Below are 288358 nucleotides of genomic sequence, written 5' to 3' on the forward strand. Positions count from 1 at the left end.
AAGGGTATCCAAAATGGTTGTCCCTCTAAAATGGCTTCCCTTATTTATACTAGCAGCCCATAACCCCACCATACCATGTGACCCTCTTACGTCTTAGCCCAGCCCAGCCATGCCAGCACCGAAATTTAACCCCTTATTCTCCCTTCCATTCACCAACCACCTCCGTATCTACTTCCCTCTCTACCCTGTCATGCCGGCTTCCCTTTTATGGCCTATGGCCTAGTACGGCCTCACTTGACAAAGGGGTATTCGAGATTCCTCGTAGCTCCTATACTTATACCCGCAATCCCTATTGTCTAGTACGGCCTCACTAATCAAACATTAAAAAGAAATTGGACAGTAGCCAAACCCCTGGCTTCCAGTTGATATTCAACACGTCCAAAGGCGGGGACAGTGAAGCTGGCCTTAATTGGGCGCAGGGCTTGTGTGGTGTAACGTCACATGAGCCCTGGGAACGCGAGTTCCGACTGCGCTGGGAATGGCACTGGCAAGGAAGGTGAGTATGACTGATTTTATTTTAATGAGGCCAAACATGAGGAATGACAAGTGGTTACCTGGTAGTTGAAAACACCTTTAAGAAGGTACATTTTTCAGTTAAAACATTTACATTCTGAACACGAAAAAGGCTTCTACCCTGTGTGACTGCTTAGGTGACTAAGAAGAGATGATTTCATTACAAAACATTTCCCACATTCCGAACACGAAAAAGGCTTCTCCCCGGTGTGCGTTCTCTGGTGCCTAAGCAAATCTGATTTCTGTTTAAAACATTTCCCACATTCTGAACATGAAAAAGGCTTCTCCTCTGTGTGAGTTTTCTGGTGCCTAAGCAAATCTGATTTATGGTTAAAACATTTCCCACATTCTGAACATGAAAAAGGCTTCTCCCCGGTGTGAGTTCTCTGGTGTACAACCAAACTTCTTTTCTGGTTAAAACATTTTCCACATTCTGAACACGAAAAAGGCTTCTCCCCTGTGTGAATTCTCTGGTGCCTAAGCAAATCTGATTTATTGCTAAAACATTTCCCACATTCTGAACATGAAAAAGGCTTCTCCTCGGTGTGCGTTCTCTGGTGGCTATCAAGATGCGTTTTACAGTTAAAACATTTCCCACATTCTGAACATGAAAAAGGCTTCTCCCCTGTGTGAATTCTCTGGTGCCTAAGCAAATCTGATTTATGATTAAAACCTTTCCCACATTCTGAACATGAAAAAGGCTTCTCCTCTGTGTGAATTCTCTGGTGCTTAAGCAAATTTGTTTTTTGATTAAAACATTTCCCACATTCTGAACATGAAAAAGGCTTCTCCCCGGTGTGAATTCTCTGATGCCTAAGCAAATCTGATTTATGGTTAAAACATTTCCCACATTCTGAACATGAAAAAGGCTTCTCCTCTTTGTGGATTCTCTGGTGCTTAAGCAAATTTGTTTTCTGATTAAAACATTTTCCACATTCTGAACATGAAAAAGGCTTCTCCCCTGTGTGAATTCTCTGGTGCCTAAGCAAATATGATTTATGGTTAAAACATTTCCCACATTCTGAACATGAAAAAGGCTTCTCCTCTGTGTGAATTCTCTGGTGCCTAAGCAAATCTGATTTATGGTTAAAACATTTCCCACATTCTGAACATGAAAAAGGCTTCTCCTCTGTGTGAGTTCTCTGGTGCATAAGCAAATTTGTTTTCTGATTAAAACATTTCCCACATTCGGAACATGAAAAAGGCTTCTCCCCTGTGTGAATTCTCTGGTGCCTAAGCAAATATGATTTATGGTAAAAACATTTCCCACATTCTGAACATGAAAAAGGCTTCTCCTCTGTGTGGGTTCTCTGGTGGCTATCAAGATGTGTTTTCCAGTTAAAACATTTCCCACATTCTGAACATGAAAAAGTCTTCTCCCCAGTGTGAGTTCTCTGGTGCATAACCAAATTTCTCTTTTGGTTAAAACATTTCCCACATTCTGAACATGAAAAAGGCTTCTCCTCTGTGTGAATTCTCTGGTGTATAACAAAATCTGATTTCTGTTTAAAACATTTCCCACATTCTGAACATGAAAAAGGCTTCTCCCCGGCGTGAGTTCTCTGGTGTATAACCAAATTTCTTTTCTGGCTGAAACATTTCCCACATTCTGAACATGAAAAAGGCTTCTCCCCGGTGTGAGTTCTCTGATGTATAACCAAATTTATTTTCTGGTTAAAACATTTCCCACATTCTGAACATGAAAAAGGCTTCTCCTCTGTGTGGGTTTTCTGGTGTCTAGCAAGATGCATTTTCTGGTTAAAACATTTACCACATTCTGAACATGAAAAAGGCTTTTCTCCTGTATGAATTCTCTGGTGTTTAACCAAATATGATTTCTGGTTAAAAAATTTCCCACATTCTGAACAGGAAAATCTATTCTCTGCTGTGTGAATATTAAGAAAAGGCTTTTCAAGGGGAAAACTGTTTCCATATTCTGAACGTGAAAATAGCTTCTTTGCTTTAGGACCAGTAAGTTTTTTAATGCTTATTTTGCGACTTTGATTTTCCTCAGTAATTGGTAATGAATCAGAAGACAGGACCTGTTTAAAGGAATCAGATGATTGATCTTTGCTGTGAAGGGATGATGATATATCTGAAGTAATGGCATTCACTTCAATTGTATCCTGTGGGATCTCAAAATCTTCTGATTTAAAAACTGAAGATGTCAGCTGTCCCTCTGATCTCCTGGTACAGTCATCTGCTAAGAATAAAACCTATTATTTTTGGATAAAATATTCTTGAATTTTTCATTTTTTAATATTTCTACTTTTTGCAAAAATTGAAAGTTATGTAAAATACTGAATCATTCACTGAGACAATGACAGTTCATAGTCTAATAGAAAACATCATAGGATGAACCAGTAGAGCATGGTGTTCATTTCTTTGTTCATTCTGCCTCCCAATTTACAGTGTGTGTGTCTCCTGGAGCACAATCTGGGCACTATGTGCTGGGTAATAAAAAGATATAATTTGCAATTATCACTCCAAAATCCACTGTGTGCTAATTTCCAGAAAGTGCCTGTGGAATCAACATATTCACTACACCTATAGACTAATTCAATGAGGGTTATAATTTCCCAAATTTTGCAACTTCATGGATATTTCTGCTGCTCTGATTTTCTGCCCTTTTGTCATATTAGGGCTTCTGCAAATGGTGTGTCCCATCTCCTCTGGGATCTGCTCCTGCGACATCTGCTTCTGTCACCAGGCGCAGCCTTATTCATTTTCCAGGCGTCGCTGGTAATGGAAGAGACGTCGGAATCAGAAGCTCTGGGTGGCGCAGGCTCTGTCCAGCCACTACAATTAGGGTGCCTGGGACCAGTAATACCATCTAGTCTAGCAGAATGGATGAGTGAGCTGTCCAGCTGGAGTAATCTGCTCCCGCCAACTGGAAAGCACCACACTCTACTGAAGTTCAAAGCATATAGCCGGAAGCTGCCACATACAGCCATGTTCTTCTCTGGTTCAGTCCTCTGTGCTCAGCTCCAAATTTGTGTATTTGTTTCCTGTTGTGACCCCTGCCCGTTTATGGATCATTCTTGCATCTTCTGATTTTGTATTTTCTTACAGGCCCATCATAATATTTTTTTCAAGTGATTTTCTAACTAGTCAGCACATTCTACGTATGATGTCATTTGGCTTTGTAGTTTACAGATTTGGGAAGGTAACGATCAGCCACTTTCATAATTTCACGAAGTAATTTTAACATTTTCAGATGGAGGAGAATATTGTGGTCTAAACGCAAAATGGCGATCACACAATTGTCATAGGGCCGGACTACACCTCCGATAAAGCAGCCACTGCCAGTGACTGAGAAGAATCTGTGACTAATCTGCATTTAGTGGTTATGTGATAAAACACTCCGGGATCGGCTTTGCTGGGGTCAAAGGTCACGTGCGTTCAGCATGAAACTCAGGCGCCGAGCTGGGGTTCGGGTATAACTGACACTGGGTCAGGTTTATTAAAGGTGAAAGCAATGCATAAAGAAATAAAACATAAAACAGATCCTTGCCTGTCTGGCACTAACTAAACAAGGTACAACCTAACTACCAACTGGCGGGCTTCTCCCATCCAGTCAAACCACAGTTGCAGTGGGCACTGCTTTCACTCACGTGTGTCTCTCACACAGACAGGCTCTCTGTGTTCCCAGGCTCAGACACTCACACAACCACCTGGCATCCTTTTATATCCACCTCCCATTATTCATTAGCAAGCAGGTGCGATACTGACCAGACTAGGCCACATAGGAAAGGAATCTGGGCGAGATATACCTGCCCTCATCCACTATTCCCACATGATTCTCACATATCCCCCCCCTCTGCTCAGACCACTCCGGTCGAGCAATGACACCCGCCAAACAGTGCACTCGGGAGAGGGCATCTGCATTTCCCATCTGTACCCCTGGGCGGTGCTCCACCGTAAAAGTGTAGGCCTGCAGGGCAAGGAACCACCGGGTCACCCGGCTATTCCGTTCCTTGTTCAAGTGCATCCACTTGAGAGGGGCATGGTCAGTGATCAGCCTGAACTTTCGGCCCACCAGATAATATTTGAGGGACTCTAGAGCCCACTTAATGGCGAGGCACTCTTTTTCTACGACTGCATACCTTTGCTCGTGTTTATTCAGCTTCCTGCTGAGATAGAGGACTGGGTGTTCAACTCCGTCCCTCACTTGTGAGAGTACGGCCCCGATACCGGTATCAGAGGCATCCGTTTGTACCACATACTCGCTGCGGAAGTCCGGAGTCACCAGTACGGGCTGAGAGCAGTGCCCGTTTTAGGCTATGGAAGGCTTCTTCAGCCGCTAAACTCCATTTAATCATGACGGAGTCTTTCCCTTTTGTAAGATCCGTCGGGGGGTAGCGATGGCTGCAAAATTGGGTATGAACCGGCGATAATAGCCGGCGATCCCCAGGAAGGCTTGCACCTGCTTCTTGTTGACAGGTTGTGGCCAGTCCTGAACCGCCTGAATCTTATCAACCTGGGGTTTAACAACACCCCTCCCAATTACATACCCCAAATACCAGGCTTCTTCTAGCCCGATGTGACATTTCTTGGGGTTCGCGGTTAGACCTGCCTCCCACAGGTCGTCAATCACAGCTTGTACTTTCTGGAGATGAGTCTCCCAGTCCAAGCTGTAAATGACAATGTCATCCAAATAGGCCGAAGCGTACTGCCTATGTGGCCTCAGGACTCGATCCATCAGTCTCTGGAAGGTCGCCGGTGCTCCGTGCAGTCCAAACGGCATATACACATACTGAAATAGACCTTCCTTGGTAGCAAATGCCGTCTTTTCTCTGGCCGCCTCTGCCAGAGGGATCTGCCAATACCCCTTTGTTAGGTCTAGGGTCGTAATATACCGGGCTTTTTCTAACCGATCTATTAACTCGTCGACCCGGGGCATAGGATAGGCATCAAAATTTGAGACCGCATTCAGCTTCCTGAAGTCATTGCAGAACCGGATGGTGCCGTCCGGTTTAGGAATTAGCACAATCGGGCTGGACCACGCACTGTGCGATTCCTCAATGACACCTAACTCTAACATTGCCTTCACTTCTCGGGAAACGGCTTCACGGCGCGCTTCCGGGTTTCGGTAGGGCTTTACGTGAACTGTGACACCAGGTTCCGTTACGATGTCATGTTTCATTAGCATAGTCTGCCCGGGTTTTTCTGAGAAAACCTTTTGGTTGTGAAGTAGAAACTGCCTGACCTCAGTCTTTTGCCGCTCCGAGAGAGTCTCTGCAACGGTATGCGAGCAGACGGGACGGGCCAGCTCCGCTGACAAGGCAGACCGATCTTTCCAGGGTTTTATCAGATTTACATGATAAATCTGTTCAGGTTTCCGTTTACCTGCCTGGTATACTTTGTAGTTTACTTCACCAACTCTTTCCTTAATCTCAAAGGGGCCCTGCCACTTTGCCAGGAACTTACTGTCCACCGTGGGGACCAGGATCAACACCCTATCTCCGGGTGCAAACGTACGGATCTTGGCGCCCCTATCAGATTCTTTTTTGGGCTCCTTGAGCCTGCATCATGTGTTCTTTGACGATAGGCATAACAGCCACAACACGGTCCTTCATTTGTGTGACGTGATCTATCACCGTTTTAAACGGAGTGACCTGACCCTCCCAGGTTTCTTTTGCAACGTCTAACAGTCCGCGAGGACGTCGGGCGTACAATAACTCGAAAGGCGAGAATCCCGTGGAAGACTGGGGTACTTCCCTGATGGCAAAAAGCAAATACGGAAGTAAATAGTCCCAGTTCTTCCCATCCTTGCCTATCACCTTTCTCAGCATCTGCTTCAGAGTTTTATTGAACCGTTCGACCAACCCGTCTGTTTGAGGGTGATACACGGATGTGCGTAACGGTTCGATTTGTAACAATCTGCAGAGCTCCAACATTACCCTGGACATAAAGGGGGTCCCCTGGTCGGTGAGTATCTGTTTTGGTATACCGACCCGACTAAACACATGCACCAGTTCCTTGGCAATCATCTTGGTGGCCGTGTTACGCAAAGGGATGGCCTCCGGGTAACGAGTGGCATAATCCAAGATGACCAGGATATGTTGGTGTCCACGTGCAGACCGTGTAAGGGGCCCAACTAAATCCATCCCAATCCTCTCAAACGGGACTTCAATAATAGGTAGGGGTACCAAAGGGCTACAGAACCGGGGCTTAGGTGCAGAGGCTTGGCAGTCAGGACAAGACTCACAATATACACGAATATCGTGATGCATGCCTGGCCAAACAAAACAGTGTAATATCCTTTCGGTGGTTTTCTGGACTCCCAGGTGACCTCCCATCACATGTCCGTGGGCCAGGTCCAGCACCTGCCGCCGGTAGGGTTTTGGCACGACTAATAGTTGCACCGTATCTTCCTCCTTTTTCTCTATCTGATAGAGTAAATCATTCTCCAGAACCATGTAAGGATATGCCAGCCTAGAGCCAGGTTCTACGGGACGGGTACCCCATTTATCACTTTTACATTTGTCCTAGCCTGAGAAAGGGTAGGATCTTTTATTTGCTCGCTTTGGAAGTCATCTTTCTGAACTTCTAAATCTGGCAAACGGGGAGGTGGATGGCTGTCGGCCTCCTCCTCTTCCCCGGTCTCCTCCGTATCACCCGCCATGACTGAAAACGGGAACTGCAGGTCATTTCCCGCAGACTCTTCCCCCGAGTCTTCCGGGGAGACCTCTTCCAGGGGTTCGGGACCCACACGCGCCCTGGGAGAAGAATCTTGTACACTATTACCCGAGGGCATCAACTGATTCTCCCACAATTGCCAGAAGTGGGGAAAATCCCGGCCCAGGATAACATCATGCAATAACGCCGGGACGAGTCCCACTTTATGTTGCACAGACCCATAGGAAGTAGTAATGCATATGACCGTGGTGAGGTACGAACAGGTGTCTCCATGCACACACGTTACAGAAAATTTGTCTGATGGTCCAGTCGGGGCTGACACCAGACTGGCCTTCACCAGAGTCACCACACTTCCCGAGTCTAACAATGCCACCACATTTTTGCCATCAACAGTTAAATCACACAAGTGTTTTTCCACATCCTTTTGACCGTCATTCACACTCACTACCCGGGCAACCATAGACATGCGGTTTTTAGAGTCTGTGAGGTCGCACTGCATGGGTTCAGAAGTGAGCGGACAGTTCGCAGCAACATGTCCCATCTCTTGGCAGCGGAAACAACTAACGGGCCCCTTGCTTAGACCATAGTTCGTTACTCTCGGCCTCGCAGTGCGGGCAGTCCCGTTTTCCTCCCCCACTGTCTTTGGGATTTTTCTATCTCCCCTACTCCCTGGAACAGTCTTACCGGTTCCACGTGGAGATGATGAAGAACGAGGTGGGGTAGCGTCGTCTCGGAGTCCTTCCGCCACGGAGTAACGTTCAACCAGATCCACCAGTTGATCTGCCGTCGTAGGATTTCCATGGCTTACCCACTTCCTCAGGGCTGGCGGTAGAGCTCTCAGGTACTTGTCCACGACGACTCTCTGGCGCTGTCAACACCTCGGGTTGTAGCCACTTCTTCGTCACGTGGATCAGGTCGAACATCTGTGACCGCGGTGGTTTATCCAGCTGATAAGTCCATTGATGCACTCTCTGTGCACGGACAGCGGTCGTCACTCCCAACCGGGCCAAGATCTCGGCTTTCAGTTTGTCAAAGTCCTGGGCGGCTTCAGGCTCTAAGTCATAATATGCCTTTTGGGCCTCACCGGAAAGAAACGGGGCAATCAGGCCGGCCCATCGTGCCTTCGGCCATTTTTCTCGTACCGCCGTCCGTTCAAACGTGGTCAGGTATGCCTCAACGTCATCTTCGGTCGTCATTTTCTGCCAGTACCGACTCACGTGAATCACTCTCGACTCGGCTTCCAGGTTAAGCTCAGGTAAGCTTGCCAAGCGCTGCGCCACCTGCTGGAGAAGCGAACGATCGGTAACTGTCATGTCCACCAACTCCTTCAGCTGGGCCATCATCACCCGATTAGCTTCTTGCTGGATGGCGGTGGACTGTACCAGCGCTTTTACCACGTCCTCCATGCTCATGCTTGCAACGTGATGCCCGCGTTCTCCACCACAATGTGATAAAGCACTCCGGGATCGGCTTTGCTGGGGTCAAAGGTCACGTGCGTTCAGCATGAAACTCAGGCGCAGAGCTGGGGTTCGGGTATAACTGACACTGGGTCAGGTTTATTAAAGGTGAAAGCAATGCATAAAGAAATAAAACATAAAACAAATCCTTGCCTGTCCGGCACTAACTAAACAAGGTACAACCTAACTACCAACTGGCGGGCTTCTCCCGTCCAGCCAAACCACAGTTGCAGTGGGCACTGCTTCCACTCACGTGTGTCTCTCACACAGACAGGCTCTCTGTGTTCCCAGGCTGAGACACTCACACAACCACCTGGCATCCTTTTATATCCACCTCCCATTATTCATTAGTAACCAGGTGAGATACTGACCAGACTAGGCCACATAGGAAAGGAATCTGGGCGCGATATACCTGCCCTCATCCACTATTCCCACATGATTCTCACAGTTACTACTCACCTGGGCGGTTATCTGTAGGAATCTCCTCTTTACACCGCTCATCACCCCTCACATATGTCTCTGTAGTATTAATATGGGTCAGATCTTCACCCTGAAATAAATATTGTAAAAGTCACAGACAGATGGAGAAGTCACATCTATGATCAGCTCTAATCCTGCCATCTCCACCGTTCTCATTACACAAGTATAAACCATGTAATACTGGTGGATACAAAAAGACTGAGCACAAGACCTTCACAGCCGTCTACACATCATAGGGGAGATCTCATGACAGCTTCCCTCCATCTACCTGATGATCCTGAGGAACATTTTGATCTTCTTGTTTACAGTCTTGTGGAAGAAGAGGACAGGGACATCTCTCTGGTGTTGTCCTCTTACTGGATAGATCTGGAGGAAACACATACAGGGACTGAATTCATTCTTTACATACAGATAATTATAGGCCATGTGTATTTAGTCCTATTACCTGGTGATGTGAGGGGCTGGGGAACCTCCATCATGACGTCCTTGTACAGATCTTTGTGTCCTTCTAAATACTCCCACTGCTCCATGGAGAAATAGACAGCGAAATCCTGACACCTTATAGTAACCTGATACATACAATGATAACATTACCCCCTAATCACTTCATAGTGTTACTGCATAATGTCCCAGCATTCCCAGCAGTGTCACCTCTCCAGTCAGCAGTTTAATCATCTTGTAGGTGAGGTCTATGATCTTCTGGTCATTGATGTCCTCATGTATCAGGGGGTGAGGTGGAGGCCTTGTGATTGGGCTCAGGGGTCTTCCCCATCCCTCAGACACAGGATCCTGACAGCGCTCACTAGAGATCTTCTTCACTACTGTGTAATCCTGGTTATGGAGAGACACATTAATAAATCTTACTAAAGACATTTCCAGAGTCCTCACCTCTCCAGTTCTGTCCATCTGTTACTCCCATAGATAAGAATGATGTAATGTGACGTCATCAGAATCTCTCACCTCTCCAGTAAGCCGGAAGAGGATCTCTAGGGTGAGGTGTAATATCCTCTCCGCCATCTTGTCTCTGTCCATATCCGTCCTTGATGGGTAAATCAGGAAAATTCTCTTATACAGAAGATCTTCACTGAGAGGATCCGATATTGTAGAGACCTGAATGAGAAGATGAGCCGATGTAACATCATAAAAATCCTGTGTAATAATACAATTACTGGAGATAATAAGGGAAACATATGAGGAGATTTATTATTTTACAGTATTTAGTTTCCTTCTTTACATCTACTAATAAAACCTATATATTTAGGCCACAGACAACAAGCAGTTTCTCCCTCGGAGTTGGCAGCTGAATACGTTTCTCATAGACTCATCTTCCATAACGCTAATTCTCGTCTCATTTCCCGACACTGGAATCGGCATTAGCAATACTGCAGGAGATATTCATTACACGGGACAGGAGAAATAACTACTTCATGGTGAGGACGACATCTTCATCTTCTACTACGGCTCTAGAAACATATTTGGCCAGAGTCCGTCACTGACTCCATCCCCACCGGCCGTCTATATGAAGGTTTCCCGTCTTCCCCGCACTGTAATCTTCTATCACGTTAGATCTCAGGTCTGAGTCACACACAGAAGTTTGAGGCTTTTATGAAAGATTTTTTTGTAAGAACAAGACAGGAGATATCTGAGGCCAATGTCTCCATGTACAGAGATTGTTTCCTATGGATATGATGTGTTTAGCATTTTCTTGTAGGCTTCCATATGGAAAACACCAAGAACAACAAAAATTGGGGATGGAGGATTTCTAGGAACATTATACTGTGTGTGCGAACCAAGAAAGGCACCGTACTATTAGACTAACACGTTTCCTTAAAAAAACCCCTAAATATAACATTTCTGTACCAACCCCACAATCTGTGACTCTTCGGGGTAAATCGCTCTCTCACCATTGGATTAGAGCTGATACTATGGAGCTAAAGAGACTAAACAGACTTTCTGTCCCCTCCATAAAGGGGCACTTTCCCGTGTTTGTCAGAACTGTCCGAGGATTATTAGAGGGGATAGTTTCCCCCTAATTAGAAGGGACACCTGTGGATATTGGGGTCTTTACCTGCTCCAGTCCTGGTGTGGAGCCTCCACCCGCACTCCACATATATGGCTGCTCTGTGCGCACAGGACCTGTGATGAGGTCACAGGAGGGGAGGAGTCAGGGGTCACATGATCAGGGGCCTCAGTGTGTGCAGGACTCTGCTGTGCTGGTTGTCATGGTGCTGGATGAGGGGAAGTTTATGTGTGAGGTCAGGAGGGGTTTACAGTGTGGATGTAGCCGAGCCGCGTGTGTACAAGGTGTACGGAGCGGAGTTGTGTGTGTGTGTACGAGGTGTACGGAGCACAGCCGTGTGTGTACGAGTTGTACGGATAGGAGCCGTGTGTGTACGAGGTGTACGGAGCGGAGCCACGTGTGTACAGGTTGTAGGAGTGCACGCCTCTGTGTTCGGACCCCTGTGTGTGCAGCCCAGTGTGTGTACAGACCCCTGTGCGTGGACCCCTTTGTGTATGCTGTATACCCCCAGCTTCGGTCTCAGACCCCTCTGTGTACACTGTATACCCCCAGCTTCAGTCATAGACCCCGCGGCTCTATCCCCTGTAGAACTGACCCCAGACACACACGGTAAAACTGAGGCCATCGGTGTTAGGCGTCAGATTCCGGCAGCTGCACAGCAGGAATCCAGAGCCATACATCCAGCAGTCTCCCATTCCTTTCCAACCGCTCAGGGACCTGCACAGCAATCTCAGCGATCCAGGTGCCCTGCTCAGACCAGCTCTCTGGGTCTGGATGTTGCTGCCTCCTCTGGACCAGCAATGGTAGTGCAACCTGCTTTGCAGGAAACCACTCCAGAGGCTAAGTCCTTTTGCCGCGCTACTGGGCATGCCCACGAGACGATCTCCCAGTGGAGCGCACCCCGTGTGACATTTAACCCGAGCGCAGTATACCGCCATATAGCGAGTCCGCCATTACTTAGCAGCGGTTGTTACACCTACTGCACGGTGGACCCCGGGCGGCGAATGCACTTCCTATTATTTATATTTAGTGCGTTCCGCCGTCCCTAACATTATACTAGCGCCAGGGTCTGGCTAGTAATGGCGGACCTGCAGCAGCTGCAGCGGTACATTCGGCAGCTGGAGAGCAGGTTGGCGGCTATCGAGAGCTCCACCTCAGCTGCAAATGCTACGGTAGCCACTGCTCAGGCAGTCGCAGAGGCTGTCTCACGCGTGCCCACACTCACACCTATGCCGACAATATCTCGCCTCCCGCTCCCCGACAAGTTTTCGTGTGACAGCGCCACCTGTAGTGGATTCGTGAGTCAGTGCTCTATCCGGCTTGAGTTACTGGCTGCACGGTTCCCTACAGAGCGGGCTAAGGTGGGGTTTATTGTTTCTCTTTTATCTGGCAGGGCATTAGAGTGGGCTACGCCATTGTGGGAGCGTGATGATCCCGTGGTTCAGGGGGCTGCTCAGTTCCTCGCAGCTCTGAAGCAGGTATTTTTGGGACCACTGATCACGCACAACACCTCTCTCCAATTATTGGCCATAACACAGGGGTCTCTCTCGGTCAGCCATTATGCCGTCCGATTCCGGACATTGGCTTCCGAACTAGAGTGGCCCAATAAAGCACTCATCCCTGTATTTTGGAGAGTGTTAGCTGAGCACGTCAAAGATGCTCTAGCAACGAGAGAGGTCCCCACAAGTCTGGAGGAAGTGATTGCCATCCATTGATCTCCGGTTTACGGAGCGCGGGCTGGAACGTGCGCAATCCAGACGAAGGGTTAACTTGGCTCCCACCTTCACCGAGCCGCTAAGATCTTCCGCTCAGGAGCTTACATCCTCCGAACCTTTGGAGGTGTCTCTCGCCGGCTCCAAGCCACGTCCGGTGCGAAGCTCAGCACGTTGTTACCCGTGTCGGCAGTTTGGTCACTCGGCTAGCATGTGTCCTCTGCGGTCAGAAAAACGATCACGTCCAGTGGTCGTAGGTGGTGGTCAGACAAATATGAAACCCTTTCCTCCCAAACCGGTATTACGAGGGACATTAGATAATGGGGCCTCCACCTGGGAGGTAGAGGTTACCGTGGATTCCGGGGCTGAGGGGATCTTTATGTCCTTGACCTTCGCCCGGAAACACGCTATTCCACTGGTGTTACTGCCTCAACCTCTGACCATCAGGGTGGTTAATGGTGCACCTTTACCATCTCAGGTGACCCACCAGACAGCCCCACTCAGGCTCTCAATCTCACCCTCTCATCGTGAGATTCTGTCCTTGTTCATTTTGCCAGATGGCATCGACCAGGTGCTTCTCGGAGTTCCCTGGCTCCGTTGTCACTCCCCTCATATTGATTGGGCTTCGGGGAATATACTGGGTTGGAGCAAGGACTGTGAGGGAAGGTGCCTGAAGGGCAGTGTTCAGGTAGCTTCCACTGAAGTGCCCGCAGATCTCCGCGCTTCCTAAACCATACCAGTACGCGGACGTCTTCTCTAAAAAATTTGCGGAGACGCTCCTGCCGCACCGTCCTTACGATTGTCCAATAGATCTTCTGCCAGGCACGGAACCTTCTAGAGGCTGTGTGTATCCGCTGTCACTCCCTGAGACAGAGGCTATGTCTCAATATATCCGGGAGAACCTGGCTAGAAGTTTTATCAGAAAGTCGGTGTCGCCGGCTGGTGCAGGGTTCATCTTCGTGCAGAAGAGGAGCGGAGAGTTACGTCCCTGCATTGACTACAGAGGTCTCAACGCCATTACAGTTAAAAACAAATACCCTCTCCCGTTGTTCTCTGTGCTATTTGACAGGTTGCGAGGGGCCCGGTCTTTACGAAATTAGATCTACGGGGGGCGTACAACCTGATCCGCATTCGCGAAGGAGACGAGTGGAAGACAGCCTTTAATACCAGGGATGGCCACTATGAATATCTGGTCATGCCCTTCGGCCTTTGTAATGCGCCTGCTGTCTTCCAGGATTTCGTCAATGACGTCTTCCGCGATATGCTCTCCACCTCGGTGGTGGTCTATCTGGATGACATCCTCATCTCGCCAGATTTGACCTCCCACCGGAGAGATGTCTGCAGGGTCTTCGACCGTCTGCGGGCGAACTCTCTTTTCACCAAGCTAGAGAAGTGTCAGTTTGAGCAGGAGTCCTTGCCGTTCCTGGGCTACATCATCTCGGTCCAGGGGTTGGCTATGGATCCGGCCAAACTGCAAGCGGTAATGGACTAGCAGGAACCACACTCACTCAAAGCGGTGCAGCGCTTTCTAGGGTTCGTCAACTATTACCGCCAGTTCATACCTCACTTTTCCACACTGGTAGCTCCTTTGGTTGTTCTCACAAAGAAAGGAGCTAATCCTAATGCTTGGTCTGAACAGGTCTCCAAGGCCTTCTCGTCTCTAAAATCCCATTTTGCTGGCGCTCCCATCTTACGCCGTCCCGATGTGGATAAACCGTTTATCCTGGAGGTGGATGCCTCTTCCATCGGTGCAGGAGCAGTCCTTTTCCAGAAGGATGCTCAAGGTCGGAAGCATCCCTGCTTCTTCTTCTCACCAGCGGGAGAAGAATTACTCCATCGGGGACAGGGAGCTGCTGCAATGAAGTTGGCCTTTTCCGAGTGGAGACATCTCCTGGAGGGAGCCCGGTTTCCCTTCCAGGTGTATATGGACCATAAAAATCTGATCTATTTACAAACGGCCCAGCGCTTGAACTCTCGTCAGGCTAGGTGGTCGCTCTTCTTCTCCCGCTTCCGCTTCACCTTGCACTACCTCTCTGGAGAGAAGAACGTCCGTGCGGATGCTCTTTCATGCTCGGTGGTCTCAGCGGAGGAAGGGGAGGCTGAGCCACGGTTAATTCTCCCTCCGGAGAGCTTTACGACCGTAGCTCCAGTTGCTCTCGAGTCAGTGCCACCGGGCAAGACCTTTGTGCCTCCTCAGCTACGGCCGGAGGTTCTCGCCTGGGCGCACGCGTCCAGGGTGGGTGGTCACTTTGGCAATAAGTGGACCACAGAACTCCTGGCAAGGTCTTATTGGTGGCCGCACATGGCTCGAGACACTAAGCAATACATACAAGCATGCGTCTCGTGTGCACGGAACAGGTCCTCTAGACAGAGGCCGCCTGGGTTATTGTACCCTTTGCCGGTGGCAGATAGACCTTGGGAGATGGTTGGCATGGATTTTGTGGTTGGTCTGCCAAGTCTGGTGGCAGTACGGTCATCTGGGTGGTCACCGACCATTTTTCTAAAATGGTGCATCTGGTGCCACTCGCACGGTTGCCTTCCGCTCGTGGTCTTGCCACACTGTTCATAAAACATTTATTCCGTCTGCATGGCATGCCGGACAAAATTGTCGGTGATCGAGGTCCTCAGTTCGCGTCCCGATTTTGGAGGGAGCTCTGCAGCCTACTCAGCATTGAGCTAAACCTGTCCTCCGCTTACCATCCCGAGACGAACGGCTTGGTTGAGAGAGCCAACCAAACCTTGGTCATGTACCTGCGGCATTTCGTCTCTGCCAGGCAGGATGACTGGGATCCTTGCTACCATGGGCTGAATTTGCCCTGAATAATGCAGTGGCTGATTCCACTGGTCAGGCGCCGTTCCTTCTAAATTACGGCCAGCATCTGCGCGTCCCTGTCCCGATGCCAGTGTCCTCCGCTGACTGCAGGGTGGCAGACTGGGCAGTGGAGGCTCGCGACATTTGGGATCGCACTCAGGATGCTATTCGTGCCTCTAAAGAAAGAATGAGGGCATCCGCAGACACACATCGGCGACCAGCTCCAACCTTTTCCCCCGGAGGCTTGGTGTGGCTCTCTGCTCAAAACATCAAGCTGCGGGCCGAGTCCTCCAAGTTCGCGCCGCGATACATTGCACCTTTTAAGGTTCTCGAGCGAATCAGCTCGGTGGCCTACCGCCTGGCTCTTCCTCCACATTTAGCCATTTCTGACGTTTTTCATGTGTCCCTTCTCAAACCTGTTCACATGGCCCGGTTCTCTGAGTCATCTGCCTGGTCATCAGACTTGTCTTCAGACAAGTTTGAGGTTAACGCCATTGTGGGACGCAGAATTGTGCATGGCAAAAAGTTTTATTTGGTGGACTGGAAGGGTCATGGTCCAGAGGCCCAGACATGGGAGCCTGTGGAGTACATCCACGCTTCGCTCCTGATCGCAGCCTTTGAGCGTAGCGAGGCTCAGGGGGGGCCCTAGGAGGGGGAGTAATGTTAGGCATTGGATTCCTGCAGCTGCACAGCAGGAATCCAGAGCCATACATCCAGCGGTCTTCCATTCCTTTCCGACAGCTCAGGGACCTGCACAGCAATCTTGGCGATCCAGGAACCCTGCTCAGACCAGCTCTCTGGGTCTGGATGTTACTGCCACCTCTGGACCAGCAATGGTAGCGCAACCTGCTTTGCAGGAAACCACTCCAGAGGCTATGTCCTCTCGCTGCGCTACTGGGCATGCCCACGAGATGATCTCCCAGTGGAGATCGGGGGTCACGTGCTCAGGTCCTTGTCCTGATCTGATTGGCCCATCTCAGAGGTCTGGAAGGTCCTGGAAGCGCATGGCTATAAAAGGCCCGCATGACCGCTCGCCCATGCGCTAGTATAGACTATACTTGCTATGTGTGAATGGTGACGGATGTATGATTCTGGTGACTGACTCATTTGAAAACCCTTCCCTCTGATACTACGTATGTGGATAGGGAACTAGAGAGATAGTCAGCGCCAGTCACTGGCAAGCTATAGGCCACTGTGCACACCGCACCTCTACACTAGCGTCCGATGGTGTCACGCCTGACAGCACTATCGTATAGCAGCAGTAGTTACCGCCGCACTGCAGTTAGCAGCACTTACCGGCGTCCGCGGTAGCGATGCCGCACGCACGGTAGGTCAAGACGGATACCGACCTCTGTCTTGGGCCGTGTCCTGTGACCATATACCGTGTGTGCACACCAGCTGAGACCTGTGAAGCTAACAGACTCAGCGTTTATGCTTTAGAGCCACTGTGAGGTTAGCAGAGTCCGCTATGCGCACCCCAGGTGACGTTTAACCCGAGCGCAGTATACCGCCATATAGCGAGTCCGTCATTACTCAGCAGCGGTTGTTACACCTACTGCACGGTGGACCCCGGACGGCGAAAGCACTTCCTATTATTTATATTTAGTGCGTTCCACCGTCCCTAACAGTGGGTCTATTGTCACTCGCACATATACTGATAACATAAGATGGAGACAGACGAACCCTCCTACAAAACATGAGAACAAAGTCATTACTACAGGACTGAATGAGAAAGGGATTTATTCTACAAGAAACGCTGGGGCCACAAATGAGAGAATCCGGGCCCCGTGGCTGGATACTCCGGGCCCCCAGTGTGTTAGGACCAGACGGGGTCTTTGTCCCTGGAGCTTCTCTACTCGGTATAAGGAGACTCTGATCTCGGTCATATAAAGAGGGTTGGAGTAAAATAGAAACTGCCTGAATATGAGACCTTGTCTGATTTCTGTGTCCTGTGTAAGAACTCTGGGGATCGCGCTATTCTCCTGTATAATGGGGCTGGGGCCCGAATATTCCTGTACAGGGGTTTCTGGAGAGATAATCCCACCCCAGAATTCTGGAATGCGGGAAGGGAAAAGGGATTGGGGACATTTTACTCTAATTTCCCTTCATAAAAACTGTAATAAAAAATAACTGATTAATAAAAGTGTTTTGTTTCCCCCATTTTGCCTGTAGGAGAGGTAAAGAGCCGCGGCTGAAGCTGCTTTATCTCCAGAAGGCGACAGAAGAGCTCATACCCATATGTGTGAAAAGAAGTTACAATATCAGAACCGAAAAAACGGACGAGTGCGTTTTTATGTGAGTACAATCCGATTTTTCACACCAGCATCCAATTTACATCAGATTGCAATGCAATTTTAACATGAGCTTTTACATAGAGCAATTCTCTCTGTCATTTACACATCGATTTATTTATGCACCTAAATTAAATGGGAATGACTGGTGATATCAACTTCCTGTTTGTGGCACATTAGTATATGGGAGGGGGAAAATTTTGAAGAAGGGTGGTGACCATTGCGGTCATTTCGAAGTCGGCCATTTTGGATCCAACTGTATTTTATACAACAGGAATAGGGTCACGTGACACATCAAACTTATTGAGAATTTCACAAGAAATCAATGGTGTGCTTGATTTTAACGTAACTATTTTTTCATGAGTTATTGTAGTGCTAATATGTCAAATGACCATCGGGAACCCATATTGGTAGCCTGTCTTTAAGGACTCCTTTAAGACAACCTGTCTTTGGAGATCCTTTAAAGACTTCTGTAAGAAATATTTGACAGTAACAGTCTAGTCTTTGTTAGGCTGGTTTTACACTTGCCGTGTTTTTGTGGGCCATTTTCCGGCCCCATTGCATTTCTATGGGGCTGCAAAATCGGCCCTCAAAAATTCAAGGGTGCGCCGTGTACAATATGGCCGTGAGGACCGTATTTGCGGCCATGAAAAACGATCGAGCTTACTCAATATTTTTCATGGCTTGTTTTTGCGGTATACTGTATTTGCGGATTGCCGTTTTTTTCCCGAGAAGGTAAGAACAGGCCACAAAGAACCCAGCATGTGTAATTGTAGCCTTACACAGTATTGGAGGAAAAAGAACAAGGAGATTTGTTAAACTTTTTTGCTGCCCTTTATTGCCGAAGACCGCCTTTTTGCGGCGATTCGGCCCACAAAAATGGGCCACAATAACGGGCCGCAAAAACAGCGGCAAGTGTAAAAGTAGCCTTAGCTCTATAACTCTTGACATCTGGTGATTAATGTTAGTCTGTGTTAGTCTGTTATCAGTGTTCAGAGAGAACATGTTTATAGTACCATTACGGCAGTCTGCTATCAGTGTACCTGTGTGATTAATGTTAGCAAGAAACAAGTCTTATTAGTATTAAGTGTGTAAGTCTTTGTATTAAGGTAGACTATTCGGTGCCAGGAAGCTTTTGGGCATGTTTTATGCCATGATGTATTTGTCTGGGGTAGATTGACAATTTTGGCCACTCAGAGGAAAGATACTATACTGGACAAATAGAATTTGTTAGAGCTTGTGAACACTGGGTTACACAACAATTTTTTCAAGAGTAAAGCCCCGTCACACACAGCGATCTCACTAGCGAGATCGCTGCTGAGTCACAAGTTTTGTGACGCAACTGCGATCTCACCAGAGAGATCGCTGTGTGTGACACTTATCAGCGACCGCCCCCCCTGCCTGGTATCGCTGATCGTGCTCGAATGGCCAGGACATTTTTTTGATCGCTGGTCTCCCGCTGGCCAGCATGCATCGCTGCGTGTGGCAAGCGGGAGACCAGCGATCAGCGAGCCGGAGCTGGTAACCAAGGTAAACATCGGGTTTCTAAGCGCCGCGCGGCGCTTACGTTAGATACCAGCGCGCTGATGCAGGGAGCTGGCAACCAAGGTAAACATCGGGTTTCTAAGCACCACTAAGTGACGTGCATCGCTTGTTACCCGCATTTCGCTGTCCTGATCCCTGCCGAGATCTGCCTGTTTGGCAGCTCACCAGCGATCATGTAGCGACACACCAGCGATCCTGACAAGTTCTTATCATTGTCGGGATCGCTGGTGAGTCGCTATGTGTGACGGGGCCCTTAGATATAAACCAGTGAGGATTTCAGCTAAGACAGAAGCCTGTAACCTATAGATCGGAAGGGGACGCCCATGTGGATCTATAGTGTAGATATCCCAGGAATTCTCTGTCTTCGCCATTTGGCTTCTCATGGTTGACGTTATGGATAGATGATCCTCTTTACTGGTGAAGTTTTTCTTGTGTAGTGTAGTGTATAATGTAAGTACTTAAACTTTGTAATGTATATTATGCAAAAGTGTATGCAATATCACACTATTTCCTATTTATTGTAATCATTGAATTATTGTAATAAAATTAATCGCCTTCATGACCCAGCCTATTTTGACCTTAATGACCTGGCCACTTTTTGCATTTCTGACCAGTGTCCCTTTATGAGGTAATAACTCAGGAACGCTTCAACGCATCCTTGCGATTCTGAGATTATTTTTTCGTGACATATTGGGCTTCATGTTAGTGGCAAATTTGGGTCAATAATTTTTGCGTTTATTTGTAAAAAGATGGAAATTTGGCGAAAATGTTGAAAATTTCGCAATTTTCAAATTTTGAATTTTTATTCTGTTAAACCAAAGGGTTAGGTGACCCAAAATAGTTAATAAATAACATTGCCACATGTCTACTTTACACCAGCACAATTTTGGAAACAAAATTTTTTTTTGTTAGGACGTTATAAGGGTTAAAAGTTGACCAGTGATTTCTCATTTTTACAACAAAATTTACAAATACTTTTTTTTTAGGGACCACCTCACATTTGAAGTCACTTTGAGGGGTCTATATGGCAGAAAATACCCAAAAATGACATGATTACTAAAACTGCAACCCTCAAGCTACTCAAAACTACATTCAAGAAGATTATTAACCCTTCAGGTGCTTCACAGGGACTAAAGCAACATGGAAGGAAAAAATGGACATTTTAAATTTTCCAACAAAAATTTTCTTTTAGCATCAATTTTTTCATTTTCACATGGGTAAAAGGATAAAATGGATCCTAAAATTTGTTGGGCAATTTCTCCTGAGTACACCAATACCTCATATGTGGTCATAAACCACTGTTTGGGCGCACGGCAGAGCTCAGAATGGAAGGAGCACCATTTGACTTTTTGAATGGAAAATATGCTGGAATATTTAGCGGTTGCCATGTCGCGTTTGGAGAGTCCCTGTGTGCCTAAACATTAGAGCTCCCCCACAAGTGACCCCATTTTGGAAACTAGACCCTCCAAGGAACTTATCTAGATGCATAGTGAGCACTTTGAACCCCCCAAGTGCTTCACAGAAGATTATAACACAAAGCATAAAGTCATTTTTTTCCTCAAAAATTATATTTTAGCAAGCTAATTTTTATTTTCCTAAGGGAGACAGGATAAATTGGACCACAAAAGTTGCTGTCCAGTTTGTCCGGAGTAAGCTGGTACCCCATATGTGGGGGGGAACCACTGTTTGGGTGCACAGCAGAGCTCAGAAGGGAAGGAGCGCCATTTGACTTTTTGAACAGAAAATTAGCTCCAATCGTTAGCGGACACCATGTCGTGTTTGGAGAGCCCCTGTGTGCCTAAGCTTTGGAGCTCGACCACAAATGACCCCATTTTGAAAAATAGAACCCCTAAGGAATTTATGTAGATGCATAGTGAGCACTTTGAACCTCCAAGTGCTTCACAGAAGTTTACAACGCAGAGTCGTGAAAATAAAAATATTTTTTTTTCCTCAAAAAATGATTTTTTAGCCCACAATTTTTTATTTTCACAAGGGTAATAGGATAAACTGGACCCCAGAAGTTGTTGTCCAGTTTGTCCTGAGTACGCTGGTACCCCATATGTGGGGGAACCACTGTTTGGGGACACGTCGGGGCTTGGAAGGGAAGTAGTGATGTTTTGAAATGCCAACTTGATGGAATGGTCTGTGGGTGTCATGTTACGTTTGCAGAGCCCCTGATGTGTCTAAACAGTGGAAACCTCCCACAAGTGACCCCATTTTGGAAACTAGACCACCCAAGGAACTAATCTAGATGTGTAGTGAGCACTTTGAACCCCCAAGTTCTTCACAGCAGTATATAACGCAGAGCCGTGAAAATAAAAAATATTTTTTTTCCTCAAAAAATGATTATTTAGCCCACAATATTTTATTTAACAAGGGTAACAGGATAAATTCGACCCCAAAAGTTGTTGTCCAGTTTGTCTTGAGTGCGATGGTACCCCATATTTGGGGGTAAACCACTGTTTGGGCACACGTCGGGGCTCGGAAGGGAAGTAGTGACGTTTTCAAATGCCGACTTGATGGAATGGTCTGTGGGTGTCATGTTACGTTTGCAGAGCCCCTGATGTGTCTAAACAGTGGAAACCTCCAACAAGTAACCCCATATTGGAAACTAGACCGCCCAAGGAACATATCTAGATGTGTGGTGAGCACTTTGAACCCCCAAGTGCTTCACAGAATTTTATAATGCCCAGGCGTGAAAATAAAAAATAATTTTTTCTCCACAAAAATAATTTTTTTAGCCCATTTTTTATTTTCCCAAGGGTAACAGGAGAATTTAGACCACCAAAGTTGTTGAGCAATTTTTCCTAAATACTCTGATACCTCATATGTGGGGGTAAACCACTGTTTGGGCGCACGTCGAAGCTTGGAATGGAGGGAGCACTGTTTGACTTTTTGAACGCAAAATTGGCTGGAATAAATGGTGGCTCCATGTTGCATTTGGAGACCCGCTGTTGTGCCTAAACAGTGGAATTCTAGCTCCAATCCTAACCCCAATACACCCCTAACCCTAACCACAAATCTTTCCCTAATCCCAACCCACCCCTAAACCTATTCCTAACCCTAATTCCAACCCTAGCCCTAATCCCAAACCTAATTCCACCCTAACCTTAATTCCAACCCTAACGCTAATTCCAACCCTAACCCTAATACCAACCCTAACCCTAATACCTACCCTAACCCTATTTCTAACCCTAACCCTAATTCCAACCCTAACCCTAATTCTAACCCTAGCCCTAACCCTAGTCCTAACCCTAGCCCTAACCCTAGCCCTAATTGAAGAATAAAAATATTTTCTTTATTTTACTACATGTGCCTGCCTATGGGGGTGATAAGGGGGCGGTGATTTACTTTTTTTAATTTTAATCACTGTGAGAGTTTATCACAGTGATCAAAATAAAAAAAATTGAATCTGCAGCCGGGAAATGCCGTCGGGCGCACTGTGCATGCGCCTGCCATTTTCCAAGATGGCAGCGCCCATGCAGGAGGGACAGCGGGACACCAGGAGGCAGAGAGGGACATAGGAGGTACCGGGGAGGGTGAGGGGGGACAGGAGGGAGGGGGATCAGATTGTGACGGCAGCGGCCCATCACTGCCGTCAGTCCGTGGCGGGGCCGATCGCCCCCGCCAGCCATGTGGGGGGGTCATGTTAGTGTCTCCAGCCATGTCCGATGCTAGTGCAGCATCGGCCATGGCTGAATTGTAATATTTCATCAATTTTCATTGATGAAATATTACTATTGCTCTGATTGGCTGTTTCACTTTTAACAGCCAATCAGAGCGATCCTAACCACGTGGGTGCAAAGCCACCCCCCGGGCTTAACTGAATGTTGTCCTGTATCTGCGGATCGGGTGACATTTCAGTGACCCCGGTCACCCGACCCGCAGGAACGCTATTTATAGCATGACGCCTACGTAGGCATCATGGGTCGTTTGGGCACGACTTTTCATGATGCCTACATAGGCGTCATGGGATGTGAAGGGGTTAAAGCCGTATCCAATCCTTTTGAATACTTGGCAAAACAGTTATTTACAAGTTTCTCTTTGTTTACAGCCATTGACATGTCGCAGAGGCTAACACGTGAGGAGAGGATTGAAATTGTGTTGATGTCTGGTGAACGCAGTATCCAGATCATTGCAGATTTCAATGCAAGATACCTTGCGCAAGAAAACAGTCACCATTCCCATTTTATTTAGGTGTATCCATATAAATGGCCCACTCAAAAAAGTTTGCCTCATCACTGAACATAATGTTCTGTGTAAACTGAGGGTCCTGTTCCATTTTTTGTTTTGCCCATTCTGCAAATTCAGCACGCCGATCTGGGTCACCAACCATTCCCATTTTATTTAGGTGTATCCATATAAATGGCCCACCCTGTATATATATATATATATATATATATATATATATACAGATTAAAAACATAGATAAAAAGCCAGAAATTCATCTGCCGTGTACAGTAAAATCACAGCAGGAGCCGACAGGATAGAATAGATGGATTACAAACAGTATACACGCATAGAATAGATAGACATGCAGATGTCAGAGACACATACAATTAGTACAGTGTGTGTGCAGCTTACTGTACATGTGTTTACTTATTAAAGGATTATTTTTCTGAAAAAAAAATGGTGTGATCGGAATTTTCTTAATTAGCAGAAGGAAAGCCAATGGCTGTGTGCTGATGTTTATAGCCTGGGAAGGGGGTAATATCCATGGAGCTTTCCAGGCTATTAATATCAGCTCACAGCTGTATACTTAGCCTTTACTGGCTATTAAAATGTAGGACCTCCGCCCAATAAATGATGTAGGGTCCCCCTATAACTAATAACCAGCAATGGCTAGGCAGGAGCCTTGTATATTGCCCCCCAGGCTAAAATATCAGCTCTCAGCCGACCAAGAAAGGGCGTATCTATAAGATGTGCCAATTCTGGCACTTAGCCTCCCTCTTCCCACTTGCCCTGATGCAGTGGCAAGTGAGGTAATACTTCAGCGGGTTGATGTCACCTTTGTATTGTCAGTTGACATCAAGCTCAGAGGTTAGTAATGGAGAGACATCTACAAGACACCGCTATTATTATTATTATGCATTTATATAGCGCCATTTATTCCATGGCGCTTTATATGTGAAAAGGGGGAAAATATAGACAAGTACAATAAACATGTGTAAGGCAAGGGACCCACAAGTACAGAAGGAGAGAGGACCCTGCCCGTGAGGGCTCACAGTCTGCAGGGATGGGTGAGGATACACTAGGAGCGGGTAGAGCGGGTCGTGCGGTGGTTCAGTAGACTGAGGATCATGGCAGGCTGTAGGCTTGTCAGAACAAGTGGGTCTTCAGATTCTTCTTGAAGGTTTCCGTTGTTGGTGAGAGTCTGATGTGTTGCGGCAGAAAGTTCCAGAGTATGGGGGAAGCACAGGAGAAGTCTTGTATGCGGTTGTGGGAAGAAGAGATAAGGGGGGAGTAGAGAAGGAGATCTTGAGAGGATCATGATATACATGCTGTTCCAGTAGCTTTGAGGCATAAGGGAGAAGAGATATCGGGCGATAGTTACAAACAGAGGATGAGTCGAGGGAGGGCTTTTTGAGGATGGGTGTGATTGAGGCATGTTTGAAGGATGAGGGAAAGACACCATTTGTAAGTGAAGGGTTGAAGAGATGTGTTAGAGTTGGGATGAAGCCTGTGGCCAAGTTAGGGATGAGGTGAGAAGGGTGCGGGTCAAGCGCACAAGTGGTGAGGTGCGATCTTGACAGGAGGGTGGAGAGCTGATCTTCTGTAATGGTGGAGAAGCTGGTTTTGGAAGAACAGGGCTGAGAGGCTAAGAGGGGCATTGGGGGCTGCGGGCCAAAGCTTTCTCTGATCGTATCGATCTTCTGCTTGAAGAAGGAGGCAAAGTCTTCAGCAGAAATGAGAGGAGAGGGAGGAGGTGCTGTGGGACGGAGTAGAGAATTGAAAATGTTGAAGAGCTGTTTAGGGTTGTGAGACAGAGAGGATATGAGAGATGTGAAGGAAGTTTGTTTTGCAGCAGAGAGCGTGGACTTGAAGCTGGCAAGGGACTGCTTGTCAAAAGCATCACTGCAGCAAAACATAAAATAGGTGAAATAGTTACAAAGATTGTCCATTTGTCCACATAAAAGTTTGCTCCCCATCTTTCCTGGGATCTTGAATGGTAGATTGCATTTGTCTGTGTCAAAAGCATGACTGAAAGAAACGTGGTTAACTCACCACCTGTCCATCAGATGCCTGTGTGAAGAGGGCGTGAAAAGTGAGCCCCCCTTCCTGTGGATCATGTGTTATAGACGTCCCACATTGCACGTGTTCTCTATATGGTGTTACATCTGCCCTGAGTTAAATATACAGGAATAACACATGTAATGTCAGCAAACCTTCCACTGAGACTAAGAATAAATCAATACCCAATAATTAATAGTTAACAATTCCCCCTTCTGACTGTGACAGACATTAATTTGAGACCTCAAAGTAGAGAAATTCATCATAATAAGATTGTCTTCTTCTTTGGCAAAATAATTTAATGTAATAATAATATCAGATTATTGTTATACGTCCTCAATAACACAGTGCTGTGGATTCATGTTATGGTCACTGTGACCAATATTCATATAATATGTATAATTATACTTCCCTAAATCGAAATCGAAGCAACTCTAATCCAATCATCATCATCTGACGTCATCTGCTCTTCATCTTGATGTCTTCTGGGTTTTTGTAAAAGTCTTTATATGATAATTCCTTTGAAATAAATGATAGCATGGAGATTGTAATGATCACGTGTGACTGGACACAGCGCCTCCAGCAGGGCCAATTTATGACACACGTGATCCTGGATACAGCGCCTCCAGCAGGGCGAATTTAAACAATAATGGGACGTGCAGCCGAATATACCGCCTCCAGCTGGCGAATTTAAGAAATACACGTAAAACTGGATACCCCGCCTCCAGCTGGCTAATTTAAATAATAAGGGTAAACACAGGGAACAAATACAGTGGTGGGCCCTGCGATAGGGAATGGGGGACGTGGAGACCTCCTAAGCTCCCCTGAGCCAGTGTCCCTGCGCTCCTCACATTCCCTATACAGGCTCCTCGCCTGTCGCCGCACGCGTGCCTTAATACCCTAGCAAGCCCTAAACCTAAACCCTAACTAGGGAATAGGTCGGTGCGGAGACTAATCTCACCACTGCACTAGAACACACATAAGGAAAGTCACAAACAGGGGAAAAAGAAAACTTAGCTCTCTCTGTGCTAAAGCTCCAGCACAGAGTCCAGCGACCGACTGCAGCCTTCCTCCTGAATAGCTGCCAAGAACTCCCTTCTGTGACTCCTTCCACACCAGGACTCAGATTGAGCTGAGCACTCTCTTCAGCTCCTTCCACCACCAAGGTTGGTTGCAAATGAACAACTAACACCAACAGTGATTGAAAACCCCTGGCTGTCCTTTATAGAGCCTAACACCTGTCATGTAATTAACGTGCACATTAACCTAAAGTGCAATATCAAAACCACCACCGGGGACAGTCAAGACATCTTGGAACTTTCCAAAGTAAAAAAAGTTCACCCAGTGATTTAAAACTGTCAGATCACTTCAGATCATGACAGTACCCCCTCCTTAATGAGGGGCCTCTGGACCCTCAAGACCACCCCTCATTAGGGAAACACCTACAGCGGGGATGCCCAGACCCTGAGTTCACCCCACCATTACCTGACACTTCAGGTTTATGACAAACGCACCGCTGGTATTGGCAATACATGTTCATTTTGGAGGCACCACTCATCTCCACAGCGCCGACCTGGGGAACGAGATTATGTATGTGTATGTATGCTAAGAGCTGATCAGACTCCACAACACATTTCCACAAGATGTTTTTTGGTGGCACACATACACGCTAGTTCACACACAGGTCCGGACCTGAACGTTTATTGCACACATACATTTGTCATTTTTTGGTGAACTCACTCTGAACTAGACAGCAGAGGCGTCCCCCTGTGTCACCACACTCACACCCCCGCTATTCACCAAGGGACACCACCCTCCAACCCTTTCACCATGAGGACTGCGCCTCCTAGGGTTGGTTAATGGCGAGGGTAGAGATTTGTCCCTACTCCCCCGCAGCACACCTGCTGCACACACCAGGAGGAGAAGGGGACGGGAAATGGAGGAAATATACACTCGCTGGTCACCTCCACACGACCAGGAGGGCGGCTTCTTCGATGGTATGAAGATTTGGCGTAAAAACCCTGCGGACTCTCACACCAGTCAGTTCACCACAGGGGCGTACCCCTTCACCTCGGGGAATACCAGGCAGCTCTGTGGGGCACCATTCCTCCCACCTGCCTGGGTGCGCCCGCCTGCATGAACCAGTCCTGCTCCCCAGCAGCGACTCTAGGGGGTTTTAGTACCATAGCCGCAGGAATATGGAGGAAAATATATATACTCGCTGGTCGCCTCCACACGACCAGGAGGGGCGGCATCGAAGATTTGGCATGAGCCCCGCGGACTATTCACCAATCCACTCACTACAGGGACGTACCCCTTCACCTCGGGGAATACCAGTCAGCTCCGTGGGGCACCATTCCTCCCACCTGCCTGGGTGCGTCCCCTGTAAGAGCAAGTCCCGCTCCCCAGCAGCGACTACACACCTAGTCTGCTCACCACAGGGATGTACCCCTTCACCTCGGGGAATACCAGGCAGCTCCGTGGGGCACCATTCCTCCCACCTGCCTGGGTACCTCCCCGTGCGAGAGCAAGTCCCGCTCCCCAGCAGCGACTCTAGGGGCTTTTGCCAGACCGCAGCCGCCATTTTTGATTTCCTGGTTACCTGAGCAGAGGCCCCAGACCGTGATAACTGCTGCTGCAGCGGCTCTAAACACCTTGCCGCTCCCCACTCACATCAGTGAGGCCCGGCAGCAATTACTCAGCGGTCTCCACATGGCCAAGGCTCACCAGGAAAAAAAAACTGTATGGCCTGTGATATTGTGAGTTTTTGTTCACTCTGTTTTTGGAGAGCCTGGAGGAAGGATGGAGCTGGTGAGGAGTCCTGCGCAGCTTAGCCAGGGGGGACGTGTTGCAGCTATGGTGTCTGGACGAAGGGCTGGCATGGCGTGGTGGGGTCGCAGTGATGGAGTCAGCGGGAAGTGTCTGCATGGTCTGGTGGAGTGGCTACTATGGAGAGTGGCACTCACCATGTGGGACTTGGCCGCTGAGCTGGACTCAAGCATGCTTGACTTCGTGGCAGAAGCTGAACACTTCCTTGGGACTCTGGTACTAAGCAGCTGCAACTGGTGTTGGACTCCGCTCCAAGGCTGCACTAAGGTGAAGTATCCTGTTATGGTGATGGATCCAGGTGGAGGAGAAGATGCACTCAGGTGGAGGGCTCTGTTGCTAGGAGCGCACGCAACATAGCAAAGCTAAGTGGTGTTTCCCCTGTATTGTCTCTTTCCTCATGTGTGTTATTAGTGCAGTGGTGGGATTAGTTTCCGCACCGACCTATTCCCTAGTGAGGGTTTAGGGTCAGGGCAAGCTAGGGCGTTGAGGTACGCGTGCGGCGCCCGGTGCGAAACCGGCATAGGGAACGTTAGGAGTGCAGGGACACTGGCTCAGGGGAGCTCAGGAGGTCTCCAATTCCCTTTTCCCTATTGCAGGGCCCACCATTTTTAAAGTTTCCCAGGTTCCCCCTTTATCATTTGATTATTGTATGTATAACGTGTAATACCTAAATTCGCCAGGTGGAGGCGGCGTATCCACCTGCACGTATTATTATTTAAATTCACCCCACTGAAGGCGCTGTAGCCAGGGTCACGTGTGTTATGGGTTCGCCTTGCGGTAACACCTGCGCCCAGACACACAGTGACCATGACATTGATATTGTAGAGACCGTGTGTCACATGTCAATCAAAGTCCATGAATTCAAATGTTGATAAGAAAACAAAGTCCATAGATGAAATTTTGCTGTAATATCTGTGCAGTGTCACCTGGACTTACATGGGATCAACTTGGATAATTCTAGAAGCATCCATGTAATCCGTACTGGTCTTGGAACTGATGTGACGTCTTTGGTTAGCACAGCAAGGGTTACTTTGTCTCTTCCCTGCTTTACATAGGACTAAGGACTGGATATGGTGCTAATACACAGGACACGTCAGGGTTGTAGATTTGAAGTAATTAGAAAAACACGGCACTTCTGGAATTCTGGTGGTGCACAAGTCGGATAAGCAAATCCATCAGCTGTGATGTAGAAATACTTGGCACTCATATAGGTGTGTTCAAGAACTTATTTATTGGATGAAGAAATTCCAGAAAAACGAGATGTTTCAGTCAATACCTGACCTTCATCAGTCATCTAGATAGAGGAGATCTGTGTGGAAGCGTGCTGTGTGAGAGTCTGCAGTGTCCACTGCTAAGACAGGAAGCATTCATTAAGAGCTTGAAGGTCAGGTATTCTCATTTTTCTGGAATTTCTTCATCCAATAAAGAAGTTCTTGAATACACCTATATGAGTGCCAAGTATTTCTACATCACATCAGGGTTGTAGCTTCCTGCCAATTAGCTTATTGTTCACCAGCTTTCATCGAAGTTTTGCAGGTGATAGGAAACCACTGGAACTTAATAAAAACGTGATAACACAGTTCATCATAGGATCATCGTCCTCTGCAGTCGTGGTCATCAGTTTAGATACTGGAATCATGGTTGTCACTGGTGGATACTGCAGTCGTGGTTGTCAGCGGTGGAATGAAAAATAATTGACACTGTCCATTATTACTCAGAAATCATATATCATTGTTACCTTCTCGGACTTCTGGATAGCGGCTTTTCATTCTTGCAAATTTTGAGAATCTCTTGAATTTAGAAATATGAAAAGTCTTTATTAACATACCTCCAGTATTTTGCTTGAAGTTTTCATTCCCTATTCTATACCAAATCTGGTAATTTCCCTAATATCACAGCATACCATAGCAACAAATAACATCCATATACTGTATATACTCGTGTATAAGCCAAGATTTTTCAGCCCATTTTTGGGGGCTGAAAGTCCCCCTCTCGGCTTATATGCGAGTCATATACGCCAGGGGATCAGCGGGGGAGGGGTAGCGGGGGTGTTAGATCATACTTACCCCCCCGGCACGTCTCTGCAGCCACCCCGCTTCTCCCATGGTCTCCCTTCCTTCCTCTTCAGCTGTCATGTGGTGCCGCTCATTAAAGTCATGAATATGCACATATACATGACAAGAATGAGCACTACCATGTGACCGCTGAAGGAAAGGAGACCGTGTCAGGAGGGGGTAAGTTTATGCAGTATTCACCTGTCCCCTTTCCATCGCTGCTCGCCACTGTCTGCCTCGTCCTGTCAGTGACGTTCAGGCAGCACTGCAGAGGGTGCGGTGATGTAGTTAGTGCGTGCCGTGCCCTTTGCTGCCTGAACAGTCACTGATAGTGGAGGCGGCAGACAGCGGCGAGCAGCATTGCACCAGGGACAGGTGAATATCTCATGTGCCGGGGCCCTGAGTGAGCGGTGACACCGGCATCTGTCCCCCATAGCATGCCGATGTCCCCGACTGATCAGGACCTGACACCAGGCGCCCAGTGACGGAGAGGTGAGTATGTCATTTTTTTTATTTGCAGCAGCAGCGGCAACATATGGGGCATAATCTATGCAGCATCTTATGGGGGCATAATGTACGGAGCATCTTATGGGGCAGCATAATCTATGGAACATCTTATGGGGGCATAACCTATGGAACATTTTATGGGGCGTCATCTATGGGGCAGCATATGGGGGCATAATCTATGAAACATCTTATGGGAGCATAATGTATGGAGCATCTTATGGGGCAGCATATGGGGGCATAATCTATGGAACATCTTATGGGGGCATAATCTATGGAGCATTTTATGCGGCATATTCTATGGAGCATCTTATGGAGCATAATCTATGGAACAATTTAAGGGGCAGCATATGGGGGCATAACCTTTATGGAGCAGCATATGGGGCATATTATTCTATGGGGCACCTTATGGGGCAATCAACCTTTATGATGCAGCATATGGGGCATATTATTCTATGGAGCATCTTATGGGGCCATTATTAACCTTTTTGCAGCATTATATAGGGTGTATTTTGTATGGAGCATCTTATGGGGCCATCATGAACTGTATGAAGCATTATATGGGACTCCTGATTCTATATGGATATTCAAAAACATTTAACCTACTGATATCTCAATTAACTTTATTTTTATTGGTATCTATTTTTATTTTTGAAATTTACCAGTAGCTGCTGCATTTTCCACCCTAGGCTTACTGACTCGCGTATAAGTTTTCCCAGTTTTTTTGTGGCAAAATTAGGGGGGGGGGGGTCGGCTTATACATGAGTATATACGGTAATCAGAATATTAATATGGAATTCATGTTTGATATAATAAACAATAAGTGATAATACATTGTTAACCATATTCTTTATGTGATAGAACATTTTTATGTCATAGGTGTAATTTGCTTTTCAACCCATGGGTGTCAGTGTGTTTATATAACAAGTTTTTCCATCTTTATTACTTAAACTTTATTAATAGAATATATTTATTAGACCAATAATATGTAAGAATGTATAGCCATAAACCAAAATAAGACTATATGACTGAACAAATGAATTGTTGTATTTAACTCAGAATTGAAACATGTTTCCCTTATAATGGAACCATATCATCAGTATATATTTAAAGGGAACCTGTCACCTCATTTTGCTGCTATAAGATGCAGCCACTGCCTTTTAGGGCTTATCTACAGCAATTTATAATGCACTTTTGGAAGTCCATTGAGCTGCAGGGTGGATTGCTGGGAAAGGGAAAAAAAAATCTCTTAAAATCTTCTGCCTCAGCGGGTGTGAACTAGTTGAGTGTGACTGAAGCGTAAGTGCGAACGGTGGTAAGTGTGTGACTTGTGATTTAGTGACTTTGGATTTTGGGAGTTTCCAAGGGAGGTATTACTGACTTGCTGTTATATGTTATTAATACTTTTTATTTATTTTTACTTATCTTTTCTGTCTAGTGCAATCCCCATTAGGATGTGCTCCAATATTGACAATGCCATCCAGTGTACATCTTGCCACATGTATGAAATCCTTGATCAGCCGGTCGAAGGTGCATACTACTGTGCGAGATGTGAGCACGTTGTGCATTTGGAAGCCCAGGTACTGGATCTAAATGTGCAGGTAGCATAACTGATACCCATAGACAATATGGAAAGGAGGCTGCTGCTCACTAAACAGACACTCAATGGGATAGATGTGGGGGAGGATGGTAGTAAGGAACTGCTGGACAGTAAGGTAGCTAGCTGGGTGACAGTTAGAAGGCGGGGTAGAGGGAAGAGTGCCAGGGAGGCTAGTCCTGATCTGGCAAAACCCAATAAGTTTGCTAAGTTGGCAGCTGAGGGGAGTGTCAGTACAGGGGTAGTACTGCTGCAGCAAGGCATGTCCTCTGAGAGCCGGAGGAGTGTCTGTTCCAGTAAGGGGGGAAATAGGAGAGCATGGCAGGCCAGACAGGTGCCGGTAGTGGGGGACTCAATTATTAGGGGAACAGATAAGGCAATCTGTCACAAAGATAGGGATCCTCGAACAGTGTGCTGCCTACCTGGCGCTTGAGTCCGACACATCACTGATCAGGTTGACAGATTACTGGGAGGGGCTGGTGAGGACCTAATGGTTATGGTGCAGATTGGCACAAATGACAACGTTAGAGGTAGGTGGAAGGTCCTTCAAGATAATTTCTGGGAATTAGCCTGCAAGCTTAAAGCAAGGACCTCCAAGGTGGCATTCTCTAAAATACTGCCTGTAACACATGCCTCACCAGAGAGGCAACGGGAGATTAGGGAGGTTAATAAGTGGCTCAAGAATTGGTGTCCTGGAGAACATGGCCGACTTCCCAGTTGGCTACAGGTTCTATGCTAGGGATGGGCTGCATCTCAATGGGGAGGGTTCAGCTGTACTGGGGGAGAAAATGGCTAGAAAGTTGGAGGAGTGTTTAACCCTACCATGCGTGAAGTCACAAATCTACATTTTTACATTTACATTTATTTTTGTGTGCGTATATATATATATATATATATATATACACTCACTGGCCACTTTATTAGGTACACCTGTCCAACTGTGTGTTAAGACTTAATTTCTAATCAGCCAATCACATGGCGGCAACTCAGTGCATTTAGGCATGTAGACATGGTCAAGACAATCTCCTGCAGTTCAAACCGAGCATCAGTATGGGGAAGAAAGGTGATTTGAGTGCCTTTGAACGTGGCATGATTGTTGGTGCCAGAAGGGCTGGTCTGAGTATTTCAGAAACTGCTGATCTACTGGGATTTTCACGCACAACCATCTCTAGGGTTTACAGAGAATGGTCCGAAAAAGAAAAAAAATCCAGTGAGCGGCAGTTCTGTGGCCGGAAATGCCTTGTTGATGCCAGAGGTCTGAGGAGAATGGGCAGACTGGTTCGAGCTGATAGAAAGGCAACAGTGACTCAAATTGCCACCCGTTACAACCAAGGTAGGCAGAAGAGCATCTCTGAACGCACAGTGCGTCGAACTTTGAGGCAGATGGGCTACAGCAGCAGAAGACCACACCGGGTACCACTCCTCTCAGCTAAGAACAGGAAACTGAGGCTACAATTTGCACAAGCTCATCGAAATTGGACAGTAGAAGATTGGAAAAACGTTGCCTGGTCTGATGAGTCTCGATTTCTGCTGCGACATTCGGATGGTAGGGTCAGAATTTGGCGTAAACAACATGAAAGCATGGATCCATCCTGCCTTGTATCAACGGTTCAGGCTGGTGGTGGTGGTGTCATGGTGTGGGGAATTTTTTCTTGGCACTCTTTGGGCCCCTTGGTACCAATTGAGCATCGTTGCAACGCCACAGCCTACCTGAGTATTGTTGCTGACCATGTCCATCCCTTTATGACCACAATGTACCCAACATCTGATGGCTACTTTCAGCAGGATAATGCGCCATGTCATAAAGCTCGAATCATCTCAGATTGGTTTCTTGAACATGACAATGAGTTCACTGTACTCAAATGGCCTCCTCAGTCACCAGATCTCAATCCAATAGAGCATCTTTGGGATGTGGTGGAACGGGAGATTCGCATCAGGGATGTGCAGCCGACAAATCTGCGCCAACTGTGTGATGCCATCATGTCAATATGGTCCAAAATCTCTGAGGAATGCTTCCAGCACCTTGTTGAATCTCTGCCACGAAGAATTGAGGCAGTTCTGAAGGCAAAAGGGGGTCCAACCCGTTACTAGCATGGTGTACCTAATAAAGTGGCCAGTGAGTGTATATATATATATAGTACGATATATGGTATTGACATTTTTTTAGGTTTTATTGGTGCATTTTTAAATTAAGGGGGACTTTTAGGCCACCGTGCAAATCATATGGAGAAACTCACATAAATAACAAGTTTATTTCAAAATTGCAAAATAAGATATGAATAATGCACAACATTTTAATTATAATTTTGTGCAGAAAACACCAAAAAACATTTCTTTTCCAAATTTCAAACAACGATATGAAAAACATACAAAGGTATATAAATCTAGAGTAAACTTGCTGAAGCTACATTTATTTTCTAACTTTTTATTTTCAATTTTATTGGTCTTCCAAACAATTTTCACATGTTATCTTTTCTGAAAAATATTCTTTACAGACATTTTCCCCACAAGTGGTACAATAGCGCTCAGTTTTCCTCGTTAAGGTTCTTGGACAAATGAAACAACGCTTTCGTTTTCTTTCTCCTTGCCCTGGAATATCCTGAAACTGTACGCCTCACCGTTTCATTGCTTCTTTAGTTTGCTTTAGCAAGCCTTTCACGTCGCTTCGCTCCATCATGTGAGGCATTACAAGTTCATGGCAAAGGTCTTTCAAGAATAGGAGTCTCCTGTCCTTCCTCCTTTCATGGAATTCTGGATGAGTTTCTGTATAAATAATGAATGAATTCAGGGCTGCTGCATCAAGGATATTTGAAAAAATTACTACAGGCCAACCTCTTGTTTGCCTCTTGCATGAATAGTCTCCCACCATTTCATCCATTTTGTCTACACCTCCTTTAGTTTTATTGTAATGCAGGATGATTTCTGGTTTCAATTTCCTGTCATTGCTGTCAATACTGCAATCATGATGCATGGTACTGAGTAATATAATGGATTTCTCCTTCTTCGCTTTGTAAGATACCAGTGTCTCTTTGTTGTTGAAACCAAAGACACTCTCATAAAGTGCTTGCTGTGGATTGTGTGTCATTGCTTGAGGAATTTCTCGTCGGTTTGGCTTCATATTACCATAGTACCAACAAGTCTAACAGCTTTTTCAAGCAGTAAATTGCCCAGTGCAACACTGGTAAAATAATTGTCCATGGTAATTTTTCTACCTGAATTGTATATTGGTACAAGTGATTGCACAATCTCAGACCCTAGAGCTTTCTGGACTGGTGCTTCAACCTCTTTGCCACAGTGGATAAGCCCATTTATGCCATAATAATTTGCAGAATCACACATCCAGAATACTTTTATTCCATACTTGGCTGGTTTACTGGGCATGTATTGTATGAACTTGCAATGTCCTCTGAAGGGTACAATCTTTGTCTGTTTGGAACCTCGCTGCACGAGTTCGTTTATCATCACATCGAATGTTTCTTCTAATTTCCTCATACCTGTCCACTGCTAATGTCACTTTATAGTGTGGATCAGAAAGTGGGTCCAGCATAATTCTCTGATTGGAACATTATATGATTTTTGACTCCCTGCCAGCAGTAAAAGTCCAATATATGTATAAAGTTCTTCTTTTGAGATATTTTTCCAGGACTTATTTTTTGCAGAAGCGATACGTCTTCCTTCTAGGTTTGAACCTAAAAGGACCTCTTCTGCAATATTGTCAGAAAAAATAATGCAGAATATGTCTTTAGGGGAAAAGTACCTGGGACTTCCCACAGCTCCTTGAGCATGTCTCATTATGTATTGGAGTATGTCTGACTAATGAAGGATTAGTATCCCAAAAAATATTCGTTCTGGTTGTTCTACTTATCACTTCTTCAGGATCCACTTCTTCATCATCAGAAGAATCACTGAATGAAGATGTTTGATTAGCTGGTGGCAGGTACTCTTCATCGGACAAGGATAGTTCACTTTCATCATCACTTTGAAACATAATTGCTTCAATATCTTGGTCAGTCAGACGCTTGAAGGAAGATTGTGCCATTGCTGACTAGATGTTAGCAAACTAAAAGAGAAAACAATGAAGACAATCAGGGTTGTCCACTATTTGCTTGTGTGTGACACACTGTAAGGGCGAATTGCCCCCTTCCTCCTCTCATCCTCAGCAGCTCTTACCTTTTATACTTTATTTTAGGTGGTGTACAATTCTCTGGATTTTTGTGGCTCACAAGCTCTACCCTTTGCAAGCTTCTTATAAAAACAAAGACTGAAAATGAGTCAGACTTCCTCCCAACATCATATCATCACAGGTCCATCAGCAGTTAGCTCATGATTTATACTGTCCTCAGTACTCTCTACACAGCTCAGTACTGTGTTCAGAAGAACCTGAGAGGATTCCTTGGCCTTATCACTCCATCCCAAAATCATATGACATCCTCACATGGCATGATCCACCCCCCGTTCCCTCCACCAGCAACCCTGACTACAAATAAAGTAACCTGAGACACAAACACTGCTGAGTACATGACAAAAATAGCAGGTGTTATGAATGGGTCACCAAGGAGGATAGCAGGCCCAGGCTAAGCCACAGAAAACCAGAGAGGTTGGTAACTAAGCGGATTGCAGACCCCTGATCCTTTCCATACAACTAGCAGTAGCCGTGGAGCGTACCTACGATGATCCTAGATGCCTCGGCACAGCCGGAGAGCTAACTAAGCCTAAAGCAAGAAAGGGGAAATCTGAACTGCCCCGGAGCAGACCCCAAAGGAATAGATAGCCCCCAAACATATATTGTTGGTGAGACAAGATGAAAACACAAAACGCAGGCAGAAAAATAGACTGAGCAAACGATGGGGCCCACACTGACTAGACAGGACAGGAAAGGAAAGACACTGTCTGCAATCACGCAAAAAACCCTGCAAAAAGTCCAACATGACTGATGCACAAAAAACACTGAAGTCGCACGACTTCCCCCCCCCTACATCAGCACTCTGGTATATTCTGAAAGCAAAGCAAAAAGAGACCAATATAACAGGGGACAAGACAAACTGGCACAAGCAGTAACATATGGGCGGTGATTTAGCACAGCCCCAGCCAGAGCTAGCTGACCCGTACAAAGCAGAGAGACAAAACCAGATCAAATGCAAACAGAAAAGCAAATGAACCACTTAGCTGAACCATGCAGGGAAAGCGCAGGACACATCAGACCTCATAAGGCACAGGAAGAAAATCACCAGCAGGGATAGAGGGAGTCAGCTGTCTTAAATCCCAATCAGAAACCCCAGATCTCCAATCGTCTTCCTCATTATCAGGTGGCAAGCCTCGGTCAATCAGATCAGCTCCACTACCTCCAGTAACCACCAGAGGGAGCCCAGAAAGAGAACTCGCAACCCCTCTGTCAATCTGACCAGCTCCACTACCTTCAGTAATCACCAGAGGGAAGCCAGAGAGAGAATTCACAACAAGCAGGTGCATAAAAGGCCCTTGTTTGTACAGATGTGGTTTTCCCCAAAAAAGCATTGTGACACCAAACTGCCTATCAAAAAAATTATAAGAACTGCATATTACCAACAAAGACATACTTGAGGAATACCTAAAGTTTCAAAATTCTAACTAAAGTAATTTTTCAGATAATAGCAAAAAAGCACCGGGGCATAAAAGGCCCCCCGATACGCATTGTAGGGTTAAATTAGAGATTTGGGGGAGGGTATTCATTTTATAGGATGGGAGGATAGTGTAGATAGTGAACTGGGCATAAATAAATTGGGGGTGGCGTGGGGATAGAACAGTTAAGATTTTAGAGAAGAATAGAGGTAATGAGAGATACATAAAATGCATATATATTAATGCCAGAAGCCTCAACAACAAAATGGAGGAATTGGAGTTAATGTTGTTGGAGCATAATTATGACATGGTGGGGATATCTGAGACATGGCTGGATGAGAGCCATGACTGGGCGGATAATTTACAGGGCTATAGTCTGTTCCGAAATGAACGTACAAATACGCGAGGGGGAGGCGTGTGTTTATATGTAAAATCATCCTTAAAACCCATCCTTCGTGATAATATATATGAATCTAATGAAAATGTAGAGTCCCTGTGGGTAGAGATAAGGGGAGGGGGGAAAATAATAAATTACTGATAGAGGTTTATTATAAGTCTCCAAAAATAATGGAAGTAACGGAGAATATCCTCGTAAAGCAAATAGATGAAGCAGCGACTCAAGGAGAAGTCATTATTATGGGAGACTTCAACTACCCTGAAATACATTGGGGAACCGAAACCTGCAGTTCCAGCAAAGGTAATAGGTTTCTGACAACGATGAGAGACAATTACCTTTCACAACTGGTTCAGGACCCAACAAGAGGGGGGGCACTGCTAGACCTAATATTAACCAACAGGCCAGACCGCATATCAAATGTAAGGGTTGGGGTCACTTGGGTAATAGTGATCACAAAATAATAAGTTTTCATGTATCCTTTAATAAGATGTGTAGTACAGGGGTTACAAGGACACTAAACTTCAGGAAAGCAAATTTCCAACGGATGAGAGATGATCTTGGTGCAATTAACTGGGACGATATCCTGAGACATAAAAATACACAAAGAAAATGGGAGACATTTATTAGCATCCTGAATAGGACCTGTGCACAGTATATACTGTATGGGAATAAACATGCGAGAAATAGGAGGAAACCACTATGGCTAAATAGAGCTGTAAGGGGCGCAATAAGTGACAAAAATAAAGCATTTAGCGAATTAACCCCTTAAGGACCGAGCCACTTTGTAGGTTAATAACCAGGCCTTAATTTTGAAATCGGAAGACTGTCACTTTATGTGCTTATAACTCTGAAATGCTTCAACGGATCCCGCTGATTGTGAGATTACAAAGAAATATAGAAATATATGGTGAGTAGATAATATTTCATTATGCATCTTAATATTCCCATAATGAAATGTATTGTATCATCTAATATATAAAGCTCAAGTGTGTGTATGTATGTATGTATGTGTGTGTGTGTGTGTGTGTATGTCCAGGATAGGCATCCGCACCGTCGCAGCTACAGCCACAAAATTTGGCACAGTCACACGTCTGAACCCCGAGAGTGTCCTAGGCTATGTTGTGAGGTGAAATTTTAACCCCGTGCATTCCAATTCACCAATTTTGCCCCTATCTACATAATGGGGAAAAAGTGTGTGTGTGTGTGTGTGTATCAAGCCCCACCGCTCATTATGATGTCATAATTGTTGACTATGGGATGGAGGATGTGTGATGGGTATATGGGCACTGGACTATGGGATGGAGGATATGTATGATGGGTATATGGGCACGGGACTATGGGATGGAGGATATGTATGATGGGTATATGGGCACAGGACTATGGGATGGAGGATATGTATGATGGGTATATGGGCACTGGACTATGAGATGGAGGATGTGTGATGGGTATATGGGCACGGGACTATGGGATGGAGGATATGTATGATGGGTATATGGGCACAGGACTATGGGATGAAGTATCTGTGATGGGTATATGGGCACGACTATGGGATGGCGAATATGTATGATGGGTATATGGGCATGGGACTATGGGATGGATGATATGTATGACGAGTATATGGGCAAGGGACTATGAGATGGAGGATATGTATGATGGGTATATGGGCACGGAAGTGTGGGATGGAGGATATGTGTAATGGGTATATGGGCACGGGACTGAGATGGAGGATATGTATGATGGGTATATGGGCACGGGACTATGAGATGGAGGATGTATGATGGGTATATGAGCACGGGACTATGAGATGGAGGATATGTATGATGGGTATATGGGCACGGGACTATGAGATGGAGGATATGTATGATGGGTATATGGGCACGGGAGTATGGGATGGAGGATATGTGTAATGGGTATATGGGCACGGGACTGAGATGGAGGATATGTATGACTAGATTATGGCCCGATGCTATCGCATCGGGAGGATGCGATAGCATCACACCTCTTGCCATGTTAACCCTCAACACACACTCCTCAACACACACTCCTCTCACCTTTCACCATCTCCACTCACTCTTTCACTCCACATACGACCCCTTCTCTCACTCCGTCTCTCATACTCACGCCGTCATCGCCGCTGCTCCACGATCCCCGACATCTTCCGCCGGCGCCATCCTGGATCCAGAAGTTGTCCACGCCGGCGACATGTTCTTGCGGCGACGCCATCTTGAATATCGTGAAATCCCGCGATAGTCAAGATAGCGTCGCCGGAAGAACATGTCGCCGGCGTGGACGACGTCGGGATCCAAAATGGCGTCGGCGAAATCTCGAGAGTTTTCGCCGACGCCATTTTGGATCCCGAAGTCGTCCTCGCCGGCGACATGTTCTTGCGGCGACGCCATCTTGACTATCGCGGGATTTCGCCGATCCAAAATGGCGTCGCCGCAAGAACATGTCGCCGGCGTGGACGACATCGGGATCCAAAATGGCGTCAGCGTAATCTCGCGAGATTTCGCCGACGCCATCTTTTTGGATCCCGAGTCGTCCACGCCAGCGACATGTTCTTGCGGCGACGCCATCTTGAATCTCGCGGGATTTCACGAAATCCAAGATAGCGTCGCCGCAAGAACATGTCGGCGGCCTGGAGAACGTCTGGATCCAGGATCGCGGCGGCGGAGGAAGATGTCGGGGCAGCGACGATGACGGTGTGAGTATGAGAAACGGAGTGAGAGAAAGGAACGTATGTGGAGTGAAAGAGTGAGTGGACGTGAGTGGAGGTGAAAGGTGAGAGGAGTGTGTGTTGAGGCGGTGTGGTGAGGGTTAACGTGCGTGTGTGTGTGGTGACGTCACCGGTTACAACTGGACGGAAGTTGTTACAACCGGAAGCTGGTTAGGGCATTTATTATTATAGATGATGAGGAAGAAGCCGTCTGTTGTTGGCGGTGACGGCGTGTAGAGGCTTCTTCAGCCAATGTAATAGATTTAGAGTTAGGGGATTCGTGTGTGAGACGACGGCGTTTATAAGCCTTAATCTTGTCAAGTCGATGCTGTTTTTCCTCAGGAGTCTCATTAGCACGGCGTTGTTTTTGTCGTAGTGCTAAAGCTGCTTTCCTTTCACTGGCATTGGCATACTGTGCATCGGTATTGAATGGTGGTATTGATAGGGCAGAAACAGATTGCTGATTAGTTATGTCAGTGAACAGCATATGGGATGAAGTGTAGCAGTAAATTGTTCCACATGCTGATGTGGAAGCATCCTGTTGTGAGTCTAATAATAATGATGAGGAAGAGGCCGTCTGTTGTCGGCGGTGACGGCGTGCAGAGGCTTCTTCAGCCAATCTTATGGATTTAGAGTTAGGGGATTCGTGTGTGAGGCGACGGCGTTTATAAGCCTTAATCTTCTCAAGGCGATGGTGTTTTTCCTCAGGAGTCTCATTAGCACGGCGTTTTTGTCGTAGTGCTAAAGCTGCTTTCCTTTCACTGGCATTGGCATACTTTTTGTTATGACTCATGTTGGCACAGGTAAAGGAGTCTATTTGGCAGTTATCTGGCAGTGAAGAAGGCGTCCTGGAGTATTGTAGAGTAAACAGATACTAATTAACCCTGTAATTGCCCAGCAGTAGTTATGAAGTGGTAGTGGCAAATTGGCCCTGTAGTTAGACACCGGCAGAGGAGCAAGGCAGCAGTAGTTATGGCGGTAGAGGCAAATTGGCCCTGTAATTAGACACCGGCAGAGGAGCAAGGCAGCAGTAGTTATGGCGGTAGAGGCAAATTGGCCCTGTAATTAGACACCGGCAGAGGAGCAAGGCAGCAGTAGTTATGGCGGTAGAGGCAAATTGGCCCTGTAATTAGACACAGGCAGTGAACAGTCAGAGGAGCAAGGCAGCAGTACTTATGGCGGTAGAGGCAAATTGGCCCTGTAATTAGACACCGGCAGAGGAGCAAGGCAGCAGTAGTTATGGCGGTATTGGCAAATTGGCCCTGTAATTAGACACCAGCAGAGGAGCAATGCAGCAGTAGTTATGGCGGTAGAGGCAAATTGATCCTGTAATTAGACACCGGCAGAGGAGCAAGGCAGCAGTAGTTATGGCGGTAGAGGCAAATTGGCCCTGTAAATTAGATACCGGCAGAGGAGCAAGGCAGCAGTAGTTATGGCGGTAGAGGCAAATTGGCCCTGTAATTAGACACCGGCAGAGGAGCAAGGCAGCAGTAGTTATGGCGGTAGAGGCAAATTAGCCCTGTAATTAGACACCGGCAGAGGAGCAAGGCAGCAGTAGTTATGGCGGTAGAGGCAAATTAGCCCTGTAATTAGACACCGGCAGAGGAGCAAGGCAGCAGTAGTTATGGCGGTAGAGGCAAATTAGCCCTGTAATTAGACACCGGCAGAGGAGCAAGGCAGCAGTAGTTATGGCGGTAGAGGCAAATTAGCCCTGTAATTAGACACCGGCAGAGGAGCAAGGCAGCAGTAGTTATGGCGGTAGAGGCAAATTAGCCCTGTAATTAGACACCGGCAGAGGAGCAAGGCAGCAGTAGTTATGGCGGTAGAGGCAAATTGGCCTTGTAATTAGACACCGGCAGTAAACAGGCAGATGACCAAAGCAGCAGTAGTTATGGCGATAGAAGCAAATTGGCCCTGTAATTAGACACTGGCAGAGGACAAAGGCAGCAGTAGTTATGGCAGTATAGGCAAATTAGCCCTGTAATTAGACACCGGCAGAGGACAAAGGCAGTAGTTATGGCGGTATAGGCAAATTGGCCCTGTAATTAGACACTGGCAGAGGACAAAGGCAGCAGTAGTTATGGCGGTATAGGCAAATTGGTCCTATAATTAGACACCGGCAGAGGAGCAAGGCAGCAGTAGTTATGGTGGTACAGGCAAATTGGTCCAGTAATTAGACACCGGCAGTAAACAGGCATAGGACCAAGGCAGCAGTAGTTATGGTGGTACAGGCAATGCCAAGCGTCCGCCCAGCAAGTCGGCGTGAGGTAAATGACGCAATTTCACGAATGCAAGATGGCGTCGGCAGACGTCGTTAACACCTCTTGCCATGTTAACCCTCAACACACCACACCGCCTCAACACACACTCCTCTCACCTTTCACCTCCACTCATGTCCACTCACTCTTTCACTCCACATACGTTCCTTTCTCTCACTCCATTTCTCATACTCACACCGTCATCGTCGCTGCCCCGACATCTTCCCCGCGATCCAGGATCCAGACGTTCTCCAGGCCGCCGACATGTTCTTGCGGGACGCCATCTTGGATTTCGTGAAATCCCGCGATATTCAAGATAGCGTCGCCGCAACAACATGTCGCTGGCGTGGACGACATCGGGATCTAAAAAGATGGCGTCGGCGAAATCTCGCGAGCTTACGCCGACGCCATTTTGGATCCCGATGTCGCCCACGCCAGCGACATATTCTTGCGGGACGCCATCTTGGATGTCATGAAGTCCCGCGATATTCAAGATGGCGTCGCCGCAACAACATGTCGCTGGCATGGGCGACATCGGGATCCAAAATGGCGTCGGCGTAATCTCGCGAGATTTCGCCGACGCCATCTTTTTGGATCCCGATGTCGTCCACGCCAGCGACATATTGTTGCGGCGACGCCATCTTGAATCTCGCGGGATTTCACGACATCCAAGATGGCGTCCCGCAAGAACATGTCGGCGGCCTGGAAAACGTCTGGATCCTGGATCGCGGCGGCGGAGGAAGATGTCGGGGCAGCGACGATGACGGTGTGAGTATGAGAAACGGAGTGAGAGAAAGGAACGTATGTGGAGTGAAAGAGTGAGTGGACATGAGTGGAGGTGAAAGGTGAGAGGAGTGTGTGTTGAGGCGGTGTGGTGTGTTGAGGGTTAATATGTGCGTGTGTGTGTGTGTGGTGACGTCACCGGTTACAACTGGACGGAAGTTGTTACAACCGGAAGATGGTTAGGGCATTTATTATTATAGATGGGTATATGGGCACGGGACTATGGGATGGAGGATATGTATGACTAGTATATGGGTACGGGACTATGGGATGGAGGATATGTATGACGAGTATATGGGTAGGGGACTATGAGATGGAGGATATGTATGACGAGTATATGGGTAGGGGACTATGAGATGGAGGATATGTATGATGGGTATATGGGCACTGGACTATGGGATAGAGGATATGTATGACGAGTATATGGTTAGGGGACTATGAGATGGAGGATATGTATGATGGGTATATGGGCACTGGACTATGGGATAGAGGATATGTATGACGAGTATATGGGCACGGGCCTATGGGATGGTGGATATGTATGATGGGTATATGGGCACGGGACTATGAGATGGAGGATGTGTGATGGGTGTATGGGCACGGGACTATGGGATGGAGGATATGTATGATGGGTATATGGGCAAGGGACTATGAGATGAAGTATGTGTGATGGGTATATGGGCACGACTATGGGATGGCGAATATGTATGATGGGTATATGGGCATGGAACTATGGGATGGAAGATATGTATGATGGGTATATGGGCACGGGACTATGGGATGGAGGATAATTATAATTTGTTATAACTAACCACAGTTAGTTACTATGCCCGGGCAGCGCCGGGCTCTTCAGCTAGTTTCACATAAAAAACATGTTTTTGGGCTTTCTTTAGCATACCATTACTCATGAGGCCTCTCTCACACATCACACATACCATGTTATTCTGGCATTATATTCTCTCTCAGCAGCTACTCATCCTCATCTGTCACCAATCACTCGGACCATGACAAATAGAAGTTAGCATCACATATAACACATACGAAGAATATAATATATAAAGCTCAAAGTGTGTATACAGTATGTATGTATGTATGTATGTATGTATGTCCAGCATAGGCATCTGCACCGTCGCAGCTACAGCCACAAAATTTGGCACAGTCACACGTCTGGACCCCGAGAGAGTCCTAAGCTATGTTGTGAGGCAAAATTTTAACCCCGCGCGTTCCAATTCACCAAACAATTTTGCCCCTATCTACATACTGGGGAAAAAGTGTGTGCGTATCAAGCCCCGCCCCTCATTATGATGTCATAATGTTTGCCATGGCGACGCTGATTTATCATAGGTTGCAAGCCACGCCGATCATTATGATGTCATAATCGTTGACTATGGGATGGAGGATGTGTGATGGGTATATGGGCACTGGACTATTGGATGGAGGATATGTATGACGGGTATATGGGCACAGGACTATGGGATGGCAAATATGTATATGGGCACGAGACTATGGGATGGAGGATGTGTGATGGTATATGGGCACTGGACTATGGGATGGAGGATGTGTGATGGGTATATGGGCATGGGACTATGGGATGAAGGATATGTATGATGGGTATATGGGCATGGGACTATGAGATGAAGGATGTGTGAGGGGTATATGGGCACTCGAGTATGGGATGGAGGATATGTATGATGGGTATATGGGCACGGGACTATGGGATCGTGGATATGTATGATGGGTATATGGGCACGGGCCTATGGGGTGGTGGATATGTATGATGGGTATATGGGCACGGGACTATGGGACGGAGAATAATTATAATTTGCTATAACTAACCACAGTTAGTTACTATGCCCGGGCAGCGCCGGGCTCTTCAGCTAGAGTATATATATATATATATATATTAACCCAAATTATTGTATCTTAATTATCAATGTGCACTGTAAACTATTATATTTAATATCTTAATATTTCTTTGAATATTTCTCAAATACACAACACTTTATAAACCAGTTTTCAGATAGAAGGACACCTAAGATAAATATTGTATCCGAGCCCTGGAACTTAAGAGGCAAGAAGAATTTCTTTGACTTGCAAAACTTGAAATCTAAAAAAAAAAAATTCACTGAGGCTACAAGCTTTGACCCCAAAGGGTGGTTTGCATGTTAATGGCCAGACCAATTTTTACAATTCTGACCACTGTCCCTTTATGAGGTCATAACTCTGGAACGCTTCCATGGATCCTGGTGATTCTGTCACTGTTTTCTCGTGACATATTGTACTTCATGCTAGTGGTAACATTTATTGCGTTTATTCGTGAATAAAATGGAAATTTTGCAAACATTTTAAAAATTTTGCCATTTTCTAACTTTGAATTTTCATGTCCTTATATGGCACACAAAATACTTAACCCATTAATGACCAAGCCATTTTGTAAGTTAATGACCAGGCTTTAATTTTGAAATCGGACCACTGTCATTTTATGTGCTTATAACTCTGGAAGGCTTCAACACATCCCGCTGATTCTGACACTGTTTTTTCATGACATATTGTGCTTCATGATAGTGGTAAAATTTCTTCGATATGACTTGCGTTTATTTATTAAAAAAACGGAAATATGGTGAACATTTTTTAAATTTTGCAGTTTTCAAACTTAATTTTTATGCCCTTAAATCAGAGAGATATGTCACAAAAAATAGTTAATAAATAACATTTCCCACATGTCTACTTTCAGCACAAATTTGGAACCAAGGAACCAAAATTTTTTTTTTGATAGGAAGTTATAAGGGTTAAAATTTCACCAGCGATTTCTCATTTTTAGAACAAAATTTACAAAACCACTTTTTTAGGGACCACATGACATTTGAAGTCACTTTGAGGGGTCTACATGGCAGAAAATACCCAAAAGTGACACCATTCTAAAAACTGCAGCCCTCAAGGTGTTCAAAACCACATTCAAGAAGTTTATTAACCCTTTAGGTACTCCACAAGAATTGAAGCAATGTGGAAGGAAAAAATGAACATTTAACTTTTTCTCCCCAAAGTTTTTCTTTGGACATAATTTTTTTTATTTTGTCAAGAGTTTCAGGAGAAAATGAACCACAGTATTTGTTGTGCAATTTCTCCTGAGTACACTGATACCCCATGTGTGGAGGAAGACCAATCTTTAGGCACACGGCATTGCTCAGAAGGGAAGGAGCATCATTTGTGATTTTGAATGTCAAATTTCCTGGAATCGAGAGCGGACGCCATGTGGCGTTTGGAGAGGCCCTGATGTACCTAAACAGTGGAAACTCCCCATAAGTGACCCCAAATTGGAAACTAGACCCCCCAATGAACTTATCTAAATGTGTGGTGAGACCTCTGAACCCCCCAAGGGCTTCACAGAAGGTTATAAGGGAGAGCCATAAAATTAAAAAATCATATTTTTTTTCCACAAAAATTATCTTTTCATCCCCAATTTTTATTTTCCCAAGGGTAACAGGGCCCCAAAAGTTATTGTGCAATTTGTCCTGAGTACGCTGATACCCCACATGTGGGGATAAACCACTATTTGGGTGGATGGGAGAGCTCAGAAGGGAAGCAGCGCCATTTGACTATTTTGGCTGGAATTGAGATCGGACACCATGTTGCGTTTGGAGAGCCCGTGATGTGCCTAAACAGTGGAACCCCCCACAAGTGACCCCATTTCGGAAACTAGACCTCCCAAGGAACTTATCTAGATGTGTAGTGAGCACTTTGAACCCCAAGTGCTTCACAGAAGTTTATAATGTAGAGCCGTGAAAATAAAATAATAATTTTTTTCCACAAAAATGATCTTTTCAGCCCCAATTTTTATTTTCCCAAGGTTAAAAGGACCCCAAAAGTTGTTGTGCAATTTGTCCTGAGTACTCAGATACCCCTTATGTGGGGGTAAACCACTGTGTGGGTGCATGGCAGAGCTCAGAAGAAAAGGAGCGCCGTTTGACTTTTTCAATGCAAAATTGGCTGGAATTGAGATCAGACGTCATGTCATGTTTGGAGAGATCCTGATGTGCCTAAACAGTGAAAAACCCCCACAAGTGACCTCAGTTTGGAAACTAGACCCCCCCAAGGAACTTATCTAGATGGAGGTTCAAAGTGCTCACTACACAAGTGCTTCACAGAAGTTTATAACGTAGAGCCGTGAAAATAAAAAAAATCATATTTTTTCCACAAAAATGATCTTTTTGCCCCCAAATTTTTATTTTCACAAGGGTAACAGGAGATATTAGACCCCAAGAGTTGTTGGGCAATTTGTCGTGAGTACGCTGATACCCCATACGTGAGGGTAAAACACTGTGATCGCCTTACTGCGATCCTTGGGAGGCAGAATGCACAAATCCACAAAAGGTGAAGAATTGGTTTTATTTTTTAGGCCGTTCATTGTGCGGTATTAATGATGTGGCGACTTTATTCCTCGGGTTGGTGCGATTACAGCGATACCAGATTTATACCTTTTTTCGTGTTTAGCTTCTGTCACACACTAAAAGACACCTTTTTTGAAAGAATTTTTTGTAAGAAATGTTTGCATCGCCGTATTTTAAGAGCTATGATTTTTCTATATTTCGGCCAACAGAGTCATGTATGGGCTTGTTTTTTTGCAGGACGAGCTGACGTTTTTATTGGTACCATTTTCAGGCAAATAAGGTGTTTTGATTGCTTTCTATTCCGATTTTTGTAATTATTTTTGCATCACTTTATTCTGGGAGCTATAACTTTTTAACTTTTCTGCTGATGGAGCTGTATGGTGGCTCATTTTTTGCGGGACAAGATGACGTTTTCAGCGGTACCATGGTTACATAGTAACATAGTAACATAGTTAGTAAGGCCGAAAAAAGACAATAGTCCATCCAGTTCAGCCTATAAAATTCTGTCAGAATAAATCCCCAGATCTACGTCCTTCTAAAGAACCTAACAATAACTGTAAGATACAATATTGTTACGCTCCAGGAAGACATCCAGGCCTCTCTTGAACCCCTCGACTGAGTTCGCCATCACCACCTCCTCAGGCAGGGAATTCCAGATTCTCACTGCCCTAACAGTAAAGAATCCTCTTCTATGTTGGTGGAAAAACCTTTTCTCCTCCAGACGCAGAGAATGCCCCCTTGTGACCATCACCTTCCTTGGTATAAACAGATCCTCGGAGAGATATTTGTATTGTCCCCTTATATACTTATACATGGTTATTAATTTTGTTGCTCTCCTTTGTACCCGCTCAAGTTCCATTATATCCTTCCTGAGCACCGGTGCCCAAAACTGTACACAGTACTCCATGTGCGGTCTAACCAGAGATTTGTACAGAGGCAGTATAATGCTCTCATCATGTTTATCCAGACCTCTTTTAATGCACCCCATGATCCTGTTTGCCTTGGCAGCCGCTGCCTGGCACTGGCACTGGCTGCTCCAGGTAAGTTTATCATTAACTAGGATCCCCAAGTCCTTCTCCATGTCAGATTTACACAGTGGTGTAATGGTGATTTTGAATCCTTCTTCCCATGTGTATAACCTTACATGGTTATTTATATCCGTCTTTTTGATTGCGTGTTATTGCACTTTTTCCAAGTGGTATGAAGATTCCGCTTGGAAAAAGTATAATGCGCTACTTTTTTGTGTTTTCTTTACGGCATTCACTGAAGGGGTTAACTAGGGTGACGCTTTATGGATGGGATCTTTATGGACGCGGTGATACCAAACATGTGTATTTTTTGTTTAATTTTATTTTTTTTACATAAACGTGTATTTGTAGGGGAATTTTTAAGGCTTTTTTTATTATTTTTTTTTTACATATTTTTTAAAAACAGTTTTGTTGTTTTTTACCTTGTCCCTTATGGAACTTTCACTTTCAGTATAATACATTACAATGCTCCAGCATTGTAATGCATTATACCTATGCTGAAAGCTGCTGACACCATGGTCTCAGTAACTTTCTGTAGGTGGATGACCCGGAGGTTGTCATGACACCTCCGGGTCATCATGGCACAGGTCGGGCCCTGCAATTACACCATGGGGACGCCGACCTGAGGCAGAGGGAGCCCCCTATCCTCTGCCTCCCCCCTGAGAGCTGCGATTGCAGCAGTGGGGGGGTTAACAGCCAGGGGCAGCGGGGGCGCCACTCCTAGCTGTCAGTGCAGAAGCTCAGCCACTGCAGCGCTGAGCTCCTGCACTGAGATCAGGCAGGAGAAGCTGAAATTTCAGCCTCTCCTGCTTGATCGCTGTTGTGCTTGGTCGGTCAGATTGACTGACCAATCACAGCGCTTGGGGTGCAGGGACCAACTGTAAGGGTCCTTGCACCCCGTGCATTGCCAGACTGCTGTCATAGACAGCTGTCGGCACTGAGCGTCCAAAGGCCGTGCACAGTCCATCCTGGTGCGGTAAGTTACCACCTGCCATGACGGACTGTGCACGTCCATGGACATTAAGGAGTTAATAAGTAACCTTTCCCACATGTCCTTTTTTTTGTTAGTTGTAAGGGTTAAAAGTTAAACAGCGATTTCTCATTTTTACAACAACTTTTTTTTTTTTTTAGGGACCACATCACATTTGAAGTCACTTTGAGGGGTCTATATGATAGAATGGTGTCGCTTTTGGGTATTTTCTAAAAACTGCACCCCTCAAGGTGCTCAAAACCACATTCAAGAAGTTTATTAACCCTTCTGGTGCTTCAAAGATCCCTTAAGTCCTCAAAACTGTTAACAGAAAGTCTTCTGATTCTTTGGTGGAACGTGGTCCTCTAGGTGCTTACAACATCAGCATAGCTGTCAGTTGATCCACTTTGAGAATAGACAAGGAGAAAAAATACAAACACACAAAATACTAATATAAAGTGTAATAATCACATTAATATAAATAAAGATATAAATATATAAAAAAGTGTGATTGAACCAATCTCCCAAGAAAAGGATGGCAGACCATCCGGTGTGTATGAAAAGATTTACTCAAGGGTGGATAAAAAAGTGCCACAAGATAAGAGTAGAATGTGCAGCATGAATGATGATACAATGATGATACAATGATAAAGTAATAAAAATAATAATAATAACAAATGGCAAAATTTTTGTGAAAAAAATGCCTTTATTAAAATATATTGGCACAACAATTAAGTGCATTAAAATTATATATATATATATATATATATATATATATATAATATCATAAAAAAGAAAAAATAATAATAATAAAATATAAAACCACATATGCGGTATACTTATGTATATTGGAAAACCCGTTCCATAACAAGAAAGGCTTAATTAATAATACATGGGGCGCGTCATTATATTATCCACATTGCGGTCATTGGCTTACAGGTATTTTTTTGGTTTAATAGCACACGCCTTAGGGCGTTTTTTACTTATTTGCACAGCTGCACTTTTGGCACATCTATTAATGTATATTTATTTTTTTGTGTCACTATAATTATGCACTTTTTTACCTGTATTATTAATTAAGCCTTTCTTGTTATGGAACGGGTTTTCCAATATACATAAGTATACCGCATATGTGGTTTTATATTTTATTATTTTTTCTTTTTTATGATTATATAATTTTAATGCACTTAATTGTTGTGCCAATATATTTTAATAAAGGCATTTTTTTCACAAAAATTTTGCCATTTGTTATTATTATTATTTTTATTACTTTATCATTGTATCATCATTCATGCTGCACATTCTACTCTTATCTTGTGGCACTTTTTTATCCACCCTTGAGTAAATCTTTTCAGTTGATCCACTTTGTAGGTTTCGGAACGTTCTCTGATACACTTCTGGGGTTGGGTTGTATTTCCTGATCAGGGCCTCTTTTATTGCCTCATAGATTACATCTAGCTCTGGTGGGAGAGCAGCAGAAACTTCCAGGACTTTGCCTCTCAACCCTGGAGTTAGATACTGCGCCCACTGCTCACTGGGTAGATGGTGTTGCCTGCAGGTTTTTTTCAAACCCCTAAAAGGAAAGCATCTAAGTCCGTATCCTTCTCCATCACAGGGAAGTTTTCCAAACGGAGTCTCCTTAGATTTATGTCCTGTGAGGGGTCAGCTGTGGACTGTTACCCCTTTCGATTTGAGCCATCTGAATCTTGAAAACGCTCTCCTCCCAGCGTTCTGCAGCCTCTCTCTCAGCCTGTCGGTACTGCAGAATAAGCTGCAGGCGCAAATTTGGATCACTTGTTCCCAGCTGTTGTAAGTCCATAGGCTCCGCAGAACTGGCATTACTGGCACCTCCATCAGGTATCTCTCGTGCAAGAGCTGGCATTGCTGGGTCTCTCCGAGGTGGACTCTCTCTTTGGCCAGGTGCTTCAGTATTTTGCTCTATGTCCTTTCTCGACCAAGGCGCGCACCAGCAGTTCCTTGGATTTGTTGGTGGTCTCTATTCCTCTCTGCTTACAGAGGTCAATCAGCGCCACTTTGCTCTGCTTTTTGTACTGGGCTTCCATATCGATGAACTGCCTTTGCCAAATAAAAGATAGAAAAGAAAAACAGGGAAAGGAAACTGTTTTCAAGTATGTCTAAATAAGCACTGAGTTGAACCTTGCAGAACTGGTGCATTCCTCGCAAGGATACCAATTCTTTAGTAGAGGGAATAATTGCTTAAACCATGCACTAATGCTCTAATATAAATAAATTCCATCCCACCGCTGCCACCAATTTGTCACGTACCCGCTTCTCAGCACGTGACTTAGTGTTGCGCCTGCAAGGGATAATCTATCTCCTCTCACTCAGTCCAGCATTCAACCTCTGTCCTATGCTGCAATGGGAGCATAAATAATATCCCGACACAGACCACACACCCAGCTTCATACACGCTGCCACCACTCACCGAATACACGAGTGATGAGTCCTGGAAACACTACTACTATTGTCTGCCAATCACTAGGATCACAAACTCTAAGGCTATGGATTCTTTAGCACATACATGGTTCAAACCTATTAAACTTTTAAACTTTAATAGAAAAGGTACAGTGCTTACAATAAAAAAATATGGAAATAAAAAGTGACATACAAATATGCAAAACAAAAGTGAGAAACTTACAGAAATGTCTAAACTTTGCAGTCTGGTATTCTGCTCCCTTCAGGGGGCAACATATGGAATGGCTCACACCAGCTTGGCTGTCTCTCAGTCTGTGAACATTTTTCTTTGTGTAAAGGCCTAATTTATAGATTTAATATGGAGATCAAGTTTCTAGACCAGCCCCTCATGTTAATATTCTAATTGCTGGTTTGTGACTGGATCATGTCTACTCTACCAATGAATACATTATTTTTATTCTACACACTCTTTGTATGACATTTCTTTCTCATAGCAAATTAAATTGTCAGGTTGCCATTTGGCATCACACTGCAGAGGCACCAGGTGTGAAATGTTTCCACTTTGTGTGTTCTCAGGAAAGCCCCCTGGGGTTGAAACCAGGAAAACTGTCTATTTCTCAGGATAACATAGGTCATGTCCTTTGTGAAGAGCTGCAGCCTAGAACAGATGCTAAGTTATTGCAGGTCATACATCCATACAAATACATATTTCACTACACTGATATTCTGTCATGGTGGAGAAGCTGGTTTTGGAAGAACAGGGCTTAACAGTTAAGAGGAGGGGCATTGGGGGCTTGGGCCAAAGCTTTCTCTGATGTTAACGATCTTCTGCATAAAGAAAGCGTCAAAGTCTTTTCTACAGAAATGAGAGAAGGAGGAGGTGCTTGGGGATGGAGTAGAGATATGAAAGTGTTGAAAAGCTGTTTAGGTTTGTGAGACAGAGGATATGAGATGAGAAGCAAGTTTATTTTGTGGCAGTGAGCGTGGACTTGAACCTGACGAGGGACTGCTTGTATGCAATAAAGTGTTTGGCAGAACGGGATCTCTTCCATCTCCGCTCAGCAACCCTGGATGCCCATCTGAGTTCTTTTGTCAGGCTGGTAAGTCAGGGTTGCCTGTTGATTGTACGAGTTTTGCTGTGTGTGGGGTGGCCAAATTGAGTGCTGTTGTTATTGTGGTGTTAGATAAAGTGGCAGCAGAATATGTGTCATGTAAGGAAGCTATGTCTGTAAGAGGGAGAAGGGACTCAGATAGTGAGTGTAAATTGAGATTTTTGAGATTTCTGCGAGGGTGAGGGAGTTTGTTGAGTGGGGGTTGTGCACTAGGAGAGGAGAGGGAAGAGAATGTCAGTAGGTTGTGGTCAGACAGTAGGAAGGGTCCGTTAGTGAGATTAGTAAGGGAACAGAGGTGGGTGAAGATAAGGTCCAGCGTGTGGCCATCTTTGTGAGTGGCCGTGGAGGACCATTAAGTGAGGCCGAAGGAGGCAGTCAGCGATAAAAGTTTAGAGGCAGATTGTCATGAAAGAAGCAGCTGCAGAAGGCGGTCAGGGAACAGCAACACTGAGGTACAACCTGGCAGCATCGCCGGCCCTCTCCCTCCTCACCCCTGCTGAATGGTCACATCTTCCCCCGCTGAATACACACGGGGCTCGGGCACCACTGCACTGACAGGGAGCCTGTACTGCTCGGCTCTGACACCTTGCACTCCCCTCCTGCCTCGCCACACACGTTGACATCTGCTAGCAGGCGGCACACATCACCTGCCTTCTGCAGAGGAGCACGGTGAATCTCTCCAGTGCCCCTCGCTCTCCTGACTGCCATCTGCCTGCCACTGGGGTCTGAGGCTGCCTGAGCAGGGTCCGGGGTTGTGCTGGTGGTGTACTGGACTTTTTCCCGCCTTGGCCTGCGCCATATTACTTAGAGAACAACAACGCTGGGAGCTGAAGCAGTGGGCTAAGCACTGACCGGGATTGTGGGATAACATCGCATACAGGGCTGTTGCTGAAGAGAGGGGAAGACAAGAAGAAAAGAAGGGAGGGAGAGGAAATATAAAATAAAAATATAAATTGCTGAATATATTAAAGATCAAGGATTAAGACTGACAAAAGTTACAAAAGCAGAGGGGACTAAGGAGAATAACGTCCTTGACATCCCCTGACCCTTGACATTCCCTCTGGCTGTCTGAGAGGTTTTCTTTACCCACAGTTTAGATTCCAAAAAACACCAGAAATAGAAATAAGCACTTTCTTTATGGTCAGCCATTACTGGGGCAACGGTGACACCAAGTGGTCATTCTGAAGAACTGCACCCAAGAGTACCTCAAAATAAAGGAAGCCTGAAAGCCCATTCTATGGGGATCTGGACTGTGAAAACTGAAAATTTGCCTACAACTACGTAGCCAGTTATCGAGAAATTTCCGGAGGTCAGCGCTAAGCAACTATTGCTTCTTTTTTATAACGGCGCCTGCTTACACCTACACATGTTAGGATAAATAACGGACAAAGCCCCCTTCCATCAGGGCTTGCCTTCCGTATTGCGGTTGACCCCGGCCCAATTTGGGACATACCTTCGAACTAGCCCTAACAAGACTATGTAAGCTTCTTTAGCCAAATCTTGGCCGTGGTATCCCCCCCCTCTCTCAGTATATACTTCATGGCTGCATATTCTGCTCCACCATCCATCGATAAATTCGTGAATCAGGGTAGCTCCAAGTCGGTCAAGACCAGAGCTCAGGTTGCCAAATCTCCTCCTAAAACATCTGACTAACACCACCATGTCTGAGGAATCCCTGCAAGCAATTGCTGCTTCTATTACAATGAAGCTCATACCGGTGATTGACGCCAGACTTCAATCTTTTTAATCATCACTGGAATCAATCACATCACAGCTAACTGAACACACCAATAACATTTCAGTGGCAGAACAGCGGATTTCTGACTTGGAGGACACAGTACAACCCTCTGGAAACATTTGATGACCTGGAAAACCAGAGTCGTCGTAACAATCTACGGATCATCTGCGTTCCTGAATCTGTAAAGGACCTACACCACCTTACTTCCTCATGGCTTCCACGAGCACTCAATGTGCCTGACATGCCTGGCTCTATGGTGATGGAGCGAGCGCACAGGATTAGACCTGAGCACTCTGATCCGAAGGCTCGTCCACACCCGGTATCCTTCAGTTGCTCCAGGCGTACCGAACCTCCTCCTCATTGAAATATGAGAGTCATTCCCTCCTTATGTTTCAAGATTTCTCCTCCTTGGTGGTGACCAAGCGCCATGCTTTTTCTTCAGTATGTAAACTATTACATGACAAAGGCAATCGTTTTGCTCTTCTCTACCCTGCAAGCCTTCGGGTGGTGCTTCAAGGAAAACCGGTATTTTTCGATGACCCAGATAAAGCATTACTGGAAGTTGAGCGCTCTTCCCAGGCTTACATAGTAACATAGATAGTAAGGCCGAAAAAAAAGACAATAGTCCATCCAGTTCAGCCTATAAAATTCTGTCAGAATTTTTCTCCTTAGTTTTTTAGAGCTTCAATGGTGTCATCCTGCTTTAGTAGTGTAAATGCTTTCTTTTTACTGTTCATTGCCCCTCTTACTTCTTTGTTAGCCACATTGGGTTTTTCCTATTTCTTGTCCTTTTATTCCCACAAGGTATAAACCGCTTACAGTGCCTATTTAGGATGTTCTTAAACATTTCCCATTTATTTTCTGTATTCTTATTTCTGAGGACATTGTCCCAGTCATCCAGATTAAGGGCATCTCTAAGCTGGTCAAACTTTGCCTTCCTAAAGTTCAGCATTTTTGTGACACCCTGACCAGTCCCCCTAGCGAAAGACAAGTGAAACTGTACAATATTGTGGTCGCTATTTCCTAGATGCCCAACAACCTGCAGATTTGTTATTCTATCAGGTCTGTTAGATAGTATTAGGTCAAAAAGTGCTGCTCCTCTGGTTGGATTCTGCACCAATTGTGAAAGATAAAGATAATTATTCTTGGCTATTAGAGACCTGTTGCCTTTATGGGTTTCGCAGATCTCGGTTTCCCAGTTAATATCGGGTAGTTAAAGTCCCCCATAACAAGGACCTCATTATGAGTTGCAGCTTCATCTATCTGCCTTAGTAAACTTTCCATGATTTCTGTTATATTTGGGGGTTTGTAACAGACCCCAAAGAGAATCTTGTTACTATTTTTCCCTCCATGTATTTCGACCCATATGGACTCAACATCCTCATTCCCTTCGCTAATATCCTCCCTTAAAGTGGACTTTAGATAAGACTCTACATAAAGACAAACCCCTCCTCCTCTCCGATTTTTACCATCCTTTCTAAACAGTCTGTAACCCTGTAAGTTAACTGCCCAGTCATAGCTTTCATCTAACCATGTCTCGGTTATTCCCACTATGTCATAGTTACCTGTAGATATTTCTGCTTCTAGTTCTTCCATCTTGTTTGTCAGGCTTCTGGCGTTTGCGAGCTTGCAGTTTAGAGAATTTTGCTTTGTTCCAATCTCCTCCCTGTTGATTGTTTTAGAAATTTTCTTACCTCCCTTCTGAGTATGTTGTCTTGGATCTTCTTTACCACACCTCATATCATTCATCAGTATAATATCTGGTTTCATGTTCGTGTCTAACGTTTTTCTTCCCATCCCCTCTTCTTCTAGTTTAACGCTCTCCTGATGAGTGTAGCGAGTCTTCTGGCAAATGTGTTTCCCAGGTTTGTTGAGGTGTAGTCCGTCTCTGGCGAGGAGTCCATCGTACAGGTAATTCACACCGTGGTCCAGGAATCTGAATCCTTGTTGTCTGCACCATCGTCTTAGCCAGTTGTTCGCATCAAGGATCCTGTTCCATCTCCTGGTGCCATGCCAGTCTACTGGAAGAAGAAAAAACTACCTGTGCATCCAGTTCCTTTACTTTCTTCCCCAACTTCCCTAAAATCCTTGCAGATTGTCGGTAGGTCCTTCCTTGCCGTGTCATTAGTGCCAACATGTATCATAAGAAATGGGTGGACGTCCTTGAAGCTGATGAGCTTTGGTATCCTATCAGTCACATCCTTGATATTCGCACCTGGGAGGCAGTATACTTTTCTTGTGGTTATGTCCGGTCTGCAGATGGCTGCTTCTGTGTCTCTCAGTAGTGAGTCTCCCACCACTACCACTCTTCTTCGCTTCTTGGCTGTACCTTTTGTTGTCACTTCTGGGTGTTGCAGTGTGCCCTTTTCTTCTTTGCTTGCTGGCAGTGCCTCATCCTTAGGTGTGCCATCTTCATCCTCCACAAGGCCTTGGTATCAGATTCTTGTGGTTTGTGATGTCTTGGTCTTCTTGCTTCTTTTGGTCACATGCTTCAAACTCGTCTGCTTTTGGAGCTTCTCTGACACTTTCTTCACCTTCTGTGACCAGTAGAGATGCTTTAAAGTTGTAATTCTTTCTTCCAGACCCCGCATCTTTTCTTCTAAAAGGGTTTTTTTGCTTTCTGCAAGATCCACACCAAACTACACATTAACAATCTTCTCCCCCTTATTTCATACGTTTTTGGTGCAGATGTGAAGCCTTGTTTTTAACCCTAGAATGCATGACCATAAAAATCTACACTTTCACATACCTGGGGTCTTTTAGGCCCGTGTGCAAATAACATGGAATAACTCAAACAAAAATAGTTTTCAAAGTTTATTTGAAAATTGCAAAGTAAGGATGCATTCCCACTAGCGCTGGTGTCTGCCAGGAGGAGATCTGTAATTGATCTGACCTCCTGGTGACCCCAGCTAAGGCTGGCGGAATCCCAGCATTCCAGCAGCCTTAACTGGAGTTACCAAGAGATCAGATCCATTACAGATCACCTCCTAGCAGACCCCAGCGCCAGTGGGAACACAGCCTAAAGGTACTGTCACACTTAGCGATGTACCAGCGATCCCGACCAGCGATACGACGCGGTCAGGATCGCTGGTACATCGCTAAGTGGTCGCTAGTGAGCTGCCACATAGGCAGATCTCACTAGCGACATCGCTGGGGACGGGGATCGCTACTTACCTGTCACACCAGGCGATCCTGCGTCCTCCCGCCCGGCTCCACGCGTCGCTCGTCCTCACAGCAGGAAGCGCCACAGGAAGCAGACGACGAGAAACAGTCCTGAACGTTCTCGCGCGATCAGCGATAACCAGCGGGGGAGCCGGTCGTAGGTAAGTATCAGACACAGAGATATCGCTAGCAATATCGCTATAACGTCACTAGTTATAGCGATATCTCTTAGTGTGACATACCCTTAAGATGTGAATAATTCCAAACATTACTATGTGCAAAAAAAAGCAAAAGAGTAACTGAACGGGCTTAAAACGCCCAATATACGGATTCGATATAACTCTTTATAATAATGCTTTTTTGTCTAAAAGTTTTTTATATAAAAGTTGCAGTAAACATGCTGCAGGAATATCTCTTTTCAAAGGTTCCTTTTCTACTTTACTAATGACCGCAACAACTGACAGGACGAGTTCCCTTGTCATCAAAACGAAGGCTTCTCTGAATATCCTCAAATCTATTTACTGACATTGTACCTTTGTAATGTGGATCTGAAAAAGGGTTCATAAAGAGTTCTCTGATAGGAACATTGTATGATTTTGTACTCCCTGCCAGAAGAGTAAGGCCAATATAAGCATACAGTTCCTCTTTTGTTATATTTTTCCATGTTTTTTTTTCTTCCTGAAGCGATACGTTTTCCTTCTTAGTACACAAAACTACCTCATCTACAATATCATCTGAAAAAAATTTACAGAACATATCTCTTTTGGACAAGAATTGTGGAATTCCTACAGTTCCTTGAGCAACAATATGTGATGGGGTTCGTCCAAGAACCTCAGCAGTACTGTTCCAAAAAACATTAGTTTTGGATGTTCTATTTGTACGTTCTGCTGGATCCATTACTTCTTCATCATCTGAAGAATCACTGGACGATGAAGTAGAGACATTAGCTGGTGGCATGTACTCTTCATCAGACAAAGAAAGTTCACTGTCTTCATCACTATCAAAAACGATTGCTTCGATTTCTTGGTCAGTCAAACCCCTGGATGTAGACTGTGCCATTGTAACCTTAGAAGTCAGTAAACTAAAATTGAAAAAAAAAAAAAAAAATTACAATCAGGGTTGTACACTCTTTGTTAGTGTGTGTGCGCTAAGGGTAAAGTGCAGACCCCTCCTCTCACCTTCAGCAGGTCACCACTTTCTTTTAGGTGCAGTAGAAGCTTTTGGATTTTTGGAACTCAGAAAGTTTCTTTTTCAAGAAACAAGAAAGCTGACTCCTTCCTCCAAAGTCTCTTCAGCAAGTAGCACACAACGAACAGTGTTCAGGACCTATGATGATGTCAGAGACGTTGTGAGGAAGCCTCCTTCCCAAGATCTCATGACCATGTAGTCAGGCAGAATTCACACTCTTCATAGCAACAGCAGAGTCATAAAGACTGAGTCAAAGTCTTCCCCAGCAACAGTGAAGACAAAAAGACTTAGGATCACATGTAAACCTAGTACGGGCCTATTCACAAAAAAAGAGTTGTTATACCAAAATGCCTGTAACATAAAAATAAATGAACAACTGGAAATGACAAACAACTATATACCTGAGGAATACCTAGAGTTTCAAAATTCTAACTAAAGTAATCTTGCAGAAAATAGAAAACAATTAACAGGGCGGGCCTGTGAGGCCCCAGGTATGCGTTCTAGGGTTAATGTGTATTTTAAAGTACAGAAAAGCTTTGATTCTGCACTTAATAGTATCTGCAGTTTTATACCTGTGTTTTATTAGGCTCCGCATAGAAGACGAGAGACAAAAAAGCCCCAAAACTGCACAGATCAGCCACATCATTGAGCGCACATTTTACATAAATGGGGTTAAAAAAAAAAAAAGGAGGGAGACCAATTATAAATACACAGTAATATAGACACAGATGAGAACCAAATTAAAGCAAAAAAGCAATATTCAACCCCTTCCTGATATGTGCTGTACATACACTGCTTTGTGGGAGCTGCGTTCCTGCAAAGAGAAGGATATGTATGGCACAGCGATGGCGAGGGCTTACACTGAGCGCAGGGTCAGACTGGGCCACCAGAGAATCGGAGGATTCTCCGGTGGACCCAAGCACTGACACCAGCTGGCATACATGGCCACCGCTGCCTAGGGCCACCGCTGCACCAGGGGTCCCCAGCCAGCGGTGTGTCGCTAATAGTGGCACACCATGCAGCTGCTATGAGGGCCCCCGATGCCAGTGGAGCAGCAGCGGGTGACAGGAAGCCAAGCCTGTTACCGCTGATAAAGAGAAATGAATATACACGCTTCCCCACTTCCCCATAGGTGTGGAGAGGAGTGATTACTTCACTTTAACCCCTTTCTGACCTTGGACGGAATAGTACGTTGAAGGTCAGATCCTCGCGCTTTGATGAGGGCTCAGGCGGTGAGCCAGCATCAAAGCTGTGACAAGCAGCTGTTTTGAACAGCTGACATGTGCCTGCAAAACATGCAGTGTGGAGTGCAGCACACAAGCATCCCATAAGCAAAGCATCACAGAAGCTAAGCATCAGGAAAACGGCAGTTATACATGGCATGAAATTAACATTCATCTTCTCTCTTCACACAGGTAATCAACTGAGCCACCCTGCATGTATTTACTCCATTCCCTGCTAGAAAGCAGCCTGAATGGTACAACTTCCCACCTCTGCTGCCTCTCCTTTCTGCTGCAATATATTCAAATGGTACTAGAGTTGAGCGATACCGTCCGATACTTCAAAGTATCGTATCGGATGGTATCGGCCGATCTTTAAAAAAAGTATCGGTATCGCCGATTCCGATACCGGAAGTCCCATTCAAGTCTATGGGACTTCCGGTATCGGAATAAGAAAAACCCTTTCCTGCCCTTGTACAGCCTCTCTGGGGTCTGTACGGGCCTTTCGGGGGGCTGTGCCGGCCTGCCAGGGGGTCTGTGCAGGCTCCGGTGGTCTGTGCCGGCCTGCCGGTGGTCTGTGCAGGCTCCGGGGGGCTGTGCCGGCCTGCCGGGGGGCTGTGCCGGCCTGCCGGGGGGCTGTGCAGGCTCCGGGGGGCTGTGCCGGCCTGCCGGGGGGCTGTGCCGGCCTGCCGGTGGTCTGTGCAGGCTCCGGGGGTTTGTGCAGGCATCGTCCGATGGGACTACAAGTCCCATCGGGCGATGCCTGCTACCATGACAGTGATTGACACATTAGCCAATGATGGGACAGTAGTAGTCCCATCATCCGGCTAATGTGTTAAATGTAAAAAAAAAAAAAAAAAATTACATGCTACATACATACAACATGCATACTACATACATGCTACATTCATACTACATACTACATACATGCTACATTCATACTACATAAATACTACATGCAACATACATACTACATATATACTACATGCATGCTACATACATACTGCATGCTACATACATACCACATATATACTACATACATACTACATGCATGCTACATGCATGCTACATGCATGCTACATGCATGCTACATACATGCTACATGCATGCTACATACATGCTACATACATAACACATATACTACATGCATGCTACATACATACTACATGCTACATACTACATATATACTACATACTACATGCTACATACATACTACATATATACTACATGCATGCTACATACATACTGCATGCTACATGCATGCTACATACATACTACATGCTACATACATACTACATACATACTACATGCATGCTACATGCATGCTACATACATACCACATACATAACACATATATACTACATGCATGCTACATACATACTACATGCTACATACATACTACATATATACTACATGCATGCTACATACATACTACATGCATGCTACATACATACTACATACCACATACATACTACATATATACTACATGCATGCTACATACATACTGCATGCTACATGCATGCTACATACATACTACATACATACTACATGCTACATACATACCACATATATACTACATACATACAATACATTCATACAATACATACATAGACATACAGTACATATAACATAGAGTAACATACTTACCAATACTTGTCACATTGTTCCCCGAAGCCATTGTCTTTTCCGGAATAAATATTAACATAACAAACCACAAAAATACTCACCCACGATCCGAAGCAGTCCACGAGTGTGTCCCACGACGATCTTGGGTAGAGAACTGCAGCATCAGCTGTTGCTGCCGTTCTCTACGGGCTGCAGGAATCCAATGACGGAAGGTAGGTATCCTTCCGCACTGTATTCCTCCTCCACTTAAAAAAAAAAAAAAGTCCCTAGTCTCACTTTATGCCATTGCTGTGTGGGAAATTCCCACGCAGCAATGGCATAAAGTGAGACTAGGGACTTTTTTTTTTTTTTTAAGTGGCGGAGGAATACAGTGCGGAAGGATACCTACCTTCCGTCATTGGATTCCTGCAGCCCGTAGAGAACGGCAGCATCATCTGATGCTGCAGTTCTCTACCCAAGATCGTCGTGGGACACACTCGTGGACTGCTTCGGATCGTGGGTGAGTATTTTTGTGGTTTGTTATGTTAATATTTATTCCGGAAAAGACAATGGCTTCGGGGAACAATGTGACAAGTATTGGTAAGTATGTTACTCTATGTTATATGTACTGTATGTCTATGTATGTATTGTATGAATGTATTGTATGTATGTAGTATATATGTGGTATGTATGTAGCATGCATGTAGCATGTAGTATGTATGTAGCATGCATGTAGCATGTAGTATGTATGTAGCATGCATGTAGTATATATGTAGCATGTATGTAGCATGCATGTAGTATATATGTAGCATGTATGTAGTATGTATGTGGTATGTATGTAGCATGTAGTATGTATGTAGCATGCATGTAGTATATATGTAGTATGTATGTAGCATGTAGTATGTATGTAGTATGTATGTAGTATGTAGTATGTATGTAGCATGCATGTAGTATATATGTAGTATGTATGTAGCATGTAGTATGTATGTGGTATGTATGTAGCATGTAGTATGTATGTAGCATGCATGTAGTATATATGTAGTATGTATGTAGTATGTATGTGGTATGTATGTAGCATGTAGTATGTATGTAGCATGCATGTAGCATGCATGTAGTATGTATGTAGCATGCATGTAGTATGTATGTAGCATGCATGTAGTATGTATGTAGCATGCATGTAGTATGTATGTAGCATGTATGTAGCATGTATGTAGTATGTATGTAGTATATATGTAGTATGTATGTAGCATGTAGTATGTATGTAGCATGCATGTAGCATGCATGTAGTATGTATGTAGCATGCATGTAGTATGTATGTAGTATGCAGTATGTATGTAGCATGTATGTAGTATGTATGTAGTATATATGTAGTATGTATGTAGCATGTAGTATGTATGTAGCATGCATGTAGTATATATGTAGTATGTATGTAGCATGCATGTAGTATGTATGTAGTATGTATGTAGTATGTATGTAGCATGCAGTATGTATGTAGCATGTATGTAGTATGTATGTAGCATGTATGTAGTATGTATGTAGTATATATGTAGTATGTATGTAGCATGTAGTATGTATGTAGCATGCATGTAGTATGTATGTAGTATGTATGTAGCATGCAGTATGTATGTAGCATGTATGTAGTATGTATGTAGCATGTATGTAGTATGTATGTAGTATATATGTAGTATGTATGTAGCATGTAGTATGTATGTAGCATGCATGTAGTATATATGTAGTATGTATGTAGCATGCATGTAGTATGTATGTAGCATGCATGTAGTATGTATGTAGCATGTATGTAGCATGTATGTAGTATGTATGTAGTATATATGTAGTATGTATGTAGCATGTAGTATGTATGTAGCATGCATGTAGCATGCATGTAGTATGTATGTAGCATGCATGTAGTATGTATGTAGTATGCAGTATGTATGTAGCATGTATGTAGTATGTATGTAGTATATATGTAGTATGTATGTAGCATGTAGTATGTATGTAGCATGCATGTAGTATATATGTAGTATGTATGTAGCATGCATGTAGTATGTATGTAGTATGTATGTAGTATGTATGTAGCATGCAGTATGTATGTAGCATGTATGTAGTATGTATGTAGCATGTATGTAGTATGTAGTATATATGTAGTATGTATGTAGCATGTAGTATGTATGTAGCATGCATGTAGTATGTATGTAGTATTTTTTTTTTTTTTTTTTTTTTTTTAACATTTAACACATTAGCCGGATGATGGGACTACTACTGTCCCATCATTGGCTAATGTGTCAATCACTGTCATGGTAGCAGGCATCGCCCGATGGGACTTGTAGTCCCATCGGACGATGCTTGCACAGACCCCCGGACATCAGCACAGCCCCCCGGCAGGCCGGCACAGACCCCCACAGGGTGCACAGACCACCGGCAGGCCGGCACAGCCCCCCGGCAGGCCGGTACAGACCCCGGGCAGTCCACACAGCCCCCCGGCAGGCCGGCACAGACCCCGGGCAGTCCACACAGCCCCCCGGCAGGCCGGCACAGCCCCCCGGCAGGCCGGCAGAGACCCCCGGAAGGCCCGAAATGACGGCGCATCATGATGCGCACACACCGCGCATCATGATGACGTCAGGCCGTCAATCAACTGAACTTCCGATTCCGATGCCGAATTCCGATATTGAAAAAATATCGGAAGTCGGTATCGGAATTCCGATACAGCAAGTATCGGCCGATACCCGATACTTGCGGTATCGGAATGCTCAACACTAAATGGTACAACTCCATACTTCTGCTGCTTTACCATTTTGCTGCATATTTTAATGTGCTTGCTAACGCTTTGGTATAATTCATTTGTTGCACTGTATGTAATACTTACTGCTTTAGATCCGTGACTGGGGCCTCTCTAGACCTTATCAGGTTGAAGGTGCTAAAGCATATTGACACAGCCTGGTCTAGTGCCTTTGATCATCTAACCATCCCTTGGTGTGCTGGCCCCAGCTGCCAAATTATTACCAACCAGCTCCCACAATCCCTCTCTCCTGACCCTGTAGTGTGGCCTATATATGTAGTAGTTCCTAAGGGGACGCACACAGTGTGGGGTGCAGCACGCAAGCATCCCATAAGCAAAGAATCACAGAAGCTAAGCATCAGGAAAACGGCAGTTATACATGGCAGTTAGTCAGGGCAGGAATCAGGAAACCCACACTTTGCTGTCCCCTTTAACCATGTGCTTTATTTTTATCCTCCTGTGTTCCCTTGCCATCCACATTCACCACCCTATCCCCATCCATCACGAACAGCTCCCATGCACTTCTCACCTTCCTGAGAAACTTCAGCCCATCTTGCCCAAACTGTTGTGAGTTCATTCTCTGGTTCGGGAGGTGGTGCGGCTGGTTTGATCGGTGGAGATCTGCCATCTGAGAATGAGGATGATGATTGGATCTCAGGATTCTCAGATTGGATTTAAGACAGCCGATGCCCTATTCAGTTGCTGGTGATTCCTTCTGGCTTGTCAGCTCTTGGTTTTCAGCTCTGTTCCAGTCATCTAAAGCTAAGTTTTTCTGGTAATGTTCACACTTGATTTTGTTGGTCTATTCAGTTTTTTTGTGTGGTCTGCCAGCCCCGGCTGGGGGCTGAGCTGAATTTCCACTCTTATTTATCAGTATTTTTCCAATTGGCTTTTTGTCCCTTACTAGTTCGGTCTCTTTTTGCTCTGTCTCAGAATATTCCAGAGTGCTGATATAGTGGGAGAAGTCTAGTGACTTCAGGGTTAATTTTGCTATCAGAAGTGTTGGACATTATTTTTGTAGGGTTTTTTTGCAGGTTGCAAACAGTGACTTGCCTTTCCTTTCCTGTCTAGTTAGTTTGGGCCCCATCATTTGCTCAGCCTATTTTCCTGCCTGTGTTTGTGCCTTCATCTTGTTTCACCATCAATACATGTGTGGGGGCTATCTATTCCTTTGGGGTCTGCTCTGGGGCAGTTAGGTTTCCCTTTTCTTGCTTTAGGATTATGTAGTCCTCCGGCCGTGACGAGGCGTCTAGGAACATCGTGGGCACGCTCCACGGCTACTGCTAGTTGTGTGGTAAGATCAGGGATCTGCAATCTGCATAGTTACCAACTTCACTGGTTTTCTGTGGCTTAACTTGTTTTGTTTTTTTTCTCCTCGGTGACCCATTCTTAACACCAAACATATCGCAGAAAAAAACTACTCACAATTCCAACAAATATTTGCTCTTTATCTTCCTACTCCTACTGATTTCAGGGGACATCTCCCCCAACCCTGGTCCACCATCCCCCAACCTCAACCCCTACCCTACCTCATATCGAAACCATAATAATCTTATTAATATTACTTGCACTCCCTCATCTCCATCTTTTAATTGTGCCCTCTGGAATCCACGGTCTGCTTGTAACAAGCTTCCTTTCCTACACTACTTTCTGAACAACTCTCTTAATCTGTTGGCCCTCACTGAAACCAGGATTCAGGATTCTGACACTGTCTCTCCTGCTGCCCTTTCCTATGATGGCTTACAATTCTCTCACTCCCCGAGACCCACAAACAGACATGGTGGTGGAGTCAGCATACTCCTGTCCCCACAATGCACTTTCCAGGTCATCCCCCCAGTTCCATCACTCTTATTCCCTTTTGAGGTCCACACCATCAGGATCTTCTGTCCCCTCTCCCTCAGAGTAGCGGTCATATACCGGCCCCCAGGCTCACCCACCCACTTCCTTGACCACTTTTCAGCCTGGCTGCCGCACTTCATGTCCTCAGAACTTCCAACCCTTATCCTGGGAGACTTCAACATCCCCATTAACAGCCCTACTTCCACATCTGCATCCCAGCTTCTATCACTAACCACCTCTCTAAACCTCTCACAGCTTTCAACCTCTGAGACACACAAGGACGGTAACACCCTTGATCTGGTCTTCAGCCGGCTCTGTTCAATCTCCCACCTAAATAACTCCCCGCTTCCACTCTCTGACTACAACATTCTCTCCGTCACGCTCACAAATCCTCGCCCACCCCAGCTCACTCCTACCTACCAGTCAGAAATCTACAAGCCATTAACCCTCAGACACTTTCAGACTCCCTATACTCATTACTGTCCCCAATCTCTTCTTTTTCCTGTCCTAATCTGGTTGTTCATCACTACAATGACACTCTAAGAAGCAACCTTGACCAAGTAGCTCCCCTCACCCTCAGAACCTCCAAGCACAGAGTAAAACTGCCCTGGCTCACATCACAAACTCAACTTCTCCAGCGATGCTCTAGGAGTGCTGAACGCCTATGGAGAAAAACCCACACACAAGACGACTTCATCCACTTCAAATTTATGTTAAGAACCTTTAACGCTGCCCTTCACCTCACCAAACAGACCAACTGTTAGGCGCCGGGTTCCTGCCACTGCACAGCAGGAATCCAGAGCCTTGCACCCAGCAGTCTCCCATTCTTCTTCGGCCGCAGTGGAGCCTGCTCAGCAGATTCGTCGGTCCCGGCGCTCTGCCCAGGCCAACTCTGTCGGTTTGCTAGCTGCTGCCACCTCTGGCACAGCTATGACAATGCATACTGCTCAACAGCAAGATACTCCAGGGACTAAGTCCTCATGTCAGGCCACTGAGCATGCCCGTGGAGTGATCTCCCATTGGAGATCGAGGGTCATGTGCTCAGGTCCTGCTCGTGTTCGGATTGGCCCATCCAAGAAGCCAGGAAGGTCCCGGATGCCCGTGGCTATAAAAGGTTCGCATGGCTGCTCGCCCATGCGCTAGTATAGACTGAAATAGTTTGGAGTGTATGATGACGGATGCATGTATCTGGTGACTGACTCATTATGAAACCCCTTCCCTCTGATAATACGAATGTGGTAAGGGTTTAGAGTCCGAGTCAGCGCCTGTCAGTGGCCAGTCTATAGGCCACAGTGCATACCAGCCATCTGCACACTAGCGTCCGATGGTGTTGCCCACTGCAAGGCACTATCGAACGGCGGCAAGTGACAGCCATGCCGATGCAACGCCTTGCGCAACTTGTGCGCTTACCTGGCCCAACCCAGGGTGATTAGTGGCGTCCACCCGAGTGGCACTGTGCACACATGATTTAACCCTTGCTGGCATCGCAGTCGCGGTGCCGAGTGCTAGCGGTCTAGAGGGACTTCAGTCCTGCGGTCTAAGGGCTGAGTTCTGTGACTATACGCTAGCGCTCACACTGCCGAGATCTGTGAGCAATAACAGGCTACTACCTTTATTATTTTGTGGTTGTGCCGCTCTGAGAGATAAGAGTCCGCCTCTGTACACATTGGGTGAGGTTAACCCCGTGTGTCCCGTTATTATACCGCCATATAGCGTCCATCATTACCGAGCAGCAGTTAACACCTCTGTACGGTGGACCCCGGGCTGTGAACGCACCTAAAATACCATCTTTATTATTTGGTGCGTTCCGCCAACCCGTAACACCTACTTCACCACCCTGATCTCCTCACTAGCCAACAACCCCAAGAAACTTTTTGACACTTTTCACTCCTTCCTCAGGCCAAAAGCACAAGCCCCTATCACAGACATTTGTGCTGATGACCTGGCCTCCCACTTTACAGAAAAAATAGATAATATCCGTCAGGAAATCTGCTCTCAACCACCAAGTGCTGTGACTCCCATCCCTTCCTGCATCTCCCCTGGCTCACTTTCCACATTTGATCCTATCACAGAGGAAGAAATCTCCAGACTCCTCTTCTTCTCGTCCAACTACATGCACTACCGACCCCATTCTCTCACATCTCCTCCAGTCTCTCTCTCCAGTGGTCACAACCCACCTAACTACAATCTTTAATCTCTCCCTCTCCTCGGGCATTTTCCCATCCTTCAAACACACCATCGTTACGCCATTACTAAAGAAACCCGCTCTAGACCCATCCTGCACAAACAACTACAGACCAGTCTCCAATCTCCCCTTCATTTCTAAACTTTTGGAGCGCCTAGTTTACTCCCGCCTTACCCGTTACCTCTCCACTCACTCCCTTCTAGACCCTTCACAGTTCGGCTTCCGCCCCCTACATTTGACTGAAACTGCACTCAAAGTGACCAATGACCTTCTGACAGCAAAACGTAATGGTGACCACTCTCTGCTCATTCTTCTTGACCTGTCTGCAGCTTTCGATACTGTTGACCACCATCTCCTGCTCTCTAGGCTCCAGTCACTAGGCATTAAGGACACTGCTCTCTCCTGGTTCTCTTCCTAGCTCTCTGACCGCTCCTTCAGTGTTTTGTTCTCTGGCTCCACTTCATCTCCTCTTCCTCTTGCTGTCGGGGTACCTCAGGGCTCAGTCCTTGGCCCCCTTCTCTTCTCTCTCTACACAGCCCCAATTGGACAGACCATCAGCAGATTTGGCTTTCGGTACCATCTTTATGCTGATGACACACAACTACAGTGGGGCAAAAAAGTATTTAGTCAGTCAGCAATAGTGCAAGTTCCACCACTTAAAAAGATGAGAGGCGTCTGTAATTTACATCATAGGTAGACCTCAACTATGGGAGACAAACTGAGAAAAAAAAATCCAGAAAATCACATTGTCTGTTTTTTTTTCATTTTATTTGCATATTATGGTGGAAAATAAGTATTTGGTCAGAAACAAAATTTCATCTCAATACTTTGTGATATATCCTTTGTTGGCAATGACAGAGGTCAAACGTTTTGTGTAAGTCTTCACAAGGTTGCCACACACTGTTGTTGGTATGTTGGCCCATTCCTCCATGCAGATCTCCTCTAGAGCAGTGATGTTTTTGGCTTTTCGCTTGGCAACACGGACTTTCAACTCCCTCCAAAGGTTTTCTATAGGGTTGAGATCTGGAGACTGGCTAGGCCACTCCAGGACCTTGAAATGCTTCTTACGAAGCCACTCCTTCGTTGCCCTGGCGGTGTGCTTTGGATCATTGTCATGTTGAAAGACCCAGCCACGTTTCATCTTCAATGCCCTTGCTGATGGAAGGAGGTTTGCACTCAAAATCTCACGATACATGGCCCCATTCATTCTTTCATGTACCCGGATCAGTCGTCCTGGCCCCTTTGCAGAGAAACAGCCCCAAAGCATGATGTTTCCACCACCATGCTTTACAGTAGGTATGGTGTTTGATGGATGCAACTCAGTATTCTTTTTCCTCCAAACACGACAAGTTGTGTTTCTACCAAAAACAGTTCCAGTTTGGTTTCATCAGACCATAGGACATTCTCCCAAAACTCCTCTGGATCATCCAAATGCTCTCTAGCAAACTTCAGATGGGCCCGGACATGTACAGGCTTAAGCAGTGGGACACGTCTGGCACTGCAGGATCTGAGTCCATGGTGGCGTAGTGTGTTACTTATGGTAGGCCTTGTTACATTGGTCCCAGCTCTCTGCAGTTCATTCACTAGGTCCCCCCGCGTGGTTCTGGGATTTTTGCTCACCGTTCTTGTGATCATTCTGACCCCACGGGGTGGGATTTTGCGTGGAGCACCAGATCGAGGGAGATTATCAGTGGTCTTGTATGTCTTCCATTTTCTAATTATTGCTCCCACAGTTGATTTCTTCACTCCAAGCTGGTTGGCTATTGCAGATTCAGTCTTCCCAGCCTGGTGCAGGGCTACAATTTTGTTTCTGGTGTCCTTTGACAGCTCTTTGGTCTTCACCATAGTGGAGTTTGGAGTCAGACTGTTTGAGGGTGTGCACAGGTGTCTTTTTATACTGATAACAGGTTTAAACAGGTGCCATTACTACAGGTAATGAGTGGAGGAAAGAGGAGACTCTTAAAGAAGTTACAGGTCTGTGAGAGCCAGAAATCTTGATTGCTTGTTTCTGACCAAATACTTATTTTCCACCATAATATGCAAATAAAATGAAAAAAAAAAAAAAAACAGACAATGTGATTTTCTGGATTTTTTTTTCTCAGTTTGTCTCCCATAGTTGAGGTCTACCTATGATGTAAATTACAGACGCATCTCATCTTTTTAAGTGGTGGAACTTGCACTTTGCTGACTGACTAAATACTTTTTTGCCTCACTGTATATACGTCTTCCCCCGACCTTACCCCCTCTGTACTACAGAACGCCAGTGACTGTCTGTCCGCAGTCTCCAATATCTTGTCCACTCTCTATCTGAAACTCAACCTCTCCAAAACTGAACTTCTTCTGCTCCCGCCATCTACTAACATCCCTAAATCTGACATTTCCCTCTCCGTGGGTGGTACCACGATAACTTCCAGGCAGCAGGCGCGCTGTTTGGGTGTTATGTTTGACACCAATCTCTCCTTCACATCCCATATACAATCTCTTGCTCGCTCTTGCCGCTTACACCTAAAGAACATCTCTAGAATCCGCCCTTTTCTCACCATGGAAACAAAAACCCTCACTGTAGCATTGATCCACTCCCGCTGGATTACTGCAATGCTCTATTAATTGGCCTCACCGTAACTCGACTATCCCCTCTCCAGTCCATACTTAATGCAGCAGCCAGGGTCGTCCATCTGGCTAATCGGTACTCGGACGTGTCCGCTCTTTGTCAGTCATTACACTGGCTGCCCATTCATTATAGGATCCAATTCAAAGTACTTGTTCTCACCCACAAAGCTCTCCACAGTGCAGCACCCCCTACATCTCCCTCATTTATGTCTATAGGCCTAGCCGTACGTTGCGCCCTGCAAACGACTTTCGACTAACCTCTGCACTAATCCGTACCTACCACTCCCGATTCCAAGACTTCTCCCGTGCTGCTCCTATCCTCTGGAATGCTCTACCCCAAAAAATTAGGACTAACCACAATTTGCATAGTTTTAGGCGCTCCCTCAAAGCACATTTGTTCAGAGCGGCTTATCACGTTCACTAATTAACCCCTTCACCCCCAAGGGTGGTTTGCACGTTCATGACCGGGCCAATTTTTACAATTCTGACCACTGTACCTTTATGAGGTCATAACTCTGGAACGCTTCCATGGATCCCGGTGATTCTGACATTGTTTAATCGTGACATATTGTACTTCATGTTAGTGGTAAAATTTCATTCAAATAACTTGCGTTTGTGAAAAAAACAGAAATTTGGCAAAAATTTTGAAAATTTCACAATTTTCCAACTTTGAATTTGTATGCCCTTAAATCACAGAGATACGGCACACAAAAAACTTGATAACTAACATTTCCCACATGTTTACTTTACATCAGCACAATTTTGGAACCAAAATTTTTTTTGTTAGGAAGTTATAAGGGTTAAAAGTTGACCAGCGATTTCTCATTTTTACAACACCATTTTATTTTTAGGACCACATAACATTTGAAGCCACTTTGAGGGGTCTATATGATAGAAAAAACCCAAAAGTGACACCATTCTAAAAACTGCACCCCTTAAGGTGCTCAAAACCACATTCAAGAAGTTTATTAACCCTTTAGGTGCGTCACAGGAATTTTTTTGAATATTTAAAAAAACAAATGAACATCTAACTTTTTTTCACAAAAAAAATACTTCAGGTTCAATTTTTTTTTAATTTTACCAAGGGTAACAGGAGAAATTGGACTGCAAAAGTTATTGTGCAATTTGTCCTGAGTACGCTGATACCTGATTTGTGGGGGGGGGGGGAACGACTGTTTCGGCGCATGGCAGAGCTCAGAATGGAAGGAGCGCCGTTTGACTTTTTCAATGCAAAATTGGCTGGAATTCAGATCGGACGCCATGTCATGTTTGGAGAGTCCCTGATGTACCTAAACAGCGGAAACCTACAAGTGACCCCATTTTGGAAACTAGACCCCCCCAAGGAACTTATCTAGATATGTGGTGAGAACTTTGAACCCACAAGGGCTTTACAGAAGTTTATAACGTACAGCGGTACAATTAAAAAATCATATTTTTTCCACAAAAATGATCTTTTCACCCCAATTTTTATTTTCCCAAGGGTAACAGGACCCTAAAAGTTATTGTGCAATTTGTCCTGAGTACACTGATACCCCACATGTGGGGGTAAACCACTATTTGGGCGCATGGCAGAGCTTGGAAGGGAAGCAGCGCCATTTGACGTTTTTGGCTGGAATTGAGATCAGACACCATGTCGCGATTGGAAAACCCCTGATGTACCAAAACAGTGGAAACCCCCCACAAATGACACCATTTTGGAAACTAGACCCCCTAAGGAACTTATCTAGATGTGTGGTGAGCACTTTGAACCCCCCAGTGCTTCACAGAAGTTTATAACGCCCGGGCGTGAAAATAAAAAAATTCGTATTTTTTCCACAAACATGATCTTTTAGTCACCATTTTTTTATTTTCCCAAGGGTAACAGGAGAAATTGAACCCCAAAAATTGTTGTCCAATTTGTCATGAGTACGCTGACACCCCATATGTGGGAGAAAACTACTGTATGGACACACGTCGGGGCTCGGAAGGGAAGCAGTGATGTTTTGGAATGCAGACTTTGATGGAATGGTCTGCGGGTGTCATGTGCGTTTTGCAATTTGTCCTGAGTAGGCGGATACCCTACATGTGGGGGTAAAACACTGTTTGGGCGCATGGCAGAGCTTGGAAGGGTAGGAGCACCATTTGACTTTTTCAACTCAGAATTGGCTGGAATTGATATCAGACGCAATGTTGCATGTGGAGAGCCCCTGATGTGCCCAAACAGTGGAAACCCCCAATTCTAACTCCAACCCGAACCCCAACACACCCCTAACCCTAATCTCAGCCCTAACCCTAGCCCTAACCCTAACGGAAAAATGGAAATAAATACATTTTTTTTATTTTATTATTTTTCCCTAACTAAGGGGGTGATAACGGGGGGGTTTGATTTACTATTTATAGCGGGTTTTTATATTTGGCAGCTGTCGCACGCTAAAAGACGCTTTTTATTGTAAAAATAGTTTTTGCATCACCACATATTGAGAGCTATAATTTTTCCGTATTTTGACCCACCGAGTCATGTGAGGTCTTATTTTTTGCGGGACGAGTTGACGTTTTTATTGGTACCATTTTCGGGCACGTGACAATTTTTGATCGCTTTTTATTCCGATTTTTGGGACGCAGAATGAACAAAAACCAGCGTTTCATGAATTTCTTTTGGGGGAGTGCGTTTACACCGTTCCGCGTGCGGTAAAATTGATAAAGCGGTTTTATTCTTCGGGTCAGTACGGTTACAGCGATACCTCATTTAGGTCGTTTTTTTATGTTTTGTCGGTTTTATGCAATGAAGACTATTTTATATAAAAAATAATTATTTTTGCATCGCTTTATTCTGCGAGCTATAACTTTTTTTATTTTTTCGCTGATGATGCTGTGTGGCGGCTCGTTTTTTGTGGGACAAGATGACGTTTTCAGCGGTACCATGGATATTTATATGCGTCTTTTTGATCGCGCGTTATTACACTTTTTGTTTAGTGGTATGATAAATCATTTTTTGCTTGGTTTTTTATTTTTTAAGGGGTTTGCTAAAGGGGTTAACTAATGGGACAGTTTTATAGGGCGGGTCGTTACGGACGCGGCGATACCTAATATGTGTACTTTTATTGTTTTTTTGTTTGTTTTTTTTATTTCCAAAAAATGGATTTATTTGGGGGAATATTTTTTTTTTTTCTAATTTATTTGGCGATTTTTTTTTAAATTATTTTAACACTTTTTTTATTTTTTTTTTACTTTATTAAATAGTCCCAGGTGGGACATCACTGTCCTGTGACAGATCGCTGATCTGTCACATCACAGATCACTGAAGAAGACTTCCTCTTTCCTGCGCTTTGCAGGCACTGAGGAAGCCAGCTTCCTGCAGGTCCCCGTCGCCATCTTGGATTCGGGGGCCTGCAGGAAAGGAGCCCCCCGCAGCAGCGCTGCACATTGCGCTGCCGTGGGGGGCTCAGGGAAGCACGGAGGGAGCCCCCTCCCTGCTGATGCTTCCCTTTAACCCCCGGTACACCGCGATCGTGTTTGATCGCGGTGTGCAAGGGGTTAACGTGTCGGGGGCGGTCCGTGACTGCCCCTGACACATTTTGCCGGGTGTCAGCTGTGATAATCAGCTGACACCCGGCCGCGATCAGCAGCGCTCACCACGTGGGTGCCGCTGATCTCGGTAGACGTACTATCCCGTCCATGGGCATAGGGGCCCGGGTCCCATGGATGGGATAGTACGTCTCATGTCAGAAAGGGGTTAAAGTCATTCTATGTGTAAGTGTGCGTGTATAGCCCATTCACTATCTCCATCCATCCTTCACTCCCTCAAGATGGCTGGACCTTCATTGTAAATACACCATTGTAAATACACACCTGTACTTTGTATCTCCCCCACCTCATTGTAGATTGTAAGCAGGGTCGTCTTATTTTGCTTTAATTATTGTATTGTTAACGTTGTTACTTATGACTTGTGTTTTGAAACTGTTAAACTGTAAAGCGCTGCGGAATATGTTGGCGCTATATAAAGATTTATTATTATTGGCGCTAGTGGAATGGTGATCCGCCCGCGCCTATTAACTAGTTAAATCCCGCTGTCAAACGCTGACAGCGGGCATTTAACTAGAGCTTCCGGCGCGCGGCCGGAAATGAGAGCATCGCAGACCCCTATCACTTGATTGGGGGTCAGCGATGCGTTGCCATAACAACCTGAGGTCTCCTCGAGACCTCTATGGCTGTTGATGGCAGATTGCTATGAGCGCCACCCGGTGGTCGGCGCTCATAGCAATGCTGTAATTCAACTACATAGAGGTGATCTATGCATCACCTCTATGTAGCAGAGGCAATCGTGCTATGGCAGCTTCTATTGAGGCTATGAAAGCATGCTAAAAGTTATAAAAAGTGTTTAAAAATTAAAAAAAAAAAACAAAAAAAACATAAAAGTTTAAATCACCCCACTTTCACCCCAATCAAAATAAAACCATAAAAAAAAAAAAAAAAAACACACACACATACTTTAGGTATTGCCGCGTTCAGAATCGCCTGATCAATAAAAAATAGATTAACCTAATCGCTAAATGGCGTAGCGGGAAGAAAAATCAAAACGCCACAATTACGTTTTTTGGTTACCACGACATTGCATTAAAATGCAATAACGGGCGATCAAAAGATCATATCTGCACAAAAACGGTATCCTTAAAAACATCAGCTTGATGCGCAATAAATAAGCCCTCACCCAACCCCAGGTCACCAAAAATGGAGACGCTATGGGTATCGGAATATGGCGCAAAACTTTTTTTTATAGCAGACTTTGGAATTTTTTTTCACCACTTAGATAAAAAAGAACCTAGATATGTTTGGGGTCTATGAACTCAATGATCTGGAGAGTCATAATGGCAGGTCAGTTTTAGCATTTAGTGAACCTAGCAAAAAAGTCAAACAAAAAAAACAAGTGTGGGATTGCATTTTTTTGCCATTTCACCGCACATGGAATTATTTTTTTTCCCATTTTGAGTACACGACATGCTAAAACCAATGATGTCATTCAAAAGTACAACTCTTCCCGCAAAAAACAAGCCCTCACATGGCCATATTGATAGAAAAATAAAGTTATGGCTCTGGGAAGAAGGGGAGCGAAAAACAAAAACGCAAAACCGAAAAAAGCTCCGGTTATTAGGGGGTTAATAGCGGGCAGTGTTAGCTGCAGGTGTCAGCTAATACTGCCCATTATCAGAGCCCACAGACCAGGGCTCCAGCTCCCCCAGCCTACGCGTCCGCTATGGAGCCATAAGTCAGGGGGACCCGACATCAGCACGGCCCCCAGTGCACGCCGCATTCAACTGTATCGCCATCAGAAGTATGTGTGCACATAAAAGCTGAGTGAGTTTCTGGGATCCAGACAGACTCTTGCATGTTTCATCCAGCCACTGACGTTTCTGGATTGTGAGTCATGGGGAAGAGGTTGATCGCTGAAGTTTTGGGGATATTTGAGCTACAAAGGCACAGGAGACTTGGTCAAACTTGAAGGAAAGATGAATGCAGCATGTTATCAGCAAACACTGGAGGCAAATTTGCAAACATCAGCCTGAAAGCTGCACATGGGATGTACTTCGACATTCCAACATGACAAAGATCCAAAACACGAGGCCAAGAATTTACAAGAACTGGGGTGCTTGTGTCCTATGAAGTGACTTTCAAGGACCTGTTTGTCATGTTACCACTGGGGTCCCGTGAGAATTGAATCAAAAACGTCCTAATAATGTAAGAAAAGGCCCTATAGAGTATCATGACAAATAGCACTAAGTATTAATGGGTATCGAGACCTGCATAACTTCATATCCAATGCTCTGCATTCCTACTCTTAGGACCTGCGCTGTGATGTCAACAACCACATCTCATCCATTATTCTTCACTGAAATGAATTACATGAAATATTACAGGAACTAAAAATAAAAAAAAACTATTAAAATATAAATATCCGGTAATGAATGATTTTTAGAGGGCATAAGCAGATAACGTGGACGAGATTTTGTCACCATTCATCCATTCATTACCCTCCTGGGCCATCTGGACCAACCCCTGCTCAAAGCAGGATTCACTAAATCATTCCAGACAGATGTCTGTCCAGCCTCTGTTTCAAAACTTCTATTGAAGGAGAGCTCACCACCTCTCGTGGCAGCCTGTTCCACTCATTGATCACTAACTGTCAAAAAGTTTTTTCTAATATCTAATCTGTGTCTCCTCCCATTCAGTTTCATCCCACTGCTTCTAGTTTTTCCTTGTGAAAATGAGAATAAAGATGATCCTTCTACAATGTCACAAACCTTGAGATATTTGTAGACAGTTATTAAGTCTCCTCTCAGTCTTCTCTTTTGCAAGCTAAATATTCCCAAATCCTGCAACCTTTCCTCATAAGACATGGTTTGCAGACCGGTGACCATTCTGGTCGCTCTTTTCTGAACTTGCACCAGTTTGTTGATGTCTTTTTTAAAATGTGGCGCCCAAAACTGGACACAGTATTCCAGATGAGGTCTGACCAAAGAGGAGTGATCTATTAGTATACCCAAGTCTTTCTCACATTTGCTGTTGCTTAGCCCTATTCCTCCCATTCTGTATATGCTTTTTTCATTTTTATTGCTGATGTAGTACTTTGCATTTTTCCCTGTTAAAAACCATTCTGATAGCTGCTGCCCACTACTCCAGTTTATTTATATCTTTTTTTAAACCTCTCTCTTCTCTAATATTAGCTATCCCTCCTGGTGTTGTGTCATCAGCAAATTTAATTAGTTTACCCTCAATTCCTTCATCTAAATCGTTGATAAAGAAGTTTAACAATACAGGGCCCAGGACAGAGCCCTGTGGTACCCCACTTGAGACATTCTTCCAACTGGATGTGCAGCCATTTACGACCACTCTTTGTGTCCATTCACTAAGCCAGTTATGAATCCACCCAACAGTTGCCTTGTCCATTCCATACTTAGTCATTTTTTTTAAATAAGGATGGGGTGAGATACTTTGTCAAATGATTTGCTGAAGTCAAGATATACAGTGGGGAAAAAAAGTATTTAGTCAGTCAGCAATAGTGCAAGTTCCACCACTAAAAAAGATGAGAGGTGTCTGTAATTTACATCATAGGTAGACCTCAACTATGGGAGACAAACTGAGAAAAAAAAAATCCAGAAAATCACATTGTCTGTTTTTTTTTCATTTTATTTGCATATTATGGTGGAAAATAAGTATTTGGTCAGAAACAAGCAATCAAGATTTCTGGCTCTCACAGACCTGTAACTTCTTTAAGAGTCTCCTCTTTCCTCCACTCATTACCTGTAGTAATGGCACCTGTTTAAACTTGTTATCAGTATAAAAAGACACCTGTGCACACCCTCAAACAGTCTGACTCCAAACTCCACTATGGTGAAGACCAAAGAGCTGTCAAAGGACACCAGAAACAAAATTGTAGCCCTGCACCAGGCTGGGAAGACTGAATCTGCAATAGCCAACCAGCTTGGAGTGAAGAAATCAACTGTGGGAGCAATAATTAGAAAATGGAAGACATACAAGACCACTGATAATCTCCCTCGATCTGGTGCTCCACGCAAAATCCCACCCCGTGGGGTCAGAATGATCACAAGAACGGTGAGCAAAAATCCCAGAACCACGCGGGGGGACCTAGTGAATGAACTGCAGAGAGCTGGGACCAATGTAACAAGGCCTACCATAAGTAACACACTACGCCACCATGGACTCAGATCCTGCAGTGCCAGACGTGTCCCACTGCTTAAGCCTGTACATGTCCGGGCCCGTCTGAAGTTTGCTAGAGAGCATTTGGATGATCCAGAGGAGTTTTGGGAGAATGTCCTATGGTCTGATGAAACCAAACTGGAACTGTTTGGTAGAAACACAACTTGTCGTGTTTGGAGGAAAAAGAATACTGAGTTGCATCCATCAAACACCATACCTACTGTAAAGCATGGTGGTGGAAACATCATGCTTTGGGGCTGTTTCTCTGCAAAGGGGCCAGGACGACTGATCCGGGTACATGAAAGAATGAATGGGGCCATGTATCGTGAGATTTTGAGTGCAAACCTCCTTCCATCAGCAAGGGCATTGAAGATGAAACGTGGCTGGGTCTTTCAACATGACAATGATCCAAAGCACACCGCCAGGGCAACGAAGGAGTGGCTTCGTAAGAAGCATTTCAAGGTCCTGGAGTGGCCTAGCCAGTCTCCAGATGTCAACCCTATAGAAAACCTTTGGAGGGAGTTGAAAGTCCGTGTTGCCAAGCGAAAAGCCAAAAACATCACTGCTCTAGAGGAGATCTGCATGGAGGAATGGGCCAACATACCAACAACAGTGTGTGGCAACCTTGTGAAGACTTACACAAAACGTTTAACCTCTGTCATTGCCAACAAAGGATATATCACAAAGTATTGAGATGAAATTTTGTTTCTGACCAAATACTTATTTTCCACCATAATATGCAAATAAAATGAAAAAAAAAACAGACAATGTGATTTTCTGGATTTTTTTTTCTCAGTTTGTCTCCCATAGTTGAGGTCTACCTATGATGTAAATTACAGACGCCTCTCATCTTTTTAAGTGGTGGAACTTGCACTATTGCTGACTGACTAAATACTTTTTTTCCCCAATGTACCTTATCTACAGCATTTCCCTGATCCACCCAGTCAGTGATTCTGTCATAGAAGGAAATTAATTTAGTCTGACATGACTTATTAGTGATAAACCCATGCTGTCACTGTTTAATCACTTCATTCTTATCCAGGTACTTACACACATGTTGTTTTATAATTTGATCAAAGATCTTTCCTGGTATTGAAGTCAGACTCACCGGCCTATAGTTGCTGGAGTCCACCTTCTTCCCCTTTTTGAAGATAGGAACAACATTTGCTCTTCTTCAGACTTCTGAGACTTCTCCTGTTCTCCAAGAATGTGCAAAGATTATGGAGAGTGGATCAAAAATGTATTCTGCTATCTCCTTCAGTACTCTGGGCTGTAATTCATCTGGGCCTGGAGACTTGAATTCATTTAGGTTAGCTAAGTGTTTCCTCACTATCTGTCTGTTTATAGATATCCTGGATTCGTCTATTCCCTTAATAGGACAGTGAAGAACAGTTGATGTTACATTTCCTTTCTGAGAGAAAACAGATGCAAAATAGGAATTTAAAAGTTCAGCCTGTCTTACCATTTCATCATTTTCTTCCTGTAAAAATCCTATAGCATCTTTGACTTTTCTTTTACTTTTGACATATCCCCAAAATCCTTTTTTATTGCTTTTGACATCTCTTGCAAGCCTCAATTCATTGTCAGCTTTAGCTGATAGGATTCGTGCCCTGCAGGTTCTGCAGACAGCAGTATATTCTTCTTTAGATATGCCTCACTCTTTCCATTTTATAAAACATTTCTTTCTTCCTTTTTAGCATGTGCTTAAGTTCTGTGTTCATCCATCCTGGTTTCCTTAAATGCTTCCTATTCTTCCCTCTTTTCGGAATTGTTAACGATTGTGCTTTGAGAATTTTATTTTTCAAGATTTCCCATCCTTCCTGGACATTTTTGTCCTTAAGGATATCCAGCCATTGGATCCCTCCAATTCTCTTTCTGAATCCCTTAAAATCTGCCTTTCTGAAATCTAAACTTGATGTCTGAGTCTTCATGGGTCTTCCTCCTCCAGTTATCCAAAATTCTAAAATATCATGGTCGCTACCTCCTAGGGTCCCAGCCACTCTTACCTCCTCAACCATTTCCTCCCTGTTTATAAGGATTAGATCCAAGGTAGCAGTTCCCCTTGTTTTCTCCCCTACCTTTTGGAAGATAAAGTTGTCAGCAAGAGAGGATACGAATTTCCTTGACCTGTTAGTTTTGCCTGAGAGAGATTCCCAACAAATGTCTGGATAGCTGAAATCTCCTATGACAACTATGCCATATTTTTTGGAGAACTTGGCCATTTGATGCATAAAGAGTTCATCCATATCTTCAGCTTGCACGGGCGGCCTGTAGTAAATGCCTACAATGGTGTCCTTTCCGTTGTTCTGCCCTTGTATTCTTACCCAGTTTCCACAGAACTCCTAGTCTCTGAAGCTTGGATCTCTGTGCAGATATATGCGTTTCTAACATGCAATGCAACACCTCCTCCTCGTTTATCAAGTCTATTTCTTACAAATAATTTGTATCCTTCTAGCCTTGTATTCCAATCATGTGTATTGTCCCACCAAGTTTCAGTGATTCAAATGACATCATATTTCTTCTGCTTTGTTAGTTGTTCCAGTTCTGCTTGTTTGATGCCCATGCTTTGTGCATTTGTATAGAAACATTTTAGTTTGTGATTGGTGGCTCTTTCTCCAATATTTTTATTATTTAGAATTTTTTGTCTTTGTTGTTCCTTTCCATTTCTAATAGCAGAGTTCTCAATAGCATTTGTCAGGCGTGTCGCTTTTTCTGGCCTTTTGCTTCCCTTCCTACATTGTTCTAGTTTAAAGCTCTCCTGATGAGTGTAGCAAGGCGACTTCCAAATACATGTTTTCCAGTCTTCGTAAAGTGCATCCCATCTCTAGCAAGTAGTTCATCATATAGGTAATTCACTCTGTGATCCAGAAATCCATAACCTGGCTGATGGCACCATCGATGTAGCCAGTTGTTCACCTGCAGAATCTTATTCCACCTCCTTGTTCCATTGCCATCCACTGGGAGGATGGAAGAGAAGACCACCTGTGCTCCCAGTTCTTTCACTTTCTTACCTAAGTTTTCAAAGTCACTGCAGATGGTTTCCAGGTCATTTCTTGCTGTGTCATTTGTCCCCACATGTATTAGCAGGACTGGGTGGTCGTTTGTAGGTCTGAAGAGTCCTGATATCCTCTCAGACACAACTTTAATTTTGGCACCTGGAAGACAGCACATTTCTCTTGAGGTTATATCCGGTCTGCAGATAGTGGCCTCTGTTCCTCTCAACAGGGAATCCCCCATGATCACCACTCTCCGTTTCTTCTTCACAACATTTTTTTTTCTCCATCCAGGTGGACTATGAGGGCGTACAAGGTTGCTGTTTGTGGGCAAAATCTTACCCTGATGTATTTCTTCATCTTTCTCCTACGTGAGAGCCTGGTACTGGTTCCTGAGCAGTATGGGTGCTGACTGCCTCCCGATCCTCCTGCTTCTCTGGGTCACATTTCCATTTCTCTATTTCTTCAGGTGCACTTCAAATTTCTTCTCTTTCTATAACATGAAGCGATAAATCTGCTCTAAGAACTCTTCACCTTCCTTAATGATCTTCAATGTAGCTAACCTCTGTTCGAGATTTTGCAACTTTTCCTCCAACAGGGACACAAGCTTGCATTTGTGGCATGTGAAGTTTGGCTTTTCCACTGGTAAGTCTGTGAACATGTAGCAAGAAATGCAGCTCACCTAATGTCTCCTGGCCTCTTCCATATTGTTAAAGAGATTTCAAAGCAATGAAAAATGAGCCAAAATCAGCACACGGTTTACCAATGTCCTCTTTTCAGCTGCAACTGCCAAAATCTAGTAATCGTTGAGCTCAGAGACTCTTCAGTCATCCCAGAAGGCACTGGGAATATGCAAATTCTCTCCTCAAGACTCTTCAGGACTCAGGATCAGTATTCAGGATGATGGCTACATCTGCACGGATATACTCAGGAAAGCAATGGCTGCAAAGTTTTCTCCACTGGAACAGCTGTCACCCCCAACGCTAAGAGCAGGAATACCGGTGGGATAGTATTTGAGGGCTCGCCAAAAAGGTTCAGATAATGAAAGTTTGGGTAGTGACAATCTCTTCCAAAAAATTTACGGCTAGAGGTTACCCAAAAAAAGTTTTGTATAAGGCATTTAATAAAGCAAAATCAACAAAGAGAGACACTCTACTGGACCCAAGAAACAAAAAAAGGAAAATTCTAATCATTAGATGCATAGAGACCAATGATGACCAAACCTCAGAAGCTATAAATATACCATCTTGCAGGCATATCCTGACTTGAAAGATATAATTGGCTCATATCCATCAGTGTCCTATCGGAAAGGGCCCAATTTACGCAAGCAACTGGTGCACAGCCATTTTACAATAATAAGGACACCACAAGCACAGACTACTTGGCCTAATAAATTACAAATGGGCTCTTATCACTGCAATACTGCAATTCAGGCCAATTTTGCAAATATCTTCCCAATTTTAAAGAAATTACGAATCTCTATGACAATCGGAAATTCAATATCAGAGACACAATAAAGGACAAAAGGAATTATTTACATAGGAGAATGCTCTGCCCAAAGTTATACATTGGAAAGACAATCCAATGATTTACATACACACACAGCTCTGCTACTAAAGCACATTTACATATGCACACAGATCCACTACAAAAGTCCATTAACATACCCATAGAGCTCTGATACAGACACACATTTACATATGCTGCATATGCATAGTTACATACAAACACAACTCTGCTGTATATAAACATTTGCATACTGTCACATCGCCATCGGATACAGGGACTGTTGTTCCTGCTTCAGCCACTAGGAGGCACCAGACTGGCACGTCGCCGTCAGACCGAAGCTCTGCTATTCCGGTCTCGGCCTCTGGGAGGCGCTGGACTGTCATGTCACGGTCAAACTTGGGGACGGCTGTTCCTGCCTCGGCCACTGGGAGGTGCCGTGGTCCGCCCGTGGGTACCGCTAACAGGGAGGAGGCTCCTCATCTGGTGGCCGCAGGCTGTGCTCCTCTGTCGGTCATGAAGGGGTTGGTGCATCACCATCGGGCCTGGTCCTGGGGGCGGTCCTAATGACATCATCAGACCATGAACCTGTGAGGGATGATCTGATCCCTCAAATACCTTGGGGCTGGTCTTGCAGGCCGCCAGATATAGTCTTGGTTTCCCCAGTGTGCTAGTTTGTTATTTGCTATCTTTGATTCTGACCTTTGCCTGGATTTCTGACTCTGCTCCTGCCTGACGATTTTGTACCTCTGCCGCCCTCCTGGTTTACGACTCTGACCTTGGCCTGGTTTTTGATGCTGCGACTGCCTAACGATTTTGTACCTCTGCCTCCCTCCCGGTTTATGACTCTGACCTTGGCCTGGATTTGACTCTGCTACTGTCTGCCGTTTTGGTACCTCTGCTGCCCACCTGGTTTAGACTTGGATTCTTGACTATGCTTTTGGTCCCGTTTTTTAACCCCTTTCTGGTGACCGTCCTGCTCTGGTCCGCTGCTCTTATTCAGACAGCTACCTCCTAGGCTCTGCTGTAAATCCAGATCCCTGTATAGGGGTAAAGGGTATCGGGGTTGCTCGGGGTGCTGTCTTACCGCAGCCCAGACTCGCAGACGGACGTCACACATACACTGTATATGCACATTACCCTATTTGTATTTCATTCCAGTTCATGTGATTGATTACATGATGTGAAAGGTCCTTGAGCTTGTGAGATGTAAGGTCCTTCAGTTGCTCACTCAGGAAGTGGAACCTCTCAAGCTCTGCACCAATCATTTAGATAATCGTGGGGCTGGAAAAGAGAGAGCAGTTCTCTCAGTGATCAGGAAGGACACTTTCATTGTTCTGACACAGGAATCTGCCTATGGTCTATAAGATGCAATTATTTATTTGGAAGATTTTTTTCTTGCTAAAAGTGTGTCTTGTACACCAAAAAAACAGTACATTCTAAGGTAATTTCCATTTAATCATACAACTTTTACATGTTTTTCTGCAATTTGCAAACAAAATATATTTACACAAATTATATATATAAACCTCAAATGTAATCAGGAGGATGATGGACAGTCACAAGCCATCAAACAAAGAACTGCTTACATTTTTGCGCCAGAAGCAGAGTGAAAGATTGGTGGTAAGCATGCCAAGACGCATGAAAGCTGTTATTTAAATTCATTGTTATTCCACTAAATATTGATTTCAGAACTCTTCCTGAGTTAAACCATTAGTATTGTTGTTTCTAAATGATTATGAACTTGTTTTCTTTGCATTGTTTGAGGTCTGAAAGCACTAGTTTTTTTTACCACTTTTCTCAGAAAAAAATACAAAATTTATTGCTTGGATATTCGGAGACAAGTTGTCAGAAGTTTATAGATTAAAAGAACAATTTACATTTTACTCAAAAATATACCTATAAAGAGAAAAATCAGTCAAACTGAAAATTTGAAAGAAGTCTCTTAATGTATGCCAGAGCTATATATATATATATAACCCCTTTTCATTCCTCTGGTTTGATCCTGTTAGAATAAAAACAATTATACAAACCTCCCATAGAGATGACGTTCATAGGTGTCGGCAACTGGGGCTCATGTGAGGCTGTTACACAATGTGAGCCCTGAACAAATCAAACAGCAGCCAAATCCCTGGCTTCCAGTTGATATTCAACACGTCCAAAGGTGGGGACAGTGAAGCTGGCCTTGATTGGCCGCAGGGCTTGTGTGATGTAACATCATATGAACACTGGGAATGCGAGTTCCGACAGCGCTGGAAATGGCGCTGGCAAGGAAGGTGAGTATGACCGATTTTAATGAGGCCAAACATGAGGAATGACAAGAGGTTACCTAGTAGTTGACAAAACCTTTAAGAAGGTACATTTTTCAGTTAAAACATTTACATTCTGAACACGAAAAAGGCTTCTACCCTGTGTGACTGTTCATGTGACTAAGAAGAGATGATTTCGTTACAAAACATTTCCCACATTTTGAACATGAAAAAGGCTTCTCCCTGGTGTGAGTTCTCTGGTGCTTAAGCAAATTTGTCTTCTGACGAAAAACATTTCCCACATTCTGAACATGAAAACGGCTTTTCCTCTGTGTGGGTTCTCTGGTGTCCAGCAAGATGTGCTTTCCACTTAAAACATTTCCCACATTCTGAACATGAAAAAGGCTTCTCCCCAGTGTGAGTTCTCTGGTGCATAACCAAATTACATTTCTTGTAAAAACATTTCCCACATTCTGAACATGAAAAAGGCTTCTCCTCTGTGTGTATTCTCTGGTGTATAACTAAATCTGATTTCTGTTTAAAACATTTCCCACATTCTGAACATGAAAAAGGCTTCTCCCCGGTGTGAGTTCTCTGGTGTATAACCAAATTTCTTTTCTGGTTAAAACATTTCCCACATTCTGAACATGAAAAAGGCTTCTCCCCGGTGTGAGTTCTCTGATGTATAACCAAATTTCTTTTCTGGTTAAAACATTTCCCACATTCTGAACATGAAAAAGGCTTCTCCCCGGTGTGAGTTCTCTGGTGACTAGCAAAATGCGTTTTCCGGATAAAACATTTTCCACATTCTGAACATGAAAAAGGCTTCTCCCCTGTGTGAATTCTCTCGTGCTTAAGCAAATCTGATTTATGGTTAAAACATTTCCCACATTCTGAACATGAAAAAGGCTTCTCCCCGGTGTGAGTTCTCTGGTGACTAGCAAGATGCGTTTTCCGGATAAAACATTTTCCACATTCTGAACATGAAAAAGGCTTCTCCCCTGTGTGAATTTTCTGGTGTATAACCAAATATGATTTCTGGTTAAAACATTTTCCACATTCTGAACATGAAAAAGGTTTTTCCCCTGTGTGAATTCTCTCGTGCTTAAGCAAATCTGATTTATGGTTAAAACATTTCCCACATTCTGAACAGGAAAATCTATTCTCTGCTGTGTGAATCTTAAGAAAAGACTTTTTGAGGGGAAAACTGATTCCATATTCGGAACGTGAAAATGGCTTCTTTGCTTTAGGACCAGTAAGTTTTTTAATGTTTATTTTGCGACTTTGATTTTCCTCAGTAATTGGTAATGAATCAGAAGACACGACCTGTTTGAAGAAATCAGATGATTGATCTTTGCTGTGAAGGGATGATATATCAGAAGTAATGGCATTCACTTCAATTGCATCCTGTGGGATCTCAAAATCTTCTGATTTAAAAACTGAAGATGTCAGCTGTCCTTCTGATCTCCTGGTACTGTCATCTGCTAAGAATAAAACCTATTATTTTTTGGATAAAATATTCTTGAATTTTTCATATTTTTAATATTTCTACTCAAACTCTTAGTAAAAATGGCAAGCTACACTACCGTTCAAAAGTTTGGGGTCACCCAGACAATTTAGTGCTTTCCATTAAAACCCATACTTTTATTAATCAAATGAGTTGCCAAATGAATTTAATATCTAGTCCAGACATTGACAAGGTTCTAAAAAAAGATTTTTATTTGAAATAATTTTCTCCTTCAAACTTTGCTTTCATCAAAGAATGCTCCCTTTGCAGCAATTACAGCATTGCAGACCTTTGGCATTCTAGCAGTTATTTTGCTGACGTAATCTGGAGAAATTTCACCCCATGCTTCCAGAAGCCCCTCCCACAAGTTGGTTTGGTTGATGGGCACTTTTTGCATACCATACGGTCAAGTTACTCCCACAACAGCTCAATGGGTTTGAGATCTGGTGACTGCGCTGGCCACTCCATTACAGATAGAATACCAGCTGCCTGCTTCTTCCCTAAATAGTTCTTGCATAATTTGGAGGTGTGCTTTGGGTCATTGTCCTGTTGTAGGATGAAATTGGCTCCAATCAAGCGCTGTCCACAGGGTATGGCATGGCGTTGCAAAATGGATAGCCTTCCTTATTCAAAATCCCTTTTACCTTGTACAAATCTCCCACTTTACCAGCACCAAAGCAACCCCAGACCATCACGTTGCCACCACCATGCTTGACAGATGGCATCAGGCACTCTTCCAGCATCTTTTCAGTTGTTCTGCATCTCACAAATGTTCAACTTTGTGATCCTAACACCTCAAACTTGGATCCATCAGTCCATAACACTTTTTCCCAATCTTCCTCTGTCCAATGTCTGTTTTGCCCATATTAATCTTTTCCTTTTATTAGCCAGTCTCAGATATAGCTTTTTCTTTGCCACTCTGCCCTCTACGCCAGCATTCCGGAGTCACCTCTTCACTGTAGACATTGACACTGGCGTTTTGTGTGTACTATTTAATGAAGCTGCCAGTTGAGGACCTGAGAGGCATCGATTTCTCAAACTACAGACTGTAATGTACTTGTCTTGTTGATTAGTTGTGAAGCGGGGCCTCCCACTTCTCTTCCTACTCTGGTTAGAGCCTGTTTGTGCTCTCCTCTGAAGGGAGTAGTACACACCGTTGTAGGAAATCTTCAGTTTCTTGGCAATTTTTCGCATGGAATATTTTTCTGGCCATTTTGAGAGTTTATTGGAACCAACAAATGCAATGCTCCATATTCTCAACTAGCTCAAAGGAAGGACAGGTTCATACCTGCTCTAATCAGCCAAACTGTCTTCAGCTGTGCTAACATTCTTGCATAAGGGTTTTCAAGGGTATTCTAACCATTCATTAGCCTTCTTACACATTTAGCAAACACAAAGTACCATAAGAACACTGGAGTGATGGTTGTTGGAAATGGGCCTCTATACACCTATGAAGATATTGCATTACAAACCAGACGTTTGCAGCTAGAATAGTAATTAACCACCTTAACAATGTAGAGAGTATATTTCTGAATCATTTAATGTTAGCTTCATTGGAAAAAAATGCTTTTCTTTAAAAAATAAGGAGATGTCTAAGTGACCCTAAACTTTTGAACGGTTGTGCATGTAAAATATTGAATCATTCACTGAGACAATGACAGTTCATAGTCTAATATAAAACATCATAGGATGAACCAGTAGAGCATGGTGTTCATTTGTTTTTTCATTCTGCGTCCCAAATATGGAATAAAAAAGCACCAACGTTATGTAGGTGAAAATAATACCAATAAAAACTTCTACTCATCTCACAAAAAACAAGTCTCTACTCAGGTCCATCATGCGTCAGTGGAAAAAAGAGGTTTCCACATCATTAGTGGCTCAAAGGCTCCTAAAAAACATCAAGGCTTCCATAAACCAATCCAGCAATATATGCTACCCCAATGTCAAATCTCCCCGATTCTGAGCCTTGCAGTGAGCCCAAACCACATTTAGCATTCATGTATTTGGCATTACTATAATGAGAGGAAGCCACTTAATTTACAGCGTGTGTGTCTCCTGGAGCACAATCTGGGCGCTATGTGCTGGGTAATAAAAAAAGGTATATTTGCAATTTACACTCCAACATTCACTGTGTGCTAATTTCCAGAAAGTACCTGTGGAATCAAAATAGCCACTACATCTATAGATTAATTCGCTGAGGGTTATAATTTCCCAAATTTTGCAACTTTATGGATATTTCTACTGGTCTGATTTTCTGCCCTTTTGTCATATTAGGGCTTCTGCAAATGGTGTGTCCAATCTCCTCTGGGATCTGCTCCTGCGACGTCTGCTTCTGTCACCAGGTGCAGCCTTATTCATTTTCCAGGTGTAGCTGGTAATGGAAGAGACGTCGGAACCAGAAGCTCTGGGTGGCACAGGCTCTGTCCAGCCACTACAATTAGGGTGCCTGGGACCAGTAATACCATCTAGTCTAGCAGAATGAATGAGTGAGCTGTCCAGCTGGAGTAATGTGCTCCCTGCTTCAGACAATTGGAAAGCACCACACTACTGAAGTTGGAAGCATATTGCTGGAAGCTGCCACATACAGCCATGTTCTCCTCTGGTTCAGTCCTCTGTGCTCAGCTTCAGGTTTGTGTATTTGCTTCCTGTTGTGACCCCTGCCCGTTTATGGATCATTCTTGCATCTTCTGATTTTGTATTTTCTTACAGGCCCATCATATTTTTTTCAAGTGATTTTCTAACTTGTCGGCACATTCTACGTATGCTGTCATTTGGCTTTGTAGTTTACAGATTTGTCAAGGTAACGATCAGCCACTTTCACAATTTCACAAAGTAATTTTAACATTTTAAGATGGAGGAGAATATTGTGGTCTAAAGGCAAAATGGCGGTCACACAATTGTGATATGGCCGGACTACATCCCCGATAAAGCAGCCACAGCCGCTGACTCTGAAGAATCTGTGACTTCTCTGCATTTAGTGGTTACTACTCACCTGGGAGGTTATCTGTAGGAATCTCCTCTTTACACCGCTCATCACCCTTCACATATGTCTCTGTAGTATTATTATGGGTCAGATCTTCATTCTGAAACAAATATTGTAAAAGTCACAGACAGATGGAGAAGTCACATCTATGATCAGCTCTAATCCTGCCATCTCCACCGTTCTCATTACACAAGTATAAAACATATAATACTGGTGGATAAAACAAGACTGAGCACAAGACCTTCACAGCCATCTACACATCATAGGGGAGATCTCCTGACACCTTCTCTCCATCTACCTGATGATCCTGAGGAACACTGGCATCTTCTTGTTTACAGTCCTGTAGAAGAAGAGGACGGGGACATCTCTCTGGTGTTGTCCTCTTACTGGATAGATCTGCAGGAAACACATACAGGGACTGAATTCATTCTTTACATACACATAATTATAGGCCGTGTGTATTTAGTCCTGTCTATTACCTGGTGATGTGAGGGGCTGGGAAAACTCAATAAGGACATCCTTGCATAGATCTTTGTGTCCTTCTAAATACTCCCACTCCTTCATGGAGAAATAGATAGCGACATCCTGACACCTTATAGTAACCTGACACATACAATGATACCGTCATCCCCCAATCCCTTCATAGCGTTACTGTATAATGTCCCAACAATCCCAGCAGCGTCACCTCTCCAGTCAGCAGCTCAATCATCTTGTAGGTGAGTTCTAGGATCTTCTGGTCATTGATGTCCTCATGTATCAGGGAGTGAGGTGTAGGCACCATGATTGGGCTCAGGGGTCTTCCCCATCCCTCAGACACAGGGTCCTGACAGCGCTCACTAGAGGTCTTCTTCACTACTGTGTAATCCTGGTTATTGAGAGACACATTAATAAATCTCACTACAGACATTTGCAGAGTCTTCACCTCTCCAGTTCTGTCCATCTGTTATTCCCATAGATAAGAATGATGTAATGTGACGTCATCAGAATCTCTCACCTCTCCAGTAAGCCGGAAGAGGATCTCTAGGGTGAGGTGTAATATCCTCTCCACCATCTTGTCTCTGTCCATATCCATCCTTGATGGGTAAATCAGGAAAATTCTCTTCTATAGAAGATCTTCACTGAGAGGATCCGATATTGTAGAGACCTGAATGAGAAGAAGATGAGCCGATGTAACATCATAAAAATCCTGTGTAATAATACAATTACTGGAGATAATAAGGGAAACATATGAGAAGCTTTATTATTTTACAGTATTTAGTTTTCTTCTTTACATCTACTAATAAAACATATATTTAGGCCACAGACAACAAGCAGTTTCTCCCTCGGAGTCGGCAGCTGAACACGTTCCTCATAGACTCACTGTCATGATCCAGCATGGATCTGACAGATTAAATGGACAAGTGAACTTTTTTCCTTTGGCTAGGTGCCAAAGTGATGTGATTGCCCCCAGTGGCCATTAGAATTATTACACGTGGTGTCGTTCATTCTAAGTTGCCCCGGTGGTGGTGAGTGGTAGTGCACTTTAGATTCTTTGGTTTAGTGCACGTAATTATAAATCAGGTGTGAGGCTCTATAAAAGAGAGCCAGGTGTGTTCAATCACTGTTGGTGATATTGTGCTCGTCATTTGGGAAGCAAGCCTGGGTGAGGAAGGAACTGAACATGAGTCCTGTGCAGCCCAGCCAGAGGGGACGAGTGGCAGCTATGTGGTCTGCAAAAAGGGCTGGCATGGCGTGGTGGAGTCACAGTTTATGGTGTCGGCAGGAAGTGCTTGCATTGCTTGGTGGAGTGACGACTATGGAGAGAGTTGCACTCAGCATGCGGGACTTGGTTGCTGAGAGCTGGACTCAAGCATGTTTGACTATTTGGGCAGGAGCTGAACTCATCTTTGGGACTCTGCTACTGGATTTCTGCAATTGGTGGTGGACCCTGCTCCAAGGCTGCACTATGGTGAAGGATCCAGGTGGAGAAGATGCACGCAGGTGGTGGGCTCTGTTGCTGGTAGCGTACGCAACAGAACAAAGCTAAGTGGTGTTCCCCCTGTATTGTCATTTTCCCTTCTGTGTATTTAGTGCAGTGGTGTGATTAGTTTCCGCACCGACCAATTCCCTAGTGAGGGTTTAGGGTCAGGGCGAGCTAGGGTTTTTAGGTTCCTGTGCGTCGCCCTGTGTGGAACCGGCATAGGGAATGTTAGGAGTGCAGGGACACTGGCTCAGTGGAGTTCAAGAGGTCTCCACTTCTCTATTCCCTATTGCAGGGCCCACCATTGTTAATGTTACCCAGGTTCCCCCTTTATTATTTAAATTCGCCTTACTGGAGGCGGGGTTTCCAGACTACTGTATATATAACGTGTAATACCAAAATTCGCCAGTTGGAGGTGGCGTATCCAGCTGCACGTTTTATTATTTAAATTCGCCCCACTGGAGGCGCTGTATCCAGGGTCACGTGCATCACGAGTTCGCCTTGCGGTACTCGCTGCGTCCAGACACACGCGTGACCGTGACACTCACCTTCCATAACGCTAATTCACGCCTCATTTACCGACACTGGAATCCGCATTAGCAATACTGCAGGAGATATTCATTACACGTGACAGGAGAAATAACTACTTCATGATGAGGATGTGACGGGAGTATTCTCCAGAGCAAGGAGGGACAACAGGCCTGGGAATAATCCAACAGATTTATTGACCAAAAAACAGGAACAACACGAAGGTAATTTGCAGAGTCCCAAAATAAGTCCACAGGAAACTGATTCGGGGGCACCTCCCGACAATCCTTGTGCCAGATCACAAAACCATAGTCCTTTAAGAGTCCCAGAAATCCACCACGATCACACAGAGGCCGAAGCTTCCTCAGACAGCCTCGTCCTACTCTTTTAGCATCCAACTCACATCTGATCTTAAAGCAAGAATGTATTGTCAGGGCTCCTGGGATCAGTCCATCTGAAGGGGGGTAGGGGTCACACCTACTATTCAATGGTTTGGTCCATCAGAAGATTCTAGAAATGTAAGGGCTCCACTTAGTCTACAGGATGTGTATTGTAGGTTATCTTCTGCTTAGGAAAACAATAGCCAAAGTTCCACTAGCTGTTGACACAAGCCTAAATTAGATTATGGTCCAGGTACATCACAAGACATTGCAAAGTATTGGGGGAAGGAGACATGGTTAATTTACAGCAAATGAACCAGAGGAAAGTTAAATGACATATTATACAAAATACAGGACAGGGCAAGACTGCAAATCATGACAATCCCTTCCCCTCCCAATTTGTGTACGTACTAGGGACCTCTACAGGTCACTGGTTAAGTACACACAGGCATGGCTGACAGGACTCAGGGCTCCTCTTGCCTGGACAGTCCATCTGCATTTTGGTGTTGGCTGCCTCTTCTATACTGTATGGTAAAGTTATAGGGCTGCAGTGCCAGGCTCCATCGTAGTAAGCGTCCATTGTCCCCAGAGACTCTGTTCAGCCAGGTGAGGGGATTGTGATCAGTAATGACAGTGAATTCTCGTCCATACAGATACGGCCTTAGTTTCCTAAGGGCCCACACTACAGCCAGACATTCTTTTTCAACAGTTGCATAGGCCACTTCTCGGTCCAGCAGTTTCCGGCTGAGGTAGGCAATGGGGTGCTCGTCCCCAGCTGCATTCACCTGGCTGAGGACAGCTCCCAGTCCATAAGCAGAGGCGTCCGTCTGCACAATGAATCTCCTCTTGTAGTCTGGAGCAGCCAGAACAGGGTCACAGACCAGAGCGTCCTTCAGCTGGTTAAAAGCCTCATCACAGGCTGGAGTCCAGATCACCAGCCGGGGCATCGTTTTCTTGGTCAGGTCGGTAAGAGGCTTGGCCACAGTGCTGAAATGAGAAACAAATTTTCGGTAATAACTGGCAGTGCCCAAAAAAGCCATAACTTGTTTCTTAGTTTGGGGTACAGGCCAGTCTCTAATAGCCTGGATTTTGGCAGGTTCGGGACGGAGCTTCCCTCCTCCTACTCTATGCCCTAGGTACTGGACTTCACCCATCCCCAATTGGCATTTATCTGGTCGAATGGTTAGGCCTGCTGCAAGAAGCAGGTCAAGAATAACGGCTACTTGGTTCAGATGTTCCTCCCACGTCTGGCTGAAGATAGCGATATCATCCAAGTAGGCACAAGCAAAGTCACCACATCCCCGGAGGATCTGGTCCACCATTCTCTGGAAGGTGGCCGGGGCATTCTTCATTCCAAAGGGCATATTTAGGAATTCATACAGACCAAAGGGGGTTATAAAAGCGGACCGTTCTCTCCCCTCCTCCGTCAGAGGGATTTGCCAGTATCCCTTACTGAGATCAAAGATAGTGACATATCGGGATCCAGCCAGTCGGTCTAGAAGTTCGTCAATACGAGGCATTGGGTAAGGATCACTGATGGTATGGTCGTTTAGTCGTCGATAGTCCACACAAAATCGAGTACTCCCATCCTTCTTGGGTACTAACACCACAGGAGAGGCCCAAGGGCTATGGGAGGCCTGGATTACCCCAAGCTGTAGCATCTCCTCCAGTTCGTGCTGCATGGTGTTTCGAACTGATTCAGGTACCCGGTAAGGAGCCTGTTGTATGGGACGGATGCCCTGAGTGTCCACATGATGTTGGGTGATGGTGGTTCGACCTGGTTGGGATGAGAAAGCAGCACGTCTCTGTTGAAGCACTCCCAGCATCTGGTTTTTCTGTAAGGAATCCAGGTGATCTCCCAGAGGAACCTGTTCCACAGTGGATGGGGCTCTCGCTGCTTCCACAAGATCAGGTAGGGAGTCCTCATCCTCTTGACCGTCCTCTGAAGCTAGCCGACAGCTTGCTATCATTGGAAGGGTCCGGTCATGGTACTCCTTAATCATATTCACATGGACAGTCTTTTGTCTTAGCCCCTGATCATCTAAAGCAAGAAGGTAATTGGTGTCATTCAGTTTTCTGAGAACCCGGAAGGGACCCTCCCATGTTGTCTGCAGTTTATTCTGCCGATGGGGAACAATCATTAAGACCTGTTGTCCTTCTACAAACTCCCGGTAGCGTGCTTTACGGTCATACCATGTCTTCTGTCTGGTTTGAGCCATCCGCACATGACTCTGGGCAAAACTAGCAAGTTGGGCCAGGGTTTCTCGCAGCTTTAGGACATAAGGGACAACAGGGGCCCCTGTATCTTCAACTTGCCCCTCCCAGTATTCCTTGAGCAGGGTTAAGGGTCCTCGGACCTTTCTTCCAAAGAGTAGTTCAAAGGGGGAGAACCCAGTGGACTCCTGGGGAACTTCCCGATAGGCAAACAAGAGATGGGGTAGGTACTTCTCCCAGTTTGAATCTCTGTCAGTGAAGGCCCTCAGCATATTCTTCAGAGTGCCATTAAATCGTTCACAAAGTCCATTTGTTTGGGGATGATACGGGGTCGTGCGGATCGCTCGTACTCCACAGGTGCGCCACAGACACTGGACCAGCTCTGACATGAACTGGGAGCCTTGGTCCGACAAGATCTCACTGGGAAATCCTACTCTGGTGAAAATGGTAACCAGGGCCTCGGCCACCTTGGCTGCAGAAATACTTGACAAGGCCACCGCTTCTGGATATCGGGTGGCATAGTCCACAACAGTGAGAATGTACTGCTTTCCAGATTTACTTGGTTTAGCCAGAGGTCCAATGATATCAACAGCTACTCTTTGAAAGGGTTCTTCTATTATAGGGAGCGGTTGCAGGGGTGCCTTTGGGTGATCTCCGGGTCGCCCTCTACGCTGACATATGTCGCAAGTTCGGCAGAAATGCGCCACTGCTTGGGAAATCCCAGGCCAATAGAAAGATTGAGTCAATCGCCTCTCGGTGCGGGTTTTGCCTTGATGGCCAGCAGTAGGAATATCATGAGCAAGGTGTAATAGGGGAATTCTGTATTTCTGAGGAACAATCAGCTGTTTGCTATAAGTCCAGGGCTTATCTAGGGAGTCGGCATTGGTAACCCGATATAGAAGTCCATTTTCTCTGATAATTCTTTCTCCATTCTCCCCTAGCTGCCCTATTTCAGCTCGAGCTCTAAAACTAGCTAGGGTGGGGTCAGTCTCCACTTCTTGTCTAAACTGAACTTTATCCCAGGTAACATTCATATTATCCCCACAAGAAGAATCACTCACCGGCTGTGACGGCAGTTCTGGTGGCCTCATTTCCATGGATGGGTTGTACACGTCCACATTTGCTGCTCTCTTGGCTTGACTTCGGGTTACCGCACCGACAAAGTGGCAATGAAGATTCCCCACATCATTTCCTAGAAGAACGTCTGCAGGGAGGCCGCTCATCACACCGACCATGCATTGTTTGGCCCCAAAGCCATAATCCAGGGTCACACTCGCTCTTGGAATATATCTCTGGGTACCTCCAGCCAATTCAATGGCAATTCCTGGTCCCTTTTGAATTGCTTCTGGTTGAATTACTCGGGGATCGGCTATGGTGAGAAAAGCCCCAGTGTCACGGAAGCCAACAACTTTTTGACCATCCAGCACGACCTCCTGTAGATGTTTGTGCTGAAGATCAGAGGAACAGGTGGCTGGGGCTCGCACCCCATAGACTCCTGGTAGGGAAGCCAGGATATCAGAGTCACTTGGCAAGTCATCAGGCACTGAATCCATCTCTTCTCCAGGTGAGGGGGTCTGTAGATAATGAACAGGCAAAGGCGGTCTGTAGGTGTTCTGCCTCCGTACACCTGGACATTGGAATTGCATATGCCCGGGCTGCCCACATCCATAGCATCTGCGCTCTGGGATTCTTCCTCCACGTCGTAGTCCCAAAGGTGGAGCAGGAGTAATGCGAGGCACAGTCACACGAAGGTCACCATGAGTTGATGGTCTAGTGGGATGGTGAATATTGGAGGCAGAAGGACCAGGGGCCGCCAGCGTTGGGGGGCTGGTAGTGTTTTTCTCCCTGAGTAGTAATTTTTTCCACTGAGGCTTGATGGTGAGAGCCTCATCAGCTAGAGCTGCAGCTTCCTCCACTGTTGCTGGTCTCCTTTCACGCACCCATTCCCGGATCTCAGCGGGGCACTTAAAATAAAACTGCTCTTTTAGGATGACCTGCAGGAACGTTTCCCAGGTTATTGCCTCCTCTGCCTCCAGCCAGCGATGACATATATGTTTGAGTTTGTGAGCATACATCTTGAAGGACACTTCCTCATCACAGGCTAAAGTACGGAACTGAGTCCTGTAAGTGTCTGGGGTTACAGCATAATGTTCTAGAATAGTCTGTTTAATCTCCGCATACTCACAGTTCAACCGAGGGTCCATAGCTCTATAGGCTGCGGCAGCTCCACCCTCTAAGAGCCCCACAAGATGTTGGACGCGCTCCCTTTCCGGGACTTCCATTAATCGACACTGATGCTCAAAGTCCAGGAAGAAGCCCTCAATGTCACCGGAAGCCTCATTAAACGGCTTGAAGTCTTTGCGGGACACTCTGGGGAGTTCCCTCATGGGGGATGCTGTGGGTACAGTCTGTCTGGAGCTTCTCGCTGCCTCCAAAGTGATCTCCCTCTCCAGCATTGCCCTCTCCTTGGCTGTGCGCATGACCTCCCTCTTATCTTCTATGGTAGCCTCTTCTCCCAGCAAGGCCATCTCCTCCTCGTACCACACAACCCACTGACTTTTTTGGGTATTTACCTCCGACTGCCGCCTTTCCTCTCTTTGCTGTGAGGATCCTTCCTCAGCATCATCTTGCAGGTGAACTGCTTCCAAAGCCTCAATCAGCTGCTCCTTGGAGAGTCCCTTGTAGCTGACTCCCAGTTCACGGGCCTTTGTTTGTAGGTTCACCGCAGTCCAGTTCTTGTACTCTGCGGTGCTGGTTCCAGATGTTGATGGGCCGTTGTCCTCCATTCCTTCTGCTCTGATCCCACTGCTGCCACCAGTTTGTGACGGGAGTATTCTCCAGAGCAAGGAGGGACAACAGGCCTGGGAATAATCCAACAGATTTATTGACCAAAAAACAGGAACAACACGAAGGTAATTTGCAGAGTCCCAAAATAAGTCCACAGGAAACTGATTCGGGGGCACCTCCCGACAATCCTTGTGCCAGATCACAAAACCATAGTCCTTTAAGAGTCCCAGAAATCCACCACGATCACACAGAGGCCGAAGCTTCCTCAGACAGCCTCGTCCTACTCTTTTAGCATCCAACTCACATCTGATCTTAAAGCAAGAATGTATTGTCAGGGCTCCTGGGATCAGTCCATCTGAAGGGGGGTAGGGGTCACACCTACTATTCAATGGTTTGGTCCATCAGAAGATTCTAGAAATGTAAGGGCTCCACTTAGTCTACAGGATGTGTATTGTAGGTTATCTTCTGCTTAGGAAAACAATAGCCAAAGTTCCACTAGCTGTTGACACAAGCCTAAATTAGATTATGGTCCAGGTACATCACAAGACATTGCAAAGTATTGGGGGAAGGAGACATGGTTAATTTACAGCAAATGAACCAGAGGAAAGTTAAATGACATATTATACAAAATACAGGACAGGGCAAGACTGCAAATCATGACAGAGGACGACATCTTCATCTTCTACTACGGCTCTAGAAACATATTTGGCCAGAGTCCGTCACTGACTCCATCCCCACCGGCCGTCTATATGAAGGTTTCCCGTCTTCCCCGCACTGTAATCTTCTATCACATTAGATCTCAGGTCTGATTCACACACAGAAGTTTGAGGCTTTTATAGAAGATGGTTTGTAAGAACAACAAGACAGGAGATATCTGATGTCAAAGTCTTCATGTAGGCTTCCATATAGTACATGAAAAAACACCCAAAAAACGGTGTGGTAATATTACAAAAATAATATTGAGGATGTCTGTACTGAGTGAACATTGTACTGTGTGGGGGCTAATAAAGGGGTACCGTACTATGAGAGCAATACATGTTTTCTTAGATACATATGACCCAACTGTGAAAGACAGAAACTATCAGCAAAAACAGATCAAAACCACTGTGATTCTTATAAGGAGACAACACAAACCCCCCTAAATATACGAGGCTGAAGTTGGTTTCTTATTCAGCAGTTTCTTATTCGGATATTTTTTCTTTTATGTTTTTTATAGGTTTAACAACAAAAAATAAGCATCACAATAATAAAAAACAATGCAGCGAGGAGCCCTGATGTGAATACACTTAAAATCAGCGACAACAATTCTAAAACTGGCACAAAAATGGGCACCAAAGGGTGTTAATGAAAGGGTTAAATGACTTTGGGACACAAATGCCACAGTAAGAATACACAGATAGTGATGCCCCGCATCAAACCCAGGTCCCTCCAGCCTGGCCCAAATGGGTTCAGGGCATCAGAATTGACATCAAGGTGCGCAAACAGCCAATTTTCACAGATTTGAATAAGTAACTGATGTTTTTAAGGGGTTAAATGACTTTGGGCCACTGATGTCACACTATGAATACACACATACTCATAGTGATGCCCCGCATCAAACCCAGGTTCATCCAGCCTGGTCCAAATGGGTTCTGGGCAACACAACTGGCATCAATTTAGGCAAACAGACGAATGCTAGTTCATTTTCCCACGCTGCAGAGTTCATCGCAGTTCAGGCCGGCAGGGAGGGCAGACTCAGTCATGTCACTGCTAGTCTCTGTAGCTGCGCTGGCATCATCTCATTCATTCACCAGTAGTTTGCAGCAGGGGGGCGGTCACATCTTAGCACCGCTCCTGGTTGCAAACTGTATTTTCCCGATATGGATTACTGCGTGGGACAGAACGACGGACAGGTATGGTATATTGTTGTTTTCTTTTTTTTCCATTTATTACAGGAGAAAGAGGGCGTCACATGGATTAGCTGGATAATAAAGATGAAAAACCGTGTTTAATGTTTTATTTCATTAAAAGACTTTATTTTGGCTGCATCTTTATTGAACCTGTAACGACTATAGGATTCGTAATGGATAGGCATCTTATTGACACCTCTCCATTAGTAAACCGGGCTTGATGTGACCTTACAAAACAAATGTCACATCAACCAGAGAGAGGCCAAGTGCCGGAATTGGCTCATCTTACAGATGCGCCATTTCTGGGGCGGCTGAGAGCTGGTGTTTGTAGCCGGGGGGGGGGGGGGGGGGGGGTCAATGTCCATGGCCCCTTCCTAGGCTATGAAAATCAGCCCGCAGCTGTCTGCATAGCCTTTTCTGGCTATTAATTACATGGGGACCTCGCTTCATTTTTTTGGGGGGCCCCCCTATTTTAATGGCCAGTAAACGCTAAATACAGTGTGTCCCTAAAGTCATGGTGCACTTCTGACCAGTCACTGGAGAGCAACAAAAGACGATAGAAACGTGAAATCTGCTCCAAATAAAAGAAAAACTCTCTCAGTTTCATACCTATTCAGTGCAGTTCAATGTGGGCTCCATTTGCTGCCCTACACACATCCAAACAATAGTTTGTGGTTGCATAATGTCACAGATCTGGGAGTGTACTAATCAGAGTTCAGTTTATCAGGAGTTAATCTGACTGGGGGCTCAGAAACAGCTTAAATGAGTTTGTGTTGCTTGATTGGTTCTTCTTATCTCTCCTCATGAACAGGTCTGATATGATTGGGCCAGAGAAAGGGCACCGAAAGTGCATCATGACTTTACGGACACTCTGTATATACAGCTGCGGGCTGATATTTATAGCCTTGTGAGATCCATAGGTATTAACCCCTTCCTGGGCTATAAACATTGGCCTCCAGTCGCTGGCTTTCCCTCTCTGGATTGGAAAACTGCACGGGAGGAGCCCACGCCATTTTTTCCCCCCAAAAGAATATTTTATTAATTACATACATGTCCCCTAATTTGCACACACTGTACTAATTTTATTGGTCACGGACATCTATATATCTAACTATTCTGCATCTATTTAGTATCTATTTTATGTAAACCATGTCTTCTGTTGTGAATTCTCTCTGGCTTCCCTCTGGTGATTACTGAAGGTAGTGGAGCTGGTCAGATTGACAGAGGGGTTGCGAGTTCTCTTTCTGGGCTCCCTCTGGTGGTTACTGTAGGTAGTGGAGCTGACCAGATTGACCGAGGCTTGCGACCTGATAATGAGGACGACGATTGGAAATCTGGGGTTTCAGATTGGGATTTAAGACAGCCGACTCCCTCTATCCCTGCTGTTGATTTTCTTCGTGTGCCTCCTGAGGTCTGATGTCTCCTGCTCTGTCCCCGCATGTTCAGCTAAGTGGTTCATTTGCTATTCTGTTTGCATTTGATCTGGTTTTGTCTGTCTATCTCTGCTTTGTGTGGGTCAGCCAGCTCCGGCTGGGGCTGTGCTGAATCACCACCCATATGTTACTGCTTGTGCCAGTATGTTTTGTCCCCTGTTATATTGGTCTCTTTTTGCTTTGCTTTCAGAATATACCAGAGTGCTGATATAGTGGGGGCAAAGTCGTGCGACTTCAGTGTTTTTTGTGCATCAGACATGTTGAACTTTTGCAGGGTTTTTTGCGTGATTGCAGACATTGTTCTTTCCTTTCCTGTCCTGTCTAGTCAGTGTGGGCCCCATCATTTGCTCAGTCTATTTTTCTGCCTTCGTTTGTGTTTTCATCTTGTCTCACCGACAATATATGTTTGGGGGCTATCTATTCCTTTGGGGTCTGCTCCGGGGCAGTTTAGATTTCCCCTTTCTTGCTTTTGGCTTAGTTAGCTCTCTGGCTGTGCCGAGGCGTCTAGGATCATCGTAGGTACGCTCCACGGCTACTGCTAGTTGTGTGGACAGGATCAGGGGTCTGCAATCCGCTTAGTTACCAACCTCTCTGGTTTTCCGTGGCTTAGCCTGGGCCTGCTATCCTCCTCGGTGACCCATTCATAAGTCTTCTATCCTGTCGGCTCCTGCAGTGATTTTACAGAAGCCGACAAATGAATTACCGGCTATTCTTCTATCTCTCTCTGCAATATAAAGATTAGTGATGAGCGAGCACTAAAATGCTCGGGTGCTCATTGCTCGGGTCGAGCAAATTGGAATACTCGGGTACTCGAACAGAACAACGAGCCTAATGTAAGTCTATGGAAGACCTGAGCATTTTTACCGCGATCCCCCGGGGGTCCTTTTAAGGTCTAAAAATGTCTGGAAATGGTGGAAACACTGCTCAAATGACACGGGGACAACATGGGGATTGCCCCTGGAAGCATTCCTGACAGCTTTAAACAATGTTGTCAGAGTTTCATGCCATTTTTACCTGTGCACCAAAAAACATACCAAAACGAAACCAAAATGGATTTTGCTGGGAAATATGTTAAGGTTCATCCTTTCAAGGTTAATGACTTGTATATAAGGCAAAATAATTAATCCCAGACCAAAATGTTCCTCCCCCACTTGGGCTATGTTCAGACGCAGCGTTTTTGATGCGTTTTTCAACTTTAACATTGCTTTCAACCAATACAAATGCATTCACTGGGAAATGTCATTGTAACATTTAACAACCCTAGCTGCCATGTGCTGTGTGACACATAAGCAGACCAATCTGTTTCATTTATGAATGAGGGACTCAAAGTCACAGAGCCTATTTTTACCGGGGCATCAGGTGGCATTAATCTTCTTAAAGGGCAATTATTAAACAGTGGGTCTCCTATGCTGTTATTGCCTATGCAGTAAGTGGATGGGCTGTCGAGAATTACGATGCACCCCAATCACAAGAGGTCCAGGAGGGCTTCCAGACAAAATGTTGCATTGAATGCAAGGCCTGGCTTGCCCCAAAGTTGCATGCACCCCTATAAGCTTTTCAAGCCACGTACTGGATGTCCACCGGAGAATCCACTTCACATTATTCCTTTCGTAATTGCTCTGCTACCAAGTCATATACACCCCAATATGCCTTTGAACCCAGGTACTGAATGGGCACAGGAAAATCCACTTCACATTATTCAGTACTCCCATTCTGCACCCCCAAAAACCTTAATCCCCCTTGGAAGAAACATGGAGGAGGGCCTCTTAACCAAAAATGTCCATAGACTTGGAATACCCATACACTTAGTGTATAGGCTGTCAAACATTTCCCCTGTGGGGTGTACATATTTTTTGTGTTTTGGTGACGGGTATCATAACACCCTTGCCTAAAAATAGAGAGGCTGGAGCATGCCGGAATACATTCACCCTGGTGTTCAAGTGGTGGTGGACAGTGAGGATTAGGGGGAGGAGGAGGAGGACACCAATTAGCCAAAATCAGGAAACGTATACCCATGTGTGGGTGTGAAAAGGTGCATGGGAATACACCTCCCGAAAAAAACACTACATTGGAGCTTTTGTTTCGCTGTCATCATTTGGTGGTGTCGAGAAGTCAGGCCCAATCCATCCCTGGTTCATTTTTATAAGAGTCAGCCTGTCTGCATTTTCTGTTGAAAGGCAAATGTGCTTATCTGTGATAATTCCACCAGTGGCACTAAAAACCCGCTCTGACAAAACACTAGTGGCAGGGCAGGCCAGGACCTCTAAGCCATAGAGAGCCAGTTCATGCCACGTGTCCAGCTTGGATACCCAATAATTAAAAGGCACAGAGGAATCACGGCGGATGTAGTTACGGTCAGCAAGGTACTCCCTCAGCATCTTAGAAAACATTGCATTCCTTGTGAGATTACCCCGCGCCTCAGTGCCAAGGCAATGGGAGGGTCTTAGAAAACTGTCACAGAACTTTGCCAGTGTTGGATTGGAGTTGTGTCTCTCTCGCCTGTACTCCTTGGTTGTCCAACAAACTTACCTCTGCTGCCAGCGTTTTGAGATGGGAATTTTTTTTAATAATTCAGCAACAATGGCCCTCTGGTACTGCACCATTTTGGTACATCTGTCTGCCTCTGGAACAAGAGATTGACAGTTCTTCTTGTAGCGTGGGTCTAAAAGTGCCACTAACCAGTAATGACTGTTACCCAATATTTTCACAATACGAGGGTCACGGGAAAGGCAGCGCAACATAAAGTCAGCCATGCGTGCCAGACTGGTAACAGGCAAGCTTTCCGTGTCCTCACCAACAGGAAGACTGACCAAGGTGTCCTCCTCTTCTTCCCTGTCCTCAGGCCATCCATGCTGAACAGATGGTATGACAGTTGTGGTTGTAGTCCCGTCTATAGCGCATGAAAGTAGCTCCTGTTCTTCCTCCTCCTCCTCCTCATTGTCAACCAATCCATGTTGGGATGACATGAAGCTGGGCTGTGTGTAATCACCCTGTATGATTCCTTGATCCATGTACTCACGCTCCGCCTGCAATGCATCCTCTTTCATTGTGAGCAGAGAGCTTTTCAGAAGGCAGATGAGCGGGATGGTGACACCAATTATGGCGTCATCACCGCTCACCATCTTGGTGGACTCCTCAAAGTTTTGGAGGATGTTACATATGTCTGACATCCATGTCCACTCCTGAGGTCTTATGTGTGGAGTCAAACTTGAAAAACGATGGCCTTGTTGATGCTGGTAGTCAACAACTGCCCGCTTCTGCTCACAAATCCTTTCCAACATATGCAGTGTAGAGTTCCAACGCGTGGGGACATCACACACCAGTCAGTGAGCTGGAATCTGCAATCACTGCTGAAGCTCGGCAAGGGCAACTGAAGCTGTAGCTGACTTTCTAATATGGGCACTCAGGTGGTATACTTTCACCAGCAGATCCGGCAGCTACAGGTAGCTTTTTAGAAAACGTTGAACAACGAGGTTAAGCACATGGGCCAGGCATAGTACGCGTGTCAGTTCGCCTCAGAGCTGCCACCAGGTTCCTGCCATTGTCACACTCAACCATGCCTGGCTGGAGATTCAGTGGTGTCAGCCAAACATCTGCCTGCTCTTTCAGAGCTGTCAACAACTCTTCAGATTTTGTGTGGTTTGTCACCTAAGCAAATTAGCTTCAGCACAGGCTGTTGCCGCTTGGCTTTGGAAGTGCTGCAGTGCTTCCAGCTTGTGACTCATGTGCTCATTTCAGAGATAGAGGCTGAAGAGGAAGAGGAAATGCAGGAGCTGTACACAGAGGGGGCAACCCTGATTGACACAGGGCCTGCAATCCTTGGCGTCAGGAGGACGTTCCATCCCAAGATCTGACTGGGTCCCGGCTTCCACTATGTTAACCCAGTGTGTCGTCAGCGAGATGTACCGTCCCTGGCCACAAGCCCTTGTCCATGTATCCATGGTTAGGTGTACTTTCCCAGTAACTGCATTGTTGAGGGCACGGGTAATGTTGTGGGACACGTGCTTGTGTAATGACGGGACAGCATATCGGGACAAATAGTGGCGGCTAGGGACCGAGTACCTTGGGATGGCCGCCCCCATAAGGTTGCGGAAAGCTTCTGTCTCCACAAGCCTGAAAGGCAACATTTCAACCGCAAGCAGACTAGAAATATGACAATTGAGTACTGTGGCCTGTGGGGCATTGGCTGCATATTTACGCTTACGTTCCAATGACTGGGGTATGGACAACTGAAGGCTGCGCTGGGAAAAGGACATGGACGTGCTTGATGATGGTGCTATTTGACTATGGGCAACGGCAGGTGCAGGGCAGGAGGCATCTTCGCATGCAACATGGACAGGGGATTGGCTTACACGCACAACAGTGGAAGACGCTGTGGTTTCACCAGCAGACACTGTTCCTGCAGCATGGGGTTGGGCGCTTTGCTGCCATGTGCCTGATCATGTTGGTGGCAGTAAGGCTGGTAGTTTTGCTACCCCTACTGATGCTGGCATGACAGGTGTTGCAAATGGCCTGTTTGGGGTTATCCGCAGAGTCTTTAAAAAAATAACCAGATTGGGAAAGACCTAACAGTTGGACTGGCAACTTACGTCATGTTGGTGTTACAGGGAACGGTTGCACACCCTCTGTCTGCAGCCACCACACTGCTTCTTCCTGCCTGAAGTGGTGCAACACCTACCTCCCCGTACGCTGCTGTCCTCGCTCTGAATGTTCTCCTGCCAGGTTGGGTCTGTTACTATATCATCCACCACTTCATCTTCCATTTCCCCACCCTGGTCCTCCTCCTGACTTTCCGGTGTGAGAGTCATGGGGGAATAGTGGATGAGGGCAGGTATATCTCACCCAGATACCTTTCCTATGTGGCCTAGTCTGGTCAGCATCTCACCTGGTGACTAATGAGTAATGGGAGGTGGATATAAAAGGATGCCAGGTGGTGTGGCAGATGCTCAGCTGGGGGACACAGAGAGCATGTCTGTGTGAGAGACATTTGAGAGTAAAGCAGTGCTCATGGTGACTGGTTTGGCTGGAAGGGAGAAGTCCTCCAGTTGGTAGGTAGTTCGGACCCTGTTTAGTTAGTGCCGGACAGGCAAGGATTTGTTTTATTCCCTGTATGTTTTGGCTTTCACCTTAAAATAAACCTGACCCAGTATCAGTTAGGTCTGGATCCTGGCTGTGCACCTGAGTTTCATGCTAAACCCACGTGGCCTTTGACCCCCGCAAAGGCGATCCCGGAGTGTTTTATCACACCGGCAATTGTGTCTCATCGTCGTGCACCTCTTGTGATCGTAGCTGCTCAAATATTTGTGCATCACTACATGGAATATCATCTTGCCCCGTTTCAAGTGGACCGTGCAAGAGGCACGAATTTCCAAATGGAAAACTGAACAGCTCTTTGGAGTGTTCAAGTGTGGGATCAGTTGTCTCAGGGCACTCAGCATGGTGGGAGGACAGAGGATCAGGGTAAGGAATATGCTGTCCAGATTCATGGCTACTGTGACTTGACCGTGTGGAAGACAGGGTTGTTGTGAACTCATTTTCTGGTTTACCTCTGGCTTCTGGTGAGGGTGGTGGAGCTGGCTGTGTTGACAGAGGAGTTGTGAGTTCTCTATCCGGGCTCCCTCTGATGTTGACAGCAGGTAATGAAGCTGAACTAAATGGCAGAGACCTGCCACCTGAGGAGGAGGACTGTGAATGGACATCAGGAGTCTCTGACTGGATTTAAGACAGCCGACTCCCTAATTTTGTGCTGTTGATTTTTTTGAAGAAATTCATGAAACGCTGGTTTTTGTTCATTCTGCGTCCCAAAAATCAGAATAAAAAGCGATCAAAAGATGTCACGTGCCCGAACACGATACCAATAAAAAACGACAAGTCGTCCCGCAAAAAATAAGACCTCACATGACTCAGTGGGTCAAAATATGGAAAAATTATAGTTCTCAATATGTGGTGATGCAAAAACTATTTTTACAATGAAACGCATCTTTTAGCGTATGACAGCTGCCAAATATAAAAACCCGCCATAAATAGTAAATCAAACCCCCCCGTTATCACCCACTTAGTTAGGGAAAAAAAATAAAATTCAAAAAATGTATTTATTTCCATTTTATTATTAGGGTTAGGGCTAGGGTTAGGGCTGAGATTAGGGTTAGGGGTGTGTTGGGGTTAGGGATGGAGTTAGAATTGGGGGGTTTCCACTGTTTGGGCACATCAGGTGCTCTCCAAACGCAACATGGCATCTGATCTCAATTCCAGCCAATTTTGCGTTGAAAAGTCAAATGGTGCTCCTTCCCTACCAAGCTCTGCGCCCAAACAGTGTTTTACCCCCACATATGGGGTATCAGCCTACTCAGGACAAATTGCAAAACAACTTTTGGGGTCCAATTTCTCGTTACCCTTAGGAAAATAAAAAATTGGGGGCAAAAATATCATTTTTGTGGAAAAAAATGATTTTTTTATTTTCACACCCAGGCGTTATAAACTTCTGTGAAGCACTTGGGGGTTCAAAGTGCTTACCACACATCTAGATAAGTTCCGTGGGGGGTCTAGTTTCCAAAATGGGGTCACTTGTGGGGAGTTTGAATAGTTTAGGCACATCAGAGGCTCTCCAAACGAACATGACACCCGCAGACCATTCCATCAAAGTCTGCATTCCAAAACATCACTACTTCCCTTCCGAGCCCCGACGTGTGCCCATACAGTAGTTTTCTCCTACATATGAGGTGTCAGCGTACTCAGTACAAATTGGACAACAACTTTTGGGGTCCATTTTCTCCTGGTACCCTTGGGAAAATAAAAAAAATTGGGGACTAAATCATGTTTGTGGAAAAAATACGATTTTTTTATTTTCACGCCTGGGCATTATAAACTTCTGTGAAGCCCTTGGGGGCTCAAAGTGCTCACCACACATCTAGGAAAGTTCCTTATGGGGTCTAGTTTCCAAAATGGTGTCATTTGTGGGGGGTTTCCACTGTTTTGGTACATCAGGGGCTCTCCAAACGCGACATGGTGTCCGATCTCAATTCCAGCCAAAAAAGTCAAATGGCGCTGCTTCCCTTCTGAGCTCTGCCATGCGCCCAAATAGTCTTTTACACCTACATATGGAGTATCAGCGTACTCAGGACAAATTGCACAATAAATTTTAGGGTCCTGTTACCTTTGGGAAAATAAAAATTGGGGGTGAAAAGATCATTTTTGTGGAAAAAATATGATTTTTTTAATTGTACCGCTGTACGTTATAAACTTCTCTGAAGCCCTTGTGGGTTCAAAGTTCTCACCACATATCTAGATAAGTTCCTTGGGGGGTCTAGTTTCCAAAATGGGGTCACTTGTGGGGGGTTTCCACTGTTTAGGTACATCAGGGGCTTTCCAAACGTGACATGGCGTCCGATCTGAATTCCAGCCAATTTTGCATTGAAAAAGTCAAACGGCGCTCCTTCCCTTCTGAGCTCTGCCATGCACAAAAACAGTGGTTCCCCCCCACAAATCAGGTATCAGCGTACTCAGGACAAATTGCACAATCATTTTTGCAGTCCAATTTCTCCTGTTACCCTTGGCAAAATAAAAAAAAAAAATTGAACCTGAAGTATTTTTTTTCTTAAATATTCAAAAAATTCATGTGAAGCACCTGTAATAAACTTCTTGAATGTGATTTTGAGCACCTTAAGGGGTGCAGTTTTTAGAATGGTGTCACTTTTGGGTATTTTCTATCATATAGACCCCTCAAAGTGGCTTCAAATGTGATGTGGTCCGTAAAAATAAAATGGTGTTGCAAAAATGAGAAATCGCTGGTCAAATTTTAACCCTTATAGCTTCCTAAGAAAAAAATTTTTTGGTTCCAAAATTGTGCTGATGTAAAGTAAACATGTGGGAAATGTTAGTTATCAAGTTTTTTGCGTGCCGTATCTCTATTATTTAAGGGCATAAAAATTCAAAGTTGGAAATTTGCGAAATTTTCAAAATTTTCGCCAAATTTCTGTTTTTTTCACAAATAAACACAAGTTATTTGAATGAAATTTTACCACTAACATGAAGTACAATATGTCACAAGAAAACAATGTTAGAATCTCCGAGATCCATGGAAGCGTTTCAGAGTTTTGACCTCATAAAGGTACAGTGGTCAGAATTGTAAAAATTGGCCCGGGAGTTAATGTGCAAACCACCCTTGGTAGTGAAGGGGTTAAAAACGCCTGCGGCTAACAGGTGGAGTGCTCAGTCAGAAGGTAAATGAATACAAATTTCAAGAACTGACCGTCACATCCAAGCATAAGCATAGTGTGAACAGGTGCTTAACCTAGAGTCACCAACTCATATACATTCAAACAAAAAAGGAAGCACACTGTAGCGCCACACCATGCAAATGTGAAAAATGAATTGCATTACTGCATTAGAAGTATGAAAAATTGAGTAAGTTTAGCGCATAAAATGGCCAAGTTATGTGTACCTGGAAGCCACGTTAAGGCATTTCTCGTCTTCCTGAGCACTCCACCTGTTAGCTGCAGGTGTTTTTAATCAAAGCAGGATCACTTCCCCTCCACAGAGATATAGACTTCAGTCTAAACAGAGGATTTTTCATAGGTTCCCATTCAGATGGAGACTTCAGTCTTAGTGAGGATTGGCATAGGCAGGGACCTGGAAAATGAGAAATGCCTTAACGTGGCTTCCAGGTACACATAACTTGGCCATTTTATGCGCTAAACTTTCTCAATTTTTCATACTTCTAATGCAGTAAAGCAATTCATTATTCATTTTTTCATGTTTGCATGGTTTGGCGCTACAGTGTGCTTCCTTTTTTGTTCAAAAAGAAAGAGACCGCACTCCACGAGCTGGTGTAGATATCGCTTAATTTATTGGCACACGCTGTACATGTCGGTTGGGGGGAGTGATATCAGGAGTGGAGTAACAGCTAACAATGGCCGTTTCGCGCTGTGAAAGCGCTTCAACGGGACCCGTTAAAGCACTGTGACAGCGCCAAATGGCCGTTGTTAGCTGTTACTCCACTCCTGATATCACTCCCCCGGCCGACATATACCACGTGTGCCAATAAATTAAGCGATATCTACACCAGCTCGTGGAGTGCGGTCTCTCTTTTTGGACATATTCAGCATTGTGGATTTCCAGACCAGCACCCGAAGCTGCCAGCATTTAGTTCTCCGAATACCGCACACCACCGGAAGTCACATGGTAAAAGCGGTGCCGTCCGCGGTTTTCTTTCTTATCACATGATATCACAGAATCTGCTGCGTTGTACAGTACCATGTTACTCTATGTGAAATGGAAACCGCTGTGCACGTGCTGCGGTTTCAAATCCGCAGAAAGAAATGACATGTCGTTCTTTTCTGCGGATTCCGCTGCGGTTTACCATCTCCTCCATTGTAGAGGTGATAAACTGCAGGGGAAAACCGCAGGATAATCCGCAGGTCTTTTCACCTCAAATTTACCTGCGGATTTTACAAAATCCGCGCGGATCAATCCGCAGCAGCTAAAAACTACGTGTGCACACAGCCTAAATCTATCTAGAAGATATATATATATGTTTTGAAGAATATTTTGTTTTACAAATAATTGTAAATGATTCAGGACATTTCCCTCTGTAACAATCTCATTGCAGCCTGAGCGCAGTCGCACTGCATTCCGATAGAAATCAGATGCTGGTGTGAAAAATCGGATTGTACTCACATAAGAAACGTGTGACCCTCACAGGACACCGGCATTACACTAGCCCGACTCTCCGGCATCAACACCGCTAGTGTGTCTCCAGCCTCACTGTGTATGTAATGGTGGGGTGAGCTCAGCGGCCCGAGGTCATCTACGAGGCTGAAGCCGGGAATAAGAAACCGGGCGAATAAAGACCAACTTCAGCCTCGTCCTAAATATAACATTATATACCAACCCCACAATCTGTGACTCTTCGGGGTAAATCGCTCTCTCACCATTGGATTAGAGCTGATACTATGGAGCTAAAGAGACGAAACAGACTTTCTGTCCCCTCCATAAAGGGGCACTTTCCCGTGTTTGTCAGAACTGTCCGAGGATTATTAGAGGGGATAGTTTCCCCCAATTAGAAGGGACACCTGTGGATATTGGGGTCTTTACCTGCTACAGTCCTGGTGTGGAGCCTCCACCCGCAGAGCCGCACTCCACATATATGGCCGCTCTGTGCGCACAGGACCTGTGATGAGGTCACAGGAGGGGAGGAGTCAGGGGTCACATGATCAGGGGCCTCAGTGTATGCAGGACTCTGCTGTGCTGGTTGTCATGGTGCTGGATGAGGGGAAGTTTCTGTGTGGGGTCAGGAGGGGTTTACAGGGGGGGATGTAGCAGAGCCGTGTGTGTACGAGGTGTACGGAGCGGAGCCGCGTGTGTGCGAGGTGTACGGAGCGGAGCCGTGTGTGTACGAGGTGTACGGTGCGGAGCCGTGTGTGTACGAGGTGTACGGAGCGGAGCCGTGTGTGTACGAGGTGTACGGAGCGGAGCCGGGTGTGTACGAGGTGTACGGAGCGGAGCCGGGTGTGTACGAGGTGTACGGAGCGGAGCCGTGTGTGTACGAGGTGTACGGAGCGGAGCCGTGTGTGTACGAGGTGTACGGTGCGGAGCCGTGTGTGTACGAGGTGTACGGAGCGGAGCCGTGTGTGTACGAGGTGTACGGAGCGGAGCCGGGTGTGTACGAGGTGTACGGAGCGGAGCCGGGTGTGTACGAGGTGTACGGAGCGGAGCCGCGTGTGTACGAGGTGTACGGAGCGGAGCCGTGTGTGTACGAGGTGTAAGGAGCGGAGCCGTGTGTGTACGAGGTGTACGGAGCGGAGCCGCGTGTGTACGAGGTGTACGGAGCAGAGCCGTGTGTGTACGAGGTGTAAGGAGCGGAGCCGTGTGTGTACGAGGTGTACGGAGCGGAGCCGCGTGTGTACGAGGTGTACGGAGCGGAGCCGCGTGTGTACGAGGTGGACGGAGCGGAGCCGCGTGTGTACGAGGTGGACGGAGCGGAGCCGTGTGTGTACGAGGTGTAAGGAGCGGAGCCGTGTGTGTACGAGGTGTACGGAGCGGAGCCGCGTGTGTGCGAGGTGTAAGGAGCAGAGCCGTGTGTGTACGAGGTGTAAGGAGCGGAGCCGTGTGTGTACGAGGTGTACGGAGCGGAGCCGCGTGTGTACGAGGTGTACGGAGCGGAGCCGCGTGTGTACGAGGTGGACGGAGCGGAGCCGCGTGTGTACGAGGTGGACGGAGCGGAGCCGCGTGTGTACGAGGTGGACGGAGCGGAGCCGCGTGTGTGCGAGGTGGACGGAGCGGAGCCGCGTGTGTGCGAGGTGTACGGAGCGGAGCCGCGTGTGTACGAGGTGTACGGAGCGGAGCCGCGTGTGTACGAGGTGGACGGAGCGGAGCCGCGTGTGTACGAGGTGTACGGAGCGGAGCCGCGTGTGTACGAGGTGTACGGAGCGGAGCCGCGTGTGTACGAGGTGTACGGAGCAGAGCCGCGTGTGTACGAGGTGTACAGAGCGGAGCCACTTGTGTACTGTATACTCTGACTGATGAGCACTATATACTGTGATTGATGAGCGCTATATACTGTGACTGATGAGCACCATATACTGTGACTGATGGGCACTATATACTGTGACTGATGGTCTCTATATACAGTGGCTGATGTGCACTATATACTGTGACTGATGAGCGCTATGTACTGTCTTTGATGAGCACTATACTGTATACTGTGACTGATGGACACTATATACAGTGACTGATGAGCGCTATATACAGTGACTGATGAACACTATATACAGTGACTGATGAGCACTATATACTGTGACTGATGAACACTATATACAGTGACTGATGAGCACTATATACTGTGACTGATGGACACTATATACAGTGACTGATGAACACTTTATACACTGACTGATGAGCACTATATACTGTGACTGATGAGTGCTATCTGCAGTGACTGAGGAGAACTATATACACTGACCGATGAGCACTATATACAGTGACTGATGAACACTATACACAGTGACTGATGAACACTATACACAGTGACTGATAGACACTATATACAGTGACTGATGAGCACTATATACACTGACTGAGCACTATATACTGTGACTGATGGGCACTATATACTGTGACTGATGGGCACTATATACAGTGGCTGATGAGCACTATTTACTGTGACTGATGAGCACTATATACTGTGACTGATGAGCACTATACACTGCGACTGATGAGCACTATATACAGTGACTGATGAGCACTATATGCAGTGACTGAGGAGAACTATATACACTGACCGATGAGCACTATATACAGTGACTGATGGGCACCATATACAGTGACTGATGAGCTCTGTATAAAGTGACTGATGGGCTGTATACACAGTGACTGATGAGCACTATACACAGTGACTGATCAGCACTATATACAGTGACTGATGAGCACTATACACAGTGACTGATGAGCACTATACACAGTGACTGATGAGCACTATATACTGTGACTGATAGACACTATATACAGTGACAGATGAGCACTATATACACTGAGCACTATATACTGTAACTGATGGGCACTATATACTGTGACTGATGGGCACTATATACTGTGACTGATGGGCACTATATACTGTGACTGATGAGCACTATACACAGTGACTGATCAGCACTATATACAGTGACTGATGAGCACTATACACAGTGACTGATGAGCACTATATACTGTGACTGATAGACACTATATACAGTGACAGATGAGCACTATATACACTGAGCACTATATACTGTAACTGATGGGCACTATATACTGTGACTGATGAGCGCTATATGCAGTGACTGATGAGCACTATATACAGTGGCTGATGAGCACTATATACTGTGACTGATGAGCACTATATACAGTAACTGATGGGCACTATATACACTGACTGATGAGCACTATAAACACTGACTGATGAGCACTATATACTGTGACTGATGAGCGTTATATGCAGTGACTGAGAACTATATACACTGACTGATGAGCTCTGTATAAAGTGACTGATGAGCACTATACACAGTGACTGATCAGCACTATATACAGTGACTGATGAGCACTATATACAGTGACTGATGAACACTATATACAGTGACTGAGCACTATATATTGTGACTGATGGACACTATATACTGTGACTGATGGGCACTATATACAGTGGCTGATGAGCACTATATACAGTAACTGATGGGCACTATATACACTGACTGATGAGCACTATAAACACTGACTGATGAGCACTATATACTGTGACTGATGAGCGCTATATGCAGTGACTGAGGAGAACTATATACACTGACTGATGAGCTCTGTATAAAGTGACTGATGGGCAGTATACACAGTGACTGATGAGCACTATACACAGTGACTGATCAGCACTATATACAGTGACTGATGAGCACTATATACAGTGACTGATGAACACTATATACACTGACTGAGCACTATATACTGTGACTGATGGACACTATATTCTGTGACTGATGGGCACTATATACAGTGGCTGATGAGCACTATATACTGTGACTAATGAGCAATATATACAGTGACTGATGAGCACTATTTAATGTGACTGATGAGCACTATATACAGTGACTGATGAACACTATATACTGTGACCGATGAGCAATATATACACTGACTGATGAGCACTATATACTGTGACTGATGAGCACTATGTACAGTGACTGATGGACACTATATACTGTGACTGATGAGCACTATATACTGTGACTGATGAGCACTATATACAGTGACTGATGAGCACTATATACAGTGACTGATGAGCACTATTTACTGTGACTGATGAGCACTATTTACTATGACTGATGGGCACTATATACTGTGACTGATGGGCACTATATACTGTGACTGATGGGCACTATATACAGTGGCTGATGAGCACTGTATACAGTAACTGATGGGCACTATATACACTGACTGATGAACACTATACACAGTGACTGATGAACACTATACACAGTGACTGATGAACACTATACACAGTGACTGATAGACACTATATACAGTGACTGATGAGCACTATATACACTGACTGAGCACTATATACTGTGACTGATGGGCACTATATACTGTGACTGATGGGCACTATATACAGTGGCTGATGAGCACTATTTACTGTGACTGATGAGCACTATATACTGTGACTGATGAGCACTATATACTGTGACTGATGAGCGCTATATGCAGTGACTGAGGAGAACTATATACACTGACTGATGAGCTCTGTATAAAGTGACTGATGGGCACTATATACTGTGACTGATCAGCACTATACACAGTGACTGATGAGCACTATACACAGTGACTGATCAGCACTATATACAGTGACTGATGAGCACTTTATACAGTGACTGATGAACACTATATACACTGACTGAGCACTATATACTGTGACTGATGGACACTATATACTGTGACTGATGGGCACTATATACAGTGGCAGATGAGCACTATATACTGTGACTAATGAGCAATATATACAGTGACTGATGAGCACTATTTAATGTGACTGATGAGCACTATAACAGTGACTGATGAACACTATATACTGTGACCGATGAGCACTATATACTGTGACTGATGAGCACTATATACTGTGAATGATGAGCACTATATACAGTGACTGATGAGCACTATTTACTGTGACTGATGAGCACTATATACTGTGACTGATGAGCACTATATACAGTGACTGATGAGCACTATACACAGTGACTGATCAGCACTATATACAGTGACTGATGAGCACTATATACAGTGACTGATGAACACTATATACACTGACTGAGCACTATATACTGTGACTGATGGACACTATTTTCTGTGACTGATGGGCACTATATACAGTGGCTGATGAGCACTATATACTGTGACTAATGAGCAATATATACAGTGACTGATGAGCACTATTTAATGTGACTGATGAGCACTATATACAGTGACTGATGAACACTATATACTGTGACCGATGAGCAATATATACACTGACTGATGAGCACTATATACTGTGACTGATGAGCACTATGTACAGTGACTGATGGACACTATATACTGTGACTGATGAGCACTATATACTGTGACTGATGAGCACTATATACAGTGACTGATGAGCACTATATACAGTGACTGATGAGCACTATTTACTGTGACTGATGAGCACTATTTACTATGACTGATGGGCACTATATACTGTGACTGATGGGCACTATATACTGTGACTGATGGGCACTATATACAGTGGCTGATGAGCACTGTATACAGTAACTGATGGGCACTATATACACTGACTGATGAACACTATACACAGTGACTGATGAACACTATACACAGTGACTGATGAACACTATACACAGTGACTGATAGACACTATATACAGTGACTGATGAGCACTATATACACTGACTGAGCACTATATACTGTGACTGATGGGCACTATATACTGTGACTGATGGGCACTATATACAGTGGCTGATGAGCACTATTTACTGTGACTGATGAGCACTATATACTGTGACTGATGAGCACTATATACTGTGACTGATGAGCGCTATATGCAGTGACTGAGGAGAACTATATACACTGACTGATGAGCTCTGTATAAAGTGACTGATGGGCACTATATACTGTGACTGATCAGCACTATACACAGTGACTGATGAGCACTATACACAGTGACTGATCAGCACTATATACAGTGACTGATGAGCACTTTATACAGTGACTGATGAACACTATATACACTGACTGAGCACTATATACTGTGACTGATGGACACTATATACTGTGACTGATGGGCACTATATACAGTGGCTGATGAGCACTATATACTGTGACTAATGAGCAATATATACAGTGACTGATGAGCACTATTTAATGTGACTGATGAGCACTATAACAGTGACTGATGAACACTATATACTGTGACCGATGAGCACTATATACTGTGACTGATGAGCACTATATACTGTGAATGATGAGCACTATATACAGTGACTGATGAGCACTATTTACTGTGACTGATGAGCACTATATACTGTGACTGATGAGCACTATATACAGTGACTGATGAGCACTATTTACTGTGACTGATGAGCACTATATAGTGACTGATGAGCACTATATACTGTGACTGATGAGCACTATATACTGTGACTGATGAGCACTATATACTGTGACTGATGAGCACTATATACAGTGACTGATGAGCACTATATACTGTGACTGATGAGCACTATATACAGTAACTGATGGGCACTATATACACTGACTGATGAGCACTATATACAGTGACTGATGAGCACTATATACAGTGACTGATGAGCACTATATACTGTGACTGATGAGCACTATATACAGTAACTGATGGGCACTATATACACTGACTGATGAGCACTATAAACACTGACTGATGAGCACTATATACTGTGACTGATGAGCGTTATATGCAGTGACTGAGAACTATATACACTGACTGATGAGCTCTGTATAAAGTGACTGATGAGCACTATACACAGTGACTGATCAGCACTATATACAGTGACTGATGAGCACTATATACAGTGACTGATGAACACTATATACACTGACTGAGCACTATATATTGTGACTGATGGGCACTATATACAGTGGCTGATGAGCACTATATACAGTAACTGATGGGCACTATATACACTGACTGATGAGCACTATATACTGTGACTGATGAGCACTATATACTGTGACTGATGAGCACTATATACAGTAACTGATGGGCACTATATACACTGACTGATGAGCACTATATACAGTGACTGATGAGCACTATACACAGTGACTGATCAGCACTATATACAGTGACTGATGAGCACTATATACAGTGACTGATGAACACTATATACACTGACTGAGCACTATATATTGTGACTGATGGGCACTATATACAGTGGCTGATGAGCACTATATACAGTAACTGATGGGCACTATATACACTGACTGATGAGCACTATATACAGTGACTGATGAGCACTATATACTGTGACTGATGAGCACTATATACAGTAACTGATGGGCACTATATACACTGACTGATGAGCACTATATACAGTGACTGATGAGCACTATATACAGTGACTGATGAGCACTATATACTGTGACTGATGAGCACTATATACAGTAACTGATGGGCACTATATACACTGACTGATGAGCACTATAAACACTGACTGATGAGCACTATATACTGTGACTGATGAGCGTTATATGCAGTGACTGAGAACTATATACACTGACTGATGAGCTCTGTATAAAGTGACTGATGAGCACTATACACAGTGACTGATCAGCACTATATACAGTGACTGATGAGCACTATATACAGTGACTGATGAACACTATATACACTGACTGAGCACTATATATTGTGACTGATGGGCACTATATACAGTGGCTGATGAGCACTATATACAGTAACTGATGGGCACTATATACACTGACTGATGAGCACTATATACTGTGACTGATGAGCGCTATATGCAGTGACTGAGGAGAACTATATACACTGACTGATGAGCTCTGTATAAAGTGACTGATGGGCATTATACACAGTGACTGATGAGCACTATACACAGTGACTGATCAGCACTATATACAGTGACTGATGAGCACTATATACTGTGACTGATGGGCACTATATACAGTGGCTGATGAGCACTATATACTGTGACTAATGAGCAATATATACAGTGACTGATGAGCACTATTTAATGTGACTGATGAGCACTATATACAGTGACTGATGAACACTATATACTGTGACCGATGAGCACTATATACTGTGACTAATGAGCACTATATACTGTGAATGATGAACACTATATACAGTGACTGATGAGCACTTTATACAGTGACTGATGAACACTATATACACTGACTGAGCACTATATACTGTGACTGATGGACACTATATACTGTGACTGATGGGCACTATATACAGTGGCTGATGAGCACTATATACTGTGACTAATGAGCAATATATACAGTGACTGATGAGCACTATTTAATGTGACTGATGAGCACTATATACAGTGACTGATGAACACTATATACTGTGACCGATGAGCACTATATACTGTGACTAATGAGCACTATATACTGTGAATGATGAGCACTATATACAGTGACTGATGAGCACTATATACTGTGACTGATGAGCACTATTTACTATGACTGATGAGCACTATATACAGTGATTGATGAGCACTATTTACTGTGACTGATGAGCACTATATACAGTGACTGATGAGCGCTATATACTGTGACTGATGAGCACTATATACTGTGACTGATGAGCACTATATACTGTGACTGATGAGCACTATATATACAGTAACTGATGAACACTATATACAGTAACTAATGAGCACTATATACAGTGACTGATGAGCACTATATATTGTACACTGACTGATGAGCACTATATACAGTAACTGATGAACACTATATACTGTGACTAATGAGCAATATATACAGTGACTGATGAGCACTATTTAATGTGACTGATGAGCACTATATACAGTGACTGATGAACACTATATACTGTGACCGATGAGCACTATATACTGTGACTAATGAGCACTATATACTGTGAATGATGAGCACTATATACAGTGACTGATGAGCACTATATACAGTGACTGATGAGCACTATTTACTGTGACTGATGAGCACTATATACTGTGACTGATGGGCACTATATACTGTGACTGATGAGCACTATTTACTATGACTGATGAGCACTATATACAGTGACTGATGAGCACTATTTACTGTGACTGATGAGCACTATATACAGTGACTGATGAGCGCTATATACTGTGACTGATGAGCACTATATACTGTGACTGATGAGCACTATATACTGTGACTGATGAGCACTATATATACAGTAACTGATGAACACTATATACAGTAACTAATGAGCACTATATACAGTGACTGATGAGCACTATATATTGTACACTGACTGATGAGCACTATATACAGTAACTGATGAACACTATATACTGTGACTGGTGCACACAGGATTACACCCAGTATTCCTGCAGACAATACGCTGGCGCAGTCTCCTGCACAGCAGCAGTATTAGCTCAGAATAAGCATTATCCCCCCTTGATAACTTACTTGCCCGCCCATGTGCTGACATCACAATGGACTCCTCAGGACCTAAATGGAATGTTGGTGCAGTAGCAGACAGACTTCATAGGAGGCAGAAGAGAAAGGACACAGGAGCAGGAGCAGCATAGGGAATGGGATCCTACCTGTCAGGCTGGGGTCACACTAGCGTTGAATACGGACGAGTGCTATGCGAGAAAACATTGCATAGCCCTCGGACCACTGTTAACCTATGGGGCAGCTCCCATCACTTTTTTTTTCTCGGGTGTAATCTATGTGCGAGTGAAATCTCAGCATGCTGCAATTGCATGCGTATATCGGCCGAGACTCGCCAATGCAATTCTGTGGGTGCGAGAAAAAAATCACACACGACACGGACCATCAGTGTAGCTTGCAAGAAATACGCGACCATTTTCCAGGTGACAGGAAATTGCCTCATCCATTATCAGGAATCTTTGGCATGCAAATTTCCCTGGCAACTTCTAGAAAAATCCCGGAACATGCCTCCACGGAGTCTAGCAGCGTGGCCAGACACATCAATCTCAAGATGTTGCTAGTTCTGGTTCAGGAGAGGCCAGAACTATTGGACCAGTGTGATGCACATTTCTCTGACCGTGCACGAAAGGATGCAGCATGGAAGCAAATCTGCACACAAATTATGAGGAAAGTTCTCGTGAGGTCCAGCAAGAAATTAGAAAGTACAATCAGTGTCAGACTGAAGAACATTGGGCCCACCAGAGAATTTGATTCTGAGGGCCCACCTTTCTCCCCCAATGAAGAGCCCCATAGCAACTGCAAGGTTTGCACTATGAACTCTCCTGAAGGAGAAGCCAGGGCCCACCGGAGGATTCTCCGGCTCTCTGGTGGGCCAGTCCAACCCTGAGTACAATCATAACAAAAACTTAAAAAAAAGGTGCAAATGAAGCAACAAATGAACATAACATCATCATATGTGTTGTTGTTTGTAATATCCTGCCTATTTCACACTTTACACTTGGCAAGTAGCATGCCACATTACACTATAACCTAAATTTGGCAAGGCAAACACTGTGATTGAAAGTTAGAACATTTATTGTGTTACTTTGCAGTGTCTTATGTCACTAGACAGTGGCGCAGCTGCCGTGACCAGTACCGACATGTGCGCCAGCAGCGGGCCAGGAGTGGTGCTGAGGGCCCCAAAAAAATGCAAATTCATATATTATGACAGACTAAATTTTACGGCTCCCATTATGGATCTCAGATCGTAAGTGCATGCATGACCCCACATGTTACACATGGCGTTACGGGCAAATCTTAATTTTTTTTGGCTCCACTTTGTACTAAAAAACAGAACTGACTCAAACCTTACCAAGATGGAAACTGCTTTGGACTCCGAGGTGAACATCGACCCAGTTGGTGAAGGTGAAGAAGAGGCTGGCCCATCTTCGGCAGCAGCATCAAAAACCTAACCACCACCACCAGCAGGGCCTTCTGCATAACAGGAGAGCAATCCAGATGACGAGGACTGAGGCCACAGTAGTAGTCCAAAATTACCCCTGGACACTTCACCCAGGCTGCCGCCATCCCACGCCGTGGCCGTTGCAGGAGGGAGCTTTCCACCAAGTGGACACGTCACCACTGTAGGTGGTTTTTTGGTGTGGAGCGACACAGTAATGACTTGGACCTCCCATCCCCACCTCAGCTACCAGGGTCTATTATGGAAGCGGTGCCTTATGTGATGTTTGCTGATGAGGCCTTTCAATTTACACGCAACGTCATGAGGCCCTATGCACGTAGAGCCCTGGACACACCAAAAAACCACCTACAGTGGGGACGCCCATATCCAGAGTTCACTCCAGCAACTACCTGAGCTTCAGGTTTATAACAAACAAGCACCGCTGGTATTGGCAATATATGTTCCGGAGGCACCACCCATCTCCAAAGCGCCGACCTAGGAAACAAGTTGTGTATGGGCAAGTTTGGGGGTAACTCCAGCTGGGAAGTCTCTGGGCCGAGGATGGCCGACACCAGATACGACCCACCTGGGGATTCCAGACCCCCGCAACGCACTTCCAATGGATGTTTTTGGTGGCTACCCATACATATTCGTTCACACACAGGTCCGGACCTGAACGTTTATTGCCACACATGCGTTTTCCACAAGACGGTGAACTCTTTCTGGAACTGACAACAGAGGCGTCCCCTTGTGTCACCACACTCACACCACCGCAATTCACCAAGGGAAACACCACCCTCCAACCCCTCCTACTACGAGGCCTGCGCCTCTCAGGGTTGGCTAATGGCGAGGCTTGAGACTTGCCCCTACTCTCCTGCAGCACCTCTGCTGCCCCCACTGGAAAGGAAGGGGACGGTTGTAGAGAGACGGCAGAGACAGTAGCCCCTAGGCAGCAGCCCTCACACGACTGCTCCCAGCTGACTACTTCCCTAGTCTGCCAATCTAAGACCAGGTTGTGTTTTTTCGACCAAAGGGGGCGCAAAATGATAGGTACTGGCTTTCCCTCCAAGACGGTGCATGACAGGGACTCATAATGATGTCCGCTACGCAGCTGAATGTCTTCTACTATTTGGTTCAACCCCCCCTGGCTCAGTGGGACAGAGTTAATGGCCTGGATGCTTATCGGTTTGTCCAGCGTCTTACACCTCAGACCATGAGTCTGGACAAACCGAGCATCCACCAGACTGACTTCTGCTCCACTGTCCACAAACACCGGTATGCCCTCAGGTACCTCGCCAATCACCACATCTGCTGACATAGTACCTTCTGAGGGCGAGGAGGAAATATACACTCCCAGGTCGTCTTCCTCCACACGACCAGGGGGACACGGCTTCTCTGACAGTACAGAAGTTTCGGCGTGAGCCCCACGGACTAAATCATTAGTCTGCTCACCACAGGGACGTACCCCTTCACCTCGGGGAACACCAGGCAGCACCATGGGGACACCAACTCCTCCCACCTGCCTGGGTACGTCCGCATGTATAAGCAAGTCCTGCTCCCCAGCAGGATCTCCAAGGGGCATCTTCGCCAAAGCCGCAAATTGATTTTCTGGTTGTGCCAGAGGGGAGGCCCCAGACCCTGATAACTGCTGCTGGAACTGTTTCAACACACCATTCAGCGCCTCACTCACCTCAGTGAGGCCCAGCAGCAACTGCTCACAGGTCTGAACTTGGCCCATGGCTTATCAGCAAAAAATGTTAGGTTGGTGATAATGTCACGTGTAGCTGGATACAGCGTCTCCAGCAGGGCGAATTTTGAGAATGACACGTGTACCTGGATACACCGCCTCCAGCAGGGCGAATTTACAGAGTAAAGGGGAACACCGGGGAAACAGTTACAGTTGTGGGACCTGCAATGGGGAACGGGGACGTGGAGACCTCCTGCACTCCCCTGAGGCAGTGTCCCTAAACTCCTAGTGATCCCTATACAGGTTCCTCACTTGTCGCAGAGCCGGATACTTTAATCCTTAGCTTGCCCTGCACCTATCCCTTACTAGTGCATTGGATGGTGCAGAAACTAATCCCACCACTGCACTAATACACACAAGGAAAAATATAACAAACAGGGAAAACACCACTTAGCTTTGCTCTGTAGCTATTGCTCCCAGCAACAGAGAACGACACCCGAATTCACCTTCCACCTGAAGCTACTACACCAGAGCTCTGACTGAGCTGCAAGGAACTCCTCTCTATAGCTCCTTCCTTTACCAAACTTGGTTGGAAATGACCAATATCACCAAACGTAAATGAGACCACCTGCCACTCCTTTATAGGAAGGAGCCAGGTTCTTTACCTGCTTGGTAATTACGTGTAATAACGCTAGCGACCGCCGGGGGCAAAACTAGAACTAAAAAAACCACAGTGTAATGATGCCAGCGGTCACCGGGGGCAAAACTGGAACTAATGAAACCACAGTGTAATGACCCTAATGGCCACCGGGGGTAAAACTAACTTTAAGCCAACAGCTTAAAGGGAAAAAAAAGGTTATTTGTGCAAAATCTGTCACAATCCAACCTGGATCGTGACACCAATATCTACAATTATAAACCTGTATGCGCTGTCGACCAGGGTCAACAGCACTACAGAAAAAAATTGTAATTGTAATATTGGGACCCTGAATTGGGCAGCTTACGGACCCGGATGTGCTTCCCATCCAAGGATCCAATGCAGGTTGGAAACTGGCACGTTTCCTCAAAGCCATGGGATATCCACAGCCAGTCTTCTTCTTTATTGGGCTCAGGCATTACAAATTGATGCAATCGGGGCCAGTTTTCAGAGCAAGTAGAACGGACAATGCCTGAGATGGTGAATTTCCCAATTAAAAACTCAAAAAGAGGAGCCACATAGGAGAGCCCAGTGGATAGGAATCTATAAGGGAATAGAAAAAAAAATTAGAAAAGTACATATCCATGCCTCATCTAAACAGTTTAGGACATCATAAAAGTTATGGGTAGTGGAAACGAAGCCCTGCCTAAACAAAGACACAATTCAATGCTTATGGAGCAATTACAAACAGAATGGAATGTCAAAGGCAAAATGAAATGTAAAAAATTAGTTAAAAAAAGGGAACAAATCATTACAACAAAAGGAAGGGAACAGTGTATTTAGCATAAACACAATTAAAATAAATAAGCATCATAGAGGATGAATACATACCGTAAAGTAAGTAAAAGGCGCTCCTCAGCAGAAATACAGTAGCGCATCTTGGTGTCCTTGAAGGTGATCCCAGGGCGCACAGTCTCCAGAAAAATGTCAAATGTGGGCATGCTCAACCGACAATACTGGTAGAACTTGTCAGGATGGCTGCGTAGAGAAGCATACAGACGGTGATAATGCCCTTTAGTCAGCCGTCACCTCAAAAGCGGATGTACGCCCATTCGTCTCTGCCTCCTCGGATCCACAATCACTGGGTAAGGCTCCTCAAAACGTCGGGACAAAACCCAGTGGAGAAGAACCCACTCAGCTGTGTTGAAGGTAGCCTGTCTGACATGTTTGACACAAAGCAGCAAATACCAAAACACAAGCACGGACTGTAATGGAAACATTGTAGGGTGTCACCTATTGTAGAGCCAATAAATAGGGTTGCTGATTAGGATTTAAATTAATTTCAGGCCATGGATCTGTCATATGTCCATTTTGCAAGTATGCCATAAAATCACGGAACAGGAAATCGCATCCTCTCATTGCAAACGGATTACACACTGATCACCGTACGGAGAACATGGTGCGATTCTTGGCCGTCAAAATTGGACCGATTTTTTTTTTTTTTTATACGTTGAGTGTGACTCAGGTCTTACTCTTATTGTTTGATATGTCCAAAAGTGGAGACAGAGACCAAGTTTTAGAATGCACTTGCTTTTGAAATGCATTTGGTATTCTATTAGTCTTTTCCATATGTTCCCTATGATCCTTAAATACATTTTTCCTACATGTTTCAACCAAGAATGAAAAAATACTTTTGATATGACTATATTTTAACTTTGAAAAAATAAAGAATTTTGTTAACCATCAACAATAACTCAGACGGGGAGACGCAACATATGTTATTGACAAATTGCACAAAAACATAACTGGATAATTACTAGGGATGAGGGAACGTGCTCGGTGCACATGGGCTATAGGCCTGGACAGCTCGGCAGCCACGCAATGTTAAATAGCTGCAGCCTACGTTATCCACGGCCACTGAGCATCATAGCAGTGGGCCAGTACAGGAGAGGAACGATGTGGCGACTCATCTCCTGGGCGGGCACCTTTAGGGCAGGAGTCGATTGGACTGGGGAGTTGAAGGAAACTGGAGCTTCGACGAGAACGGTACAGACGGGCCGGAGGCTTTACCAGAGGCAACCAAACCGAGTGGCTGATGATTTTGAGTCTGGGGCGAAACAGGCAGGAGGAATTGTCATCATCACGAGGTTAGGCCAGGAAAGATAAGGTGGGCAGTCTAAGATGGTCCGGTCCGGACGTGTGCCACACAGAAGTGACAGCAAAGCAGGGAAAGATGAGGAGACAAGTGAATTTCATGATGTGCCATCTGTGGATGTAACGTGTGAACTATTAAGTAAAGAGAATGTTCAAGTTATCCGAGACTGTGTCTCTTTTACTGGGGGTCGCCTGGAAGAGGGACCGTCGCTGCCTGGGAAGTGCCCGGGGGGACCTGAACCTGGAGATGCAGGTACGCTGAGAAGAGAAATACAGTTTTCTGTGAGGGAAGGTCGGGACACAGATGCTTCAGTGTCTCTGGTCACGACTACAATCCTTGCCTCCCCTTACAGTTGCATAAGCAGGGGTATGGGCTGAATGCAGTCTCTAGGCAGGGCTTAGTGCTTTGCAGTCCTTTGCTAAATAAATAGCAGTGGCAGTTGACCACATTCTTTATTTTGGGGGGTGAAAAATAGACAATAATGTTATCCATAGAGTATTACATGCTCTGTGGTGCATTTTGGTGGTATATAACACTCCAATTAAGTGTTGAGAATTTTTTCTGGATTGAATTTGTCATCCATACACTTCTACATGCTTTGTGTTATATTTTGGTGATATTAAACTAAAATAAACTGCTTTGACTGCTGCAGATGACCAATTTTTTTAATCAAAAATAAACTTTGTTTCCAGAGACCTAGCAATTAGAAAATTTGTAATGCATGCAGGAAGGGACAGGAAAGTGGAGGTGCTAATGATGGTGCACGGAGACGCCAAGTATGTGGGGCAGATGAGACTACGCCTGTTACTGAAGCACAAGGACCACGCCCATCCATGTCACCTAGGATGCTGTCCCACTTTGCAGGAAGGTAAGATACACCACTTATGAAGCCAGAACAGTGCAACAGTTGGGCAGCTGGATAGCAGATAATGCTTCCAGCATGCTTGGCAGCACCACCCAATCTTCCACATGGTCCAGTCTCAACAGTCAACAGTCTGGATCACTTAGTTCTCACCCTGATCCTTCTTCCATTTTGAGTCCCAGGAGATTAGTGATCCCACACTAGGCCACTCTGAGAAGCTCTTTATAGCATAATTTCTTGATCGTGGCATCTCACCCTGCATATTCCAAGAGGGACAAGAGAGCATTCTGTTTAACCCCTTGCTCTACTTCTTCCCAGAGCCATAACTTTTTTATTTTTTGGTCAAAATGGCCACGTGAGGGCTTGTTTTTTGCAGAATGAGTTGTATTTTTGAACCACACCATTGGTTTTACCATGTCGTGTACTCGAAAACATGAAAAAAATTCCAAGTGTCATGAAATTGCATAAAAAGTGCAATCCCACACTTGTTTTTGCTTTTTTTCACCATGTTCACTAATTGGTAAAACTGACTTGCCATTGTGATTCTCCATGTCATTACAAGTTCATAGACACCAAACATGTCTAGGTTCTTTTTTATCTAAGTTGTGAAAAAAAAATTCCAATCTTTGTTAAAAAAAAAAAAAAAAATTGAGCCATTTCCCCATACTCGTAGCGCCTTCATTTTTTGCGATCTTGGGTTGTGAGGGCTTATTTTTTACGTGCCGAGCTGAGGTTTTTAAGGATACCATTTTGGTGCAAATATGATCTTTTGATTGCCTGTTACTGCATTTTAATGCAATGTCAAGGCAACCAAAAAAAGTAATTCTATTGGTTTGACTTTTTTCTCGCTATGCCGTTTAGCAATCGGGTTAATCCTTTCTTTTTATTGATAGATCAGGTGATTCTGAATGCAGCTATACCAAATATATGTATGTTTGATGTTTTTTAATTGTTTTAATTTGAATGGGGCGAAAGGGGGCTGATTTGAACTTTTATATATTTTTTATATATTTTTCATATTTTTAAAAACATTTTTAAAACTTTTGTCATGCTTCTAGTCTAGGGAGAGTAGAAGCTGCCATAACCCGATCGGCTCTGCTACATATGATGATCAGATCGCCTGTATGTAGCAGATTTTCTGATTTGCTATGAGCGCCGACCACTGGATGGCGCTCATAGCAGTCCAGCAGTGACAACCATAGAGGTCTGCAGGAGACCTCTGGTTGTCATGCCAACCAATCGGTAACCCGCGATCACATGATGGGGTTCAAAGATGGGCAGATTTCCGGCCCGATAGCCGGAAGCGCTTGTTAAATGCCGCTGTCAAAGTTTGACAGCGGCATTTAAAGGGTTAATAGCTGCGGGTGGATCGCGATTCCACTTGCGGTTGTTCGGGGCACATGTCAGCTGTTCAAAACATGCACAAAGCTTAGAGCTCCCACCTTTTGTCTAAGTAGGAAGATGATGATGAGGCACAGTTCTTGACAAGTCAGGTTGTTGTTAAGTCATGAAGTCAGGAGGACCAGGATGCGGTGGTGGAAGACGAGATGGTGGATGACGAAGTCACTGACCCAAAGTGGCATGCAGAGTGAGGGCAGAAGCACTGAGGGGGATGGATTGGCAATTGTTCCATAGAGTATCGACACTCATGAATTTCTCCGTCAAAGAGATAGGAGTTCCTCAGTCTGGAACTTTTTAAAGAGAATTCTGAGACCTAACCACCATTAGCATGATCACACATATGTCATCTAAGCACCCGACGCCTGGGTCCATGATTGGTTCCAGTGGGTGACACCACTGTCTCTTCTCCTGTACTAAGTGCTTTCCAATCATTTGTTCATAACACTGGTGCAGATGCTTCCCCCCTGCACCTGTCATTGCACCATCATTAGGCAATTCCAAATCTTTGTCCCAGCACAGCGTTCAGCCAGATTTGCCAGAGCCTTTGATCAAGGTATGCTGCATCAGTGCCAATTTCCACAAGTCTGCTACAGCTGCTGCTGCTCTGGCAGTGCTGCAGCAGTGCATGCAAGTGCCAGCTCACCGACTGGTATGTGATGTGACCACGCGCTGGAAGTCCACGCTGCATATACTGGGGAGGCTTTATGAGCAGCAGAGGCAGTTGTGCAATACCAGCTCCAACACACCTTTCGGTACTGTGGTCAGACTCTGCATGTAACAACTAAAGAGTGGGCATGGATGTCTGACATTTGTGCAGTTCCCCAAGACTTTGAGGAGTCCACAAAAATGATGAGCGGCGATGACCCCATGCAACAATCCCGCTTCTGTGCCTATTTTCAGTCCCTGCTGAAAATGAAATATGAGGCTATGCATGTGGACCACGTGGAGATGGAGGAAGACATGAGACAGGGAGATACTGCCCTTCCCCACCTCATTTCATCTGCTCAGCATGGATTGGATAACAGTAAAGAGGAGGAACAGGATCTGGTTGCTAACGCAACATATGCTAGTACAAACACAAGCTTTGTTCTGTCTGTCCTATGTGGATAGGCTCAGGAGAAAGAGAGGGAGAAGGAGATGGAGAGTAGTCATCATGGTAGAGACAGGGAAGTGTTGGCTGTAGGGAGCTTGGCACATATGGCCGATTTTATATAGCGCTGCATTTCCTGTGACCCTTGCGTTATATTTACTTTGGCCAAAAAAAGAGTACTGGTTGTTCTCCCTGCTAGACCTATGCTACAAGGAGAATTTTGCATTTCTCCTTCGTGAGGCGGAGAGGTTTTCTAAAATGCTGTTGAAAAAATTCCCATCAGACGCTAGCAGCACGGGGCAAGCTCCCTTGCCCAACCAAGGAAAAGAGGCAAGGGAGACACACAGCAGAGGCAGGGGTACACTGTCAAATGACTGGTCCAATTTTATTACACCATCCTAGCATCCAGGGCCTGATGACCAGGTATTTTTGACAAGGAGGAAAACGTTTTAAAGATGGTCAAGCAACACCTGGCTGACCAAACCAGCGTACTACCTAATTCCTTTGCGACCTTCAACTACTGGGTCTCAAAAATACCTATACAGAGCAAAAACAAATCTATCCAAACAAAATTGGGAGTCCTTCATGTGTTTTTTTAGCAAACTCTATGCCGGCTTTCATATGTCTTGCACTGAGGAGAGGCTTTCGTCGGGGCACTCTGCCATAAACACCCGACTGCTGGAGTGCTGCAGTGATAGTTGACTTTGTGAAACTTTCTCCCATCTTCCTACTGCATCTGTGGAGCTCAGCCACAATGCTCTCGGTGTTCTTCTTTACCTCTCTCACCAAGGTTCTTCTCCCACGATTGCTCAGTTTGACTGGACGACAGGTCTAGGAAGACTTCTGTTGGTCTCTATCTTCTTCCATTTAAGGATTATGGAGGCCAATGTGCTCTTAGTAACTTTGAGTACTGCAGAAATTCTTTTGTAACCTTGGCCAGATCTGTACCTTGCCACAATTGTCTCTGAGCTCCTTGGCCAGTTCCTTTGACCTCATGATTCTCATTTGGTCTGACATGCACTGTGAGCTGTGAAGTCTTATATAGACAGGTATGTGTCATTACAAATCAAGTCCTATCAGTTTAATTAAACACAGCTGGACTCCAATGAAGGAGTAGAACCATCTCAAGGAGGATCACAAGGAAATGGCCATCATGTGGCTTAAATATAAGTGTCTGAGCAAAGAGTCTGAATACTTATGATGATGTGATATTTCAGTTTTTCTTTTTTAATAAATTTGCAAAACATTCTATATTTCTGCTTTTTTTCAGTCAAGATGGGGTGCAGAGTGTGCATTAATGAGAAAAAATAAACTTTTTGAATTTACCAAATGGCTGCAATGAAACAAAGTTACAATTTTAAAGGGGTCTGAATACTTTCCATACCCACTGTATATACAGTGCTGTGCAAATTAATTGGGACAAAGCATTTTTTAAGTAAAATCATACGTTGGTTACCAGTCAGTGATTCAAACCAGTTTTAACTGCTTTGAACAGGTGTGAGTGCCTATTCAAAGCAGATAAAACTGGTTTGAATCACTGACTGGTAACCAACGTATGATTTTACTTAAAAAATGCTTTGTCCCAATTAATTTGCACAGCACTGTATATCTGCACAGCAAATTTCAATTATAAAATGCACATATATGATGCAATAAACAGTAGTCTTCTAGTAATAAAATGCAGATTACAAAGAGTTTTGGTGCATCAGTAGGATACACATACATCTATGCATAAACAGTTCTGGGCATAAATACATTTTTGTCTCTGACAAAATGAGGCATATAAAGAGGTGTGGTAAATAAAATGCAGTGAATAAACACCACATTAAACGAAGCCAGAGACAAAAGAGAATTGCACACCATGACTCAATGTAAAGAATAAAGACAAATAAATAAATACCCAGGAAGCTGGAGGTCTAGTGTAACCCCTTGACGTGCGTTTCGATGTCTTTTTACCTCCGATCACAGCTGAGCACTCATGCTGTCTTTTGACAGCGTGGGAACCCCGGCTCTTTGACCGGCGGGAATGATTTCACTGCCGATCATAAGTGCTACGCTGGTGTTTCCCACGCTGTCACACAGCTTGGGAAACACCGGTTTTGGTGCTGTGTATGTTTGGCTATATTGATTAAATCGCCGAATATTCCAAATTTGGCGATTGTGAGTAGAAGCAAACATTGAAATATTCGCTCATCTCTAATCACTATTTGTGCAAGAGACAAGAGACTGACCACTGCAGTTTTACCATGTGTTTTCAGGGTCAGTTATAAAGGGGAATAGAGAGCCCGGGGTCTGCGACTGAAGCTGGGGGTATACGGGTGTATACAATGTTGTTAGGAACGGTGGAACGTAATAAATAAAAATAATAATAAAGTGTGTTCGCCGCTCGGGGTCCACCGTGCAGTAGGTGATATAACCGCTGCTAAGTGGTGGCAGGAGCAATATGGCAGTAATGCGCACAGGGTTAAACTTCACCCAGGTGCACAGAGCAATCTCTGTTAATTCACAGAGATGCCAAATAAATACAAATACAAAAGACTGAGCCTGTTGAGGTCACAGTACTCAGTATAAATACACACACGGTATCAGGTCACAGGAGCAGCCCAAGACAGCGGCACTACGTCCGTCTAGACCTACCATGTGCGGAGCGTCACAACTGCGAAAGCAAAGGAGCTGCTACTGCAGCGCGGCGTGGGCACTGCTGCTAAACGACAAGGCGCAAGCGCAATGTCGGACGCTGGCAGATGTGCATGTTGCAGCAGAGGAGCGCTGACGCTGATTCTAAACTCAGTCCCTAACCACAAACATAATATCAGAGGGAAGGGGTTTTATAATGAGTCATTCACCAGAATCAAACATCCATCCTCATACACACAGCAGCAAGTAAGTCTATACTAGCGCATGGCGGAACAGCCATGCGCACCTTTTATAGCAGCCGGAACCTTCCGCAAGCTTCCAAATCTCTGAGAAGGACCAATGAGATCTGGAGCGGGACCTGAGCACATGACTCCTGATCTCCAATGGGAGATCATCCCATGAGCATGCTCAGTAGGAGCACAGAAGGACTTAGCCTCAGGAGAGATTTGCTGCAAGGCAATCTCCTCTGCAGTAGATAAACAGCAGGAGACTGCAGAATGTGAGGGTCTGTATCCCTGCAGAGAAAACGCAGAAATCCGACGCCTAACATTACCCCCCCTCCTAGGGCCCCCTCCTCCCTCAGCCTTCTGATCCACAAACTTGTGCCCATCAGATATATAGGCCTCAGACTCGTCCGAAGGCAAGTCTGATGTCCTGGTAGGTGACAGAGAGACCCGGGACAAGTGGAAGGCGTCAGGGGCGGCAAGATCGCCAGGTTTGAGACGGGACCCGTGGGAGACAACGAGAGCAGAAGTTAAAGTGGAACGCCGTGTGTCGGCAGGTGTCTCCACCCTTCGTTTAAGGAGGCTATTCCGAGCACAAAAGGCGCAGGCCCGAATATATTTTTTAACATCCCGAGCCCTGTGCGGCCACCAGTAGGACCCTGCCAGGAGTTTTGTGGTCTGCATATAGCCACAGTGACCACCACTCCTGGACGCGTGTGCCCACATGAGCACCTTCGGCCGAAGGCGGGGAGGAACAAAGGTCTTGCCCGGCGGCACAGAATTTGGCCCTTGCGGGGCACTGTTGTTTTGAGACACAGCGTGTTCACAAGTATAACCGCAACTGGAGTCTTGTGCCGGACGCGCCTGGAGAACAGCGCGAGACACCTCCATGGGCTCTGGGGGTGGAACCTCTGGCTCGGGTAGTTCCAGAGGCTCAAAAAAATTGGGAGCTGAGGTAACCTTCCGTTTGGATTGAGCACGCTCCATACCGCGCTCCGACAAACGGAGGTCAATGCGGGTGAAAATGGCAATGAGCTCTTCCAAACTTGCAGGAACCTCTCTGGTAGAGAGAGCATCTTTAACACGCTCCGCCAAACCTCTCCAAAACACAGGGATGAGGGCTTTATCAGACCACTCCAGCTCGGAAGCCAGTGTCCGAAAACGGACGGCATACTGACTAACCGAGAGAGAACCCTGAGTCAAAGCAAGAAGCTGAAGAGAGGTGTCGTGCGTGACCCATGGACTGAGGAAGACCTGCTTAATAGCTGTTAGAAAGTGAGAGCAGACCAAACCTCTGGGTCACCACGCCCCCATAATGGCGTAGCCCACTCCAACGCCTTGCCCAACAGAAGGGAAACAATAAACCCCACCTTGGCCCGTTCCGTAGGGAATCGAGCAGCCAGTAGCTCCAGCTGAATAGAGCACTGGCTTATGAAACCCCTACAGGAGGCGCCATCGCCAGAAAACTTATCGGGCATCTGGAGACGGGTAACTGTAGGCGCGAGGGAGGACGTGGACATATGGGAAACCGCGTCTATGATGGCCTTTACAGCAGCTTCGGTGGATTGTGCAGCTGAGAGAGCCCTCTCCAGAGTGGCCAACTGGCCCTCAATCTGCCGAATACACTGTAACAGTTGCTGCTGTTCTGCCATCACTAGCCAGACCCTGGCGCTAGTATAATGTTAGGAACGGCGGAACGCACTAAATAAAAATAATAATAAAGTGCGTTCGCAGCTCGGGGTGCACCGTGCAGTAGGTGATATAACTGCTGCTAAGTGGTGGCAGGAGCAATATGGCAGTAATGCGCACAGGGTTAAACTTCACCCAGGTGCACAGAGCAATCTCAGTTAATTCACAGAGATGCCAAATAAATTCAAATACAAAAGACTGAGCCTGTTGAGGTCACAGTACTCAGTAAAAAACGCACACACGGTATCAGGTCACAGGAGTAGCCCAAGACGGCAGCACTACATCCGTCTAGACCTACCGTGTGCGGAGCGTCGCAACTGCGAACGCAAAGGAGCTGCTACTGTAGCGCGGCGTGGACACTGCCGCTAAACGACAAAGGCAAGGCGCAAGCGCAATGTCGGACGCTAGCAGCTGTGGATGTTGCAGCAGAGGAGCGCTGGCGCTGATTCTAAACTCAGTCCCTAACCACATACGTAATATCAGAGGGAAGGGGTTTTATAATGAGTCATTCACCAGAATCATGCTTCCGTCCTCACACACACAGCAGCAAGTATACTAGCACATGGCGGAACAGCCATGCGTGCCTTTTATAGCAGCCAGGACCCTCCGCAAGCTTCCAGATCTCTTGAGATGGACCAATGAGATCTGGAGCGGGACCTGAGCACATGACTCCCGATCTCCAATGGGAGATCGTCCCATGAGCATGCTCAGTAGGAGGACAGAAGGACTTAGCCTCAGGAGAGATTTGCTGCAAGGCAATCTCCTCTGCAGTAGATAAACAGCAGGAGACTGCAGAATGTGAGGGTCTAGATCCCTGCGGAGTAAACGCAGAAATCCGATGCCTAACAAATGTACACACAGGGGTCTGTGACCAAAGCTGGGGGTATACGGGTGTATACAGCGTACAAAGAGGGGTCTGTGACCGAAGCTAGGGGTATACGGGTGTATACAGCGCACACAGAGGGGTCTGTACACACAGTGCTATGGAAATTTGGTTAGGATAAATCTATCCCTGTGTTTGTTGCGGCCTTTCCAAATCAGAGTATTTTGAGAGCTCCAGAATGACACTGTACACCAAGGTGACAGAATAACATTCCATCAATACTGATGCTTTATTGCACATACATAGTTTTATAATTGCGTTTAGAAAAGGGGTGGTTAGTTAATTACCATATTGTTGAGCTTCAATATTATTGGCTATCTAAATATACAGTATGTATGGTATATATTGTGATCAAGACATATAAATGCTGATTAAGCAACTAAAATATAGCTGTCGCCTTTTGCAACCAGGACAGAGTTGAGACATCTTCTACTCATCACTTTAGCACATCTGGTGTTGTTCCTCCTTTTGTATCTTAGAAATCCTCAAAGAGCTGTCTGTTTCGTAGCAGCCATTTTAAAGCAATGGATTATAGTGTATATATTAGCTGTGACTATATATGAGTATATATGCAAGTGAGATCTATATTAAATATATATATTTCCATCACAACAGGGCACCGTACACACAGGGGTCTGCACACAGACATACTGCTCTGTACATAAACGGTTCACCTGCATGTACACATGCACGTACATCTCGTACACAATCGGCTCAGCTCCGTACACCTCATACCCACGGCTCCGCTCCGTACACCTCGTACACACGCGGCTCCGCTCCGTACACGTGGCTCCGCTTCGTATTCCTCGTACACACGCGGCTCCACTCCGTACACCTCTTACACACGCGACTCCGCTTCGTACACCTCATACACACACGGCTCTGCTCCGTACACCTCGTACACAAACGGCTCCGCTCCGTACACCTCGTACACACACGGCTCTGCTCCGTACACCTCGTACACACAGGGCTCCGTACACCTCGTACACACACGGCTCCGCTCCGTACACCTCGTACACACGCGGCTCCGCTCCGTACACGTGGCTCCGCTTCGTATTCCTCGTACACACGCGGCTCCACTCCGTACACACGTAGCTCTGCTCCGTACACATGCAGCTCTGCTCCGTACACCTCTTACACACGCGACTCCGCTCCGTACACCTCATACACACACGGCTCTGCTCCGTACACCTCGTACACAAACGGCTCCGCTCCATACACCTCGTACACACACGGCTCCGCTCCGTACACACACGGCTCCTCTCCGTACACCTCGTACACACACGGCTCCGCTCCGTACACACACGGCTCCGCTCCGTACACCTGTGACACACGCAACTCCGCTCCGTACACCTCGTACACACACGGCTCCGCTCCGTACACCTCGTACACACACGGCTCCGCTCCATACACCTCGTACACACACGGCTCCGCTCCGTACATCTCGTACACACGTGGCTCCGCTCCGTACACACGTGGCTCCGCTTCGTACACCTCGTACACGCGCGGCTCCACTCCGTACACACGCACCTCTGCTCCGTACACACGCGGCTCTGCTCCGTACACCTCTTACACACGCGGCTCTGCTGCGTACACCTCGTACACACACGGCTCCGCTGCGTACACCTCGTACACACACGGCTCCGCTGCGTACACCTCGTACACACGCGGCTCCGCTGCGTACACCTCGTACACACGCGGCTCCGCTGCGTACACCTCATACACACGCGGCTCCGCTCCGTACACCTCGTACACACACGGCTCCGCTGCGTACACCTCATACACACGCGGCTCCGCTCCGTACACCTCGTACACACGCGGCTCCGCTCCGTACACCTCGTACACACGCGGCTCCGCTCCGTACACCTCGTACACACGCGGCTCCGCTCCGTACACCTCGTACACACGCGGCTCCGCTCCGTACACCTCGTACACCCGCGGCTCCGCTCCGTACACCTCGTACACACGCGGCTCCGCTCCGTACACCTCGTACACACGCGGCTCCGCTCCGTACACCTCGTACACACACGGCTCCGCTTCGTACACCTCGTACACACACGGCTCCGCTCCGTACACACATGACTCCTCTCTGTACACCTCGTATACATGCGGCTCCGCTCCGTACACCTCGTACACACACGGCTCCGCTCCGTACACACATGACTCCTCTCTGTACACCTCGTACACACGCGGCTCCGCTCCGTACACCTCGTACACACGCGGCTCCGCTCCGTACACCTCGTACACACGCGGCTCCGCTCCGTACACCTCGTACACACGCGGCTCCGCTCCGTACACCTCGTACACACGCGGCTCCGCTCCGTACACCTCGTACACACACGGCTCCGCTTCGTACACCTCGTACACACACGGCTCCGCTCCGTACACACATGACTCCTCTCTGTACACCTCGTATACATGCGGCTCCGCTCCGTACACCTCGTACACACACGGCTCCGCTCCGTACACACATGACTCCTCTCTGTACACCTCGTACACACGCGGCTCCGCTCCGTACACCTCGTACACACGCGGCTCCGCTCCGTACACCTCGTACACACGCGGCTCCGCTCCGTACACCTCGTACACACGCGGCTCCGCTCCGTACACCTCGTACACACGCGGCTCCGCTCCGTACACCTCGTACACACGCGGCTCCGCTCCGTACACCTCGTACACACACGGCTCCGCTTCGTACACCTCGTACACACACGGCTCCGCTCCGTACACACATGACTCCTCTCTGTACACCTCGTATACATGCGGCTCCGCTCCGTACACCTTGTACACACGGAACTCTGTTCCCTACACCTCGCACACACAGGGCTCCGCTCCGTACACCTCGCACACACGGCTCTGCTACATCCACCCTGTAAACCCCTCCCAACCCCACACAGAAACTTCCCCTCATCCAGCACGATGACAACCAGCACAGCAGAGTCCTGCATACACTGAGGCCCCTGATCATGTGACCCCTGACTCCTCCCCTCCTGTGACCTCATCACAGGTCCTGTGCGCACAGAGCAGCCATATATGTGGAGTGCGGCTTTGCGGGTGGAGGTAGGTGATGCAGATCCCGCTGTTCTCTGTCAGGATTCCTGCTGTTCACACTCCTACATTCTTCATACACAAACACTCAGTTTTCCTCTGTGTGATGTTGCTTTTTCTGTATACAGGAAGTTGTCAGATGGGATTGCGCTGTTCTCCAGCTCATAAGGGGTTAATCTTCCTTCCCGGGAGATGCCCCCTCAGTCACACCAGCTGTCCCTGCACCATGGGCAGCGACCCCAATAGGACACACGCGGCTCCGCTCCGTACATGAATCGCCCCCAATAGGACACACGCGGCTCCGTACATGAATCGCCCCCAATAGGACACACGCGGCTCCGCTCCGTACATGAATCGTCCCCAATAGGACACACGCGGCTGCGCTCTGTACATGAATCATCCCCAATAGGACACACGCGGCTCCGCTCCGTACATGAATCATCCCCAATAGGACACACGCGGCTCCGTACATGAATCGTCCCCAATAGGACACACGAGGCTCCACTCCGTACATGAATTGTCCCCAATAGGACACCCGCTGCTCCGTTCTGTACATGAATCGTCCCCAGTAGGACACACGCGGCTGTGCTGTGTTCATGAATCATCCCCAATAGGACACACGTGGCTCTGCTCCGTACATGGATCGTCCCTAATAGGACACACGAGGCTCTGCTCCGTACATGAATTGCCCCCAATAGGACACACGTGGCTCCGCTCCGTACATGAATCGCCCCCCAATAGGACACACATGGCTCCGCTCCGTACATGAATCGCCCCCTGTAGGACACATGCGACTCCGCTCCATACATGAATCGCCCCCAATAGGACACACGCGACTCCGCTCCGTACATGAATCGCCCCCAATAGGACACAGGTGGCTCCGCTCCGTACATGAATCGCCCCCAATAGGACACATGCACCTCTGCTCCATACATGAATCACCCCCAATAGGACACTTGCGGCTCCACTCTGTACATGAATAGCCCCCAATAGGACACACGCGGCTCCGCTCCGTACCTGAATCGCCCCCAGTAGGAAACATGAGGCTCCGCTCCTTACATGAATCGTCCTCAATAGGACACACGCGGCTCCGCTCCGTACATGAATCGCCCCCAATAGGACACATGCGACTCCGCTCCATACATGAATCGCCCCCTATAGGACACACGCGACTCCGCTCCGTACATGAATCGCCCCCAATAGGACACACGTGGCTCCGCTCCGTACATGAATCCTCCACAATAGGACACACGAGGCTCCGATCCGTACATGAATCGCCCCCAATATGAAACAGGCGGCTCCGCTCCGTACATGAATCGTCCCCCAATAGGACACACGCGGCTCCGCTCCATACATGAATCGTCCCCAATAGGACACACGCTGCTCCGCTCCGTACATGAATCGCCCCCAATAGGACACACGCGGCTTCGCTCCGTGCATGAATCACCCCCAATAGGACACACGTGGCTCCGCTCTGTACATGAATCGCCCCCAATAGGACACACGCGGTTCCGCTCCATACATGAATCGCCCCCAATAGGACACACGCGGTTCCGCTCCATACATGAATTGCCCCCAATAGGACACACGAGGCTCCGCTCTGTACATGAATCGCCCACAATCGGACATTTCTCGGTCGTTGTATGAGGACGGGGGTCACTACATCGCTCCGCGCTCCAGAGGGGAGAGCGTCTCCAGCGCAGAATATAAAGGTTCTGTATCTGGAAATGTATTGACAATCACTGTCTGACGAATGACGCAAGCGCTGCCTCGTTTCCAACTGTACAATGTCCTGAGATGTCGCTGTCGGTCGCGCACAGATAAATCTGATATTTCTTGCTCCCGACCAATGAAATCTCCTGAGAGTTCATCACAATAACGAGAGAAGAAACAAACAGAATTGAATACGCTATCGGTGAGATACAGATGATTCTTACATATACTGTCAGAGACAAGAATCCATGTCACAATGCGGATTCATATAGATACAGCCATGGGCAAAAGTGTTGGAATGGTTCCAGAAAAAGGACTATTTCTCACATACAATTATAACAATTACACATTTTGTTAAACTCATGTTTATTTCCTTTGTGTGTTTTGGAACAACACAAAAAATACACCTCTCAGATGGAATTTTGGACCACTCTTTTTTTGCAAACTGCTTCAGGTCTCCCATGATCTCTCCACAGGTGCTCAATGGTATTTAGACCTGGACTCATTGCTGCTACTTCAAAAATCTCCAGGGCTTTATTTCCATCTATGTCTTAGGACTTGTTGAAGTGTGTTTGGGGTCATTGTCCTTCTGAAAGACCCATGACCTAGGACACAAACCCAGCTTTCTGACACTGGGCAATACATTGCGACCACAATCCTTTGGTAATCTTCAGATTTCATAATGCCTTGCACACAATCGGGACACCTAGTGAGAGAGGCAGCAAAGCAACCTCAAAATGTCTTTTACCCTCCATCATATTTGACTGTAGGTACTGTGCTCTTTTCTTTGTAGGCCTCGTTCCATTTTTGGTTAACAGTAGAATGATGTGCTTTACCAAAAATATGTACCTTGGTCTCATCTGTCCACAGATGCTTTCCCAGAAGGATTTTAGCTTGCGTACATTTTGGCAAAATGAGGTTGATGGATAGTTCTTGCTAACACTGATACAATAAAGCACTCATGGCACTGTCACATATATGTGCACCGGGTATCATGTGAGAGAGGCTTCAAATCAGAAGCTGAAGCATCGTATGTATTTGCATGACCAAAGTCCATTTTTTTCACCTATTTCCGTGAAAGTTTTGCTTCCGCTTTATTTTTTTTCCTACATTTGGAGGCTTTTTGGCTGGTTGTTTGTAAAAGTATTTCACTCACAACATTAGGACTCTGCTGCTATTTTTCCTTGTAGACATCTATTATGTATTATGTATTGCTGCATCCATAAAGTTGCAATCAGTGAAATGGTAAAGTTAATAAACCCACATGATAAACATCCAAGTAAATAAAATGAAAAAGCCAGAATTGGCATTTTTCAATCACTGCATCTCAGCTAAGAAATGTAATCCATAAGAGATCAATATGTCATATTTACCTCATAATTGTAAAATTAAAAAGGACAGCTCGTCTGAAAATTAAAACAGTCCATCATAACTTTACTGCACGAAGGTAAGTGAATCTAAAAAGTCAATCATCAAGTGCAGGCAGTTATAAAAACCATCAATCATGATGAAACTGGCTCAAGAGTAGGGATGAGCGGCCCCGTGGGCCAAATTTCGGTGCTTCAACCCTTTTACCCCCCAAGTCTGTTTTCACCTTCATGTCCAGGCCAAATTTTACAATTTCTACCAGTGTCCCTTTTGAGTTAATAACTCTGGAACGCTTCATCGGATTCCACTGATTCTGAGATTTTTTTTTTGTTACATATTGTACTTCATGATAGTGGTAAAATTTGTTGGATATTACTTGCTTTTATTTGTGAAAAAAACAGAAATTAGTCAAAAATTTTAAACATTTCTCAATTTTCAAAGGTTTAAAGGCGATCTGTCACCCCCTGGGATGCTTTTAAGCTATTACTATGGGCATACGGGTGATAGCATTGTCAAAATAGTCCTACATGTATGCCTCATAGCTTCTGTCTTGTTGAGAAATAGACTTTTAATCGTTTAAGTTAATTAGTTCTTCCAGGCTCCGGGCATGCAGTGCCTGGAAGAAAACTGTGCCTCCTGTGTTAATTTGCATACCACCCCTTTTCCCTGCATGTCACAGTGCCATGTGATGTGCAGTTGTGGCGCCGGAATCTTGTGCCTGCTCCCTGCTCTTGTGCGATTATGCATACATTTTCCGCCCTGCTACAGGTAGTGTCCTCACCGTTCTTCTGCGCAGTCGCCGTCTACTCACTGCTACTTCAGTGACTTGCCTGCACTTGTACAGAAAATGTACGCATAATCACGTGAGTGCGGAGCACAGGCACGGGATTCCGGCCCACAACTGCACATTACTGTGACGCACAGCGGAGGAGGGTGGTATGCACATTAACACAGGAGGCAGAGTTTCCTTCCAGGCACCATACGCCCCAGAGCCTGGAAGAACTAATTAATATAATGGATTAAAAGGCTATTTCTCAACAACAAAAAAGAAGCTTTAAGGCATACAGGTAGTATGTACCTAAACAGTGGAAACCCCCACAAGTGACCTAATTTTGGAAAATAGACACTCCCCCCCAAGGAATTTATCTAAATGTGTGGCGAGCACCTTGAACCCCCCAATTCTTCACAAAAACTTAAGGCTGAGCAGTGAAAATATAAAAAAAAATAAAATTTTTGCAAAAAAATTTTAATTTGGCCATACTTCCTTTTTTTCACAAGGGTAGCAGGAGAAAATGGACCTCAAAAATTGTTGAGCACGCTGATACCCCATATGTGGGGAAAACTACTGTTTTGCCACACAGAAGGGCTCAGAAGGAAAGGAGTGACGTTTTGGAATGCATACGTTGATGGAATGGTCTGCGGGCGTCATGCTGTGTTTGGAGAGCCCCTGATGTGACTAAACAGTAAAAAACCACACAAGTGACCCCGTATTTACATAGCCAAGTAGTCTTAGAGTTCATCAGGTGTCCTTACATGAGCAGTGTAAAGTGCATCAGGTTGGCTTACGTGAGTCGTGCAGAGTGCATCAGGTTGGCTTACGTGAGTCGTGCAGAGTGCATCAGGTTGGCATAAGTGAGTCATGCAGAGTGCATCAGGTTGGCTTATGTGAGTAGTATAGAGTGCATCAGGTTGGCTTACGTGAGTAGTGTAGAGTGCACCAGGTTGGCTTACGTGAGTAGTTTAGAGTGCATCAGGTTGGCTTATGCAAGTTGTGTAGCTTGGATACATAAATTTAGTAGTCCATGGATGTGTGGTGCAGTTTGGAGCATTCTTTTACACAGGTCATCTTCCTTTTTTTTTTTGCACGACGACTCCCGGTGCCCTGCTGTGAGAATCAGCAGGCACCTTAATGCCATCACGGTGCTGCATTAAAGATATGAAGTATCTATACATCTAGGGTTGGTAAGTACTTACCATTCTAGACATATGGATACGTCCAAGATCGTGAGGGGTTATACTTAAATACCATTGGTCAGTGCGATCATACATCATACAAGCCTCTGATTGTCCGGTGATGCCCTGTAGTACTGTAGAGCTGTGTATCATCACTGCTTGTCAGTGTATTACTAACGGCCCCATACACATGAGATACCGTATCTACACGTGTATAAGCTGAGTTTTTCAGCACATTTTTTGTGCTGAAAACGCCCTCCTCGTCTTATACACGAGTCATTGTCAAAGAAAGCCAGTGGGGAAGAGGGAGCGGCGGAGCAGCAGGTGACAGAGGCAGGAGCCGGCGGCTGCGGTTGTAACTGTCCCGCTGCTAAAGAGAAATGAATATACATTTCTCTTACACAGTGACACCCACAGCCGCCGGTTACCAAAGGGCATCCTACTCACCATCCAGCATGCCCTTGCAGCGTCTCATTGGTCTCGATGCTGGCAGCTCTTACTGTGCTGAGCGATCACTTGGCACTGCTCATTAAGGTAAAGAATATGCACACGTCTCCACTCTCATAGGCATGGAAGGAATATTCATTACCTTACTGAGCGGTGTAACGTGATTGCGCTGCACAAGAAGAGCAGCTGTAAGCCGGAATGAGGTGCTGCAAGGGCGTGCGCAGGAGGAGGGTGAGTAGGATATTTTTTTTGTAATAGGAAGCATGCATACCAGGACGGGAAGGGGTGAGCCATGCATACCAGGACGAGAGGGGGTGAGTCATGCATCCCAGGAAGGGAGAGGGTTAGCCATGCATACCAGGTCGGGAGGGGGGGAGCCACGCACACCAGGACGGGAGGGAGGAGCCACGCATATCAGGACGGGAGAGGAGCCACGCATACCAAGATGGCAGGGGGGAGCTACGCATACCAGGATGGGAGGGGGAGAGCCACGCATACCAGGATGGGAGGGGGGGAGCCATGCATACCAGGATGGGAGAGGGGGAGCCACGCATACTAGGATGGAAGGGGGTGAGCCAAGCATACCAGGACAGCAACGGGGGAGCCATACATGCAAGGATAGTGACGGGGGAGCCATGCATACCAGGATAGGGATGAGGGGACAATGCATACCTGGCTTATACTCGAGTCAATAAGCTTACCCAGTTTTCCTTAGCAGAATTAGGTGCCTCAACTTATACTCAGGTCAGCTTATACTCATGTATATACAGTAAGTGTTGGCTGCACGGTTATTTGGCAGACGGCTATCTCTCCCGACTCCCCCATACGCACAAATATTCCAGCTTTCCTGTGGTCTGTATGAGAGAGACGCCTCCAGACTCCTCTAGCGGAGGATTATCTACAGGAAGAACAAACGGATTAGCCTCTGAAATTCAGGATGCCAGATCCTTCTCTGCCCTGACATCATTTGTCCGGTGGCCCCCAAATACATTATACAATGGACCAAACCCCCCGAAATCAGTGCTTTCATGCATCTTTAGTCTAATGTATATGGGGGCATTAAAAAGTAACTTATTGGACTCTGCCTCTGGCCCGGCCTATTAGGCATGTAAGTATCGTAGTAGCTGGGCCGCCCCGTACTATCGAGTACTTGCAGGCGGAGGGGGCATTCAGCTGTCACACCTTCTTAGGTGCCATGTTTGCTTTTCACAGCAGTAAGTGGTTAAACTGTCAGGGTTTTTGTAGCAGCCGCTCCTGTGCCGTCCCTGTGGTGTACATCTTTGTTCTAGTGCCCAAAAGGGTTAATTCTTTTTAAAACAAATGTTTAATATGCTAAAAAATAACAATATGTGTCTTCTGGTTTTTACAAGCTTTTTTTCTTTTTCTAAGAATTTTTGTAGCCAATTTTCTTTTGGAACATTTTAATATCTACTTTTTTTCTGGTGTTTTTCTTGTACAGTGCTGTGCAGATTAATTGGGACAATGCATTTTTTTTTTTAGTAAAATCGTAAGTTGGTTACCAGTCAGTGATTCAAACCAGTTTTAACTGCTTTTAACATGTGTGAGTGCCTGTTCAAAGCAGTTAAAACTGGTTTGAATCACTGACTGGTAACCAACTTACGATTTTACTTAAAAAATTGCTTTGTCCCAATTAATTTGCACAGCACTGTAATATAGGAAAGCCTAAGGCCAGAAATAAACCCCATAAAACACTGTACATGGGGACTTTGGGATCAGATCATTTATGTCCATGATGTTTGTGGAAACAAAAAATCTTTTCTAAAAGCCTGAAACTTCTGTGTGTGACTCAGACCTGAGATCTAACGTGATAGAAGATTACAGTGCGGGGAAGACGGGAAACCTTCATATAGACGGCCGGTGGGGATGGAGTCAGTGACGGACTCTGGCCAAATATGTTTCTAGAGCCGTAGTAGAAGATGAAGATGTCGTCCTCATCATGAAGTAGTTATTTCTCCTGTCCCGTGTAATGAATATCTCCTGCAGTATTGCTAATGCCGATTCCAGTGTCGGGAAATGAGACGAGAATTAGCGTTATGGAAGATGAGTCTATGAGGAACGTATTCAGCTGCCGACTCCGAGGGAGAAACTGCTTGTTGTCTGTGGCCTAAATATATAGGTTTTATTAGTAGATGTAAAGAAGAAAACTAAATACTGTAAAATAATAAATCTCCTCATATGTTTCCCTGATTATCTCCAGTAATTGTATTATTACACAGGATTTTTATGATGTTACATCGGCTCATCTTCTACTCATTCAGGTCTCTACAATATCGGATCCTCTCAGTGAAGATCTTCTATATAAGAGAATTTTCCTCATTTACCCATCAAAGATGGATATGGACAGAGAAAAAATGGCGGAGAGGATATTACACCTCACCCTAGAGATCCTCTTCCGGCTTACTGGAGAGGTGAGAGATTCTGATGACGTCACATTACATCATTCTTATCTATGGGAATAACAGATGGACAGAACTGGAGAGGTGAGGACTCTGGGAATGTCTGTAGTGAGATTTATTAATGTGTCTCTCCATAACCAGGATTACACAGTAGTGAAGAAGACCTCTAGTGAGCGCTCTCAGGACCTTGTGTCTGAGGGATGGGGAAGACTCTTGAGCCCAATCCTAGGGCCTCCACCTCACCCCCTGACACATGAGGACGTCAATGACCAGAAGATCCTAGAACTCACCTACAAGATGATTGAGCTGCTGACTGGAGAGGTGACGCTGGTGGGAATGCTGGGACATTATACAGTAACACTGTGAAGGGATCGGGGAGATGACGGTATCATTGTATGTGTCAGGTTCCTGTAAGGTGTCAAGATGTTGCTGTCTATTTCTCCATGGAGGAGTGGGAGTATTTAGAAGGACACAAAGATCTGTACAAGGATGTCATGATGGAGGTTCCCCAGCCCCTCACATCACCAGGTAATAGACAGGACTAAATACACACGGCCTATAATTATCTGTATGTGAAAAATGAATTCAGTCCCTGTATGTGTTTCCTCCAGATCTATGCAGTAAGAGGACAACACCAGAGAGATGTCCCCGTCCTCTTCTTCCACAGGACTGTAAACAAGAAGATCCCAATGTTCCTCAGGATCATCAGGTAGATGGAGAGAAGGTGTCAGGAGATCTCCCCTATGATGTGTAGATGGCTGTGAAGGTCTTGTGCTCAGTCTTGTTTTATCCACCAGTATTATATGTTTTATACTTGTGTAATGAGAACGGTGGAGATGGCAGGATTAGAGCTGATCATAGATGTGACTTCTCCATCTGTCTGTGACTTTTACAATATTTATTTCAGGGCGAAGATCTGACCCATATTAATACTACAGAGACATATGTGAGTGGTGATGAGCGGTGTACAGAGGAGATTCCTACATATGACTACCCAGGTGAGTAGTAACCACTAAATGCAGAGAAGTCACACGGTATACTCAGTCACTGACTGTGGCTGCTTTATTGGTCTTGTAGTCAGGCCGTATTACAATCGTGCGATCACCATTTTGCCTCTAGACCACAACATTCTTCTCCACCTAAAAGTGTTCAAGTGACTATGGCAATGAAAGCTCTTTTCTATAGAACTTCCAACCTGGAGGATCCACCTACCTCCTGGGATTATAAGACGCTGACCTTTACCTGCCCAGATCTGTAAACTACAAAGTCAAATGACAGCGTACATAGAATGTGTTGACAACTTAGAAAATCACTTCAAGAAAAATATGATGGCCTCTAAGAGAAATCGGAGGGTAATGATGCTGTTGGCTTCCTAGATCCCTGATATCTTATTGGATGAATCTACCTTCTCTCCCTTCTGTGCTGCTGAATGTTCTCATATGATCCCTACAAGACCAGGTCCAGTCTTTCTGGGCAAACTTCGCTTTTATGATCGGTAACAATAAATGTGCAGTGAGGCCGAGTGTGAATTTCTGTACAATAACAGTTTCCCTTTATCCTGACTTTTCAATTTCTTTTGGTCAGGACTCATAGTAGCACCAATTATCCACCATAAATGAATGCAACTCCGGTTTAATGTTGGAGTTTTTCACTCACACATACCTTGTTGCTGGGGATGTAACATTTTTTTTATTCTGTCTTTTTGTTACAGGTCCATTCTATATGATAGTTTAATTGTGGTGGGATTGTACTGCCTCACTCATGTCAGTCTGTAACTCCCTGGTAGTCCATAAAACAGGTCTCTATTTCCTCTTCCAAATGTACGAGATCTAATTTTTAAGACACATCAGCTCTGCAACATTTTAAAAAGTTCTGTTTAAATGTCTAATATTTCTTCTTGAAATTCATCTGACAAAAAATATTGGCTCTTACGAAAGTTTAGATTGCCAAGAATCAACAAGCCCCATACTCTAATTACCCCAGAGAGGTTTCACCACTAGTTACTCATTCTTTACTGAGGAAGACTGTTGGGTTTGATCATTTCAGTAGATGTGTTATTGTCTATAGTCACAGTTTTTGACTACAGTAGTTGGTGCCCAAAATACTCTGATTTAACCTCTTCCCGCAGCCAGTTTTGTGATCCTAATCAGGACCAGGTTTTCAAATCTGACATGTGTCACTTTATGTGGTGATAACTTTGGAATTCTTCACAAAGGATAATAAGAAATTAGTGAACCTTAAAAATTATTTTCCAACTTCTCTTGAATCCGACAATACCTTGCACATGGCAGAGTTAAAAATTGAAGGAGCGGCATTTAGCTATTTCAATGCAGACCTTGCTGGAATAGGCTGCAGACAAAATATATTGGGGGCCGTGTTCATGGTCACCTGGCAGCTTAAAATATGGCCACCATGGCCACCATGAGCAAGATCGGTACTCTCTGCTCTATTTTCCAGATTGCAGGGATTGTCTTACACTTCATTCTTTAAAGGGAACCTGTCAGCAAGATTGTGCACAGTAACCTACGGACAGTGTCAGGTCGGCGCCGTTATACTGATTAACCCCTTACCGTCCAAGGATGTCATTTCCCGCACCAGGAAGGACTGTGTCCATCTTGCATTTAAACTTTCACTATGTGTAAACACGCAGTGACAGTTCCGTGCCGACAGCTGACAGGCACGGAAAGAGGTGTGGGAACCCGTGCCGTCAGTCCCCGCACCCAGAATGCTGTGATTGGTCAGTCAATCTGACTGACCGATCACAGCATGATCGGACAAGAGATGCTGAAATTTCAGCATCTACCTCCCGGTCAGTGCAGGAGCTCAGTGCTGTGGTGGCTGAGCTTCCTGCACTAACAGCGAGGAGCGGCGTCCGCGCACGCCCCTGGCTGTTAACCCCCTGATTGCTGCTATTGGGCGCAAACGCAGCGTTCTGGGGGGAGGCAGAGGGTCGGGGGCTCCCTCTGCCTTCTGATCGGCGTCCTCGCGATGTAATCGCAGGGCCCGATCTCTGCCATGATGACCCGGGTTTGTAATGGCAATCCCTAGGTCATCCAGCTACGGAAAGCCTCTGAGACCATGCTCACAGCATGGTCCCAAAAGCATTCAGCATAGGCATAAGCAATGTATTATACCAACAACCAAAGTAAAAAAAGTGAAAGTCCCATAAAGGGACTAGGTAAAAAAAAAACTTTAAAAAAAAATGTAAAAAAAATTATTAAAAAATAATTTAAAAAAATCCCCTAATACACATTTTTATGTAAAAAAAAAAAAAAGAAAAATAAACAAAAAGTACACGTTTGGTATCGCCACGTCCGTAAAAATCCCATCTATAAAAGTGTCACCATAGTTAACCCCTTCAGTGAACGCCGTAAAAAAACACACAAAAAAGTAGCAAATTATCCTTTTTACCGCTTGGAAAAATGGAATAAAATGCAATCAAAAAGACAAATGGTAATAAAAATAGTATCACTGAATGCACAATCTTGTCCTGCAAAAAACAAGCCACCATACAGCTCCATCAGCGGAAAAATAAAAAAGTTATAGCTCTCAGAATAAAGTGATGCAAAATAATTTTTTTTCTATAAAAGTTTTTGTGTAAAAACGCCAAAACATAAAAAAACTATATAAATGAGGTATCTCTGTAATCATACTGACCTGAAGAATAAAGCTGCCTTACCAATTTTACCACACGCGGAACGGAGACAAAAAAAAAAAAAAAATCCTGAATTGCTAGTTTTTGTTCATTCTGCCACCACAAAAATCAATAGAAAGCGATCAAAAAATGAAATGTGCATGAAAATGGTACCAATAAAAACATCAGCTCGTTCCGCAAAAAACAAGCCCTCACATGATTCTGTCAGCCGAAATATGGAAAATTATACAGTAGCTCTCAAAGTACGGCAATGCAAAAACTTCTTACAAAATATTCTTAGAAAAAGAGCGTCTTTTAGTGTGTAACAGAAGCTAAACATGAAAAAAGGATATAAATCTGGTATCGCTGTAATCGCACCGACCCGAGGAATAAAGTCGCCATATCACTAATACCGCACGAGGAACGGCGTAAAAAATAAAACCAATTTTTCACCTTTTGTGGATTTGTGCATTCTGCCTCCCAAAGATCGCAGTAAGGCGATCACAGTGGTATACCCCCGCATATGGGGTATCAGCGTACTCAGGACAAATTGCACAACAACTTTGGGGATCTATTTTCTCCTTTTACCCTTGTTAAAATAAAAATTTGGGGGCAAAAAGATCATTTTTGTGGAAAAAATTATTTTTTTATTTTCACGGCTCTAAACTTCTGTGAAGCACTTGGGGGTTCTAAGTTCTCACCACACATCTAGATAAGCTCCTTGGGGGGTCTAGTTTCCAAAATATGGTCACTTGTGGGGGGTTTCTACTGTTTAGGCACATCAGGGACTCTGCAAACGCAACATGACGCCCGCAGACCATTCCATCAAAGTCTGCCTTCCAAAATGGCACTCCTTCCCTTCCAAGCTCTTCCATGCGCCCAAACAGAGGTTCCACCCCACATATGGGGTATCGGCGTACTCAGGACAAATTGCACAATAAATTTTGGGGTCCTGTTACCCTTGGGAAAATAAAAATTGGGGGTAAAAAGATAATTTTTGTGGAAAAAGTATGATTTTTTAATTTTACAGCTCTATGTTATAAACTTCTGTGAAGCACTTGGGGGTTCAAAGTGCTCACCACACATTTACATAAGTTCCTTGGGGGGGCTAGTTTCCGAAATGGGATCACTTACGGGAGGTTTCCACTATTTAGGTACATCAGGGGCTCTCCAAACGCGACATAGCGTCCGCTCTCGATTCCAGCCAATTTGACATTCAAAACCTCAAATGTTGCTCCTTCCCTTCCGAACCCTACCATGTGCCTAAAGATTGGTCTTCCTCCACAAATGGGTATACTCAGGAGAAATTGCACAACAAATATTGTGGTTCATTTTCTGCTGATACCCTTGACAAAATAAAAAAATTGTGTCTGAAGTAGAATTTTTGGGAAAAAAAGTTAAATGTTCATTTCTTCCTTCCACATTGCTTCAATTCTTGTGAAGTACCTAAAGGGTTAATAAACTTCTTGAATGTGGTTTTGCGCACCTTGAGGGGTGCAGTTTTTAGAATGGTGTGACTTTGGGGTGTTCTCTGTTATATTGACCCCCCAAACTCACTTCAAATGTGAGGCGGTCCCTAAAAAAAATGGTTTTGTAAATTTTGTTGGAAAAATGAGAAATCGCTGGTCAAATTTTAACCCTTATAACGTCCTAACAAAAAAAAAATTAGGTTTCCAAAATTGTGCTGATGTAATGTAGACATATGGGAAATTTTATTAACTATTTCGTGTGACATCACTCTTTGATTTAAGGGTACAAAAATTTCAAGTTTCGAAATTGCAAAATTTTCAAAATTTTTGGCAAATTTCCGTTGTTTTCATAAATAAACGCAAGTTATATCGAATAAATTTACCACTAACATAAAGTACAATATGTCACAAAAGAACATTCTCAGAATCAGTGGGATCCGTTGAAGCGTTCCAGAGTTACAGCCACATAAAGTAACAGTAGTCTGATTTCAAAATTAAGGCCTGGTCATTAACCTACAAAGTGGTTTGGTCCATAAGGGGTTAAAATGATAACTTGGTTGAATAAATCTGTCTTGTGGTTGTTGTTCTATCTCTATCTTCAGTTTCAGTTAATGATGTGCTCGTGCTTCGGGGCGGGAGCTGTGATTGGGGTATGTGGTGTTCTGAATAGATACTCATAATGCAGACTGCTGACAGGTTACTGATCCCTTACTGACCTGCCACCTAGTTTACCTAATGAATATATGTACACTAGATGGTGGCCTGATTCTAAAACATCTGGTACTCTAGAATATGGCCAGTGGGAGATTAAAATAAAATGAAAGTGATATACTCACCTTCCGACGGCCCCCGGACTCTTTCCTTCCTCTCCACACTCCTGGCATCCTCCGGTCCCAGTAGTGGTGGCATGTGTCCTTCCAATTCCGGACTGCGCCTGCGCACTGCGCCTGTCCCTGATTGGTTGAGGCCTTGCGGCCGCAACAAATCAGCGACGCGGGATTTCAGTTGCAGACAGACAGAATAAGACGATTATATATATATAGATGCGGAAGAAAAAAAAACCTTCTGCAGGCAGGTGTCAGCCTTGTCGCCTGCGCTGCAGCTTAATCATATGTTTACTAAGTTAATAAATGTGCTTGAGGTTATCCAGATAGTACAAAATAAAATCATTTTTAAAATGATGCCCGCCGCTTATGTGTAGTAGCAGCTGTCGGTGTATATATGTGATCCGATAGCTGCTATTGTGCAGGTTCTGGCGGCTCCATCTTGCTAGAGGAAAAAAAAGAATTTCCTCCTCTGAGATGGCGCCACCTGCGCAATAGCAGCTCTCGGACGTTTGTCAGCAGTCTGCATTGTGAATACCTAATCAGGGCACCACATGAAGCCTGCCCTGAAGCACGAGCATATCATTAACTCAAAGCTGAAAATAAAGCTTGAACAACCACAAGAGGGATTTCTTCACCAGATATCATTGTAATCAGTATAACGGCGCCAACCTGACACTGTCTGTAGGTTACTGTGCACAATCCTGCTAACAGGTTCCCTTTAACTCTTCTTAAGGATCTGCACTTACACAGAGACCTCTAGGCTTGGGCCACACCGTTACCTGCTGTTCTGTGGAGTGAAATGGGAAGAATAGTTAGGTTGTCGGAGCAGAACAAAGAGGGCAGAGAAAATACAAAATCAGAAGACACAAGAGCAGTCAGTAAATGGGCCGAGGTCACAACAGGAAACAAATACACAAGCCGGGAGCTGAGCACAGAGGACTGAACCAGAGGAGAACAAGCCTGTATCTGGCAGCTTCCGGCAATATGCTTTTAGCTTTAGTAGGGTGTGGTGCTTTCCAGATGGTGGAAGCAGGGATCAGATTACTTCAGCTGGACAGCACACACACTCATACTGCCAGACTGGATGGTACTACTGATCCCAGGCACCCTAATCTTAGTGGCTGGACAGATCTTGCACCTCCCAGAGCTTCTGGTTCCAACATCTCTATTACCAGCACCACCTGAAGAATGAATACAGAAGCTCCTGGTAACAGAATCAGACGTCGTAGGGGCAGGTTCCAGAGGAGATGGGACACATAATTTGCAGAAGCACTAATATGACAAAATGGCAGAAAACCAAAGCAGTAGAAATCCCTATAAAGTGACTTCATTTTGGAAATTATAGCCCTCAATCAAGTAATCTATAGGAGTAGTGACTACTTTGACTCCACAGCCACTTTCTGGAAATTAGTATGCAGCAGATGTTGGAGAGTGAAAATTCACATTTGCCATTTTATTGCCCAACACATAATGGCCTGATTGTGCTCCAGGAGACATGACACACACTGTAAATTAAGTGGGTTCTTCTTGCTATAGAAATGCCAAATACACTGCAAGACTCAGAAGTGAGGGGAAGATTTAACTTTGGGAGACCTGATATAGCTGGATTGATTTATGAAAGCCATGTTGCTTTTCAAGAGCCTTTAAGCCACTAATAATGTGGAAGCCTCTGGTTTTATATTGACAAATGATGGACCAAGTGGTGGCTTGTTTTTTGTAAGATGAGTAGAAGTTTTTATTGCTATTATTTTTGCCTATATAAAATTGTTTGGTTATTTTTTATTCCTTATTTGTGAGGCAGAATGAACAAACAGTTGAACTCCACCACTCCACTGATTCATGCTATGAGGTTTTCTGTTATGCTGAGTTGTCATTGTCTTGGTGAATAATTCAATATTTTTACATAACTTGACATTTTTATGGACAGCTTCAGTAGAAATGTTCAAAAATATAAAATTCAAGGATATTTTATTCAAAAATAATAATGTTTTATTGTCACTAGGTGACTGCACCAGGAGATCAGAGGGACAGCTGACATCTTCACAGAAATCACATTTTGTTTTGCACCAGAGAAGTCACACAGGGAAGAAGCCATTTTCATGTTCAGAATGTGGGAAATATTTTACAAAGAATTCACGTTTTGTTAATCACCAGAGAACACACACAGGGGAGAAACCTTTTTCCTGTTCAGAATGTGGTAAATGTTTTACACAGAAATCAAATTTTGTCAAGCACCTGAGAATTCACATAGTAGATAAGCCTTTTTCTTGTTCAGCATGTGGGAAATGTTTTGCACATAAATCAAATTTTGTCAAGCACCTGAGAATTCACATAGAAGAGAAGCCTTTTTCCTGTTCAGAATGTGGGAAATGTTTTACACAGAAATCAGATTTGGTTAATCACCAGAGAATTCACACAGGGGAGAAGCCTTTTTCCTGTTCAGAATGTGGGAAATATTTTACATTTAAATCAAATTTTGGCAAGCACCTGAGAATTCATATAGGAGAGAAGCCTTTTTCCTGTTCAGAATGTGGGAAATGTTTTGCACAGAAATCAAATTTTGTCAAGCACCTGAGAACCCACACAGGGGAGAAGCCTTTTTCCTGTTCAGAATGTGGGAAATGTTTTACACAGAAATCAAATTTTGTCAAGCACCAGAGAATCCACACAGGAGAGAAGCCTTTTTCCTGTTCTGAATGTGGGAAATATTTTAATCATAAATCAGCTTTGATTAGGCACCAAAAAACTCACACAGGGGAGAAGCCTTTTTCATGTTCAGAATGTGGGAAATGTTTTATCCAGAAATCAGATTTGATTAAGCACCAGAGAACTCACACAGGAGAGAAGCCTTTTTCCTGTTCAGAATGTGGAAAATGTTTTACAGGGAAATCATATTTTGTTATTCACCAGAGAAGTCACACAGGGGAGAAGCCTTTTTCATGTTCAGAATGTGGGAAATGTTTTAGCCAGAAATCAGCTTTGATTAGGCACCAGAGATCTCACACACAGGAGAAACAGTTTTCATGTTCTTAATGTAAGAAATGTTTTCCATGGAAATCAACTTTTTATAAACATCAGAATGTCACGGTTCCTCCGCTCAGTGTGTCTTTGGTGCGTTGACTGACAACTCAGTTGTCTAATCTGATACTGAGCTTCTTTTGGGTTTTCCCTATTCCAGGTGATTTCTCAGCTACTTAGCTGAGCTGTCAGTTCCAGACCTCTACCTGATGTAGTATCTGCTCAGTGGTGTGCCTTGTGCTGTTTGTTGATCTCTTGCTACCTGACCTTTGACCACGTTCTAACCACCTGCTTTCCTATCCACTTTGCTCTGATCCACTATCTTCCTGGTATTCTGACATCAGACCGTGACCTGACTTTACGTTTGTCTTTTCCCGTTAGTTTACTACATGCTCTCTTGGTATCTGACCCCGGGACATTTGAGTACCCTGCCTCATGTCCTGTCCGTGAGTAGTGACTAGTATCACATTATGTCTTGTGTATAACTTTCCCCTTTCCCATCAATGGATACAGTTCATACACTTTGTGATCAGGTGACAAATCTGACCCAGATGGTCCAGGATCTGGCCAGGGAGCATTAGAAGAACCTCTCTGCTACCGACTGTAGTTTTGACTTCATTACCTTCTGATGTGCAGGTGGTCTCTCTCAAACCAGTAGTTGCACTACCTGATAAATGTTCGGGGAAGAAAGACCAGTTTAGGGTATTCGAGGAGAGCTAAATACTCTTTTTTTTACCTTACGATCCTGGTCTTCTAGGAATTATGTGCCTACTGTGAGGGTGCCCTCAGACTTGGACATTTTCTTTATTCCCACTAGCTCCAGATCGGTTTTCTGTTCACGCATTTTTTGACCCCTTAGGGATGATCTAGGACAAACCAGACATAATCCAGATTGCGAAGCCAAATATCATGAATCTTACACAGGGGGTCTGCACCGCTAAGGATTATAGTTCAAAGTTCTGGCAATGGTCCATTGAAGTGCTGCAGAATGATGCAGCTCCTATGTACCTGTTCGCAGAGGTCTCTTAGATACTCTCATGGATGCTCTGGCTTTGCAAACTCTATCTTGTTCCTTGTGGGACGCCATGACTCAGGCCATTTGAATTGATAGAGGAATATGGGAGAGTCGTGTTGAGCAATAGAGTATTTTGGTCATTCTTCACTTGTCATCCCCCTAGCACGGAGTCTTCGGTCCATGCGGACAGCCTGAGTAATAGCGTCTTCAAGGGAGTCTGGAGGTGGATGTAACGCCAATGCGTCCTTCAGGCGTTCAGAAAAGCCCCGGCGGAACAAACCCCCTGAGGGCCGCGTCATTCCATGATATCTCTGAAGCCCAACGCCTGAACTTTGAGAAAACCACTCAGCAGAGTGCTTCCCCTGTGCAACACTCATAACCATGACCTCAGCCAGATGCACACGATCAGGCTCATCTTATATATGCCCAAGGGCCTCAAAAAAGTGATCCGCTGACATTCTTTCAGGGGTCGTGGGAGAGAGAGATAAAGCCCAAGCCTGCAGAGCCTCCCTTAACAAAGAAATTATGACTCCCATCCTCTGACTCTCATTCTCTGAAGCACGGGGATGCAGTGAAAAAAACAATTTACACCCCTCTCTGAAAGCCTGAAACTTCTTCTTGTCCCCAAAAAAGTGTCAGATAATTTTACTGGTGGTTCAGGGGTGAGGGACACAACATTGGCGCTGTCACCCTAAGCCCCAGAGGAAAACGCACCCTGAACAGCCTCAGCAACCTCCCCCTGAACTTGCTGCTGAGACTGAGCCAGGGTTCTCTGCTCCACCGACAATTTTTGAATCATCTGGGTGAGACTGATAACCTGCTCAGAGGATCCATAATACCACCAAAACTAACACCACAGACACCCCACACCAAATAAAGGAAAACTTTAAAGGTCAGTTATAATGTGATGAACACTGTGCCAGACTCTCCACCAGAGACTGAACGTGTCCTGGAATGTGCTGGGGAACCCTGGGGGGTCCTATAAAGACGTGTGACTGCAGTTGGGAGTGTGCTGCAGGTGAACAGGACCTGCAGCACGTGACCGCCGGGGGAGTGGCTGGAGGCGGAGCAAGGCCCCGGTCTTCCAGGGACAGGCAAGCCTGTAGGAGTGTCAAAACTAGCTGAGGTCAGAAGCCAGAGAACAGCGCGGTGACCAAAGGGACAGACAAGTAGAGTGGTCAGAGACAAGCCGGGGTCGGAATTCAGAAGTCTGAGCAGTATCAGAAGGACAAGTAAGAGGGAAGTCAGGGGACATAGCCGAGGTAAAAACCAAGAGCGTAGCAGACAGTACAGAGTCAACAGGTAGATAGCGAATGAAGAACAGACTGGGTCATTCACAGGCAAACATGCAAAGACAGGCAATGCGCACAGCAATACAGTGGGAAGATGTCCAGCCGAGAGCAGAAGTATAACTGACAACTAGCACAGGGGCGGGAAGATATAGCTGTCACGCCGCGCTCACCTGGGGCGGAGACTCCGTGCCTGATGTCACCACTTCCGCTGCCGCTCCAGGGGTCCCACCGGATGTGCACGCGCACCTCTCACACTTGATCCCATGGCTGCATTGCTACATCATGCACGCTCTCTCCTGCTCTGACTGCAGCCATGTCTTCTCTATGGTCCAGGAGGACCTGACCTGGAAGTCCCTGTGTTAATGCCCTATATCAGGCTGCCTCTTCCTGTGGGAAGTGCCTGATTATTGTTGTGCTTCCTTGCTAGGCCTGCTTGGTCCCTGCTCGGTCATTTTCAGTACTCAGGTCCCTTGTGCTCTGCCGTGCTTCCAAGCACTCGCTCCGTTCCTGTACTGTGCTCTGTCCTGCTTCTTTGCTCACGCTGTGCTCTATTGTGCATAGCACTTAGCTCCTGCCTTGTGTTCTGTTGTGCTTCCTAGCACACCCTTTGCCTTGCCTTGCACTTAGGCGTGCTTCCCAGCCCGTGCTCTGCCTAACCTTGTGCTCAGGCGTGATCCCTTGCACGTGCCCTGCTCTGCCTTGCACTATCCAGTACCCAGTGCACCCCCATGTACAAGTCTTGTACAGTCCTGAACACTGCGTGTTCCCGTGTACACGTCCTGTATGTTTCTATACCCAGCGTGTCCATGTCCACGCTTTGCACGTTCCTGCATTCTACGCATTCCCTCTTGCACCTTGCTAGGCACACTCACTTGTGTCTCCTGTGAGCCGGCCACCTGGTTCCAGCAGCCGCGGTACTTTGCCCCCCTGGGCCTGCCCCTGACACTCCCTGTATAGAGGGTGGGCCTCACTAGGTCAGCTCACCCGGGGAGGGTTGGTATCACGACCCAGAGGGTCCAGTCCAGGAGTCGTCACATGAATAATTAGGCCATGGACCCTGCTGGTACCACGGCCTCCTCCCAAAAGGAACTGGTGTTTCTACGGGAGAACCAGACTAAGATTATGACCTTTCTGAAAACTATGGAGTCCCGTTTATCAGCCTTACAGTCCTCTGATCCTGGGAATGCCTCCCAGTTGGCCAGTCTCCAACAAGAGCTCACTCAGCAACGCGACACCCAGGCCCACATTCTCACCTATATGGCGTCGGTAGATAGCAGTCTCCTTTCTCTTCAATCTGTTGCCTCCGTTTCTGCTCAAGCCTCGGTCTTGCACCCGTTGCCCCACTTATGCAAACCATCCCGCTATAGTGGTGATCCCAAGTTGTGTCGGGGGTTTTTGAATCAATACATTTTGAGCTCTTGCTGCAGCAATACCCCACCGATCGCGATAAAATAGCCTTTGTAATTTCACATATGGAGTGGAAAGCGTTGGCGTGGGTGAATCGCCTCTGGGAGTGTGATGATCCCCTCGTCTCCCAGCTTTCCACCTTTTTGGACTCCTTCCACGACGAGCCGGGTCATCTGGCTTCCACCACCGAGTTCCTCCTTAACCTCCATCAGGGTACTTTATCGGTAGGTGGCTGTCCCTAGGGGCCCTGATAAGCCCTACCGCCACTAGTGGTCCCTTCTACCCGATGCAAGATATGGGAACCCCTATCTCTAGACAGAGACCAAGCTGCTCTAAAGAGGACCCTGTGTCCCAAAGCAAAGAGGTTAAAATTAAATAGAACACATATGGCAATCGGTGGTCAGATTAGAGCAAGAGACATCATAATAGAAAAAACAGTTTGTGAATAGTGCCTCAATCTCATGTAGAAGATCTCTTAATATATAGAAAAGGCACTGACTCTAATAAGTCATAACACACAGAACGGATAAAGGCTATATCCCATTGCTGTATAAATACAGAAAAAATGCAGAACTGCCACAGCGATACTCATCTGCATTTTCTGCCACCTGCCAACAACCAGTTAACGCCTCAACGCGTTTCGCCTTATTAGGCTCATCAGGAGGCCCGATGCTGCGATATCTTGTGTCCCATAAAGGTGCAAATAGCTTACCGATACTCAGTGCAACTCCCCTCTTTAAAGCCGCCGCGCAGAGCAACAGCTCCGCCCACTCATGTTGCATGGCGTCTCTGCGCGCCAATTGCCTCGACACCCATCCACTGTTGCTCCAATCAGCTAACCGGACTCTCCAGCAGCATCATGGTGACCAATCCGATGTCCTCAGACAGACAGTCTCCCAGCATTCACCAATCAGCAGAGCTGAAACTGTTTGCCACGTCTGACATACACGCAGCGTCACTGCTGGATCGCCAATCAAATGTCTGTGGATAAGCCATCTCACAGCGCTCTCAAAGCGCTGCGGCTTAGAATCGCTGTCCACTCCGAAGTATGTAAAATACACTCTCCAAATAAATCCACAGTAAAGCGCTAGGTATGGCATATAGACCGATGCTCAGTAGTCTTAATATGTTTTTCTTTTTTCGGCATGATGATTAGCACGCAGGTACGCAAATGTAAATCGCATCATAACCTTCAGCGGTGTGAACAGGAGTCAGTGGGCATGCCCCTCATTAAATGAATTGAACACTCTTTTACAATCAAAATATATATACCTATAGGAAAAAAGCATTATAGCACATATATATAGATCCTATAGTTGTTAATCCGATGTTAAATGATTTGCAAACGTAGTTGGAGATAATAATAGATATGCATCAATATATATATACAGCATCCCTAGCACACACCTGTTAAAAAATTATTATGCCAATGGAGCTGAGATTAATAAGAGCTGCTCACATTCATTAGAGGGTGGATCTAGATACGGCAGTGAGGAGGGGAATTTTTTATATATATCCAATATTCCATGACAATGCATGGGGATCCCATTAAAAATGGGAAACACAAACAAAACCCAAAAGACCAATATCCTCAAAGCAGAACACATTATTCTACTGTGGCTCATAAGAAACAGGCAAACGACAGTTGCTCATTCAACCCCCTCGGCTCTAGGGACTCCATCCTGAATATCCATTCACATTCTCTCCTAAGAATAACCTTGTCCACATTACCTCCTCTTGGGTTAACATTAACAACCTCTATAGCACAAAATTTGATGTCACCGAGGTCGCCTTTATGGCACGTCCACATATGCATTGCAAGCGGGGTTTCTCTTTGATGCCTTATGTCCCCAAGATGTTCCCCCACACTTTGCACTGAGTATCGGTAAGCTATTTGCACCTTTATGGGACACAAGATATCGCAGCATCGGGCCTCCTGATGAGCCTAATAAGGCGAAACGCGTTGAGGCGTTAACTGGTTGTTGGCAGGTGGCAGAAAATGCAGATGAGTATCGCTGTGGCAGTTCTGCAGTTTTTCTGTATTTATACAGCAATGGGATATAGCCTTTATCCGTTCTGTGTGTTATGACTTATTAGAGTCAGTGCCTTTTCTATATATTTAGAGATCTTCTACATGAGATTGAGGCACTATTCACAAACTGTTTTTTCTATTATGATGTCTCTTGCTCTAATCTGACCACCGATTGCCATATGTGTTCTATTTAATTTTAACCTCTTTGCTTTGGGACACAGGGTCCTCTTTAGAGCAGCTTGGTCTCTGTCTAGAGATAGGGGTTCCCATATCTTGCATCGGGTAGAAGGGACCACTAGTGGCGGTAGGGCTTATCAGGGCCCCTAGGGACAGCCATCGTTGAGCGGGGGCGCCACAACGCTCCCCCCTAGGGTGCCAACCTCCGCGGACAGGCAGGATACAGCTTAGTTTTTACGAGGGATTCCAAGGTGTCACCTTAGTATGGGCTTGTTTGTTTGAACACTTTAATTTTTGTTTTTCATCTTTAGTCATGCTTTTTCTGGTGTATACCACATTTGTGGTTTTTTAACAATAAAGTACCATTTTTAAGGGATATATATGTATGATTTGACTTTGAGAACCCTTACAACATTGTAATTGAAATTGTTTATATTCGAACCTGGGATGGCTGGTTTTCTAGCAGGCCCCATTAATTCAGATTTGTGGCTGGAAGATGCAAATCAGGCATTCAATACAGTAGGGTCAGTTGAGGGCAATACTGGCCCGTTGGCTCTCAAAAATTTGTTTAATGAAGTCTATGGAGGTTATAAAAACTTTTTGAAATCTTGGTGGGAACTCAGGACACTTGAGAACTATATAGAAAAATCGGATAATCCCAAGAGGTTTGAGGATAAACATCAATCCTTCCCCCAGAATCTCTTCACCGGACGTTTTGAATGTGTGGATGAAGGAATCCATTGAGTTATCTCTCAGATTTATGCAAATCCTATTGGTAGAAGAAAGGAAGGTGTTTGAGAGGGTCACTGGGGAATTAAATAAACTGATTGAACAAGTCCTGAAATTTAAAGGGGATACCGACTTTAATAGAAGGGAGGGAGTACTACAAAATTCCGTTGAGAGATATCAGGCCCTACTAAAAGAGCGAAAGCACCTCCAGTTTCATAGAGATCTTAAGGACTTTAGTGACAATCAGGTTTTTAGTTACCAAAAAGAAAGACAGTCTGAGGCTTCTTCATCTGATATTGATACCTCTGATACAGAAAGGATAGAGAGGGTATCGGGGGGGTACTTATCAGTACAGAGAGACGTTGTCGAGACAGAGATGGCAAGGTGGGAGGGGCAGATATGTGAAAAAAGGAAGAGGGTCGCACAGGGGAGGTATACGAATGCCAACTCCCTCTCCCTCTCCAGGTTCCAATTTAGTATCTGGTTTAGGTTCTGGTTCTGCTCAGCCCTTTACCCCAGCTGTCTCCTCTTCCTCTTTTTTGGAACAAGGTGCGAGGACGGGTTATCAATTAAGAACTCGGTTCAACCATTAAAAGGTCAGATTATAAACCTATCCTCGCACATCCTCACTATGGATGAACAGAGTGTCCTCTCAAGAGGCCTGAATTTTGTGCCATTGAATAGGTTCAATTGTTTTGAGTGGGTAAAAGATCTGAATTTGTTTTGTAGGAAACTCAAGTGGAAAAAGTTCTTTAGACACAATAGTCGTGAGGCCTGTAGACAACAGGGCCTTAATGAGGAGGACATTGAAGGATACGAGGCGCTCATTGGACTTCTAAATGAAAATAATAGAGCCCCCATTGCTGGGAAAGGTCCCTTTACTACTTTAAGAAATAAAAGCGAAAAGATGCCACCTCTGGGGGATATGGGAAACATTGATATCTTTGCCAGTTTGGTAGAAAGGGACCTTAAGAGATTAACAGGACCAGAATGGGAGAATAATGATAATTCGTTGACCAGTGAGAGACTAGCACTTGAGGCCTTAAAGAAAAATGATCAAATAGTAGTGAAACCCTCCGACAAAGGGGGTAATATGGTAATCTTGAACCACGCTGAGTACCGTAAAATGTGCCAGGCTATACTGCAGGATAATTCGACATATGAGGTCTTAAAAGAGAATCCTATGGTCACCTTCAAAGGGGAGTTGCAATTGATTGTGGATAGGGCCCTAGTGGAGAGCTTGATCTCAAAGACTGAATTTGATTTCATTATTCCTAAGTTTCCAATGGTAGCCACCTTTTATGCATTGCCAAAGATACATAAGGGCCTCAATCCCCTCAAAGGGAGGCCGATTGTATCAGGTGTGGACTCTTTGACACAAAATAGCGGTTTATATATCGACCAGATAATACGCCCCTTTGTGGTCTCTATGCCATCATACTTAAGGGATACATCCGACCTATTGCTAAAATTAGAGGGCGTACATCTGGAGGGGGATGCTTGGTTGGCTTCTATTGATATAGAAGCCCTCTATAGCAATATACCACATGACGTAGGCATCAGAGGTGTGGGACACTATTTGAGTCAGAGGTCAATAGCTTGTAGAGGGCATAATACTTTTTTGTGCTCGCTCTTGCGATATGTATTGACCCATAATGCATTCTGTTTTGATGGAAAATTCTACCACCAGCTCAGGGGCACTGCGATGGGGTGCCCCTGTGCCCCTTCATATGCAAACCTGTTCCTGGGCTGGTGGGAGGAGACTATTGTGTTTGGAGGAGAAGAGAAGTGGTGGCACGGTCTGATTTCTCTGTGGTACAGGTTCATAGATGATGTCTTTATGATATGGACAGGGGAAAAAGATCAGTTTGAAGAGTTTGTAAGAGAACTGAATCAAAATAATGTGAACCTGAGATTTACCTCAGAAATTCATAAAACCGAAATACCATTTTTAGATATCAAAATCAAAAAAGATCTAATGGAAGGTGTCTCCACTAGTATATTTAGGAAACCGACAAGTACAAATAGTTTATTACATTGGCAGAGCCACCACCCAGTTCCCCTCAAGAGAGGCATCCCGAAGGGACAATTCCTACGATTGAGGAGGAATTGTTCCAGGAATGACCTGTTCCATAAACAGGCTGGTGACATGTTCTGTAGGTTTAAGGCAAAGGGATACCCACAACATGTTTTAAACACGGCGTATGACTTTGCAAGGAAAGCAGACAGGGGTAAATTGCTGCAGAAACGTGAGACTGGAGACTCGACAGAAATAATAAGAGTCATCGGGACTTTTGATGTAAATCATCAGGAGGTCAGGAAGGTCCTGTCCAAGCACTGGGATGTCCTTAGGTTAGATCCGGATTTGAAAAATATCATTGGTGAGCGTCCCAATATTACCTTTAGAAAGGGCAAATCAATCAAGGACATGCTGGTCCATAGCCTTTATAGGAGACCAGGGGTTGGTGGGACATGGCTAGATAGGAGACCCTGCGGCTTTTTTAAGTGTGGGGATTGCAGTTTTTGTAAATATATGAGACCAGGGAAGTCCTTTTGTAGTGAGAGTACAGGCAAGATTTTCTATCATCGTGACTTCTCTAACTGCAAGACAACAGGGGTCATCTATATGGCCACGTGTTCGTGCCCTAAAAATTACATAGGTAAGACTAGGAGGGAGTTCAGAAGAAGAGTGGGGGAACGTCTTGGGGACATAAGGCATCAAAGAGAAACCCCGCTTGCAATGCATATGTGGACGTGCCATAAAGGCGACCTCGGTGACATCAAATTTTGTGCTATAGAGGTTGTTAATGTTAACCCAAGAGGAGGTAATGTGGACAAGGTTATTCTTAGGAGAGAATGTGAATGGATATTCAGGATGGAGTCCCTAGAGCCGAGGGGGTTGAATGAGCAACTGTCGTTTGCCTGTTTCTTATGAGCCACAGTAGAATAATGTGTTCTGCTTTGAGGATATTGGTCTTTTGGGTTTTGTTTGTGTTTCCCATGTTTAATGGGATCCCCATGCATTGTCATGGAATATTGGATATATATAAAAAATTCCCCTCCTCACTGCCGTATCTAGATCCACCCTCTAATGAATGTGAGCAGCTCTTATTAATCTCAGCTCCATTGGCATAATAATTTTTTAACAGGTGTGTGCTAGGGATGCTGTATATACACTCACTGGCCACTTTATTAGGTACACCTGTCCAACTGTGTGTTAAGACTTAATTTCTAATCAGCCAATCACATGGCGGCAACTCAGTGCATTTAGGCATGTAGACATGGTCAAGACAATCTCCTGCAGTTCAAACCGAGCATCAGTATGGGGAAGAAAGGTGATTTGAGTGCCTTTGAACGTGGCATGATTGTTGGTGCCAGAAGGGCTGGTCTGAGAATTTCAGAAACTGCTGATCTACTGGGATTTTCACGCACAACCATCTCTAGGGTTTACAGAGAATGGTCCGAAAAAGAAAAAAAATCCAGTGAGCGGCAGTTCTGTGGCCGGAAATGCCATGTTGATGCCAGAGGTCAGAGGAGAATGGGCAGACTGGTTCGAGCTGATAGAAAGGCAACAGTGACTCAAATTGCCACCCGTTACAACCAAGGTAGGCAGAAGAGCATCTCTGAACGCACAGTGCGTCGAACTTTGAGGCAGATGGGCTACAGCAGCAGAAGACCACACTGGGTACCACTCCTCTCAGCTAAGAACAGGAAACTGAGGCTACAATTTGCACAAGCTCATCGAAATTGGACAGTAGAAGATTGGAAAAACGTTGCCTGGTCTGATGAGTCTCGATTTCTGCTGCGACATTCGGATGGTAGGGTCAGAATTTGGCGTAAACAACATGAAAGCATGGATCCATCCTGCCTTGTATCAACGGTTCAGGCTGGTGGTGGTGGTGTCATGGTGTGGGGAATTTTTTCTGGGCACTCTTTGGGCCCCTTGGTACCAATTGAGCATCGTTGCAACGCCACAGCCTACCTGAGTATTGTTGCTGACCATGTCCATCCCTTTATGACCACAATGTACCCAACATCTGATGGCTACTTTCAGCAGGATAATGCGCCATGTCATAAAGCTCGAATCATCTCAGATTGGTTTCTTGAACATGACAATGAGTTTACTGTACTCAAATGGCCTCCTCAGTCACCAGATCTCAATCCAATAGAGCATCTTTGGGATGTGGTGGAACGGGAGATTCGCATCAGGGATGTGCAGCCGACAAATCTGCGCCAACTGTGTGATGCCATCATGTCAATATGGTCCAAAATCTCTGAGGAATGCTTCCAGCACCTTGTTGAATCTCTGCCACGAAGAATTGAGGCAGTTCTGAAGGCAAAAGGGGGTCCAACCCCTTACTAGCATGGTGTACCTAATAAAGTGGCCAGTGAGTGTATATATTGATGCATATCTATTATTATCTCCAACTACGTTTGCAAATCATTTAACATCGGATTAACAACTATAGGATCTATATATACAGTATGTGCTATAATGCTTTTTTCCTATAGGTATATATATTTTGATTGTAAAAGAGTGTTCAATTCATTTAATGAGGGGCATGCCCACTGACTCCTGTTCACACCGCTGAAGGTTATGATGCGATTTACATTTGCGTACCTGCGTGCTAATCATCATGCCGAAAAAAGAAAAACATATTAAGACTACTGAGCATCGGTCTATATGCCATACCTAGCGCTTTACTGTGGATTTATTTGGAGAGTGTATTTTACATACTTCGGAGTGGTCAGCGATTCTAAGCCGCATCGCTTTGAGAGCGCTGTGAGATGGCTTATCCACAGACATTTGATTGGCGATCCAGCAGTGACGCTGCGTGTATGTCAGACGTGGCAAACAGTTTCAGCTCTGCTGATTGGTGAATGCTGGGAGACTGTCTGTCTGAGGACATCGGATTGGTCACCATGACGCTGCTGGAGAGTCCGGTTAGCTGATTGGAGCAACAGTGGATGGGTGTCGAGGCAATTGGCGCGCAGAGACGCCATGCAACGTGAGTGGGCGGAGCTGTTGCTCTGCGCGGCGGCTTTAAAGAGGGGAGTTGCACTGAGTATCGGTAAGCTATTTGCACCTTTATGGGACACAAGATATCACAGCATCGGGCCTCCTGATGAGCCTAATAAGGCGAAACGCGTTGAGGCCTTAACTGGTTGTTGGCAGGTGGCAGAAAATGCAGATGAGTATCGCTGTGGCAGTTCTGCATTTTTTCTGTATTTATACAGCAATGGGATATAGCCTTTATCCGTTCTGTGTGTTATGACTTATTAGAGTCAGTGCCTTTTCTATATATTAAGAGATCTTCTACATGAGATTGAGGCACTATTCACAAACTGTTTTTTCTATTATGATGTCTCTTGCTCTAATCTGACCACCGATTGCCATATGTGTTCTATTTAATTTTAACCTCTTTGCTTTGGGACACAGGGTCCTCTTTAGAGCAGCTTGGTCTCTGTCTAGAGATAGGGGTTCCCATATCTTGCATCGGGTAGAAGGGACCACTAGTGGCGGTAGAGCTTATCAGGGCCCCTAGGGACAGCCATCGTTGAGCGGGGGCGCCACAACGTTCCCCCCTAGGGTGCCAACCTCCGCGGACAGGCAGGATACAGCTTAGTTTTTACGAGGGATTCCAAGGTGTCACCTTAGTATGGGCTTGTTTGTTTGAACACTTTAATTTTTGTTTTTCATCTTTAGTCACGCTTTTTCTGGTGTATACCACATTTGTGGTTTTTTAACAATAAAGTACCATTTTTAAGGGATATATATGTATGATTTGACTTTGAGAACCCTTACAACATTGTAATTGAAATTACTTTATCGGTAGGACAATATGCCATCCGTTCTCTCACTGTGTCCTCTGAACTCGGTTGGAACAATGAGGCCCTTATAGGGTTCATTTGGCGTGGCCTGTTCGCTCGGATGAAAGACAAGCTGGCGGGTCGGGATACCCTTACCTCTTTAGAGGATCTAATCTCTCTTGCGACACGCATTGACTTGCGTTTCCAAGAGCATGCCTGTGAGGCAGCCAGGGAGAGAAGATCTCCTCGTCTCTCCTTGACCACCTGCAGCCCTCTCCACTCACGACCCGTGCCCTCTTTTGCAGGCCCCGTATCAGAGCCTATGCAGGTGGACCATTTCAAGATGGCTGAACGGCATAGCAAGGAGATGCTTGCATTAGGACTGTGTTTTTACTGTGGGAGTTCCTCTCATCTCCTTCGTTCCTGTCCCGAGAAGCCAGGAAACTTCACCTAGGATTGGTAGGAGAGGCCTCCCTTGGTATATGTGATTCCTCTCCCCCCCTGACCGTGTCTGTTCTGCTGAACTTTAGTTCTAAGCGCTACTCTGAAGAGGCTTATATAGATTCAGGCACGGCAGGGAACTTCATCAGACTCGAGGCAGATAAATACTGGATTCCTGTCAGATCCCTGGAGACTCCCCGGCTGTTAGCTTTGGTCGAAGGTAAACTCTAGCAGGAGACCGTTACTCAGGTCACCGAAGAAATTGAGCTGCAGATTGAAGCTCTACATTGAGAGAAGATCTCCTTCCATGTCTTGTCAACTATGTCTTACACGCTTCTTGGTCTCCCTTGGTTACGGACTCATGAGCCGACTTTGGACTGGTGATCCGGCGATGTGCTCAGTTGTGTACCGTCCGGTCAGGAGAAGTGTGTACTGCCCATCCATCTGATGAATTCTGCCCGTCCATCCTTGGCACCTGCAGGTCTGCCGTCGGCTTACTGGTCCTTCGCAGATGTTTTCGACAAAAAGGAGGCTGAGACTCTGCCTCCTCACCGACCATATGACTGACCAATTGACCTTGTCCCTGGCTCTACTCCATCCAGGGGAAGAATATAACCGCTATCTCCTGCCGAAACGCAAGCCATGTTAGAGTATATCCAGGAGAACCTTGTCAGAGGTTTCATTCGTAAACCGCAGGGGTGTGATTTTTCTTCGTCAAAAAGAAGGACGGCTCCCTCCGTCCCGGCTTAGAGGAGCTCGAATTTTCACCAAACTGGATCTTTGTGGGGCCTACAACTTGATCCGTATTCATCCCGGTGATGAGTGGAAGACCGCATTTAACACCCGAGACGGTCAATACGAGTACTTGGTAATGCCCTTTGGTCTCTGCAACACCCCAGCGGTATTCCAGGAGTTTGTGAACGACTTCTTCCAAGATATGCTGTACTCCTGCGTGGTAGTCTACCTGGATGATATCCTCATTTTTTCTCCAGATCTGTCTGCTCACAGAAAGAACGTGCACCAAGTACTTCGGCATTTGAAGGAGAACCGCCTTTATGCCAAGATCGAGAAATGTGTCTTCGAGCAAACGTCCTTGCCATTCTTGGGGTACATCATCTTGGACTCTGATTTACGCATTGATCCGGTGAAAGTGTCCGCCGTTCTCGATTGGCCACGGCCCTATGGGATGAAGGCAGTCCAATGCTTCCTTGGCTTTGCGAACTACTATCGGCAGTTCGTACCCCATTTCTCCTCATTGGTTCGCCCTATCTCATCCCTTATCCACAAAGGAGCCAACCCAAATGCCTGGCCCTCTAAGGCAAAGGACGCCTTCCAATCCTTGAAGCAAGCCTTCACCTCTGCTCCAGTGCTTCATCGTCATGAGGTTAGTAAACCTTTCACTCTCGAGGTGGACGCATCCTCTACCGACCCGGCGCAGTCCTCTTGCAGAAGTCTTTTTCTGGCCGTCTAGTCACCTGTGGCTTCTTTTCTAAAGTATTCTCCCCGACTGAGCGAAATTACTCCATTGGCGATAAAGAGCTATTGGCCATTAAGTTGGTCTTGGGGGAATGGAGATACTTACTAGAAGGCGCCATACATCCGTTCAAGATCTTCACGGACCATAAGAACCTGGTGTACATCCAGTCTGCACAAAGGCTTAATACTTGGCAAGCCACGTGGTCTTTCTTCTTCGCCCGCTTCGACTTTGAACTCCATTTTTGGCTAGGTGATAAAAACGTTAAAGCTGATGCCTTATCGAGATCTTTCCAGTTGACTGATACTGAAGAACCTTCTCATATCATCGGTCCGTCCAAAATAATTACCGTGGCTCCTGTCAAGTTGACCACGTTACCTCGGGGAAGAACCTTCGTGGCTGAGAACAACCGGAAATGAGTGTTAAGCTGGGGACATTCATCCAAGATTGACGGCCACGTCGGTGTCAAGAAGACTTTTTCCATGATTTCACGCTACTATTTGTGGCCATCTCTTTCCCAGGATGTATTTTATTACTGATTTGCCCCGTTCCTGTGGTTGTAGTGTGATCCTGGTGGTTGTGGATCAATTCTCGAAGATGGCCCATTTCATTTTTCTTTTCCGGCCTACCCTCTGCTCCTGAATTGGCAAAAATCTTCATCACTCACATCTTCAGAATTAATGGCTTCCCTCTGCATATCATGTCAGACAGATGGGTTCAATTCACCTACCAGTTTTGGAGAGCTCTTTGTGGACTCATGAAAGTGTCACTGGACTTTTCTTCCGCCTATCACCCCCAAACCAATGGGCAGATGGAACGAACAAACCAAATTCTTACATCCTATCTTCGTCACTTTTCTAATGCTCATCAGAATGACTCGGTCAGTCTACTTCCTTGGGCAGAATTTACCTAAAATAACCACATCAGTGAGTCATCCACCAAGTCCCCCTTCTTCATCGTCTTCGGACAACATCCCAGCGTGCCTTTGCCGGTTCTTCCTGTCTCGGGAGTGCCTGCGGCCGACTCACTGTCCGTGGAGTTCTCCAAGGCATGACAGGAGACCCAAACCACTCTAGAGAAAGCTCGTGATAGGATGAAACAACACGCTGATAAAAGGTGTCTGGACATCCCTCCTTATCTCCCTGGTGACTAAATGTGACTTTCCTCCAAATATATTCACCTTAAGGTACCATCCTACAAACTAGGTCCTCGATACATTGTTCCTTTTGAGGTCCTCAGGCATATTACTGATGTGGCATACAAATTGAAGTTGCCTCCCTCGCTCCGCATTCCCAATTCCTTCCATGTGTTCCTCCTCAAGCCCGTGGTACTCAATTGGTTTCATCCTTCTCCAGGCCACACACCCCAGCCTGTTGGTGTAGTGGATGAATTTGAGGTGAATGAAATCCTGGCCATGAAGAAGGTAAGAGGAAAGACCCTCTTAATTGATTGGAAGGACTTTGGCCCTGAAAAGAGGTCTTGGGAGCCCCAGGAAAATATTCACGCACCTCAGATTTTGTCTGTTTCTTTCCAGCCTTAGAAAGAGGGGGCGTAAAGGGGGGGTACTGTCACGTCGTGCTCACCTAGGGCAGGGACTCTGTGCCTGACATCACCACTTCCGGTGCCGCGGCTGCTCCGGGGGTCCCGCTGGGTGCGCATGTGCACCTCTCACACTTGATCCCATGGCTGCAATGCTACGCCGAGCGCGCATGCGTGCTCTCCCCTGCTCTGACTGCAGCCATGTCGTCTCTATGGTCCAGGAGGACCTGACCTGGAAGTCCCTGTGTTAATGTCCTATATCAGGCTGCCTCTTCCTGTGGGAGGCACCTGATTATTGTTGTGCTTCCATGCTAGGCCTGCTTGGTACCTGCTCAGTTGCTTTCTGTATTCAGGTCCCTTGCCTTGTGATCTGATGTGCTTCCCAGCACTCGCTCCGTTCCTGTACTGTGCTCTGTCCTGCTTCTTTGATCACGCTCTGCTCCATGCTCTGTCGTGCTCTGTAGCATGCACTTAGCTCCTGCCTTGTGTTCTGTTGTGCTCCTTAGCACACGTTCAGCCTCTGCCTTGTGTTCTGTCGTGCTTCCTAGCACACCCTCTGCCTTGCACTTAGGCGTGCTTCCCAGCGCATGCTCTGCCTAACTTTGTGCTCAGGCATGCTCCCTTGCACGTGACCTGCTCTGCCCGCGATCGGGCCTGCTTGTCAGTGCCCACCATACATGCTCCCGTGTATTCGCCTTGCACTATCCAGTACCCAGCGCACCCCTGTGTAAATGCTTTTACAGTCCTGAACACTGCGTATTCTAGTGTACATGTCCTGTATGTTTCTATAACCAGCGTGCCCGTGTCCACGCTTTGCACATTCCTGCATTCTGCGCATTTCCTGTTGCACCTTGCTAGACACACTCACTCGTGTCTCCTGTGAGCTGCCACCTGGTTCCCGCAGTCATGGTACTTTGTTCCCCTGGGCCTGCCCCTGACACTCCCTGTATAGGGGGTGGTCCTCACTAGATCAGCTCGGCCAGGGCGGGTTGGTATCACGACTCAGAGGGTCCACTCCAGGAGTTGTCACAATAGCCCTCCCCCAACCAAAGAGAGGTCACATAGTATTAACCCTAGAAGTACTGCGAAAGAACTCCTGGGCAAACTATAACACTGTAATATGAAATGTGATGTTTATATTTTGCATCTGTCATGTACTGTTTATAGGATTAGGGCTAGATATAGGTAGTATAGGACAATAGTAGGGTAGAATAGAGGGGGATGCATTAGAGATAGGGAGTAGCATAGAACAGAGTAGGACACAGGCTGTACAGCGGTTAAATAAATGGGAGGGACAGCACAGAGCAGTGAAGTGTAGTCAGGATACTTCCTGATTAGAGGCAGAAGCCCGGGCAGCCTTGCCTAGGGCAGGGTGCGTGCAGTGTACGAGACAGATACAGGCCATGGGGATAGAGTTGCCATGGCAGAAAGGGGCCCCAGGCTGGAGAGTAGTGTAGGCGGGCGCCAGTTCAGCAGGACTATCCCCAGGAAGGATCCGGGGTCTACAACTGGGGAAGGAGTCGTTAAGATGGCACTCCCGGCACATTTCCCAATTGGAATTGGATGATGGGTTGACAGGGAGCTGGCAATGCAGGAAGTATGAATGGGACACGGATTGTCCATGGAGACTGCAGCGATTGCTGGGAGAACAGAAGAGGATACAGTGGTACTGGAGTCTGCCCGTAAGGCAGGGAAAGTGCAGGATATGAGGCTCTGTGTGATTCCTGCCGCCATAGTGATGCATACTATTATTATTATTATTTATTTATATAGCACCATTAATTCCATGGTGCTGTACATGAGAAGGGGGGCTACATACAAAGTTATAGATATCGTTAACAGTAAACAAGTTTCCACAACAAATTTACAATGACAGACTGGTACAGAGGGGAGAGGACCCTGTCCTTGCGGACTTACATTCGACAGGATAGTGGGGAAGAGACAGAAGGTCGGGGGTGCAGCAGCTCTGGTGGTGGTAGCTCAGGCGGTGGTGAGGCGGCAGAATGGTAATTGCTGTCTGTAAGCTTTCCTGAAAAGATGGGTTTTCAGGTTCCGTTTAAAGGATCCGAGGGTGGTGGATAATCGGACGTGTTGAGGCATGGCATTCCAGGGAATAGGGATATTCGGGAGAAATCTTGGAGGCGGTTGTGTGAGGAACGAATAAGTGTGGAGGAGAGTAGAAGGTCTTGGGAGGATTGAAGAGTATGTGAGGGAAGATATTGGGAGATTAGTTCAGAGATATAGGGAGGGGAAAGTTTGTGGATGGCTTTGTAGGTCAGTGTGAGTAGTTTGAACTAGATTTCTTGGGGAATTGGGAGCCAATGGAGGGATTTGCAGAGGGGAGAGACAGGGGAGTAGCTAGGAGAGAGGTGGATTAGTCGGGCAGCAGAATTGAGAACAGACTGGAGTGGTGCAAGAGAGTTAGCAGGGAGGCCGCAGAGGAGGGTGTTGCAGTAGTCAAGGCGGGAGACGATGAGGGCATGTACAAGAGTTTCAGTAGATTAAGGACTGAGGAAGGGACGGATTCTGGAAATATTTTTGAGTTGGAGGCGACAGGAGGTGGCAAGAGATTGGACATGCGGTTTGAAGGACAGGGCAGAGTCGAGAGTTACTCCAAGGCAGCGGATTTCATGTGCGGGAGAGAGCATGATGCCATTTACCATAATAGATAGATCGGGTAGGGAAGATACGTGAGATGGAGGAAAGATAATGAGTTCAGTTTTGTCTACGTTGAGTTTTAGGAAGCGAGAGGAGAAAAAGGAGGATATGGCTGATAGACACTCTGGGATTCTGGACAGCAGAGAGGTGACATCTGGGCCAGAGAGGTAGATCTGAGTGTCATCTGCATACAGGTGGTACTGGAAGCCATGGGACTTTGAGTTGTCCTAGGCCAAGAGTATAGATGGAAAAAAGTAGGGGCCCCAGGACAGAGCCTTGGGGGATCCCAACAGAGAGGGGGCGGGATGAGGAGGAGGTGTGGGAGTGGGAAATACTGAATGTGTGGTCAGAAAGGTATGAGGAAATCCAGTACAGGGCGAGGTCTTTTATGCCAAGGGAAGAAAGAATCTGTAGCAGTAGGCAGTTGTCAACTGTGTCAAAGGCAGAGGACAGGTCAAAGAGGAGGATGGAGAACTGTCTGCTAGCTTTGGCTGTAAGTCATTAGTAATTTTGGTCAGGGCAGTTTCAGTGGAGCGGTGGGGGGCGGAAGCCAGATTGCAGGATGTCAAGGAGGGAGTTAGGTGAGAGGAGGAAAGTTGAGCATGGACATGCTGTTCAAGGAGGTTGGAAGCAAACGGGAGCAGTGATATGGGGCGATAGCTGGGCAGAGCAGTTGGGTCAAGGTTTGATTTTTTGAGGATGGGTGTTATGGTGGCATGTTTGAAGGCAGAGGGGAAGGTACCAGAAGTTAGGGACAGGTTGAAGAGATGGGTTAGGGCTGGAATGATCATGTTAGTGAGGTTGGGGAGCAGGTGGGAAGGGATGGGGTCAAGTACACAGGTGGTGAGGCGTGATTTGGAGAGGAGATGAGTAAGCTCTCCTTCAGTGATGTTGGAGAGGGAGGTTATTAGGGAAGGGCAGAGGTCTGGTATGTGGAGCGGTTGGGGTGGTGGAACTGTAAAGGTTTGCCTTGTTTGGTCAATCTTGTTTTTGAAGTAGGTGGCAAAGTCCTCAGCAGAGATGAGGGGAGTTGGAGGTGGCAGTGGTGAGCGGAGGAGAGAGTTGAATGTGCTGAACAGTTGTTTTGGGTTGTGGGATAGTGAAGATACAAGGTTTGTGAAATAGGTCTGTTTAGCAGAGGTGAGGGCTGATTTAAAGGCACGTGTAGCCGCTCTGCGACCCTGGATGCTTGTCAAAGTTTTTTGGTGAGGTTGTTGTGCCAGAGTTGCCTATTGGTTTGTTGCACTTTGCCATGCATGAGAGAGGCGACTGAGTCTATGGCTGATGTGAGGGTGGCGTTGTAGAAAGCGGTGGCACTGTCCGTGTTGTGGAGTGAAGATATGGAGGACAGAGGTAGAAGAGAGTCTGAGAGTCTGTGAATGTCTAGGTGTGTGAGGTTTCTGCGAGGATGTGCTAGTGGCTGGACATGGGGGGCAGGTGAGAAGGACAAGGATGAGGTGAGTAGATGGTGGTCAGATAGGGGGAAGGGAGAGGTTGTGAGATTAGATAGGGAACAGAGGCGGGTGAAGATGAGGTCTAACGTATGTCCATCTGTGTGGGTGGCTGTGGAGGACCACTGAGTAAGTCCAAAGGATGAGGTAAGTGACAGGAGTTTGGAGGTTGCTGGCTGTCAATGGGGATGTTGACGTCCCCCATGATGATGGTGGGGATGTCAGCAGAGAGAAAGTGGAGGAGCCAGGTGGAAAATTGGTCAATGAAGGTAGTGGCTGAGCCCGGTGGTCGGTATATGACAGCCATTGGAGATTAGAGGGAGAGTAGATACGGACAGAGTGAACCTCAAAAGAAGGAAGGTTAAGGGAGGGTGGGGGTTGGATAGGGTTGAAGGAGCAGTTTTTAGAGAGGAAACCCACTCCTCCACCATGTATGTTGCCAGGGCGAGGAGTGTGGGTAAAGTGGAGGCCGCCGTAACTCAGTGCGGCCGGGCAGGCCGTGTCAGGGGGTGTCAGCCAGGTCTCAGTGAGGGCCAGGAAGGAAAGTTTGCGGGAGGTAAAGAGGTCGTGGATCATGTGGAGCTTGTTGCAGATGGCTCTAGCATTCCAAAGCGCTCCAGAAAGAGGGTGCGGGAGGGAGGGGGTCAGTGGCATGGGTTTTAAGTGTGAGGGATTGCGGTAGTTTCTCTTAGTGTGAGAAAGATAGGGGTGAGGATTAGTGGGATGTATGAGGCAGGGGGGGCCAGGATTGGGAGATATGTCACCAGCAGTGAGAAGAAGCAGAGAAAGGGAAAGCAGGTGGGTGAAGGAGAGTGATCGTCTTGTATTGTATGTTAGTAGGAGAGGTCTGAGGTTAAGGAGTATGTCTGCAGATAAAGCGAGGTGGTGGGGTAAGAGAGAGGGGGAGATAGTTATTTGGTTTGAGGGTGCAGGGGTTTGGGGATACCCGTGTTATCAGTAAAGTTGAATTGTTTGAAAAGGACTGTGACTCTGCAGTGTTTTATGGAACCTGGAAACCTGAAGCTGGAGTGACAGAAACCATGTGTCATGCTGCACATGCAGCTGAAGGAACTTTGCATTTCATTTGTGGGGCGCCAGGGTGTGGGAACTGTACAGACCTTTGCCACGACTACCACCCTGGCCGCCTTACACAGCGTGCACAGGGGTCTGCGACTGAAGGTGGGGGTATATGGGTCTATTCAGTGTACACAGAGGGGTTTGTTAGCGCTGCTGGGGGCTTACATAGAGGGGTCTGCGACCAAAGCTGGGGTGATATGGGTGTATGCAGCATACACACGGGTTTGCAACCAAAGTTCAGGGTATATGGGTATATACAGCATACATAGAGGGGTCTGTGACCAAAACTGGGGGTATACGGGTGTATACAGCATACACACAGGGGCTGTGACCGAAGCTGGGGGTTCACACATACACGGCTCTGCTCCGTACACCTCGTGCACACACGCGGCTCCGCTCCATACACCTCGTACACACACGGCTCGGCTCTGTACACCTCGTACACACACGGCTCCTCTCCGTACACCTTGTGCACACACGGCTCCGCTCCGTACACCTCGTACACACACGGCTCGGCTCTGTACACCTCGTACACACACGGCTCCCCTCCGTACACCTCGTACACACGCAGCTCCGCTCCGTACACCTCATAGACACGCGGCTCCGCTCCGTAAACCACGTACACATGCGGCACCGCTCCGTACATACGCGGCTCTGCTCTGTACACCTTGTACAAACTGCTCTCTCCGTACACACACGGCTCCGTTCTGTACTCCTCGTACACATACAGCTCCGTTCCATACACCTCGTACACCATGGCTCCGCTCCGTACTCCTTGTACACACACGGCTCCGCTCCGTACACCCTGTACACACGCGGCTCCACTCCGTACACCCTGTACACACGCGGCTCCACTCCGTACACCTCGTACACACACGGCTCCGCTCCGTACACCTAGTACACACATGGCTCTGCTCCGTACACCTCGTACACACGCGGCTCTGCTCCGTACACCTCGTACACACACGGCTCTGCTCCGTACACCTCGTACACACGCGGCTCTGCTCCGTACACCTCGTACACACACGGCTCTGCTCCGTACACCTCGTACACACACGGCTCTGCTCCGTACACCTCGTACACATACGGCTCCGCTCCGTACACCTCGTACACACATTGCTCTGCTCTGTACTCCTCGTACACACACGGCTCCGGTCCATACACCTCATTCACACACAGTAAACCCCTCCTAACCCCACACAGAAACTTCCCCTCATCCAGCACCATGACAACCAGCACAGCAGAGTCCTGCATACACTGAGGCCCCTGATCATGTGACCCCTGACTCCTCCCCTTCTGTGACCTCATCACAGGTCCTGTGCGCACAGAGCGGCCATATATGTGGTTTGCATGGATGACGGATTCTGCTGTGCTGACAGATATTCAGCTCCTCTGCTGGAGCTGCCTCTTAGGAAAAGGTAATGTTTGGCCGAAATCATCTGCATAAAGTAGAACAATCCCCCCATTAAGTGATTGGATCCCCCCAGATGGTTCAAAGATCTTAGTGATATTTCCAGGGCTGCCACTAGGAATTTCGGGGCTCCATACTGGCAAAATTTTCGGGGCCCCCTTGAGACTCCGCCCAGGCTCCACCCCAGCCCCGCCTCCACCCCTTGAACTGTCCACAGTCCCACCGCTCTCTCTTGGAAAAACTCCACTTCTCACCAATCACACATTAAGGCTGTGAGCCCACGTAGCGTTTTTTTAAGCGTTTTTGATGCGTTTTTCGGGGTCAAACCGCATAAAAAACGCTTAAAAGAAGCATCCCATTCATTTACATGCATTTTGGCCTTTTTGTGCCAATGGATACGTTTTTTACCGCTAAGGAAACGGTTAGCGGTAAAAAAAACGCAGCATGTTCATTAATTTCCGCTTAGGTCCACGGTTTTGGCTATTTCCTATAGTCCAAAAGATGCGCGAAAAAAAAAACGCATCAAAAACGCATGTTTTTTGCGTAAAAAATGCACAAAAAACGCTGCAAAAACACACTGAAAAAAACGTGCGTATTCTGGGAAGGAGAACCCTTTTCCTGAGCGTTTAAAAAACGCTACGTGGGCACATCGCCTAACAGTTCCCATCACCAGATCACACATATAGCCGGCAGCTTTTGCTTTGGCCAAAAGATTTTTTTAAGCCGCCACCATAACAGGGTAGACACTTTTGGCTGCCGAGCTGTAATCTACTGTAACCTATTAAATATTTGTTACAATATGCAATACAATTTAGGTATATTTTTATTTTTCAATTTTTAAAAGGAACAAATACCACATAACCATGATCAGACCACATATTACCACCACATGGTGACTTAATACTACAATACTGATCAGTAATAAAAAAAAAAATACTATCACCATAAGTGGCATTATACGCAGGAGATCTGTACTTAGTATGCAGTGTCTGTGTACAGGTAATACAGTGATCAATGACATTATACACAGGAGCTCTGTATATAATGTATAGGTAATACAGTGATAACCGGTGACATTATACACAGGACCTCTGTATATAGTATACAATGTATAGTGTCAGTGTATAGGTAACACACTGACTCACCAGTGACGTCTCTAGGTGAAGTCCTTCATCTTCGCCTTTCAACTTCCATCCAGCACAGATCACCATCACATCTTCCAGCCAGGGCTCATCTCTGCAGGAAATAACACAGTTATCTAGAGCTCCGCTTGCAGAACACATTAACTTCTACATTACATCACATGAAGAAAAAAGGCAACATGGTATCACTCTACACAGTAACAGGACCGCCCCCCTATTTAAAACAGTATACTCAAAAAATAAAATAAATACATGACTGCAGTAATAATATCCCTTAATTAGCCCCTATCGTAATAATATCCCCCATCCTGGCCCCTGTGTGTCTCATTCCTGTCTTCAGCCATATGTTCTCCCATCCCGCCCTCATGAGCATCCATTCTGCCCCATATGATCTCCCCATCTGTCTCCATCGTATCCATCCTGCCCCATGATCCTGCCCCATCTGTCTCCAACCCTGCCCCATCTGTCTCCAAACCTGCCCCCAGTGTCTCCAACCCTGCCCCCAGTGTCTCCAATCCTGCCCCCGTCTTTCATTCTGCCCCCTGTGTCTCCAATCATGCCCCGTATCCATTCTGCCCAGTGTCTCCAATCATGCCCCCTGTGTCTCCAATCATGCCCCCATGTCTTTCATTCTGACTCGTCTCCAATCATGCCCCCTGTGTCTCCAATCCTGCCCCCAGTGTCTCCAGTCCTGCCCCTAGAGTCTCCAATCCTGCCCCGTGTCTCCAATCCTGCCCCCGTGTCTCCAATCCTGCCCCCTGTGCTTCCAATCATGTCCCCTGTGTTTCTATTCTGCCCCCTGTGTCTCCAATCATGCCCCCTGTATCTCCAATCCTGCCCTTTGTCTCCAATCATGCCCCGTTTCCATCCTGCCCCAGTGTCTTCAATCCTGCCCGTCTCCATCCTGCCCCCATTGTCTGCAATCCTGCCCCAATCCTGCCCAGTCTCCATCCTGCCATGTCTCCATCCTGCCCCCAGTGTCTCTAATCCTGCCCATCTCCATCCTGCCCCCAGTATCTCCAATCCTGCCCCGTCTCCATCCTGCCGGGCTCGGCTTGCCGCTTTCAATATTAATTTAAAAAAAAAAACACCTTCTTTCTTGACGCTCTCCAGCGGCGAGCGATCTTGTCCCAACGAGAATGCGCGCACTCGACGGCGACTGACAATGATATCAGAACCCGGTAACGTGCTTGCTGACGTCAGCTGCCAGCTTCCGATTGGCTGGCAGCTTTAACTATTGCCATGAGGGTCCGCACGGCAATGGAGTAACTGAACCTGTGTCCTAGATGCAGGTTCAGTTACTTGATCGGCAGGATTCTGCCGCTGGGGACGGGGCAGTGGGGCCCGATGGGTAGAGGTGACTGGGCACGATGCGGGCCCCCTTTGCTGATCGGGCCCTGGATATTACAAATGGGAGTTTCCAAGAGCGCTAGATTCAGGGGCAATCCTAGTGCTGAATGAGCCGTGCGGCCTCCATCTAAGAGAGTGACCACAATCCCAGAAGATGCAGTGGCCGGAGCAATGTTACTGATTGAGAGAATTTCTGCAAGAAGCAAATTAGTGAAGATTGTTTTCCTGGAACCTCCTGGGGCAACAAGGAAAAACGGTCTCCCATTTCCACTTGGAATCTAAGCCATAATTGCCAAATCCTCCAATCTGTGCTCATCACCAAAAGAGGCTTATACAGTGCTATGCAAATTAATTGGGATAAAGCATTTTTTTAAGTAAAATCGTACGTTGGTTACCAGTCAGTGGTTCAAACCAGTTTTAACTGGTTAATTAATTTGCACAGCACTGTATAATGGTGCAAATTCTTACATCATTTCCAAATCACGGCTTTTCTCTCAGAATATCTCTGCCCATAACCCCGGAGTCCGGTGGAGCTGGTGCCGGTAACCCTATAAGAGCTTTACTACTGATACATTCGCTCCTTTCTTCTGGAGTCAGGAGGACTTTGGTGAATATGTCGGCAGTGACATTTATGTCTAGGTCCGGATTACCTCTTCTGTGCTCTCTATGAATATCTTCTCTAGGATATTCTCTGTATTTGTCCCATAGAGCCCGGGGATTGGAAGGTGCACAGGTTGGAGTTATTATAGGGACCAGGCTTCGAGGGTGAGGTGGAAAGCGAGTGAGGGACGCCTCCTGCAATGTCATATCCCAGTGTGGATCATCTTCCATCAGACCATGCTTTTGGCATACCTCCCTGCAATTATGCATATATATGCCCTAGAATACAAATATAATAAATAAGGCTACTTAAAAAAAAAAATCACTTTTTTCAATCAATGCAGGATATAATATTAATAAAAAGTACTTAATGATACCAAATCTCCTGTAGTAGAATCCGACCTATATCACTTTTACTCATAAAAAGATGTAAATCGATCAACCACCCACAAAGCTATAAATGAATGTAAAATGGCCATATAAATAGATGTGCTTTCAAAATAGGCGCTGCAGCGCCTATTTTGAAAGCACATCAATTTATATGGCCATTTTACATTTATTTATAGCTTTGTGGCTAATTGATCGATTTACATCTTTTTATGAGTAAAAGTGATATAGGTCCTTCTTCCCATGTGTATAACCTTACATTTATTATCGTTAAATGGCGTCTGCCACCTTTCGGCCCAAGTTTCCAACTTATCCTGATCCATCTGTAGCAAAATACTATCTTCTCTTGTATTGTATCATCTGCAAATATTGATATTTTACTGTTAAACCTTCTACCAGATCGTTATTAAATATGTTGAAGAGAATACAGTAGGCCCCTGCGGTACCCCACTGGTCACAGTGACCCAGTTAGAGAATATACCATTTATAACCACCCTCTGCTTTCTATCACTAAGCCAGTTACTTACCCATTTACACACATTTTCCCCCAGACCCAGCATTCTCATTTTGTGTACCAACATCTTGTGTGGCACGGTATCAAACGCTTTGGAAAAATCAAGATACACCACGTCCAATGACTCACCTTGGTCCAGTCTATAGCTCACCTATTCATAAATGCTGATTAGATTGGTTTCACAGGAGCGATTCCTCATAAACCCATGCTGATATGGAGTTACACAGTTATTCTCATTGAGATAATCCAGAATAACATCCCTCAGAAACCCTTCAAATATTTTACCAACAATAGAGGTTAGACTTACTGGCCTATAATTTCCAGGTTCACTTTTAGAGCCCTTTTTGAATATTAGTACCACATTTGCTATGCGCCAGTCCTATGGAGCAGACCCCGTCGCTATAGAGTCCCTAAATATAAGAAATAATGGTTTGTCTATTACATTACTTAGGTCTCTTAGTACTCGTGGGTGTATGCCACCCGGACCCGGAGATTTATCTATTTTAATCTTATTTAGCCGGTTTCGCATATCTTCTTGGGTAAGATTGGTGACCCTTTATTTAGGGTTTTGTCTCTCAGCATTTCGCTGTATACTGTGGAGAAGAAGGTGATTAATATACAGTTGTGACCAAAAGTATTGACACCCCTGCAATTCTGTCAGATAATACTCAGTTTCTTCCTGAAAATGATTGCAAACACAAATTCTTTGGTATTATTATCTTCATTTAATTTGTCTTAAATGAAAAAACACAAAAGAAAATGAAGCAAAAAGCAAAACATTGATCATTTCACACAAAACTCCAAAAATGGGCCAGACAAAAGTATTGGCACCCTCAGCCTAATACTTGGTTGCACAACCTTTAGCCAAAATAACTGCGACCAACCGCTTCCGGTAACCATCAATGAGTTTCTTACAATGCTCTGCTGGAATTTTAGACCATTCTTCTTTGGCAAACTGCTCCAGGTCCCTGATATTTGAAGGGTGCCTTCTCCAAACTGCCATTTTTAGATCTCTCCACAGGTGTTCTATGGGATTCAGGTCTGGACTCATTGCTGGCCACCTTAGAAGTCTCCAGTGCTTTCTCTCAAACCATTTTCTAGTGCTTTTTGAAGTGTGTTTTGGGTCATTGTCCTGCTGGAAGACCCATGACCTCTGAGGGAGACCCAGCTTTCTCACACTGGGCCCTACACTATGCTGCAAAATTTGTTGGTAGTCTTCAGACTTCATAATGCCATGCACACGGTCAAGCAGTCCAGTGCCAGAGGCAGCAAAGCAACCCCAAAACATCAGGGTACCTCTGCCATGTTTGACTGTAGGGACCGTGTTCTTTTCTTTGAATGCCTCTTTTTTTCTCCTGTAAACTATATGTTGATGCCTTTGCCCAAAAAGATCTACTTTTGTCTCATCTGACCAGAGAACATTCTTCCAAAATGTTTTAGGCTTTTTCAGGTAAGTTTTGGCAAACTCCAGCCTGGCTTTTTTATGTCTCGGGGGAAGAAGTGGGGTCTTCCTGGGTCTCCTACCATACAGTCCCTTTTCATTCAGATGCCGACAGATAGTACGGGTTGACACTGTTTTACCCTCGGACTGCAGGGCAGCTTGAACTTGTTTGGATGTTAGTCGAGGTACCTTATCCAACATCCGCACAATCTTGCGTTGAAATCTCTTGTAAATTTTTCTTTTCCGTCCACATCTAGGGAGGTTAGCCACAGTGCCATGTGTTGTGAGTTCATTTTTCCCTTCACCAGTGAGGTCTGATGAACTCCCTCTTCTGGCGAAGGAAGGTAGTGAGGCTGATTACCAAACAGCTGAGCAGGTAGATGATGACTGGGTCACAGGAACAGATGACTGGATATAAGGCAGCCGACGCCCTGCTGCCTTGCCGGTGATTTTCCTGCTGGATTCTTCGAGACCAGTCTGATTTCTGCTTCTCAAAGCTAAGTTTTGCTCTGCCTTTTGTACACTTTAGTTCTGGTTTTGTTTGCCTTTTTTTTGGAGTTCAGCCATCCCCGGCCGGGGGTGAGCTGAATTCCATTTTTGTCTCTGATCTGTTGATCTCTGGCTCTGTCTTCAGAATATACCTGAGTGCTGATATAGTCTTTTTGAAGCCTAGCGACTTCAGGGCCTGTTTTTCCTATCAGTCTGTTGGTTCATTTTTGGATAGGGTTTTTGCGGATTGCAGACAGCAGCTTTTCTATCCTGTCCTATTTAGTTAGCTTGGGCCCCATCATTTGCTCAACCTATCTTTCTATCTGTGTTAGTGTTTTTTCATCTTGCTTCACAGTCATTATATGTTGGGGGCTGCCTATTGCTTTGGGGTCTGCTCTGTGGCAGTTTAGATTTCCCCTTTCTGTCTTTAGGCTAATTTAATTCTCCAGCTGTGATCGAGGGGTCTAGGGCACCATAGGAACCCCCCACGGCTACTGCTAGTTGTTGTGGATAGGTTCAGGGGTCTGCAATCCGATTGCTCCCAACTTCTCTGGTTTTCTGGACTTAGCTATTATTTTTGTTTTTTCCTCCTTCGGTGACTCATCCATAACAGAATCACAGATCCAAGGGTACTCAATAGCAGGAAAGAATTGTAAAAAAAAAAAAAAGGTGTCAGAATTTCTTTGTGTATATTTTTTCCTCTATATCTCTGAGGCCGTAGGGGGAATTTTTTTTTTCTCTCAATGGAGATGAAGCAATTGTCTGATCGTGTGGAGCAGCTCGCTGCGGAAGTGCGGGGAATTTCCGCCTATCTTACTCATTCACATGCTGCTGAACCAAATATCCCCACTCCTGATGTGTTTTTTGGGGATCGGTCTAAATTTTTGAATTTCAAGAATAATAGTAAATTATTTTTTGCCTTGAAGCCTAACTCGTCGGGGAACTCCGCGCAGCAGGTTAAGATTGTCATCTCTTTGCTGCGCGGCGATCCCCAGGATTGGGCGTTTTCTTTGAAGCCTGATGATCCTATTCTAAATAATGTGGATGCATTTTTTCAAACCTTGGGGTTGTTGTATGATGAACCTAATGCTATTGATCAGGCTGAAAAGGCCCTGTTGGCATTGAGCCAGGGTCGGGATTCTGCAGAGTTGTACTGTCAAAAATTCCGAAAGTGGGCGGTCCTTACTACCTGGAATGATGATGCCTTGGCAGCTCTCTTTCGGAAAGGTTTGTCAGAAACCGTAAAAGATACTATGGTGGGATTTCCTGTTCCCTCTGGTCTTGACGATTCTATGTCATTAGCCATTCAGGTTGATCGGCGCTTGCGTGAACGCAAGACATTACGAGAGGTGTTGCCACCTGTTGAACAAATGTCTGAACCTATGCAATGTGATAGAGTTTTGTCCAGGGCGCAACGTCAGGAGTTCAGAAGGCATAATAAGCTGTGGTTTTTTTGTGGAGATGCCTCGCATATTATTTCTGTCTGCCCTAAACGAGAGAAACGTTGTGCTCACACGTTTTCTGTGGGTGGTGTTCAACCTAAGTTTCTTCTGGCAATTACTCCGATCTGCTCCCTGTCCACATTTTCCGCCAAGGCTTTTGTGGATTCGGGAGCAGCTCTGAACCTGATGGACTTGGATTTTGCTAAACGTTGTGGATTTCCTATGATGCCTTTGCGGACACCTATCCCTTTGAGGGGTATTGATGTGACTCCTTTGGCGAAAAATAAACCTCAGTTTTGGACCCAGGTGGTAATGCGGGTCGCCCCAGACCATCAAGAAAATTGCAGATTTTTGGTGTTGCATAATTTGCATGATACCATTGTTCTGGGGTTTCCCTGGTTGCAAATCCATAATCCAGTTTTGGATTGGAAATCTGTGTCTGTGGTGAATTGGGGTTGTCGGTGTGCCCTTAGTGATGCTCCTGTTTTCTCCACCTCTCCCCAGTCGCATGATGTTCCTGACTATTTGGCTGACTTTTATGATGTATTTAGTGAGAATGAGTCTGCGTCTTTGCCTCCTCATAGGAGTTATGACTGTGCAATTGAGCTGAGCCCGGGGTGTAAATTTCCCAAGGGTCGGCTTTTCAATTTATCTGTACCCGAGCACGAGGCTATGTGATCCTATATTAAGGAGTCGTTGGAGAAGGGTCATATTAGACCATCCTCTTCACCCTTAGGTGCTGGGGTTTTTTTCGTGGCTAAAAAAGATGGTTCATTAAGGCCTTGTATTGACTATCATGCCCTCAACAAAATTACTGTTAAATATCAGTATCTGTTACCCCTGATTTCTGATCTATTCTCCAGAGTTAAAGGTGCTTGCTGGTTTACCAAGCTTGACCTCAGGGGGGGCGTATAATCTTATTCGCATTAAGCATGGGGATGAATGGAAGACTGCGTTTAATACTCCGGAGGGACATTTTGAGTACCTGTTGATGCCTTTTGGGCTTACTAATGCCCCTTCTGTCTTCCAATCCTTCATGAACGATATTTTCCGAGACTTTGTGAATAAATTTTTGATTATCTATCTGGATGATATTTTGATCTTTTCCAAGGATTGGGACTCTCATGTGGAACATGTTCGGACTGTGCTCCGGATTTTGAGGGAGAATTCCCTGTATGTCAAGGGATCGAAATACCTTTTTGGGGTACAGAGGATTTCATTTTTGGGATTCATTTTGTCTCCGTCAACTATTGAAATGGACCCGGCCAAGGTACAGGTCATTTATGATTGGTTTCAGCCCACTTCTTTGAAGGCCCTCCAGAAGTTTTTGGGTTTTGCTAATTTTTATCGGAAATTTATAGCTAATTTTTCTAGTATTGCCAAGCCATTGACTGATTTGACTAAGAAGGGTGCTGATGTGCTGAATTGGTCTCCGGAGGCTGTTTCTTCCTTTCAGGAGCTGAAGCGAAGATTCACTTCTGCTCCGGTTCTGCGGCAACCTGATGTCTCAATCCCGTTTCAGGTAGAGGTGGACGCCTCTGAGATTGGTGCAGGAGCTGTTTTGTCCCAAAAAGATCCTGTGACATCTAAAATGAATCCCTGTGCTTTTTTTTCCTGAAAGTTCTCCCCATCCGAACGTAACTATGATGTGGGGAATCGGGAACTGTTGGCCATGAAATGGGCATTTGAGGAGTGGAGACATTGGTTGGAGGGAGCTAAACACCAGGTCGTGGTCCTTACTGACAACAAGAATTTGATTTACCAGGAGTCGGCCAAACGCTTGAATCTTAGACAGGCTAGGTGGGCTTTGTTTTTCACATGTTTTGATTTTGTGGTCTCTTTTCTTCCTGGCACTAAGAATGTCAAGGCAGACGCCCTCTCTAGGAGTTTCTTTGCTGATTCTCCTGTTGTGACCAAGCCTGCTACCATCTTAGGCGAGGGGGTAGTTCTTTCTGCCATCTCGCCCGATTTGAGACGTGCTCTGGAAGAGTTTCAGGAGGACAAACCTGAGCGTTGTCCCAGTGGAAAGTTGTATGTTCCTGACCAGTGGAGGAAGAGAGTGATGTCTGAAGTTCATTGCTCTGCATTGGCTGGTCATCCAGGTATTTTTGGTACTAGAGATCTGGTGAGTCAGTCTTTTTGGTGGCCCGCCTTGTCTCGTGATGTCAGGAATTTTGTGCAGTCCTGTGGGACTTGCTCCCGATCTAAACCTTGTTCTCGCTCTAGTGGGTTGTTGATGCCTTTGCCTGTGCCCAAGAGGCCATGGACCCATATTTCAATGGATTTTATCTCTGATATGCCTGTCTCTCAGAGAATGACCGTTATTTGGGTGATTTGTGATAGATTCTCTAAGATGGTCCATCTTGTACCACTCCCTAAGTTGCCATCTTCCTCTGAGTTGGTGTCCTTGTTTTTGCAACAGGTAGTTCGCTTGCACGGGATTCCTGAGAACATTGTGTCTGACAGAGGAGTTCAATTTGTGTCTAGATTTTGGAGGACTTTCTGTTCCAAGCTGGGAATTCAGTTGTCCTTCCCTCCGTCTGCCCGTTGGTCTGAGGGTGAAACGCAGAGGAGAACAAACCAGACCTTGGAGTCGTATTTGAGATGTTTTATTTCGGCTGATCAGGATGATTGGGTTTCATTTTTGCCCTTGGCCGAATTTGCTTTAAATAATAGAGCTAGTTCTGCCACTTTGATGTCACCTTTTTTTTGTAACTTTGGGTTTCATCCTCGATTTTCTTCAGGGCAGGTGGAGCCTTCTGCCTGCCCAGGTGTTGACACGGTGGTGGAGAGAATGCACCAGATCTGGGACCAAGTGGTGGATAAGTTGTCTCTCTCCCAGGAAAAGGCCCAGCGGTTTTCCAACCGGCATAGGACCATTGGTCCCCAGTTTAAGGTGGGTGATATGGTTTGGTTGCCATCAAAAAATATCGCTATGAAGGTGGCTTCTCCTAAGTTTAAGCCTAGATTTATTGGACCTTACAAGATTTTGGAGATTATTAATCCGGTCTCTTTTCAGTTGGCTCTTCCTGTCACGTTTAAGATTCATAATGTGTTCCATAAGTCCTTGTTGAAGAGGTTTGTTGAACCAGTAGTTCCTTGGGTGGCACCTCCTGACCCTGTATTGGTTGAAGGTAACATGGAGTATGAGGTAGAGAAGATACTGGATTCCCGTCTGGCTAGACGGAGACTCCAGTATTTGGTTAAGTGGAAGGGTTATGGTCAGGAGGATAATTCCTGGGTCTCTGCCTCTGATATTCATGCCAAAAGATTGGTGCGTGCCTTTCATCGGGCTCACCCTGATCGCCCTGGTGGCATGGATGAGGGTTCGGTGACCCCCTCCTCAAGGGGGAGGTACTGTTGTGAGTTCATTTTTCCCTTCACCAGTGAGGTCTGATGAACTCCCTCTTCTGGCGAAGGAAGGTAGTGAGGCTGATTACCAAACAGCTGAGCAGGTAGATGATGACTGGGTCACAGGAACTGATGACTGGATATAAGGCAGCCGACGCCCTGCTGCCTTGCCGGTGATTTTCCTGCTGGATTCTTGGAGACCAGTCTGATTTCTGCTTCTCAAAGCTAAGTTTTGCTCTGCCTTTTGTACACTTTAGTTCTGGTTTTGTTTGCCTTTTTTTTGGAGTTCAGCCATCCCCGGCCGGGGGTGAGCTGAATTCCATTTTTGTCTCTGATCTGTTGATCTCTGGCTCTGTCTTCAGAATATACCTGAGTGCTGATATAGTCTTTTTGAAGCCTAGCGACTTCAGGGCCTGTTTTTCCTATCAGTCTGTTGGTTCATTTTTGGATAGGGTTTTTGCGGATTGCAGACAGCAGCTTTTCTATCCTGTCCTATTTAGTTAGCTTGGGCCCCATCATTTGCTCAACCTATCTTTCTATCTGTGTTAGTGTTTTTTCATCTTGCTTCACAGTCATTATATGTTGGGGGCTGCCTATTGCTTTGGGGGCTGCTCTGTGGCAGTTTAGATTTCCCCTTTCTGTCTTTAGGCTAATTTAATTCTCCGGCTGTGATCGAGGGGTCTAGGGCACCGTAGGAACCCCCCACGGCTACTGCTAGTTGTTGTGGATAGGTTCAGGGGTCTGCAATCCGATAGCTTCCAACTTCTCTGGTTTTCTGGACTTAGCTATTATTTTTGTTTTTTCCTCCTTCGGTGACTCATCCATAACAGCCATGGGCTTTAAACTTCTTGATGACACTGCGCACGGTAGACACAGGAACATTCAGGTCTTTGGAGAGGGACTTGTAGCCTTGAGATTGCTCATGCTTCCTCACAATTTGGTTTCTCAAGTCCTCAGACAGTTCTTTGGTCTTCTTTCTTTTCTCCATGCTCAATGTGGTACACACAAGGACACAGGACAGAGGTTGAGTCAACTTTAATCCATGTCAGCTGGCTGCAAGTTTGATTTAGTTATTGCCAACACCTGTTAAGTGCCACAGGTAAGTTACAGGTGCTGTTAATTACACAAATTAGAGAAGCATCGCATGATTTTTCGAACAGTAACAATACTTTTGTCCACCCTCTTTTTATGTTTGGTGTGGAATTATATCCAATTTGGCTTTAGGACAATTCTTTTTGTGTTTTTTCATTTAAGACACATTAAATGAAGATAATAATACCAAAGAATTTGTGTTTGCAATCATTTTCAGGAAGAAACTGAGTATTATCTGACAGAATTGCAGGGGTGTCAATACTTTTGGCCACAACTGTATTAGCTTTTCCCTCGTAATCTACAACCATTTTTTCCTCACAATTTTTTTTAAGGGGCCTACACTTTCACTTATGATTCTTTTACTATTGATATAGTTGAAGAACAGTTTGGGATTAGTTTTACTCTTGTTAGCAATGTGCTTTTGTTTCCCTTTTGGCGGCTTTAATTAGTTTTTTAGATAAAGTATTTGTCATGAACTGGGGGTATTTGGATGCCCCCAGTTCATCAGGGGGATTTATTTTATCCCATTTTCCAGTTCCGGTTTAGAACTTGCAGCTCTCTGGTGCCCCCCTTACCCTCAGGTCAGTCAGGGAACTACATCTAGGATAAGTAGTTGCCAAAATGGCTGCCTTGCTGTGTACTGGCTATTGGACACTCTGCAGTGAGGACTGTATGACTATTCTCAGTCTCAGGCAGGAAATACACTTATAAATCTCCGTCCGTCACTGCCAGGGTCTCCCCAATAACCCAGAACACTTTGCTGCCACCAGCTCCTAATTTTATGATTAATAATGGGTCAGGAGGCAACCCAATCAGTAGCATTGACTTAGTTTGGAGGTGGTGGTAATAAGTTATTAAAGCAAGGAAAACCAAACTAGTAAATATTTTATAGCTTTTACTCCAAAATGAAATTGGTAGTGTTTACAAAAATAGAAATATAAAAAGGTATTGCAAATGAGACAATTACAATATGTACAAACAATTACAAAGTAAAGATGGTTTAAAGGTTAGCTTACGTGTTTCAGTTACTGGCAAGCCAAGTAACTGGTCAACTTGCACAGCTTCTCGTAGCTAGTTCCCCATTCAAATGACACCCTCCTTGCTCGGCTCCCTAATGTTATACCATCTGTTCATAACCTCACTGAGTGGGTGGAGCTATGGAATGTACTCCCCTTTTCAGCCGATACCAAAAACCTTATTACTTCCATATCTCTGGGTGGAAACCTCGTAGAGCGGCGGTGGGATGATTAATATTCTTGTTCTGAAATTAGTTTTCTTTTAAGTCCAAACATGAAGTGGATGCATGACCCGATTAAGCAGCAATCCGTATCTCAGCTCCTGCTGGACGCTGAAGTTTCAAAACCCACCGGCTGGGAGCTCTACCAATGTAGATGTCAGAAATGTATTTGCACTGCCTCTATGGATAATAATCGGTGTTAGGATAATGAAGTTTGCAGGAACATAGAGATTCCCCAAGACCATGTGCTTTTGCACAAGGCTGAATGGTCTGCTCACAACACATTCTCGAGGGAGGGGTGACAAGGTGGGCGATAGCCTGCTTGTGTAATTCTGAGTGATAAGAAAAGCTGCCGTGCGCAAGGCGAAGGGGGGCTGTATGGGGGATCGTTGCTACAGCGTGTGTACTTTACACAGACCTAATGAGAGGGAAGGAAAGTGTGTGTCAGTAAATGCCATGGAAGGTTCTGGATGTGTGCTTAGGATATGAGCATATTCCTACTATCATGACAGTATTTTTCTCCCTATAGTTTTTTAGAGCTTCAACGGTGCCATCCTGCTTTAGTAGTGTAAATGCTTTCTTTTTACTGTTAATTGCCCCTCTTACTTTTTTGTTTAGCCACATTGGGTTTTTCCTATTTCTTGTCCTTTTATTCCCACAAGGTATAAACCGCTTACAGTGCCTATTAAGGATGTTCTTAAACATTTCCCATTTATTTTCTGTATTCTTATTTCTGAGGACATTGTCCCAGTCATCCAGATTAAGGGCATCTCTAAGCTGGTCAAACTTTGCCTTCCTAAAGTTCAGTGTTTTTGTGACTCCCTGACATGTCCCCCTAGCGAAAGACAAGTGAAACTGTAGAATATTGTGGTCGCTATTTCCTAGATGCTCAACAACCTGCAGATTTGTTATGTTCTGTCAGGTCTGTTAGATAATATTAGGTCTAAAAGTGCTGCTCCTCTGGTTGGATTCTGCACCAACTGTGAAAGATAATTTTTCTTGACTATTAGCAGAAACCTGTTGCCTTTATGGGTTTCGCAAGTCTCTGTTTCCCAGTTAATATCCGGGTAGTTAAAGTCCCCCCATAATAAGGACCTCATTATGGGTTGCAGCTTCATCTATCTGCCTTAGTAGCAGACTTTCCATGATTTCTGTTATATTTGGGGGTTTGTAACAGACCCCAATGAGGATTTTGTTACTATTTTTCCCCTCCATTAATTTCGACCCATATGATCTATGTGTTTCTGGAATACGTTGAAGATTTTCGCTTTGTTGCTGAATAATGATATCTCGCCTTAGAAAGTACCTTCCAACCATTACAATAGCTCCTTCATTAACACTGTGAGAGTTAAATCCTTATGTACTCACCAACCAGTGTCTTGTCTGCTCTTATTACAACCTGATATTCGGCACTTGACATTGTTTCTAAGTCTGTTATAAAAAGGTTTACTAACTGATTGAGCTGATGGAAAAATCTTTGTAAATGCAAAACAATGTCTTTTTTTCTCTCAGGTATGGCTTCACAACATCGATCAGCTTACATCTGTTCATCTCCCAAACAGTAAATTTTTAAAAATTTGGGGTCTTCATTTGCTACAGGAAGCATCAAACCTATTTTGCAATATATTTGTCCCTGGATTTCAAAATTCACTATAAATCCTGCTTCCGTAAATCCAGCTGTCATACCAGAGGAGGTCATCTGGAAAGATGGATTGTATCTTTTAATAATTTGCAGTAAATGCTTAGACTCATGAGTTGTTCCCGACATGTGTGAAAAAAGCGGTTTGGGAGGTAGAGTTGAAGGTGGTAAATGGACTTTACCATTTGACCACCACATACCAGGTGATTCCAAGTTAAACTTTTTTGCTTTACAATGTTCTCATATTACGTCCATTGTGCTTATTATGACGTTCAGATGTGACCTATAGTCCTGAATTGGGTTGTAGTGAAACGCTCCCAAACTCAGGCCAGCCCGACTACATAATTTTGACATTCATCCTTTTGTTCAGATGTTTCCGCATCCCTTGATTGGATCCTGTCTCATCCGTTTCTCCTGAAGATGACGCTCGCGTTGCTCAGATGTTTCAGCTGCCTTTGATTCAGCCTGTCTCATCCATTTCCTTTCAAGTCAGGACTCACATTGCTCACTTGTCTCAGCTGTTTGAGTCAGTTTTGCTTTCTTAGCATTTGGATTAACTTGCCCAATAGTTGGACATTTTTTTGGGCGGCATTTTAAAAAAACAGTTCTCAGTATTATGACCCTTAGTAATCACCTCACACTGACCAGAGATCTAATAGGAGAATCTATATATATAAAGCAGATGTGTGACTGCCTCACAGTCAGACTGTTCTAGATGTCCATAGCAACCAATCAGAGCTCAGCTTTCACTTTACCTCAGCAGCTTCAATGCTGAAAGATGAACTCTGGATGTTATAGGTAACTAAAACTACCGTACTGTGAGGCAATTCTCATAAATGAGGCCCCAGTCACTTCTATAACAGCCATTGCTATAATTACAGAATTTAGTGTCTTAATTCTGGGGACCAAATCTCATGAAGGGGGGTTGGATTTTGAGTTTCAATGCTTTCTTAGCATTTGGATTAACTTGACCAATAGATGATAATTTTTTAACCAGCGTTTTAAAAAACAGTCCTTACTATTATGACCCCTAGTAATCACCTCACACTGGTCAGAGATCTAATAGGTGAATCTATATATATAAAGCAGAAAATGTGTGACTGCCTCACAGTCAGACTGTTCTGGTTGTCAATAGCAACCAATCAGAGCCCAGCTTTCACTTTACCTCAGCAGCTTCAATGCTGAAAGCTACACTATGGTTGCTGTAGGTAACCAGAACAATCTTACTGTGATGCAATTCTCATAAATGAGGCCTCAGTTACTTCTGCAACAGACGTTGCTATAATTACAGACTTCAGAGCGACTTATCAGGTTGCCCACCTATATGGTTGCTGCCCCTCTAAGGCTGGTTTTACATTAGCGTATTTTACATGCAGCACACGGCGCCGCTAAGCCCCGCCCCATCCGGTCTTCGCCTCCTACTATTGCACACGGCTGCATGCGATCTGCGCACCCTATCTTTAGCATAGGGTGCGCAGACCGTGCGCTGGCCGTGCGCTAGTAGGATTTTAATGTGAAACCAGACTAAGAGTGACTCTTAGGGCGCTGTCCATCTAAATCTTTAAGACCCTTTGAGCAAAAACTGTGGTTTTCCATTCAACATACAGACACCCATTTTCTCCTTTTATTTCTATAGTCTTAATTCTGGGGCCCAGGTCTCAGAAGGGGGAAAATTTTGAGTTTTAATGTTCACAGTATTTTTAGTCTGGTGTTAAAGACGGGACATTCAAAATTTCACTCTGATCAGTAGAAAAATGTGGTTTTGTATTCAACAGCCTACCATACACAGATTTTCTGCTTTATATATATAAAATAATAAATCTCTTTATTATCTTCAGTAATTGTATTATTACACAGGATTTTTATGATGTTACATCGGCTCATCTTCTTCTCATTCAGGTCTCTACAATATCGGATCCTCTCAGTGAAGATCTTCTATATAACAGAATTTTCCTGATTTACTCATCAAGGATGGATATGGACAGAGACAAGATGGCGGAGAGGATATTACACCTCACCCTAGAGATCCTCTTCCGGCTTACTGGAGAGGTGAGAGATTCTGATGACGTCACATTACGTCATTCTTATCTATGGGAATAACAGATGGACAGAACTGGAGAGGTGAGGACTCTGGAAATGTCTGTAGTGAGATTTATTAATGTGTCTCTTCATAACCAGGGTTACACAGTAGTGAAGAAGACCTCTAGTGAGCGCTGTCAGGACCCTGTGTCTGAGGGATGGGGAAGACCCCTGAGCCCAATCCTAGGGCCTCCACCTCACCGCCTGATACATGAGGACATCAATGACCAGAAGATCCTAGAACTCACCTACAAGATGATTGAGCTGCTGACTGGAGAGGTGACACTGCTGGGAATGCTGGGACATTATACAGTAACGCTATGAAGGAATCAGGGGGATGACAGTATCATTGTATGTGTCAGGTTTCTATAAGGTGTCAGGATGTCGCTGTCTATTTCTCCATGGAGGAGTGGGAGCATTTAGAAGGATACAAAGATCTGTACAAGGACGTCATGATGGAGGATCCCCAGCCCCTCGCATTACCAGGTAATATACAGGTCTAAATACACATGGCCTATAATTATCTGTATGTAAATTCAGTCCCAGTATGTGTTTCCTCCAGATCTATCCAGTAAGAGGACAACACCAGAGAGATGTCCCCGTCCTCTTCTTCCACAGGATTGTAAACAGGAAGATCCCAATGTTCCTCAGGATCATCAGGTAGATGGAGAGAAGGTGTCATGAGATCTCCCCTATGATGTGTAGACGGCTGTGAAGGTCTTGTGCTCAGTCTTGTTTTATCCACCAGTATTATATGCTTTATACTTGTGTAATGAGAACGGTGGAGATGGCAGGATTAGAGCTGATCATAGATGGGACTTCTCCATCTGTCACTTTTACAATATTTGTTTCAGGGTGAAGATCTGACCCATATTAATACTACAGAGACATATGTGAGGGGTGATGATCGGTGTAAAGAGGAGATTCCTACATATGGCTACGCAGGTGAGTAGTAACCACTAAATGCAGGGAAGTCACAAATTCTTCTCAGTCACCACACCGGTTATAAATGCTTTATCGGTGGTGAAGTCCAGCCATATCACAATCGTGAGATTGTGATTTTGCCTTTAGATCACAAAATTTTACTCCACCCAAAACTGTTCAAATGACTTTGGGTATGGAAAGCACTACTATAGAAAATACATCCTTGAAGATCCACCTATCTAAATTAAATGACGTTACCTGTCCAGATCTGTAAACTTTGAAGCCAAATGACAGTGTACATAGAATGTGCTGACAAGTTAGAAAATCACTTGAAGAAAAATGTTATGATGGGCCTGTAAGAGAAAGTGGAGGGTAATGGTGCTGTTGTCTTTCTAGATCCCTGATATCTTGAAGGATGAATCTCCCTTCTCTCCCTTCTGTGCTGCTGAATGTGCTCATATGGTCCCTACAAGACCAGGTCCAGTCTTTCTGGCCAAACTTTACTGTAATGATCGACAACATTAAAGTGAACTTGTCAACAGGATTGTGCAGAGTATCCCCCAGACAGTGTCAAGTTAGCACTGTTATACTGATTAAAATGATACCTTGGCTGATGAAATCCTTCTTGCAGTTGTTGTTTAACCCCTTAACGACCAGAGGTATTATTGGTTTTGCATTTTCATTTTTTGCTCCCCTTCTTCCCAGAGCCATAACTTTTTTATTTTTTGGTCAAAATGTCCATGTGTGGACTTATTTGCAGGACGAGTTGTACTTTTGAATGACACTATTAGTTTTAACATATCATGTACTGGAAAACGGGGAAAAAAATCCATGTGCAATGAAAGTGCAAAAAAAGTGCAATCCCACACTTGTTTTTTTGTTTTGTTGTTTTACTAGGTTCATTAAATGCTAAAAACCGACCTGCAATTATGCTTCTCCAGGTCATTATGAGTTCATAGACACCAAAGATGTCTAATTATTTTTTATCTAAGTGGTGAAAAAAATCCAATCTTTGTTAAAAAAAATAAAAAATTGCACTATTTTCCGATACCCGCATTTGTCTCCTTTTTTCGTGATCTCGGGTTGGGCGAGGGCTTATTTTTTTACATGCCGCGCTGACCTTTTTAATTTATACCATTTTGGTGCACATATGATCTTTTGATCTCCTGTTATTTCATTTTAATGCAATGTCATGGCGGACAAAAAAACCTAATTCTGGCCTTTTTACTTTTTTTTCTTTCTACACTGTTTAGCGATCGGGTTAATACTTTTTTTTATTGATAGATCGGGCAATTCTGAACTCGGCAATACTAAATATGTGTATGTTTGATTTTTTTTTATTGTTTTATTTTGAATAGGGCAAAAGGAGGATGATTTGAACTTTTATAAATTTTTATTTTTTTTACATTTTTAATAACACTTTATTTTTTTTTTTTTTTTACTTTTGGCATGCTTCAATAGTCTCCATGGGAGACTAGAAGCTGCCATAACCCGATTGGCTCTGCTACATACAGGCGATGATCAGATTACCTGTATGTTGCAGAATTACTCACTTGCTATATGTGCCGACCACCGGGCAGCGCTCATAGCAATAGCAAGCTGGCAAAGAGAACCATACAACTCTGCAGGAGACCTCTGCTTGTCATGCCAACCCATCGGTGACCTGTGATCATGTGATGTGGGTCACCGATGGGTGGATTTCAGTTTGACATTTAATGGGTTAATAGCCATGGCTGTTTCGGGCACATGTCAGCTGTCCAAAACAGCTGACCTTTGCCGAGAAAGATGTGGGCTCATCGCCGGAGCACACATCAAAGGGAGGGTGTCCGACGTTGGCGTAATATTATGCTTGATGTCGGAAAGGGGTTAACCTTTAACCTATATGCATGGATCTGGACTTACACAGAGACTCCTAGATTTGAACGATGGTGTTACTAGCTGTTCGGTGGTGTGAGATGGCAAGAAGAATAGTCAAATAGCTGGGTCAGAACCAGAAGGGCAGAGAAAATACAAAATCATAAGACACGAGTAGTCAGTAAAGGGCCTGGGATCGCAACAGAAAACAAATACACAAGCCGCGAGCTGAGCACCGAGGGGACTGAACCAGAGAACAACATGGCTGTGTCTGGCAGCCTCCAACAATATGCCTTGAGCTTTAGAAGGTTGTGGTGCTTTCCAATTGGCTGAAACAGGGCTCAGAGTACTTCAGCTGGACAGCACACACTCTCTTACTGCCAGACTGGACTGTACTATTGGTCCTCATCATCCTAATCTTAGTGACTGAACATAGCCTGCGCCACCTAGAGCTTCTGGTTCCGACACCTCCATCAACAGTGCGGCCTGCAGAATGAATATGGCCTTGCCTGGTGACAAAAGCAGATTTCACAGGAGCAGATCCCAGAGAACATGTGACACACTTTTGCAGAAGCCCTAATATGACAAAATGGCAGAAATCCAAAGCAGTAGAAATCCCCATAAGTGACTCCACTTTGGAAATTATAACCCTCAGTTAATTAATCAATGAAGTGGTGACTATTTAGACTCTACAGGCACTTTCCGGAAATTGGCACGCAGTGGATGTTGGAGAGTAGAGATGAGCGAACTTGTTCGGAAAGCGTTTGCCAATCTCAAATTCTGCATAAGCATTGCTCATTTGGATTTGTGTTTGGATTCCCGAGTATTTTTCTTCAAAGTCATCAAAATTTACGCACAGTTCACTATATGATCATGTTTCCACTAATGCTTTTATTAGGACTTTGGCTAGGTTAGTGGTGAGTGGGGGGACTTGTTTTATGAACGGAGGGAGCGAGTAAAGGTGAGGGTAGCGGCGGAGTGTTTTTTTTTTTTTTTTTTTTTCTTAATTAACTTAATGTGTGTAGATTCCGACAGCCAATCAGGATACAGAAACCATCCTGACACGATATATAGACATGTTATTTTGCTGGAGCCATTTTATCATTGCAACAGCACAGAGAGCCTGGTCTTGCTTCTGCAAGTTGTCACGTATGTCTCATTAACTTACCTCTCATGGAAAGTGTTTTTTATCGTTGCTATAACGTCAGTCAGGCGGGTTTCGGAGTTGGCTGCTCTATCCTGTCAAGCCCCGTTTCTGATCTTTTACCGGGTTAAGGTGGTTCTCAGACCGGCCCCTCCTTTTCTGCCAAAGGTCGTTTCCTCTTCTCACATTAACGAAGACATTGTCTTGCCCTCATTTTGCCCAGCACCAGTACACCTTGTGGAAAAGGCCCTTCATACGTTGGATCTAGTGAGAGCCCTCAGGAGGTATGTATCATGGACGGCGTCTTTTCATCAGACAGACACGCTGTTCGTGCTCCTGAGGGTCGCAGGAAGGGGCTCGCTGCCTCAAATTCGACCATACGCAGGTGGATTAATTTGGCTATTCAGGAATCTTACCGCGTCAGGGGCACACCTATTCCAGCAGGGATCAGGGCACACTACACATGGGCAGTGGACGCTTCTTGGGCCCTTCGGCACCAGGCAACAGCAGAACAGATTTGCATGGCTGCAACCTGGTCTAGTCTACATACATTTTCAAAGCACTACAATATCCACACTCAGGCTTCAGCATCTGCAAGTCTGGACAGAAGGATTCTCCAGGCAGCGGTAGCGCACCTATAGACAGATGGTACTAATGGCTTAATCCGTTGGGTCAGTTTCCCACCCAGGGACTGCTTTAGGACGTCCCACGGTCCTGTGTCCCCCAATGAGGCGAAGGAGAAATAGGGATTTTTGTGATACTCACTGCAAAATCCTTTTCTCCGAGCCCTTTATGGGAATGTCTGAGCCTGTACATGGATGAGAAATCCTGTCACTTTAAGTATATTCGTACACTGAGCGCATCGCTATTGACATACACAAGTGGTCAAAATTGTTGGTACCCCTCGTTTAATGACAGAAAAACCCACAATGGTCACAGAAATAACTTGAATCTGACAAAAGTAATAATAGCTAAAAAATCTATGAAATGAACACATGTAAGTCAGACATTACTTTACAACCATGCTTCCACAGAATAAAAAAAAATAAAACTCATGAAATAGGCCTGGACAGAAATGATGGTACCCTTAACTTAATATTTTGTTGCACAACCTTTTGAGGCAATCACTGCAATCAAACAATTCCTGTAGCTATCAATGAGACTTCTGCACCTCTCGACAGGTGTTTTGGCCCACTCCTCAAGAGCAAACTGCTCCAGTTGTCTCGTGTTTTAAGGTTGCCTTTTCCAGATGGCATATTTCAGCTCTTTCCAAAGATGCTCAATAGGATTTAGGTCAGGGCTCACTTCAGAATAAGTCCAATGTTTTTAGCTGTGTGTTTTGGGTCATTATCCTGTTGCAAGACCCATGACCTGCAACTAAGACCAAGCTTTCTGACACTGGGCAGCACATTTCTCTCTAGAATCCCTTGAAAATCTTAAGATTTCATTGTACCCTGCACAGATTATAGATACCCTGTACCAGATGCAGCAAAGCAGCCCCAGAACTTAACAGAACCTCCTCCATGTTTCACACTAGGGACTGTGTTCTTTTCTTGATATGCTTCATTTTTCCATCTGTGAACATAGAGCTGATGTGCCTTGCCAAAAAGTTCCATTTTTGCCTCATCTGTCCATAGGACTTTCTCCCAGAAGCTTTGTGGCTTGTCAACATGTAGTTTGACAAAATCCAGTATGACGTTTTTATGATTTTTTTTTTCAACAATGGTGTTCTCCTTGGTCTTCTCCCATGAAGTCCACTTTGGCTCATTCAACAATGGATGGTGCGATCTGACACTGATGTTCCTTGAGCTTGAAGTTCACCTTTAATCTGTTTAGAAGTTTTTCTGGGCTCTTTTGTTACCATTCGGATTATCCGTCTCTTTGATTTGTCATCAATTTTCTTCCTGTGGCCATGTCCAGGGAGGTTTGCTACAGTCCCATGGATCTGAAATTTCTGAATAATATGTGCAACTGTAGTCACAGGAACAAGCAGCTGCTTGGAGATGGTCCTATAACTTTTACCTTTTAACAGGTTTGTGTATAATTTTCTTTCTAATCTCCTGAGATAACTCTCTCCTTCGCTTCCTCTTGTCCATGTTGAGTGTGATACACACCATGTCACCAAACAGCACAGTGAGTATCTGTAGCCCTATATACAGGCCCACTCACTGATTCCAAGATTGTAGACACCTGTGATGCTAATTAGTGAACACACCGTGATTTAACAGGTCCCTTTTGTCACATTATTTTCAGGGGTATCATTTCTGTCCAGGCCCATTCCATGAGTTTTATTTTTTTTTTAAATTCTGTGGAAGCATGGTTGAAAAGCAATGTCTGACTTTCATTTGTTCATTATCATAGATTTTTTTAGTTATTATTACATTTGTCAGATTCAAGCTATTTCTGTGACCATTATGGGTTTTTCGGTCATTAAACGAGGGGTACCAACAATCTTGACCACATGTGTATCACCATGACTAAGCTAAGTAGCATTTTCTAACATATATATACTCCTGATGAACGTCATGTGAGAGGGGAAACGCGTTGCGTTTATTCTCTTAAATATAGATGCTCTGTGGGCTATTTTTGTGTGAGGAGCTCTTCATTTACTTTGCTCCAACTATGGAGACATGAATTGGGGGAGTTGTGCAGGGATCAACTGGGGGGAGTTTTTCTACGAAAAATCATGTACATTATAAGTGTGGACATCCGTCAAATTTATTGCATCTGTGTAGCACCATGAACCACATGCATCCCATTGTTGAGCTCCCTTGAAACTATGCATTATACTTTATATTTGTGTGGGTCCATGGTCCCATTAGATAGGGACTGCTTCAATACGGGTTACCTTGACGAGGTGGAGCACCTTGGCATACATTTTTTTGCAAAAAAATGTATCGACTAAATACCCTGTATTTGTTGTTACCTTTTATCAGCACTTGCTGACTACTGTCATATGTCTTACTGCAAGGTATTTCTGCACATTTGTCATTCTGTGCTTTTTGTTTGTGTTTCGGTCAGTGGGTGGTGTGAACATTGTCCAACAGACTTGTTCACATTTGTGCATGTCACATGTGTTTTTAATTCAATTTTATACAGAACATACAGTTTACATTCAGGGCTATAGCACGGTATCTCCCTTCTTTATAGCTTTTGTTTATGTGCTTACTCAGACAGAACATGGACAGAGTCTGTCCAGCTACCAGCTGCTTCAGCCCATTTTCTACCTGTGAGTGCCAGTGTGTTTTATTCTTTTCTCAAATTTTATCATCCATTCCTATCTGTTACCCTTGTGAAAATAAAAAAAAAATTGGATCTAAAGTAATTTTTTTGTGAAAAAAGTTAAATGTTCATTTTTTTCACATTCCAAAAATTCTGGGGAAGCGCCTGAAGGGTTAATAAACTTCTTGAATGTGATTTAGAGCAGCTTGAAAGGTGCAGTATTTACAATGGTGTCACTTTGGAGTATTTTTTGTCATATAGGCTCCTCAAAGGAACTTCAAATGTGGTCCCTGTAAAAAATGAGAAATCGCTGGTCAACTTTTAACCCTTATAACTTCCTAACAAAAAAAATTAGTTCAAAAACTGTGCTGATGTAAAGTAGACATGTGGGAAATGTTATTTATTAACTATTTAGCGTGACACATCTCTCTAACTTAAGAGCAAAAGAATTCAAAGTTTGAAAATTGCAAACTTTTCAAATTTTCGCCAAATTTCTATTATTATCACAAATAAATGCAAGTTACAGTACAGACCAAAAGTTTGGACACACCATCTCTTTCAAAGCGTTTTCTTTATTTTCATGACTATGAAAATTGTAGATTCACTCTGAAGGCATCAAAACTATGAATTAACACATGTGGAATTATATAATTAACAAAAAAGTGTGAAACAACTGAAAATACTGTATGTCTTATATTCTAGGTTCTTCAAAGTAGCCACCTTTTGCTTTGATTACTGCTTTGCACGCTCTTGGCATTCTCTTGATGAGCTTCAAGAGGTAGTCACCGGAAATGGTTTTCACTTCACAGGTGTGCCCTGTCAGGTTTAATAAGTGGGATTTCTTGCCTTATAAATGGGGTTGGGACCATCAGTTGTGTTGTGCAGAAGTCTGGTGGATACACAGCTGAGAGTCCTACTGAATAGACTGCTAGAATTTGTATTATGGCAAGAAAAAAGCAGCTAAGTAAAGAAAAATGAGTGGCCATCATTACAATAAGAAATGAAGGTCAGTCAGTCTGAAAATTGGAAAAACTTTGAAAGTGTCCCCAAGTGCAGTGGCAAAAACCATCAAGCGCTACAAAGAAACTGGCTCACATGAGGACCGCCCCAGGAAAGGAAGACCAAGAGTCACCTCTGCTGCGGAGGATAAGTTCATCCGAGTCACCAGCCTCAGAAATTGCAGGTTAACAGCAGCTCTGATTAGAGACCAGGTCAATGCCACACAGAGTTCTAGCAGCAGACACATCTCTACAACAACTGTTAAGAGGAGACTTTGTGCAGCAGGCCTTCATGGTAAAATAGCTGCTAGGAAACCACTGCTAAGGACAGGCAACAAGCAGAAGAGACTTGTTTGGGCTAAAGAACACAAGGAATGGACATTAGACCACTGGAAGTCTGTGCTTTGGTCTGATGAGTCCAAATTTGAGATCTTTGGTTCCAACCACCGTGTCTTTGTGCGATGCAGAAAAGGTGAACAGATGGACTCTACATGCCTGGTTCCCACCGTGAAGCATGGAGGTGGAGGTGCTTTGCTGGTGACACTGTTGGGGATTTATTCAAAATTGAAGGCACACTGAACCAGCATGGCTACCACAGCATCTTGCAGCGGCATGCTATTCCATCCGGTTTGGTTTAGTTGGACCATCATTTATTTTTCAACAGGACAATGACCCCAAACACACCTCCAGGCTGTGTAAGGGCTATTTGACCAAGAAGGAGAGTGATGAGGTGCTACGCCAGATGACCTGGCCTCCACAGTCACCATACCTGAACCCAATTGAGATGGTTTGGGGGAGCTGGACCGCAGAGTGAAGGCAAAAGGGCCAACAAGTGCTAAGCATCTCTGGGAACTCCTTCAAGACTGTTGGAAGACCATTTCCAGTGACTACCTCTTGAAGCTCATCAAGAGAATGCCAAGAGTGTGCAAAGCAGTAATCAAAGCAAAAGGTGGCTACTTTGAAGAACCTATAATGACATATTTTAAGTTGCTTCACACTTTTTTGTTAATTACGGTATATAATTCCACGTGTTAATTTACAGTTTTGATGGCTTCAGAGTGAATCTACAATTTTCATAGTCATGAAAATAAAGAAAACTCTTTGAATGAGAAGGTGTGTCCAAACTTTTGGTCTGTACTGTATATCGATGAAAATTTACCCCTATCATGAAGTACAATATGTCACGAAAAAACATTCTCAGAATAAGTGAGCCCCTTTGAAGCGTTTCAGAGTTATGACCTCATAAAGTGACACTGGTCAGAATTGTAAAAATTGGCCTGGTCATGAACGTGCTAACCACCTTAGGGGATAAAGGGGTTAAACTTAAATGAAAAACTATAAATGCTGCTCCATACCCTGATACCTCATGCATGGCCCATGGCTGACTTCTGCTGTCATTATAATTTTCTATTGTAGGTGAATTGATCAGTCAACTATCTGTGTTAGTATACTTAAATTTTTCTAACATTTGTGGTCTTCCAAGGTGATATTTGTGCCACCTGAGGCTGAGCAGAAAAGCAGTTTGAGCTGTTGCTGAGGTATCAGGGCTCCCAGGACAGCAGGCTTACACTGCTCCCTCACCCACATCATCTTAATTGAAACATAAATTCAAAGCTGTAAATGATGGCCCAGACCCTGATACCACATGAATGGCCCATGGCCGACTGCTGCTGTACCATTATCGAATTTCTATTGTGGGTCAATTGATGCCACTTTTCCTGTTGTCTGCCTATAATTTTTGGAAATGTTTGGACTCCAAGTTGGGTCTCCATAATGTGTGTTGCCCGAATTTGGCAGGCCTCTCAGAGCACCAGGCCTATACCTGTCTCTCATCCACCTGTTACTGGTCAATGTTTCAGCTAGAAATGCTGTTCCAAGCCCTAGAATCATAGAATCGTAGAGTTGGAAGGGACCTCCTGGGCCATCTGGTCCAACCCCCTGCTCAAAGCAGGATTCGCTAAATCATCCCAGTCAGATGTCTGTCCAGCCTCTGTTTGAAGACTTCCATTGAAGAACTCACCACTTCTCGTGGCAGCCTGTTCCACTCATTGATCACTCTGTCAAAAAGTTTTTTCTAATATCTAATCTGTGTCTCCTCCCATTTAGTTTCATCCCATTGCTTCTAGTCTTTCCTTGTGCAAATGAGAATAAAGTTGATCCTTCTACAATGTGACAGCCCTTTAGATTTTTGTAGACAGCTATTAAGTCTCCTCTCAGTCTTCTCTTTTGCAAACTAAACATTCCCAAATCCTGCAACCTTTCTTCATAAGACAGGGTTTGCAGACCGGTCACCATTCTGATCGCTCTTTTCTGAACTTGCTCCAGTTTGTTGATGTCTTTTTTAAAATGTGGTGCCCAAAACTGGACACAATATTCCAGATGAGGTCTGACCAAAGAGGAGTAGAGGGAAATAATGACTTCACGTGATCTAGACTGTATCCTTCTGTTAATAAATCCTAGAATTGCATTTGCCTTTTTTGCTGCTGCATCACACTGTTGACTCATATTCAGTCTGTGATCTATTAGTATGCCCAAGTCTTTTTCACATGTGCTGTCACTTAGCCCTATTCCTCCCATTCTGTATATGCTTTTTTCATTTTTATTGCCCAGATGTAGTACTTTGCATTTCTCCCTGTTAAAAAACCATTCTGTTAGTTGCTGCCCACTTCTCCAGTTTATTTACATCTTTTTGAATCCTCTCTCTCTCTTCTCTAGTATTAGCTATCCCTTCTAGCTTTGTGTCATCAGCAAATTTAATCAGTTTACCCTCAATTCCTTCATCTAAATCGTTGATAAAGATGTTGAACAATACAGGGCCCAGGACAGAGCCCTGTGGTACCCCACTTGAGACATTCTTCCAACTGGATGTGCAGCCATTTACGACCACTCTTTGGGTCCGATCACTAAGCCAGTTATGAATCCATCTAACAGTTGCCTTGTCCATTCCATACTTAGTCATTTTTTCAATAAGGATTGTATGAGAGACTTTGTCAAATGCTTTGCTGAAGTCAAGATATACTATATCTACAGCATTTCCTTGATCCACCCAATCAGTGATACCGTCATATAAGGAAATTAAGTTAGTCTGACATGACTTATTAGTTACAAACCCATGCTGACTCTGTTTAATCACTTCATTCTTATCCAGGTATTGACATACATGTTGTTTAATAATTTGTTCAAAGATCTTTCCTGGTATAGAAGTCAGACTCACCGGCCTATAATTGCCTGGGATCACCTTCTTCCCCTTTTTGAAGATAGGAACAACATTTGCTCTTCTACAGTCTTCTGGCACTTCTCCTGTTCTCCAAGAATTTTCAAAGATTATGGAGAGGGGTTCAAAAATTTCTTCTGCTATCTCCTTCAGTACTCTGGGGTGTAATTCATCTGGACCTGGAGACTTGAATTCATTTAGGTTAGCTAAGTGTTTCCTCACTATCTTTCTGTTTATAGATATCCTGGATTCTTCTATTCCCTTAATAGGACAGTGAATAACAGTTGATGTTACATTTCCTTTCTGAGAGAAAACATGCAAAATAGGAATTTAAAAGTTCAGCCTTCTCAACATCCTGTCTTACCATTTCATCCACGCTGTGCAGTTATATCATTTGTACTCTGGACCAATTGATGCCACTTTTCCTGGTGTCTTCCCCTAATTTGTGTTGTTTGGGAAGCTTTTTGCCCCCCCCCCTTAAGGTGTTGTCTATGCATCTGATTTTGCCTCCCATTGAATTCAGTGGGGTTCGGGTATGTTCGACGAACATGTTCAGTGAAGATTGTGACATTCACTGAACCGAACCAAACCTTGAAAGGTTCGCTCATCTCTATTGGATTGTGAAAATTACAAATATGACAATTTATTGCTAAATATATAGTGCCCAGATTATGCTCCAAGAGACACACACTTAATTTAAGTGGGTTCTTCTCACTATAGTAATGCCAAACGCATGGATGTTAAATGTGGTTTGGGCACATGGCAAAGCTCATAAGCGAGGGGGAGATTTGACTGGATTGTTTATGGAAACCATCTTACTTTTCATGAGCCTTTGAGCCACTAATAATGTGGAAACTGCTGTTTTTCCATTGATAGATGATGGACCTGAGTGGGAACTTGTTTTTTGTGAGATGAGTTGAAGTTTTTATTGGTATTATTATTGTCTGTATAATGTTTTGGTGTTTTTTATTCCATATTTGGGAGGCAGAATGAATAAACAGTTGAACACCACGATCCACTGGTTCATGGCATAAGCTTTTCTGTGATTGTCTTGGTGAATAATTCAATATTTTTGCAAAACTTGCTATTTTTATGGACAGTTTAAGTAGAAATGTTAAAAAATCTAAAATTCAAAGATATTTAAAAAAACGGTTTTATTCTTAGCAGATGACTGTGAAAGGAGATCAGAGGGACAACAGACATCTTCAATTTTTAAATCAGATAATATCAAGATCCCACAGGATACAACTGAAGAGAATGCCATTATTTCAGGTATAACCACATCCCTTCACAGCAAACAACTGTCATGTGATCCTTTAAAACAGGTCTTGTCTTTTGATTCATTACCACCTACTAAGGAAAATGAAAGTCACAAAATAAGCATTAAAAACCAAACTGATCCTGAAGCAAAGAAGACATTTTCACATTCAGAAGATGGAAATAGTTTTCACCTTGAAAACTCTTGTCTTAAACATCAGAACATACACGCAGCTCTGAAAATAACTGGCACAGGGGAGAAGCCTTTTTCATGTTCAGAATGTGGGAAATGTTTTAACCATAAATCAGATGTGGTTAAGCACCAGAGAACTCACACAGGGGAGAAGCCTTTTTCCTGTTCAGAATGTGGGAAATATTTTAACCAGAAAGGGAGTCTTGTTATACACTGGAGAATTCACACAGGGGAGAAGCCTTTTTCATGTTCAGAATGTGGGAAATGTTTTAACCATAAATCAGATTTGGTTAAGCACCAGAGAACTCATACAGGGGAGAAGCCTTTTTCATGTTCAGAATGTGGGAAATTTTTTAACCAGAAATCACATCTTGCTAGACACCAGATTACTCACACTGGGGAGGAGAATTTTTCATGTTCAGAATGTGGGAAATGTTTTAACCAGAAATGGAATCTTGTTATACACCAGAGAACTCACACAGGGGAGAAGCCTTTTTCATGTTCAGAATGTGGGAAATGTTTTAACCATAAATCAGATTTGGCTAAGCACCAGAGAACCCACTCTGGGGAAAAGCATTTTTCATGTTCAGAATGTGGGAAATGTTTTAACCAGAAATCAAATCTTGCTAGTCACCAGAGAACCCACACAGGGGAGAAGCAATTTTTCTGTTCAGAATGTGGGAAATGTTTTAACCAGAAATCAAATCTTGCTAGTCACCAGAGAACCCACACAGGGGAGAAGCATTTTTCCTGTTCAGAATGTGGGAAATATTTTAACCAGAAAGGGAGTCTTGTTATACATCAGAGAATTCACACAGGGGAGAAGCCTTTCTCATGTTCAGAATGTGGGAAATCTTTTAACCATAAATCAGATTGTGTTAAGCACCAGAGAACCCACACAGGGGACAAACCTTTTTCATGTTCAGAATGTGAAAAATGTTTTGTGAAGAAATCTCTTCTTAGTCACTGGTCCAGTCACACAGGGGAGAAGTCTGTTTCATGTTCTTAATGTGTGAAATGTTTTACACGGAAATCAACTCTTAATAAACATCAGAGAAGTCATACAGTGGAAAAGCCTTTTTGATGTTGAGAATGTTGGAAATGTTTCAACCAAAAATGGTATGTTCTTAATATGGTTGTGCACTACTAGGGAAAACTCTTGTTATTCTTCATGTTTTGTTGGTCTCGTTAAAATAAAAACACTCATACTCGCCTTCCGTGCTGTGGTCATGTCAGCAGTGTTGGCACTCGCATTCCTGGCACAGAAACCCTGCGACCAATCAGTCCATGCTTCACTGTCCCAGCCTTCGGACGTATTTAACATCAACAGGTAAGCCAGGGCTTCGGCTTCTTTCCAACTTCCTCTTATTATTCGATTTGTCCAAACAGGGGGACAGTGACTCCAGCACTGATTGGATTCCGCTCTCACATGACATAATAACCTCACATGAGCCTGGGAATGCAAGTTATGACAGCGCTGGAACAACATCGGCATGGGAGGTTTGTATAAGTGTTTTGATTTTAACAGGAACAAACGTGAGGAATGAGAAGGGGTTATTCAAGTAGTGAAGATCACCTTTAAACATCAAAAATCCCACACAGAGAGAAGCCATTATGATACCTAGAGTGTGAAAAATGAATTACTGGAAAATTGTATATTTTGTTGACCATCAAAAATAACTGAAACGTGGTGAAGCCATATATGTTATTGAGAAGTTGTACAAATGGGGGGGCATGGTATGGACCCGTGCGGAGTAGAAAGAAAGAGTCCTGGGCTCCATGAGTATACTCTAGAAACCAACAAACAAACCAATTGACAGAAGACTTTCATAGTTTATTTTACTTTGAGAAGACTTAGGAGACTTCCAGGAGTATTTTATGACCAAAACTGTGTCTCTAAGTTCTGAGGAATTGCAGCTGGGAGCGCAAAACTGAAAATCGCTGATTGGTGACACCGTTCAGCCGTGCCTGCACTGGGATTATCAAGTAGCCCTGCTGAGCATCTTGGATCTCTGGATTTTCTCTGTACCTCCCTTGAAACTAGTCCAATGGTGACCCAGCATAGCAGATGACTACATTTGTTTTGATTGTGTTTGTTAGTGCAGAATTGAAACAGCTGATTAGAGCCACTGCTCAGCTGTGGCAGCGCTGGGAGTATCAGTCAGAAGATGAAGTGGTGCTCACTGCTTAACAAGAGATGTTGGTACTCTGAAGGAATTGCACTAGAAAAATTACCAAAAAATCTCTGGCACTCAAATTAAAAGCTTATTTTCGTGTACGGAATGTACACGAAAATAAAACTTATAATTTGAGCGCCGAAGATTTTTGGTAATTTTGCTAGCGCCGGGAGTATCATCACGAAGGAGCTCCACTGAACATCATGGACTTCTGGATTATCACTACAAAGCTTTTGAAGACACTACAGTGGTGACAACAGCGTCGTCTTTGGGTAAGGAGAGTTGGAGATACCTGTTGGAGATTCAGATGGGACAGCTGTCCCTGCCTCTGGATTATTTTCACTGTGGTCTCTACATCAGAGGGAACATCCAGACTAATCTTGCAAAGTTGGTGTACACTTTACTGCGGGGTCACATAAATGTCACTGAAGTCAAACTACAGATTATAGTGGTAGCCTACAGGATTACTGAGGTGGCGTAGTCTTTTCGTCTAGTAGTGGTTGCTTTGTCTGATTCATGCAAGCTGCTGGATTCCAGGCGACATCCCTTTGCTCCCTTCAGGGTTAATTTTGAAGCATTAACCAAACTTTTATGTATAAGGAGATCTACATGTCAAGCTTAAAGAGGACAGAATAAGATGAAATAGTGGTGACATTTGGATTTTTATTATAGTTAAAGCTCTTCATTGTCGACAAAGAGCTGAGGAACACTTATTGAGATCTTATCAAATCAGGTGGTCATAATGGTTCCTCAGCAATAGAGGAGGTGGTAGGTGAAATCCAGTATTACTCCAGGATTGAATCCTCTTCCTTTTGTTTTGTGAGGGGTGAAAAAGTAATCCTACAAACACTGGGGTTTCTCTCTTTATTCTTTGTGTTATTTTTCAATCTAATAAGCTTAACCAGAGGTGAATATTACTATTTTGTTTAGACTTATAGCCCTAATAGGTCAACTATAATCTGTTACTTGATCCCTTCGGGGTTTGAGGACTGTGGTATTGACCAGAGTGACTTCTTTTATGTACTTCATTTATCTCATCAAGTACTAATTTGTATTACTTTTTTATTGGCACTGTTCTATTTGGGAGATCCCTGGTTCTTTAGGTCTTTATTTCAGCATTATTACACACAGCTACTTTAGTAATATAGTAAGAGACCTTTAACCCCTTCATGACCGGAGCTTTTTTGTTTTTTGCTCCCCTTCTTCCCAGAGCCATAACTTTTTTATTTTTTCATCAATATGGCCATGTGAGGGCTTGTTTTTTTGTGGGACGAGTTGTACTTTTGAATGACTCCATTGGTTTTACCATGCCATGTACTAAAAAACGGGAAAAAATTTCCAAGTGCTGTGAAATTACAAAAAAGTGCATTATCACACTTGTTTTTTGTTTGGCTTTTTTACTAGGTTCAATAAGTGCTAAAACTGACCTGCCATTATGATTCTCTAGGTCATTATGAGTTCATAGACAACAAACATGTCTAGGTTCTTTTTATCTAAGTTGAGAAAAAAATTCCAAACTTTATTAAAAAAAAATGCTCATTTTTCCGATACCCGTTGTGTATCCTTTTTTTGTGATCTCAGGTTGGATTAGGGCTTATTTTTGCACTCCGAGCTGATGTTTTTAATTATACCATTTTGGTGCAGATATGTTCTTTTAATTGCCCGTAATTACATTTTACTGCAATGCCGCGGCGACAAAAAAACGTGATTCTGGCGTTTTGACTTCGCTCTACCCTGTTTAGTGATCAGGTTACCGTATATACTCGAGTATAAGCCGACCCAAGTATAAGCCAACCCCCCTAATTTTGCCACAAAAAACTGGGAAAACGTATTGACTCGAGTATAAGCCTAGGGTGGGAAATGCTCCATAGATTATTCCCCCACATGGTGTCCCCAGAAGAAGCTCCATAGATTATTCCCCCATAGGCTGCCCCCATAAGAAAGCTCCATAGATTGTTCCCCCATATGCTGACCCCATAAGAAGCTCCATAGATTGTTCCCCCATATGCTGACCCCATAAGAAGCTCCATAGATTGTTCCCCCACATGCTGACCCCATAAGAAGCTCCAGATTATTCCCCCATATGCTGCCCCCAGAAGAAGCTCCATAGATTGTTCCCCCATATGCTGACCCCAGAAGAAGCTCTAGATTGTTCCCCCATATGCTGACCCCAGAAGAAGCTCCAGATTATTCCCCCATATGCTGACCCCAGAAGAAGCTCCAGATTATTCCCCCATATGCTGACCCCAGAAGAAGCTCCATAGATTATTCCCCCATATGCTGCCCCCATGCTGCTGCTGCATGTAAAAATAAAAAATGTAAAATGGACTGAATAATAGGTTAGATTTGATCAGTCAATTCTAAATGGCAGGTTTTCCAGTGGTAAAATATATATATATATATATATATATATATATATAAACACTTGAATTTTCCATCCTTTCCCCTCTGTCTTTTTTTTTTTTTTTTGTTCATATGGTAAACTTTGTGATATCTAAGAACAAATATAAGATGTGAATAATAATGTATTAGATAAAAATAAGGGCACTTTGCAGCGATATGCTTTAAATATGTAGTACATTTTGTATTTAACAAAGTTTTATCCCTGTGTAAGGGTATACACCCTATTTTAATTAAGTCAAATTTTGTAATTGGATCAAGTTCCTGGAAGCAGGGTATATTACTATCTTGAACACTGCTCACACTTAAGACCTAGAAGAAGACCTAGTAAGGTCGAAACGCATAGTCTGCACGCATAAAGCAGCAGTGTGCCCTTTTTTTCTTCTGACCCCCTGTGTATATTTGGGTTTCTGCCACATGGAACTATTTCAAAAGATAAAAATAAAATGGATTTTATGGCCAAGTAGGAAGCATCCGCTGGAATTATTTGCTGGTTTTTGTTTCTATTGCAACATGGGTGTAGCTCTCACATTACAACTCCGTGCGGCTTCCTGGCAGTGAGCAGAACCACTAAGGACGTCTAACTGGGTGAGCTGGCTATAATTTTTCTTGTTTGAATTTGTATTTTGAGGCATTTAGCCGTGCACATAAATCCCAGCTTTTATACAGGGGGTAAAGTTTTTGGACTCCTATCTTATTAAACTAAAATGACTGAAAATACAGGTCAAAGTTTTGAAGACATTGAAGATTACAAGGCAAGGTTGAATAAATCTGCCTCTATATTCCAGGGGTCTAAATCGAACCCAGGACATCTAATGAGTACATCAGTGGAATTGACCACTTTAATGAAAGATTTGGAATTGAAAATGTGTAAGGAATTAAAGATTTGGTGGGATCAAAATACCTTACAAACCTATTATGATAAAAATATGGTCCCCAGAGGTCTCCGTATAAAAAAAAGAGTTACACAGCAATATGATGAAAACTTTCACAAAGACTGGGATGGCATACTCAGTGACTGTTCCTTAAAGTTGATACAACTAATAATTAAGGAAGAAAATAAACAGTTTGAAATAGTAAAAAAAGAGATTAAAACTTTACAGAACAGCATGCAAAGATTTACAGCTACAGAGGAATTTAAATTATTAAATAATAAACTTAAAAATAATCTGATGAAATTGGAAACCAAAATTACGGATTTGAAAAAGAAAAAATATGAAAGATTTAGAGGACTATAAAAACAATAAGGTTTACACGTATGCGCATATTCATGAGTTTTAATGAGCGGCACCACGTGACCGCTGAAGGCAGGAAGAGAGAGCACGGGGAGAAGCTGGGGGCTCAAGACACAGCGTCAGGACGGGTAAGTATGACCTGACACCCCCGCCCCCCTTCCCCCTCCGACCCCCTTTGTATATGACTCGAATATAAGACGAGAGGGGGACTTTCAGCCCAATTTTTTGGGCTGAAAATCTCAGCTTATATTCGAGTATATATGGTAATCCTTTTCTTTTATTGATAGATCCGGCGATTCTAAATGCGGCGATACCAAATATGTCTGTTTGTTTGTTTTTTTTAAATTGTTTTAATTTGAACGGGGCGAAAGGGAGGGTGATTTGAAATTTTTTATTTTTTTATATTTATAAAAACTTTTTTAAATTTTGGCATGCTTCAATAGTCTCCATGGGAGACTAGAAGCTTCCACAACCTGATCGGCCCTGCTACATAGAGGCGATGATCAGATCGCCTCTCGCCCCGATTTTGTGACGGGAGTTACCGGTTGGTGGGTTTCCGGCCCTATGGCTGGAAGCACTTGTTAAATGCCGCTGGGTGTGTCGCGGATGTGTCGCAATTCCACCCACAGCTATTACGGGTATCTGTCAGCTGTTCAAAACAGCTGACATGTTCCGGGAAAGATGTGGGTTCACCGCTGAAGCCCACGTTAAAGTGAGGGAGTCAGATGTCGCGTACTATTACGCCTGACATCGGAAAGGGGTTAAATTAAGGTCAGGGCATACCCACTAAGTATTTCTTATTTGGTTTCACTATTGGAGCCTCTTTAAACTATTATTTTATAAAAAGTAGTATCTGTTAGGGTTGGCAAATTGCACGAAATTAAAACAAATTGCAAAGAGCAATCGCAACCCAGAATCCACCGTGCAGAGATGTTAAACTGCTGCTAGTGTGAACAATGGCAGAGTACACGGCAAGTGAGAGCTCGTACACACAGAGTTAATGCCACTCAGTGTGAACAAAAATCAGAGTTCCAAGCTCTGTTGCTCCACAGAGAGGAACGGTACAAACGAGAACTAAGTGCTAAGTCCTGTTATGCGTCACAGGACAAAGCAGGTGGACTGAACCCGCTCTGCAACAGAACCGTGTCAGTATCACACGGTAACGAAACAGGCGCTGAGTATGGAACCCTAACTATGGATTGGACATGCTCTGTGAACTCCAGATGCAAGCCAAGCTCCTAATTGCCCCCACTGACACTGTCTGCCTAACAAGTTCAGTTCCAAACTAAACGGATGAATAGCACATGCAGACAGTGGTATAGTCTACACACACACACACACACACACACGATACTAGCTCACCAGTGTATGCCTCTGAGAGCCTTTTATACATTTGGCTCATGTCCAAGTGGACAGGACCTTGCCCGTGGACCAATCCGAAGCGACCACATCACCACAGCAGCCGACATCCGACCTCCAATAGGAAGATGCCACATCACAGACATGCTCAGTAAGGTGATCTCTGGACTTAGCCTCCAGAGTGCAAGGTGGCACCTGTATACCACTGGTTACTAAAGAATTAGCTGGGGAATCATCAGTAACCAAACGCATGGCATGAACCTGAGCAAGACCCCGGGACCGACGCCTGCGCTGAGCAGCAGTCTCAGCTGCCAAACCCAAATGGGAGATTGCAGGGCCAGACAAGGCTTGGCATCCATCAAATGCAGCGGGAAAATCCCGGCACCTAACAGTAGCTACTAAAAATCCTTGGGGTCATTCTCCTTTATTAGTATTATGTTATTACCATATTAGGATCTTTAATTTCTTCATGGCTAATTTCTACAGATTCTGAAGGTTGATAATATAATTAAATCCCCTTATTGTTTTTTTAGGATATTATTATCTGTGCTTTAACTTCTCATATCAAACATCCTCTGTGTCTTTAAAAAGGGATCGATGTGGTCCAAAACCTAAATCTTACAATAAACCACCTGTGTCTAATAACTCCAAACTTAGACCTCAGAGGGAAGACAGTCAACATCACTCCTCTATGCCAACTTCAGATATCCGATGACTCACCAAATTTGTTTAGCCCCATAAAATCAAGATCTCCCTTGAAAAGTGATTATTGTAAACCACTGTATATTTTCGAGTATAAGCCGACCCGAATATAAGTCGAGGCACCTAATTTTGCCACGAAAGACTGGGTAAGCTTATTGACTCGAGTATAAGCCGGGTATGCATTGTCCCCTCATCCCTGTCATGGTGTGCATGGCTCCTCAGGCCTTCCTTGCTGTGTGCATGGCTCCTCCGGCCTCCCCCTGCTGTATGCATGGCTCCTCCTGCCTCCCCCTGCTGTATGCATGGCTCCTCCATCCTCCCCCTGCTGTATGCATGGCTCCTCCATCCTCCCCCTGCTGTGTGCATGGCTCCCCCGTCCTCTCCCTGTTGTATGCATGGCTCTCCCCGTCATACTCGCCCCCTCCTGGTGCGATCTCTGCACTTCCCTGCTTCTCCGATGGTCTCTGGCGCCAGCAGCTTCTTCCTGTGTTCAGCGGTCACACGGTACCACTCATTAAAGTAATGAATATGCGCTCCACGCCTATGGGATTTACACCCAAGCAGCTTACAACCTTGTGCTCCTGCGGTTGTTACCCAATTGAGGGTGACCATACATACTAGCAAAAGGGGGGTGAGGGTGACCATGCATACCAGGAAAGGGGGGGTGAGGATGACCATACATACCAGTAAAGGGGGGTGACGGGACCATGCATACCAGGATTGGGGGTGAGGGTTAGCATGCATACCAGGATAGGGGGGTGAGGGGGACCATGCATACCAGGAAAGGGGGGTGAGGGGGACCATGCATGCCAGGAAAGGGGGGTGAGGGTGACCATGCATACCAGGAAAGGGGGGGTGAGGGTGACCATACATACCAGCAAAGGGGGGTGACGGGACCATGCATACAAGGATTTGGGGGTGAGGGGTAGCATGCCTACCAGGATAGGGCAGTGAGGGAACCATGCATACCAGGAAAGAGGGGTGAGGGGGACCATGCATACCAGGAAAGGGGGGGTGAGAGGACCATGCATACCAGGACTGGGGGTGAGAAAACCATGCATTCCAGCATTGGAGGGTGAGGGGGACCATAGAAATCAGGATTGGGGGGTGAGGGGACCATGCATACCAGGATAGGGGGATGAGGGGACCATGCATACCAAGATAGGGGGGTGAGAGGTACCATGCATACCAGGATAGGGGGGTGATGGGTACCATGCATATCAGGATTGGGGGGTGAGGGGTACCATGCATATCAGGATTGGGGGGTGAGGGGTACCATGCATATCAGGATTGGGGGGTGAGGGGTACCATGCATATCAGGATTGGGGGGGTGCATTATTATCAAATCTTCATAAATAAACTACATACATATTCTAGAATACCCGATGCATTAGAATCGGGACACCATCTAGTTAATGTATAAGCCTCTTTTCTAACTTCAGTGTCTGATGTTCCTATGGTTTCTGGCCTATTCCCTTAGTTAATCTTGGAAGGGCCGATGACCTGATTTTCACAGCTAATGCTATGTTGGTTCTAATATGTTCTATGTGTGCTGTGCAGGGGGGGTTCAGACTTTGCAGTTGTTAATGTGATATGATGTGCCTAATTATAATTACCATCATTATCAGTATTATTATTTTTATTCTTATTCTTTTCTGATTAAGCTTCCCGGGAACCTTTTGAGTTTCATTGAGAGTTTCTCTTCCCATTAGGGTCACTTGTTGTTACAAGTCCAACCGGGTATCCTTGGCAGTTTTGCTAAGTCGTTCCTGGGTATTTGTCGTTGACCTAGGCTCGAGGACCTTGCCTGCCCTACAGTAGGCTTCTTTGTTTCTGTTTTTCTTTCTTTCTCTTTCTTACCCTATTTCTCTATTTTTCTCCTTTTCCTTCTCCCCTGTCCCCCTCCTCCCCACCCTCCCTCTTGGTTTCCCTAGTGCTACCCCCTGGCTATGACCCCAGTCATGACCACGCTGAAAATAGCTTCTCTGAATGTACGAGGCTTCAACATTCCACCAAAACGCACCCAGAATCTTTATGGGATGCATAAAATGTGTGTACACATTCTCCTTCAGGAGACCCACTTTAAGACAGGCATATTCCCGGCCATGCGTAATCGTTACTTTCCAACTTGGTTCCATGCCCCCAATCCCTGTGCTAGATCAAAGGGAGTCAGTATAGCGGTTCATAAAAGTATTGCCTACTCTCTTCAGGGGATGGAGATTGATGAGAATGGGAGATTCCTTTTTCTGAATCTCTCGATAAATGACCACTTGCACATGGTTGCTAATTGTTATCTTCCTAATAAAGGACAAGCGGAGATGGGAGTGCGCTACCTCAGGAAGCTGGAGTTGTTCACACAAGGCCAGTTGATCCTCGGGGGGGACTTCAGTCTTGTGATGTATCATAGGAATGTGGTGGGGGCCCAGATTGGAGGGTGGTCCACTGCTTACCGCGAACAAACACAGACACGAGACGGAGGCAGATTTCAGGTACAACAGGTCCGAGTTTATTGGCCGTCCTCCTGACGACCGCAGCAATACACCGCAGCGCTTCCGCAGCTCTCCGTATTCAGGCCCGGGTACCTGCACCTTCCTTCTGTCGTAGTGACGTTCCTTGCGGCTCTTTCACTGGGGCTGCCCTAGGCCTATCTACCGCCAGCGCTTCACCAGTCCGAGGTCGTCAACCATTTGGTACCCCCGGGGCCTCGTCTGTTCTGCGGTTCTTCGTGTCGGGGCCACCCCCCTGACTTCTTTTTTCCTCAGTCCCCTGGTCGAGCTCCCCACTGCTGTTCTTTCTCCTTCACTGTCTCTTCTCCTCCTGAGCTCCTCCCAGGACTGGAACCCTCTCCTGTCCTATTTATCTCCCTCCTCATCCCCTCCTGGGTTCCTGTCTCCCCGCCCCCCATGACTAAGCAGTTTCTAAAGCCATAAGCTGCTGTCAAGTCCTGTACTCACGCTCCCCCCTGCCATCTTGTGGTCAAGCTTAGGTACTGTACTTCTATTCCATTTTCCCCCAGCTGTTTCCCTTCTATTATTATAAACATCTATCTACAGTGCACCCAGCATCCCTTCTTCCTACAGACAAGTCCATCTGTCAGGTCACCTTCCCTACAGGACTGACATGTTGGCGGGTAAGTCTGCACTTTCACCCAAACAAATTGGTACCATTAAGGCAGCTTTGTTTTGTAACAGAGCTGTAGACGTTTGGCGCACTCTCCACCCGTCCGTAAGAGATTTTACACATTTTTCGGGGGTACACTTCTCGTATAGTCACAGACTATTTTTTAATTAGCCACCAATTGCTCGAGTGGGGACCCACTGCTTCCATCGGCTCCATGACCTGGTCTGACCACGCTACCATATTCTTGGCAATTTGCCCACCTAATTCGCCTTACCGGGTTTGGCAGTGGAGTCTCAATCCTAGCATTCTGACAGATGGAGACACGATACGTGCAGTTAAATCCACAATCGCAGACTTTTTGCTTCACCATTCTGAAGACAAGATCCCCACTACCGATGCAATAGGAAGTGTGTGATTAGGTGTGTCCTGATCAGGGAGGGAGCCAGACTGAAAAAAGAGCCACCCAGATCACAAACTTGCTCACGCAAATTCATATATTGGAACAGACACATAAAAACGACCCCAAACCTGACGTACTGTTGTCCCTGAACGAACTAAGAAACGACTTAAAGTTACTTCTGGATCAATCCTATTCAAACTTTAGAGAACGTATACGCCAATTCCAATATGAGTTTGGAGACAAATGTGGAGGTCCTTTAGCCAGAGGTATTCATCCCAGGGCGCTTAACACGTTTATTCCCTCTATTAGATGTGAAGAGTTTGGTACACCATCCCACCCAAATAGCTGACACTTTTGGGGTGTATTACGAATCCCTATACAACATCAAAGGGTAGCCTGGAGAGGTCCCCCCTCGCTCATGTTCGGATGAGGTGCTACAGGAATACGTAGCTAAAACGACACTGCCTACTTTACCAGATGACGCTGTGAAGGAAACTAGACGATCCTTTCACTATTGATGAGGTCTCCTTGATTATCAAACGACTCCCCCTTATAAGAGCCCCGGGCCGGATGGCTTCACTGCCCGGAGTTGTGCTTGATGGTCACATCACACCAGTATCAGGACACAAGTCTTTGTTACATCAGGCCTCCTGATGAGCCCTAATGGGTGAAATGCGTCGAGGTGCATAATTCTCTATGGCTGGTGGCAGTTAACCAGATGAGTACCATCATTCTTGTGGCGGTAATATGCAGCATTTCTCATCATATCTGTTATATGTGGCTGTTTCTCTTTCCTGATTATCAGTTGTGGGGTTACACACCATGTCAGGATATGTTGGTATCTGTGCCACTACAAAACAGAGTATAGATTGGATTATAGTCTGCAGTAAACCTGCTAATTATATCTATATGTATGCAAACCATTTTTTTTTTCTCCTGCCATGAATGTGTTGCATCTTGGGTCCTTCATTGACCTGATTGTAGTTTCAAGTTGGTTTAGCACTGTTACTCATCTGTGTTATTAACCCCTTACCTACAATTGACGTAATATTCCGTCCATGTGACCATGGACCTAATTACCATGGACGGAATATTACGTCATCGCGATCAGCGGCGCCCACGTGGTGAGCGCCGCTGATCGCAGCCGAGTGTCAGCTAATTATCATAGCTGACACCCGGCACAATGTGTCAGGGGCGGTCACGGACCGCCCCCGACACGTTAACCCCTTGCACACCGCGATCAAACGCGATCGCGGTGTACCGGGGGTTAAAGGGAAGCATCGGCAGGGAGGGGGCTCCCTCCGTGCTTCCCTGAGCCCCCCACGGCAGCGCAATGTGCAGCGCTGCTGCGGGGGGCTCTTTCCCTACAGGCCCCCGTATCCAAGATGGCGACGGGGGCCTGCAGGGAGCTGACTTCCTCACTGCCTGCAAAGCGCAGGCATGAGGAAGTCTGCAGTAATGCCTGTGACAGATCGCTGATCTGTCACAGTGATCTGTGATGTGACAGATCAGCGATCTGTCACAGGACAGTGATGTCCCACCTGGGACAAGGTAATAAAGTAAAAAAAAAAAAAAAAAAAAGTGTTAAAAATAATTAAAAAAAAAAAAAAAAAAAAAAAAATCGCTAAATAAATTAGTAAAAAAAAAACAAACCCAAAAACAATAAAAGTACACATATTTGGTATCGCCGCGTCCGTAATGACCTGCCCTATAAAACTGTCCCATTAGTTAACCCCTTTAGCGAACCCCTTAAAAAATAAAAATAAAAAACGAAGCAAAAAATAATGATTTATTATCATACCACCGAACAAATAGTGCAATAACGCGCGATCAAAAAGACGCATATAAATATCCATGGTACCACTGAAAACATCATCTTGTCCCGCAAAAAACGAGCCGCCATACAGCATCATCCGCAAAAAAATAAAAAAGTTATAGCTCGCAGAATAAAGCGATACAAAAATAATTATTTTTTATATAAAATTGTTTTCATTGCAAAAACCGACAAAACATAAAAAAACGACCTAAATGAGGTATTGCTGTAACCGTTCTGACACGAAGAATAAAAATGCGTTATCAATTTTACCGCACGCGGAACGGTGTAAACGCACCCCCCAAAAGAAATTCATGAAACGCTGGTTTTTGTTCATTCTGCGTCCCAAAAATCGGAATAAAAAGCGATCAAAAAATGTCACGTGCCCGAAAATGGTACCAATAAAAACGTCAACTCGTCCCGCAAAAAATAAGACCTCACATGACTCGGTGGGTCAAAATACGGAAAAATTATAGCTCACAATATGTGGTGATGCAAAAACTATTTTTACAATAAAAAGCGTCTTTTAGCGTGCGACAGCCGCCAAACATAAAAACCGCCATAAATCGTAAATCAAACCCCCCGTTATCACCCCCTTAGTTAGGGAAAAATAATAAAACTAAAAGAAAATGGGTTAGGGCTAGGGTTAGGGTTAGGGCTCAGATTAGGGTTAGGGGTGTGTTGAGGTTAGGGTTGGAGTTATAATTGGGGGTTTCCACTGTTTGGGCACATCAGGTGCTCTCCAAAGGCAACATGGCGTCTGATCTCAATTCCAGCCAATTCTGCGTTGAAAAAGTCAAATGGTGCTCCTTCCCTTCCAAGCTCTGCCATGTGCCCAAACAGTGTTTTACCCCCACATGTAGGGTATCAGCCTACTCAGGACAAATTACAAAACAACTTTTGGGGTCCAATTTCTCCTGTTACCCTTAGGAAAATAAAAAATTGGGGGCAAAAATATAATTTTGCGGAAAAAAATGTTTTTTTTATTTTCACGCCCAGGCGTTATAAACTTCTGTGAAGCACTTGGGGGTTCAAAGTGCTCTCCACACATCTAGATAAGCTCCGTGGGGGGTCTAGTTTCCAAAATGGGGTCACTTGTGGGGAGTTTCAATAGTTTAGGTACATCAGGGGCTCTCCAAACGCACATGACACCCGCATACCAATCCATCAAAGTCTGCATTCCAAAACGTCACTACTTCCCTTCCGAGCCCCGACGTGTGCCCATACAGTAGTTTTCTCCCACATGTGAGGTATCAGCGTACTCAGGACAAATTGGACAACAACTTTTGGGGTCCAATTTCTCCTGTTACCCTTGGGAAAATAAAAAAATGAGGACTAAAAGATCATGTTTGTGGAAAAAATACGATTTTTTTATTTTCACGCCCAGACGTTATAAACTTCAGTGAAGCACTGGGGGGTTCAAAGTGCTCACCACACATCTAGATAAGTTCCTTGGGGGGTCTAGTTTCCAAAATGGTGTCATTTGTGGGGGGTTTCTACTGTTTTGGTACATCAGGGGCTTTCCTAACGCGACATGGTGTCCGATCTCAATTCCAGCCAAAAACGTCAAATGGCGCTGCTTCCCTTCCGAGCTCTGCCATGCGCCCAAATAGTGGTTTACACCCACATGTGGGGTATCAGCGTACTCAGGATAAATTGCACAATATCTTTTAGGGTCCTGTTACTTTTGGAAAAATAAGAATTGAGGGTGAAAAGATCATTTTTGTGGAAAAAATATGATTTTTTAATTGTACTGCTGTACGTTATAAACTTCTGTGAAGCCCTTGGGGGTTCAAAGTTCTCACCACACATCTAGATAAGTTCCTTGGGGGGTCTAGATTCCAAAATGGTGTCATTTGTGGGGGGTTTCCACTGTTTTGGTACATCAGGGGTTTTCCAATCACGACATGGTGTCCGATCTCAATTCTAGCCAAAAACGTCAAATGGCGCTGCTTCCCTTCCGAGCTCTGCTATGCGCCCAAATAGTCATTTACACCCACATATGGGGTATCAGCGTACTCAGGACAAATTGCACAATAACTTTTAGGGTCCTGTTACCCTTGGAAAAATAAAAATTGGGGGTGAAAAGATCATTTTTGTGGAAAAAATATGATTTTTTAATTGTACCGCTGTACGTTATAAACTTCTGTGAAGCCCTTGTGGGTTCAAAGTTCTCACCACATATCTAGATAAGTTCCTTGGGGGGTCTAGTTTCCAAAATGGGGTCACTTGGGGGGTTTCCACTGTTTAGGTACATCAGGGGCTCTCCAAACGCGACATGGCGTCCGATCTGAATTCCAGCCAATTTTGCATTGAAAAAGTCAAACGGCGCTCCTTCCCTACTGAGGTCTGCCATGCGCCGAAACAGTGGTTCCCCCCCACATATCAGGTATCAGCGTACTCAGGACAAATTGCACAATAACTTTTGCAGTCCAATTTCTCCTGTTACCCTTGGTAAAATAAAGAAAATTGAACCTGAAGTATTTTTTTTGTGAAAAAAAGTTAAATGTTCATTTTTTTTTTAATATTCAAAAAATTCCTGTGACGCACCTAAAGGGTTAATAAACTTCTTGAATGTGGTTTTAAGCACCTTAAGGGGTGCAGTTTTTAGAATGGTGTCACTTTTGGGTATTTTCTATCATATAGACCCCCTCAAAGTGGCTTCAAATGTGAAGTGGTCCCTAAAAATAAAATGGTGTTGCAAAAATGAGAAATCGCTGGTCAATTTTTAACCCTTATAACTTCCTAACAAAAAAAAATTTTGGTTCCAAAATTGTGCTTATGTAAAGTAAACATGTGGGAAATGTTATGTATTAAGTTTTTTGTGTGCCGTATCGCTGTGATTTAAGGGCATAAAAATTCAAAGTTGGAAAATTGCGAAATTTTCAAAATTTTCGCCAAATTTCTGTTTTTTTTCACAAATAAACGCAAGTTATTTGAATGCAATTTTACCACTAACATGAAGTACAATATGTCATGAGAAAACAATGTCAGAATCACCGGGATCCATGAAAGCGTTCCAGAGTTATGACCTCATAAAGGTACAGTGGTCAGAATTGTAAAAATTGGCCCGGGAGTTAACGTGCAAACCACCCTTGGTAGTGAAGGGGTTAACAATTGGCATTAAAAAGCAGTATCTATTGCAGCAGTGTTTTGAACACAGTCTGCATGCTTAGAAACCACTTCCAATACCATCATTCTTTTGGCAGCAATAGGCAGCACTCTTTATCATATCGGTTATATGTGGCTGTTTTTCCTTCCTGATTATCAGTTGTGGGGTTGCACACCGTGTCAGGATATGTTGGTATCTGTGCCACTACAATACAGAGTATAGATTGGACCATAGTCTGCAGTAAACCTAATTATATCTATATGTATGCAAACCATTTTTTTTTCTCTCTTGCCATGAATGTGCTGTATCTCGGGTCCTTCATTGACCTGATTGTAGTTTCAAGTTGGTTTAACATTGTTAGGGTACCGTTACACATAACGATGTCTCAGTGATCCCACCAACGATCCGACGTGGATGGGATCGCTGGGACATTGTTAGCTGATCGCTGGTGAGCTGTCACATAGCCCTTCCAGTGATCAGGACCAGCGAGCACGCTGGTTACCAACGTAAACATCCGGTTTCTAAGGGCCGCGGGGCCCTTAGAAACCCGATGTTTACCCTAGATACCAGCGTGCACTGCAGGCAGGGCGGGAGGTGGAGGCAGAGCGGCGCAGACAGACCGGCGTAGCTCTGCTATCTGCTACTGCGGTCTGACAGACTGGAGTAGCAGATAGCAGAGCTACTCCGGTCTGTGCGCCACTCTGCCTCCACCTCCCGCCCTGCCTGCAGTGCACGCTGGTATCTAGGGTAAACATCGGGTTTCTAAGGGCCCCGCGGCCCTTAGAAACCGGATGTTTACGTTGGTAACCAGCGTGCAGCGTCGCTCATCGCTGGCTCCTGCTGCCACATGCAGCGATACGCGCTGGCCAGCGGGAGACCAGCAATGAAAAAACGGGCCAGGACGATCCAGCACGATCAGCGATACCTCGCGGGGGGGTGGCGATCGCTGCTGGATGTCACACACAGCGATCTCGCTGAAGAGATCGCTGATGTGTCACAAAATCAGCGATCTCGCCAGCGAGATCGCTGTGTGTAACGGGCCCTTTACTCATCTGTGTCATTAATAATTGGCATTAAAAAGCAGTATCTATTGCAGCAGTGTTTTGAACACAGTCTGCATGCTTAGAAACCACTTCCAATACCATCATTCTTTTGGCAGCAATATGCAGCACTCTTTATCATATCTGTTATATGTGGCTGTTTTTCTTTCCTGATTATCAGTTGTGCGGTTACACACGTGTCAGGATATGTTGGTATCTGTGCCACTACAATACAGAGTATAGATTGGATCATAGTCTGCAGTAAAACTGCTAATTATATATATATATATGTGTGCAAACTTTTTCTCCTGCCATGAATGTGTTGTATCTCGGATGCTTTATTGACCTGATTGGAGTTATAAGTTGGTTTAGCACTGGTACTCATCTGTGTCATTAACAATTGGCATTAAAAAGCAGTATCTATTGCAGCAGTTTTTTTTAACACAGTCTGCATGCTTAGAAACCACTTCCATTTTATACACGTGGTTAATGATGGGGTTATAACTTCTTTTGGGCAATATCATGCAGCAATTTTTGTCACATTTGAAATGTGGCATTGTTGGTCTTTTTGTTGCTATTGGAAAAAGTGTTAGCATACACTGCATGCTTAGAAAACACGGATTTAACCAACATTAGGTTTTTCCTACAGTGACCACATCTGAGTTGGCTCTAATAGTTTTCTGAGCACCATTTTTTCATCTATGCTAACTATTAGTTGGCAGTGTAAGCAGTATCTAATTTCTGTAGCAACTTTTGAAATTTAGTCTGCATGTTAGGAGACTACAGTCTATTTTGGCACACCAAGGGCCCAAACCCCATGAGTATTGTTATCCTTTGACCACGTTGTGAAATTATGTCAATTGTCACCGCCTATTGTGTTCTTTTTTGTTTTTAATTGGTAACTAGGGTCCTCTTAGATATAGGATCATCTATGTCTATTGATAGGGGTTCATTTAAGACATTGGGTAGAAGGGTTCCCCAAGTGGCTGCAGGGAATATAGGGCTCCAAGAGTCAGCCATCGTGGAGAGGGGGCGCCACAACGCTCCCCCCTAGGGTGCCAACCTCCGCAGCCAGGAAGGTGACAGCCTAGTTGACGTAAGAGGGACTTCTAGCTTACCCATTTTTAATTGGTAATTTTGGAACACGGTTGTTTTTGTTTGTGCACATTTTTTTTTTTGGTGTGAACCATTGCATATGGTTTTTTAATCAATAAAGATAATTTTTAGGGATATATATGATTTAACGGTTGGATACCCTTTTTGGATCAATTTTTGATAATTTTTTGGTACACCATCCCACCCAAATAGCTGACACTTTTGGGGTGTATTACGAATCCCTATACAACATCAAAGGGTAGCCTGGAGAGGTCCCCCCTCGCTCATGTTCGGATGAGGTGCTACAGGAATACGTAGCTAAAATGGCACTGCCTACTTTACCAGATGACGCTGTGAAGGAAACTAGACGATCCATTCACTATTGATGAGGTCTCCTTGATTATCAAAATGACTCCCCCTTATAAGAGCCCCGGGCCGGATGGCTTCACTGCCAAATTTTATCAAGCCTTTGCAACCCATCTGCTGCCGTTTTTAATGAAGGTGTTCAATGCCATTTCAACAGCCCACCCTTTTCCCAGACAAACCTTAGAAGCTACTGTGACAGTTATTCCGAAACCAGGAAAGAGCCCGGAGTTGTGCTCGAGCTATTTCTTTGATCAATATTGATGTAAAGATATTTTCAAAACTCCTGGCCTCTAGATTGTGGCCTTCTCTGCCTTGGCTGATTGCTAATGATCAGGTTGGATTTATCTATCAGAGGGAAGCTCGTGACAATACGCTTAAAACCATCCTATTGGTTTCTCTTATCCAAAAGGTGTGTACTGTCGGTCGATGCAGAGAAAGCATTTGACAGAGTGAGCTGGCCTTTTCTTAGACATTCAAACAAATTCGCTTGGGCCCGTACTTCTTAGATAAAGTAATGGCACTGTACGCCAATCCTTCTGCTAGAGTGCGCTGTAATGGGTTGCTTTCAAAACCTTTTAATAGTGGAAACGGCACAAGGCAGGGGTGCCCGCTTTTGCTGCTACTGTACTCTCTGATCATGGAACAACTGGCCGTTGCTTTGAGACAAAATCTGAACATACATGGGCTACAGGTGAATGGGAAATCACATAAGTTGGCGTTATACGCTGACTATTTACTGCTCTATGTCACTAACCCTGAAATTTCACTTCCCTCAATTTTTCAAGAATTTGATCTATACAGCCAAGTAAGAAATTTTAAAGTTAATCTCAGAAAATCTAAAATTTTAAACATTACTATTCCGTCAGAGCGGGGGCGACATCTCCGGGATTCCTTCCCCTTTAAGTGGTGTTCCTCCTTGAAATATCTGGGAATCACACTCTCCGCAGATCTATCACAATTATTTGATCTGAACTTTAAGCCGCTGCTTCAGCAGATTATTTTGGACCTAAACGCATTTGATTAAAGGGAACTTTCTTGGTTTGGGAGAATAAATGTTTTAAAACTGGATATTCTTCCAAAGCTCCTGTATCTGTTTCAGGCACTCCCAATTGCCATCCCAAGAGCCTTTTTCCTGCAACTCAAGAAGGTCTGTTGTAATTTTGTGTGGAAATCACATAAACCTCGTTTGGCCCATAGAATTCTAACCAGTCCTAAAAGAGTAGGAGGCAGTGGCCTACCCGACTTCCATTTATATCATTACGCATCCACCCTCATCAGAATTGCGGATTGGTTTCTTGGGGCTGGTGAGAAGCAGCGGGTGTCCATAGAAGAACATCTGATCCAGTGGTCTTAGACTTCTCTTCCATGGATTATTAAAAGCAAATGACCAAATAATTTAGCTTTCTCTGTATTGACACGAGACCTCTTGGTGATCTGGGACGGACTGAATCGAAACTTTAAACTTTTAAGGCCTTGGGGCCCTTTGACTCCAATTTTTGACAATCCAGATCTCCCACTGGTGGTCAGGACATAAATTTCTCATCTGGTCTTCAGCCAGTAGGCAGAGAGTTCTACAAGCTCTATTGGGGGGTGCCTTCTCTCCCAGCTATATCAGAATTCCGCTTGCTTTTCCCTAATCTCCAGACTCTGTGGTTTGAATATCTTCAACTGCGGTCATATATCTCGTCCTCTCCATGTCATGCAGCTCTTACAAGTGACTGTTCTCCCTTTGAGATGATATTGCAACAAGAACCAACTCCGACTCATTTGATCTTGCGTCTATATTCCATTTTAACATCTAGTGATGACATACTTTCCCCATGGTATGTGAGGGAATGGGAAAGAGAGCTAGACACTGAGTTCTCTGAGCAGGACTGGAACAAATCATTCCTTTGTACCCACAAATTGCCACTGGCTTGCAAAACACAGTTAAACAATTTCAAAATTGTCTCTAGGCGGTATAAATGTCCGCGGGAGTTGCATAGGATATATCCGGTCATACCACACCTATGCTGGAGATGCAACAATGGTTCTTCTGTGGTGGTCTTGTCCCCCGATTCTAGATTTGTGGAAAAAAGTTTTTCAAATTCATCAACATGGCACAAGTCAAGAGACAGAGTGTTCCCCTCGGATTGGTTTACTGTCCATGATCCCGGGTTCGTTCAAGACAGTTAAAATGGAGCTACTTAGACATTGTATCTCTGCACTTAGAACAATTATTCCAAGAAAGTGGAAACTACCAGTGGCACCTAGTATACTTGATTGGACCTGGGAGATGGACTTCATCTGCTGGATGGAAAGACTCTCTGCCCACTCGGACATGCCGCTCCACAAATACACTTGCACATGGCAGGAGTGGATTTTGTTTCATGAAACTCCTGAATACTTCAGTCTTTTAACCACTTAAATTGTTGATTGGAACTATTTCCTACCTGTACTTAGTGGTCCTCAGGCAAGAGTTTGATTTTGGTAGGCCCTCTCGTTATTGTATACCACCCCTACCCCCCATCAACTTCCCTCCCTTTTTCGTTTTCTCTTTCATCTTTTTTACTCTTCTTTTCTTTCCTATAACTTCTTTTAGGCTATTAGTTCTTTTATTCTGTTTTTATTAGATACCTATGGAATTTTGATAGGCAGTTATCTGCATTAGCTGGAAAGGCATATACTCTAAAGAGTTAGTTATGAGACATAATCACTTTTACTTAAACTCTACCTTGTTATATTACGAGTCACCACTGCTATTTTGGCAGCTTTGCTTTCCATTCATGTCTATGAATATTGATAACTATGTGAATATACATGTCTTTATCCATGTTGTTGTTATACATGTTATATCTGTATTTGACATTTTTCTTGAACAGATTTTCAAAAAAAAAATCTTTAAAAACACTTAAAAAAACGTCCAGAAAGTTTGACTGCCGAAGCTGAACCATAATATAACATAGAATAATAATAATAATAATCCTAACAGCCATATGGTAACACTATATAACCAATTGAAATCCCTGCAAACCCCATGTCGAGATACAGCAATAATTAAACCTCACTGACAAGATACAAAATAGAAAATAAATATATGTTCTATCAAAGAATATATATATATATATATATATATATATATATATATATATATATCACCACTAAAAAGCAATATTAAACAAAAAAGTGCATAAGATAAATGCACTGAGCTTCACAAAATATATGCTGTTAGCACAATGAGAGCAAGAAAAAGCGTATTAAATAAGAAGGAAAAGCAGTGATGGCCAAACATTAAATGAGTTATTACAATAACAAAGCATGGGAAATAGCAAGGAATGATGTCAATTTTTGGGCAAATACTAATAGAAAGAGTTCAAACCCATATGCAAGAAAGCGGCTGAAAAGAAGACCTGGACCCACGCGTATCAACACCTAATGTGGCTTCCTTAAGGTAAGTTGGCCTATGGGTAGTATGCTCACCTATACATACTAAGAATAATCAAAGTAATAATCATTAGATTCATACCAGCTGGTCAGCAGCAAAGCGAGATGGTGCCATCACAGATTCGGCGTTCTGTGGGCTGCGCATGTGCCTGTCGTAATATCCGGGTACAAGGTAAACACAGAACGTGTTGCAGAGTTTCATTGCGCATGCGTTACACAGATCACGAGCGGAGATAGATATAAACAAACAGAATGGAGCCCCGCACTATATGCACTGCGCAGAATCGTGACATAATATGCCAGAGGTTAGTTTGACAAGCAGAGGCGATTTATTGCGCATGCGCACACAAAATAATGTTACAGAAGCGCTATGTTTTAGGTGATCCCTTATTTTGTGCATATATTCTCTTTTTGTGTCTTATTCAAACTGGTATGCATTAAGGTGATCCCTTCTATAGTATTGTGTTTGATGGTGTCTGCTTACATTTATGTTCTCCCCCAACCAGAGCCCTGTTAAAAATAAATCCATAATTGATCAATCTAACTTACTCTCACTTGACCAATAGTCCAAACAAAAAATTCTCATTAGAATTGAAGATCTCACATAAGGAAAAAATTTCCAAAAATTCAAAAAAAAAAAACATTTGAAAGGTTGACTCACCAAACCCTGACTAATGCACTAGCAGGATGCAGCAGACCTCCATTGATAAAGGCTGGGGCAGCACAGGTGCAAACCACTGATGAAAACAGCCAGTAACCCAAGAGGGTCTGGCTGCCTAGTGGAAAAAATGCACACAAATAGGGCTTGCATAGGACATCAGTCACACAGATAAGTGTGGTGCAAAGTGTCTGAACAGCCTATTAATGACACCCATAGCAGGCGGGCTGCTCAGCACTATATGTATGCATCACACAGAAACAACCAAGCCAACATAAAGAAGTGTAGCTGCATCCTGCACAAATGATAAAAAGTGCAAAAAGATAAAAAGATATGGGGTATTACTATTTTGGCCAAAGCAGATAGGCTCGCAACTCAACGTCAAGGGTTACTGGCTGTTTTCATCAGTGGTTTGCACCTGTGCTGCCCCAGCCTTTATCAATGGAGGACTGCTGCATCCTGCTAGTGCAATAGTCAGGATTTGGTGAGTCAACCTTTCAAATGTGTGTTTTTTTTTTTAATTTTTGGAAATTTTTTCCTTATGTGCGCTGTTCAGATTTAGTGTTAGGGACTCGCAAAATTTGGGGACCCTTGACGTTCGGACTAGCAAAACTGTTACAATCTAGTATCAACTCTATTGCACAAAGGTTTGAGGCCCAGGATACCAGAATAAATAATAATAATAATAATAATAAATCAGGTAGAAAAAAAAAAAGACAGAAACTCTGACTCAAGAGTTAGAATTTACACTTTGAAATTAGCAAACTCAGCTCAAAATTGTCTGGCTTAGAAGACAGAAATCATAGAAATAAAGGCATTTCAGAAAAGTTTATCAGATTATGCAAAGTCTATTTTCAAAAAAGCCATTCAATTGTTGACTGATTTAGGCTACTTTCACACTTGCTTTTTTTTTTGCAGCGCGTTTTTCCCACAAAAAAATGCATGGAAAAAATGCATACAAATGCTGCGTTTTTTTCAAGCATTTTTATGAGCATGCATGAAAAAAGCGCAGCGTTTTTATGCGTTTGTATGCGTTTTTAGTGCGTTTTTACCGCGTTTGCGTTTTTTTCCAACATTAGTTGGCCTCTCACACTAACCCAAACCATGACTTTACTAACCCTAACCCTTAACCAAACCATACCCTAACCCTTAACCAAACCATACTAACCCTAACCCTTAACTAAACCCTACCCTAACCCTAAACCCTAACTAGCCCTAACCCTTAACCAAACCATACTAACCCAAACCCTAACCCCCCTTAATTAACCCTAACTATAACCCAAACCCCTAAATTCCATTGTCTAACTAATGGTCAACAAAAAAAGCATGCATGAGCATGGCAATGCGCACATATGCGCACCCATAGACTTATAATGGGTGTCTTGCTGTAAAAAAAAAAACGCATTGCGCGCACATGCGTTTTTTTGAGGCAAGTCGGACGCCCAAAAAATGCAACAGGATGCATTTTGTGCGTCCGAGCGCACACCACAAAAAAAACGCATGCTCGGAAAAACGTATACAAACGCATGTGTATGTGCACATAAGCGCATCCCATGCAAAATATAGGAAAAAAAACGCATGCGTTTTTTAGCGCTAAAATCCAGCGCAAAAAAACGCAAGTGTGAAACCAGCCTTAGATCTGACTATTGTGATGGTCAACGTGTAACTAGACACACCGCCTCCAGCAGGGCGAATTTCTATGGCACACGTGACCCTGGATACACCGCCTCCAGCAGGGCGAATTTAAATATAACGTGCAGCCGGATACACCGTCTCCAGCAGGCGAATTTCAGAATTACACGTATAACTGGATACACCGCCTCCAGCAGGGCGAATTTAAATAATAAAGGGAAACACCAGGGAAACTGATACAATGGAGTGCCCTGCGATAGAGAACGGGGACGTGGAGACCTCCTGCACTCCCCTGAGTCAGTGTCTCTACACTTCTAACAATCCCTAGGCCTTTCCGCACTGGGCGCCGTTCAGGAACCTAAAAACTTTAGCTCGCCCTGCACCTAGCCCTTTCTAGTGAAATGGACGGTGCAGACACTAATCCCACCACTGCACTAAAACACACAAGAGGAAAGTTACAAAACAGGGGTAACACCACTTAGCTTTGCTCTGTTGCTCTTGCTCCCAGCAACAGAGTGCACCACCAGAATTCAGCTTCCACCTGAAGCTACTACACCAGAGCTCTGCCTGAGCTGCAAGGAACTCCTCTCTGTAGTTCCTTCCTCCACCAGACTTGGTTGGAAATGAGCAATATCACCAACAGTGATTGCAACCACCTGACACTCTTTTATAGAAAAGAGCCAGCAATCACACCTGCTTCATAATCACGTGCACTAAACTAAAGTAACCAGAGTGCAATGACCCTAATGGCCACCGGGGTCAAAACTAAAACTGAAATCGCCACAGTGCAATGACCCTAATGGCCACCGGGGGCAAAACCAACTCCAAGCACACAGCTTAAGGAAAAAAAAAGGTTACTAGTGCTTTTATCTGTCATGATCCAGCATGGATCATGACACTATTGACAGGATTCATCGGTTACCACGTCCTCCATCAATTTCACCAGGATTTCCTAGAGATACAATTTTACGTATCCATTTTTAGAATACTAAGGAAAAACTACAGAATTTCATTAAAGCCATAAACAATTTCCTGATCCATATACCCAAATCAAAAGTTTTGTTGATCTGTCTAATGAAACCATCTCTGCTCGTATATCCTTTAGAGAGGTCAATTAACTCATTAAGACAAATGGTAATAAATTATAAATGGGGGTTCACAACTAAATTGTTAGTATTTTTTTAAAGGTAAAACTATTCCCATTCTCAACCCTGAAGAAGGGGTAAACTTTATCTCTTCTCTGCATAATGGCTTGAGTGAAAAAGACAAGCGTTAATAAATGTTTTTGGTATAATTTCATACCTTAATTGTATAACCATGCCTAGGGTGAGATATTAAAGGGAATCTGTCACAAAATTTTTCAAGTATCAGCTGCCGGCACCGCCATCAGGGGCTTATCTATAGCATTCTATAATGCTTTAGATAAGCCCCCGATCTAACCTGAAAGAGAATAAAAATGATTTATATTATACTCACCCAGGGGAGGTCCGGGTCCGATGGGTGTCGCGGTCCGGTCCGGCGCCTCCCATCTTCTAATGGTGACGTCCTCTTCTTTGCTTCCCATCGTGGCTCCTGCGCAGGCGCACTGCTCTGCCCTGTTGAGGGCAGAGCAGAGTACTGCAGTGCGCAGGCGCCAGGAGAGGTCACCGTTAGAAGATGGAAGGCGCCGGACCGCAACACCCATCGGACCAAGACCAGACCGCCCCCCGGTGAGTATAATAGGACTCATTTTTCTTATCTTCCAGGTTACATCGGGGGCTTATCTACAGTGCAGGCAGCTGATACTCGAAAAATGGGGTGACAGATTACCTTTAATTCAACTGATCATAGCAGTGAATATTCTATTTATCCTTCAACAGCATAATTTATTTTGCATCAGTTGAATTTTTTTACGTTCTGGGCTGTTCTCTCGTCTTCTCCTAACTTTCTTATTTCTGTTAACTCTGTTTTATATGTGAATTTTAGCATATAATATTATTTGCTTTATGTCTTCATGTTCCTTAATGGATATACTATCTTAGAATTATTTTGGAATACTATGTATCATTAAATTTCTCTAAACTTTTGGAAAATCTTTACAAACTGGTTATATTTCTATATGTTATCGTTGTTTGATATGTCGTTGTTTGTACAATATATCTTATCACTACTGTATAAACCAAGTTCTCCCTTTTCTTTCCTTCCCGTTTCCTTATTTGTATCCCTAATACATTTTGTTCCTTATCCCTATTCCCCCTCTCTTGGTTCTCTTTCCCATATTTATCTTAAAGAAAATTCAATAAAAATGATTGAAATACAAATTGTACAAATACATATAAAACAGTCATATAATTAAATGAGAAAGTGAAATTACTTTAGATCTTACCATATTTCTTGAACTATAAGACACACTTTTAGAGCGAAAAAGTCTGGTTAATAAGTGTCTTAGGAGGCAGCTTCCTGTGACAGAGAACACTGAGATAATGTCCTTTCTGATCACTGAGAGAACTGCTCTCTCCAACAACACCCACATTTAACTGGTGCAGAGCAGGAGAGGAAGGTACCGGGCTCTACACAGAGGATGCAGGTCCTGGGTGAGCAGCTGAAGAACCTTCCACCCGACTAGCTCAAGGACCTTTCACATCATGTAATCAACGGTATGACCTGGAAGGAACTGCAAAATGAGGTAATGTATGCACAGTGTATGTGTATGCAAATGTGCATATGTAGTGGAGCTGTGTGTATGTAAGTGTGCATATGTAGCAAAATTGTGTACAAAAATGTGTCTCCCGAAGAAAAAATCTCATCCACTAAAATGTATACACTAAGCGGCGGACTGGAACACCTTGGGCCCACCAGAGAAAATCATTCTTGGGGCCCACTATGTAGCTGCATAGAAAGAAATACAAGACCACCAATTATGCGGTAAAACACACTAATATTCGGGTATAATATAAGGTAGAACATATCTTAATTATGTAGCAGGAGTTGGGGTAGCCTCCCTAAAAGAATATAAATATATAAAGCAGCCCCCTCAAATAGTATAATGCAGCCTCCTCATAGAATATAATGCTGCCCCCCTCATAGGGTATAATGCTTCCCCCCCTCATAGGGTATAATGCTGCCCCCCCATAGAATATAATGCCCCCTCATAGAATAAATGCTGCCCCCCTCATAGAATAAATGCTGCCCCCCTCATAGGGTATAATGCTGCCCCCCTCATAGGGTATAATGCTGCTCCCTCATAGGGTATAATGCTGCCCCCCCATAGAATATAATGCTGCCCCCTCATAGGGTATAATGCTGCCCCCCTCATAGGGTATAATGCTGCTCCCTCATAGGGTATAATGCTGCCCCCCTCATATAATATAATGCTGCCCCCCATAGGGGTATAATGCACTCCCTCATAGGGTATAATGCACCCCCTCATAGAATATAATGCTGCCCCCCTCGCGGGGTATAATACACCCCCTCATAGGGTATAATGCTGCCCCCCCTCATAGGGTATAATGCTGCCCCCCTCTTAGCGTATAATGCACTCCCTCATAGGGTATAATGCACCCCCTCATAGAATATAATGCTGCCCTCCTCACAGGGTATAATGCACCCCCTCATAGGATATAATGCTTCCCCCACTCATAGGATATAGTGCACCCCCTCACAGGGTATAATGCTGCCCCCCCTCATAGGGTATAATGCTTTTATATAGATACGTAGATATAGATAGACATAGATAGATAGATAATGGATAAATACATAGATATAGAGAGAGGTAGCTATAGATAGAAAGATAAATATAGAGATATATAGATAGATAGATACAGATATATATAGATAATAGATATAGAGATAGATACAGATATATATATATATATAGATAATAGATATAGAGATATGGGATAAATAGATAGATCTATGGATAGATGGATAGATAGATATATCGATAATAGATATAGATAGATCTAGATAGCTACAGATAGAGATAGATAGATAGATCTATCTAGAGAGATATAGATAGACTATTTCTATCTCTATATCTATTTATCTCTATATCTATCTCTCTCTCTCTATATCTAAAATAGAGATAGATAATATAGAGATAGATAGATATGGAGATAGGATAGATAGAGATATAGGGATAGATAGATATATATATAGATAGATAGAGATAGATATATAGAATAGATAGATATAGAAATAGAGATAGATAGATATAGAGATAGATAGATACATAGATAGAGATAGATAGATATAGAAAGAAATATAGAGAGATAGATATAGATAGATAGATAGATAGATAGAGAGATAGATATATAGAGATAGAATAGATAGAGATAGATAGATAGGATAGAGAGATAGATAGATAGACAGATTATAGATATAGAGATAGATATAGAGATTGATAGAGAGATATATAGATAGATATAGAGAGATAGATAGAGGGATAGATATAGAGATAGATAGATAGATACAGTAGATATAGAGATAGATAGAGATAGAGAGATAGATAGATACAGAGATAGATATAGACATATATAAAAAAACAAAACTTAATACTCACCTCTCCTCCTCGGTCCCACACTGATCCCGGCTTCAGTGTCAGGAGCTGCCCCGTCTGCCAGACACACAGCGGGTGCGCGATGTAGTGACGTCATCGCGCACCGGCTGTGAGTCAGCAGAGGGGACTGATGGGAGAGAGAACGTCAGATGACGCTCTCTCCCATTACAATTGAGGGTGGTGCCGGCCCTCACTGCCGCATAGTGGCTTACTTTGCTGTGGGGCGGGGCCCCTGGGGGAGTGGAGATGATGAAATGATATTCACTGCTTTCCACGCCCATGTGGGCGTGAGAAGCAGTGAATATTCATTTCTCTTTAGCAACGGGGACAGGGGCTCCTGGCTGCTGCTCTGCTGGCACAGGGCCCCTAGCAGCTGCGTGGTGTGCCGCTATTAGCGACACACCACTGGCTGGGGGCCCCTGGAGCAGCGGGGGCCCTAGGCAACTGCAGGCCCTGTATGCCAGCAGGTGCTAGGGCCCACCGGAGAATCCTCCGGTTCTCCGGTGGGCCAGTCCGACGCTGTATACACTTCATGTATACTTTATTAAAAAGGAACTAATACATATGTTCCCAATCAGGCAAATTTTACAAATTGACACTATTGAAATAAAAAATTATATATAATTTCTAAGCAATATATTAAATCAGGGGTTAAGGGTAGGTAGGAGGATGAGGGGGGTGGAGCCTCAATCCTTTTTCTATTAGCAATCACTTGTTATAAACCCTTCCTCCGCACAGAGGTTGGCACCATACATTAAGCGCACAATTTGTGGCACCCCCGCTCACAGTCTTCTCACCATGATTCTTCCTAGATGATCCTAGTGTAAGGGAGGGACAAGACTGTAGTCGTGACCTGAATAACCGCAATATCTATGTTCAGTCCTTCCGCTACAGAAAACTGTACTCTTCTCTTCAGCATACCTGCATCTCCAGATTCAGCTTCCTCTGGGCACTTACCAGGTGACGACGGTGAGATCCGTCAGAGGCTTGGCTAGGGTGCTATAGTGTGGAACAAACCTCCAATAGTACTCAGTGGTCCCGAAGAAGGACATCACCTGTTTCTTGGTTCTGGGGGTGGGACAGGATAGGATGGCATCCACCTTCCGAGTTTTGGCTTCAGAACCCCCCTGCCTACCCGGTGACCCAGGTAGATGACCTCGCTTAAGCCCAGCTGGCACTTTTCCGGCTTTATGGTCAAACCTACCTGGTGGATCCGCCTAAGCACCCGGGTCAGATGCTCTAGGTCAGTGATGGTGAACCTCTCAGCTGGCACGCGGCCAAGGTCTTGCCTCACTGTTCAGAACTGCAGCTTCCTCCTCACACACATTGAGCGGCGCAGCACAGGAACTGAATGATGTCATCCAGCCGCGGCCGCACCTCTCAATGTGTGTGGAGGAAGTGACAGGAAGGACGCTGTTGACGCTTGGAGACCGCGGAGAGGCGAGTGTGTCCGCTGGTGTGTGCCTGCCGCTGGTGTGTGCCTCTGCCGCTGGTGTGTGTGTGTGTGTCGGGAGTGTGGCCCTGTGTGTGTGGAGAGGGACAATGATGGGAGTGATGGCGACAGGGCCAGTGATGGGGAGAGGGACAATGATGGCTGTGATGGCAGTGATGGGGAGAGGGACAATGATGGGAGTGATGGGGACAGGGCCAGTGATGGGGAGAGGGACAATGATAGCTGTGATGGGGAGAGGGACAATGATGGGAGTGATGGGGACAGGGCCAGTGTTGGGGAGAGGGACAATGATGGCTGTGATGGGGAGAGGGACAATGATGGCTGTGATGGGGACAGGGCCAGTGATGGGGAGAGGGACAATGATGGCTGTGATGGCAGTGATGGGGAGAGGGACAATGATGGGAGTGATGGGGACAGGGCCAGTGTTGGGGAGAGGGACAATGATGGCTCTGATGGGGAGAGGGACAATGATGGGAGTGATGGGGACAGGGCCAGTGATGGGGAGAGGGACAATGATGTCTGTGATGGCAGTGATGGGGAGAGGGACAATGATAGGAGTGATGGGGACAGGGCCAGTGATGGGGAGAGGGACAATGATAGGAGTGATGGGGACAGGGCCAGTGATGGGGAGAGGGACAATGATGGGAGTGATGGGGAGAGGGACAATGATAGGAGTGATGGGGACAGGGCCAGTGATGGGGAGAGGGACAATGATAGGAGTGATGGGGAGAGGGACAATGATGGGAGTGATGGCAGTGATGGGGAGAGGGACAATGATAGGAGTGATGGGGACAGGGCCAGTGATGGTGAGAGGGACAATGATGGCAGTGATGGGGAGAGGGACAATGATGGGAGTGATGGGGAGAGGGACAATGATGGCTGTGATGGCAAGAGGGACAATGATGGCAGTGATGGAGAGAGGGACAATGATGGCTGTGATGGCAGTGATGGGGAGAGGGACAATGTTGGGAGTGATGGGGAGAGGGACAATGATGGCTGTGATGGCAGTGATGGGGAGAGGAACAATGATGGGAGTGATGGGGACAGGGCCATTGATGGGGAGAGGGACAATGATGGCTGTGATGGCAGTGATGGGGACAGGGACAATGATGGGAGTGATGGGGACAGGGCTAGTGATGGTGAGAGGGACAATGATGGGAGTGATGGGGAGAGGGTAATGATGGGGAGGAGGAAATGATGGAGGTGGTGGATGGGCAATTTCTACAAGAAGGGGATCATGATGGGGCATACTTCTGCATGAAGGGAATCATGATGGGGCATACTTCTGCATGAAAGGGATCAGGATGGGGCATATTTCTGCATGAAGGGGATCAAGATGGGGCATATTTCTGCATGTAGGGGATCACGATGGGGCATATTTGTACATGAAGGGGATCACGATGGGGCATATTTCTACATGAAGGGAATCACGATGGGGCATATTTCTACATGAAGGGAATCACGATGGGGCATATTTCTACATGAAGGGAATCACGATGGGGCATATTTCTAGATGAAGGGGATCATGATGGGGCATTTCTGCATGATGGGGATCATGATGGGACATATTTCTACATGAAGGGGGCATATTTCTGCATGAAGGCGATCATGATGGGGCATATTTCTGCATGAAGGGAATCACGATGGGGCATATTTCTACATGAAGGGAATCACGATGGGGCATATTTCTAGATGAAGGGGATCATGATGGGGCATTTCTGCATGATGGGGATCATGATGGGACATATTTCTACATGAAGGGGGCATATTTCTGCATGAAGGCGATCATGATGGGGCATATTTCTGCATGAAGGGAATCACGATGGGGCATATTTCTACATGAAGGGAATCACGATGGGGCATATTTCTAGATGAAGGGGATCATGATGGGGCATTTCTGCATGATGGGGATCATGATGGGACATATTTCTACATGAAGGGGGCATATTTCTGCATGAAGGCGATCATGATGGGGCATATTTCTGCATGAAGGGAATCACGATGGGGCATATTTCTACATGAAGGGAATCACGATGGGGCATATTTCTAGATGAAGGGGATCATGATGGGGCATTTCTGCATGATGGGGATCACGATGGGGCATATTTCTACATGAAGGGGGCATATTTCTGCATGAAGGCGCTCATGATGGGGCATATTTCTGCATGAAGGGAATCACGATGGGGCATATTTCTACATGAAGGGAATCACGATGGGGCATATTTCTAGATGAAGGGGATCATGATGGGGCATTTCTGCATGATGGGGATCACGATGGGGCATATTTCTACATGAAGGGGGCATATTTCTGCATGAAGGCGATCATGATGGGGCATATTTCTGCATGAAGGGAATCACAATGGGGCATATTCCTGCATGAAGGGGATCACGATGGGGCATATTTCTGCATGAAGGGAATCACAATGGGGCATATTCCTGCATGAAGGGGATCACGATGGGGCATATTTCTACATGAAGGGGATCACGATGGGACATACTTCTACATGAAGGGAATCACGATGGGGCATATTTCTAGATGAAGGGGATCATGATGGGGCATTTCTGCATGATGGGGATCACGATGGGGCATATTTCTAGATGAAGGCGATCATGATGGGGCATATTTCTGTATGAAGGGAATCACGATGGGGCTTATTCCTGCATGAAGGGGATCACGATGGGGCATATTTCTACATGAAGGGGATCACGATGGGACATACTTCTACATGAAGGAGATCACGATGGGGCATATTTCTGCATGATGGGGCTCACAATGGGCATATTTCTGCATGAATGGGATCATGATGGGACATTTCTACATGAAGGGTGATCAATGATGTGGCATATTACTACAAGAAGGAGATCAGGATGGCAACATAACTACTGGATGTGGGACCATTCTAATTGGGTAGGTGGTGAGCACAGTAATTAAAAGATAAAGTGTTTACCTATTACAAGTTTGGTTGCTGTTCGCAATCTCAGCACCTGGACAGCCAGCAATTTTTTATATATATATATTTTTTTTTTATGTCAAATGTGGAGCTGCAGCAAATACTTAGACTTTTTCAGATCACGGTGAAGCCTCCTAGCCTGCCATTCTTGCCAGGTGCTATCCACAAGCCAGCCAGCTTCCCAACCAGCCATCTCCAAGCCAAGATTCAGAAGTCAGCAGCAGCCAGATACAGTAAGTGTTATCACATTTGTTTGACTCTGGCTAGAGATATTCACATTGTGAAATGTAGCAGTGGATTTCATCATGGAATCTGCTTGCATTCTATGCTAAAATCTACCTAATATTCTGCATTTTTTCCCCCTAAAGATCAATCCAACTGCTGTGTCTGGAAAGGGCAGTGTGAGTGACTCAGTGTCACTGTGTGATAAGCACGCATGAGCTTGAAGCCCCCCTGCTGAACAGAAGAGATGACTGCAAAGGTAAATCGCCCATTACACATAGCGATATCGCTAGCAATATCGCTGTAACGTCACCGATTTTGTGATGTTGCAGCGATATTGCTAGCGATATCGCTACATGTGATACTTACCTCCGACCGGCTACCCCGCTGGGTATCGCTGATCGCGCGAGAAGGTCCTGGACCATTTCTTGTCGGGCGCTTCCTGTGGCGCCGACGAGCGATGCATGGACGCGGGCAGGAGGACATCAGGATCGCCGCGTCTGACAGGTACGTAGCGACCCCCGACCCCTGCTATGTCGCTGGTGAGATCTGCCTGTGTGGCAGCTCACTAGCGACCACTTAGCGTTGCACCAGCGATCCATATCGTTGTCGGGATCGCTGGTGCATTGCTAAGTTTAACGGTACCCTAAGTTTCAAATCAATGAATTGTTTACATAATAGAATTGATCATCAGGGTTTAGGGATGGCAAGCACTGTACAGGGAAGAGAGTTGGCAGCTGCGGACTCTCCTCCTGTGCAGCGCTTATGATGGTCACTGATGAGTAGTTCTCATTCACTTTGAATGAGGGCAGCGCTGCAGTACCTTGAGACGGCCACTACACATTTTTCATCATACAAAATTGCACTGGTGGCACTTCGTCATAAATAATTGGGTTTTAGGTTGCAGTTTGGACACTCGGTCTCAGAAAGGTTCGCCATGACTGCTCTAGGTGATCCTTCCATTGGGACTGAAGATGGCAATATCATGCAGGTATGCAGCCATGCCCCTCTCAAGTCCCTGGTGTTGACCATCCACTGAAAAGTGGCAGGGGCATTCTTCATGCTGAATGGCATCACGGTGGACTCGTGCAGTCCAAACGGGGTGATAAAGACAGAGCACTCCAGGGCCTCGTTGGTCAGAGGGATCTGCCAATATCCCTGGCTCAGATCCATGATGGTCAAGTACTTAGCCCTGGCCAACTGATCGAGCAGGTCATCGATGCTTGGCATAGGGAACGCATCGGTGAGCATGACAGCTTTGAGCCCCCGGTAGTCCACGCAGAACCGGGATGTTCTGTCCTTTTTGGGGATGAGGACTAGAGGTGATGGCCACATCCTGTTGGATGCCTGAATCACCCTCAACTTCAGCATCTCATCAATCTCCTGGTGCATCTGCTGCTGCACCTCGAGAGAGACCCGATATGCTGATCGCCGGATCAGGGGGTGATCACCAGTGTCCACATGATGGACAGCCAACTCGGTCCTTGCGGGAAGGCTGCTGAACACCTCCCGGAAGGGTGTAGAGTATCCGCCAGCTGGGGCCTTTGGTCTTCAGAGAGCTGGTGGCCAACCTCTACATCCTCAATGGATCCACCCACCTTGGCTTGGGTGAGCAGATTCAGCAGGGTTTCGGCCTCCTTCCATGGGAAGGTTGCACACAGGGAGGGCGCAGGTCTCCCACTCATGATGGGCCATCGTGTTCACATGGAAGGCCTTCCTCCTTCCATGGGCGTGGTTTAGGGTGACCAGGTACTTGATGTCATTGAGCCACTGGTGCATGAGGTATGGGCCCTCCCAGGCTGCCTGAAGATTGTCTTGTGGTACGGGGACCAATACCCACACTATCTGACCTACCTGGTAGGTCCTTTCACAAGTGTTCTGATCGTACCAGTGCTTCTGGTCAACCTGAACATGGGCCATATTGTCCTGCACCAACTACAACAAGGCCGTCATTTTGTCCCAGAAGCGCACGACGTACTCAACTACTGACACTCCAGGGGTGGCCAAGTCTCTTTCCCATGCCTCCTTCACTAGAGCAAGGGGCCCTCGTACACATCACCCATACAGGAGCTCGAAGGGGGTAAACCCCGTTGATTCCTGTGGATCCTTACGGTAGGCAAATAGTAGGTGTGGGAGGTACCGCTCCCAGTCGCTCCCGTGGGAGTCAACAACATCCTAAGCATCTGCTTGAAGGAGCCATTGAACTGCTTACACAGACCATTACTCTGCGGATGGTACGGCCGGCCACCCGATGTTGCACCTGTATTTGCTTACAAAGGGTCTCCATTAGCTGCGACAAACTGGTCCCCTCAGTCAGTGAGCATTTCCTGGGGAAATCCCACTCTGGAGAAAATCTCCAGTAAAGCGGTGGCCACCTTGTCAGCCCGAGTGGATGACAAGGTTACCACTTCCAGGTACCAGGTGGCCTAATCCACTACCGTTAGTATGTAGCGTTTCCTGGAGCAGCTGGGAACGGACATTGGTATGATGAGATCCACAGCCACCCTTCGGAAAGGTTCGTCAATTGAGGGCTATGGCTCCAGTGGGGCTTTGGGGCCCTGCCCCACCTTCCGCACTCTGACAGGTGTCACACGAACGGCACAAGGCAGCCACATCGGTCCCCATTTTAGGCTAATATAAATGCTGGGCAAGCCTGGCCTTGGTCTTAGCGATCCCTAGGTGTTCGGCCATGGGAACCTCATGTGCGATCCGCAACAACTCCGCTCGAAACGGATAGGATACCACTGTCAGTCCCGAGGCCAAACCTCTGGTGACTTGCTGAACAGACACCCGGTACAGCCGTCCCTGGTCTCAGACCACCCACTTGAGGTGTCCTGTCCATGAAAGGCTGTGCCACCTGCTACTTAAGGGCCTTCAGGCTGTCTTCAGCTTCCAATGCTGCCTGAAACCCCTGACTAGATGTTGCCAGAATGGACAAAACTGCAACGTCTTCTGTCAGTTCCCTGGGACCCATCTCCAGGCTTCCCTCTAGCTCAGCCACCACTTGGTCAGAAGGGGAAAAGGCCGTCGGACCTCCATGAGGCTCCTTGGGCTCAAGCACTCCCACTCCTGGTGATAGCGGCCACGACCGCTGTAACCCTGGGTAGTGCCTGCCTCCCCTCGGCTTCCACACAAGTCGCCGAGTCAGTTGGACCAACCTGGTCTTCTGTGATTCCTGATGTGGGAACCTCCTGCCCCGGGGCCTTAACTGGAAGCTCCACCTCTTCTGTGACAGCCCCAAACCCATTGACACGTTCCCCTTTCTGCAGCTGGGCAGAACCCAGCAGTTTGGACTCATCTAGGGCCCCTACAGTCCCTGTGGCAGCCCCTCCCATCAATTCTGGTTCTGGCCTTGCAGCTACCTGCCCCTACCTCTCCCTCCAGAGCACACTGTCTCATCACACCTCCCTGTGTCTTCTGGCTCCATCTCATCTGCTTTTGTGGTATGTGTCCTGTCAACACAGGAGTGGCACTCAGCCCCCACCTCCCCCTTGATGCAGAAGGGACAGGAAACACACTTACAACATTACTAACACTGCAGTAGACAAATCAAGACACAGTGGGGGACCAGGACTTGGGGTCTCAGTAGCCAAATACTGTGATTCTAGCCGCCCCAAATCTGTCCCAAGTAAAACATTCACGGAAATATTCACCGACACTCCCACCTCCCCAGTCCTGATGAATCCTGGTTACGGGCAACGCCGGTTCGACGCCTACAATCTCAGAGATAGTGAGGGTTTTTCCAGGTATCAAGTCCTGGGGGGACACCATCTCAGGCCGCACGAGGGTCATCTCGGCGCTGGTGTCCTGTAGTCCCATAGCAGTGGTGTGGTTTATGGTGACTGGCTGGTAATTATCACAGGACCTCCCAAAACCCCCACCCACCCACATGACAGGGGATGGTTTTGGGGATGAGGCCTTGGGGTGCTGGGGACACATGACCCTGAAGTGTCCAGGTGGGTTGCAGAGGTGACACCTCCTGGGTTCTGCCCCTGGCCTGGAGAGGGAAATAGAGGGGGGCGCCCCTTACATTCTAGGGGCTGGGGAAAAAGGAGGAGTCTTACCCCCTCTCCAGGTGCTGTGGGCGGCCTGCTTGGCTTCAAGGGCCCGGTTGCTGGCATAGTCATCTGCCAGGGCAGCTGTAGCAGTGGGACCCTTTGGTTTCCGGTCAGGGAGGTACTCCTGGAGATCCTCTGGGCAGTTCCACAAGAATTGCTCTGTGACAAATGTTTCCTGGATCTCCTGGCCAGTAGTGAGCCTCAGACCCTTGGTCCAGTGCTCTGCCACTCTCATAAGGGCCCACATGTGGTCAGCCCAAGTGTCCATGGGGCCTTTTTGCAGGGTCCAGAATTTCCTGCGGTACGACTCCGGGGTAAGATTGAACTGCTGTATCAGGGCCTGTTTGATACTCTCATAGTCCTGTTTCACCCTAGCAGGTAAGTCCCCCAAAACTACCAGTGACTTACCCCTCAAGCGCGGGTCAGGTACTTGGCCCACTGATCCAAGGTCAGATGGCGCTGTCGGAAGGTCCGCTTAAAGGCCCGCAGAAAGGAGTCCAGGTCGCCATCCTCCAGCAAGGGGAAGTCCTCGGCTCGGACCATGGCTGTCTTGGGTTCAGGAGGTGCTGTGATGGGCGGTAGGAGACCCTGCCAGACCAACTCCAGCTCATGGTGTCGCTCTGCCTGGCGTTCTGCCACCTCCCGATCTGCACCGTGCTCTGCCGCTTTCAGTAGGGCTGCATAGGCTTCCTCGCGCCCTGCCTCGAGACTGGCCAGAGCCATTTGATAGAGGGCCTCACACCTAAGCTCCAGGGAGAAGGGCAGTAGAAGGGTGTTCTCCTGTGGCAGGGTAGGGCACTGGTGGCGAAATGCTTGGGGAGCCCAGGCAGGACCCCACTGGTCCACCCCTTCATCGGAACCAGTACAGTCATTCTCCGCAATACGGGCTAACTCCACAGCCATGATTCTTGTCCAGCTTCGAGTGCTTGCAGCCAGTATTTTCAGCCCTCGGTCATGGACACAGCGGAAACCGAGCACCAACACCTCTACAGTACTTGCATTCGGACTGTCTAGTGCTGAGCTGATCTTAAGACCCCAGTAGCAAAAGCTACTGATGTTAGTCCTTAGTGTCAGGGAGTAGGGATGTCACGCACACCATTATCTCGATCCCACCGCTGCCACCAACCTGTGAGGGATTTCACAGGGGAAGGGAGTGTCAACTTCGTTCACCTCAGGGGAGGGGAGAGAAGGACTCAGTAGGGATCGGCTCTCTGGCACCACCACTTGCCCCAGGTCAGTCAGGGAACTGCACCAAGGGCAAATAGTCACCAGAAAGGCGCTCCCAGTGAGGGGGTATATACATCACCAGTCCAGGCTGGGGATATATATATATAAACCTCCCGGCCGTCACTGGCAGAGTTCCTCACTAACACAGTACGGTATCCTGCTACCAGTTCCTCGTTCGACATAAGCCCCGTCCGACAATAGGCTTATATCAGGTCAGAAACCAACCCGGATAGCGTATAATTGACTGTGCAGACGTTGGGATTCGTGAATCGAGATAAAAGAGCAGCCCAAGATTAATTTTATATTAAATCACCGAAAAGGCGCACTAGAAATATACAGGCATATATTTACAGAACAATATACAAGTATGCAGTCAAGAGTGTAGTACAAAGGTAGGGTATAGATAGATTGCAATTACCGTGTTATGTAACATGTGACCACAGTGAGGCCCTGATGGATCAAAGGTTCAAATCTTAGCTTCGCGGTTCCCTTGGCCACGTCCGATAATGGGAAAAGTTAAACTGCCCCGGAGTAGAACCCCAAAGGAATAGACAGCCCCCAAACATATATTGCCGGTGAGACAAGATGAAGCACAAACACAGGCAGAAAATAGAGTAAGCAAATGATGGGGCCCAAACTGTCTAGATAGAATAGGACAGGAAAGAATACTGTCTGCAATTACGCAAAAAACCCTAAGAAAAATCCAAAACGTCTGGTATGCAAAAATACTGAGGCCACACGACCTCTCCCCCACTAGACCAGAATTCTGGTGTGAACTGGAAGCAAAGCAAAATATACTGATATACCAGGGGATTAGAAATACTGAACAAACTGACATGAGCTGAAGCATATGGAACGGGGTCCTGCTCAGGTCCCCGCAGGGAACAAGGCTGAACACACAACAGCAAAGCAGAAATCAGAGTAAGGCAAAAACAGACAAATGACTTATCTGAAAGATGCAGGACCAAGCAGGGGACGACTTCCAAAGTGCCCAGGAAGAAACAAAATCACCAGCAACAATTGAGGGAAGGTTGCTCACTTAAATCTTCCCAGTGTCACTGTCACGCAGCGAGTACCGCAAGGCGAACCCATATGACACACGTGACCCTGGATACACCGCCTCCAGTGGGGCGAATTTAAATAATAATACGTGCAGCTGGATACACACCTCCAACTGGCAAATTTAGGTATTACACGTATTTATACAATAGTCTGGAAACCCCGCCTCCAGTAAGGCGAATTTAAATAAAGGGGAACCTGGGTAACATTAACAATGGTGGGCCCTGCGATAGGGAAACGGGGACGTGTAGACCTCCTGTACTCCCCTGAGCCAGTGTCCCTGCACTCCTAACGTTCCCTATGCCGGTTCCTCACCGGACGACGCACGCGTACCTCAAACCCTGACTCGCCCTGCACCTAAACCCTGACTAGGGAATTGATCGGTGCGGAAACTAATCCCACCACTGCACTAAACACACACAAGGGAAAATGACAATACAGGGGGAACACCACTTAGCTTTGCTCTGTTGCGCACGCTCCTAGCAACAGAGCCCACCACCTGCGTGCATCTTCTCCACCCGGATCCATCACCATAACCGGATCCATCACCATAGTGCAGCCTTGGAGCAGTGTTCACCACCAGTTGCAGCTGCCCAGAAAACAGAGTCCCAAAGATGAGTCCAGCTTCTGCCAAAGTCCAGCATGCTCGAGTCCAACTTTTCTGCCAAGAAGTCAATCATGCTTGAGTCTAGCTTTCAGCAACCAAGTCCAGCATGCTGAGTGCAACTCTCACCATAGTCGCCACTCCACCAAGCCATGCAAGCACTTCCTGCTGACACCATAAACTGCGACTCCACCACGCCATGCCAGCCCTTCTTGCAGACACAAACGAACTCCACCAATCCATGCCAGCACTCCTTGCAGACTCCATAGCTGACTCAACCCCTCTGGCTGGGCTGCCCAGGACTCTCATTCAGCTCCTTCATCACCCAGGCTTGCTTCCCAAATGACGAACTATCAATCACCAATCATCAAACACACCTGAAACTCTTATAGAGCCTCACACCTGATTTGTAATAGTGCACATTAAAAATAAAGTGTAATACCACTCACCACCACCGGGGCAACTTAGAACAAACGACACCACGTGTAATAATTCTAATGGCCACCGGGGGCAATCAACCCACTTTGGCACCAAGCCAAAGGAAAAAAGTTCACTTTGTCCATTTACTTGTCAGATCCACCTTGGATCATGACACCCAGTCTGTAACACCTGACCTCCAATCATCCTCTTCAGGTGATTGACCTCTGTCAGCTAGACCAACTTCATTACCCGCTTCAACCACCAGAGGGAGCCCAAACTCAGAAGCCGAGTCAAAAATATTCACAACAGGCTGTCCTTCCACACTCTGCTGCCAACCCTAGACTGGGCTGCCTCCCTCCTCCCATGTCTTAGAATATGATTTTCTGTCCAGAAGCATGGATGGCCCATAACTTGCCGTCCAAAGCTCTGAATGGTTAGGTGGTGCCGACACTGGGGTCCACTGGATTTTATCTGTACATGGAGACTAACTATGAATACCGTATGTAATTCCTGGTAGCTATGATTTATAACTCAATAACGCAGAGTGCTACAGGTGGCTGCCGGGCATCGGCATATGGGAGAAGGAATGCCGATTCTGATAATACGCTCGGCTAGTAGTCTCAGAGATATTGAGTTCTGTTATTATAGGTCATTTTCCAGATTCAATACTTCAGAGCCTGCTGTGACTTAGAGTGCTATGCTGTCTCCATGTGCTTCAATCACTTTGCCTGTAGCTGCAGGAGAATTCACACCCTGGTGCTAATTGGTGGTCACCGAGCTTCAAATTGTTTGATCCCAGTTTTTAATTAAAGAAAAACATTACATGTCTTTTATGGCCTTGGGGAATGCATGCAGCCAAAGAAGGGGCTCAGTGGTCTGAAGCAAGTATTTTTGGTACAAACTTATCTTGATGGGGAATTCCATCAGAAATCAAAATTATATAATTATTCCATATCTCACACCGTGTGTTTACAGAGCGGAGCCATATGTGTACGATGTAAATGAAGTAGAGCCGTGTGTATACAATGTGTATGGAGCAGAGCCATGTGTGCGAGGAGTATGGAGCAGAGCCCTGTGTATGCAGTGGAGCCATGTGTGAACGTGTATGGAGCAGAGCCGTGTGTACAATTGATACGGAGTGGAGCCATGCATGTACGAGATGTAAGGAGCAGAGTTGTGTGTACGATGTATATGGAGCGGAGCCGTGTGTAAGAGGAATATGGAGCCGAGCTGTGTGTGTACAGAGCAGAGCCGTATGTGTAAGGAGCAGAGCTTTGTTCCACCATGGTTTGGTTCATTTAATAAGTGATTTTTTATAAAATAATTCGGATCCATCTGAATATTTCCTCTCTGTTATTCCCATCTGTGTATTATCGTCTTCTGTCTTTTACCTTCTTCCTAATATTATACTGTGTTCCACACATGGCATCTTGCTAAAGACTAAGGACTACAAAGCCAAGGAACGTTCTTAGCATGGACAAGTAAATCCGGTTTTCAATAACGAAGCACCAACAACTAGCGGCTCTGGGGCTCAGAGTATGAAGGATTACTTTTACTTTTTAAAGAAATCAAAATATGGTGGAACAAAGCTTTCCTGGAAATGATCTTCCCAAACAATTAATCCCGAGAGGATTGCAGATACGTGTGAGACCTTCTTCTCTTATTGAAGACTGGGAGTTCATCAATAACTAGGAATGTATTTCCAATAACCTGGAGAATCATAATGGCAGGTCAGTTGTAGCATTTAGTCAACCTAGCAAAAAAGCCAAGCAAAAAACAAGTGTAGGACTGCACTTTTTTGCAATTTCACCGCACTTGGAATTTTTTTTCCCGTTTTCTAGTACACTACATGGTAAAATCAATGGTGTCGTTCAAAAGTACAACTCGTCCCGCAAAAAATACGCCCTCACACGGCCATTTTGATGGAAAAATAAAAAAAGTTATGGCTCTGGGAGGAAGGGGGGCTAAAAACGAAAACGCAAAACCGAAAAAAGCTCCGGTCATTAAGGGGTTAAGCATGGGATTGGATCAATCAAGCTTTGGGGATATGTTGCAACCAATGGCACAGGGAGCATTTTGCGGGTAGAGGGAGTTCAATGAAATTTCAACAAGTTCTTAATGCAAACATAACACAAAAAAGTGAAAGAAGTCAGCTCACCTGACTAATACATAGATTCCTAAGCTCCAGGACTAAGACGGATATGGCCTGAGCAGCTGGTGTTGGAACAGGAGAAGGTAGGTAGTATCCAGTGGGAAACTCAGATCTTGAAGTAAAATATAGCTTTTAATGAGACATTTAAAATACAAACATCACCAATTGGTGATTAACCTGATGCAACACTAGCACATTACAACACAGTGCACACAATGCAGCATTAGGACCAACGCATTTCATCATGGTACCATGATTAAGATGTAAGTCAAAATATGTTGGGTCCTAACGCTACATTGTGTGCACTGTGCTGTAATGTGCTTGTTGTTGCATTAGGTGGATCACCAATTGTTGATGTTTGTATTTTAAATGTCTCATTAAAAGCTATATTTTACTTCAAGATCTCAAAATATCGCTGGATACTACCTACCTTCTCCTCCATCATCTATAAAAAAGCTGAAGTTGGAAAGAGGATGGCTTCTACAAAAGGATAATGATCCTAAACACATATCAAACTCCACAATAGATGACCTCAACATGCCCAAGCTGAGGGTTTTACAATGGCCCTCACAGTCCCCTGATCTGAACATCATTGAAAATATGTTGCTAGATCTCAAAATAGCAGAGCAGGCAAGACGACCCAGGAATCTGACAGGACTGGAAGATTTTTCCAAGGAAGAATAAATGAAAATCCCCCAAACAAGAATTGGCACTAGGCTGGCTACAAAAAGCGTTTACAAGCTGTGATACTTTCAAAAGGGGGTGCAACAAGATACTAACAAGGCAGGGTGCCCAAACTGTAGCATCAGCCAATTTTCTTTTTTGTAGTTTTTAAAATTTTTAAATGGAAAAGATGAAAATATATATTGTTTTGTCTAAAATCCAAAGGAAATGTGTCATCTTTAACCTTAGGCCTTTTAGAGATCATTTCATCTACTTGCTTAACTTTCCACAATAATTTTGACCAGTGGTGCCCAAACGTTTACATGATTATATACATTCGCTAAATCAGACTATCAGCAGATGACCTTGAATCCATTAATTCCCAAATGGATAAACATGTGGATACTTGTGTTAAAAACAATAATCAGATTCAAGCTACTAATTTAACACGAGACCTCAAAGACCTGCAGACGAATAACGTATATCGGAGAAAACCGCAAACACATAAAAATATGCATAGATAATCTGCATCATTAGCTTCTGCTACGTTCTTGAGTGAAATTCCAGAAACGTCTTCATCTGTAACAATTTTTAAAAGGAATAATTTATTCAAATGTAAATATGATACTCGTCAATTCCATACTAGAGGCCATCGAAATCGGTCACCTGACAATAAGCGTAACAAGGTCATTAATTTGCGCACTCATGTATTATTTGAAACTGATTATGATGTCCTTAATAAGATTCCTAATTTGTGTCCTGAGAGTAAATCTGATTTATTTACAGAACCTACAAAAGACAAAATGAAAAAAACCCTGCTGTAATTAAAAAAGCAAAAGTGCATTTAAGTAATACAAAGTTCTTAGTAATACTGTATTTGATCAAATATAGCATAAAAGCCGTCCCACCATCAACAATGTGACTGTGGTCGGGGCGGTCCTACACTAATATTAAAAGCCTTATCATGTGTCAAAGTTGATGTCAGTGTCAAAGACACCGCACTACACTTGCTCATAGAGCCAGTGCGCGTGTCCTGAGCACAGAAGCAGTGCTAAAAGATACCTGTGGAGCGGGGCAGCAGTGGTGACAATGCGTGCTACAAGCTAATAGTGTCAGGGTCCAGTCAGCGCTGGAAAGTAAAGAGGCACGGGACCTGTGGACACTGAAAATGAGCAAGCTTGCACAGGACCTATGGTCATGTGACTGCAAGGGGGCGGGGCTTAGCGTCAGAGAAGTCAGAGAACTCAGATTATGGCAAAGCAGAGGTCATGTACAGTACAGACCAGCGAGGTACAGGAGGGATAAACAGACGGGAGGTCAGACAAAGCCAAAGGTCATACACAGGATCACAGTACAGTACCAGGGATGAGACAGAGCGGATAATCAGGGCCAAGCAGAGATCAAAACCAAACAGACATATAAGGTACCAGGCAGAATCCAATGCAATATCCAGAGAACAGACCGAGTCATACACAGAGAATCAAGTAACCAGAACACAGCACAAACACACTCAGGGGTCACCACACAATGCCAAGGGCGAAAGTATAACTGACAGGGATGGGAGCGTTCTGAGGCTATAAGAAGCCTCCCCCAGAACCAGGGAGAGGCCACAATCATAGCCCCAGGTGTGCAGGTAAGCCTGCACTGGGATCACAACCTTTAACCCCCGAAATGCCAGTCATCAGCACTGGTTCCAGACATTAACCCCACGTGTGCGAGTAAAACCCGCACTGAAATCATGACAGTACCCCCCTCTCAACGGGGGGCCTCTGCCCTTCCAATGAACCAGGTACTGTACCGACCGCGGTACCAACCTGGAATCTACGATATGACCAACCTCGTACTCCACCTGCCCCTCGACCAAAACAGGAGGAGCAGCAGACTCGGAGTCTCCCCGGACTGCTTCAAAAGGTTTCAGTAGAGATTTGTGGAAGACGTTAGGGATCTTGAAAGAGGGTGGAAGGCACAGCCTATACGCCACTGGATTGATTTTTTCCACAATCTTGTATGGGCCAATGAATTTGGGCCCCAACTTGGCTGAAGGAACCTTCAACTTAATGTTTCGCGTGGAGAGCCAAACCTTGTCTCCAACCTGAAACGTGGGCCCTAGTGTTCGTTTCCTGTCCGCGAAAAACTTATACCTGCCCTGAGACCTAGATATACTCCGCTGAACTTCTGCCCACATATTCTGTACTCGCTGAACAGAGCCCTCAGCCCCGGGACACCCCGAGTCCAGACGAGAAAACTCACCAAAATGAGGACAGAACCCATAATTGATCAAAAAAGGAGTCATACCCGTGGATTGACTCACCCGACTATTGAAGGCAAATTCAGCCAACAGCAGTGCATCGCACCAGTCATTCTGTCTAGCAGAGGTTAGACACCTGAGGATCTGTTCCAGGGACTGGTTAGTGCGCTCCGTCTGCCCATTGCTCTCAGGATGGTATGCAGACGAAAAAGACAAAGACATACCTAATTTTTTGCAGAAAGCACGCCAAAACTTAGCCACAAACTGCACACCACGATCAGACACCACATTCAGGGGTACCCCATGCAACCGGATCACATTCTGCACAAACAACCTGGACAACGTCTCAGCTGACGGTAGTGCGGACAGGGGTACGAAATGAGCCTGCTTAGAAAACCTGTCCACCACTACCCATACCACTGTATTACCCTTAGATGGAGGGAGATTGGTAACAAAATCAATGGATAAGTGAGTCCATGGTCTTTCGGGCACTGCCAAGGGTATCAGCTCCCCTGCCAGCCGGCTATGAGAGCTTTTAGAACGAGCGCAGACCCCACAACCAGCAATGAATTTTTTTATGTCCGAACCAAGGGTAGGCCACCAAAAGATCCTAGCCACCGCCAGACGTGTGGCTGGAATACCAGGGTGAGCACTCAGCTTGGATTCATGGAACTCCTGCAAGAGTTTCCGGCGAAGTTGCTCTGGGACAAACAACTTCCCCTCCGGCTTGGCCGCCGGGGCCCGCGACTGGGCCCCCTGAATCTCCCGTTCCAATTCAGATGAGACCTCTGCTATCACAACCCCAGGGTGAAGAATGGAGGACGGTGGCTCAGGGGGCGACACTGGCTGAAAACTGCGTGATAAGGCGTCAGCCTTGACATTCTTAGACCCTGGACGAAATGTAATCGTAAACTGAAAACGGGAAAAAAAAAGTGACCAACGGGCCTGTCTGGGCGTTAGTCTTTTAGCAGACTCAATGTACGACAAATTTTTGTGATCCGTGATCACCGTAACCGGGTGACTGGCCCCCTCCAAAAAGTGCCTCCATTCTTCAAACGCCAATTTGACCGCAAGAAGCTCTCTATTGCCTACGTCGTAATTTCTTTCCACAGCAGAGAACTTCTTGGAAAAGAAAGCACATGGCCTGAGGTTGGTTAGAGTGGCAAGCCCTTGGGACAACACCGCCCCCACCCCCACCTCAGAGGCGTCCACTTCCACGACGAATGGTTTGCACAGATCTGGCTGCACTAACGCAGACATAAAACATTTTTTCAGCGTAGCAAAGGCCTCTTTTGCGAGCGAGGACCAGTTTCTCACATCCGCACCTTTGCATGTTAGATCCGTGAGAGGTTTGACCACTTGCGAAAACCCCCGGATAAATTTGCGGTAATAATTGGCGAACCTCAAGAAGCGCTGAAGACCCTTAAGATCTCGGGGTTGCACCCAATCTGCAATGGCCTGCACCTTCTTGGGGTCCATGCGAAAACCCTCACCGGATACAATTAACCCCAAAAAGGACAACTCTTGTACACAGAATACACATTTCTCCAATTTGGCATACAAATGATTTTCTCTCAGCCTTTGGAGCACAGTTCGTACATGTTCCAAATGAGAATACTTGTCGGGGGAATATATCAAAATGTCATCTAAGTAGATAACGACAAAACGACCAATGAGATCCGAGAATACCACGTTGATGAAATTTTGAAATATGGCAGGGGCGTTGGTAAGACCAAACGGCATGACTAAATTTTCAAATAGTCCCTCAGTCGTGAGGAACGCGGTTTTCCATTCATCACCCTCTCGGACCCTTATCAAATTATATGCCCCCCGAAGGTCCAGTTTAGAAAACCACTTGGCCCCTGATAGTTGGTTACATAAATCGGGAATCAACGGAAGGGGGTACGTATTCCGTACAGTAATTTGATTAAGCTCCCGGAAGTCGAGACAGGGACGTAACCCGCCATCTTTTTTCTTTACAAAAAAGAAACCTGCCACCACAGGTGAGACTGAAGGACGTATGTGTCCTTTGCGCAGACTTTCAGTAATGTACTCCTTCATAGCCAAGCGCTCAGGACCGGACAAATTAAACAGACGGGCTTTGGGTAATTTAGCCCCCGGGACCAGCTCAATAGCGCAGTCAAAGGGTTTATGTAGCGGTAACGTCTTGGCCTCGCTTTCGGAGAATACATCTTTGAAGTCCTTCAGGCATTCCGGAATACCTTCCAGCTCGACAGATGATACAGACACAGATTTAACAGGTTCAACCAGCAGTGCGGATTTATCACATAACTCAAAATCATTAAACCCCCATTGTACAATCTCCCCCGTTTTCCAGTTAATAACTGGGTTATGGCGTTGCAACCAGGGCATGCCCAACACCAACCCTGCAGGTAGATTGTCCAGCACTAAACAACTTATGTTTTCCACATGAGTAGCGCCCACTCTGAGCGAAAACACATCAGACATAAAGCGAATTACCTCCTTAGTGAGGGGAGATGAGTCAATGGCCATCACCTTGATCGGAACCTTGAGCCTAACTGTCCCTATCTTGCAGTGTGTGACCAATCGGGAGTCAATAAGGTTAATAGATGATCCGCAGTCCATGAAGGCTGTAGAGGAAAAAGAACTACCATCCACAAACAGTTCCACAGGCAGTACTACTTTAGCAAACGAGGAAAATGGTACCTGAGGGTCTGAGCAACCTCCCCGTTGACTACCCAGACCTAGTCGTTTCCCGCCGACCGGGTTTGAAGACGGGCAATTCGGGCACTCCCTTTTCCAATGTCCCGTTTTACCGCAGTAAAAGCATAACTGCTTGTCCTTCCGGCGTTTCCTCTCCGTATCCTTCAGGGAGAGGGCGCCTACATCCATGGGCTCAGGGGCAGTCTCTTTTCCACTGGGGAATAATGGAGTATCCACCTGCATCACCCCTCTGGCCCGCAGCCTGTGGTCCATCCGGACGGCCTGGGTCATGGCGTCCTCGAGAGAGTTAGGTGGAGGATGTAATGCCAAGGCATCCTGCAGCCGCTCGGACAAGCCTCTGCAAAAGAGTCCTCGGAGTGCGGCGTCACTCCAAGCGACCTCTGCCGCCCAGCGGCGGAACTCAGAACAAAACCACTCAGCTGAGTGTTTCCCCTGACAGACACTCATCACCATGTCCTCTGCCAATCGCACTCGGTCAGGTTCATCATAAATGTGCCCGAGGGCCTCAAAGAATGCGTTCACTGACATACGTTCAGGAGCAGAGGAAGACAGAGAGAAAGCCCATGCTTGCGGAGCCCCCCGAAGTAGGGAAATAATGACCCCCACCCTCTGGAACTCATCCCCGGAGGAGCGGGGCCTTAGAGAAAAAAAAAGCTTGCATCCTTCTCTGAAAGACTTGAACTCATTTTTATCCCCTGAGAAAAGGTCTGGTAATTTGACCGGAGATTCGGGGGATGCTAACGACACATCCCTACCCCCAGAACCAGAAGCCCCTGCATCGACAGCCCCCTGCACAGTAACCACCAACTGTTGCTGGGTCTGGGCCATCGTGCGTTGTTCCACATTGAGCTTATGGAACATTTGGGTCAGGTGCTTGACCTGATCAGCCAAGGCTTGTATGGGATCCATGAGGATAACACACACACACCTTTTTTTTTTTTTTTTTCTTCAGAGAAAAAAAAAAACTGAAATGGTCAGTTATAATGTCAAAGACACCGCACTACACTTGCTCATAGAGCCAGTGCGCGTGTCCTGAGCACAGAAGCAGTGCTAAAAGATACCTGTGGAGCAGGGCAGCAGTGGTGACAATGCGTGCTACAAGCTAATAGTGTCAGGGTCCAGTCAGCGCTGGAAAGTAAAGAGGCACGGGACCTGTGGACACTGAAATGAGCAAGCTTGCACAGGACCTATGGTCATGTGACTGCAAGGGGGCGGGGCTTAGCATCAGAGAAGTCAGAGAACTCAGATTATGGCAAAGCAGAGGTCATGTACAGTACAGACCAGCGAGGTACAGGAGGGATAAACAGACGGGAGGTCAGACAAAAGAGGCGAAACGCGCGTCGGTGGCGGCGCTGCTTGTGGTCCTTGGCAGAGTTCAATATGGGTAAGCACTATGGCTGGGGATAGTGAATTTTTTTCAGGATGCGCACCTGTTAGGATCTCTTTTACTTTTATATCCCTCAAGTATGGCCCATATTTGTTACAAGCACTAAGCACTTTATTTTGTTAATTCTTGGGACTAACAAGCAGCAGATACTATCTGATCCTTCATATATCTTTTGTCATTTATGTAATTGTCAGTACTACATGTTTAATAAATCTTGTTTATTTTTATGATATTGGACTTGTACTCCTTTTTTTCCCTGTTTAATATGTTATGCTGGAGTGTCCATTTCCCATTTAGTCGGCACTACAAAGTGGGCGACTCTATTGGGATATATATTTGGTTCCGAATGGTTTTGTTTTGTTTTATAGGAGGTACCAGGCAGCATCCAAAGCGATATCCAGGAAACAGACCGAGTCATACACAGAGAATCAAGTAACCAGAACACAGCACAAACACACTCAGGGGTCACCACACAATGCCAAGGGTGAAAGTATAACTGACAGGGATGGGAGCGTTCTGAGGCTATAAGAAGCCTCCCCCAGAACCAGGGAGAGGCCACAATCATAGCCCCAGGTGTGCAGGTAAGCCTGCACCGGGATCACAACCTTTAACCCCCGAAATGCCAGTCATCAGCACTAGTTCCAGACATTAACCCCACGTGTGCGAGTAAAACCCGCACTGAAATCATGACAGTCAGGGTGTGGAATAAGGGCAAACAAAAGGACCTAGTCCGAACCAGTGGACACCAGTCAAGGGAAGCCTTTAAATACAATTTCCAGCTCAGGAGAGGGAGGCCACACCCCAGCTTGCACAGAATGCAAAAATACTTCAAAAAGGTGGAGTGTGGCCTCCCTCTCCTGAGCTGGAAATTGTATTTAAAGGCTTCCCCTGGTGTCCACTAGTTGCGACCTGGTCTGCGACTTTGACACGATAAGGTTTTTAATATTAGACTGTGTAGGACCGCCCCGACCACAGTCACCTTGTCAATGGTGGGACGGCTTTTATGCTATATTTGATCAAATACAGTATTACTAAGAACTCTGTATTACTTAAATGCACTTTTGCTTTAGATTTAATTACAGCAGGGTTTTTCTCATTTTGTCTTTTGTAGGTTTTGTATGCTTTATGCTCAATGTGAACATGCGTTTATATGCTGCATGTATACCACCTCAAACCAAGCTCAATTTTTGTGTTTTTTTATTTATTTACAGGTATGAAAGATCTGCAGCTTTTTGCATGATCTCTGACCTTTAAAAAACATGCCCATGTCCAATCTTTACATTTTGTTTCCAGCTAGATCAAAAAATGTCTATTTCCATCTACCTGTCCTAATGTGGATTTATCCATTCAGTTGGTCAGCGCAGACTTTGAAAAAATTTCTCATTCAATTAAAGACAATTTAAACAGAGATGAACATAACAGTCTAAATAACCTCAAAAAATTACACAAAGTTGTTTTTAAACCTGCAGGCAAAGACGGCAACATAGTGATATTGCCAAAACCCATGTATGAGTCTGAGGCACTCAGTCATGTAAAAAAATTAGGATTGTTATAGAAAGCTGACAAATAATCCCCCGCTATTATATTCTACACAATTTTGTCACATGATATAAGTAGCCAAAGAAAATGGAATCATTGCAAAAAAATTGGCATTAGCCCTACAATATGACAAACCAACTATATCCAGTGTCTACTTTTACCAAAAATCTATAAAAATGAGAAAACACCACCTGGAAGACCAATCATTTCCTGCAGCGGTAATTATTTGGAAACCACAAGTAAAGTCATTGATGCCCAACTACAGCCACTAGTTGAATGTTTACCATCTTTTATTCGTGATACTGGTGACTCACTCAGATAAAATGATGAACTTCACCTTGATGCAAATATAGTCCTGGTGACGTGATGTGCAGTCACTGTACACTAATATTAGACATATTGATGGCATCAGAGCAACCAAATTCTTTTTACAATCATCCAACATGAGTCCCGAAATGATTGAATTTATATTTCAAATATTATTTAGTTTGACACATAATTTCTTTGTTTAAAGGGGGTCCTTCTACCTGCATTTCCAGGGCACGGCTATGGGGGCTGCCTATACAATCTTGTATGCCAACCTGTCCTTGTGGCTGTGCTAGAGAGGTCCCTCCCTGTTAGATCAGTGCATGTGGATGGACCGTATCCTGTTTTGGGAGCAGAACAGTGACGACATCCTCCTCATCTGGCAGGGTTCATTCGAGGAGTTACACAGCTTTATGTAATTTCTTAACAACAATTGCCTAAACATGCATATAACATATCAATATGACTCACAAATGATTGATTTTTTTGACATTATAATTACAAAAGACACTGTGAATATGTTGCAGACCAACATTTACAGAAAACCCACGTCAGTAAGTGCACTACTGGACTCTTCTTCATCTCATCCAAGTTCCCTTATCGATTCCACTGGGTCAATTTTTGCATCTTAAAGATTATGCTCAACTGAGGCAGATTTTGAAAGACAAGCTAAATATCTTAAAACCAGATTTTGTGATTGGGGCTCTAGTCATAGGTGCATAAAGAGGGCTAAGAATACATCTAGAGAACAATTACTATATACCCCTCGACTAGAATCACCATCAAATGTTATATGGTTTATTACAAACCATCATTCACAGTCATCCATAATGAGATAATACCCCGAAAGATCGTGGCCTATTTTATTAGCTTTGACTTTATCCCAATATTTACTAAAACCCCTTAGTGATACATTTCATTGGTCAAAACATATTCGGGACCATCTGGTCAGCAATCATTATGCAAACGAAATGGCCATTTTTTTGGTCAATGCTCACACTCCTCTAGGTTGCACACCAAGTGTGTAGTGTGTCCAAATATTGAAAGGACTAATGTATTTTTGGACTCAACTGGATAAAAAAACTTGATATACAACATGATATCACTTGTACTACTATGACGGTGATTTATTACGCTACTTGTCCATGTCCTACGATTATGTTTGACTCACAACTAAACAATTAAAAGTGAGGGTACAGGAACACATTATTGGGATTTCTGCTGCCAGACTTGAGGACAATATCTCCACACTCAAAACTATTCCCAAACACTTCAAGGTTTATGTGGAGAAATAGGGGGTTGGCGTGCCCAAGTCTGCTAGCCAAAACCGCATGGACCAGGAATTGTCCCACCTAACACCCGCTCTCCCATTAGACGTGGGCAATATACTACACAGACAACACAGGGTTAGGGTAAAACAGTGTGGCAATACTTTATCGAACCACAACACCCAATAGCAAACAGAACAAACCCAGCAATTACCCCCAAGATGGTGCACCTTACAATGTCTCACCCTTTCGCTAACTCGCCAGGATAATGGTAGATGTTATGTTAGAGCTTCTAGGGTCATTATTCCACCTGTGATACACACACAGAGAAGAGATATCGACAAACGTAGGGAGATGACAGAGAACAGTCCATAGAGTCCATACAAGGTCCAAAGCCAGTTGACATGATGTCAGAGCTCCCAGGGTCGCTATTCCACCTGTGATACACACACACAGATGAGATATCGACAAGCATAGGGAGATGACAGAGAACAGTCTATAGAGTCCATACAAGGTCCAAAGCCAGTTGACACGAAAGTCATTCACCTGGCTTATCCAACCATGTCCATGGAACCAGGTGACCAGCAGGTCCCAAAACCTGGCTTTCTCCAAACATATCCATGGTTCAGAGATGGTCACTGGATCAGATCTGTGTCCTTCCAGCCGGAGTAAAAAACCCCTAGATTGTTTCCTATAGAATCACAGATCCGTATCCCTCATAATGGTGCCTTGATGAATTGGCTGCAGTCCTGTCTCTCGTCCGTTGGGTGTTTTGCAGAATCTCTGACTGGTAGCTCTGTGTTGCTTTAGATTTAGTGATGAGATCTCTGAGTCTTTTTATACCAGACGCATGTAAGCCATTTTTAGAATTACCCAGTGTCCTTCAGTCTCTTCAACATATTTATTAATGATCTGGTAGAAGGTTTACATAGTAAAATATTGATATTTGCAGATGATACAAAACTGTGTAAAGTAGTTAATACAAGAGTTGATAGTATTCTGCTACAGATGGATCTGGATAGGCTGGAAACCTGTGCCAAAAGGTGGCTGATGTGGTTTAACAATGATATATGTAAAGTTATACACATGGGAAGAAGGAATGGATATCACCATTACACACTGAAAGGGAAACCACTGGGTAAATCTGACATGGAGAAGGACTTGGGGATCCCAGTTAATAATAAACTTACCTGGAGCAGCCAGTGCCAGGCAGCGGCTGCAAAGGCAAACAGAATCATGGGGTGCATTAAAAGAGGTCTGGATACACATGAGAGCATTATACTGCCTCTGTACAAATCCCTGGTTAGACCGCACATGGAGTACTGTGTACAGTTTTGGGCATCGGTGCTCAGGAAGGATATAATGGAACTACAGTGAGTACAAAGGAGGGCAACAAAATTAATAAAGGGGATGGGGGAACTACAATACCCAGAGAGATTAGCAAAATTAGGATTATTTAGTCTAGAAAAAAGACAACTCAGTGGCGATCTAATAACCATGTACAAATATCTCTCCAAGGCTCTATTTAAACCAAGGAATGTGATGATCACAAGGGGGCATTCTCTGTGTCTGGAGGAGAGAAGTTTTTTCCACCAACATAGAAGAGGATTCTTGACTGTTAGGGCAGTGAGAATCTGGAATTCCTTGCCTGAGGAGGTGGTGATGGCGAACTCAGTCAAGGGGTTCAAGAGAGGCCTAGATGTCTTCCTGGAGAGTAATAATATTGTATCTTACAGTTATTAGGTTGTTTAGAAGGATGTAGATCTGGAGATTTATTGTGACGGAATATAGGCTGAACTGGATGGACAAATGTCTTTTTTTGGCCTTGCTAACTATGTTACCATCACAGCCTTTCTCTATCTACTTTTGTAGTCAACAAGTTGGTTCCAGAATACAATGCACAATTAGCTTATCAGCACACATCAATAAACAAAGATAAGCACACACTATGTACAAGTCACTATTACAGACTTAAGGTCTCACATAGCAACGCACCAGCGATCCCGACAATGATACGACTTGGTAAGGATCGCTGGTGTGTCGCTAAATGGTTGCTAGTAAGCTGCCAAACAGGCAGATCTCTTCAGCGACGCAGCAATGATCCGGCGATCCATATAATAACCTCGGTGGTCGTTGGTACCTTGTCACACAGCAGCTATTCTGAACGATTCCAGCCTGCGTCCCTGAGTTCTGCGTCGCCAACGAGGTTGCTCGTCGGCGTCAAACACAGCGATGCATGCTGGCCAGCGGGACGCCGATGATGAAAAAATGGCCCAGGACATTCCGGCACGATCAGCGATATCCAGCATGGGGGCGGTCGCCGCTAAGTGTCACATGTAGCGAGATCGCAGGCGAGATCGCTGTTGCGTCACAAAATCGGTAACGCTTTAACAATCTCGCTAGCGATCTCGCTATGTGAGAAGGGGCCTTTACACAGTATGTTAAATAGCATATCATTTTGCAAGTCTGTCTTCTTGACCCACCAGAAATAAACACTTAAATCCACAAGCCATTATACAGATAAAAATTAAATTCTTCTTGGTTTGCAAAAACATAGTCGTCTGGGAAATTAAGATACAATCTGGTTTCTTTACAGTTTGTCATGACTGCAATCCAAAGTTTGTGGGATTGACATGATTACTCCTATGATACGGGGTGGCAAAATCAGCCAAAACTTCCCACAATTAGAGACAAATGGATTTGGACATTGAAGACAATTCAACCATTTGGCCCTTAATGAACAGAATAGTTTTATTCTTCTTCTCTGACCCCTTTTGGTGTCATCCAGTATATATGTCCATGTATGGATGATATACTTTTTAACTTAAGTGGTTTTATATCATTTTAATTCATTGTCTATTTATTTTTTCATTCATCTTTTCCTTCATACAACATCGGTGATCTTTGGTGGATATTGTCCATCCTGGAATTTGAATATGGATTCCATTCAGGATGGCGCCGACTATACCAGAAAATGTATGAATTATTCCATCATGTACAGTATCAGTAACCTATACTATATATTCTATCTCTTATATTATATTGTATCATTATGCAGGTTGTGGGCAGACTCTATAGTCATGTGATACAGTTGTGGCCAAAAGTATTGACACCCCTGCAATTCTGTCAGATAATACTCAGTTTCTTCCTGAAAATGATTGCAAACACAAATTCTTTGGTATTATTATCTTCATTTAATTTGTCTTAAATGAAAAAACACAAAAAGAATTGTCCTAAAGCCAAATTGGATATAATTCCACACCAAACATAAAAAAGAGGGTGGACAAAAGTATTGGCACTGTTGGAAAAATCATGTGATGCTTCTCTAATTTGTGTAATTAACAGCACCTGTAACTTACCTGTGGCACCTAACAGTTGTTGGCAATAACTAAATCACAATTGCAGCCAGTTGACATGGATTAAAGTTGACTCAACCTGTGTCCTTATGTGTACCACATTGAGCATGGAGAAAAGAAAGAAGACCAAAGTACTGTCTGAGGACTTGAGAAACCAAATTGTGAGGAAGCATGAGCAATCTCAAGGCTACAAGTTCATCTCCAAAGACCAGAATGTTCCTGTGTCTACCGTGCGCAGTGTCATCAAGAAGTTTAAAGCCCATGGCACTGTGGCTAACCTCCCTAGATGTGGACGGAAAAGAAAAATTGACAAGAGATTTCAACGCAAGATTGTGCGGATGTTGGATAAAGAACCTCGACTAACATCCAAACAAGTTCAAGCTGCCCTGCAGTCCGAGGGTACAACAGTGTCAACCCGTACTATCCGTCGGCATCTGAATGAAAAGGGACTGTATGGTAGGAGACCCAGGAAGACCCCACTTCTTACCCCGAGACATAAAAAGCCAGCCTGGAGTTTGCCAAAACTTACCTGAAAAAGCCTAAAACATTTTGAAAGAATGTTCTCTGGTCAGATGAGACAAAAGTAGAGCTTTTTGAGCAAAGGCATCAACATAGAGTTTACAGGAGAAAAAAAGAGGCATTCAAAGAAAAGAACACGGTCCCTACAGTCAAACATGGCGGAGGTTCCCTGATGTTTTGGGGTTGCTTTGCTGCCTCTGGCACTTGACTGCTTGACCGTGTGCATGGCATTATAAAGTCTGAAGACTACCAACAAATTTTGCAGCATAATGTTGGGCCCAGTGTGAGAAAGCTTGGTCTCCCTCAGAGGTCATGGGTCTTCCAGCAGGACAATGACCCAAAACACACTTCATAAAGCACTAGAAAATGGTTTGAGAGAAAGCACTGGAGACTTCTAAGGTGGCCAGCAATGAGCCAAGACCTGAATCCCATAGAACACCTGTGGAGAGATCTAAAAATGGCAGTTTGGAGAAGGCACCCTTCAAATATCAGGGACCTTGAGCAGTTTGCCAAAGAAGAATGGTCTAAAATTCCAGCAGAGCATTGTAAGAAACTCATTGATGGTTACCGGAAGCGGTTGGTCGCAGTTATTTTGGCTAAAGGTTGTGCAACCAAGTATTAGGCTGAGGATGCCAATAATTTTGTCTGGCCCATTTTTGGAGTTGTGTGTGAAATGATCAAGGTTTTGCTTTTTGCTTCATTCTCTTTTGTGTTTTTTCATTTAAGACAAATTAAATGAAGATAATAATACCAAAGAATTGCAGGGGTTCCAAAGAAATGAAGAAGAGCAGCATCCAGTCCAGGTGAAAAGTGTATAAATTTATTCAGCCATGAAGAAAAGCTTTTCTTCATGGCTGAATAAATTTATAAATTTTTCACCTGGACTGGATGCTGCTCTTCTTCATTTCTTTGGGATTCCTGTTGTCCAATTGGGTCTTTGGACGGTGAGCGTGCATCTCATGGATCCTGTAAGTGCTGTCTGCCATTTTTTTCTATATATGAGAATTGCAGGGGTGTCAATACTTTTGGCCACAACTGTATATAATACGCCATGTGTGCATATGGCAATCATAGATGCAAGGCATCTTCTCACGGTATATTTTGCAGATGTATCTTTTTATCCATATTTCTATGCAGATTTTCATTTTTATACAAAACGTCTACATATTGTCTTGTATTTCATATCCATGTATTTTTTTTTATTTCTCCCAGTCGCTTTATTATATTTGTATTTTATTTGACATTTTTCATTTACTCTTATACATATCTCAATAAATTATTTTTACACCTTATTTTCAATATATATATATATATATATATATATATATATATATATATATATATATATATATACTGTATATATATATATATATATACAGTGGGGCAAAAAAGTATTTAGTCAGTCAGCAATAGTGCAAGTTCCACCACTTAAAAAGATGAGAGGCGTCTGTAATTTACATCATAGGTAGACCTCAACTATGGGAGACAAACTGAGAAAAAAAAATCCAGAAAATCACATTGTCTGTTTTTTTTTCATTTTATTTGCATATTATGGTGGAAAATAAGTATTTGGTCAGAAACAAAATTTCATCTCAATACTTTGTGATATATCCTTTGTTGGCAATGACAGAGGTCAAACGTTTTCTGTAAGTCTTCACAAGGTTGCCACACACTGTTGTTAGTATGTTGGCCCATTCCTCCATGCAGATCTCCTCTAGAGCAGTGATGTTTTTGGCTTTTCACTTGGCAACACGGACTTTCAACTCTCTCCAAAGGTTTTCTATAGGGTTGAGATCTGGAGACTGGCTAGGCCACTCCAGGACCTTGAAATGCTTCTTACGAAGCCACTCCTTCGTTGCCCTGGCGGTGTGCTTTGGATCATTGTCATGTTGAAAGACCCAGCCACGTTTCATCTTCAATGCCCTTGCTGATGGAAGGAGGTTTGCACTCAAAATCTCACGATACATGGCCCCATTCATTCTTTCATGTACCCGGATCAGTCGTCCTGGCCCCCTTGCAGAGAAATAGCCCCAAAGCATGATGTTTCCAACACCATGCTTTACAGTAGGTATGGTGTTTGATGGATGCAACTCAGTATTCTATTTCCTCCAAACACGACAAGTTGTGTTTCTACCAAACAGTTCCAGTTTGGTTTCATCAGACCATAGGACATTCTCCCAAAACTCCTCTGGATCATCCAAATGCTCTCTAGCAAACTTCAGACGGGCCCGGACATGTACAGGCTTAAGCAGTGGGACACGTCTGGCACTGCAGGATCTGAGTCCATGGTGGCGTAGTGTGTTACTTATGGTAGGCCTTGTTACATTGGTCCCAGCTCTCTGCAGTTCATTCACTAGGTCCCCCCGCGTGGTTCTGGGATTTTTGCTCACCGTTCTTGTGATCATTCTGACCCCACGGGGTGGGATTTTGCGTGGAGCACCAGATCGAGGGAGATTATCAGTGGTCTTGTATGTCTTCCATTTTCTAATTATTGCTCCCACAGTTGATTTCTTCACTCCAAGCTGGTTGGCTATTGCAGATTCAGTCTTCCCAGCCTGGTGCAGGGCTACAATTTTGTTTCTGGTGTCCTTTGACAGCTCTTTGGTCTTCACCATAGTGGAGTTTGGAGTCAGACTGTTTGAGGGTGTGCACAGGTGTCTTTTTATACTGATAACAAGTTTAAACAGGTGCCATTACTACAGGTAATGAGTGGAGGAAAGAGGAGACTCTTAAAGAAGAAGTTACAGGTCTGTGAGAGCCAGAAATCTTGATTGCGTGTTTCTGACCAAATACTTATTTTCCATCATAATATGCAAATAAAATGAAAAAAAAACAGACAATGTGATTTTCTGGATTTTTTTTTCTCAGTTTGTCTCCCATAGTTGAGGTCTACCTATGATGTAAATTACAGACGCCTCTCATCTTTTTAAGTGGTGGAACTTGCACTATTGCTGACTGACTAAATACTTTTTTGCCCCACTGTACATATACATACATACATACATACATACACACACATATATATATATATATATATATATATATATATTCCATTAAAATTATATATTCATATTACATTTATACACATTCATATGTGCTCTACATTTCTGTTACGCATTGTAGTCCCTTTTGGATTCCTTATTATCTTGTATAAGTTTACTTTTCACGGAGTGACTGACCAGTGTGACACGACCCAACGATTGGTCGGTCACCAAACAGCAAACAAACAAGGGAACACCAGGGACAAATTTACAATGGTGGGCCCTGCGATAGGGAACAGGGAAATGGACACCTCCTGCACTCTCCTAAGGATGTGCCCTGCTCTTACTAGCATCCCTATACAGGTTCTTTCAACCTGTCGCCGAGCAGGAAACCTTAGCCCTCGCTTGCCCTGCACCTATCCCTAGTAGGGAATTGGCAAGTGAGGACACTGGTCCCACCGCTGCACTAATACAACACAAAGTAAGGATAGACAGACAGTAAAAGGAACAGGGTAACAAAAATACAACACTTAGTTTTCTGCCGTAAAGCACGGCACAGCAGGATCACGACACCAGATACACCATAAACAGCTGAGGCACCACCGCTCCCAGCAAGCTCCTTCCTCCAGTTCTGTCACTGTAGCATGAAGTCTAACACCGGCGGTCAGCTGATGCATCAGGTGACCTTTTAAAGGATGGTAGGAGTGGTCACCATCTGCATCAGCAATTTCAGCAGCAATGTAATTACATCAGCTGCCATCAGGGGGAAAAACTGATATTACCACCGATGGCCTGAAAGGAAAAATGTTTTAATGTGAGAATACAGATCTGCCACGGATCCAAAAATGGATTAAGTATTTTTTGTGTATGTTTTTTCTAATTGAGTCTTGAGTGAACCATTGAAATTTTATTTTATATTTTTAATTATTTTGAGTTTTTGTTCTCTGACAAGTTTGATAGAGAATGCAAAGTGTGAAGAAAAATAAAATACCGTATTTTTCACACCATAAGATGCTCCGGATTATAAGATGCACCCCAAATTTTGAGGAGAAAAATAGGATATTTTTTAAAATAGTGGTGCTTCTTATAATCCATGCATCTTATTGCTTACCGGGGGTGGTAACTGCGGTGAAGCAGGGTGCCAGGGTTGCTGCTGGAGGAGGCAGGAGTGGTATGATGCTGCAGGCCGCAGGCTGTGAGGAGGGGGGTGTCCGATATGCAGTGCGCCACTGCAGGTGTCCGACGGTGCTGCTGGGGTCTCTGGTGCTGCTCCGGGGCACTCTGCCGACATTTTGTGAAAGGACAGAACCCACCTCTGGCTTCTGGTGAGGGTGGTGGAGCTGGCTGTGTTGACAGAGGAGTCGTGAGTTCTCCATCCGGGCTCCCTCTGGTGGTGACAGCAGGTAATGAAGCTGATCTAAATGGCAGAGACCTGCCACCCGAGGAGGAGGACTGTGATTGGACATCAGGAGTCTATGACTGGATTTAAGACAGCCAACTCCCTAATTTTGTGCTGGTGATTTTTTCCTGCCCTGAGGTTCTGGTTTCGAGTTCTGTTCCTGCCTTCTCAAGCTAAGTGTGCTCTGCTATTTTTTCACATGAGATTTGGTCTGGTTTACTCAGTTTTTGTGGTCAGCCAGCCCTTGCTGGGGCTGTGCTGAATTTCCATTCTTATGTCTCTGTTTATGCCAGTTTGCTTTTTGTCCCTGATCAGATTGGTCTCTTTTTGCTCTGTCTTCAGAATATACCAAAGTGCTGATATAGGGAATTGAAGTCTAGCGACTTCAGGGTTTTTGTTATCAGAAAGTGTTGGACATTTTTTGGCAGGGTTTTGTGCGTGATTGCAGACAGCATCTTTCCTTTCCTGTCCTTTCTAGTTAGTGTGGGCCCCATCATTTGCTCAGCCTATTTTTCTATCTGTGTTTGTGTTTTCATCTTGTCTCACCGACAATACATGTTTGGGGACTGTCTATTGCTTTCGGGTCTGCTCTGGGGCAGTTTAGATTTCCCCTTTTCTTGCCTTAGGCTTATTTAGTTCTCTGGCTGTGACGAGGCGTCTAGGATCATCGTAAGTACACTCCACGGCTACTGCTAGTTGTGTAGATAGGATCAAGGGTCTGCAATCCACTTAGTTACCAACCTCTCTGGTTTTCTGGGGCTTAGCTTGTTTTTGTTTTTCCTCCTCAGTGACTCATTCATAACAGTTTCCTGTGCGGTGGACTCCGGGAAAATGGCTGCCGGGGGCGCGGCACATGCGCAGATGGAGATCTCGGCATCAAGATCTCAGGCAGATGAAATTTCTCTCCTCCAGATGCAGAGAATGCCTCCTTGTGACCGGCACATTCCTTGGTATAAAGAGATCCTCGGAGAGATATTTGTATCTTCCCCTTATATATTTATACATGGTTTTTGGATCGCCCCTCAGTCGTCTTTTTTCTAGACTAAATAATCCTAATTTTGCTAATCTCTCTGGGTATTGTAGATCCTCCATCCCCTTTCTTAATTTTGTACTTGCTTTAGTTCCATTATATCCTTCCCGAGCACCGGTGCCCAAAACTGTACATAGTACTCCATGTGCGGTCTAACCAGGGATTTGTACAGAGGCAGTATAATGCTCTCATCACGTGTAACCAGACCTCTTTTAATGCACCCCATGATCCTGTTCGCCTTGGCAGCCACTGCCTGGCACTGGCTGCTCCAGGTAAGTTTATCATTAACTGGGATCCCCAAGTCCTTCTCCAGGTCATATTTACCCAGTGGTTTCCCGTTCAGTGTGTAATGGTGATATTCATTCCTTCTTCCCATGTGAATAACATTACATTTATCATTGTTAAACTGCATCTGCCACCTTTTGGCCAAAGTTTCCAACTTATCCAGATCCATCTGTAGCAGAATGCTATCTTCTCTTGTACTGACTGCTTTACATAGTTTTGTATCATCTGCAAATATCGGTATTTTACTGTGTAAACCTTCAACATATTTATTAACGACCTGGTAGAAGAGAATAAGTCCCAACACCGACCCCTGCGTTACCCCACTGGTTCCAGCGACCCAGTTAGATAATATACCATTTATAACCACCCTCTGCTTTCTATCACTAAGCCAGTTACTTACCCATTTACACCCATTTTTCTCCAGACCCAGCATTCTAATTTTGTGTCCCAACCTCAAGTGGCATGGTATCAAAAGCTCACCTTGGTCCAGTCTATAGTTTAACTCTTCATAAAAGGTAATTAGATTGGTTTGACAGGAGCGATTCCTCATAAACCCATGCTGATATGGAGTTCAACAGTTATTCTCACTGAGATAATCCAGAATAACATCCCTCAGAAACCCTTCAAATATTTTACCAATAATAGAGGTTAGACTTAGTGTCCGTCCTGTCCTTTTTTTCTGTACAAGGTGCCGGGGTGTATACTGACTGGCTTAGTTGACTCAGCTGGGACTACATATACATGATAGGAGGATGAGTGCTGTATATACATGATAGGAGGCAGAGTTCTGTATGTCAGGAAAATAGGAAATCATTTTCCATGATTTCTATCACACATACAGAGCTATCGGCTGCAGCTCCTTGCTATGTGAATGACATGCTCCAGCAAGGATCCCCCACTTGCAGCTTCCCCCTCCTCCCTCTCTCTCCTCTGTGAGTTACTTTCCCTCCCCCATTGGTTTGCAAAGGACACTGTGCCACTAGCATTCCCCCTCCCTCCAGCTACACACGCTGGTGTAACATAAAACCATGGTATGGCCGGGAACACAAGAACATTTTATGACCCTAACTGGTTAAAAGCAGTCTGTAGCACATGAATTTGATAGTTCCTTTGCCTATTTCAGATCGAATATAACACAGAATATTCATAGAGGTAGGAAACCTATATTTTTGTAATTCGCATAAGGAAAGCTATCCACAGGTGGGTTTTGAAACTTCAGCACCAACCAGAATCCGAGAAACGGATTTCTACCCGACCGTGCCACACAGCCACGGCATGATAAGACTGAAATGAAAGCTAATTTTGTCAGAAAAACTATAACACTCCTGCCGGCTAGCTGTGAGCCTCACAGATCTATATCTAGATGAGAAAAATGACTAGGGGAAAGGGGTGAGAATAGAATTAAGATGGGGAATTGTGGCTAGGGAGAGAAAGCACAGTAGGTGTTCATCCATGCTGATTCTACCTGCAATAATCTTGTTATGGGAGAGAAAAAAAGGGGGGACTAAAATATATATATTTTTTTTAATCAGATCTTTTTTATTAAACATTCAGGAATCAATACAGAAAGAATATGACATCTTATATAGCTAGTAAAAATTACATTGAGAGCAGATATTATTTAAAGGGTAAAACTCTTCCTGTGTAAGAATAAATAAAAAGAAGAAAATCTCATAACACAGATATTTGCATAAAATTGAGCCTATAAACAACATGGCTCCACAAATGAACAAAAATCAAAATTATACATCAGTGCCTCATTTCAGTGGGAAAACCATCCCCGCCAACCGCGCCACTCCGCATCATATTTCACCCCCCCCGCAGATATCAGGTCCAATCCACCCCAGCCCCCTCCCACCGCGCCACTCAAAATCTACTTCGCCACAAAGAGCACTAGACTTTATTTTCACCCCCCAAGCATCCCCTCACCGCAACCACAACAGCAACTGGTCCAACATCGCATCCCGTACCAGTGCGCCCGAGGGGAGACCCGGTGACTCCATCCATGGCTGCCAAATTTTGTAAAACTTTCTTATTGCATTTCTCTTTAAATAAGCCCTTCTTTCCAATCTGATGACATTATTTAGTTTATTTTTAAGCTCTGACAATGTTGGTGGCATAGGATCCAACCAATGATATGCAAGTATCTTTCTTGCCTGATATAGGATACGTGCTATTCCCAGGGCCACTGCAGAGTCCGGGTCAACCCCCTCCTCCCACAAATTCAACAAACATAGACGAGGTGACGGTCGTATTGTAATATGGTATACCTGGGCTATGAGTCCCAGGGTCTGCCTCCAGAAATCTCCAATGTGCCCGCACTCCCACATAACATGCATCAAGTGGGCATCATCCTGCCCACACCTAACACATTGTGTATTGGGCCTAAGTCCCATTGTAAATAATAAGCTAGATGTTTTATATACCCTGTGAATGAGATATATTTGCGAAAGCCGCTGGCACTCAGAAACCGCCATTTTAGGGACCTGTTCTAGAATATCGGACCACTGGTCCTCCGTCAGGGGGCCAACGTCCCGTTCCCACTTATTCTTAGCAGCAGTCAGTGGATATGTCTCCAGATGGGCAGGCAATAATCTTTTATATAATTCAGAGATAAGTCCCCTAGAAGACTCAGATGTTAGTAGCATATGTAGTGTTTGATTATGTGTCACCATCACCGGATTTGTCCTTCTCTGTTTCTCCAATGCATGTCTTAGCTGTAAGTACTGATAAAAGATGATATGTGGGAGGTGAAATTCTGTTCTCAATTGTTCAAAACTCTTAAGAGTATTATTTTGCAAAATTTGTGACACCAGATAAATCCCTTTATCTTCCCATCTTCCGAACCCCACCAGCCTTTTGATCTCCTGCAAATCCGGATTTCGCCACAACTCCGTAGGCCCATTTATCTTCAAAAGAGACTTACCCCTATCCCACACCTTGAAAATCATAGCCAACGTGGGGTATCGTGCCCCATTTATCTGCCGTCGTCCCACCTCCAACCGGCACCCTGGATATTTCCATACCGATCCTTCCCTCACAATATCACCACCATTGTCACACGCCCCGTCTCTACCCCAACCCTTAAGATGTTGCATCTGGGAGGCTATAAAGTATATGAACGGGTTTGGCTCCGCCAATCCTCCCTCCTCCTTCCCTCGCTGCAGTATCTCCAAGCGAATCCTAGCCTGTTTTTTCTTCCAAATTAATTCCCGGAATAATGTATTTATTTTTGCAAAAAAGTCCCTACAGATCCACACCAGAAAATTATGTATCAAATATAATAATTGTGGCATCATTACCATTTTGATTAAGTTAGATCTACCAATATTCGACAACGGCAGGCGACACCAAGTATGTACTTTTGCTCTAAATCGCTGCAACAGGGGTTCCAGATTCAGAGCCCGAAAATCCTTCGGGGCAGGACTAACAATTATATCCAGATACTTAAACTTCCGAACTACAGGGACCGGTATCTGCAAATCTGAGAAATCCGCCGGGAGAGGGTCTATCGGCATTAAAGCCGATTTGGACCAATTAATCCGAAGACCAGACCTCAGCCCAAATTCTCGAATGACCTCCATTGCCGGCAAAATTGAGGAATGTACCTTATCTAAGTATAGAAGTAAATCATCCGCGTACAATGATATCCTCAACTCCACAGTTCCACACCTGAATCCCATTATTTCTCTAGACTTCCGAATTGCAACTGCCAATGGCTCTACCGCAGTAGCAAATAGCAAGGGCGAGAGCGGGCACCCCTGTCTAGTACCTCTCCCAAGAGGAAAAGACTCAGAGACCCTGCCATTAGCCCCAACCTTCGCCACCGGCGAGCCATACAACAGCCTCACCCAATTTATAAATCTGTGTCCAAAGCCCATTTTCCGAAGTACCGCCCACAAAAAACCCCACTCCAGACTATCGAACGCCTTAGCGGCGTCTAAGGACAAAATTGCTCTTCCCCCCAACTCCCCAGAACTATGTTGAATCCCCAAGTATAGTTTCCTAAGGTTCATAGATGTGGCTCTGCCTGGGATAAATCCCGTCTGATCCTTCTCTATAACAGATGAGATAACTCGGGACATCCTATTGGCGAGTACCTTGGCCAATAATTTAACATCTGTTGATAGTAGGGAAATCGGGCGATATGAATCCGGAACCTCTGGATCCTTTCCGGGCTTTAATATTAAAACTATCAAAGCTTCCCTCATAGATGGCGGGAGGACCCTCTGCCTTTCAGCCTCTTCAAATACCTTAAGTAGCTTAGGTAGCAGTAAGGGTGCATAGGTTTTGTAAAACTCGCCAGGCAGGCCATCCATTCCTGGAGGCTTTTCATTTTGCATCTGACCAAGCGCCTCCTCCAACTCCTCCAACAGGATGTCCCGATCCAATGAATCCCTATCGCTATCAGCCAATGCAGGGAGAGAGAGAGCATCCAGGTACTGCTCAATCTCAGTCTCCGTGAGACTGCAATCTGATGTGTATAGTCGCATATAATACCTCCTTATCTCACTCACTATGTCCGCACTGTCCGTCACAAGACCACCAGAGTCCGTTTTTAGCCTATTGATATATGAAGATCCGTCCTGTGCTCTAATGACCGTGGCTAATAAATGTCCTACTCCCTCCCCCTCTATAAAATATTTTTGTTTGAGGAAATAACGTTTATTTGCTGCCGCCGACATGAGGTTTTCCCTGAGCGACCCCTGTGCCTTCTCCAAAGCTTTTTTAGTTTCCTCTGTCGGGTTGAGTATCACCGCAGCCTCCGCAACAGACACCTCCTGGATCAGGCCCCGGGTGTAGCGTCTATTTTGGCTTTTCCGTGTACATATTTCTCTAATATATAAGCCCCTGACATAGGCTTTCATGGAATCCCAGACTATGTGTGATGATGCAGAGTACTCATTAAGTTGAAAATATTCTAGAATGGCATCATGCAAAGATCCCCCTATAAGCTGGATCCAGAAGGGATTAAGCTTCCAGATAGGTCTAGACAGGGTGAGGGGATGTCCCCATGAAAGTGTGACATGTAGCGGCGAGTGATCAGATACACTTCTAGGCAGGTAGGCCACCCCTCGTACATATGGGGTCATGAGTGTATTCCCAATGGCCAGGTCTATCCGTGACATAGCGTGGTGGGAGCTAGAGTAGCAGGAAAACTGTCTGGCTGTGGGGTTTCGGACACGCCAAAGATCTACCATACCCAGCTCCACTAACGTTCTAGCAAATGAGGTTGAGGCTGCATCTTCTGATATGTTTCCCGAATGCAACTTATCCAAATAGGGATGCAAATATGTATTAAAATCTCCTATTAGAAGAGTCGGCGCAGGGGGAAAGGAACCCAAAATAGACAAGATTCTTTTTACTGGTTCGACTGAATAGGGCGGGGGGGATGTACATGGCAACCAAAATAAATTGTATACCGTATAACGTGCAAAGCAAACATACAAATCTGCCCCCAGGGTCAACCACTGATTTAGTACATGAGAAGGGGATGGACCTGTGCACCAGCACACTGACACCCCGCGCATGGGTCGAGTACGTGGAATGATATTCATGTGAAACCCATCCCTTTCTTAGCCAATGAATATTATCTTTCACCATGTGGGTCTCAGACATACACAGGATAGCAGGGAGAAATTTCTGCATATTAGTAAATATAGCACATCTCTTATTTGCATCCCCGAGCCCCCTAACATTCCACGCTACAATATTAAGTGATATCGCCATAAGAGCAGACTAAAAAATGAGAAATCGGAGCATACTCCACTCCCGAGGGAGAGAGGCAATCTCCACCATCCCTCGGTACAATGAATTGGGTGACACGGCCGACGCACATCACATCCCACAGAACAATTAGGAAATACAACAACAAACGAAAAAAACAAAGGAGGGAGAGGGAGCACTGCACACCAGTGTACAGCGCCCCTACCCTCAAACACAAGTGTAACTTGCACATTTCTCTCAAATAGAGAGAATCAGGGCTAGAAAACTCGCCCAGAGTCCACGCAGGGAGGAGGGTCCACAGCTTGACTAAAATATATTTGATAATTTAAATTATATGTATAGCTAACTTATAACCTAAACTTGTTGATTGTGTGGATGCTTCAAATACACCTTTCTCACACCCCCCGCCCCAGCAGCAAACATGGTGGAGGAGTTGGTTTTCTCCTGTCAGATACCTGCTCCTTCACCCCAATCCCACTGCCACCCTCTGTTACCCTCCCTTCCTTTGAGGTGCACTCTGTGCGCATCTACTCCCCCTCCAACCTCCAACTGGCTGTCATCTACCGCCCCCCAGGGCCAGCCACCACCTTCTTTGACCACTTCACCACCTGGTTACTTCATTTCCTTTCCGCGGACATCCCTACTATCATCATGGGCGACTTCAACATCCCCATTGACACTTCCCTCTCAGCTTCCACTAAACTTCTATCTCTCACTTCCTCCTTCGGCCTCACTCAATGGTCTTCTACAGCCACCCACAAAGATGGCCACACACTGGACCTCATCTTCACCCGCCTCTGCTCCCTATCTAACCTCTCTAACTCACCTCTTCCTCTCTCTGACCACAACCTGCTCACATTCTCTTCCCTCTTCACTCCATGTCTACAATCCCCACCCCACAAACTTTCACACCCTCGCAGGAATCTTAAACACCTTGACCTACACTCATTCTCCGAATCCCTCCTCCCTCTTACAGATATAAGTTCCTTACACAATGCGGATGACGCTGCCGCTCTATATAACACCACAATAGCTGTAGCTTTGGAATCCGCTGCCCCACTTACACATACCAAAACTCGCAAAATCAACAGACAGCCCTGGCACACCAGCCTGACCAAAGAGCTGAGGCGAGCTTCCAGGGCTGCTGAGCGCAGATGGAAAAGATCCCACTCCAACGAGCATTTCATCGCATTCAAACAGTCCCTCACTACTTTCAAGACCACACTCGCCACAGCTAAACAAACCTACTTCTCATCTCTCATATCCTCCCTGTCTCACAACCCTAAACAGTTATTCAACACCTTCAATTCTCTCCTCCGCCCCCCAGCACCTCCTCCCTCCCCACTCATCTCAGCTGAAGACTTTGCCTCATTTTTCAAGCAGAAAATTGATAACATCAGGGACAGTTTTGGTCAACAACCCCCAGAGCCCTTCCTCCCGACTTCCCAGCCCTCCACCTTCAAAACCAACTTCTCCACCATTACAGAAGATCGACTCTCCACTCTACTCTCAAGATCACATCTCACCACCTGTGCACTCGACCCGATCCCATCCCACTTCATCCCAAACCTCACCACAGTCTTCATCCCAACCCTAACCCATCTCTTCAACCTATCACTAACAACTGGTGTTTTCCCCTCAAGCTTTAAACATGCCTCCATCACACCTATCCTCAAAAAGCCCTCTCTTGACCCATCCTCTGTATCTAGCTATCGCCCTATATCACTTCTCCCATACGCCTCCAAGCTACTGGAACAACACGTCTACCTTGAACTGTCCTCCCATCTCTCTTCTTGCTCCCTCTTCGACCGCTTACAATCTGGCTTCCGGTCACACCACTCCACTGAAACTGCCCTTACTAAGGTCACCAATGACCTCTTAACTGCCAAGAGCAAGCGACACTACTCTGTCCTCCTCCTCCTGGACCTGTCGGCTGCCTTTGACACAGTGGACCATTCCCTATTATTACAGACCCTCTCATCCCTCGGCATCACAGACTTGGCCCTCTCCTGGATCTCATCATACCTAACAGACCGGACATTCAGCGTCTCCCACTCACACACCACCTCCTCACCTCGCCCCCTATCTGTCGGAGTCCCACAAGGTTCAGTCCTAGGGCCCCTGCTGTTCTCTATTTACACCTTTGGCCTGGGACAGCTCATAGAATCTCATGGCTTTCAGTATCATCTTTATGCTGATGACACACAGATCTACATCTCTGGACCAGATATCACCTCCCTACTAACCAGAATCCCTCAATGTCTGTCCACTATTTCATCCTTCTTCTCCACTAGATATCTGAAACTCAACATGGACAAAACAGAATTCATCATCTTTCCCCCATCTCACGTGACCCCCCCCCCTACGAACCTATCAATTACAGTAAATGACTGCCCACTCTCCCCAGTCCCACAAGCTCGCTGCCTCGGAGTAATCCTTGATGCTGATCTCTCCTTCAAACCACATATCCAAACCCTTTCCACTTCCTGCCGACTTCAACTCAAAAATATTTCACGCATCCGTTCATTCCTCACCCAAGAATCTGCAAAAACCCTAGTCCATGCCCTCATCATCTCTCGCCTTGACTACTGCAACCTCATGCTCTGCGGCCTCCCCTCAAACACTCTCGCACCCCTCCAATCTATTCTAAACTCTGCTGCCCGACTAATCCACCTGTCCCCCCGCTATTCCCCAGCTTCTCCCCTCTGTCAATCCCTTCACTGGCTCCCAATTGCCCAGAGACTCCATTACAAAACCCTAACCATGACATACAAAGCCATCCACAACTTGTCTCCTCCATACATCTGTGACCTCGTCTCCCGGTACTTTCCTGCACGCAACCTCCGATCCTCACAAGATCTCCTTCTCTACTCCCCTCTTATCTCCTCTTCCCACAATCGCATACAAGATTTCTCTCGCGCATCACCCCTACTCTGGAACTCTCTACCACAACATATCAGACTCTCACCTACCATCGAAACCTTCAAAAAGAGCCTGAAGACCCACCTCTTCCGACAAGCCTATAACCTGCAGTAACCACCGATCGACCAAACCGCTGCACGACCAGCTCTACCCTCGCCTACTGTATTATCACCCATCCCTTGAAGATTGTGAGCCCTCGCGGGCAGGGTCCTCTCTCCTCCTGTACCAGTTATGACTTGTATTGTTTAAGATTATTGTACTTGTTTTTATGTATACCCCCCTCACATGTAAAGCGCCATGGAATAAATGGCGCTATAACAATAAATAATAATAATAATAATAATAATAATAAATAGAGTCTTCATTGCTAGTGCATAAATCAAGAAGCAGCAGAACTCGGCAAACCCCACAATGTCCACATAGCAAAGAGGCATACACAGACAAGACAAATCTATAGACATGATTACATTACCCTATTGTTCCCTTTTACGCACTTTTCGCTTGTAATGCTTCCTCAGAAAGCGTTAGCGTAATGTGCTGTTTGCCACGCTCTGCTGCTTCTGGATTTATGCACTAGCAATGAAGACTCTATTTGAAGCAGTGACTGTGTCCTGCACATAATGCCACACATGCCCTATGGAATTAGGTTTATAACATTTATTGTTTGCAATATTTTTCGAATGTTTACATGAGCACTGTCACTTTATTAGTCTACAATTTAATATTTATTCATGTGTGGTCTGTAAACCCGTTCTATATATATTTTCTTGTATCTGGGTTTATTGTGAATTGCTATTTACCACTCGGCGGAGACCGTACACCTGGGTGTTAATGATATAGAATGATATGGTATATAATGGTTATACTTCTTCCATATGGGCTTTCCATTTAAAATTATATATATGTAAAGGATTTTACTAAACTATACTTTGAGACAGATTTAAACATGTTTTATATACTTACCCGATGATTTTTCTTTGCATAATCTCTTCTTTTTACATGTTTTTATGTGTTTTGTTGAAATAAAGATATTGTATTTCAAGTTTGTGGGAGTAACGTTTTTAGGTTATGTTGTTGATTTCTACTCCTGAATATACAGTATGGACGACTTTGTTTGGGCTTTTTGTATATGGTCAGACAAAGGAACTACATATTGCGGCAAAAGTCGTATACATGATAACCTCCTACTGCAGGGAAAGACAATAAAGAAAGTGATAATACAACATGACAATATTTAGGAGCACTTCACCATACACCATTACAATTCATAAATCCCCATGTCCCTTTTATCTAATGTCGTTACTCACATAACTCTTCACATATTAACAACTGTATTGTCCTTGTCACAGACACTACTTACTACCATGTGACACCACTTATTCATTCTCATAATACCCTGCAGCTACTCCTATTAGCCTTTGTGTATGCCAACCATACCTGCTAATGGCTCTGATGTCATTTTAGGTCTCCATTCTGGACAGAGTTCCAATAACAGCATCTCATTAGCTACAAAGTTAGTTGGCGAAAGTTTTTCCACGATGGCAGCTCCGACATGGCTGTTCAACATATTTAGTACTGATCATTATCGTACAATGGGTGTTTTTATTTTAACATGGCCAAACATGAGGAATGACAAGGGGTTGTCCAGTAGTGGTCAAGCCCTTTAAGAAGATACAATTTTCAGTTAATATATTTCCCACATTCTGAACATGAAAAAGGCTTCTCCCCTGTGTGACTTCCCTGATGTTTATTAAGAGTTGATTTCTGTGTAAAACATTTCCCAACATTAAGAACATGAAAAAGGCTTCTCTCCTGTATGAGTTCTTTGGTGATTAACAAGAGTTGATTTCTTCACAAAACATTTTCCACATTCTGAACATGAAAAAGGCTTCTCTCCCGTGTGAGTTCTCCGATGGCGATCAAGATTTGCTTTCCGGTTAAAACATTTTCCACATTCTGAACAGCAAAAAGGTTTCTCCTCTGTGTGAGTTCTATGGTGATTAACCAAAACTGATTGCCGGTTAAAACATTTCCCACATTCTGAACAAAAAAAAGGCTTCTCCCCTGTGTGAGTTCTCTGGTGATTAACAAAATCTGATTTCTGGTTAAAACATTTTCCACATTCTGAACAGGAAAAAGGCTTCTCCCCTGTGTGAGTTCTGTGGTGTATAACAAGATGTGATTTCTTGTTAAAACATTTCCCACATTCTGAACATAAAAAAGGCTTCTCCCCAGTGTGAATTCTCTGGTGTATAACAAAATTTGATTTCTGATTAAAACATTTCCCACATTCTGAACAGGAAAAAGGCTTCTCCCCTGTGTGAGTTCTTTGGTGCTTAACCAAATCTGATTTCTGCTTAAAACATTTCCCACATTCTGAACATGACAATCTATTCTTTGCTGTGTGAATTTTTCCATGTTTAAGAAAAGTCTTTTTGAGAAAACCATTTCCATATTCTGAATTTGAAAATGACTTCTTTCCCTTAGAATCAATTTGTTTTTTATTGCTTATATTGTTGCTTTGATTTTTCTTAGTAGTTGGTAATGAACCAGAAAACAGAACCTGTTTCAAAGGATCAGATGACAGATCTTTGCTGTGAAGGGATGATGGTATATCTGGAGTAATGGCATTCACTTCAATTGTATCCTGTGGGATCTCAAGCTCAACTGATTTAAAAACTAAAGATGTCAGCTGTCCGTCTGATCTCCTGGTACAGTAATCTGCTAAAAATAAAACCAGTTATTTTGAATAAAATATCCTCACATTTTATACTTTTGAACATTTCTACTTAACTTGTAATTTTAACAGGCAGCTTATGTAAAAATATTGAACTATTCACCAAGACAATGACAGTTCACAGTCTAATCGAAAACCTCATAGGATGAACCAGTAGAGCGTGGTGTTCAACGGTTTGTTCATTCTGCCTCCCAAACATGGAATATAGAGCCACCAAACAATGTTATGTAGGCAAAAATGATACCAAGAAAACTTCTACTCATCTCACAAAATAGAAGACACAACTAAAGTCCATCATCTGTCATGTGAAAAACAAAGCTTTCCAAATTATTAGTGGCTCTAAAGCTCTTGAAAAGCAACATGACTTCCATAAACCAATCCAGCAATATCCGCTCTCCCAAAGTCAAATTTCCACTCACTTCTGAGCCTTGCAGTGTGCCCAAACCACATTTAGCATCCATATATTTGGCATTACTATAGTGAGATGAACCCACTTACTTTACGGTGTGTGTCTCTTGGAGCACAATCTGGACACTATGTGTTGGATTGTAAGGGGGTGGTGTTGCTATGGACAGTAAGAGACACATTGCCACTTTAAGAGACAGCACCCACCTTGGCTGGTGTGATGGTACATTCTGTCTCCCCTGCAAAAGACTGTGTGTGTTGCTCTGCAAAGACTGGTGAGGGGAGCGGTTTGGCTTCTGGGTGCAGATTCTGAGCTGAAGACGCTACAGGGGCTGGTGTGCCTGCAGCTGTGAGAAGAAGACGCATAGCTTGAGGCTGACTGAACTTTTGAGACTGTGTAGACTCTTCTGGGGATAATAAAGGTGGCTGTCCTGTGTTACTGTGAGGAGACATGAAGAAAAACAAGAAAGGAATCTACAGTTTCCAGGAGCATCTCCAGGACTGTCAAGCAAGGAGGACCACATTTCACAGAGCTTCCAGAGAGACGTGCACACCATCGTATAGGACTGCAGGGGGCCCCCGGGACTGGACTGAGTCTCCAACGTTACTGTGAGTTTAACTACATATGTACACAAGTTAGGGCCTAGGATAGGCTGCAATAGACAGAGCACGGCAGCCATGTGGCCTGCATAGCAGAGGCCAGGTAGGCTACAGTTAGGAGTAGCATCATACTGTGTTTACTGTTATTTTGCCTGTTGGAAAATATATTGTTCTGTGATAGTTGGAGCACCGTGCTATTTGGCGACTCAGCTAAAGAATATCACTCTTGTAAATTGTCTTTTGTCATTGCATACCCCTGTTTACTCCTTCCTATCACTATATTCCTTGCCTTTCAATAAATGTACCCCTTGTTGTTTGCACCTCATCTTGTTCACAGTAGTCTCCCTCCAGGGTGGTGGTTTCCCGGCCATCGCTTCAGGATAATAAAATAGCAAATGTGCAATTTTCACGTTGCAACATCCAGTGCGAGCTAAGTTCTGTAAAGTGGTTGTGGAGTCAAAATAGTCACTACTCCCATAGAATAATTCACTGACAGATATAACTTCGAAAATGGAGTCATTTTATGGGGATTTCTAGTTCTTTAGTTTTCTGTAATTTTGTTATATTAGGGCATCTGCAAATGGTGTGTACCATCTCCACTGGAATCTGCTCTTGCAATGTTTGCTTCCATCACCAGGCAGTGCTTCATTTATGGTGCAGGCAAAACCAGAAGCTCTAGTTGGTGATGGCTCCGTCCAGCTACTAAGATTAGGGTGCCTGAGACCAGTAGTACTACCCAGTCTGGCAGTATGGGTTTGTGTACTGTCCAGCTGGAGCAATCTGCTACCTGCTTAAGCCAATTGGAAAGCACCAAACTCTACTAAAGCTTGAAGCATTTTGCCGGATGCTGCCAGATACAGCCTTGTTCTTCTCTTGTTCAGTCCTCTGTGCTCAGCTTCCCGCTGGTGTATTCGTTTCCTGTTGTGATCCCAGACTGCTTACTGACTACTCTTGCGTCTTCTGATTTTGTACTTTCTCTTCCCTCCTGGTTCTGACCCAACTACCTGACTATTCTTCTTACCATCTTACACCACAGAACAGCAGGTAACACCATGGCCAATGCCTAGGGGTCACTGTGTAAGTCCAGATCCATGTAGAGGGGTTAAAGGGTGATGACCAAGGCAATCCCTTGGATCTGAAAAATGGAGCAGACAGAGCCAAGCCTTCTAGTGGTGGCCATCTTGTGATCTGCCAGGTAATCACTAACAGTGCTACCAATACATAGTGTCTGCAAACTATTCCAGCAAGAGCTACGTTCAAATAGCTAAATGGCGCTCCTTCCTTTCTTAACCCTGTCATGTGCCCAGAAAGTAGTGTACAACTATATATAGGGTATTGTCAGATTCAAGAGACGTTGGAAAATAATTTGTAACGTCCATTGGTTTCCTATTATCTTGGTGAAAACTCTCTGGGTAATTAGAGTATTTAGCTTGGTGGCTCTTGGCAATCTTAACTAAGGGCCAATATTTTCTGTCAGATGAGTTTCAAGAAGAAATATTAGACATTCATAGAGAACTTTTTATAATAGAGCAGAGCTGAGGTGTCTTAAATTTAGATCTCAGGCATTTGGAAATGGTAGTGGAGACCTTCTTTTAAAGGCTACAGGTAGTTGCAGACTCACACAAGTGAGGCAGGCAAATCCCATCATTATTGAACTACCATACAAAATGAACCTTTAAAAAAAGACATAGAATAAAATGTTATATCCCCAACAACAACATATGTTTTGGGAAAGCTCCATCACTAAACCTGAGTTGCAATTATTTATGTTGGACCATTGGAGCTACTGGGTTCTGAAATTATTTTTTGCTCTCCATATCGGGAGAGATTGTCCAGTAATATCAATTCCTTATGCTCGAAAACATAATATAAATTTATGACGTTGGCTGATTCCATGAAACCAGGGCTCGAGCCATGCAAACATCTCCTGCAGGCGTGAATAAATGTATATTACAGCCATCAGTCATGCACAGCTTAGAGATATATCATGTGTGAGGCAGTGACAGGTATTATATGTGAAGGTCGCTATGTGTCCCACAGGATGCACACAGAAGCGTATTGAGGCCGCTTGAGTGCATTGCAGTCACAGATATAGCTGTAGTTGCAATGCAAAATAAAAGTAAGTGTGGCCTTGGACAAGCTATTTGCACAAGGCAGATTTAAGAAAAGCCAGCATAGGCTTTTATTTTTGGAGCGAACTGCAGGATGGTAGTGGGGCTGTTTGCTCCCTCCAGGCCGGGTCTTACAAGTGGCCCATGGCCACAGATTCCATTTAAAACTCTGCAGCAAAGAGTTGGCTGTGTCAGTCTTGGTTTGCAAACTGCAGAGCAGGTGGCTCTGCAAGGTTCAGCCTGTGTGAAGTAACATGGAGCCAAGCGAAACCAAAAGGCCGGGCACCCCTGAGGGTGACACGGTGGTGCAGTCGCCCTCAGCAACCGGTCTGACATATGGACTGTTGTGACGCCTGGCTGCAATCCAAAGTATACCGAATGCTGTTCATCTTGTGATTTTTGGACATTAAAAGACATTTCCTTTGAACTTTTATGTGGTCCCTGACTCTTTGTTGCATTGCACCAACCCTGGCACAGGTGTAATGTGTTCTATGTAGTTTATCAGTTTGAAAATAGTCAGTTTTAAAAGAAATTGAGAAGTCAGGATGGGAAACTCTGTTGTTATTGTACAGAAATTCACACTTGGCCTCACTGCACATTTAATGTTGTCGCTCATAAGAGGAAAGTTTTGCCAGAAAGACTGTACCTGGTCTTGTAGGGACCATATGAGAACATTCAGCAGCACAGAAGGGAGAGAAGGAAGATTCATCCAATAAGATATCAGGGTTCTAGGAAGCCAGCAGCATCATTACCCTCCGTGATTTCCTAACTTGTCAGCACATTCTATGTACGCTGTCATTTGGCTTTGTAGTTTACAGATCTGGGCAGGTAACGGTCAGCATTTTCTATTTGAAGTAGGTGGATCTTCAATGTTGTAAGTTCTATAGAAAAGGGCTTTCAATGTCCAAAGTCAATTGCAGTTTTTAGCGGAGGAGAATGTTGTGGTCTAGAGGAATACTGGTGATCGCACGATTGTGATATGGCTGGACTACAGTGCCTTGCGAAAGTATTGCTGTTCACAAACGATTTCGATCAAACCTCACTGAGCTCGAGCTGTTTGCCAAGGAAGAATGGGCAAGAATTTCAGCCTCTCGTTGTACAAAACTGATAGAGACATACCCCAAGTGACTTGCAGCTGTAATCTCAGCAAAAGGTGGCGCAACAAAGTATTAAGTTAAAGGGCCCGAATAATACGCCCCACTTTTCAGTTTTTGAATTTCCACAAAAATTTAAAATAACCAATACATTTCGTTCAACTTCACAATTGTGTCCCACTTGTTGATTCTTCACCAAAAATTTACATTTGGTATCTTTATCTTTGAAGCATGATATGTGGGAAAAGGTTGAAAAGTTTCATGGAGCCGAAAACTTTCGCAATGCACTGTATATTACCAATAAAGCGGCCACAGCCGGTGACTGAGAAGAACCTGTGACCTCTCTGTATTTAGAGGTTACTACTCACCTGGGTAGTCATATGTGGGAATCTCCTCTTTACACCACTCATCACCCCTCACATATGTCTCTGTAGTATTAATATGGGTCAGATCTTCACCCTGAAACAAATATTGTAAAAGTCACAGATAGATGGAGAAGTCACATCTATGATCAGCTTGTTAAGGATATGTATATGATCTGGAGATATTCAAACATGGACACTTTGCTGAAAAAAAAAAAAAAAATTATATATATATATATATATATATATATATATATATATATATATATATATATATATAATTTTTTTTTTTATTCATTTTTTATATAATTATTCATTATGCAAGGTCTGTGATTTTTATATATATATATATATATATATATATATAAAAATCACAGACCTTGCATAATGAATAATACTGAATAATGTTAACCCCTTTCTGACATTGGACGTAATATTCCGTCCATGTGACCTGGGCCTATTTGACCATGGACGGAGCATTACGTCATTGCGATTGCCACTGGGTGTCAGCTGATTCTGACAGCCGTCACTAAGTGCCAGGAGTGGTCACAGTCCGCACCTTGTACATTATCTCCCGAAATACTGCGATCGAACACGATCGCAGCATTCCGAAAGCTGACAGAGGACTGACAGCCCCTCTGCCTTTGGATCACAGCCCTCGCTCGCAGCGTGATGCGGGATCCGATCTTTGCCATGGTGACCCGAAGTCGTCATGATGACATCCGGGACACCAGAGCTAGGAAACTTGCTGATCATGCACAGTGCATGATCAGGAAGTCTCTCTGTCAGTGCAGAGCTGACAGTTTCTGCAGC

General features: G+C 44.9%; 4 protein-coding genes across 5 annotated transcripts in view; 1 reads left to right on the forward strand and 3 right to left on the reverse strand.

Annotated features, from left to right (window-relative positions):
• Positions 1-497: 497 nt before the first annotated feature.
• On the reverse strand, positions 498-113007 carry LOC141047268 (uncharacterized). The gene is made up of 9 exons (XM_073542275.1): positions 112913-113007; positions 111261-111448; positions 92624-92815; positions 92315-92494; positions 92109-92232; positions 91928-92025; positions 91639-91729; positions 87459-88623; positions 498-2388 (listed from the first exon to the last, which is right to left on the reverse strand). The coding sequence occupies exons 3-9, from the start codon at positions 92699-92701 to the stop codon at positions 630-632; spliced, it is 3495 nt and encodes a 1164-aa protein (XP_073398376.1). The 5' UTR covers positions 92702-92815; positions 111261-111448; positions 112913-113007; the 3' UTR covers positions 498-629.
• LOC141047262 (uncharacterized) lies at positions 94315-98974 on the reverse strand. Its single transcript, XM_073542267.1, has 2 exons — positions 97773-98974; positions 94315-95484 (listed from the first exon to the last, which is right to left on the reverse strand). Exons 1-2 carry the CDS (start codon positions 98913-98915, stop codon positions 95410-95412), a joined length of 1218 nt encoding a protein of 405 aa, XP_073398368.1. The 5' UTR covers positions 98916-98974; the 3' UTR covers positions 94315-95409.
• Positions 113008-139653: 26646 nt separating the features above from the next.
• LOC141047270 (uncharacterized) lies at positions 139654-213728 on the forward strand. Its single transcript, XM_073542276.1, has 9 exons — positions 139654-139768; positions 147517-147666; positions 147796-147975; positions 148059-148182; positions 148266-148363; positions 148562-148652; positions 155587-156543; positions 202952-202962; positions 208879-213728. Exons 1-9 carry the CDS (start codon positions 139742-139744, stop codon positions 209692-209694), a joined length of 2454 nt encoding a protein of 817 aa, XP_073398377.1. The 5' UTR covers positions 139654-139741; the 3' UTR covers positions 209695-213728.
• A 68090-nt stretch (positions 213729-281818) lies between these two features.
• LOC141047252 (oocyte zinc finger protein XlCOF7.1-like) overlaps positions 281819-288358 on the reverse strand; it is a 62736-nt gene continuing 56196 nt past the window's right edge. Inside the window, exons 6-7 of one of the 2 annotated variants that reach the window (XM_073542254.1) lie at positions 287552-287642; positions 281819-282957 (exon numbers count right to left, since the gene is read on the reverse strand). In XM_073542254.1, the coding sequence (XP_073398355.1) occupies positions 282023-282957; positions 287552-287642 (1026 nt within the window). In that variant the 3' untranslated portion in view covers positions 281819-282022. Of the gene's footprint in view, positions 282961-287551; positions 287643-288358 lie in introns of both variants that reach the window. The other variant, XM_073542253.1, reaches the window with a different exon arrangement.

This window comes from Dendrobates tinctorius, unplaced genomic scaffold (genome assembly GCF_039654945.1).
Source record: "Dendrobates tinctorius isolate UK_male_01 unplaced genomic scaffold, ASM3965494v1 ptg000126l, whole genome shotgun sequence".
NCBI lineage: Eukaryota > Metazoa > Chordata > Amphibia > Anura > Dendrobatidae > Dendrobates > Dendrobates tinctorius.

What these genes read in the sequence shown, in the direction of transcription:
- LOC141047268 (XM_073542275.1), bottom strand. Translation starts at nt 92,701, where the DNA reads ATGGATATGGACAGAGACAAGATGGTGGAGAGGATATTACACCTCACC. An exon ending in TTGAGCTGCTGACTGGAGAG is followed by an intron (nt 92,233 to 92,314) that starts GTGACGCTGCTG and finishes TGTATGTGTCAG; the next exon opens with GTTACTATAAGGTGTCAGGA. An exon ending in TCCTACAGATAACCTCCCAG is followed by an intron (nt 88,624 to 91,638) that starts GTGAGTAGTAAC and finishes TTTTATTCTTAG; the next exon opens with CAGATGACAGTACCAGGAGA.
- LOC141047262 (XM_073542267.1), bottom strand. Translation starts at nt 98,915, where the DNA reads ATGGACCCTCGGTTGAACTGTGAGTATGCGGAGATTAAACAGACTATT. An exon ending in CAGAACTGCCGTCACAGCCG is followed by an intron (nt 95,485 to 97,772) that starts GTGAGTGATTCT and finishes TTCTCATTTCAG; the next exon opens with CACTGTGGCCAAGCCTCTTA.
- LOC141047270 (XM_073542276.1), top strand. Translation starts at nt 139,742, where the DNA reads ATGTGGAGTGCGGCTTTGCGGGTGGAG. An exon ending in TTGAGCTGCTGACTGGAGAG is followed by an intron (nt 147,976 to 148,058) that starts GTGACGCTGGTG and finishes TGTATGTGTCAG; the next exon opens with GTTCCTGTAAGGTGTCAAGA. An exon ending in ATGTTCCTCAGGATCATCAG is followed by an intron (nt 148,364 to 148,561) that starts GTAGATGGAGAG and finishes TATTTATTTCAG; the next exon opens with GGCGAAGATCTGACCCATAT.